Below are 286,854 nucleotides of genomic sequence, written 5' to 3'. Positions count from 1 at the left end.
TGTATACGAACACACACACTGGTGAGTGTGCTCCATACATATGCACACATAGGCACGTGTACCCCCATACAAGGGCATACACACATAGACAAGTATACCCCATACATGTGCACACACAGGTGAGTCTACCCCATACATGTCCACACACAGGTGAGTGTACTCCATACATGTACACACACAGGTGAGTGTACCCCATACGTGTGCACACAGGTGAGTGTACCCCCATATGTGTGCACACACAGGTGAGTGTACCCCCATATGTGTGCACACACAGGTGAGTGTACCCCCATATGTGTGCACACACAGGTGAGTGTACCCCATACGTGTCCACACACAGGTGAGTATACCCCATACGTGTCCACACACAGGTGAGTGTACCCCCATATTTGTGCACACACAGGTGAGTGTACCCCATACATGTCCACACACAGGTGGGTGTACTCCCATATGTGTGCACACACAGGTGAGTGTACCCCATGCATGTCCACACACAGGTGAGTGTACCCCATGCATGTCCACACACAGGTGAGTGTATCCCATACATGTCCACACACAGGTGAGTGTACCCCCATATGTGTGCACACACAGGTGAGTGTACCCCCATATGTGTACACACACAGGTGAGTGTACCCCCATACATGTCCACACACAGGTGAGTGTACCCCCATATGTGTCCACACACAGGTGAGTGTACCCCCATATGTGTGCACACACAGGTGAGTGTATACCCCATACATGTACACACACAGGTGAGTGTACCCCCATATGTGTGCACACACAGGTGAGTGTACCCCCATATGTGTGCGCACACACACATAGACAAGTGTACCCCATACATGTCCACACACGGGTGAGTGTACCCCATACATGTTCACACACAGGTGAGTGTACCCCATACATGTGCACACACAGGTGAGTGTACCCCCATACGTGTGCACACACAGGTGAGTATACCCCATACGTGTGCACACACAGGTGAGTGTACCCCATACGTGTCCACACACAGGTGAGTATACCCCATATGTGTGCACACACAGGTGAGTATACCCCATACATGTCCACACACAGGTGAGTGTATCGCATACATGTCCACACACGGGTGAGTGTACCGCATACATGTGTGCACACATACAGATGAGTATACCCCTGTACTTGTGCACACACACATACACGTGTACACGCACATACAGAGAGACAAGTGTACCTCCTGTACATGTGCACAGACACACAGTTGAGTATAACCCCGTATCTGTGCACACACACACCCATACACAATGGATTTAAGCTTGGTTGGAAGAAAACATAAGGTACTGATAGATACCATCCATTAAAAGTAGGAGAGAAAGCTGGATTACAACTCAGAACAGAAAGAAATTTAGAAAGGCTATTGTGAAAATATAATCCTGTTCTCAAGAGTTCTAAGGCTTTTGATACTCAGTGGCCAAGTGCCTTGGGCAAAATACTTAACTGCTGCCTCTCTAAGCCCAAGTATCCTCATGTGTGAAAGAATAGAGCATTGTTTTAATCAGCATCAAAGAAAATGTAATCTATATGTCCTTAGTCTTAATATAGATGAGTTTGGGATATAACAGAATTTTTTTTTTCTTTTTTGAGACAGGGTTTTGCTGTAGTTTTAGAGCCTGACCTGGAACTAGCTGGCCTCAAAATCACCGAGATCCACCCCCCTCTGCCTCCCGAGTACTGGGATTAAAGGCATGCACCACCACCGCCCAGTTTATAACAGAATTTTTTAATAATCAAAGCAAAAATTAAAGCCTTATCATCAGTTATAGAATGCACTGCTCCCAAAAACTATTCAGAAGAAGCATGCTTTCCTGGAGACTGAAATTAAACATAATTTTCTCCCTAAAGCTCACAGAACAAGGCCACCATCCAGTGTGAACAGTGCCATCGAGGAAGCTGGATGATGTTTAGCTACTTTCCCGTGCATCCCTCAGAATCTGGATCCTTTCAGTGAAACACTGTCCAGCGAAAGCAAGGCTTCAGAGGTCAGTGCCATGGGCTCTGTTTGCATGAGCTAGAGCGTGGGGTCTCTAAAGGGAGCTCATGTTCATATACACACTCCCGTCATAGATATTTCTCCAGTCATGGACTTGATGGTCATTCAGTGGCAATAAGCTCAAGACTGCATTCAGATACAAGAACTCCATTTCCACAGGTGTGCTCGTTCATCTCAATCTCATATAAGCAAATGCCAAGGGACGTCAGATGCTTTGGAAAAAATAATGGGAAGTACGTAATTTTATAACATTGTTTTCATTAATCTAACTTCCGGTTACTTGATAAAAGATTGTCCTTCTATTTTGTCAATGGAATAATCCTTCACACTCAATTCCCTTTCATCCTATCCACAACCTGTGGTAGGGACATCAACATCCAAGCATTGTGTGTATACATGCGTTCTGATGTTTCTCTCTCGGGCATACACTAACCATCTCTGAGAATCAGCCTTTCTGAAAATGAATGTAACATATTGTTATAGAGTCTTTCAGCCTGCTTAAAGAAATGTTTATTGTAAATCAAGAAAAGATACCACAAAGGGTAGTTGTGGCCGAACCTCAGCACTCGCAAACTGCTGGGCAGCTCCTCTGCACTGAGCTCTGCATTCAGCCACACACAGGTCCAGCTCTCGAGGCCTGGTATTCCTAATTACACATGCTTTTCTTTGCAATGCTTTGGAGTGTGTGGCCGCACACTTGAAACAGATTCTAGATAAACAGTGTCTCCCGTTTTGAAATCACTTGGACTATACCCCAGATGTTGAAATACAAATATCAGCTTACTCCCCAAACCCAGTGTTTGCTCTAAGAAGTTACCATTCAACAGGATTAATGCTTTGAAAACTAAGTTGGGTTTATAGTTAACCACCTCTCCCCAGCCACTTCCACAACACATCCAATGCCCTTACATACTATCTACCTACAGTTTTTCAGAACACACCAACTAACCTACTTTCAATTTAAGAAAGCCTCTTTCAAAATCATTGTTTTCACCAAGTCCTATTTCTAGTTAAGGATCTATTGGTAATTGAAAGCTGCATGGAAAGAAATTGGTTTCAAATTAGTTTTAAGCCTGTGGCCTCTGGTAGACTGAACACACTCCAGCAGACAGCCATACATGTAAGAATGTATGGCCAGCACTCGTAAGTTGTACTGGTGGGAGAAAAAAAATATCCAAGGACTCAAAGTTAGGTGGGTATGAGATGAGAAGTAGATCTGGATGAATTTAGGGGAGATGGAAAATATAATGAAAACAGAATGTCTAAAATTCTCAAAGAATTAATAACGAAACAAAAACAACAGAGAAACAGATTAAATACAGAATTGTGGTTAAGATGACAACATGCTACTACTAAACTCAACAATTTGGCTTCAACAAATTCATGTGACCCAGCAGATTAAATTAATGTCAATCATTTTTAAAGAAAAAAATGATTTTTTTGCGATGCAGTTATCAAAACACAATTTATCACTTGTGTTTAGTCCCCAAAGTGCCTACTTAAACCTTTCAGAACGCCTTTCTCAGTGAGAATCTGCAGGACTTGGCATCTAAATTCCTTTGAATGTGCTGAGCTGTTCAATTATCCCAGTGGCTTTTGCGGGGTCTGCTGGTTGTTAGAAGACAGCACTTTACCTCCCTTTTTACATCAGTGGTCAGTTCCCATGAGCAAGCCTCAACCTTGTGGCCTCAGCACAGGACCATGGAATGGTATATCCAACAGGCTAGAAACTCCTGGAGCAGCTCAGCTCTCAAACACTCTCGCCTCTTACTGTCAGTATCCAATACTTTCACACAACTCCAGCTTCGCGGTTTCACCTTCTCTATATCCAGAGTGCCCCCATGATCATTAGCACTGCTTGCCATCCTTCAGACAACTCCAGTTTGTTAGAGCTACTTTCATCTATCTTCCTTCCAGGGAGAGGAGGAAAGCTCCATTTTTCATCGTCAATACCGAACTTGGCATTTCAGTTCTAGTTCCCATCGCTGCTCACAACTCAGCAAACTATTTCCAAAATATTAGGGTCTACCAACTCATGGAAATTGAACAGTGAACTATTGAAATACCCCTAGGTCAAGGAAGAAATAAAGAAAGAAACTAAAGACTCCCTAGAATTCAGTGAAAATGAAGGCACAACATACCCAAACCTATGGGACATTAATAAAAGCAGTGCTAAGAGAAAAGTTCATAACACTAAGTGCTCACATAAAGAAAAGTTGAGAAATTTCACACTAATGACTTAACAGCACACCTGAAAGCTCTAGAACAAAAAGAAGCAGTTGTACCCAGGAAGAGTAGAAGACAGGAAATAATCAAATTGAGGTCTGAAATTAATGAAATAGAAACAAAGAAAACAACACAAAGAATCAGTGAGACAAAAAGCTGGTTTGCTGACAGAGGTTTCTGTCCTGCCCCATCCTGCAGCCATTCAGCCCCAAAGAAAGACCATACAGAGGTCTACATTAATTATAAACTAGTTGGCCTACTAGCTCAGGCTTATTAACTCTTTCTAACATCTTATATTAGCCCATTACTCTTGTCTGTGTTAGCCACATGCCTTGGTACCTTTTTCAGCGAGGCCAGCACATCTTATATCCTCTGCATCTGGGTGCAACAGCAGACCTCTAACAAACAGAGTACACCTGAGAAAATGATACCAAGAAGCCAAGCTTAACTTTGTTCTTTTGTGTCTAGAATTACTTCCCAAGCTCTTTCAGGCTTTATGTGGATGCAGCTGCCCCACATTGGATGCCATTTGTTGGCAGAGGTTTCTGTCCTGCCAGATCCTACAGCCTTTCAGCCCCAAAGAAACACACAGAGGTCTACATTAATAATAAACTGGTTGGCTTAGTAGCTCAGGCTTCTTATTAACTCTTTCTTATATTTTATATTAGCCCACTATTCTTGTCTGTGTTAGCTACGTGGCTTGGTACCTTTTTCAGCGAGGCAGTCACATCTTGCATCCTCTGCATCTGGGCGACAACAGCAGACTGAAACTTCCCTCTTCCCAGAATTCTCATTGCCCCACCTCTACTTCCTGCCTGGTTACCCCGCCTATACTTCCTGCCTGGTTACCCCGCCTATACTTCCTGCCTGGGTACTGGCCAATCAGCATTTATTTAAATACAAGTGGCAGGGTACAGACCATTGTCCCACAGCACTGGTTCTTTGAGAAAATCAACAAGATAGACAAACTTTTATCAAAACTAATCAAAAGGCAGAGAGAGAACATCCAAATTAACAAAATCAGAAATGAAAATGGGGACATAATAACAGACACTGAGGAAATCCAGAGAACCATTAGGTCATACTACAAAAACCTATACTCCACAAAATTGGAAAACATAAAAGAAATGGACAATTTTCTGGATAGATACCATATACCAAAATTAAATCAAGACCAGGTGAACAATTTAAATAGACCTATAAACTATAAGGAAATAGAAGCTGTCATCAAAAGCCTCCCAAACCAAAAAAGCCCAGGGCCAGATGGTTTTAGAGCAGAATTCTACTAGAACTTCCAAGAAGAGCTAATACCTATACTCATCAAAGTGTTCCACATAATAGAAACAGAAGGAACGTTACCAAACTCTTTTTATGAAGTTACATTTACCCTGATTCTGAAACCACACAAAGACTAAAGCAAGAAAGAGAATTACAGACCAATATTATTCATGAATATAGATGCAAAAATACTCAATAAAATACTGCAAACTGAATCTAAGAACACATCAAAAAAATCATCCACCATGATCAAGTCCACTTCATCCCAGAAATGCAGGGATGGTTCAACATATAAAAATCAATGTAATCCATCATATAAATAAACTGAAAGGAAAAAACCATATGATCATCTCCTTAGATGCTGAAAAAGCACTTGACAAATTCCAATACCCCTTCATGATAAAGGTCGTGGAGAGATCAGAGATACAAGGAGCATATCTAAACATAATAAAAGCAATATACAGCAAGCTGACCACCAACATCGAATTAAATTGAGAGATGCTCAAAGTGATTCTACTAAAATCAGGACCAAGACAAGGCTGCCCACTCTCTCCATATTTCTTCAACATAGTTCTTGAAGTTCTGGCTATAGCAATAAGACAACAAAAGGAGATCAAAGGGATTCAAATTGGAAAGAAAGAAGTCAAACTATCATTATTTGCAGATGATATGATAGTATATATAAGTGACCCCAAAAACTCTACCAGGGAACTCCTATAGCTGATACATATCTTCAGTAATGTGACAGGGTACAAGATTAACTCAAAAAAGATTGGTAGCCCTGCTATATACAAATGATAAAGGGGCTGAGAAAGCATTCAGAGAAACATCACCTTTCAAAGTAGACACAAAAAACATAAAATACTTGGGGTAACACTAACCAAAGAAGTGAAAGACCTATTCGACTAGAACTTTAAGTCTCTGAGGAAAGAAAGTGAAGCAGATACCAGAAAATGGAAAGATCTCCCATGTTCTTGAATAGGGAGGATCAACAAAATAAAAATGGCAATCCTACCAAAAGAAATCTGTAGATTAAGTGCAATCCCCATCAAAATTCCAACACAATTCTTCACAGACCTTGAAAGAACAATAATCAGCTTCATATGTAAAAAACCCAATCCTGTACAATAAAGGAACTTTCTGGAGGCATCATGATCCCTGACATCAAAAAAAAAAAAGCCATTACAGAGCTACAGAAATGAAAACAGCTTGGTATTGGCATAAAAACAGACAGGAGGACCAATGGAATCGAATTGAAGGCCCAGATGTTAATCCACACACCTATGAACACCTAATTTTTGACAAAGATGCTAAACTTACACAATGGAAAAGAGAAAGCAAATGGTGCTGGCATAACTGGATGTCAACATGTAGAAGAACGAAAATAGATGCATATCTATCGTCATGCACAAAACTCAAATCCAAATGGATTAAAGACCTCAACATAAATCCGACCACACTGAACTGATAGAAGAGAAAGTGGGAAGTATCTTTCAATGCATGGGCACAGGAGACCACTCCTAGTAGCGCAGACACTGAGAGTAACAATAAATAAATGGGACCTCCTGAAACTGAGAAGCTCTGTAAAGCGAAGGACAGAGTCAATAAGACAAAAAGGCAGCCTACTAAATGGGAAAAGATCTTTACCAACCCCACATAAGACAGAAAACTGATATCCAAAATATATAAAGAACTCAAGAAATTAGACATCGAAATTCCAAATAACTCAATTAAAAAATGGGTTACAGAACTAAACAGAAAATTCTCAACAGGAGAATCTAAAATGCCCAAAAAGCACTTAAGGAAATGTTCAACATCCTTCGCCCTCAGGGAAATGCAAATCAAAATAACTCTGAGATACCATCTTACACCTGTCATAATGGCTGAGATCAAAAACACCAGTGACTTATGCTGGAGAGGATGTTGAGTAAGGGGAACACTCATCCATTGCTGGTGGGAATACAAACTTATACAACCACTTTGGAAATCAATATGGCAGTTTCTCAGAAAAGTGGGAATCAACCTATCTCAGGATCCAGCAATACCACTCTTGGGTTTATATCCAAAATATGCTCAATCATACTACAAAGATATATGTTCAACTATGTTTATAGAAGCATTATTTGTAATAGACAGAAACTGGAAACAACCTAGATGCCCCTCAACCAAAGAATGGATAAAGAAAATGTGGCACATTTACACATTAGAGTACTACTCAGAGTTAAAAAAAACAACAACAACATCTTGAATTTTGCATGTAAATAGATGGAACTAGAAAATAACATCCTGAGTGAGGTAACCCAGACCCAAAAAGTTAAATATTATATGTACTCACTCAGAAGTGAATACTAGATATAAATAAGTAAACCACAACACTGCGGGGGGAAAAAGCGAGAAGAAGAGAGAAAGGGAAAGAAATGAAAAGAAAAATACTTCTTGACAGGATAAAGATTTGAAGTTCCAATGGTCCGAGAGAAGCACCAGTCACATCCTGGGCTTGTATATCCTTTCCCTCCACCCCCTAGAAGAGAGCGTGAACCTTACACCCTACACACACCAGTCAAGTAGACGACCACTAGCCACATTCCAGCCCCCATGTAGATCCTTCTTCATGTTTCCCAGCTTGAAGAGCTTCTGCCCTAGAATCCTGGAATATAGTGAGAGAAGACATGGTTAGAAATACAGAACAGCATGGGTTGTCAAAAAATGGACGAATGAAGGGATCTGTGTGTTCTGATACAAAGATGGGTCCTTCCACCCCGTGGATACATAGTAGACTCTATGGTTGGTTTCCTCTAAAGATTTTTACACTATAACAGAATAAGTAGCCTGACTATGGGCACGGAGTGCTTCACTTATGTATTAGTGTGGCATTGTAAACCGACAAATGATCTTCAAAAGGTATTAAGATTAAAGCCAACTGATGAGGAGTAAGAAGTGTGTCTACCAATATACTTATTAGATAATGCATATGAGCAAAATATCAGAGAAAACACAGGGAAAGCTAAAGATCACAGCTGGTTCTTAATCACAGAAAAACACAGTAGCTGAGCTTGGTAGTACACACCTGTACTCCTAACACTTTGGAAGTGGAGGCTGGAGGATAGCGATTTTTGAGGCCAGTTTGATCTACACAACAAGACCATCTCTCAATAAATTAATAATAATAATTAATAATACTATAACACCAACAGTGATAATCACAACTTATGAAACAGGAATTCATACAAAGAAGGACTAGAAATTATTTTCCTGACAGAATATGGCAAGGACATACATGTGGCCTGAATAATCACATCCCACAATACCTAAAAGTCTCCCTGACTCCCAATAGAAATCCTCTATTGAAACTCTAGCTAATAACCCTCATCCTCAGAATCAGGACCGAGAAAATACATAATGGGAATTTTTCAGTGCTGGGAATCAGTATTCAGAGTGCCGTTCAGGAAGAGTCTGCCCTTGCCAGTCTCTTTCTCTCTGGGAGGACTTTATATAAAACAGTCTATCCACAGAAGCCACACAAAGAACCTATAACTAGGAGGAGAAAATCAAAGAGTGTGCGGGTGTGTTCAGTGTGCTTATATACTGTTAGGACAGAAAGAGAAGAAAGACAGAAATATCTTGATAGATAGGGCCCATCTCTGTGGTGTTGGCAATGTCAGGGCACTTGGAAAATCTGTTCCTTTAGTAGGTTGGTTTGCCGTGCTGGCTATCTTATGGGAGAAATCAACACGCCCTTGTTTTGGCTGGCTTGTGACTCATTCTCCTGTGACCGTGAATGCTGAGTTTAGAGGTTATCGGGAGAGCTTGCTTACCTCGTCACAGAAAACAGGGCTTAACATGGTCCCTTACAAAGGCTTGGTGCGATCTTTTAAAAAAGACACAGAATATCAGAACATAAATTATTTCCATACCTGGCTTGGCTAGTAGTCCGGTCAGTTCTGATCCCATCTGGAACCTGTTCTTCATGGAAGTCTTTCTAATGTGAGGTCCTGAAGAGGCCGCCTCAGCTGAGTCAAAGCCGATGTGTCCAAGCCCGCCATGTTGCAAGTGATTGACTGTACCATCCCTGGGAACTTCCAAAGGACACATCCTGAATTCTGGGTCACATCAGTGCTAATTTTCAGAGAAAATCCAACAGCAGGGCTAAGATGGCCAGGAAGTGCTGGCAAGTTGGCCCTCTCCTGATTAAGCTCTTCTCATACCTTTCAAATCTGGCTGGCAGTGTGCCCCCATTCCTCCCCTCTTCTCAACCATCGTGAAGAGAGCTCAGGGACTTGATACATGTATGAGCAAGGCATTGGTGTTGGTAGGAATGAGAATACAAATGACATCCGAGGCTGACAAATGTGTCTGTCATCATACCATGCCATTGGTGTTGAGATGGTATATTCCTTTTCCAGGACTCACCGGGGTACAGTCTCCCAACTAATTCAATAACAGAGAACTTTATAGCTAGGAGGATGTGCAAAACTCATCTAGTGCAACTCTCATGTTAGAGGAATTGACGTTGTAAGATTCAGTCATTATCTAAAGGCATGTAGCCTACTTGACCTGCTGGGGCAGGAACTTGCAGTGAAGTATCTCTTCATTGGGTTGTCTTCTGCTAAAATACATCTCTACCTCAGATTAATTTGTAATCTTTATGGCTCGCACTATCCATCTGGGTGGCCCTTAAAAAACAGTGTTCCTAAAAACATAATTCCATTTTCTTATTGAATCACAGAGGTTAACAGTGTTTATGATAAAGCTGTTAGGTTGGAATTGCTACAGGTCAGCCTGTTTTTAAACTTCAAGTGAGATTGCAACCCACATGACTTTTTGGAGCTCCAGGAAAGCTGGGGATTTTTAGGAAAGGGAATTTGGAGACTAGTGGATGAGACAGAAAGAGGTTTTTCTGTGGTCTATTCTAGAAAAATGCCAAAATTCAGTGTGGAAATAGCTTCCCCAAAGCAGGATTAGTGAAAGCCTCATGTCCACGTATTCTAGAATGCCCACTGCGGCTGAGCCATTTTGTTTCTTTGCCGTTGGCCATCTACTCATTTACACCTGGCACGGATCACATGGCGCCCACTGCTGCTTGAGAAAGTTTCAACATTGCAGGCCACACTCCCCCAGCACCTCTCCACTTTTATTTTTAATGATTATCACTATTAACACCTTCTTGGAAATTTTGCACAGGCTTTGGTAAAGTGTTGGGACCAATTGGAGTCCTGGCCTTCAGCTGCTCTTCCCTGCTAGCGCCTTTAGATAGGAGTTACTAAAAGCTGTGCCTTGCCTAGAGGATCAGAGGATGGGGTTTTCACCTGTTGGCCCACTTGACTGCTGGGTATTTAAGCCTCCATGGTGCTATGAAATAAAGGGCTTTGTACCAGTGATTGGAGGTCTGTGTGTCTGTCTGTCTCTGTGTGTGTTTCCTCAACCTCCAGCCCCTTGCCCAAAGCTCGCAAACTGTATTGTAGCTCATAGAGCGCAGACAGGGGTGCAGTGCGCTGCAGTAAAGAATTAAAATGTATACAGTGGTAGCTTCTCTAAACAAAATAATTCATTAGGGAAAAAAAAGAATCCCCACCACCACAGAACCAGGAATTCCATTGTGCCCTCCTAATTACACCAAAAACCGGAGGTTAGAGATTCACTAGACACACCTGATTCCAAGGATGAACTGCCCGCAATTCAGACCCAGACCCTAAGGCCATCAAGGACAAGAGTTCAGTTAATAAATACAGAGAAATCAGAATGTTATGGTCTGATGGGAAAAGAGTAAGACAGCAGGACTTTCCCTTTTGGGAGCATTATGGAGGAACAGGTTGGTATAGTAAGACTAAGAAACTGCAGTATAGTGTCTGGTCCCCTGAAGTTCTTTTCCCAAGGTCAGGCATCTGGATAAGGATCCTGCTTGGTAAAGCAGTTATTTTTATCTCTAGCAAGGGGAACTTAGGACCCTGTTGAGGGTGCCTATTGCCAAGGTCATAGCTAGATTCCTCATCTCTTGGTCTCAAGCCACAACCCAGCTCCTGTGTCCTTTGTCTCCATTTTAATCTTATGTGCAACTACACAGTATAAAAGGTGTAATCTTTTATTGAGAAAAAGATCACATCCATCTCCTCCTCACCTCCCCCAATTCCCCCCCCCCCGCAACTTCATTTTCTCTTTGGGACCTGAACACTCCCCTCCCCTGCCCATCCCTGCTGAAGCAGGTCTCTCCAGCATTCACCAAATGTGTGCTGGGAGTCAGTGGACATGGAGGTGCGTAAGACACCTATTGCTGGGGATTTTATAGGTAGATGAGGGCTGAGATGCAAATGTTATAATAAAATGTGAGACATATAAATAGGTCCACAGTTCCAAAGTAAAGAACAGAACAAGCAGCCAAGGAGTCCGGGAGGAACGGATGTCACATCTGCGCATTTATTCACTAGATATAAATCGAATGCATGGGCATCTTGCTGAGCATCGTTCTAGAATAGCAAGCCAAAGCCGAGGTGCTGCTTCCATGCGGCTCTCATTTGAGGGTCCGCTGAAGGAATAGGAAAAGTAAACACGTATGCAATAAAGCACATGGAGATGATGGTGGTGGGGAGAGGACGAATAAAGTGGACACACCAAGTGCCTGGGACGGATTTGTGTGCTACTCTACATAGGATAAAGTAATAACTAGGCTTAGGGGCTGGAATGATGGCTCAGCAGTAAAAAGAGGATCTGGGCTCAGTTTCCAGCACCCACATGGTGGCAATAACCACCTGTAACTTCAGTTCCTGGGGATCTGATACCCTTTTCTGGTTTCTGAGGGCACTGTGTGCATATGGTGCACAGACATATAGGCTGGAAAAACACTAGTACACATAAAATTCTTTTGAAAGATAAAATAAAACAATTAGGCATAAACTGGAAAGCAGTCAGGGTAAGTGTTGTCATTTATAAAAAGGTGGGTCTCTGAGGCCTGTCCAACAAGGGGCAGCGATAGGCCACCCTAGGCCTCCTCAGGTCCCCTTGTGGGTGGAAGATCACAGCAGGTGTGAGTCAAATAGATATCCCATGCAGAGAGAGAGAGCTGGGATATGAGCTTATTTAGTGGGTTATGGAGGGAGAAGGGAAAGGGAGAAGGAGAGAAGGAGAGAGGGAGAAGAGAGAGAGAGAGAGAGAGAGAGAGAGCCTCCCAAGTGCTGGGATTAAAATAAAGGCGTGTGCCGCCACCACCCAGCTCTTAATTCTAAATTTTGTGGGACAGCATTGGAGATCTCTAAAAAGAAGAATGATATGGTTTATTTAGGCTTTAGGACAATCTCTCTGGATGATGTAGAACTTTCTGAGATTGGCAAATGGTGGTTGTGTTCTGATTTAGAAATGAAAAGATGGAAGAAGTTAGGCAGAGCCGGAGTGGAGTAGGGGATGCCACCACAAAGTGTACACTGGGCATGCTCCGGAGTACTTTCCAGAACTCCCTATAGGTGTGACAATGCCTCTCCTGCTTGGTAACACATTCCCAGCACAGGCTGAGGAGCAGATTAATCGGCAGCCCTTTAGTTAGGATGCAACGTGATACAGCTCGACAGGTAAGATGGTGCCTTGTTGACTCTGCACAAAATTCCGGGTCAAGTATTCAGCAAGGGGCGGAGACTCACGTAGGAGCTGAGTACGCATTTTCCTGCAATGCATAATCTAGTCAACAATTATTGCCAGGACAGAACTTGCTTCTGTTTGTGAAAGCCATCCCAAATTTAGGGACATTTCAGGGGCACAACCTATAGTGGGACTTGGGTGGCTGATTCATGACTGATTTCTCATGAGTCATCTGCCTGTGGGCTGTCTTATGAAACGAAGCACAAGGCCTTAAACAACGGGTTCTCAAAAAACATATTGAAGGAATAGATGGGTATGCAAGACTGATATTCTTTGTGTTCCCAGCTGCAAATCGGGGAGGGGCGGGGAATATATGTTTTTAGCTATCACACTTACAGAACTGTAGTAAGAATCTAACATCCAGTGAATGAATTTGAAGGCGTTTCAATGTGTTGTTTTCCAGAAATGCATTTACATATGGAACCATTTTCTCTCTGCACGCATGAGGAATCAGCCCCAAGATTCACAGATGCTAAACCCTCATGTGGAACGCTGTGATGCCTATAGATCGCCTAGGCACATCCTCTTCTATGCTTGAACTCACCTCTGGAATGTTTATAATATTCAGTACAAGGTAATGCTATGTCGATTGTTGTTACCCTATGTCGTATAGGGAAAAGAAAGAGAGTTTGTGTGTATTCAATACAAATGCAATTTTATGACTATTTCAAATCCGTGGCTAGATGAAACTGTGGGTGTAGAACCCGTGCAGAGGGGAAACAGACTACATATTGAAAGTGGAGAGATATAAAATAGGAGGGAGAACACAAGGGATTGTATGATGTGGAATAACATTAAAAGTACATGTGTGCACAACCATACACTAACTTTGTGTTTGTTTCTGTCTCTCTTGGTAAGCCTAGTAAGACGATTTACATTTTTAAACTCCAAGTTAAATAAGCTTTTCAAAATGGTCAGCCTATGGTTATACTATTTTACCTAATTCTTTTATACTGTAAAACACATTTTAAACTGGTCCCAAGACATTTTTCAAGTTTTATCATACCTAATTCCCTTCTCTGTTTCTTCTATCTTCTTCTGGAAGCAATACAATGAGCAAGCTGATTTTAATTCTTCATTTTGTTCTAAAGTTCCATGGCCTAGGGATGTAACTTAGTGGTAAAACATGTGTCTAGTATGTATAAGGCCGTGGCCTTCTTCCCCTGTCCTGTGTTCAATCATTCAATAAATACAAAATGTAAAATTATGTGTGACACAAAATATGCCTTTGTAGGCTGCAATAGACTAAGTGTTAAAAATGTTTGACTTAAACCAGGTGATGGTGATGCACACCTTTGATTCCAGCACTTGGGAGGAAGAACAGGTGGATCTCTGTGAGTTCAAAGTCAGCCTGGTGTACAGAGCCAGAACTGTTACACAGGGAAACCCTGTCTCGAAAAACAAAACAAAACAAAAAAAGTTTGACTTGTTCACACTTTTAGGTCGGTGCTTGTTCATTAAGCTGCCCTTAAGGCTTGCAGTGAGTCGTGTACAAAGCAAAGCGTGAGAATCCAGGTCAGCAGGGCACCATTCTTCCTTGAGTTCACTAGGCTTCAACTTGCTAGTTCCTGAGCTAGATAAACAGGAGACCAGCACAAGGTTCCCGTGTCAGTTCAGTCATTTATTCAGAAAACCAAGTTAGTAAATGTGTTCATTATTTCATTCTCATTTGCCATAGCTCCTTGTCATCTAAAGTACTCATATAATCTTCCAGATTTTGTATATTATGTACTTTTAAGTCATTTATATTTCTATCACTTGTTTTTTTTTTTTGTTTGTTTGTTTGGTTAGTTGGTTGGTTTGGTTTGGTTTGGTTTTTGACACAGGGTAACAGCCCTGGCTGTCCAGGAACTAGCTCTTGGAGGCCAAGCTGGCCTCAAACACACAGAGATCCGCCTGTCTCTGCCTCCCCACCAAGTGCTGGGATTAAAGGTGTGAGCCACCACCGCCCTGCCTATCATTTATTTTTATATGTCTTATAATATTGCTTCAAATTTGCTGAGGATGCATCTCAGTGGTGGGGTGTTTGTCTACCATACACAAGACTCTGGATTCAAGTTCCAAGAGTATAACAAAAAAAAAAAATTTCGTGAGCTGCATACTTTCTGGAACTTGGAGCCTATTTTAGGGCCTTGGCTTTTAGGGAGATTTCCTTTACATAAGATATACTGTAGTTAATTGTTCTTTGTATCCTGCGAACAAAAATCGTAACGAAATAGCAAAAACATTTTGCTGGCTAGCTCGCTCATTCTTGTTTTCTTTCGATCTGTAATTAAAAAAAAAAAAAAGTTCAGCTCTTCGGCTCGAGTCTTTTTCTATGGCAGATGAATACAATGGTTAGAAAGAAGGAAGGAAGGAAAGAAGAAGGCTTCTGGGGGCGAGCGACGGCGTTTTCCCGCCTCAAGGTTAAAGGTGTGCAGGCCTGTGTCACTACGTCCCCCAGGAGGAGGACCGACTAGACATCAGAAGGCAGGCGGATAAAACTAGGAAGGCTCACGGTGCGGAAGCGCACATCCGGGGATCCCGCTCCAGGAAGCGTTCCGGACGCGTGATCGGAAAACGCCAGGTGACCGAGCCGACTGGGGGGGGGGGGGGGGGGGGTAGAGGGCAGGCACGTGGGATCCCGCCACAGTGTCCAGACACGATCCCCACCGGTCGGGCGTCCGAGAGACCCTCACGTCAGTGGAACGGCGTACCGCCCCGGCAGACGCTGACCACTGGGAAGCAGGGACGTGGGCTCTGATTGGCTGTGATAAGGGGTGCGGTTCCAGGGGGCGTGGCCCGTGTGCGCCCTGCGGCGGACTAGGCGGCCGGTGGGGCTCCGAGCTCGGCAGACCCAGGGAAGGGAAGGCGGCCGGCGGGAGGCGGCTGGAGCTCGCAGCAGCCTGACCCTGGCGCGGGGCGGTGTCGCGTGCCGTGACAGGTCCCCGCGCGGGGCCGCGGCCGGAGCGAGCTCCTGTTGGCCGAGAGGGAGGAGGAGGGGGCCGGCTCGGCGTCCAGCTCCTAGAACCCAGGATGGATGTGCCGGCCCGGGTGTCCCGACGAGCGGCGGCCGCTGCGGCTACCATGCTTCTGCGGACGGCCCGCGTCCCTCGCGAGTGCTGGTTCCTGCCGACCGCGCTACTCTGCGCTTATGGCTTCTTTGCAAACCTCCGGCCATCCGAGCCCTTTCTCACGCCCTACCTGCTGGGGCCGGACAAGAACCTGACCCAGAGAGAGGTAGGCGCGGCGCAGCGGACTGGCGGGAGGGAGGCCAGGCGGGAAACGTGTTTGCGGAAGGCCTGCGCCGAGCCCGGTGCACGCCACGCAGATAAGCCGATCTGTCTTCTGCTCACTTGGAAAAGCAATTAGTACTCTGCCTCGCCTTACTCTTGAGTTTCTAGCACTGATGTTCAGTGCGGGACTAAGCAAGAGAGGCTGCAACCCGCGTGCACGTTTGTCTCAGGTCATCTGTGAATAGTGCTGTATGGTGGCTCTGTCTGGATACGTCCTTCAGGAGCTGCTGGGTACAGGGGGCAGTGAATGGATAAAAAAAAAAAGAAAAACAAGACAAAAAAACAGTAAGCTCTACTTTGGATAGAATATACATACATAACACGTGTATTTTAGCGTGTATGTATATGTGTGTGCATACACATGTATATTTACATATACACAAGTGTATATATAGTATACATACATACGAGTGTATATATTACATATACATATATGTGTAATACATGTATATATGTGTGTGTAGATGCACTCACATATATGTATGCATTGTAGCGCTGCTTTTGTAAAAAGGTTCCTGTTTTTCCTCCTCTCCTTGCCTTTGTTTACCTTTGACGAGATAGATATGTTTTATCCCGTGAGGACAGTCCAGGACAGTAGTACGCCATCTGAATTTATTTTGTTTTAATTAGGTGAGATTGTGTTCAAAGATATCCTGCCCCGGCATGAAAACAACTGGTATCACATAAATGACACTTAGTTTTTCTTGTATTGCGATTTGTTGCTTCCCTACATGTGGAGGTCCATGATCAAGAACTCCTGGGCATTCATTTCCTCAGGTTAAGGACTTGCGAGCATAGCGCGTCAGAAGTGCATAGAGGACTTTAGAAATGTGCCTAATGTTGACTGAGAAGGAAAGGAAACCAGTTCGACCCCAGTACCCTTTTCTCGATTGCCAAAAAGGGTGAAAGCTGAGGACTGATGTCTTTTCCCCAGTGTCTGCTGAGTGAACACTGGACAATTGTCGCCTTTTTCCTGCCCCTCTTTCCTTCCTTACCACACTGCTTCTCTACCCGAGTCGCTGTAAAATATTACTCCCATTTAAACTTGCCCTGGCATTTGAGGAGCAACTAACTCAATAACTCAGCGTGGCAGGTCAGAGCAAGTGGTGGCACTACCAGAGTCATTTGGGACTGGCAGGTTATAATTGCTCCAGTTTGTCGCTGCGGTGTGCCTTTATTCAAGGTCACCTGAGAAAGAATTGAGAGTCAGTGCTGAGTCCCTGATTCTCTGACAGTTAGCGACATACAGCAGACTTCTGCCCAAATGTTAAATCGCGATTCCTCGTCTTAGGGTCCCTTCAGAGTCACTCACTCTCAGGTTATAGTTGGCACCAGTTAAAGGCATCAGTAAAAGGGAAAGACAAAGACTTCCGGTCAGAATGATTTTCCAAGAAGAAAATTGCTACATAGTTATAAGAAAGTGGAGACCCAGAGCAACCATTGACCCGAGGCAGACAGGATTCTGCATGTGAGCAGATACCTACTGCCATGTGGTCTGCCCAGTGTGCACACTTGCCTGACACAAGCCCATGAGGAGAAACACACTCTTGATTTTGATATTGAAAGCTGATCTGTTTTTTTGTCACGGGCCCTGGACTGAGAGCTGCTATGTGCTGTCACGGTCACATGCTCTGTCTTAGCAGAGGCCTTATATGTGTGTAGGGGGGCACAGGAGCCTCTCACCGTGCTGCGCCCAGTAAATACTTGTCTAGTGTATACAACATCAGGATGCTGCTTCTCAGTGCACATCACTCGAGGCCAGGTGATTTGAAGAGAAATCTAGAGGGCTGGCGTGTGGGATCTCAGAATGATGGCTGATTCTGTTGGTTATGCCATTGTTCTTCTTCTTTCCCTATGGAAAATCCTACATTAAAAACAAAAAACTAGTAGCTAAAATAGAATCACCGTTGTCCTTGAATGAGCACTGCCGTCCAGCAATGTGTTTTATAATCAAAGTAAACCCCAGGTTATAGTGAGTAACATTTGTATTGAAGTGTGTTTCCCCTTGAAGACTTCAGAAGTGCCAACCTGGATCATCATAAATGGTGCTAAGATTACCTAAGACCCAAGGGCAGAATTTCCTCTCTTCATTTCCATGTTAAAAAAAAATTTTAATATAATATTAGGAAAAGTATTACTTTTTATAAAGTTACCACTTTAAAAGTTGAGACAGGTTGCAATTGTACTACATCCCAATCATTGAAAAATCAGACATTAATGAGAGCTATGTATTTACTTACGGTGCTAGGAACAGAATCCAGGGCTCCTTCTGCAGCAGGTTCTAACCACTAAGCCATCTCTCCAGTGCCATTGACCATTTTTTTGGAATGTTCTTAGTAGGTTGCCCAGAGTATCCTACACTTGTGATCCTCATGCCCCAGCCTATAGGTGGCCGGGATTACAAACATTTACCACCATACCCAAGAGAGCTCTTTGTCTCTAAAAGGTGACTTTACTTTTTCTCGGTAGTGCATGGTTTTGGTGTTTACTGCTTTTCTTGGACTTGTAAAACCGCTGCACACATTCTGCTTGATACTCTGAGCCTGGATGATTCCTTTGCCCCTTTAGTACAGCCAGGTTTCATTTATTTGCCAATCCTAAATGTGGCGTATTCACCAACTCGTGTAAGGTCCAATACTCAAATGTATGATCTCTGTTTGGAATAATCTCTCTCTCTCTCTCTCTCTGTCTCTCTCTCTGTCTCTCTCTCTCTCTCTCTCTCTCTCTCTCTCTCTCTCTCTCTCTCTGTGTGTGTGTGTGTGTGTGTGTGTGTGTGTGTGTTGTGTCTTCCTTATCTTTCTGGGCCTGCCATGTTTGTTTTCAGTTTCCATTTTTAAATATATGTGCTGCATGCTTTTTATTTGCCTCAGAGCTCCCGAAGCTAAAGGTTCATTTTTCTTTTTGTTGCTTCTATACATTTGAAGTAGTGTTATGTAAATCTGTGTTCATTAAGTAGGGCAGCAGGACTATTGGCGCTGTTTTCTTAAGCCTAAATGTGACTTGGTTTAAAACTGAGCAGTTGGCTTCCTGTGGCATGTATCTCAGAAGAACGTGAAGACAAACAAATCTGCCTAAAGTTATGAACGACACTTTGAATAGAGCAGATTAGTTCGCTTTGATCACATGGCAGATTTCACCTGAGATAGGAAATTAGTTATGGACAATTAATAAGGGTATGGAATTTGTTTTTGCTTATAAGAAGTTGCCCTTCAAGAGCCAAAATATCTATTAAAGGAATGTTTTCTGGTGTTAAGACTTCTCTACCAGAAATGTTTAAAAAGAATGTCCTTTGAGGCCCAGTGCTGGAGTATGTGGTCTTCATCTCCTGAGGAATCTCTGCCATGTACCTCCACAGAGACGGTAAGCTTCTGCAGGCATTACACGTAAACTTCGTGCAGTCTGAATCGATACCAGTTTTCTAATTGAAGAAAGGAGGTGTTTTGGTGTGGTGGATTGGGGATGTCTGGTTCCGATCTTCTCTTTGCCAGTCCTGGCTGTGGTAACTTCGTATAACTTAACATTCTCTACCACCGAGTTTCTTTCTTATAAAATAGCAATGATAAAGCATTTACTTCTTAGGATTCTTTGGATTAACTAGAAATAATTGAGGTAGGGGCTGGAGAGATGGCTCAGAGGTTAAGAGCACTGACTGCTTTTCCAGAGGTCCTGAGTTCAATTCCCAGTACCTATATGGTGGCTCACAACCATCTGTAGTGAGGTCTGGGGTTCTCTTCTGGCCTGCAGGCATCCATGGAGGCAGAACACTGTACATAATAAATAAATAAATAAACAAACAAACAAACCTTTAAAAGATTAAAAAAATAATTGAGGTAGCATTCACATCATTGTGTATTGTATGTGGGATTCTCTCAGAGATGCGCTGCTGTGGCGCCAAGCAGTGGTTGCCTATTCTTTGACGATCCTTGTAGGAGAAAAACAGGTCTCTAAATTAGAGGGAGTTAAGGAGAACCCATCTGCTCTCCGTGTTCCACCCACCCCGTGCCTTACCATATTTAGCTGATATCCCAAGGCTGGTAGTATTACTTTCCCTCATCTTCAATTATCTAAATTGTGGGTCTGTGTTATGTGGCGTTAACTTCATAAGTGTTAATTATTTATTTTGAAACAAAGTCTTAGGCTGTTGCGAAACTGGCCTTGAACTAGTTAATGGTCCACCCCCCTGCCTCAGTCTACAGGCGTGCACCACCACACCCTTTAAATTGATAAGGGACAGACTTACACAATGAAGCTTTGGCGATTAAGCGTTTAAGGACAGCTAGTACTGAAAGTTACACGCTAACCATAAACGGTAATACTAGCGTGAACGGTTGAGCAAAACTTGGGAACAAAAGAAGGTGGAGTGCTGAAGGAAACAATAGAGAACATGTTAAAACTTTGTATTAGCATAGTAATGGTATGTGTTCATGTATTAATTTCAACATATGCATATAGGTTACAGGGATCAGAACAGCTAGCATTCACCTCTCCACCATTTCCTTAAACTGTTCCCTTCGGCTTATTCATAAACTATATAATTGGTTGTTGTTGACTACAGTCATTCCAAAGCATAGTGGAATGACTGTTGTAGCTGTACCCTGGCACCTATTCCTCTGCATACCCCATCTGTGTTTATAGTGGCTTGTTTTGACTTCCATGTCTGAGAGTGAGCATACATTTGTCATTCTGTCTCTGGATGACTTAACCTACATTTTCTGGTTCCACCCATGTTGCTGCAAGAGACAGGGTTGCACTCTTCTGTATGCAGTAGTAGCTCCTTCTGTACCTAGAGCACAGTTTCAACGAAGAATCCTTTTGTTGTTGTTGTTGTTTGTTTGTTTGTTTCAAGACAGAGTTTCTTTGTGTAGTATTGGAGCCTGTTTTGAAACTCGCTCTGTAGACCAGGCTGACCTCGAACTCATAAATCTGCCTGCCTCTGCCTCCTGTGTGCTGGGATTAAAGGCGTGCGCCACCACCGCCTGGCTGCGAAAAATACTTTTTAAGGAGAGGATTGTAGGCCAATAGCTTTGCCGTAGGGACCTGTGAAGGCATAGAAACATGCTGAGACACACACAGGACAGTCAAACTTCAGATGTGAGGGAGAGTAGGATCTGGAAGACAGGGGTAAAGGGGAGCTGGGAATTGCAAGAACATGGCTTTCTCTCAAGGTTCCTTTGCTAAGGGACACGGAGACACTTTGTTTCTCATTCGTTAGAATTTGCGCACTTTGACAAAGAATCCCTTCTACAGTCCTTGATTAAGACTGTGCAGATTTCGAGGCCACTCTGGTCTGCATAGTAAGTTCCAGATCAATCATGACAACTGAATAGCCGGGACCCCCAGTCCAAAAACCTAGAGCAACAGCAGTAAAACAGAAACACCCAAAACTGACTGACATCTCCCTTTAGGACATTGCTAGGTGGTGAGCTCCTTGCGGAAGGACATTGTCAGCGATGATTGATACCTGGAGAATGAGGTTCACAGTGTGACTGGTTCTAGTTCATGCAGTCCAATGGCCTATTTTCAATTCAGTCTTCTAGTTTTCAGACCTGTGAAAAGGCAGAGTAAATAATTGATTATGCACAGAACCCTTCATTTAATCCTTGCAACAAAGAGTCCAGTAGTGCAGGTTTATCCTCTCGTGCTGCTGCTGAAGATGGGTTCTCAGGGGATCTGAGAAACTTACCTGTCCACAACCCCCTATTTTACAGTTATCAAGCTTACCTTTTTCAGCCTTATGATCCTATTCAAACAGTACTCGTTCAGTGTGTCATATTCTGGGGTTGATTTTGACCTTTTCCTGAGCTAGCAATGACATTTTGTTGTTATGCCAGGCAGTAGCAGTGAGTCACAGTTCCCTTTCAGCCTTCCCTTCTTGAAGGAGAAAAACAATAGGATGCACGGCGCTGTGCTGCCAAATAATGCGGTTCTGCAGGGTGCACATTAAATCCGTTTTTTAATTTGTATGCAGTGTGTGTTTATGTGTCAGGAAGGGGATGGCACATTTAGCCTGAGGTAAAATAGGTTGCCCTCCTCGGTCACTCTCATTTAGTTTTTTTGTTTTGTTTTGTTTTGTCCTTTTTTTTTTTTTTTGAGACAGAATCTCTCACTGAACCTGCAGCTCACCAATGTGGCTAGGTTAGCTAACTGGTCAGCAAGCCCAAGGGAAGCTCCTGTCTCTCTCTCTCACCAGAGCTAAGATTACAAGCTTGTGCCCCTGTACCAGCTTTTTTTGGAGGGGGATATTGGGGATCTTCATGCTTGCATGACAAGCACTTTACCAACTGAACCGTCTCCCCAACCCAAATACGTTTTTTGATTTATGTTCAGCTGATAGCAAGCTTATTGGCATTTACCCATTCTGAGTTGAACAGCTCTTAGTTACATGACAACTAAGGGAACTGAAATTCCAGACATAGTCTTTCTCATTTAAAACACACTCAAAAGATTATTTTTATAGAATACCAATTCAAAATTGTGCATAAAAAAGAAAATAGCAGTAAGTTCCAGTTAACCTTATGTCGTATAAATCAAAATAGCTAAAGGGAGGATTCTGTGTTCCTATTATAAAGAAATGATTAAATGTTTGAGATAATAAATCACCTAAATACCCTGAGTTGGGTCTTGCAGAGTGTATACATGCACCAAGATACACTGTGTCTCATAAATATGTACAACTATATAAATTATTTTTTTTCATTTAGGAAAAGAAAAATAAAACACCCCAAACTTGCATTTTATTTAAGGATGCGAGCGAGTAAGAAGGACACATGCTACCTGTACATCCACCACCAAGGGAGAGTTTCTCCATCAAGACGTAGGACAGATGTACAGTTTTCTTCTGTTCCCCAAAGAGCAAACTTAAAATCAGAGAAGCCTTACTACACACTGATACTAGAGAGGCGGCCCATAATATATGGCTCACGATTCAGTGGGTGGCCCCATGCACATCCCTGTGTCTATATGAGCAGTACTGGTGGATCTCTGGGTTATGGAAGAAGAGAACATAATAGTGAAGTTGGTGCGGGTAGTCTCAGAGGAGTTGGAGGGGAGGAGTAAGAGTAATATTACCTACATAGTTTGTAGCATGCTGGCCGTTAAGTTGTTTGGATGAATGCTGGCTCCACATCTCAGAATGCTTACAGGAGCTGGGCGTGAGTGAGATGGACGATGTCCGTCATCTCAGCACTTGGGAGGCAGAAACAGGAGGACCTAACGCGCCGGACTAGTTTGATCTACATAGTGCATTTGAGTCTAGCCTGGGCTACCTAGTAAGACTCTTGGTGGAAAGGATTTTATGATGCAAAAGAGTGGGATAGGAAAGGCGATTCCAGATAGTTACCTGGACCTTCTGCAGCTCGCCTTTCTTTGATTGCTAAGGGAAAGTCGGTAGGCTGATCCATAAGAGTGAACTTTGATGGCTTGCTGGCTCTTTTGATCACGGCTGAGCTTTAATTCTTTCCTCACCAGGTCTTTAATGAGATTTACCCGGTCTGGACGTACTCCTACCTGGTGCTGCTATTCCCGGTGTTCCTCGCCACCGACTACCTCCGTTACAAGCCTGTCATTCTGCTTCAGGGATTCAGCCTTATCGTTACCTGGTTCATGCTGCTCTATGCCCAAGGACTGCTGGCCATTCAGTTCTTGGAATTCTTCTATGGCATCGCCACAGCCGCTGAAATCGCCTATTACTCCTACATCTACAGTGTGGTCGACCTGGGCATGTACCAGAAGGTCACGAGTTACTGTCGCAGTGCCACCTTGGTGGGCTTCACGGTGGGCTCCGTCCTAGGGCAGATCCTTGTCTCCGTGGCAGGCTGGTTACTGTTCAGCTTGAACGTCATCTCCCTCACCTGCGTTTCGGTCGCTTTTGCCGTGGCCTGGTTTCTGCCCATGCCACAGAAGAGCCTCTTCTTCCACCACATTCCTGCCTCCTGTCACCGAGTGAATGGCATCAAGGTACAAAATGGTGGCATCGTTGCAGATGCCCCAGCATCTAACCACCTTCCTGGATGGGAGGACATTGAGTCAAAAATGCCTCTAAATGTAGATGAACCTCCTGTGGAGGAACGGGTGAGTTTAGCCTAAAGTTTGCAGTTGCTGTTCTGGGCATTGGCTAATGGCAGTGAAACAGACAAGCAAGCCCGTTTGATTGGTTTGTTCATTCAGTAAGATGCAACTGATTTGTGTAAGGGATAGCCAATTTATCCTCCCTAGAGTGCCTGATCCTCAAAGTCAGACTGACCTAGCATTATGTATCATGGCAGAGATGTCTTGGGGCAGTGTCTCCAATTTTGTATCCCTACTGCTTGGTGCATATAAAGAAAGCACACAGAAAATGTATGTTTAATGAATGAGTATGTGAAATGATTCAGTTGGTGATTTGTATCTACATGTAGCTTCTGAATTGAAGCTCAAAGTATTTAAAGATACAAAATTTGTTTTGTTTTCTAAGCTAGAAGGGATATATGTTGTTTATTGTTTTCAGATACTGCTTTGTTGTTTTGTCATTCAAAGGGCAGCAAATGAAATTATAGAAAGAAAATAACAAAAATTCCAGACATGATTATGAAGCTCTTTCTTAGAAAAGATGTCCAGGCCGGGCGGTGGTGGCGCACGCCTTTAATCCCAGCACTTGGGAGGCAGAGGCAGGCGGATCTCTGTGAGTTCGAGACCAGCCTGGTCTACAAGAGCTAGTTTCAGGACAGGCTCCAAAACCACAGAGAAACCCTGTCTCGAAAAACCAAAAAAAAAAAAAAAGAAAGAAAAGATGTCCAACACTTAATGCACCTCACCCATTCTTTGTAACCAAAAAGATGAATTAACTCCCGAGTTTATATTTTTAATATGAAAGGTGTGTGTGTGTGTGTGTGTGTGTGTGTGTGTTACAGTGGAAACTTTGCATAGTTAATAATTTGCCTAAGGTCATGTAATTGCAAACAGTGAAGTCAGGATTGAAACTTCTGGTAGCTTCAGAGCTCGAGTTCTTGATAGCACATTCTGTTGTTCTTTTCAAATACATACATTTTACTTGAGTGGAATAAGCAGTTGGCTTTTACAAAGGAAAAAAAATCTCGCGAGCTTGCATAGCTGTCCGCACAATTGCCACCATGGCGATTGAACTCTGCTTCCCTTTGCTGTGTAGGAGCCCAAGGCAGACCGGCTACGCGTGTTGAAGGTCCTGTGGAATGACTTCTTGATCTGTTACTCTTCCCGCCCCCTGCTCTGCTGGTCGGTGTGGTGGGCCCTCTCCACCTGCGGCTATTTTCAAGTGGTGAACTACGCCCAGGGACTGTGGGAGGAAGTGATGCCATCTCAGAGTGCGGTTATCTACAATGGCGGTGTGGAGGCTGTTTCAACCCTGCTGGGTAAGCCATGAGGGAGTGTGGGCAGGGTGGTTAATCCAGCCGTGATCAGGCCTACTCACTCCTCCCAAACTTGGATGTAACCATGCGGTAGAGGATGGTGGCTGACAGACACATTGGGGAAAATGGAATATACTAATTTTCAAGACAGTTTTCTTCGTTTAGCCATGTTCCACTTACCTGTGTTTACTGAGATTTTTGAGTAGCAGTGTACTGTAGTTGGACAGTAGCTAATACCTGCAGAGTTTTCGTGTGTACTGAACACTGTTCTGTAGATAGCATGTGTATTTGTGGTATTCCAAAACTCCTGAGATGGTTGCAGTTACTGTTGTCATTTTAATTAGAAATTTTGGTCATTTTAATAATTTGTCTAAGACCAAATAAATGACAGATAGTGAAGTAAAGATTGGAACTTGGGCATGTTTAGGGCCTGTATCCTTGGTAACACATTCTGTTGTCCCTTTCTCATTTGTTGCCCTAATTCATAAGGTTGTTGGGAGAGTCTGCATAACAGCCATAAGCACCTACTAATTATGGCTGGCCCCCAGAAGGCCCTTGTGTATTTTTTGTAGCTTTCATCATCATTATCATCATTCACTAAAGGGAGGGGAAGCAGTTTTGCATATCCTAGGTTGCCTCTCCGTCTAAAGGACCAAGACTCGCCCAGCAATGTTGCCAGACCAGATGCAGTGATTTTCTATGACTCTAAACTGTGTATCAAGCCAAGCAGTTATTTTCTTAGCAACATCCCTGGGTCTGTGTCCTTTTCCATCTAATTGCAACATACCCTAATTCAGTCTCATCTCAGGGGTACCAGGATAGTCCACCAAGTTCAAAATTCTCTGCTTGAGGTTCAAGGAAATCCATATTCTTGAGCTAACTAATTTATAACTTTAAAATTTTAATATAACTGAGTTTTAATGTGTTGAACTGGAGTTTCTTTAGTCATAACTAGATTGTTTTTTGCTTGTTTTGTAGGTGCTAGTGCTGTGTTTGCAGTGGGCTATATAAAAATATCTTGGTCAACTTGGGGAGAAATTATGTTATTCCTGTGTTCTCTTCTGATCGCTGCTGCAGTGTATACCATGGACACAGTGAGGAACATTTGGGTGTGCTATGCATCCTATGTTATCTTCAGAATCATCTACATGGTACTCATCACCATAGCAACGTATGTATTTTAACTCAGAGACGTATTAGGAAAAGTTATGGCAACATAAACTTGGATTTCTTTATAACCCCTCCAAATTAAAATTTCTGTTTAAAAGAGGCAAATGGGAGGAAGCACTGTATTGTAGTTACTGTACATTTTCTCCACAGGAAGTGTTTAGGCAAGATTTGTTTGTTCTCTTGTATTTTTATCTTACTGTTTTCATAAGATTTATATCATATAGTAACAGCAATTTCCCATTGAGGGAAAGGTAATTAGCAGCAGAAAGACTGGGCTGTGTTGACAGAGGTTTTGGTCCCTTCTGGTCCCGCAGCTGTTCAGTCCCCAAAAAACACACAAAGGCTTACATTAATTATAAACTGGTTGGCCTTAGTCCAGGCTTCTTATTAACTCTTATATCTTACATTAGCCCATAATTCTTGTCTATGTTAACCATGTGGCTTGGTACCTTTTATCAGCGAGGCATTCTCATCTTGCTTCCTCTGTATCTGGGTGATGACTGCAGACTGAGCCTTTCCTCTTCCCAGTATTCTCTTGTTCTGGTTGTCCCTGCCTGGCTACTGGCCAATCAGCATTTTATTAAACTAATACAAGTGCTAAATCTTTACAGGGTACAAAACCACTCTCCCACAGCAGGGCTGTGTTCGCATTTAAAGTAAAGATGTATAACAATTTAGGAAGAGGTAATTGTACTCTAGTCATTTTGATTTTCTCTTTAAAAAGTTTTCAGATTGCTGCAAACCTCAGCATGGAGCGTTATGCCCTTGTGTTTGGTGTAAACACCTTCATTGCCCTGGCATTGCAGACCCTGCTCACTCTAATCGTGGTAGACGCCAAGGGCCTTGGCTTGGGAATCACCACACAGGTAAGGGCTCTTCATTGACACTGAAAACAGTCTGAAATGAAAAGGGTGGGACACGTCTTATGAAAACAAATCCGGACACTCTGAGCAGATCCAAAGCAAGTGCTCCCTCCTCCCTTCAACTGCTGTTCTTCTTTTCTGTGGGGGATGTGGAGATCATTACTTTTTGATGAGGGCCTAGAGCAATGATTCTCAACATGTGGATTGTGACCCTTTTGAGGCAAATGGCCTTTTCACAGGGGTCAAATATCAGATATCATACATATCATATATTTACATTATGATTCATAACAGTAGCAAAATTACAGTTATGAAATAACAATGAAAATAGTTTTATGGTTGGAGGTCATCACAACATGGGGAACTGTATTAAAGGGTCACAGCATTAGGAAGGTTGAGAACCACTGACCTAGAGCAATTAACTAGCCGGAAGGGACTGTTTCGGCTGAGAAACAAAACTGATCCCTTCCAGGCCTAGCCTTTTAACCTCCTCATCCATTTTCCATTCTTTTCTGTATTTTCCTCTTCCTTTCCTGGTAGGGGAAGTCAGGGCCTCGAGCATGCTGGCAGATGCTCTTTTGCTGTGATAGAGCACCGACTTACTTCTTTGTTCTCGGTATGGGTGTTTTGCCTGCGTGTGTGTCTATACGCCACATGCATGCTTAGTGCCTTGAAGCCAGAAGAGGATGTTTTTTCCCTAGAGCTAGTTACAGATGTTTGTGATCTACCTTGTGGATGCTAGGGGTTGAATCCAGGTTCTCTCAAAGAGCAGCCAGTGTTCTTAACTGTTGAGCAATCTATATAACTGTATGAGATGTCCTGCTTCATGGTACCTCAGAGCCCTCTAAGACCCCGTCCTCCTTTGTATAAAGCACGCTTCACCCATATACCAAGTTACTGACTTGCTGTTTGTTGATAAGTATTACGATTCTCAGCATGTGACCTATTGAGAAAACCTTTATGCAAACACTCAAAAGAATGGCAGCTTTCATGCCTTCTGGGATCGTAAATGGCCTTATGTATTATAACTTTATAGTGTTTGTGGGTGTACTCTGTAAAGGAAGTGCCTGTCTCCACATACAGCCAAGTGATTCCTTTTTCCTGAATTTCCATTATTACTCAGTACTTCACACTTACACCTGAACTTTCTTAGATAGCAAGACTTAATGTGTTAGCGTTAATGAGTTTTGTTTTCATTAAGCAATCTACAAGAGAAATAAACCTAGCAAGTACTTGTACTGAGTGCTTCTCTCTCCGTTCTGTTATAGACTAGAGAGTCGTGTTCGGTGTCAAGTATGGGTCTGGGAGGTATTAGGGGGTTTATCTAAGATCACACAGTCAAGAACAGTGTGGTAGAGAGGATTCAAGTCAGCATTTTAGCCCAAAAGCTCTTCTTTGGTAGAGAACAGAGATTCATCCTGCCCATTTTGTGAGGAAGATTGCCAGACCATTCCAGTTGAAGAAATATGAGTGACACTTGGAGTGGAAATTTAAGAGCACATTTTCAGATAAATGGCTTACTTAAGTGTGGAAGAATAGCATTCTGTGGGCTGAGCTCAAACTGGCTGCCCTGGGTCATTAACACCTTTCCTATCAAAATATAGTCACGTTTTAAGGAGTCTAGCTCAGACTTAGGGCCACACTGTTGTACCTGAGCCTGTTTGTAGGTATTTAATAAGTTATTTTAAGAATAAAAAATAATGAAGTTGTTCACACACACACACACACACACACACACTGGTCAAGAAAGTCTTTTAAAAAGAATTCTATAGTGAAATACTCTTGGCCTTCTAGTGCCCTCTCCTGGTGGGGGATAAAGCTCTCGATCTCTTAGGCATACCCACCCATCACTTTGAGGATACAGCCCTTGATTCACTTAGAACAGTAACAGAACTAACACCAACAAAATCAGTGTCTGTGTCATTAGCACTGTGCTAGTAAACCTTTATGTACATGACCTTGTCTGCTTCTTCTAATAAGCCCTGTAAAATAGGAATTGTTTAAACCCCACTCTGTAAATTAGTCCAAGGCTCTGAGATTTTTTCTTGTTTTTAAACCGTGTATGTGTGTGTATATGTGTGTGTAAGCATGCACACCTATGTGCCTGTGTGAGTGTATATGCACACGTGTGAGTGTGCCCTCAGAGGCCAGAAGAGAGTGTTGGATCCTTTGGAGCTAGAGTTTCAGGCTTATGTGAGCCAACCGGCATGGGTGCTGAGATCCAAACTCTATTTCTCATGTTTGAGCAGCAAGAGCTATGAATTGCTGAAGCATCTCTCTAGCCCCAAGATTCAATTCCTTCATGTAGGTTACATCTAGGAAGAGACGCAAAGCCAGGATCCACACTCAGGCAGCTGATGGGCCTCAGTATCCCGCTGGCCTGCTTCTGTGTCTTCAGTATCTGGCACGTGTAAACAGGCACCATTTCTGCAGTCTGCCTGGGAAACTCCAGACACACCTCTGACTCTGTAGAGTATGTTTACATGTATGTTGTGAAGCACTCGTCTCTAACTGGTAATTTTATGAATGACTGCTTTCCTCTCTTGTAGTTCCTGATTTACGCCACGTACTTTGCGGCCATCTCTGTATTTTTCCTGGCTAGTGGTGCATTCAGTGTTATAAAGAAATGCAGGAAGCAGGAAGAGCCCAGCTCCAGCCCTCCTCAAGCAGCTACTCCCTAACCTGCTCTGAAGTCAGGCTGCTTCAAGCGAGGACTCTGCACAGCAACGGCCTGGATGGATTCAAATACTGTGTTCAGAAAAATATTTATTAGTGTGTATTTCATGGCTTCAAAGCAGCTACTCCATTAATACCGTGTCTTCCGGGAGTTAATATAATACTACTGAGAGAAGCCAGAACTGAAGCTTTCTTCGTGGATTATTTATGAGCGTTAATTTAAGAATGACTTTTTCTAATTAGACAAAAAAAAAAAAAAGAAGAAGAATGAGAATTTGATTTTGGAAATCAAGTAATCAAGAGTAATCAAGTGGCATATCTGTTGTTTCCTTGATCAGTGTGTGAGCGTGAGATTTAATAGTCACATGGCGGGATCAGGACTTCTGTGACCACAGGGTGTCCTACGTCATGATGGAAATGCGGCTGTGAGCACTTGCCTCTATCCACGTCAGTTTAACTTCAGTGTTACCCGTGGCCCGTGTGTCTGCACATGGGAACTGCTCCTCGCTGGCAATGTTTGCTCTGGTTTAATGTTCTGTCCTCGAAGGAGTGTCATTTCTAATTTTATTTTTTAAATTCATTGTATGAATGTTTTTGGTTCCCATTCTGACCATTGTATATTTTGGGAAACTTTCTTTAGAAGTACATTTTTTGCATTGTTCATATGCTTCCCAGAGAAGCTCATTTCATTAGAAAAGGCAAATTTTAAAGCCTGCTGCTAATCTTAATGGGGAGAGCTAATCACAAACTCATGGTAGGTGTACTTGTCTTTAATACTTTAGTATGAAGGACTCTTAATTCCAAGTAAAAAAAATCATTTTCAGGTTAGAGATAGAGGCAGCCTATTTTATATTTGCATACCCTTTTATTTCCAAAATAAAATTAACTCTTTTCCTTTGAAACAACTTCATTCCTATATGCCTTTTATGTTATCTTGGCGTTCTTATCCAAGATAAAGACATCAGTAGGAACTGATTGTTCTAAGGCCTTTTTCATAAACTGAGCCTCTTTTTAATTGTTTTACTGTAGCTGGAACTAAGATAGATTTGATGCTTGCATTCTGGACCTTAAGCCTGCCTTTATTCCTAAGGTTAGATCATCTTGAGAGATACTTCAATTAAAATTTGTTCCATTTCCTCATTACTTGAAAGTATACACTAAATATTTGTGAGAACTGAGAACTATTTCAAAGCCAACTTTGTTGCCTTATTGTACAAAGAGTCTATGTAGGTGCTTTTAACTAGAGTGTTGACTTTCTAAGAACAGAATAGCTAAACAGTGTTATTAATATTGAAACTGCTAAATTGGGCCTGGGATAATATCCAGTAGTAGAGAGCTTGACCGTGTGTGGAAGCATCAGCACTGAGAAGACAATACTGTAAAACTGACATAGAAGAAATGAGAGTAATGTCATTTCTGCGCACCTTCTCTTACAGCTAGGGAAGGAAAAAAACACTGAGAAGGAGAGGGAGAACCTCCGATTTTACATTTTGGTCACCCTCCTCACCCCCCCCCTCTTTTTTTAGGAAGTTGATTGCCCAGAAACAAGGTTTGCATTTAAGAAATTTTATTCTTTGCTTCTTAAATATCATTGGTACAATCAAATTGCTCACATTACCAAAGCATTATTTTCTTGGAATTTAATCCACAATTTGTGGCACCCAACGTGATCCTTCTTACCTGTCTAAATCAAGAATATGTTCGCATCCTGCTATGTGGCCGTATTTGCAGAATGCTGACCCGGATATGCTAGTTGTACTATATGCACTTTTACGAAGACGTGAAAATAATTTGTTGTACTTTTTATTCAATTATGTATAGACTACAAAACTATTTTTATTAAATAAATATTTTACAGTATATTTTCCCTTTTTACTCAATATTGTTTTGAGTTCATCTTCAAAAGGAGCTTTACGTCTATAAATCTCCTACAAGCTTTCCTAGGACAACATACTTTTAAAGCTGTACCATCTCACCTTCCCAGGTAACCCGCCATCATTGCCTTAACTCTGCCATGCTGTGTGGTCCTTCTCCCTCTGCCCCGTGCTTCTGCTGCAGCACTCGGCGCTGGCACTGACTGCAACCCTGGGTTCTCTGCATCCCTCATCTCCCCTTTAAGCATTCTTCTTTTTGGAAGCTGAAACAAACAGTCTCCAGTCCCTTTGCTACATTACATTAAGGAAATTACATTATGTTACATTAAGGAAATTAAAACCAGGGCTGGAAATCTCGTTTTGAAACTCCAAAGCCTCTTTGTTCCACCCCAGACTATTCTGATACCCAGAGAAGTACGTTCATGGCATCAACCGCAAATCATTTCTCATTGTATGCTAAACCAAATCAGTCTCATCAACACGCCAGTCTCATCACACAGCACCCACATGAATAGTTTCCTCCTGCAGCCTACTTAGTGAGGCCTTTCATTATCACTAAAGGACAGGGCATCTTTCATGCAAATATTTCAGATATGGTTTTCCGCCCCATAGTTTCTTCCCATGTATCTTAGCTGGCTTTTATGCTTATAAGTCTTTGTGTATTATTTTTGTCATTTATTGCAAAGCAAATATCCTGGTATTACATGAATGTTGAATTATAGGTATTTGATAGACTCAGCCATGTGATGATCTAATAATTAGCTAAATGCCCAACATTTTTTAAAGAAGGACACCTTCATAAAACGTTAAGATTAAAATGACAATGTTGGGCATACAGGACACTGCAAGTTAATGTGTCAGAATGGTAAAACAAGACAATATCTATTTCTTTTACTCGTGACATCCTTATAGATGATGCCTTCCATTTTGTTAGCGTGTTATATCCTCAGGAAGGTGAACAGTATTGATTCTCTAAAGCACTCGTCATACTGATTCTCCCGTTTTCTTCAGTAATGCTGTCAGGTGGGTTTTGAGTATTTGCTTTGCACTCTACTGAGCTGCTGCTCCCTCGTGTGCAAACAAGACCATGTCTCACGGGACTGTTGGGAAGGAATGGGAAACACTTTTAAAAACAGTGGTCGCAAGCACTCAGTATGGTTGAGAAGTGAGTTCCATGGCCCTGGTTTTCCAGTCACAATTAATTTGTAGCTATCAATTTCAAAACTACTCTAGAACCAAATGTTTCGCTCTAAAAGAAAATCAATAGAAGCGATCCATGCTTCACCTTCTCCTTATCATTAATTTGTGGTTTTCATTGCTTCCTGAAATATAAAAGAGCCATGGTTCCTACTGTTAGATCACAGCTGCTACAGATACCTCTCTTGCCAAAAATCAATCTCCCTTTGCAGCTTGATTGCTAGTCCTCCCAACCCCCATGCTCTGAAAGAATCATCAGGACAGCTTGCTGTGCTGTCTGTCATCTTGTAAGCCCCTCCCTCTTGAGGCTGCAAGAGAAGCTTATGGTCCTACCTAGCACCTGCCTCTGTCCCGCTGGCCTGTATGCTAAGCCAGGCTAGAGCATGTGATGTGAAGCTGGCTTACTCCCCTGGAACCTCTAAGAAACAGAAACCCCCATTTGTTCTCTGGAACTGAAGGATCTGCTACTCCCATCAGCAGAGTCCTTTTCTATGGTTGGCTAGGATGGTAAGGAACAAGGAAGTTCACTAGTAAGGCATGTAATCTGATGGCAGTGAACAGGGCTAATTTTTGAGTAGCTACTAAGAGTGCTAGTTGAATTATTATTGTAATGAGTCCCATGTAGGGGAGGAGGGCCCTTCTTGATTTCCAGCTGTAGAAATAGAAAAAGGGGAGTGGTTTTAGATTGGTGAGTTCCTCCAGCCAGACAGAGCAAACAGGGTAGCTGGGCTTTAGGGAGTCTGTTATAAAACTCCAGAAATAAATCAAATTGGGTTTTCTGAAACTCTTCCAAAATGCACATCGAATCTCTGAGTGAAGGAGATTGTTGGTGAATGTTGGGTATACACCCCTAGTATTTTAAACCTGCAGAGTATGAACCCATACATGGGACCCACCCTATAACATTATTTCTTACCAAACTGTCTTCCTTTAAAGTAAGCTGGTGGGGGATGTGGGGGATGACAACAGACATTTCCAAACCATGATCTGACCTACTAAAAATCACAAGAGTAATCATGACTAAAAAGTAAAATCATCTCTCTGTTCAAATATTTGAAGTTCCCAGGTTTGCTTACTTGTTTAATGGGCTTGCATCTTCTCCCTTCCTTCTTCTCTCACCCTCTTTTAAGTACCAAAGTTCACAACTTGACTGTCAATATCACCTCCAGAATCATACCCAATAATTCCTGATGTTCTCGGAGTGTTGCCAAGAATAGGCCATGAGATCTAGATCAGCACTCACAGATCCAGCCCCTGGACCAAGAAACCTGATAGTGACATCTTGGTTATGTCTTGTGCTTAGATAATCAAGAGGCTATGGCCAGAGGCTGTGTTCACAATGAGAACTTATTCAAGCAACCAGCAAAAGATCTCCAAGTTCTAAGTTAAGTCCTGATTAGGTTTTGTATCGTCAATACCCCCTGCAAATATTTTCTCTGCATTTCAGGCTCATTGCCTGAGGCATAAGCCATTTCATGCTTACCCAAAGACATGCCTTCAAAAAAACAGAAAGAGATATGACTATGTTGGTGAGCTTGGTGGTGCATACCTGTAATCCCATCATTTGGGAGGCAGAAGCAAAAAGGTGGCCACAAGTTCATTGCCAACTGGTCTATAAAGTGAGTTCTAGACCCTCCAGGGATACAGAGACCATGGAAGGTAGGCAGAAAAGTGGTAGGCAGGCTAATGGAAAAAAGTCAACCATTAAACCAGGAATAAATAGCTTTGTTTTGAAATGAGAATAGGCAAAGAGAGCCAGAGAATGAAAAACATCAACTGTGGGTTTGGTACTGTTTCAAGAACGTGTGATCTAGTTCCACAGGAAAGGGGGCCGGCAAACACAGCAGGTTGAATATGGTTAGTTAGAGGCAGCATGCATTCTACAGATAAGAGAATGGAAGAAGCCCATGTCTACAAGGTAATACACAACTCCTTTAACAGGATGCTTCAGGGTTGCAGACAGAGGTCCTTTTTTATATAAATTTTGTTTTTTGTTTTTGTTTCATTTTTATTTATTTGTTTTTATTGCACTATATATTGTTCTTTGATCCTCTCCCTCCCCTTTTACCCTCTCCTGTGACCCCCATGCTCCCAATTTACTCAGGAGATCTTGTCTTTTTCTCCTTTCTATATAGATCCATGTATGTCTCTCTAAGGGTCCAGAGGTCCTTTTCTTTTAGAGTTTGTGAGATTATGACCAGAACATGTCCTCAGGGAGGGATGACAACTTTACGATCTTTTAAATGCCTACTGCTAGTGCCCACAAGAGTTAGAGAAAGCGTCAGAGAGAAAATGAAAAATGAGAAATATAGAGGGCGGGTGGAAAGGAGGAGATGAAATCAAGAGAAGAGGTGAATTTGGGGGAAGTGTTTCCAAGGTTTCAAGCTGGGGGTGAGGGACTGTTCCTTGTTCTGAAGCTCCTTACTGTGTCAAAACACAGAAGAGAAAACAGAATTGGGAGTGGATCATTCTTTCACTCTGCCGGGGAGAGTGGGAGGCGGGGATCCTGTGTTTTCATTTTAGACCTAGGAAGGCTGCACAAAAGTCCAGCTGCTTATACAAACTCATTCAGTGCTATATTACGGAAATATTGGCTTCCCCCTGGGCGTTTCGGACTAGCCAGGTTGTGGATGTCTAACTATTTCAGAGACGTCTGGATAGTCGTAATGGAAACGAAGTCCCCTCACTAATTCAAACACCTTTAATAAACAAGTTTGGTCCTGGGATGGAGAGGTGTTTATTGCCAAAGAGCAGTGGCCTGCTGACTCTCCATCTCGTTGCTTTTCTTTCCAAAATGTCAATCCTTTTCATGTTTGTTTCACATTAACTACATCTTTAGTCCAAAAATAAAAATTAAAAACAGACCACATTCAAGAATAACTGCAGTTAGCCATCACTGAGTGCTCAGAAATTTATAACGCTTAGTATTTCTGTTTTCATAGTGCTCTACACTTAAATGACTTTATTTTTTCTTAAGTTCTTGAGGATTTAAATGTATGTCTCCATTCTCCCCATCACAGCGGCCTGGAGAGCTGTATACCCCTGACTCTCTCCATTTGCACACGCTCACTGTCCCACTAAGGCTGTACAGAACAGTGGTCTTGATTCTGGCTTAGTGACCGTCGGCATCATCTGACGCGCCTGAGTAGCTCTCCTTTCCATACAGCATCTCATCATGCACTTCCTCATGTTCCCCTTTCGTTATTTCTTACCTCCTCCTCCGCAACACACACACAATCACTGGTTCCCGTCCTCCTCCCAAATTTCCTCCCCTTCTACTTTCGTGTTTTTTCTTTTAATGAAGTCTAGATTCCACAAATGAGAGAAAATATGTGTCATATTTATCTTCCTGAGTCCATCTTATTCTAGCACTAGGATGACCTTCAATTCCTCCCATTTTCCTGCATATAATGTAATTTTGTTCCTCCTTCTGCCTGAATAAAGCTTCACTGTGAATATCTGCCACATTTTCTTTACCCACTCATCTATGCCTGGACATTAGGCTGATTCCAGATCAGAGCAGTCCATAAAGTACAATGGCAAAGATGGGTGTTCAGATATGTTTCTAGTGCACTGACGTAGATCTGTTTGGTACGTAGGCCTAGGAACAGCATTGCTGGACCATTTGTGGGGTTTTTAGAGACTACACCAGTTCCCACAGTGGTTGCACGCATTTGCCTTCTCACTAGCAGTGTGCCAGGATTTCTCCACTCCCCCCACATGGTACCATTTGTTGTGTTTTTCCTGAATGATAACCAAATCTTCCTGAGATAAGATGGAATTTCAGTTTACTTTTAATTTTCATTTTCTTGGTAATTAAGAGTGTTAAACCTGTTGGGGTATTTTGTTTGGTTGGGTTTTTTGTTTCTTTTCTGTCTTGTATGTTTATTCGTCATTTATACCTTTTCTTTTGAGAATTGTCAGATTGGAGACCAGATTTTTTTTTTTTTCTGGGAGAAGACGTTTACTTTTTTGAGTTCCTTGCACATTCTGGATCATTGGTACCCTTCCAGGAGAGGAGCTGGCAGAGCTGACCAGAAGGCTAGCTGTCAAGCCTGATGACCCAAGTTTGATGCCAGGGACCCAAGTGGTGGAAGGAGAGAACCAATACCCACAAGTTATCCTCTGAGCTACACACACCCCACATGAATAAGTGAATGAATGAATGAGTGAATGAATGAATGAATGAATACATAAATATAATTCTTAAAGGAAGCATGATTGACAAAACCTGTCTCCCTTCCCTAACTTGCCTCTTCACTTAGATTCAGAGCATCCCTTCCCACCATACATCCTGTCCTTAGTTTCTGCAGCAGGCTTCTGAGTCCTCCCTCTATGTTCTGCTGGCCTCCCGAAGCTCCTTAGTGATTCCTTTTTTCTTCCTCACACCTCAACGATAGAAAAGCCCAGGCTTCATTTGTCTCTTCTCTTCTCACCTACACTACCCACTCCCACCACACCTGCAAGTTTTATCCTCTCTAGTAACTTGACTACTCATACACTAATCTCTCCTAAAAGTTGACTTATGCTGAGATTAAAGGCATGTGCCACCACCGCTTGGCTGCAAACTTTGAGTTTCTTAAGAAAACATTTTAATGTGGATTTAACATTAGACATTGGAAAAACACAGTATGCAACAAAAGCCATGTGCTGTTTTCTTGAGAGTTGCCTCCATTTAATCCTCTAAACAATTTCTTTTTTAAAGTGCTTCACATGTACAGCCTAAAGGTCACTTATGTGACCTCCATAAAACATATTATTAGTAATGTTATTATAGCTCATTTATCGGTGCTTTGCAATTACTATGAAAGCAGAATCTGTACTAACTTCTACTTTTATATTTTGGAATTTGCCACATAAAGTTTTCCTCAACATCCTTGACTCTGATTATAGAGTAGATAGGGGAAAAACAGCTGTTTTTTATGTTCTAACGAAGAAGTGATGAAAGTTGGAAGATGGTTTAATCCAGTTGCCTTTCACTTCTTAAGGATGAATAATAGTTACACTGTTGAGGTGTGTTTGAATTTTAGCGTTTTGAGAGTATTAATTTACTGCCACATCAAATTTGAAGTATCTACCTTTACAACAAAATACACTAATGATAACTTTCACTAAACCAAAGCACATTTACAAAGTTAGCACTTTTAAAGACCTCTTTCCCTAAAAGAAGCAGAGATACAGCCACAGAACTTTCCAAATGGATCCCTCTGGAAGTATTCATGTGTATATACTTTGCTTATTGAACCTGGCGATTACTGATTGAGCTAGGCTGCATGGATTGGGAGGTCCAGGAATCCTCTTGTGTCCACCCACCCAATGCTGGGGTGACAGCATGTGCCACTACACTTGGAATTCATTGTGAGCACTGGGGATCCGAACACTGGTCCTCATGCTCCCACAGCAAGCCATTGACCAGATGTGCCAGCTCTTAGATGCATCACATCTGCATCCTAGAGGGGAACAATTATGACACCTACTTAGATGACAAAATCTTTATAACCAGGAGAGGAAAGCCTCTTTATTAACTCAGCAGGCCCAGGTCTAACGCCAAACACAGTGGTGGGAAACCAGGCCCTGTACCCTAAGAGCAGGAACAAGACACGGATGTCCACTCTCATCTGAATGACAGAAGGTTTTCCCGGACAAGATATCCCCAGAGAAACATCCCAGGCAGAGGAAAGAGCAAAGATGGGCAGAAAGTAGCTTGTTCTAATCAGGGAGCAGAGGGGCGGTTAGGATGCTTGGCATGCCAGGGGGAGATGAGAGTGTGGGGCGAGAAGGGTCCTGATTCCTCAGGAGCTTGGAGGTGAGGTGGGGGTTTGGCATCTTATGCTAGTGTTACCAGAAAGCTGGGAAGGGTGATGACCTCATTTGTGGTGGTGGTGGTGTTATTTTGAGATATATTCTTTCTGTGGAGCCCAGGCTAGCCTGAAAGTCCTGCTCTTCCTGCCTTAGCTTCCCGTATACAGGGATTACAGTCCTGAAGCACATTTTAAAACACATTCTCGTTGTTGGCAGGGCTCATTCAGTGTTGCCTCCCGTGATCTTGGAGCATTTACTCTTTACATTTGGATACAAAAGAAAAGATGTGCGCATTATCAGCTAAGATCAGCCAATGGCCTTATCATATCTAAGTTTTATAATGAGTCTAATAAATTTGACAACCCAGAGAAGATGTGTGTAGCCACTACTACTGAATTGCCAAAGAAGGTAGGTAAACATTGACTAGAAGAACTCAAAGCCAATTTATAGTACAGCATTTGAAACACAGTCAAATTAATATTCTCAGGAAAATATGACAATATCTTCACACTTTAAAAAATAATCAATCATTGTACGAAACCACCAGAAGGCATCTGTCTATGCCTTAGTTACAAAAAGAAAAAAAAAAGTTGCTGGGTGGCACATATCTTTCATCTCAGCACTCAGAAGGGAGAGGCAGGCATATCTCTATGAAATCAAGGCCAGTCTGTTCTACATAGGGAGTTCCAGGCCAACCAGGGGTGTAGAGAGAAAGATCTTGTCTCAAAATAAAAGTTATTAAAGGATTGGAGGGGGGTGTTAGTGGTAGAGCCCTTGCCTAGTGTGTGTGAAGCCATGAGTGTGATCCCCAGCAACACCACACACACACACACACACACACACACACACACACACACACACCATTGAAAGCCTTCCTGAAATTGTTTGTTGTTCTTAGTGAAAAAGAAAACTGAAAAAAAAATCACTTTAAAAGTGAATGCTAAGAAATGGGGTGTTTTTCTAACAAACCTGTATGTTTATCTTTCTGGTCACAAGACCATGTACACATCTTCCATACTTCCCCAGCTCCAAAGAATGTTGACTGTGAAACTCGGTCCCAGAAAACAGGCTCTTAGTGGCAGTGGCAGCATTCCAGAATTGCCTTATCTGCATCAGCAACTCGCTGGACCAAGTATGTTGCTCTGATTTCAGCCTCTGATTTCAGGGGCATGTTTTAGCCACATGAACGTTTTATAGTAGGTCATAACTGTCAATAAACCAAAGTGTCATCTTTGTTAGGTGATGTCAACACTAAAGAGCATAAGGGAATTAAGAATAGACAGATTATGAACCTACAAGGATTTTTTTTTGAAATCATAACTGAGCAAAATGAAGAACACTGGCTTGAAGGATGTGTTAGCCCCTACTCTCATGATGTCAATGAGCAGACAGTGTTCATTTGTCCTCAGTCAAGAGTGTTTATACACCTGGTAACCTCGCTTCTTCGTTTTCTAGTTTATTATTTTACTTGTCGTGTTAAATATTCTTGTCTGGCTGTAAAAGAAAAGGAACTTCTGGTATAGATCTGCACATGGAAAAAAGCTAAATGTATAGGCCAGTTTATTTAGTAAACGACACGTTCAACCATATGGACACTTACTTTCAAAGAGAAATTATTCATTAGGTGATAAAACTTGACTTATAAATAGAGGGCTTCCATGTCAATAATGAAGAGCATATGATGCCTGCTGCTTTCTTAGAAGGTAAACGGAAGTAGATAAATTTTGTTTCTTTGCCATGGTGATTTATTCCTATTAAACCTTCGTCCGCAGTCAAGGATTGATCACGGGGTTTCTAATCATATAAAAGTAAGCCAGAGCCTCCCAGCAAGAAATCCCTTTAATCTTCTGCCCTGTGGGGCCAGGGCCTGTTATCAAAGTGCTGAACAAATCTACGACCACGTGGAGGTAATTACACTGCAAACACCTCTTTCCTTAGAGCATTTGTTCCTAGGAATGTGCTGCTGGTATAAGAGCTAGAAACGAATTCGTCCTAAGCTGTGGGTCACAGTCAAACTTTAGTGTTCTGGCCTCCGGTGTGACTCAAGGGTAAATCTCAAAAGAATATTTGTTTGTTTGTTTGTTTAATTATTAGGTCTGTTATCATTATAGCTATAGTTAGATATGAAATATTTCTGATATACCGTTTCATATAACATAACTTATTCAGCATATGTGATGGTTAATATTGTCAACTTGTTTGGAATGAGACAGGCCTGGGAAATTAGGAGAGGCTGACTCTGGGTATGGCTGTGAGGGTGTTTTGTAGCAAGGAAAAGCCGTCCTCAATGTGGTAAGCTGGGTTTCCAGCTGGAAAAAAGGGAGTGAAAGGGAGAACAATCTAATACAGCCGCCCCCCACCCCAGCTTTCTGGCTACCACAGGTGAGGAGTTGTCTCTGACACACACTTCTGACATAACCCTCCACCTCGCTGCACCCCAGAAACACAGAGCATGCTAGCCTTGGCGTGCCACCCACCAAGGAAAGTCAAGCTTTCCTCCTGGGAAATTGCTTCTAGAAGGTATTTGTTAGCAATGAAAAATTTATTAACATAGTGTGTTTATTATTTTGTATTTTTGCTATTGCTTATTATTACATTCCTTGTTTTCTCTCCTTACTTCCACAAGAAATCCCTCAGTTGAAGGCAATGAATATTTAAGTTTAAAAAACACTGTCTGGAGACTGGAGAGATGGCCCAGTGGTTAGGAGAACTTGACTGCCCTTCCAGTGGTCCTGAGTTCAATTCCCAACAACCACATGATGGCTCACAACCATCTGTAATGGGGCAGATTCTGGTGTTCATGAAGACAGGACACTCATGTACATAAAAGACATGAATAACTAAATCTTTTTAAAAACAGCAAAAAACCCTAATTATATTATCAAATATTTAATATGCAAAATCTCAGTTTTAATAATTACTTTCAAACTACACAGGTTTTGTTTGTTTGTTTTGGCTTTTTGAGACGGGGTTTCTCTGTGTAGCTTTGGAGACTGTCCTGGAACTCAGTCTGTAGACCAGGCTGGCCTCAAACTCACAGAGATCTGCCCACTTCTGCCTCCCAAGTGGAAACTATACAGTCTTACAGTAATGAAGCCCTTACAGCCTCTAAATCAGCGGTTCTCAACCCGTGGGTCGCGACCCCTTCACAGAGATCTCCTAAGACCATTGGGAAACACAGATATTTATGTTAAAATTCCGAACAGTACCAAAGTTACATTTATGAGATAGCAATGAAAATAGTTTATGGTTGGGGGTCACCACATGAGAAACTGTGTCAAAGGGTCAAAGGGTTGAAGCATTAAGAAGGTTGAAAACCACTGCTTCAAATGAATGAGTAGCCAAGGTAGAACACATAGGAGAAAAACACAGAAAATTAAACCCACTTAAACATCCCATCTAATTTTTTTCACTAATTTAATTTTTTCACTAATCTCATCTAAATTTTTTCGCTAATCCCATCTATTATTTTTTTCACTTCTAGAACTGGCTAGAGAATTCAGAAATCGGAATTATGAAAAGAAAGCCAAAACCCAAAGGTCTGTGAGAGGTTTATGAACTTCATAATATCTTTCTATCTTGTAAGCCTTTTGCATTTGTTTTTTGCAGCTGGACTCTAGGTGGGGGTCAGGTTTCCAGTGGTTACAGTAGTTCACTCCAAACGCATGGAGCCGCATCTGACCCTTTAGTACTGAGTCACCCGCTACTTGTTGACGACAAAATCTTCTTACAATCTGCAAAAATCAGAATAGTTTCTATGAACTATACTCCTTTGAACATTCTATAGAATGTTTTGTCACATCTTTTCAATCTTTCACACTTTGACAGATCTGATTTTTCTTCTTCTTTAAGTAAAATAACGTCTTTGCCAAGTCAAAGCATTTACAGAAGGTACCTAAATTTACACTGTATTTCTATGTATTGTATAATGAATAAAGACATAAATTGGGGTGGTAGTATCGATTGCTTAGATATTATTTTAGGATACATACATTTAAATTTCATAATTATAACTAATATTAAACAGTAGATAAAAAATGTATTGCAATTTTACATACACCAAGTAAGTTCGTGCACAGTCAATTTAATTCACATATTTCTATACCCTACAGGCAAAATACAGTGACATATTGATAATTAACACTGACAAATCAAGTGAAAGATAACAGCAACCAAATTCCTCTTCTTCATGTACTTGGTTCTTCCTAAGTCCACCTTTTCTTCATTTTCTTCCCTTGGTGGGTCACTGGCAGCCTAAGTGGGCTAGTCTTGTAGGAGCCAGCCACGATAAGCTAAATAGAACCAGACCACCCAAAGGAAGTTCCTTACTTCCAACCACTATCACCTGCCAGTGTAGGACTCAGCCATCGATAAGTTTAACAGAGGCCTGAGTCTCAGTAGTTTACCCTGAAGCAATACCTGGTTGCCGAAGAACCACAAACTGAGATTACCCAAGCATCACCCAAGAACAGACCATCCAAAGGAAATGCCTAATGTTCCAAGATAGGATCACTGCCAGCACACTCACCAGGACACCCCTAAACAAATGTCAGCCACCAATCAGGAGTCCTGAACCTCAGAAACCCTTCACCCCCACCTTTACTACTATAAAAACCCAACTCTGAGCTCAGGGCTCTCCATTTATTCCAATACGTTAGCCATGTGGAGAGACCGCGTTTGCGAACTTGCATAAAATAAAGGCTCTTTACTTTAACATACAGAACTCTGTCTCCTTGCTGATTTTTGGGGGACTTCATGGATGAAGGCATAATAATCTCAGAGAAAAGAGGGCATTAAAAGGCATTTATGCATATGGTGGAGTGGGTACCTTGACCTGCTGGACTTGAAATTACAAAGTATGACATTAGTATCCCACCATCATTCCCCTACCTGTGTGTAAATCGTGTACACTGGTGGTACTTCTCATTATTCTATTTATCGGAGTGTTGATTTTTAAAATGTCCTATTTTCTAAATATGTTCCTCTCTCATCTCTAATCATCAGAGTCCTTCCTTCTGTAAACTTCATTCTTAGCAGACAGCATTAGAAGGAAATTATGAAATCAGTTACACTTATAACTAAGTTGACCACAATAAAATTAGCTTGTAAACCTTACAATTAGTTCATAGAATAAATATTCATCAGACATTTTAGAGACTATATGGGTAAGGGATTGTGCATGCTTAAAACCCTGTCTCGACTTGAGAGGGAGCACACAGTTCCGTAGGAACGGATGCGGTTATTAACTTTTCCAAGGAAATGAGCAGCGACAATTTTATCCCTAGGCCGCATTATTAATTTCCACATTATGTTTGCAATCGCCGAGGGCCGCGATGGGCCTCAGTGGCGGGTGATGAGCCAAAGGGTTTCGTTTTATGCAGCACGCCAGCTGTCTTCTCACCGGCAGCCATCTCTAGGGGCATGGCGGCCGTTCGTCTCCCAGACTCCGTTTTATTTGTCAAAAGTAAGCTCTGGAGTAAACACTTCTGTTTTAATCTCCTCTCAATCCACCCTTTTTAAGATGAATTCTCATCTGTGCCACATTGCTCGCCTTTCTGTTTGTATCCTATTTCGTGAGCTCCTTCCTGGCTGGATTGGTTATCTGCCCTGTTACCTGTCACCACAACCTGAATGTTACCTTATTTTCCTTTTATCCGTACAGATATTTAGGGAAGTTATGGGGAAACTGTAGCTGGTTGTCATGGTAAGCTTGAATGCTAAACTAAAAGTTCTATTTTCTTTCATAACTCCTTCCTGTAAGTAAAATTTTGATTGTTTTTTTTTTTTGAAAAAACTGAGGATCGAAACAGCAAGTAACAATTTTCTATTTTTTAAAATTACTAACTTGAGGAAATGAAAACCGAAATGCACTTTTATAAATCTTGGCAACAAATTCAAAATCTGTCGAGTTATACAAAATCCACGCCCGAGGCAGTAGTCCTTCGCCAGGCCCTCGTGCGGCGTGAAATCCGCAACGATGTGTGGATTCCTGGTCTGGGAAACCCTGGCGTGACGTGAGGTGCGGGTGTTCGCGGGGTGCGCTCTGCGGCTGCGCACGAGCCTACGGAGCCTCAGGAGTGGGGTGCCCGGATGAAGACCGAAGAGACGCGCCGTTGCCATGGCAGCCGGGTGCTGGTTGCATCAGGAGCCAGCCCGGGGGTGTCACCCTTGCCTCACCAGAGCTTAGAAAAGGAGAAGTAAGCTCCCGCGGCTATCTCTGTGCCCCCAGCCGCTGCATCTTCTACAGGCAGGAGGGCGCTTGGAGGGAGAGAAGGGAAGGAGGACGCAGATTCTGGTGGGAGGACTAGGAAGAGGATAAACGTCTGGGTTAGCGGGGAGGTGAGGTAGGTGAAGCTCTCGGGATGAGCTGTCTTTCCAGGATAAGCCCCAGGATCTCCCCAGCCTGGCACAGCATCGCTGCAGCCATGCGCAAGGGGAACCCCTCAGAGAGTGGCTTAGACGCCAGCTCTGCATTTTTGTCACATTATACCCCTTCTCAAAGTTCTTAAATGTGAAAGGTGGCTTGCATGGAAAAAAAAATATATCACTCCTGAATGTTAGCTTCTACACACGGAATGCTATCCATTTAGTTGGTGCCGATTTAGGATGTTCAATACGAATTCAAATCATTGCCTAATTTTATTAAATATTAGTGTCAGAACTTGTAACAGATTGCAATTTAAAAAAAATATTTCATACTACCGCAGTCTTAATCAGAATGCATCAGGTAGGATGGACCTGATGGTTTCATAATATTGTGAGGTTTTGCTTAACTGCTTTTAAAAATATTTTTGCTAAATGCTTATTTTATGTGAAAAAGCTTTCTCGTTACTGTTTTCTGGGTTCCTGGTGATTCAACAAGGATTGCTTAAAAGGTTATATAGGACAAGACTGAGCCTGAAGTATCAGATTAATGCCTTTTTCAATATTTTTAATCTGGGAATAAAGTTGTCAGCATAACGTGTATACACACACACACACACACACACACACACACACTAAGGTCTTTAGACACCTACCCACTCATGGATTTTCACAGACTTAAGAGCAAAGAATTCATTTCTACTGTAGTTCACTACTGAGGGTGGATCTGGCCTGAACTGCTTTTGTAGATTTTTATTGATGATAAGCTTTAAATGTGCGAAATTCACAGTAATAAAGTAGGAAATGCTAAGTCATACAATGCTACGGAAGGTATCATTGTATTCCAGTATGTACCGTGTGTGTCATATGGACCATGTCCTGGTGATGGTGATTAAAGAACCGGAGGTGGGAATATCCCGTGACTCATCTGAAAGGCATAAGGGACTTGGCAACAAGACCTCCTGCTTATGTTGTTTGTTGACACAAGAGCAGGTGGCGATGTTTCTTTTGGAGTTAGAGAAATTCATCTACATTTCAGATTTGATGCAACTTCATCTAATTCTCATTCACGTTCCCTATGCCTTTTTCTTTTAACTTACATTTGTATGACTTTAATAGCTCCTAATATGTCTGATATATTTTTATTTGTTATATTGATTCTGGTTTTGAATTTAGCATTTTAGATTTCATATAGGTAATATTTTTTCTAAGTCATGATGCATAAAAGTCTTTGTTTAATAGCTCAGAGGTAGATTGTTAAGTAATTTAACCTGTCTTGACGGTGGATGTCGGCTTATCCAAGTCACCTCAAAATATTATTGCCCTCAACTTCCCATTGAGAAGTTATTGAAGCCTTATCTTTGAGTTTGTCAAGAAAGCCTGTTTTATATTTTTAGCTTAAAGGAATGTGAAAATTAAATATATGGAAAGAGTACAATTAATATTTTAGAAATGATTATTATCCAGTTAGGTAACTCCTTTTTTTATCAAATAGCTAAGAACTAAACCTCAACACAAAGCCCAAACTGCATCATTCGCTGCTGCAGTTTTGCTGATTGGCAGGGGATGGGGAAAATCCCTTCCTAAGCCTCCATCTTCTTATCTACCGCAGAAATCTCATAGATTGGGGGTGGGAGAACTGGAGGAGGTAGGTGAAAGCATTGTTAGAAATGTCTGCCATGGAAATGCGTTGCCATTGAGGGGTGTGTACAAACACATTTACCCCGAACACTTCCTGTTACACGTTTCTATGTGGTAGTTAGCTTACCTGCGACACTGATCTCTGTCCCCATGCCACCTCTCAACTGGCTAAACACGCACCTTTATCTTTAAATCTTCCAGCATTGTTCATTGACAAGCGGAGAAATGGATGAAAGGAAAGCGATAGATTCAAAAGAAAGTGGGGAATATGAGGATGACTTTGAAAAGGACCTGGAGTGGTTGATCAATGATAAAGAAAAAAGTAATGGCGGCGTAATAGAGGTATGTGAAAACCGCCAATAGTGCTCGCAACAGTCACATTTGGCAAGTGCTTCGCCACCTGGAAGGTTTGCCCTTAATGGTATCACAGTTAAACTTCGCAATGTTTTCTTGATGTGTATTGACTAAATACCATTATCCCCGTCTTGGAGATAAGAAGTGGAGACATCAGAGGATTTAAATTCTGTGCCTTAAAGCTTGGGTGCATGAGAATTAAAATGCATTTAACAAAGCTCAAGTGATAATGAAATTTTAATCTAAATTGATAATTAACATGATTTTATACATCAAAGGTGAAAGCCTGAAAAAAATCATGTGTTTATACTTTTAATATAAATAAATCCTTTAAAAATATAATCTTCCAGCTAATAACTGAAACTTTAAGACAGAATTAGTGCTTGGGAGTAATGAAGATAGAGGAAAAAATAAAGGATTGATCTGAGACACACACACACACACACACACACACACACACTTGTAGAAGTATATTACCCAGGATGCTGTGCTATTGTTCCGATATATGGAAGGGAAAGTCAGGAAACGTGAACCTTCCCCAGCTGTTCATTTTGCTAGTGTGCTCTTGCATGAGCACGTGCACACACACTCAGCACATATATATTTATATATAATTAGTGTCAATAGATGATGATGTAACAAAGAATATGACTAGATATCAAATGAGGTGACTTTAGAAGGACAACAATAAGAATAGTTATTCAGATTTGAGGGAATTAACGGGGAGAGTCTGAGGAAATGAAGGCAGTGGGTTTTATAGATTTAAGGCCATCTTGATTTGTTACGTGGTAAAGTCGTAAATGAAGCAGAATATTTGGGGAAAAGGAAAAAGTGAGGCTTCTCTGAGGCCAGTTTCATGCATCATATTAGAAGTGTCCAGAAGGAGTGGAGGCAGAGCTCTCCTGAGAGGCGAGGTGGAAGCAATGTCTTGCAGCTGGAGCAGCTCCAGATGTGGCGCAGAGGGTTGAAGAGTTAGAGCATGATAATGAAGACTCATTGTTTTCCCGGTATTTCTCTGAGGTGCTCAAAAGTATGCCTTATAATATTATGAGTAAAGTGTAAGCCAGAAGCGCTTAAATTCCCCTGTGTATAAAGTAAACTGCATGAACAGAAAAAAAAATCCATTTCAATTGTCCCCCAAATAAATGACCAGAATCTCAATTGTACTGGTAAGTAGAGTCTCATGTCTCTTTTAAAGATGGCTTGCAAGAAGGAAGACGATCTTGACCAGGAATTAAAAGAGGATGAACCAGAAACAGAACACAGCCAACAGCTCTCTGATCCAGATAAACCCCTAAAGGACGAGGCCTCCCTCAGAAGAAATGACTTCATTTCCGTCCCAAGCATTCAGCCCTTGGATCCTATATCAGACTCAGACAGTGAGAACTCCTTCCAGGACTTCAAACAGGAAAATCAGAGAGAGCTGGAGGAAGACGAGGACGAGGAAGTAAGGAGATATATTATGGAGAAAATTATAGAGGCGAACAAGATCCTACAGAATCAAGAGCCTGTGAATGATAAAAGGCAGCGAAAACTGAAGTTCAAGGACAAGTTAGTTGATTTAGAAGTCCCACCGTTAGAAGACAGCGACACTTGTAAAACTTTCTCAGAAAACGAAAACAATATGTCTGGAAAACTGTCTCAGCTATGCATTTCTGGTGAACTTGAACAAGAGAAAGTGCTCCTGTCAGGAACTGACAGGAGCTGTGAAGACAACGATAGGAAGATACTGGTAGAGAGAGACGGGAAGTTTGAACTTATGAATTTACAAGACATCGAGAGTCAGGGCTTTCTGCCTCCCATTAATAGTGCTAACAGTACAGACAACGAAACCCCCCAATTGCCGCTCAGGTCTCCCACCCAGTCTGTTGGTGGTGTCAAGAAAGAAGAGCCTGCAGCAAAGGTTCACACTGTGGCTGTCTCCCCAACAGAGGAGCCACTGGCTCAAGTCCCTCAGCCACCACCCAGCCCCAAGATTCGTCCAAGCTCTGCTGTCAACCCAGATCTAAATAAAAGAAGCAGGAGATCTAATCACAGGATACAGTCTGCCAATGTCTCTCCAGTGACCTCAACGTATTGTCTGTCGCCACGGCAGAAAGAACTCCAAAAGCAGCTAGAAAGGAAGAGAGAAAAGCTAAAGAGGGAGGTAAGGAGGAAGGCCAGTAGGCATTTGTGTTGAAGGGGGAATGTATTTTTTATATTTTATCAGTAACACAGGCAGGGATTTACTTATTTACTTTACTGTTGTTAAATTGCTGGCGTAAGTGTTGAAAGTGTGTGTGTGTGTGTAACATTTTCACTACCTTGACCCTTTCTCGTAAACAACACAAAAGATGGGAGAACATCTACATTAGAGCCAGACAAGATTTCAGAAATGACACTGTCATTTTAAGGGTTATAGGAGATAGGTGAGAATCAAATCTTACATGGCCAAAGGAAGGCACCAAGTAGAGGCAACAGGCTAACTTGCATTATCGTTATTTTATCTGTGTGCACTTCATATAATTTTATCTGTGTGCACTTTATATAATTTTATCTGTGTGCACTTCCTGTATCTCCTGTATCTACAATTCCTTGATTTCAGGGATTTTAGTTTTAGATTGAGAGTGGAGCTTGGCTGAGGACGGAGCTCGGTGGTGGAGCACTGTCTAGCATGTCCACTCCTGGGGAAGGGAGAGTAGATCCCGATATCCCTAATGAAATGCTTCCCCATGCCACCTGAAATCTCACATGACGAGAACAGCAAGGAAGAAGTCCAATGCCACAGCCACACTGACACTGTACGATCACAGAGATTCCGGCTCATATCTAACTTGTAGCTTGGTGCTGTTCCTACTGTATACTCTGTTCTTATCCTCTCCGTGACTACCTTACAGATCTACAGAATGGATGTAAGTAGCTTCCTTCAGGTTTTGACAGCTTCTTTTTATGACAGTTAGATGAGTAATTCAGACACAATTTCATTTTTCCTTAATAGTTAACCAAGTCTCTAAGTGAGCTTCTGATAGCAGCAAAAGTACTAGTTTAGGAACATCAAACTAGTTCCTAAAACATTTTAATAAAATATTTTAATAAAAAATTTCAAACACCTATAAAACAATATAACTCTTGTATCCTTATCAGAAGACTCAAATTTTGGCGTATTTTCTCTGTTTCCTGTTTTTTTTTTAAGCTCAGTTAATGCTTTAATTTTAGTATTTTGCTGCTCTGAGGATAGAACCAAGGTTGCTAGGAGCATTCCATCAACTAGCTACATTCCCAACATTGGTTAAAGTGTTTTTAAGTCAAGGCATCGGCCACATTCTTTGTTGTCTGCGTGTATTTCCCACACATTACTGAGTGAGCAAAGTATTTGATTTCACAACTGCAGTACCTTCATCACAATTAACAATGAAAACGCTCAGGCAATTGACAGTGCTTCTAAAATGTGCTGTTGTTTGCATTGAAGTAATTTAGTTAATTGGTACCAAAAGTAACTTAAGAGTTGACAGACAATATATAGCATTCTCAATGGCCTGTAAGGAACACCGTGTAACTAACTGTACTCTTGCCTGGCTTAAGTGCCTTACAGAACTTCTTAAAGAAATTAGAGGCTACCCTATGTGTGAAAGAGAGAAATTTTCATTTGGAAAGTTTTGAGGTGGGGAATCCTAATTCCAGAACTCAAATGGCTCTATTCGACTCACATATGGCTTCATGAACTTTCCACTAACGCCTTTTCATGATCTCCCCTCCCAGGAAGAACAACGCAAAATAGAGGAAGAGAATGAGAAGAAGAAAGAGAACGAGATGGTGTTCAAAGCATGGCTCCAGAAGAAAAGAGAGCAGGTCATCGAGATGCGGAGAGTCCAGCGGGCCAAGCAGATCGAAGACATGAACAGCAGGGTGAGAGATGTCCCCTGTGAGACCCAGCGTCAGATACGGAAGGGAGTCAGGAGGAGGAACCAGAGCCCAAGCCTAGCCCTGCAGAAGGTGCCCTGGGCATGGACGGCTCTGTCGTTTCCTCAAAGCCTGGCAAAAGTCAGATGATTCTAACTGTATTCCAACTTGCCTAGCCCAGAAAATAGAAATTATTAATTCACATTTCAAGGCGTTTTAATTGTAACATTTAAAGTGGATGAATATACACACATCTCTGCTTACAAACCTACAGACTGGTGTCGCTTGAGAGTTGTCAGAAATCAAAGTTAAAAATGCCAATTTTTAAATTTGTTTTACTTATGTGTCTGAGTGTTTTGCCTACATGTATGTTTGTGCACCGTGTGTGTGCCCGGTACCTGAGGGCATCAGAAGAGGACATTGTATGCCCTGGAACTGGAGTTACAAACAGCTGTGCGCTGCCATGGGGGCTGAACCCAGGTCCTCTGGGAAAGCAGCCAAGTCTCTTAACCAGTCAGTCATCTCTCCAGCTCCACAAAATTAATTAAAAAAAAAACTGAAATACAGGGGCTGCAAGACTGGCTCAGCTTTTGAGAGCCCCGCCTACTCTTTCAGAGCACCCAAGTTCATTCCCGTCACCCATAGGGGGTGGTTCCCAGCCACCTGTAACTCCTGCTCCAGGGGATCAGATGCCAGGCCTTGGGCACCCACAGATACACATGCATACACATGAATGAATAAGAATGAAATCATACCATATATTATTTTAAATTTTTACCTATTTTGTTTTTAAAAGTTCATTATGTGGTTGCTGTCACTTCATCATGGACATCTTTCTAGGCCTTTATTTTAACTATCTAACTTCTATTCCATTCTTAACTAACTTGTTCCTTGTTCCTCATGAAGGATTAGATAGGTCTCAATATTTTCAATATTCGGTATTTCTGTGCTTCAGTAAAGCTGCACATTATATGAGGAACATTAAGAAGACTGCAAGGAAGTTCCTTCAGGGTAAAATTTAAAACTTTTGAATGTTCAGAGTATTAATTTTTGTGACATGTAATCAGCCACCCAAGTTTAAAACAATTTCTAGTTCCTACGCTAGTGAGTGATATATTTTCCACAGTTTATTTACCACAGTTTAGCTAACACCATGTGTGATTTATCTTCCTACTTTGTCTTGACGTTAACTTAGTTTGTCTTGACGTTAATACTATCAATTCTAGTGTGTGTGTGTGTACAGGTTTGTGTTTGTGATATAGTAAAAAGGACATGAATACTGGTTTCATCCTTAGTTCTTGCCCAGAGCTGCTAAAATCCTGTGTTGCTCCTGGAAGAGCAGGGATGCTAAGTGGGTCTTTTTTTTCTAGTATTTGGTTTTGTTGTAGTATTTGGTTTTTGATTATGGTTGCTGGCAGGGAGAACCTCATCCCTGAGGGGTTTCTGAGCCATGTGTGCCTGGTTCTAAAGGAACAGCTCTGGATGAGAGCTGATGTCTAGAAACACTAAGTCATGATCAGGGCTTGGAACTTCCTGTTCCTCCTCAAGGATAGGAAGTGGGGAGGGAGAGGCTAACCTGGGCTAATCCATAAACCTTCTATGAAGCCTTCAGTAGATTCCTGACCCCAGGGGTTTGAAGAACTCCCTGGTTTGTTAAACTGGATGCTGCTGTCCCCTGGAGCAGATCGAGGAACTTCAAGCCCCTTCCCATTTGCCTTTTTCAGGGAACTCCGTTCTTCTGCCTTCTTTATTCTTATGCGTGTGTAAGAGAGGGTATCTGCAGGAATATATGTGTACCACATGTGTGCCTAGTACCCAGGAAGGCCATGAGAGGTCATCAAATTCCCTGGAACTGGCATTATAGGTGGTTTTGAGTTACCACACTGGTCCAGTTAACTGAACCTGGGTCTTCTGTAAGGGCAGCACTATCTCTGACCTATTAGCCCCTCTTCTTACATTCTTTCTGTTGTTGTTTGGTTTTATTCTGTTTCTTTTTAAACAGCCTTGCCATATAGCCCAGGCTAGCTTCTGTGTAATAAGAGCGCCAAGTGTTTCTTTTAACTTGTGAAGAACTTGGTTTCTTTCTGCCTCATCTCGCCAGTGCTAGTGCTCCACCTAGCCACATTCCTTTTGAAAGGTTTGTGTGCACTGCAGGGGTGGGGTGGCTGTGCTTGTCACATTGCAGAAGTCAGAATACAGCTTTTGCGAGCCAGTTCTTTCTTTCCACCTTGTGGGTGCCTGGCATAGACCTCAGATAGTTAGATTTGGCAACAGACTCCATTACCCACTGAGACATCTGGCCGCTCTGATATCCTTTAGTAACACTGTGAACCCTGAAGGGTAAGTTCTTCCCTGAGTTCTGGGAATTTCTCTAGTAAATTCACTGAGCCGAAAGAAAAGGTCATGTACACTTATGCAGCTGGTCAGTCGGAATTATGGATCAAAATCAGTTTTATTTTTCTCATTGAGTTTTATAATAAGGGTTTTGATTCTTTACCCATTATATCTGCTATAAATATTTTTCTAGTCTAATAAAAGGCTAATTAGGAGTTTCAAAATTACTACAAATAGTGATACTTTCAGTCTTTATATTGTTAGAGCAAAACTTTCAGTGTCCCAGTTGAGAAAACAGTAAAGGAGTAGATAGGAAATTCCCCTACAGGTGACCATAGCAGATGAAAAATCAAAGAAATGCGAAGTAAAGTTGCCATGTATCCACTGTAGCATGGATGGCACATGCTGTCTCATGTACAGGAATAGAGTTCCAACCAAAGCAGGGATATTCTGCCTTCCAGAGCACATGGAGGACGGGGTTCTTAACATTTGAAAATCCCTAGAGGGTGGAGCGATGGCTCAGCACCTGATAGTGCCTGCTCCTGTTGTAGTGCCTCAGAGTGGGGCTCCTCACCCTCGGGTCAGGTGGCTCACAAGTGCCCAGAACTCCTGCTCTAGGGAATCCAATGCTGTCTGTGTTTCACAGGCACCTGCACACATATGCATATACACACAGACACATACACATAAGTAAAAAATAAATATTAAAAAATTTTGGAATATAAAATAAAATGTTAAGTGATAAATACTATGAAAAAGAGATATGCGAAATTGTGTGTGTGTGTGTGTGTGTGTGTGTGTACATTCAGCAATAATTAGTTTTTCAAGGATTTATTTTCACTTTATGGGTATGGGTATTTTGCCTGCATGTTTGTCTGTGTGCCACAAATGCTCAGTGCTGGTGAAAGCCAGAAGGGACCAGTGGATACCCTGCAATTGGAGAGAGAGATTGTTGTGAGTTATCATGTGGCTTCTGGGAGCTGAGCCTGGGTCCTCTGGAAGAGCTTGGCAGTGCTCATAACTGCTGAGCCATCTCTCCAGTTCCAATAATTAGTTTTAAAGATGTACCTAGCAGTTAAGTATCTTCTGACAGATGCTGTTAAAACTGAAGAATGTACAATTTAGAAAAAGGTTAACACAGTGTTGAATTACACATTAATAATCTGTGCTCCGTGGAATGTTCAGGAACTACTCCAAAGCCTACAACCCATTCCATTCTTAATTAGATGATTGTATCTTTGGGGAAAAGTATTTCATTAGGCAAAAAATTCACTCTGAAAACCAAGCCGTTACTTTTCTCCGTTAGTTGATTTCTCAGTAAGACTATTTGTGGCTGTGCTGAGGATGGATCTCAGGACACTAAGCATGCCACCCAAAGGCTCCTAAGCTCCACTCCCCATTTGCCTCAATAGGATGTGGGTAATTAGTCCCCCATAATCACATAGGGAGTGACACTATTAAGAGGTGTGGTTTTGTTCGAGTGGGTATGGTCTTCTTGGAGGAAATGTGTCACTGTGGGGGCAGACTTTGACGTTTCCTATGCTCAGGATACTTACTGCCCAGTGTGTCCGTCAACTTCCTGCTGCCTGTAAGATATAGGACTCTCAGCTACCCCAGGTGTGCATGCTGCCGTGTACCTGCCATGATGATACTGAACTGAACCTCAAAACTGTAAGCCACCCCAACTAACTGTTTTCTTCATAAGAGCTGCCATGGCCATGATGTCGCTTCCCACCTATGAAAACCTAACTAAGACAGGATGAAAGAAAAGAGATGGGCTAGGGCTGCTTCCTTTCAGAGCACGATCAGGGATGGTGGAGGAAAACAGTGCATTTGAATTGGGTGCTAGGAATGCACCTTAAAGTTGGTGTTCTGCAGACACTGAATTGAGAATCTGCCATCTTAAAGAACTTCATTAGGGCTTTAAGAGGTAGTGTTAGTTCATGTAAATTAAACAAATCTTGTGTTTTTTTCCTTCTCAGCAGGTGAACCGAGACCCACAAGCGGCCTTCCGATTATGGCTTAAGAAAAAGCACGAGGAGCAGATGAGAGAAAGGAAGACAGAGGAGCTCAGGAAGCAGGAGGAGTGTTTGTTCTTCCTGAGAGGAACGGAGGGCCGTGAGCGGGCCTTTAAACAGTAGGTCACCGCGCCTTCACAGTGTGGAAAAGCCAGCACGTCTCTCTTCTGTTATCTGTATCCTCTGTGGTCCTGAGCGTACAGACCCCACTTCAGAGCGTTAGCCTCTGGGAAGGTTGGAAAACACAGTGAAGGCTGACTCCACTTGTACCAAGTTCCTCCCTCTCTTCTTCCTCACCCTCTCTTCTCTCTCCATCCTTCCCCCTTCCTCCCTCCTTCATTTCTTCCTTCTCTTCCTGTCTATATCTTTCTAAACCTTTTATTAGAAAAGGAAAAGTACATGTGCATTGAGGACAAGGATGATCACTTCATCATCCGGAAATCTAACCATGATTAGTAGCACCAGAATACCTGTCTTCTAAATATTTCTTTGCAAATTTATTCACAAGAAAATAGACACTGTTGTTGGGTGGTGGCATTTGATCCCAAGTATAAACTTCCTTCTTGAATGAGCCTGGGAACTAAGCCTGAAATGTTTAGTTACTACTTTAGCAATTTTGTCTTTTGACCCCATTTCATTATTAAAAAATGTTAATTTTGTATGTTTATAGATGAGAAGCTTACAATATGATCGTCACCAAATCTGACCATGCCTCTTTCTCCAGGTGGCTCAGAAGAAAACAGATAGAAAAACTAGCCGAGCAACAGGCTGTCAAAGAGAGAGCCAGGCAGCTCCGGCTGGAAGCACGGCGCTCCAAGCAGCTACAGAGCAACCTGTACAACATGCCCGAAGCCAAGTCTTTCCGCTTTACTGACCACTACAACTGAAGCTGTCTGGGAAAGCCTTTATTGGAAACTGCTGTCACCAGAGTTTTGGATGTCATTTCCCATGGAGCCTGTGTCTTGACAATACTCGAAATTACAGAGTGGGATTTGTCTTTTGGTAATGCTGATGGTGAATTTTTATTGTCTTCACACTAGCACAAAATAAACGTCTCTCAAGTGTTGAATGTGTTGTACTGCCTTGTAGTCTGTTCAGCAAACTGAACAATGAAGGGACTCTGTGTTCTACCTCTAAACGTATTAACATTGCTACCCAGAAGGCCAGAAGAAAGGCATACATTTCATTCCTAGTTCCTGCGATCATTTAAAATATTGCAATAGAGGGACAGCAACATGGCTGTCGATAAAGTCACTTGTCACCAAGTCCGATGGCCTGAGTTCAATCCCTGGCCTCCACATGGTGGAAAGAGAACTAGCTCCTGCCAGCTGTCCTCTGACCTCCAAATACACTGTGGAGCACATGCCCTACATCCCCACCACAAACTAAGTAAATGTAATAAACATTTAAATCTTTCAGTAGAACATGTTGGAATGACAAGTTTCTATCCAGACTTTACACAAAGTTTTGTTTGTCAAAGTTGGATTTTAGTGCTAGTGACTTAGAGTGTAGAGCAAGTATCACCTGTCAGTACCACAGGAAGAAAGGCAACAACATAGTTTTTCTACACTTTTCCTACTTTGTGCATAAAACATGTCTAATAGTGTTTTCAAAGTCATTGTGGATGCTTTACATAATACAATCCGATGACCTCCATTTGTCTATCGTGTGTGTGCACACATGCATTTATTCACATAACCTTTTAGTGTGTATTTTACAAGAATTGGAAGATGCAGAGAGAATGGTTTATTCCTGTATCTACTTGATTGTTAGTTTGTTTTGGGAACATAGGGTTTTGTAACTTAGGTCGGCCTTGAACTTAGAGTCTTCCCGCCTGTGCCTCAAGTACTGGTGTTAGGTGTGGACCACTATGCCTTATGCCTATTTCAACTTTTGTAGCACATCAAGCAGTCTTACATTTCACTATAATTGGTTTTGAATTAATGTACAAACTTCACAATACTTAATATAGGCTTGAGATATGACTTCGGCGCGAAACTGAGTAGTGCTGATGACACATTTCTAAATGCTAAAGATACTACCATATATCTGATAGTACACAAGTATTGTCATGTATGATAGCTGGGAAAGACAAACAAAAATATTGGCGGCCCCCAACTTTTTTCCTTTAATTTTAATGAGGTGAGCTTCATATAAAACTAATTCTTTAAACCATAGTCAAGCAGCGCTTAGCATATTTATAAATTAGACAAACTCTCTTTGTAGTTCCAAGATGATTCTATCACTCCTAGTAGTCCATCCCTGTGACCAGCCACTTTCAAGGCCTCTTTCTCCACACTTCCTGAGCAGATACTATGTGTTCTCTGTCTATGGATTTGCCTATTCTAGAAATTTCACAGTTAAAAACATGATCTTGTATGTGTGGCTTCTTCCACTTGGCACAGTGCTTTGGAAGCTCTCCCACAACATAGTGTATATATCAGTATTTAATTCCTTTTTATGGAGGAAAACATTAGCATTCTGCTCATTCACTCATTGCTTGGGACACTCCTGGCTTTTGGTGTGGTGAGGAGTGCAGCTGTGAACACCACATGTGTACATAGTTAAGTATGGTTTTCTCCTGGATGCGTGCTATCACATGTATACACACTTAACTCTGTGTTTTCTCTTGGATGTGTGCTGCAGACAGGATGCAGTGTGTAGAACACTGTAGAGTTTGTCAGTGATCCCCACGGCAGACACACCATTTCACAATTTGACAGATACTGAACAGATTTGCATGGTCCTAATAACCAGCTATGTATGGTTGTTGGCCATTTGTGAACCATCTTTGGAGAAATAATTAAGTCATTCCACTATTTATATTTTATTGCACTTTTAACTTATTGAGAATCCCATACATATCATATATACAATGTGTTTTGATCATATCTGTCTCCCATCCAATCCCTCCAACTCATCCTAAAGCCCCCTCACCACATCCCCCTCCCAACTTTATGGACTCTTTGTTTTCACTTCTTCCCATCAGAAAGAGAAGTAGGAGTCCTATAGCTGTCACCTTGTAATTTTTCCCACTCATTATTGAAAAACTATGAATTTTGTTTTTTAAACACCCCTTCCTGCCCTTCTTCAGAGGCTGGTACCAGTATTTATTCTTTTGCATCTAACCTACTTCATGAAGCATTTATCTAAATTGTAGCAAGCATCAACTGTGCATTTATTTTAGAGGTTGAATGCATTCCTTATCATATAGATAATGCTTTTATTTATTAGCCATTCACTGACATTAAGATTATATCTACCTTTTGATAAACTATGAAAATGCTGCTACAAAAACTGGTACCAGAGTCTATGACAACCTCTAAGTTCTCTCGGCTATCCACCTCGGAGAATGATGGGCCGGGCCACACGGTAGGTTGGTTTGGTGTTTTGTTGAGGAACTTCCACGTTTTCAATGGCTGCTGCATTTTTCATTCCTCCTGGTACAGCGCAGCAGTTCCAGGTTTCTTCAGTTGCCCGCAGTTGCTGTCTTGTTCATGGTCATCTTTATGAAACAGGTAGTGACTACACGGGGCTCACCACTGATGATGGCAATCTTCTGAAGTGCTCATTCGCTATTTGTATGTATATAAAATATATATTTCATAAAATAATACGCTCTTTTTTTTGCAAGCATGTGTAGAACATATAAATGTGAGTGTGCACACATGCCTGAACAGGAGAGACTTATGCACTGGGTGTCTTCATGTCTGAGACAGGATTTCTCAGCCGGGTGCTCATCAGTCCAGCTGGAGTGACTGGCTGCTCGGTGAGCTCCACCCACCTGTTTCTACTCCATGTGTGCGGGGTTACAGATGTGCACTGCTGCATGCACATCTGTATTATATGAGTGCTGGAGATCTGGACGTGGGTTCTGGTTCTCAGCTTGTGTGGTAGTGCTCCACAGACTGAGGCATCGCCAGCCTCTGCCCACTCCTCACTGGAAGGGTTTTTGGTTGCTGAATTGGCACTCTTTGTATCTTCTGGTCATTTCTCAGATGTATAATTTGTTCTTTTTTCTCCTGTTCTTAGGGCTACCATGGACCTCAATGTATGAAGGTTTTAAGCTCTGGTGAAATTTATTTTTCACTTCTTGTGCTTTTGTGTTATTGAAATCACAGTCAAGTCCGATGTCATAAAAATTTCCATTTTCTTCTAAGAAGTTTATATTGTGCAAACAGAAAGAAAAAGGCAACAAACCAGATGTAAATAGTAAAAGCCACATGAAGATTGAAGACAAAGTACATTATTCTGAAAGGAAAAAGGACTAGCCACAAGAAGAAACTACAGAAGTTTATTGCCATTGAAACCTATAAATACGGCTCAGAAGAGTCAGACAGAAACAGTAGGTTTTGACACTAAAGTATATTTTGATTTGGCCAGATTTGCCTTTTGAAGATTTCTTTTTTTTTTATTTTTTGATGATAGATTTTTGTGAACATTTAAAGAACAATAAAAGGGCATCTTATGATACATTATATAATAATATATTACATAATATATGTAAATTAATGCATTACATTTCCCTAGAAACTCATCTTCCATCATTTTAACAAACTAGATACTCCTGTTGTACTGCACACGCCATTATGAGTCACTATTAGGAATCTGTTTCCTGTAGGTTGTCTATCTGCAACCATGCAGAAGACGGAGCACCTTGCAAAAAACAAACAGCATGGAACACTTTTGTTGTAGCTCAAAAAGACCTTTTTATTTTCCTAATATATTTGCTTGGTAAGATCCATCCCTTTACCCCAGTATTTGCGAAGGCGTCTTTTATACCCAAATATGCACAAAGAGAATGCTTCCTGTACCTCTAGCAAACATGCTCTCTGAAGGAATGGGTTTTTAGAGCCCCACACTGAACTGCGCTGCTGTATAGGAACACAGCTTTGCTGTGGGAATTCCCACCACCAGTGGCCTTTAAGTTACCCGCCCACTTGGGCATGGACTCTTATACTATATATGCTGATGTAAAGTGCGCAACCGGCCTCTTTTCGGCTGCGGGATTCGGTTGCTGTTCTTCACTCCAGCAGAGGATTGTGATCTCTGAGTCTACCCCTAAATAAATAACCCTCTATCATACTCAATTCTGAGCTAGTATGGGATTTCTTTTAAGCATCCTTCTTCACAGCACAGGCCACAGGAAAGGGATGGACGTGGCCATATCCAACGGACGGCTGTAATTTGCCTGATTTTGTTTTACGCACCAAAATGAAACCTGTTTATAGTTTATATAAAATATTTAACAAAAAGTAATAATTTAGGGCCTAAAAGAAAGTTACCAAATCCTTTTTAGCTTTTTAGCACAAACACTGTGAACTATCTGGGAAGTATTTTGTACTTTAAATATATCTACATAGCTTCACTTTTTTTTTTTTTTACCCTGAGACATTTCTTAAGAAAAATAATCTGGAATCCAGTCCATGAAATAGCTTTGTGGATATATATCATATAAAGATGAATTGTTTTTATTTCTAGCATAAGAACCCCAGTTCCCAAATAATGAATCTTGGGTATTAAGTACGCCTCCAATACATTACACACTAAAGAGCAATGAGTTCTCCCTTACAATGATTGCAACAATTGAAAGTTATATTTTCATATCTGGTATAGGGATGGAAACGCCCAATATTTTTCTTTGTAGTGAGTAATGTGGCTGGTGAGGATTCAGAAAACGGGTTGTCCGGCGAGCTTTCTGTACAGGTAACTGGATCCAAAATATGTAGAACCTAAGTCAAAAGAAGTCAGGTCAGACATATGTAGCATGTACTGTAAAGGCCTTGGGTTTCACTGGTAGGTAACTACTTATAAAGCTTCATTTTGTTTTATGGTGCTATAGCATCAAAAATAACATCTGAATGAATTTGAACTTATCCTTCTTCCAAAACACTGTAAATTCAGCAATGATGCCTACTTATGACATTAACCACCTTTATTTTAGTAACTACAAAACTAATACTCTTTCAAAGATCTCTATAGAAAGAATAAAAACAGAAAAATGAAGTTTTATGAGTTATACCTCACATGATATAAATTTTCAGTTTTAGCCAAAATGCACACACTGCCTCTCTTCCCCCTCATTCCATTGTTTAGAATGAGGATTGAACCTCCATTCATCTGTGGAAATGCTGCTTTTACTTACAGAAAAATAAATGACCCTTTCATTTCTCTTTTTAAAAATTATATAGACTATTTTATGCTAACAACTATGTTCACAATACTTTGTTCTCTCATTTCTTCCTTGGTCCTGACTTTTTCTGTTTCCTCTATTGAGACTCAAAACAGGTGGTCTTGGGTTAAAAAAAAAAAAAAGGTCCAATTACGCACAAGGATAACGTCCTTGGGTCACAGCTCTTAGTTCCCCAAATAATCATGATACAAGCAGAGCTGTTTCAAAGGACGCAGGCATGGCAATTGGCCCTCTCTCCCTCTGCTACAGCAGGGTGGGGCTTATAATGCTCATGGGCTTGCCTCCCTGCTCTCATGTGCCCGGACGTTCCCTCTTCTAAGTTAACAGCATCTCCCAGACACTGGAGCTCCTGACATCTGAAGCATCTTGACATCCTGGAAGAGCTTCCATGTAGCTTTAGGACTTCACTGTTAACTATACTCTACTTTTAAAATTCAGCTTTTAAACCTTTCATTTTTATGGAACTTAGTTAACTGTTAGATGGCAAGCAATGACAGAAGGAGTAATGTAGTTTATATTTGCAAGGAAAAGAATGGCTTCTAAGTATGGCATATGCCATGACATTGTGGGCTTTTAAAGCGAAAAAAAAATGCTAAGGGAATTCAATAGGAGACAGAGATATGGCGGAAAGTCTTCAAGATTTCGGCTTTAAGGTGACAGGGGTGAACTTTAAGCCTTGCAGAGATCCCGCGACACATCATGGAGGAAAGAAATGGGTGGGCATTAAAACAGGCGAAGGAAGAATGGAGACGAAGTTACTGCACTGATCTCTGCTCTAGAGGACAGCTCCTGAAGCAATGGGACCGGAAGGCATTCGAGGAGAAGGAATGCTGGTCTTGTTACAAGAGGGAATGCGGCAGCGTAAAGAAGCAGAACGAGCAGATCTCGACCCGGCCTGGAGCACACCCAACATTGCACAATGAAGCAGCGAGCAGAGAAGACAGGATGGCGGAGGTTAGTCACAGAAACCGGGGCAACAGGAGTGTTTCGTGAACGAGGGAAAAGCCAGCTACACTCAAAGATCTCGCCAGCAGCTGAGTAGACAGCGCCATAACCTCCCAGCAAAGAAACAGTAGGAAAGAACAAACAGGCTGTGAGTGGATTACTTGGTAGGCACTGGTTCTCTTAGTAAGTAGTTGAGCACCTACTATGTGTGACATCATACCAGCCCATGAGGAAACACAGTAAGACAGACTTTCCAGCTTTTAAGTAGTTTCAGAGAAAGAATCACACAGAACAACATGATACAAAAGCTATAGTTGATAAGAATATAAAATACACTGAAAGCTTGGACAATAAAGGTGACAGAAAATCGTTTAGGCAGGTGGAAGAGCATTGCATAGAAAGGGACATGAGAAAAACTGTCTATCTGTGAAATGAGAAGTGAATGGAACTTGGGAAGCGGCCCGAGAAGAAGGATGGAAAGATTATGCTACGTCTTCTAGGCTCCAGGAGACAATTCAGTCAGGGAGGCAGGAAGGGGAGCTGTCTGATGACTGTTGACATTTAGAAGACAACAGAGGATGGACGGCCTAGAGGCAGGGTAAATTACATGTGAGTACATATATGTATGCATTTTCTAAGACTCCTGGCTGCAATGGGAAGGTGATTTTCTCCCTAGAATAGAGTAGTGACATCATGAAATTGAAGGGTCAAGGAGGAATCTGCTCTAAGATCACACGCCTATTAACACGAGAAACACAGTGAGGCTCCACATTTCACAGCTCCCAAGGCCAAGCCAGCACAACAAGGAGCTTTCAGGAAGAGGTCAATAAAATCTCAGAGCTTAGAACACATTCCACAGCTCAAGGAAGAGAAAACATGTTACCTTTTCTGCCATTTTCTCAGCCGGGGTACTGACGAATTCTACTGCTGCTGGAATCTTCTTTTGATTGCTAGTGCCAACATTTCCCAGAAGATGAGCGTGCAGGGCTTCTGCCAACTTGTGGTTTGCAAGTGCCAGCCCTGCTGTGCTGTGGGGCTGTGTGTTAGGGGTGTGCGTCTGCTCTCTTCCCCACTGCAAGGAGACCAAGAGCTCCTCCAAAAACCTGCGCAGAACACACGTGAGCAATGACCACTAACGAAGACAAAATCTAAGAGCCAGAAAGAGGAAATAAGTGAACGACATATTTCAGAAGTCACTGAGTGCAAGCCTCATGCTGTCTGGTCACATAGGTCATAGGACAGAAGACACTTGCTAATCTATTACCACATTGCTGCCTGGAAATCATGACAACAAGTAGCATAGTTTAATGTAGTCATATGTGCTTGTTGTATATGGATGCTAATCAGTCTCCAAAATCTGGAGTTAACTATATTTGGTCACAATGTACTTTTTATATTGTTAGATTTGGTCCACTAACATTCAATAAGAAATTTTATCTATCTATCTATCTATCTATCTATCTATCTATCTATCTACCTATCTATCAGCTTTTCAAGACAGGGTTCCTCTGTGTAACAGTACCAGCTGTCCTGGAACTTGCTCTGTAGACCAGGCTGAACTCAAACTCACTGATATCTGCCTGCCTCTGCCTCCCAAGTGCTGGGATTAAAGATGTGTGCCATCACTGCATGGCACTATGAAGATTTTTACATCTATGTCCATTAAAGGTAGAAAGTCTACAGGCTTTTGCTTATGTCACTAGCTTGTTTTCATAAAGCTCACCCCCCAAAATGATTTGGAAATTGTTCTCTTTCCATCTATGCTCTAGAAGAACTTGTGTACAACTGTGCTGCTTTTTTCATTAGAAGTTTATTAGCATTCAGTGGATCCATCTAGGCTAGAATTTCCTTCCTTCAGTTTTTAACTACAAGCTCAACTGCTTTAATTGGCTAGAGCTGGTTAACTTATATGTCTGTTATTTTTATGATTTAATTTAAATTTTTTGTGTGTGTTGGGTGTGTGTACATAAGCGCAGGTTCCTAGAGAACCCAGAAGTTACCAGGAGTTATAAGCTGCCCACCATGGTGCTGAGAACTGAACTCAGGTCCTATGCAAGCGCAGCACACACTCTTAACTGCTGAACCATCCCAAGCCCTCACATACCTGTTTTTAAGTAAACTTTGGAAATATGTCTTAAGCTATCTAAACCATTGACTTAATTGGCTAGAGATATCAATAAGACTGCCTTATTATCTTTGCCATGTCTACTCAATCTATTGTGTGCAGTCTTTCATTCCCAATACTTAACGTGCCCTCTTTCCTCAGTGGATGGGATGAACTTTTTTGTCTTATTTATTTATTCTTCTCTTATACAATATGACCGCAGCCTCTCACTCCCCCAGCTCCTCCCAGTTCCACCACCATCACCTCCCAGATCTAGTGAGCCCCCATTTCCCTTCAGAAAAGAGCAGGCTTCTCAGAGATATCAACCAGATATGCATAACAAGATGAGGTAAGACTGGGCACAAACCTCCTATCAAAGATGGACAAGGCAGCCCAGTAGGAGGAAAAGGGTTCAAGAGCAGGCTAAAGAGTCAAAGACACACCCATTACCGCTAATGGTCCCACAAAGCCCAAGCTACACAGCCGCAGCACACATGCGGAGGACCTAGCACAGACCCAGGCAGGCTCCGGGACTGCCACTTCAGGCCTGGGCATTTCTTCTGGACATTTCTTAAGTTTATCTTTTTCAAAAAAGTTTCATCAAACTTTTGTTTTAGCTATCATTAGTACTCTCTCACTTCTGCTTAATTTGGGTTTAATTTGCTTTTTGTATTTCTTGGAGTAGTAAATTACTAAGGACACTTTTCTTATTTCCCCAAATAAACCTCCCTTTTTATCTTTAAAGACAGGATCTTACTCCATAGCCCAGACTGGCTTGGAATTCAGGAATTTCTGCCTCAGCCTCCTGAGTGAAGGGATTACAGGTACGCCCTATCACAGTCAGCCTGAAACAAGCACTTCCCTGGAAACACTGCCTTGATTGCCTCTCGCAAACTGCCACACTTTGATATGTTTTACTTTATTCTTTTCGTTTCCCATATAGCTGATAGAGAATTATTCAATTACATAAGAGCACAAAGACCTTTTAAAGAACACTGCCCAAATGTTTTATTATTATTTTAAATTTCAGCCTATTCTGGAACGTGAAGCTATGCAGACATGTTCCAATACTGCAAAAAGACTCAAAAGCTCTCCTGTGGGAGACACGGGTGTGTCACTTGGATTCTACCACACTACAGAAAGCCACCATGACCACACCAGGAACTGCTTTTGAAAGCAGAAACACTGTCACTCACAGATCTATTAATTCTTTTCCCTACTAGGAATGTAAGCTGCAGCCCCGGCTTTTCTGTTTCAGGGCTGTTTCCTTTTGAGGCATCTATTTTAGGGTGTGACTTACAGTACAGTCAATACGTTAAAGAATGGGGCCACACTGGAACAAACAATCCAATGGAACCTTTGAGGACAGTGAAACCTGCGGGGGACGACAGGAGAGTTCGGAACGCAAACAAGAGCCGTACTTGTGGGTAGAGACCATTTCCTGGCGAAACTGCTCCCGTTCACTCAGGAGATCCTGGATGGCGCTGTGGGCATCTCGGTTCTGACGCTGTAAAACTACTCTGAAGTTCGTTAATTCGTCCGCCATTACCCTGAAAAAGATGAAATCTCACACACAGTTCTCCCACAGCACACAGCGGTTAATCTACTACTACTCCGTGATGCCAGTTCCAACAGCCAGCACCAGGGTTAGCAGGTTCACACTGTCCGCAGCTCTAGCATTTTAACATGAGAGCATCTGCAGCGGGGTCAGCTGAAATATTCTAAAAATGATGGAAGAGTACCTAACTTTTTTTTTTTTTTTTTTTTTTGATTTTTCGAGACAGGGTTTCTCCGTAGCTTTTGGTTCCTGTCCTGGAACTAGCTCTTGTAGACCAGGCTGGCCTCGAACTCCCAGAGATCCGCCTGCCTCTGCCTCTTAAAGGCGTGCGCCACCACCGCCCGGCCTAACTTTTTTATATAGAGACTTGAACTTACACCAAGGCTACTCTAAATTGATCAGTTTAAGATGATTAGCTACACGCTTCTAACTATAAAGAACTGAAATGAAAAGAGAAAGTAAATGATTTCTCTCACTACTCAATTGTACTTTCAGAAAAATTCTGAAAACTTTTTATATAACAATGTAGTCTTCCCTCTGCCAAGCAGGCTCATTTTGTTTTTACAGTTAATAAAGTTTCTTATTTTTCCAACAAATAATTTAAATATATTTTCACATGAATGTGTTAAAAAATAAAAATATGAAATGTTTTCACTAGAAGGAAAACTTTATTACAAAGTTTTCTATACCTTGTTTTAAGAACTTAACAGGTTCTTAAAGAACAACTTGGAGGCCTTTGGCGCTTTGAGAGAAATCTCCAAATGATTTATTTTAATCGGCAGTTATTAAACACATGAAGTTCTGCTGCTGCGCACGGTATTCTGGGTAGTTTACTGTCAACCTGAGAGGAGGGAACCACAATTGAGAAGACTGTTCTGTAAGACTGTAAGCAAGCCTGTGGGAGCATTTCCTAGATTGATGCCCACTGTGGGCGGTGCCAGGTGGTCGGGGAGGTATAAGAAATCAGACTGAAAAAGCCATGAGGAGCAAGTCAATAGGCACCATACCTCCACGGCACTGACTTCCTGCCCCGACTTCCCTCAGTGATGGAGTGTGAACCCAAGATGCACAGCAGAGTTTCCCATGGGCCAGTGTGTTCAGAGGCCTGGACTATGTAGCTTTTTACATGTATCAGAGTTGCCTCACCAGATATGCCATGAAATGAAACAGTTTTCTCTCCCCTCCCCCTCTACCAGACAGGGGTTCACAAGTTTTTGGAGCCTGTCCCGGAACTAGCTCTTGTAGACCAGGCTGGCCTCAAACTCACAGAGATCCACCTGCCTCTGCCTCCCAAGTGCTGGGATTAAAGGCGTGCGCCACCACCGCCCAGCTCAGTTTTCTGTTTATATTTGGGGAGAAAGAAGTTGAGAAGCTCTTTATGTAGACAGAAGAGCTACGAGAAGAGAGCACACTGGGTGGAAGTGGGAACGAGGTTGCTTTCTCCGGGCAGGAGGGGAAGGGTCTACATCTGCCTTTTGTGACAGCGATATTTCCACATTGGATTTTACGGCTGTGTTCTGTTTACTGTAGTGAGTTTTTGAACGAAGGGGAACAAGAGACTGTGGCCTCCAGAAGGGAAGTGCCACATGTCAAATAATGTAGGAAATGCTCCGACAATCTTAAGTCAGAAATTTTCACTATTAGTTTGTTGTGAGTCAGAAGAGTGAGAGAACAAGCAATAGGAAAGGAAACAGCGTTTACGACGGGACAACACCTGCTTGCGAGGAACTTGCTTCTCCACACATCGCACTGTATTGACATCCGTTCCAACTGTTCGGAAAGCTGGGCTGTATTTCGACCTAGGGCTTCATTTTCTAAGATGAGCTGGTTCTTCTCCCGGGCTAGACGTTCAAAGTGATACTGCGGGTCATCTCCAACAGAAGCCACCAGCAACTTCTTTAACTCGCGGTTTATCTAGGACGAAAGAAGACAACCCAGATGATGGATAAGTTTAAGAAATGTCACTGACTTGATTGTAACAAAACTTATGACAGAGAATCTATGTCTGTGTCCTTTGGAGCCTATTCCAATGTGTTGGTTTTTGTCTTATATTTTATTCTATTATTCCTTAGAAGCCTGTTTCTTTTCTAATAAGACAGAAAAGGGTGAATACCAAAAGATGGGAGGGGAGAGGACCAGAAGAGGAACTTGGAGGAGTAGAGGGAGGGGAAACCATAATCAGGATATATTATGTGAAAAAAATCTATTTTCAATAAAAGGAGAAAATTAAGAGAAGAAAAATACCAGAAATAAGACAAAATAAAACTATATTGATAGTTATGCCGTTAAATCTGGAAAGTGTAATTATAGGTGTTACCATTTTTATTGTCTTTCTGAATTTTCTTTTTACTCTCTTAAAAATGGTGTGTGTGTGTGTGTGTGTGTGTGTGTGAATCCTGTTTCTTCCCCAGACCCCAAAACCCCAGCACTGATGTTCCAGTTGTGCATGGCTATGCCAGACTTTTCACATGGTGCTGAGGATTTGAACTCAGGTCCCCATGCTTGCATCGCACAATCATTCTTACCCACTAAGCCATCTCCCAGCCCCTTCTTTCTGAATCTTCTAAAATGTTTACAAATATATACCATTTTGTACTTAGAAATTAGCTAAATATATTAAAATATATTAAATATAAGTAAAAATTATTTAAATCTAAATTACATTTGGATAAGAACCACTAACACTGTGTGTTACACACTATCACCTTGCAAAAAGATGTAGTCTTGGGCTGGAGAGGGCTCGGGGGTAGAGCGGTCTCTATGAAGGCCTGGCAACCTGATCTGAGTTGAATCCTGCGAACCCAGGTGGGTTCCACAAAGTTCTTCTGACCTCCACACTTGTGAAGTGAAATGCATCCCTCCCTATACAGGGTGCGTGCACACACACACAAATATAAAAATGTAAAGTTTAACAGAGAAACAAGAGAAGGAAAAGGCAATTTTACTAAGCTTCAAAGGATAAAGTTACACAACTGAATGCTATACATTCTTATTAATTATTAATGAATACACAGTAACTTATTTCACACACCCCAAGTATCAGGCAAAAATACTTGGAATGAATTCTTCAAACAAGGGCTGCTACTTTGTCCGTGGCAATGACCGACTGGGTCAGTTTATGAACGTAACTTTTATAACTTAGAGGTGGTCTTAGGCAAAGAACGACTGGGTCCGTTTATGAACGTAACTTTTATAACTTAGAGGTGGTCTTAGGCAAAGACCGACTGGGTCCGTTTATGAACGTAACTTTTATAACTTAGAGGTGGTCTTAGGCAAAGACCGACTGGGTCCGTTTATGAACGTAACTTTTATAACTTAGAGGTGGTCTTGGCTAAGGCTCCTCGCACCTCCACTTGCACCACGCTTAGAGTCTGAGTTCCCACAGAAACTCTTTCTAGAGGCCCTATGGCAGAACGAGAAATTAAAGAGGAAGCATTTTAGAGGAATGACAACCCATGATCCATGGCATTTCTGAGAAAACACAGTTTTCTAGAAGGGGACTAAAAGGTCCGGAGGTAAAGATCAGAGCTCACCGCCGCTGCGGGCTGTGCTCACCTCCGTCTGCACTCGGAGCTGGTTGGAAAGGCCTTCTTTGTCCTGAAGCAGCCTCCTCTCAGAACTCTTGAGCTTTTCTATAATCTTCTTTGCCTCTGAGAGTTCCTTCCTGGGGTCTGGGGCTACCTCTGGCTGAGGGTGGAGTTCTTCTCGGTGAGAGCCTAGAGACTTAAGCTTTGCATTTTTGGTAGGGATATCGTGAGTGATGGCAGCTTTGGGAACAAATATCCTCACAGCTTCAACTTCCACTGCTTTTTCAGTGAGAATCTTTCCGAGCTGAAGGACTCCTGGGCTGTCTGAGGGAACTTTCTTACGAGGACTCTGAAGGACATGTTGATTTATGGGCTGGACTTCCGAGGTGACTTCAACAGACTTAGGGGGCTCCTCTGTTTCCATTCCATCTCCTGCTCCTCGGATTGGGGTCGAAGTAAGGATGCCTAAGGAAGAAGTCAAGCCAAGGACAATTTACCAAAAGAAATAAGAAAACGCCAAAACTACATGTTATGCAGTAGTTTCCTCCCCAACTGAAATACTCCCTTCTGCAGGAAAGCTCCATAAGCCAGAAGGCAAACAACTCAAAATAGCTCCAGGAAGTCCCTGAAAATGACCAGATCCACTAGGCCTCTCCACTCCTATAGTAAATGACAAAGGTTGACCACAGTCCCTAGTAGAAGAGCCAAGACCAGAGACGAGACAAGCGGCCTGGAAGAAGCAAAAGACCAGCCAGGCTGACTGGAGGAGGCTTACAACAACCAAGACACCTGGAGAGCACACTCCAACCTGCTGAGCAGCCGACAGGCTCTGCGTGTGCTCCAGTGATGTAGCTGTCTTCGAGGCATTTCCGCTCCTGGAAGTAAGCCTAATAAAACTCACTGGTTCCCTAGATGGACTATGGTGGTGTCTGCTCTTTGGTCTGTCATGGGCTCCCTATTGGAGGGAGTAGGTGGGTGGTGCATCTTCCCCATCAGAAGTCTTGCCAAACAACATTGCTTTGCCCTCTGTTCTAAACTATCAACACCAGAAGGAAGGGAAAAATTCAAGAGCAATTTCTAAAACATCGTGCGCCAACAAAGATGAATAACACTTACATGCTTCAAATTTCTAAGTAAATGGCTTTTTCCTTAGCAGAAAAATCCAAGAGAATTTGTTTCTGGCTACCAATATAATGCTAGAAAAATAACTTTCTTCTATTGATTTCTACATTGAAATATATGAAATGGAAATAGGAAGAGCCAGGCCATAGAGCAGGAATGTAATAAGGTCAAGCCCTATGTACTGTGTTAACTATAACCATAGCGATCAGCAATATGTACATGTGCTTGAAACTAACTCCCCTAAACCTCACTTTTATGACATTTACATTATCTTTCTGGCATCATATGTCCTGTGTGGTTTTCAATTGATTTTACAAGCATTATGACCCTAGTTAAATAAATGCCTTGTATGCTCTATTCAATAGACACATGAATAACGATGAATTCACAATGTACAGTAAGGACAAACAGACTAGTCAGTAGCAATGGTTATGATGATTAACTGTAAGAGGTTACACACAACAAACACAGTACCGGGCAAAAAATAAAGGCCAAATATTTTGTGAGACAGTGTGGACCACTGTCCTTAAGATGCTATCTAATATAGAAAATAGGGAACACACACACACAATAACATGGGTACGTGGGTGCTGGGACTTAGTGGTAGAGCACACACTTAATAAAAGTGATGTACTAATGAACAGATTTCTGACTGCACAACTTGTGAATTTTTTTTTAAATAAACTTCCAGTTGAATGTAATGGTGTATGCTTATAATTGGGCGTCTGAGGCAAGGACAGTAAGTTTGAAGGCAGCTAAGGTGGAGAGTAAGGGCCTGTCTCAAACAGAAAGAAAAAGACAATTAAAAAGCAGTGGTAGCACCGGTGAGAATTGGGCTAGAGCCCCAGCAGCACAAACTAAAGCCTTCCCGCCACCGAAAAAAATAGAAGAAACAAATATATAAGCACAGGACTTAGGGGTTTGAAGATCTGTATTGTTAAACAGCCTTTCAAACTCACTTCACTAATCAGCAGGTCTATTTTTTTGTGTCTTTAGATTTGCTTGGGTTTTGCATTTTCTTTTTTTTTTTTTATTTTATTTTTTTTTTTTTGGTTTTTCGAGACAGGGTTTCTCTGTGGTTTTGGAGCCTGTCCTGGAACTAGCTCTTGTAGACCAGGCTGGTCTCGAACTCACAGAGATCCGCCTGCCTCTGCCTCCCGAGTGCTGGGATTAAAGGCGTGCGCCACCACCGCCCGGCTGGGTTTTGCATTTTCAAAACCTAACATTTACAACAATACATTTTTTTAAATACAAGTAGAGTGTTGAGAACTGCAGTGGATAGAGCAAATATTCATTAAATGTCCTTTTATTTTGTTATTATCATTCTTTTATGAAATCTAATAAACTTTGGCTATTGATAATGGGGAGAAGGAATTATCATAAAACGTAATTCTGACTTTCATTCTCTTATGCTAGTGTTAAAATTACACCACTGGAATGTTATGTGATGTTTTAATCTTTTGGCTTTTTGAGGGGCCCACCACCCAGCTCCCACATAAATCACACACAGAAGCTTATTCTTAGTTATGAGTGCCCGGCCTTAGCTTAGCTTTTGTTTCTTGCCAGTTTTTCTTAAATTATCCCGATTACCTTTTGCCTCTGGACTTCTATCTTTCTCTATTTCTGTGTACCTTTCTTTACTTCTTTCTCCGTGGCTTGCTGTGCAGCTGGGTGGCTGGCCCCTGATGCCCTCTTCTCCTTATTCTTTTGCTCCTCCTCTTCCTCGTTTCTCCTTCTGTTAATACTCTCTGCCTCACAGCCCTGCCTTGTTCCTGCCTTAATATTGGCCACTCAGCACTTTATTGGATCATCAGATGGTTTAGACAGGCAAAGAAAGAATCACAGCTTCACAGAGTTAAACAAATGCAGCATAAACAAAAGCAACACACCTTAAAATAATATTCCCCAACAACACTGGACTATAAGACATTTCGTTTCACAGACTGGTTGTCGTTCTATTTGGTATGCATCAATATTCTGGACTTGAGTTATATCAAATAGAAGAACAGGAAGGCATTTGGGGGTGTAAACTGTATTCTATCTCACAAAATATTTTATATCAGGATAAAATCACGTTATTTCAATATGTGACACAAACTGAAACACCCTTGTGGCTTTGAGACTAATTTTTGACGTGATAAACAAAGGAAGACTTCCAAAAGAGAGACCAGGGTTTGGTGTTAAAGCCAGCTGGAAGAGAGTAGCACTTTACAAGGAGAATGCACACAAACCCTTTCAAAGTAAAGACCCAGTCCTGATGGAGGATGAGTGGAGACAGGGCCTTACTGTGCAGCGTAAGCTGGTCCTGAAGCTAATATGTAGCCCAGGCCAACCTTGACCTGGAGTTCTTCCTGCCTCCACCTCTTGGTACAGCACCATGGTTGACTTGTTTTCATATTCTTAAAATGTGGTTTGAGGTTTGTCTAATTTTATCGAATCTATTTCATTTTGTTAACTGTCTTGTTTCTGACGTTTAAGAACACAGAATCAGGTATTAACTATAAATTAGCAAGAACAATAACAAATTCGTCACTAAAGTCATACCATTCCAGCTCACTAAGATGTAGGTGTTATACTTTGGTTATGGTTCAAGTCAAAATGGATTCCTAGGCAAATCATAACATACATGATCTAAGGGATTAAACATCGTAATGTGAAGGAAAAATTAAAGTCCAGGAACTCCAAACAATAGAGATTCAAGGACAAACCACAAAAGCTGTTAAAAGGCAAAGAAACAATGTGTATTTGACAGATAATTCTTTTCAAACAAAACATGAAAAATTCTAGTGAAGAAGCTCAACCAACTTTCAATTCCAATTTCCTCTTCCCGCTGTTCTGCTTACCTAAGGACTCAAGGCTTGAGAAACCACTCATCAGATCTAGTCAGCGTGCATCTGGGAAGGCAGAGCCAGGGCCTGGCACTTCCTTACCATTCTGTCTTTCCCAGTGACACACATAGAAACCTTTATTACATATGCACTAGGCCCTGCAGAGTACAGCCATGAATAATTACATCCTTCAAGTTCCCAGACGAAGACCTATGGCAGCAGCTCTGTGACTGTGAATTACGATGACTACAGCAGAGTCTCAGTCCTTGCCCTGCATCCCCTGAAGGGAAGCAATCGGCATCCCTGTTACTCCTCCCTTACACCTGTGCTCGGGCACTGATCAGTTTAAACAGACCCAGGTTCATGGGCTTTTCATCCCGGCTTTCCCATGGGCTGATGAAATGCGAAGAAACAGCAAAATCACTAGTCCAACATTCTACATGGGCACTGGCAAACTTCTGCAGTGAAAGGCCAGAGAGAAACTACTTTAGGCTTTTGGGAGGTTGAGGTAAAACTGAAGACGGTCTCTAGGTACTTATCTGAGAAGGCAAGACAAATCGTTTTTAATGATGAAAGAAACTTTGGTTAAGTAGGTAATGAGAAATATAGAATTTGTTTTTACCCAGGATAATAACTGATTTACATGGGATTCCGTTACTGCTTATAATCATTAAACTAACTGCAAACTTTGTCAAGGGGTCTGAAGGCCACGGTTTATCAATTGTTGTTTCAGATTATGGAAGGAGAAGAGCATGGTTTAGAGGTCACCAGTGAACAAATACTTCCCTTATTAATGACAGTGTAACTCTATGAGGAGAGTACTTCAAGTCACATGACTGGGCACGAAAGAACCCTAAACTCCTGAGCCAAGACAATGGCCATCTGTGGTACCTACCACCTTAGTCCAGCCACAAACTTCCCCCTCTTTCTGTCTCTTGGAGCTTGAAGACTGCTGTAAGCACTATAGGATTCAGAAAAATCTGTTTCTTTTTCAAACTGGACTATTGGGAGCTATTTCAGTTACAGCTTCCTCCTACCAGCTCATTGCACCAGCCAACAAAATGTGCTTGCCATGAAAAAGAAAAATAAGCGCTTAATTAATGAAATTAATCCATCAACATATACCTAACTTCATTTAAACTGCTAGTAAAAAACTTTTAAGAACAACTAGTTTTTTTCCTCTACATTAAATCAATTCTTAGTGTACGGCAAGCAAGCAATCTACCACAGAGCTGTATCACAACCTTCATTTTACATTTTTTTTTTTTTTGAGACAGGATCTCACTAGCTTGCTCAGGAAAGCCTTGCACTGATGATGTAAGCTCAAAGAAGGTTGGACTTTGTGATCCTCCTGTCTCAGTCTCCCACGTAGATGGAATTACAAGCCTGGACTACCAGGCCAAGTTTTAATGTTTTTTTAAATGTCACCATTATTACCTAGTAAAGTTTACTTATTACGTTAGAGAAACATGCTATGGACAATCAGCTTAACGTGTATGAAGGTGATATCCAGACCTTACCTCTACTGGTTCTGGATAAAGAGTTGCCTGGTCAAATTTGTGTGTGCACTTACATATTATGTACGTCCTCTGGAGTTTCACAGTACACAATGGTGCTCTAACAGCACTGAGAAGTGCTAATATAACCAGTTCAACTGGGCATTTCCAAACTCAACTGCTCATAGATTCATTTTCACCCAATCTGTACGACACTATAGAGTTAAAATCAGATAACACTTTAGGACTTGAAACAATTTAAACATCTTACAATCTGGCTAAAAAAACTAAGTGTAATAGTTACAGTTTAAATGTAGAAAATCTATAATCTTACTGTTTAATTAAACTCTTTATTTTAGGTTTGCCTTTGAGATGAGCCCTAGCAGTGCTGACCCGCCCCTCCTACAATGGCAGTGCTGGTCCCGTTTGAGAGAAAGCTCTGCTGGTTCACTATGCAATCACATTTCTCTCCTGGGGCAGTTAAAGGAAATGTTGACGACTGGCAACATCAGATATGGGTATTCTTTTTCTCGGGCCATGTAGCACAAACATCTTTCTTCACTGACAGTAGTTAAATTATCGTAAGAACAGACCAAAGCGATGTTTACCTGCCTTACTATATAATCAAGATAAAATGAAATGATATAACAATGCTTTTAACTTTAATCCTCATTACAAACAACAAAAACAATTTCATTACCCAGGAGCCTTTCATGGCACGGTTTTAATAAGTAATCATAATACTGTCTTTAGTTTTGCTTTTGGCCAGGTGTCTTAGTTGCTTTCACAATGGCTGGCCATCATTGAATTGTTCCTATTGCCGTTCATTCCCAGGCTATAACTTTCACAGTCTTCCACCTGCTCATTCTAACGCTACACAACTCTTCCAGCAATGCAGTCTGTTGTGTCCCGACAAATTAGATGTAGTTATTTATTGGCATGATCTTTGCCTCCTGTCTCCTCTGAGAGAGAAGAGTACAGCTAGAAATTGTGTCCTACAAAGTTCCTTTCTGGAGACCTGTTGCTGGCAGAACTCGAGATACCCACGGAGTACACTTTGGGATATGCATTGACTCTGGCCTCTACATAAATGATAAAGGACTATAGAGTCTGAATTATAAGAAATGTGATCTAAGATAGTGACAGATTTGTAAACTGTTTCTATAACTAATCAGTCACTGAGGCTCTGAGAGTAGGAGGCAGAAGGTTTAAAAATATTGATATTGGGGGTTGGCGAGGTGGCTCAGTGGTTAAGGACACCTGTTGCTCTTTCTAAAGATTGGGGTTTGGTTTTCAGCATCCACAGATGGCTTACCATCATTTGTAACTCCAGTCCCAGTGGATCTGATGCCCTCTTTTGGGCTCTATATGTACCATGTATACTTGTGGTGCACATACGTACATATGACAAAACACTCATACATATAAATTTTAAAAAGAGATTTAAGAGCTCAAACAGAGCGGAGACTGAAAAGGAAACAAGACACAACCAGAGCAGCCCTGGAGAAGGATCTGCTTCACTGCTAGAGAAGTAACAATGAACGGGCACAGTTTGCTATGGAGCAGCTTGGTCTGTAGCTAGTTCGTAATTAAAACTGTTAATTTAACTCCAAACATCCAGAGATATGGTTACTACACTAGACAGTGAAGAGCTACAATGTATGCCAAAAATAAAAGTGACATCATGGAAGTCATGGAAGAATTTCAAAAGAGATAGAACGATCAGTGGCACATTACATGTTACAGAGACGCAAAGCGAAATGGGTCTGGAAAGTGACTACTGTATACACCGGGCACAATGGGGAGAACAGGACCCTGGATTTCCATCATGTTAAAGTCCTAGCCTCTGTGTAGCCAGTTTTGGAAACATTATCTTTGTAAATAACTAAGATAAACTAGTTAGGATCCACTATCTCTGCCATGAAGAGATCCGAAACACAATAATTCTCATGGACTCTATCCACTTAGTCACCTGTCTAAAGAATCCCCAAAAGGCTGACACGTCTTTAATCCAGCACTTGGGAGGGGCATGTGGATACCTGTATGTTGGAAGTCATCGAGTTCCAGGACGGCCAGGGCTACACAGAAAAACCCTGTTTTGAACACCCCTGCCCTCTCCCAAATAAAACCCCCCAAACCAAAACCCAAAACCAAACCAATTATTGTCAAAACCAGGAACACTTACCTTTGGTTTCCAAGCTTTTAAGGGCAGCCATTTTTCCTGTAACTAACGAAAATGCACTCCAAGACTGTCCTAGAAATGGATACATATTAAAGAATTAAAGCAATACCAATATATTCGATGGGTGCCTCTACTTTAACAGTTATATTTTAATTGTTTCTGCCTTCAGTGCCCATACATTTAGAAACGGAGCCATTCTTCATTATCTCCTTTTGACAGCAGTACTATCTATCTACGAAATACTGGGAAATTAGGTATATGTTTATATATTATTCTTTAGAGTCTAGACTGCAGAGTGGGTGACAAGTGACTTCAACACACGTCCGCAAAGCTGAGTACATACGACTCAGTACACTATCTAACTTCCTGAACATCACAAATCCTTGCTCTGAAAACTTATCCCAAGACTCTACCGCAGAGCAAACCGAGATCAAAATTGTCAGAAACTTCGAGTGTCGCTGTCTAAAAGTACCGGGTGAAGGTGTCGGAAAGCATGGGTGCTGAGTTTAAAAGGGGGACGGGGTGGAAGCATCAAGACTGTCAGCCTCATTCCCGAGGAGGAGGAGGATCCCAACTTTGTCCCTGTCAGAAGAAACCTTCCCAGGACGATCTTTAAATCCAAAACGAATGGCCGCCGAGCTCCAACCCAGACCTTCTCCCCACCGCGCCTGTCACAGAGGCCGGCTCCAGGATTCACCTCTGATGCTCTTATTTCAGTGTTCCCCGAACAGGCTCTCCTCCCTCAGCAGCCGGCTAACTTGTAAACTCTGGCATTCGGAAGCCAACCCGCCCAGGCCTTCCGGACATCTAACTACTGGCTCACTCTGATCACTTCCTATTACTCAGGGTTCCGCTTCCGGAATGCTCTCCTCAAGGAGAAGGACCAACAGTCCGTGCTGTGTTTTAAAAAAAAAAAAAAATGCAGAAATACAGAGTCTACTGTATATCGACTCAGTAAGTGAAAAGTGAAAAGCGAAAAGATGTTTACTTAAAAAAAGAAGGAAAAAAAATATATATATATAAAGCAAGCCGTATATAGGATTAAACTTCCAGGTCCCTAACAACCGAACGGAAGTGACTACATTGGAAGGGAGAAGGTGGCGTCGTGTTGCCACGGGAGATGAGGTGAAGGATGGATGTTTGCGAGAATGGGAGGGGCCTAGTTACTCCCAGCCAATGGAGACGAAGAGGATTCGAGGAGGCGTTGGATAAGGATCTGGAGGAAGGCGGGGCTTGTGTTGCCAGAGTAACTGGATCATTGGTGGTGTTGTCTTCCTGTTTAAAGATAACCATTTCCTGTGCTGAGACCCACAAACTATGGTGAGTGTTATAGGAGGCTCGAAAAAAGGCTCCTGGGCCCTGGTAGCTGAGCGTCCAAACCTTTGGGCTGTTGGGCATTCAGAGGCGACCCCATGCCTCCTTCTTCACCGCCTTATCTCGCTCCGCGCAGTTCCTTCTGTCCCTGCTCTCCCTTTTTTTCTTGCAGCCTCCTAACTTCCACTTTAGCCACCGAAACCTCAAGCTAGAATAATGTAACAGAGAGTAAAGGGGAGAGATTTGAGATCTGAGAACACCCGATGAGACATTATTTTGAATAAGCAGTCTATAAGTTTGCATTGTTCATCTTTTGCGTTTTCCAAGCGTGCAGCCGCTTACCGACCTGGTGGGGTCTCAACACTAACTGGATCTGAATCTCCCTAAGTACTGGAGTCTCTTCTCCCAAGTGGTGGAGTTCGGCCTTGCATCTCCTACCAGGACCGTTTAATAATAGATGTCTGCTGGCTCCGCTTCTAGGTTCTTGCATCCTTTTCAGGTCAGTGTGTTTTAGCAGACATGTCTTTCAAGATTACTGGGAGAGTTTCTAGAATTCACGAGCACCGCTGTAAATTGTGATTGAATAGGAAAGGGGCGTGATGATTTTTCTTTTTAAGTAAGCTTTTAGATGGTTTTAATTCACCCATTGCTCCACTAACGCGTTCTAGTCAACTCATCTCCAGTCTTCTCAGCACTTGAGCATGGCGGGCTGGACATGGTAGAATATGCCTTCAGATGGGTATAGGTGTGACTTTGCAAGAGTCTCCGCATCTCATTGCTGTCCAGCAGTCCCCCCCCCCCTTCCTTAACCTAATCTCTTCCTCTTTCCTGTGGAGACCTTTCCAAACCTTTACTTCACAAACCCCATTTCTCTTCCCCTTTTCTTCTTTATAGGTGCTTGACAGAATTTAATAGGCAATGTGTTCACTATCACATTGATCTCGGCTAATCAATGCTCTTATTTATTCTGTAGCCTTGTATTTCTGCTTTAGAGAAGGGAGTGTCAAGAGATCAGTCATCTTTTGCTCTTGACTTCCCTCGCTCCTGTCTATTATACAATACCCATCTTTGCCATTTGATCGTATGTGTGTGTGTGTATAGTGGTTTTTATGTAAATTCCATTTCTCACTGTGACTCAGGATCCATGAAAACTGAAACATGGTGTACTTTGAAGAGTATTATACCTTAGGGTCAAAGAGTGGAACTCTCCGGGCATGCAGATTCATCTTATTCCTCTTTAACCTAGAGATGGTGCTTTTTGTGACGAAAACTGATTTTTTAAAAAGCCTAAAAACAGTTAAGTAAAAATTTCATGTTTTTCTCGACATCTCGATCTTTCTCCTGCATCATATGCTGTCAGCCCTTTCTGAGAAGAGTGAGATGTATACACACACATTCAATATAAATAAGTATAAAAATGTTTTTTAATGAGCTCGACGCCAGCCTGATCTACAGAGTGAGTTCCAGGACAGGCTCCAACGCTGCAGAGAAACCCTGTCTCAAAAAAAAAAAAAAAAAAAAAAAAAACAAAAAACCCAACCAAACAAAAAAACTTTTAAAAAGTGGGTGGTACCTGAGGAATGGTACCCAAGGATATCTCCTATCTTCCATGTGCACATGCATATGTGTTCTTGCATACCTGTACACTCATACATAAACATACACATAGTGAGTCCTAGGCCAGCCAGAGTTAAATAGTGAGACCTGTCTATACATACACACGCATATGTACATGCGCATGCACGCGTGCAGAGAGAGAAGAAATGAAGTAGTGAGGGTATAACAGTGTGACATGCATCCACAGAAGGTCCTCACGAAGATGTTATTTTCAAACTAAGGTTTTAGTAGTAGAAAAGATTTCCTGGGGTGGGTCTGTAACATTGCATTCTGAGCAGAGGCACGGTTAGTGCAGAGAGACATTAGAGAACCTGGACAAAGTGGGGGCTGGAAAAGGGGGGCAGAAACCCAAGACACTGAAATATATGGAGCTTGGAAAGAAGTTTAGATTTTATTTTAGATATACTAACACAATGTGTCTCATATATCTTATCTATTCCATAATATAATTCTCTTTTACCTTGGCTCTACCTTTAAGCTTCAGCCACATTAGCTTGGTATAACGGTGCCATTTCCCCCTGTCTGTAACGCTCACTATAGAATTTTTTTGGGAAATATTTTTCTTCTCTTCCCTTTGGATACCAGAGATTCCTGATTTCTCTCCTTATATCGCTGCTTTATAACTTGGTTGTCCTTTTCTGGCTGTTTCTGGTTTCCATAACAACGTCCGTAAGGTGTGGTGAGTGTGAGCAAGTGGGTGTTGATAAGGTGTGGGGTGGTTTTCTCAGAGGCTTTTCTGCTGCCTTTCTTGATGATTCGGTGCAGCAGCCAACGATTTGAAGTTTTGTCTAGAAATAGCTTTTGCTTCTAATGATGTAAACCTCCATTGTCTTCTGCAAACGGTGTCTAAATGACGGCGTTTCTGAAAACTGGCTATTTTAAGATCTTCTGTTAGTCATGACAGCCACTAAAATGTGCCGTTCCCCTCACGTTCATTTTTGTTCTTTACTTCTGCCTATTAAGTGCTATTGTTATCTCTGCTGACTCATCTTGCCTTCTGTTTTAGGCACATTTCTTTATTCTTTAAATGTGCTTCTCTATGCCTATGTGACGGCTGTAAGCCTCTCCGATGTGTTTGAATTTAATTTAATCCTTGTGCATAGACTTAATATATTAAAATTAAACAAATTTATAAATATATAGATATTGATATAGGTAGATAAATATAGATATATACAGCTTATTCTGCTGTAGAAATATGGAAAACTATTGTACACAATCACTATTATTTTTTTTTAAGATTTATTTATTTATTATATATACAGTGTTCTGTCTGCATGTATGCTGCAGGCCTGAAGAGGGCACCAGAGCTCTCTGGTTGTGAGCCACTGTGTGGTTCCTGGGAATTGAACTCAGAACCTCTGGAAGAGCAGTCAGTGCTCTTAGCACTGAGCCCTCTCTCCAGCCCCACTATTACTATTTTATGAAACTCCCTAGGCACATATTTATGTATGTGTACATGTGTATATGTGATTCTACCATATACATTGTTTTTAAAATAGGTTTTCCTCACTTACTAGATCTTGTATGTTTTTTTCTGGATTAGTTTTAAGAATTACCTTTTATATTTTCATTTTCTCTGGTTGAATCAATCCACATATTAATTTGTTCTGTTATCACTCTATATAACACACTTTACACAGTCCATTATTTCTTTAGAATAAATTAAAAAGGTAATAACAAAGTGAGGGGTCATGAGCATTTTTAAGGTTTTGATATGCTGCCAGATTACCCCAGAAAAGTTTCACCAATATGTACTCTGCCAGCGGAATGCCAGGGTTCCTGTGTCTCTAACAATCAGAACTGCTGTTTCTATTCATTAAATACGTACATCTATCATTACATGCGTACACCTATCATTGCATACAGCTATCATTACATACATGCATCTAACATTACATACATACATCTGTCATTTCATATGTACAAATTAATATGTGGATTGATTCAACCAGAGAAAATGAAAATATAAAATGTAATTCTTAAAACTAACACACACACACATCCATCATTACATACATATATCTATCATTACATGCATACCTCTAACATGACATACATATATCTAACAGTAGATTTGCTGCTTTACTAAAAAAACCTATTGCTTTTCTTAGACAATTGAGAAAGATCACCTTGTGCTGCATGTTGTATAAATTAAAGTAACTGTTAATATTTACCTATAATATTTATTTGTAATTTTTTCATATCTCTCATAAAGTGTTAAAATTTGAAATGTATTGTCTATTTAAAATGAAGAAGCTGGAAGCTGGCTCAAAAACCCTTTGCTCGTACAAAGTCATCTAGTCCCCCCTTGGCCAGCTGTGTGGAGGCAGCAGCTTGTTGCAGGCCCTGATGCAGAACTAGAACTGGAGTTTCCCAATCTTTACTGCGGTCCTGGCTTCAGCACCTACCAACCAGGGATCTTCTGGGGCTACTTTTCTCATCCATAAAAGCAGAAAGCTACTTCTTATTCAGATGACCTTAAGGCACTTATATGAGGATCAAAGAGTGAGTCTTTTATAAAAGTAATTTATAAGCTGTAATGTACTATCCATATGAAATATATTGTTTCCATAATAACCAGGTTACTCCCTAATGAGAAGATAGTTTGGGGAAATGGAAAGAGATTAAAATCCAAAACAAGCTTCAGAAATAACCATTTGAAGTTAACAGTATTTTTGTCCACTTTTACTCTTGAGAAATTTATTTTTGTATATTAAATTCATTTTTCTTCAAGTTCTCTTATAGATTCATTTTCCCAAAGGAAGCATTTAGAGGCTAGAGAAAAGAGAGGAGAGGATGAGAAATAGGAAGACTTGGTCTCTAGTTCACTTTTAAGAACCCACATGGTGAGGAGGTGGGGAGTGGATCTGGGAGGAGTTAGAGGAAGACTGGAGAACAAATGTGATCAATATGCATTGTATGAAATTCTTATAGAATTAATAAAAATATATCTTAAAAGAACCTGTTTGGTTGTTGAGTGGTGGTGGTGGTGGTGCACACCTTTAATCCCAGCACTTGGGAGGCAGAGGCAGGCGGATCTCCAGGTTTGAGGCCTGTTAGATCTATGTAGTGACTTCTAGAACAGCCAGGACTACACAGAAAAATCCTGTCTTGGAAAACCAGACCTCTACCCCCAAAGTACCCATTTGGTTTTGCAGAATGGGCAGCAAAACATGTCCGATTATATTTAACCAGGCGTTGCATCTGATATCTGTGGATTTCTACTCAGTTTAAATGGATTAATTCAATATTTGCTTCTGTAGCTTGTATTTCTTTTTGATTTTCAGTGACATTTGATCATAAAATACAATTGGAGCATTTAGACCTCATCAATTTCTTGCTACGTGGGTTCAAAAATATGGCTCTGAAAAAATTAAAATCCCTCCATCTTGTGGCAAGTTCATTTCTATTGTTTGTGTCAATCATCTTTTTGTTAAATAACTTACTGCATTTTACCCCATGCATCTAAATTTTAAAAAGATAATTATATTCCTTTGATTATCTGAATACTTTTCACAATTGTTTTTATGCAAAGAGTGTGGCTTCTATAATAGAACTGGTTAGCTCCAGCTTTAGAGCTACTAAGAGCTTTATGGGCTTTCTGTTTGTTTTCAATACCTTTCACACACATGTCACTGAAATACAGATTGAACTTGGATCAGTTCATTAGAAATGAGCACATGGCATAGGCGCCCGAACTCTGCTTTTCTGTTGAATTCTTGCAGTGTAACACACATACGACATACAAAGGTAAGACTAACTTTTTTTTTTTTTCTTTCTTGAGACAGGGTTTCTTGGTGTAACAGTTCTGACTCTCCTGGAACTTCCAGGGTGGTCTTGAATTTACAGAGATCTGCCTGCTTCTGCCTCTTGAGTGCTGGGATTAAAGATGTACACCACCACTACCCAGCTAAGACTAACTTTTTAAAAGCAGAAATAATTCAGATCACTCTCTTTAAGGAGCTTAAGAGAGTAAGTTATTTTAACATAAGACTGAGAGAGACAGTTTTCTTGTTTGTAAAATGAGCTGGATAAAAACATTACTCTCATTATAGAGATAGTGTTATAATTAAGTGATATTGTACTTACCCTAATACTTTATACACTGTAAGTCTATTAATCTTAGCTGTTATCGCTGCTATTTATCTTTTATTAATATATATATATATATATATATATATATATGATCATCAAAAACAAATTTTAATAAAAGTTTTATATATATTTTAGTTTCTGGTTATTGTCACGCTCGCCCTCTCTTACCTCCTCCCACCACAGTCACTCACTGCCCTAGTCCCCTTTCTACAGTTTTATCTTTTTGTTTTGTAAACTGAGTTGAACTAGACCCATCTATGTGACTGGGGATTTGTGCTTGGTGGTCTCGTCGGTGGCTAAATGACTACAGACAACTCTGGCTCCCCCCAGGGTTTATCAGTAGACCATGGATCATCAGGGAGAAGTAGGGCCAGCTGGGCCTCGACAGGCCCAGTCTGCTCCAGCCCATTTTGATGTGAGATCGTGCTTGCCTTGATTAGATCATGCTTATGACAGTGTTTCATAGCGTTTCTCACCGTATGTGGGCCTTTACACTTTCTCTGCCCCTCTTGAGCAGTCTTAAAGCAGCTGGTGTGGCTGTCCCATGGAGGGTGGAGCACTTTCCCGTCACTTGTTTTCAGTGTCTTAACAGCCATACATCCCTGTATTCACCAGTGCTCACCACAAGAGATATTTCCCTGATTAAGAATGAGAGTCGCACCTGTCTGTGGGTATACCATAACTGTTTAAAAGACACCTTGGCACTCATTTTAGCTAACCAACAGTAATAAGTTCCCCTCCTCGGCCGTGGGCTTTAACTGGGTTTACAGTACCAGGCCTGGATTACCTCTTGGTGGGCAGGCCTGGAAACTACTCAGAGTGTGTGGTTGCCCTCTAACAGCTGTGCCGTTGTTGCCGTGATGAGCACATCTTGCCTAGCAGGTAGGTGTTGTAGCTCATAGGGTCATCATCTGGGATTTGATGGTTATTGATGCCTTTTCTTCCCCCAGCAGCCTGCATTGAGTCCTCTGGCACTATGAAAGCCGGTCAGCAGGGAAGAAGCTTACAGTCCAGTTCCAGCTTGGTTTCTCTGTATCTTGCACCAAAGGTGTGTATAGCATTTTCAGCAATACAGTCTTACCAGCTAATTCCGATGGACAATCAAGAGGAATGACAAGAGCCCATATTGTATAGGGAGCCTCTGGATCTCTCTGAGCAACAACATAGAAGGAAGTATCCCACATCTGGCCTGAGATTTTTGTTTAATGACCCATGGCTGTTAGACACATTTCCACTGTTTTGTTACTGATTAAGAGAGATTTCAGAAATGGAGAAACACAGACTAATCACTGTGACATGATGTTAATTATTTGTTTATTGTTTTTTCCAATGATGGAGACCAAACCCAGCACCTTGTACTTGCTAGGCAAGCTCTTTACTACTGAGCTAAATCCCCAACCCAAGAAATGTTAATTAAAGATAACAAAGTTAGCTAACTTTATAGCTTTTTCTGTGTTATTTTTATTCAGTGAGCTTTATGCTTTATTTAACGTATGAATATGTATAAATCCAAAATGGAACTTACACATTTTAATGCCAACAACAGTTCCCTAAATTTACCAGAAGGCATTTGGAGGCAGTAGGGAACCATGTCATTATGGTTCATTGCTAAGAGTTCAACTTTGTTACCTGTGCAATTAAGTGTGTAATAGACTTGCTCTCTCTCTTCTCTGTTAATGTTGTTTTTTTCATTCACTCCTTTTTATGACTCGTGAGTGTAAAGATACAGACTTTGTGTCTATTAGTACTTTTGTACATTATCTGTTTATATGTGTATAAATTATCTCTATGTAAACATACTCTTTTTTTTTTTTTTGAGGCACAGTCTGTGTTTTTTAGGTTTGCATACACTCCCGCCACCCTTGTTTTTCCCTTTCCCTGGAATGCTCCTTTTCCTTCATGTCTGTGCTCAACTGAGCCTCATGCGGAGGCGGGGCTTTGTCGTTCACCCTTCTGGAGCAGCAGCCCCAGCTGTTCTCCATCCTGCTTCTTCTTCATCTTCTTTCTCTCATTTTAGTGACTGGTAAAAACCTTACAAATCTTCAGGTTTTTCAAAATTAATGATAGTGTTTGAAATTTAAAAACTTTTCTCTTCTGTGACAACTAAGAGTTTCAAGTAGCCCCAGCATCTCTGGAGGTTGCTATTCAGTGCACAGAGAATATGATTCTGCACTGTCGGGGAATAGGAAGGATGAGCACCCTAAGATGAGTGCTGTGGAAAGGTGGTTGTGAAGAAAGGAGGAGTGGATGTTTATTCAGAGAGAAGCCTGACTTTATTCATGCCCAATCACTGTTAAATTTCTACTGTGTGACTCTCACTGTTCTAGACAACCTCAAAACCCCTAAGGAGCTAAAAAGGCTGAGTTTGGGGAGACATACCATTTTAGACAAGAAGTATATGATACAATATGGTATGATGAGATGTATCGCTTATTACAAGAAATGAAGCAATTTATAAGGCTGCAGAGTGAGGGGTTTAGAAAGGACTGGCGGTTGGATAATCAAGGAAGCCTCTCCTCATTGATCTGAGGGAAACTATGGTGCAGCATCCTCTAGGATCCCTAGAAGGAGAAAGGGCTTCTCAGAGAGAGTTGATTGTGCACAGATCCTGTCAGAGTTGGTTGTGCACAGATCCTGTCGGAGAGAGTTGGCTGTGCACAGATCCTGTCGGAGAGAGTTGGCTGTGCACAGATCCTGTCGGAGAGAGTTGGCTGTGCACAGATCCTCTCAGAGAGAGTTGGCTGTAAAGATCCTGGGGCAGTAACTTTATACGGACTGAGTAGGTTGTATGTATATGTTCAAGAACACACATATGTAACACTAATTAAAGAAAAAGAGGCCATGAACTTGAAAGAGAACAAGGGGTGGTACTCAGGAGGGTTCACAGAGAGGAAAGGGAAGGGAGAAATGATGTGGTTATAATGTCAAAAATAAAAACATTAAAAGTAAAAAGATTACAGGGTGGGTGAGAGGGTTTGTCTACGATCCAGTCAGGCCACTCAGACCGAATCAGCAGTGAAGAGCAGGATGGCAACAGACGTCAAGAGGGCTGGGACTGTTGTAGACCCCGTGTGGCGTGGCGTAGTAGTGCTTCAGAGTTGGGAGAGACTGCGTTTTTCTAATTCCAACTCTGAGACTGAAATTGTCACTAATGTTTAGCAGACCGTGAGCTCTAAATTGTGAATAGCAACAGGCCCATAAAAAAAAGATGAAGGGAAGTGGGAGAGTTGGCTCACTGGTTAGATGACATGGGTTTTCTTCCCAGCACCCATGTGGCAGCTGACAACTGTCCTTAATTCCAGTTCCAGGAGAGCTGATGCCCTCTTCTGGTCTCCACAGGTACTGCATGCATGTGTTGCAGAGACAGCCATTATATAGGGAAAACATTCGTACATATAAAAGAGAAATAAATCAAATACCCAAAATATATGTGTGCACACTGAAGAAATTGGCTGGTAATTTTTTAAATCCTCAGTTTTAAAGATAAAGAAGTGAATCTGAGGCACACTTAGAGGCAGTGCCTTCCACCTCACTGTCGCATCCCCACCTGCCTGAGGGGTGCACATCTGTGCGGATACTCAGTGGACCCCATACTGAATTAGTTCTGGTTTCTCAACAAAGGGAAGGAATTGAAATCTTTAGTCAGCTGTAAATAAATGAATAAATCGTTCAAGCGACCCTAAATGGACTCAGCTTGTTGATCTATATTTGATATATATATATTTCTGTAAATATATATAAAAGAAAAATAAACCATGAATTTGAAGGGTGAAATATGAGAGAGATTAGAGAGACGGGGGCATATGAAGTTATGTGATTATATTTTAATTTTTAAAAAAGTAGCTTTAGTCGGTGCCATACCAGCAAGTGCCCACTTCTGTTGTTTTACCGTCCTCTCCTCCTGTTCTGTTTCCCTTTTTAATGCCTCTTTTATTTTTAATATCCTGTTTCTAGAGTAAGGAAGATATCCAGAGTGGAAAGACGAGAGAGGGAGAGGAATGGACTGAGTAGCTTCTGAGTCTGAGAAAGAAAGCGGTGTCTGCCTCTGCCAGTCACCCCTGCCCTCTCTGAGGTTCCTCTGCCCTTTCTAGCACACTTGAGGGTTCTGGGAGGGCCGCGCTGGTGGAGGTCCTCCCATTTCCAACCACGTGCTGGGGACTTGCCTGTGCATTCCGTCTCCTGGCTCTGGTCACTCCAGTGTCTGCATGCATGGGTTGATTTATGGATCTCCTCTTAAAAGACTGTCCAAATCACTGTCTCTGTGTATTAAAGCTAGATTCTTAAGACTACAAATTTTAAAAAGCCACATCTTAAAAAGATGGTTAATTAAAAGTTATATCACATTAGAGACCTTTCAAAAAGCTTGGTGAGATTAATACAAGAGCTGAAAAAATTATTTTACACACACAAATGCACACTTTAGAATAAATCTTTTTATCTCATGAGGAAGTTATTCTTGAAACAGCGAATAGAATTTTCTGAATTGTTTTCTTACCATGTATTTGACTTAGGTATTAGGAGGCAGGTGAAGAGCGCTGACTGTCTTTCCCCTTCCACGACAGTGAATGTTTGGCCCTGATCATTTATCAGTGGCTAAAAAGCAAGGCTTCAAATTTGCTTGAGGATAACCTGGGGAATTGACGAAAAGATTCAGATTAGGTCCTTTTTAAAATGTAAGGGGTTAGAAAGGGTTGACCTGCCCCGGCACGAAGAGGATTTGTTAAAACCGAAAGCCAGCGCTTTAACTTAGGGATTGGGGTGGGAGGGAAGCCTGTTGCTCTCTTAGTTACTGCCTGTCGGCTGTTGAGGCTGAACTGTGTTTATAGCTTTTCTTGTATTACTGTCCTGGGGCTGGGTGTGGTGGCACACGGCTTTAATACAAGCAACAAGGAGGCAGAGGCAGGCAGATCTCTGAGTTCCAAGCCAGCCTGGTTTACAGAGCTAGTTCCAGGACAGCCAAGGCTGTTACACAGAGAAATCCTACCTCGGAAAACAAACAAACACAAGAATTTCTTGGGATTTGTGAACATTCATGGTGACACAGCTCCACAGTAACAAGGTTTTGTTTTTTTTTTTTAATTTTGTTTTGTTTTTATCTTAGAGCTCTGTATTCTTTCTAATGTGTTATAGTCAGGTCCAAGATGTTTAACCTTTTTTTTCTTTCATATAGCTGTACAAAGACTCTTGAACTTTGTTTTTGAAAATCTTCTATTTCTAGAATTGATAACCACAGGACTAAATGGACTCATGTACCAGCTATGGCGACATGTAACTGTAGTGAACACTAGGTGGCGCTCCTCCACCATTGGATGACATCCTTTCTGGCTCAGTCAATGTTATTCACTTGAGTCATATTGATACCCTTCAGATGCCATCCTTGTAGAAATCAGGAGTGCTCGCCACCACAGATGGTCTCATAAAGGGAAAGATAAACTTTTTCTTCTTAAATTTAAAAAACAATGTAAATAATGAATTCTTCTGTTAGATTAAATTTGAAAATGGCATTTTTGAAATCTGCTATGCTACCAAAATATTGTTTGACTTAATAAAAAGCTAAGTAAGGCTTCAGTATAAAATAATATCTGAGTTATGCGAGACAATGTAAGCAAAATGTGGAAGAAAATGCTATCCTAATACGAACCTCTTCAGGCCGACTCAGCCAATGAGGGCTATTAACACTGGCCGGTCGGCGTTCACAAGGCCTTGATGGCTGTACAGAAGGATGGTTGTGCTCACAGCCACTAGGCCCATCGGCTTCCCAGCAACACGCCATTTGCACCGATCCTGAGTATTCAACGGTCCTTTGCTTCTGACAAAAATGCAAATAGAGTTAGTAGTGACTGAGGCTGTGGGGCAGTGCATGCAACCCCGTATGTGCATGCGGTTTCTGCAGCAGTTGGCACACAGAATAGAGGGAAGGGCCCAAGCCCGATACCTGTCTGCTTGGTCAGCTCTGTCCTTCTCTATCACTGCACCTCAGGCTGTTGGGTGCTGTGCACATGCTTACAGCGGGGACTGCAGGTCTGGGAGTGTAAGAAGGCCAGCTTAGCCAAGACAGTGTGCACATGTGTGTGTGTGTGAGAGAGAGAGAAGGCCAGCTTAGCCAAGACAGTGTGCACATGTGTGTGTGTGTGTGTGTGAAAGAGAGAAGGCCAGCTTAGCCAAGACAGTGTGTGCGTGTGTGCGTGAGTGTGCGTGAGAAGGCCAGAGAATAGCACTGATGTCTTCCTCATGTGCTCTCCACCTTATGTTTTGAGCTAGTTTCTCCCACTGAGACTAGAACTCACTAAGAAGGCTAAGTTGGTTGGTTGGCATGCCCAGAGATCTACCCCCCACCTCCGCAGTGCTAGAATCCAGGATGCGCTGCTGTACTTGGCTACTGTGCGCGTGCGCTAGGATCCAAACGTAGGTTTTCATGCTTGCGTGCTACGCATTTTGCCAACTGAGCCATATTCCCAGCCCCAGCCAAGGCAATGTTTTAAAAATATGAAATCTGAAGACTTGCTTTTCCTGACTTGAGAGATCTAAAGTTTGGTACTCTAGGTATGGTGATGCAGCATAGGGATGGGCTTCATGGTGAGAGGAACAGAGTTTGGAACCCAGGAGCAGACTCTTGGTGATACATTGATCTTTGCCAAAAATGCCAGCACCATTCAATGGGGTAAAAGTAGTATCTAAGCAGTTATTGCTTGGACAATTAAATATTTTTTGTACAAGGATCCATTTAGACTTTTAGTTAATATCACACATGAAAAGTAGCTAAAACAAACAAAAACCTCAATCTATATATAAGACCCCAAATAAGAAATCTCTTAGAACGAAGTATAGGCCTACATCCTGTGTATTGTGTCAAGCAAAGCTTTCTTAGATGTGACATTGAAATCACAAGTCACCAAAAATCTTATCCTCTTCTGAATGTTCTGGAACTGTAAATGTGAAGCGGAGGAGGAGGGGACTTCTGAAGTATTGTCTCTAGATCCTAGCTGGACACAGTAATGGGCACGTGAGTGGAAGAAACGACTAAGGGATGCATTCCAAAGGTGCGGGCAGAGCCAGAGACCCTGACAAAGCAGTACAGGCAGCAGGAGCGGAGCCTGGCCACACCAGAGAGCTGCTAGGGGCTTGCCGGGGTGCAGGATGAGAACTATCAGGGATAGCGGCGGTGGAGGGGCTGACAGGAGCTGTGGGCTTGAGTGGAGCCCGGCAACTAAACGTGATCTGACTGGGAGCTGGCAACATAAGCGTCTTACCCCCAGTGCTCGTTCCAAACCTTCAGTCACGGTCGCCTAGCAAATCCATGCGTCAGCTACAAGGTAAAGAAGTCCTTTGCTGAAGTCCATGTAGCTCGCCTGCCCGGTGTCAACTACAGAAAATCTGATTGAAGACCCGGAGGGCCAAATGGAAAATGTCCAACACATACATTTCCAGGCCTAGTGGTGTGGTGGTTAGGGGAGAGAGGCGTAAACAACTCCCACCTCCCCCAACCCACTTCCCAACCCCTCTATGACCTTGACAAAGCTTAGAGATAGCATGTATATTGGTATTTTCTTTGCTATCACATGGTTTATGGCCCAATGGAGTCAATTCTGTAATTGAATATTAAGTATAAATAGTATATAACTACTTTACGGTTATTGTGCTAATATATTTAGACCCAGCATTTCTGTTTTGTCTCAGATCCAATTCTCCTTTCAGTGCTGCGGTCAAGCGGTCCCTCAGGGTAGGCCTGGCCCTGGCATTACGTAACACCACATCAACTGTGTTCTCTAAGGTGTCAGCCAGGGGAGCCCCAGTAAGGGGCAAAGGGGGACCTTTAGATTCTTTCTGGAAATACATAGCAAAAAAGTTAAAATATTAGTTCTGAGTCTTTTAAGGTACTGAATATTTGATTTTTGCCATTTTATCAAGATCTATCACGCGTCTTTATTTCTTTGGACCTTGATTTCAGCGTTGATGTTTTCATGTCACTAAGGACTTTCAAAAGAAGTAAATGATAGTCACTGTCCCCTAGAAGCCTGTAATCTGGTTATAGGGAGAATTTTAATTGCGCAAGCAGACCAGATGGCAAGCCAGGGTTTTACTGTGGGAAATTCGTCAGTCTCACGGGGAAACAAGGGTCCCTGTAAGGCTGGGCTGTGTAAAAAGTCACAAAGCCTCTGCCAGGTCACGTGTCTGCACTTGGGTCTCCTCGTTGTTAACGTCTCTTTGATCTCTGGGCCTCTGCAAATCGAATCACAGGTTCAGAGATGCTGTGGAAAGACTCCACAGCCATTGCGTTTGCTTGAAGGTGGCTGAAGCCGAGGTTGCCTTTGATTTCCAGAGAGGTTTCCCTTAATACGAGCGTGTGACTTTGATTTCTCACATGGCAGTGAACTCAGAAGTCAAGAGATTTTTTTTTTTTTTTTTTTTTTTTTTTTTAAGGATAGGGTTCAAAAAGAAAAAGTTTAGAAAACAAAAGCCCTTTCTGGATGAAGCTGACTATGGCCGTGGTTTTTTTTCGGCTTTTCTTCATCCTGCCCTTTAAAAGTATAGGCAAGAGGGGGCGGTTGTGCATTTGGGGGAGCACATGAGTTCGTTTATTGATTTTTGTTGTTGTTTTGGTTTGGTTTTCTGTCCTTTTGAGACAGTGGTCTTAGTAGACAGCCCAGGCTAGCCTGGCGCTCCCTGTGAAGCGCAGGCTGGCTTTGAACTTGCTGTCCTCCCGCCTGTGCCTTCAGTGCACTGGTGTAAGCCACGCCTTTTGTTGCTGCTGCTCTTGTGCTCTGTCGGAAACCATCAGGTGAAAGTTGGTTGTGAACTGGAGCTCTTTCTCCTCGGCTTCCCAAGTGTGTGGATTTGGGAAGTGCATCTCAAGGACAAGTATAAAACGTGTTATTGCTCAAAGCCTAGCGTGGTTGCCGTATTTCCGTTTCCCGTGCTTATCATGCTGTAGCGAAGGGAGGTAGGAACTGCTGGCTTATTTGCCTCCTGTGTCTGGTCATAAATTTTTAATGATTCACTATATTCTCGGAATGTTCAAAGCAAAGTGAAGTTTGTTCTTCAGCAGCCGCTTTTTGCTCTGCCTTCCTGGAAGCAGCTGGCTTGAGGCGGCAGGTCCTCAGGTGCCGCTGACTTCTGACGCAGCTGGCTAAAGTCATTCGGGCAGCTGTAGGCACAGAAGCCCATACTAGTAATCTGTTGAATGTTACCTTTATTGCCTCCGAGGTTAATGAAGTCACATAGGTGCTGATAATTGTTAAGACAGATTACGAGCAGGTGCTGCTTCTCACTGCTTTATGACTAATTGCTAATCTAACGTGTAGGTTTTTCCCATCATTCTCGCCGTCATCCCTCTTAGACCTGAATTAAAGTAGCTGGTCTCAGTTGATTGTTCTCCTTGCGACACTCTTTCCCTCCATCTCTCTGTCTATTCATCTGTCCGTCTCTTCATGCCACTGGAAAATTTCCTGAGCATCTAGCTTGCCAGGTACTTTTCTACGCCCCAGAGAAACACATTTTGTTGCTGTTCTCAAGAGTATGTATTCCTATTAAGATAAGTATTAATTATGCCCTACTTGATCCCGTTTTTCTATTTATAATGTTCACTGACCAGTGGTTCACTATTTCATTTTGTCTTTCAAATCTAAGCACATCGCTGGTCAGTATTTTTCTGTTTTGTGTGATCTTAGATTTACAGTTAGACCTGTGCTGGCCCCCAGCCTGGCACTCTGTGGCTTTTGACATGGTAGTTGTATTAGTTATACACTTTGTTGCTATGGGAAAATACCCGAGGAAAGTAACTGAGGGAAGGGGAGGTTTCTCTTGGCTTGTAGTTCAGAATACTGCTGATCATGGTGAGGAAGTCCTGGCAGCCAGAGCCTGAGGCAGCTGAATCACATTGTGTCTGCGGTTGGGAAGCAGCGGGAGACGAATTCTAGCTCAGCTTCTTTTTCTCCTGTTCATTCAATTCAAGACCCCAGCCTAATAGAATCGCCCTGCCTACACTTAGGGTGGGTCTTCCTACCTTAACTAACTAACCTCCCAGACACCTTGGGAAGGTGTGTCTGGGGTGATTTAGCCCCTGTGGAGCTGACAGTCCTAACCTAGCGGCCATCTAGATGGCTCTTCAAGCACCTGTGGCTGTCAATCACGGAGCTTACCTCTGCATGGCGTTTGTGCTTTTTGTTCTGCTTTTGTTTCATTTGTATTTATCTTGATTTCCCCATTTTGAATGTGGATAAAGCCGACTTGGGTGTTTTACCTCGGCACACACCCCTTCTCTCACACGGGGCCCAGGACAAAGTCAAGAAGGCTGTTATTCTTCCATTATCAGTCTTTTTAAAGCGAGTCTGCTAAAGGTCATCGCCAGTGATGAGCTCCACGCATCCCCATGCCTTATGGGGACCAGATCAAGAGTTTTCATTACATCATTAAAAGCAGAAAGCTGGTGCTGAATTTTGGTAATAAGATGAACACGGAGTACCGTGCTACACTCCAGCATGTTTCTTCCTCTCTTGCCTTTCTGTGATGTCGAAGGAAGCTGAGGGAAGGTAATCCAGGGGTTGCTCACAGCTGTCCAGTCATGGAGGATACGAATATTTTAGGCTGACTTTAATAGGGCTGGGGCCTGACACAGCATTTGAGGGCTTGCTGGTATGTGCAAGGCCCCAGTTCAATTCCCAGCACTGTAAAATAAATAGATACATAATAAATAAACGTTTGGCCAGGATATCCTAGCTCCTTAAAGTCAGCTAAATTATTCTGTTTATTTATTATGAGTGATGAAAACAGCTTGTCCCAGAAGGCAGCGACACTCACCACTGTAACCCTAGCGCTGCGCCAAATGCTAACTGGCAGAAAACGGGTGCATTGTAATGCTTGGAGGAAAGGGGAACTATGGAGTTCCTCCGCAGCGCTGCAGAAAGCGGGGACTCACAGGGCATTTGACTTTTTGAAGAAAGCAACCATCGTGGAGATGAAGATTTCTAAGTGACAGGAGTTATGACTCACAGATTCAAGTAAAATAAACATGGGAGTAATACCCATCTGAGACGCGGCGTTAGGCTGCTGAGTTCAAGTCCTGCAGAAGTGATGTTCCTGGTGGTCCGACCTCACTGCTGTCACGGCTGCTTCACCGGACAGGGTCTTTGATAAGTGTTCTCAGGTAGAGTGCTTCCTTCCAAATGGGAATTTTAGTTGGAGCTCTGTTCTGTGGAGTTCCCATTAACAGTACCATCAACCTCAGCGACTTTCTCGTGCCTTTAAATGAGACACTTCTGTGGCCACGTGCTCATTGAACTTGGGAGTCCCAGTCACTTCTTCATTCTCAGGCAGTATCTTAGTCTGTTTGGGATGCTGTAAAAAGTAGCTCATAACAGCAGGAATTCATTTCTCACATTTCCGGAGGATTCAGTGTTTGAGAAGGGCTGTTTCTTTCTTCACAGATAGTGCTTTCTGGCTGCCTTCCAGTATGGGGACCAGAGTGAGGGGGCTTTCAGAGGCCCATTGTGTAAGTGTAATAAGCCTTCAAAGGCTGCACTTACTAATAACACCTCACACTGATGATGGGGTTTGTAACATATGAATCTCACAGAGATACAAACAGCTATATCATAGCAAGCACCTAGCTATTGCATATGCATGGATGGGTCAGCAGCCAAGATGATTTAAATATCTCTCAGAAATTAATTCTGCAGTTCTTCGTGTATGCAGTTATTTCCCATTATAGTTTGTTTTGAATTTGGTACATTTATTTTAGTAGCTGATATGTTACCTGGTTCCTATCAGGAATTACACATGTACGTGTGTGCGCGCACGCGCACACACACGCACACACGCACGCACGCACGCGCGGTCATTGGGGAGAATGGTAAGGAGAAGATGTACCTTATGGGCGAAGACTATGTAGAAATCAGAGACAGCAATGCAGTAGTATTGAAGAGCTCTTGGCTTTATTTTATAGGTTATACAGTAGTCTTGTAGATTCATGATAATGAATAGAAGGCCAAGGGGCTGGAGAGGTGGCTCGGTGGTTAAGAGCACTGGTAGCTTTTCCAGAGGACCCGGGTTCAGTTCCCGGCACCTACATGACAGCTCACAACTGTCTTTAAGTCCAGTTCCAGGGGATCCAGCACCCTCACAAGGACATACCTGAAGGCAAATCATCAGTGAATATAAATAAATAAATAAAATTTAAAAAAAGATCAGTACAACAGAAAATATGTTGCAAGAAAATTTTCAGTACTTATACTAAATGTGCATTGGATCATAAAATGAAGTTATTGGTATACTAGATAAAAGTTTATAGGTAGCTGGTAAGGTGGCTGAGTCTTTAATGTACATCTGTAAGTTTGCATCCTCAGTACCCGTGTACCGTGTAACCCATGGTGAGGTGAGAAGCCAGGTGAGGTGGCATTCAGTTGTAGCCCTAAGGATGGAGAGAGAGACAAGAAGATTCCCAGAGCTCACTGGCCAGTCAGTCTAGCCAAATTGGTGAGCTCTGGCATCAGTGATTTGTATGCACACACACATACACAGTACAAAGCCATCGTTATAATAGATGCCAATATATAGGAAATGATATAAGATTATGTATCCACTCCTAGATTCTGCATACATTTCATTTTATTTCTTGGTATGTTGTTGTGATCCAGCTGCCCTCACTCCCCCTGACTGACAGCAGAACTTCCTTGTGGTCTGTAATTGACAAGGATGTTTGTGTTCTTTCTGGCTAGTGGGTCTCCAAAGATGGAGTAGAGATATAAAAGGTTGCTGGGCAAAATAAAGGTTGCTGTTCTTCCACCTGAAAAGAAGCCTCCGTGTGTCTCAATCCCAGCACCCCCAGCCAGCCTCGCTGGCTGCAGCAGTATGTGTATATGTTATGGGTATGTGTTCATAGGCACGTGGACATGAAGGTGCAAAAGCGTTAAGAAAGTGTCCAGAGCTAGTGTCTTCGTTCATTTTACCTTAGCTTTTGAAACACGTACACTGCCAGAGAGCTCATTGGTTCAGCTAGAGTGCCGGACCAATGAGCTCCAGCGATCTGCCTGTCTTCACCCCCTCTTCCCAGTATTGGATTTACAGAAGCATGCTGCCACACATGGTTCTTATGTCGGTGCTGGAGATCCAAACACAGGTCCCCGTTCTGTGCAGCAAACACCTAATCTCCGCTTTGATTGTTAGCAATGCATCTTTTCTCAGTTAGGTCTAAACTCCTTCAGCTTTAGAAGTATCTTCAGTGCAGTCATATTTGCATGATAAATGGCTTTCAGTTGTTCTCTGTTAACAGTGATCCTTTGCACTTGTATTCAATGTGCAGGTGACAGCATTAACATTTGTAGCCCTCCCCGTTTCAGGAGATACAAGGGTAGCATTGTGTCAGGCACGTATTTGATGACTGGCATATAACTTCATTGAGTTTTAACAAAAGAATTTCTTTGAAAAGCAGGTTATTAAGGATAATGTTCTCTGTTACTGTTTTGAGGCCCAAAATTCCAAAGTATTGTTCCCCTGGATGCATTCCTTAGTACCTATTAGAACTATGTGGTAGGATTCTGTGCCAGCAAATCCTTCTAAATCATGGAGCTGAAATAAAGGTGTTTCCAAACCTTGCTGTGGTTTTGCACTTCCGTCACCACACCACACTGCTGCTTGTACTAAAGTCTGCTTTCTTGTAACCCTTTCTATCCCATGAACCAATTTTCAGTTCCTAGATTTATCTAATTTTGTATCAAATTTAGGCAACGACGGGCTTAATAATGACATTGTTATCCAAGCACATCATGCTCTCAAACTGTTCACTCCCTTTGGTCTTTTCTTGTCTCACTTTGCCCTCCTATCCTTTTCTACTTTTATGGAGAGAGAGAGAGAGAGAGAGAGAGAGAGAGAGAGAGAGATCCATCTGCAGAAGAAATATGCAGTATTTGTCTTTATGTGTCTGTCTTATTTCCCTTTATGTGATGGTCTCCAGTCTTGCCCACCAAACAACATAGTTTTATTCTTCTCTATGGTTGAATAAAACTCCATTGTGTGCGCATACTTCATTTTGTTGATTTACTTGTTGAGGGACACTAGACTGATTCTCATCACTTTGCTGTTGTAAATAGTGCTACAATAAACATGGATTGTCAGGGTGTTTGTTTACTTGTTTCCTGGTTTTTGTTTTTGTCTTTGTTTTGAGACTGGGTGTGGCCTTGGCCGACCTGGAACTTGCTGTGTAGACAACAAGGCTAGCCTCTAACTCACAGAGATCTTCCCGTGTCTGCCTCCTGATTGCTAGATATTAAAGGCTTACATCACCACTCCCGGCAGATCCGGTATTTCTGTAGTGTGCTGACCTAGATTCCTTCGTGAATATTATCAGGAATGACATCTTAAATGACATGCCAGAAACTCTGAAAGTAACCTGGTTGGAGCTGTTCTTCCTAGGATGAAGGCCAATCTGATTGTCCATAGTGATGACTGATTTCTTCTTACGGCCGTAGTCTGTTTTCTTCAGAGTGCCTTGTAGGCAGCCTGCCTTTCTGTCTTCCTTGCCCTTGTTCTCTTGACTCATTCAGAACTCGTCAACCTATTTGTCTTCTTTTTGATTCATTGCTTTTGGTGTCTGGACAAAGTATTCATTTTTGGCATCAGACCTGTCTTTGTTTGAAAGTCCAGATCTGGCTTTGACCATCTGTTTGACCTAGTAAGCACCTGAACCTCTGTTTTCACGTGGGTGAAATGTACCTCCATTTGTACATATGTTTTGAAGATTCGTAACTCTATCTGTACAAACCTGGATTATGGGATGTTAGCTTATTTCACTCCACCCCCACACTTAATGTAGTATTTGATCCCAATCACTTGGAGAAATAAATTTTAAAAGATGTGCTAAAATGGTAGTAGTTTAGAAAACACTAAGTACCCTAAAAGCAGCACCCGAATATGAGCAATGGAGTGTGCTGACTTATGAAAGCTGGTGGTCATTGGTACCCTCACCCCAACACAACGATAGCCTCCTTCCCTCTCCCTCGATTGCATTTATAAGTTTGATCCTTAGGGGTGATGCTGTCAGTATGTTGCCAAACTTACTCCTTGTTTTAATTCTGCTCTGCCCTCCTGAGGCTTTACCAGAGTATCAGGCCCTGAAAAAGCATAGGGGATATCAATAGGGATTCTCGCACATCAGCAAAGTATGTTGACACAACTTCTCTTGAGAAATCCTATATTATAATGATTGACTGGAGAGAGGAAGATTTAGTTTTCCTCAGGGATGAGCCCCCTAATTGGTTATCCGATACCAAGTGGTCCACCCTGAATTCATGTGTGTGTGTGTGTGTGTGTGTATACAATCAACACTGAATTAACTCAGCAGTTTATATTTATGCATATATGCAGCAATAATAACTATATAAAAAGAGGCTAAAATTTGAGAGCAATTGGGGCGAGGTTAGAGGGAGGAGGAATAATGTAATATTTTAATTAAAAATTAAATAAGAAATAACTTGGAATGCAATTATTCCTTAAGATTTTACTTCACTTGTGAGCTGTTAAATGGAAAATCCAGTAATTTATTTGAAAATAATTTTGCATGCTTTATTTTTAATACCAGAAATTTTTGAACTGAAATGCTTCTTACCTGTCCATATTTATTCCTTTTAAATAAAATATAAGCTATTTTGTCATAAGCGCTGATAGAGTCCTTAGATTCCTGTTTGGCTCTACAAACCTAGCCATAATTATTTTTTTAGTTTTAGAGTAGCTATGTGGCATTAGACTGTCTATTTTAGACAAATACACTACTAATAAGTACAGTATATAATACAACTTTAAAATTTATGCTGGGCATGGTGACACCCTTTCGTAAGCCTAGCACTTAGAAGGTTAATGGCAGGAAGGATCAGCAACCCCAGTCTTGGCTATATGAGGCCCCATCTAAGTAAAATAAAATGTAAAACCCATAAAACAAAATTACATTAACTTTATGAATGCTAAGGCTTTTCTATTTTCAAAATACCTTTGATTTCTGTGCAAAACCAAAACACAGCAGTTAATTTTTTACAGCTATAATTTGTTAATAAGTAGTTTCATGTTGATTAGTATTATTTATTGTTGACTGCCTTGGTGGGTTACTTAGTCTAGGGTTTGTAACCCACCTGGCAGTTCAGTTATTCCAGGGTCCCGGAAAGGTACTATCTGGAAGATAATGGGCTAAGAGAGAAGAAGGAGGCTAAGCGGGGTTCTTGTCTAAGCCTCCGTTTATTAGAGACAGGTTACAGCTTATATAGGATAAGGAGTTGGGGGGTGGGCACAGGGGCCTGGACTCTTGCCGCGTGGTTCACGTTGGTCACGTGGTTCATGTTGGTCACATAGGCCAGGAGGTTACCTTCGGTCAGGTCACGTAGGCCAGGAAGTTACGAGTTGACACACCTAGTTCTCTAGATAGTTTGGAATGTGGAGTGGGTTCCGCTAACAGATAGCTCTCCATTAACCGCCAATTTGGGTGTGGGGTAGGCTCTGTCAATAGAACAATTCCTAACACAATTATGGGTGTGGGGTTCTCTGCAGACTCCCCAGGGCGATGGTTCCTGCAATAACCCTAGGAGGAAACGGCTCCTGACAATTTATGATTTTTCAGCAGTGCCTCGTAATGATATTTTGTTTTTGTTTTAACAAAAGAAGTTTGTCTGAAAATCAGAGCGCAGAGCTAAGCCACTAGAAGCCAGGGAATGGCGGCGCACACCTTTAATCCCAGGACTCGAGAGACAGAGACAGAGGGACCTCTATTAGTTCAAGGCCACTCTGGGCTACGTGAGATTGACTCTGTGTATAAGAGAAACAGAGCTCACACAAAGGTGATCCCAGCACTTGGGATCCCAGGCCTTTAATCCCAGCACTGGGGAGGTGGAGACAGGAGTGATAATGGCTGGGTGGAGAGAGGAATATAAGGTGGAAGGAGACAAGAGCCCAGTGCAGTCTGAGGTTTGGTGGAGACAGATGCAGTCTGGGGATGCAGTCTGAGGTGCAGTCTGAGGTGCAGTCTGAAGCAGTCTGAGGACATGATCACCCCTTGGGTCTGAGCATTGGTAGAGGTAAAAGGTCTCTCTAGTGGCTGACTGCTCTGCTCTGATCTCAGCTTTCACCCCCTAATATCTGACCCTGGTTTTTTATTATTAAGAACAATTAGAATTTGTGCTGCAATGCCTTGCCTATTTTGTAGGCTCAGATGATAAAACAAATCATTATATAGCCAATTAAATTATAAAATTTAGAAAGAAAATTGCTACCCATTTTGTTGGATAAATTATCTGTGATATGATTTATCTCCCAGATACATAGACAGAGCCTCTTTTAGCTTACCTGCTACTGTGTGTGTGCACTAACCCACATTTCCCAGGATCATATGTAGATGGACCTAATAATTATATACAGCTGGGAGGGGATGCGCGGGAAGTATGTCGTGGCTGGAATCTCAAATGAGACTCTGACAACCCTCCTCACATGCTCCTTCCGTAAGGAAACACCAGCAGGGCGCCTCGTGATGCTTGAGACACCCCAGCTGCTCTGGCTAACGTAGAAATGGCTGCTATGTGGGGGCACAGTGTTCTGTAAGCACCCTCCTCCTGATTTAGTCCCTCCAAGGAACAGTCTTGGGCTTGCTTGGCTAGGGAGTGAGCCTGAATTCAGTCCTACCACAGCCCGAAATAAAACAATTATAAAACAGAATGTTTTTGATACAATGTCATGTTTCAATATTTTCTGTAAAGTGTGTCTGAGAGAAACTGAAATATTCAATGAAGAGGGAGTGACAGATTGTTCCTGTACCATCAGGCACATTATGGAACAGGCTATTATGTGGATTATGTGTATCAAGGTATCTCTGTGTCCTACAAAACCAGTTTCTCCTTGAGTTCACCTGCAAGGCCAGAACTGTGGGAGGATCTGGGGAGCGCAGGGTGCAGTTTTTGGTTTTGGCTCAGTCACTTGGTAAGCTCTGTAATGTTATGCTAGTCATGTATATCCTCTGGAACTCAATTTCTTTAGCCATAAAATGAAGGAGTTTAATAAAATGATTCCAAGTATTGATATCACTTAGAAAATGATAGAGTTGGCTCAGTGAAGTTGAAAATTAAAATTTAAAAGTTTTAAAATGAGTATGGTCTCTGACTCTGTGTGTATGTGTGTGTGTGTGTGTGTGTGTGCGCGTGTGAGAGAGAGAGAGAGAGAGAGAGAGAGAGAGAGAGAGAGAGAATCAGGTTCTCACTTAGTTTCTGTTTTTTTAACATAAAGGAAATATATTTGGCTTACTGTTCTCAGGGTTGAGAACTCAAAGAACGTGTCATGAGCATTTTTGTTCCATAGTGGATGATCAAAGAGGATGAGGGGGAGGTTCCCTTACTAACAGCTCACTCCCAAAGCAGCACTGATTCCTAATGTACAACCTGTGAACATCTCTTAATGTTCTAAGGCTCGCTGCTTTAGCAGTGGAAATTAACCAAGTGTAGATGTACTGTCCTCATATCCCTAAATACATGTGAGATGCAAAAAGGGACAATGTGTGTGCTTCAAAAGGAAATCAGGAGATGGAATTTAAGCCAAGTTTAAATACAGTTTATACTCAGAGTACTTCCTTACCTTAAAAGGAAACAGTACTAGTTTGGGGATTATGTTTCTGCATCTGTGAATAATAGTTTCATGATTGTTTTTAAAGATCTATTTATTTTATGTGTACGAGTGCTCTATCATGTGCACGTATACCTGCATTCCAAAAGAAGGCGTCAGATCCCTTTATAGTCATTTATAGATGACTATGAGCTACCATGTGGTTGCTGGGAATTGAACTTGGAACCTCTGGAAGAGCAGCCAGAGGCATCTATCCAGCCCTCCATGGTAGTTCTTATGAATTTTTTAATATTTCATTTAGGTGAATCATGGTTTTAGAAGAAACTGGCTCCCTTTCAAGATGACAGGCTGGATACTTCTTCTTTGTCTGTGGTTCCTATTGTGAAACTAGGTCAGAACTCCAAAAGGTCCTACCTAAGAGCTTAGGAGAGTTTGAAACTTTTGGAAGTAGTAGAAATCATTCTTGTCAGTTTGTCTGCTTGGGGCTTATTTGTCAGAGAGTATCCACAGAAAACCTGTCTTGTCAGTGTGTCTGCTTGGGGCTTACTTGTCAGAGAGTATCCACAGAAGACCTGTCTTGCTTCTGTTTCTCAGAGGCGCATGCTTTTGGAGAAACAGGTTTCTACAAAATGTTGCTGTTGTAAAATTACTAAGGGGAGAAAAGATGTTTACTGCATTAGTGAAAATAGTATAAACTTGTTAAATTCCCAAGTCTGGATATTAAAGCTTGTAGCAGTGGAGTCTCCCAATTGCTTATTGATAGTTTTTAAGTAAACTTCAGAACAACTCTGAATTGTTAAAGTAGTCAGAATAGGAGCTCATGTTCCAAAATTTGCTGATTGATTTAGGACAATTGAATAGCCATGATGCCAAGATGAAACTCACCTTTGAAAGTCCTAAGGGTATTTAATCAGAAACTAGGAGGACAAATTTCTGAGAAGAACAATTTATTATAATAGTGAGTATTTGTTTGTGTCAATATTTGGGAATTCTCCTTTTCTTTTTGTATGACTTACATGAGTGCTTGTCTGCTCTGTGATAGTGATAAAATTCTCTTCCTCACAGAACCAGAGTGAGAGGTTTGCGTTCCTTGCGGAGTGGTATGACCCCAATGCCTCGCTGCTGCGCCCCTATGAGCTTCTGTTCTACCCTGCAGATGGATCTGTTGAAATGGTAAATGAGGGCTAGAAGATGGCTGGGTTGGTAAAGTGCTTGCTGAGTCTGACGCTTAACAGCCAGGTAAAATGTCAGGCATAGTGTGACCTGCCGGGAATCCCAGCACTCTGCAAGCAGAGATATGGGGCTTGCTGCCTGGATGGTCTGGCTGATGGGCAAGCCCCAGGTGCAGAAAGAGGTCCTGTCTCAAAAGGTAAAGTGAGCCAGGGGTGCACTCAGGATGCAGAAACCGGGCCAAGTTTTGGTTGAGGCCAGCTTGGTTTGTATAGCAAGTTGCAGGCCAGCCAGGACTACATAGTGAGACCCTGTCTTGAAACTTGAAATAAAAACAAAAACAAAAATCTCCCCCAAACAAAAAGCAAAAATAAATAAACAAATAAATAAAAGTAAGGTGTACAGCTCCTGAGAACAAGACATGAAGTTCACCTTTGTCTTTCATGCCTGTTTATGGACGTCTGCTCATAATGGGAGCTCACACACTGATAAGTAGCCTTTGTTTGCTTAAAAATTAGCAAAGTTGTTTCATATGGGGCGAGGAGAAGAATAAGACTGCCTTTGGTGTGGTTGGTTTTGAAATTGCATTTGAAGATAAAGTTTTTTTTTCTTTTTTTAATTGAAAATATATTTTTTTCATACAGTATATTCTGATTACAGTTTTCCCTCTTCCAACTCCTTCCACATTTTCCCCACTTCCCCACCAACCCCTTTCTTTCTCTCTTTCATTAGAATACAAATAGGCATCTAAAAGTAAAATAAAAGCAAATCAGAATATGACAAAACAAACAAACAAACAGGAAAAAAAGCCAAAGGAAAAAAGCACAAGGAACACAAACACTGAGAAACACACATTTGTTATACACAGGTGACCAGCTTGCTAGATGCACTGGTGTAATAGTGGCACAAAGGTGTGGGAGTAACCAACCACTGTCTGAAGAAACATTTTTATTGGAATTCTTTTTTCTTGGTGTTCATTAATACATCAATACATGAAGATAACTTTGTGCTGGTATTTTTTTTTTCTGAGTTATGTGGTAGATAGAATTTTACCACATAATCCAGACTAGCTTCTTACTTGTAATCCTGTCTCATCTCAAATGGGCTTATAAATGTGCACCTTCACACCCAACTTTGTTGCAGACTTCTAACCAAAGTATTTCACAAGTTTTAACATTAAAAATCTAGGAACAGCTTAAACTTGGTGACATTTGACTATAATTTCAATACTTAGGAGGCTGAGGCAGGATAATCACAAATTCAAGGTTGCCTGAGCTGTATAGCAAGACTTTGTCTCAAAACAAACTGACCTAGAGAAATCTTAGTGGGTAATAACACTGGTTGTGAAAGCATAAAGTTCTGAACTTGAACATTAAACACCTATATAATAGCTGGGCATTGTTCCATGTGATACGCCAACGCTGAGTGGCAGAGACAGGCAGCTCCCCAGGGTTCTCTGGCCAGCTAGCCTGGCTTAAACAACAAACTTCAGGTTCAGTGAGAGACCCTGTGTCAATAGAGGAAGGTGAAAATGACAGGGGAAACACCAGATCAGGCCTTCTCATGTATGCATGTGGTCATGCACACCTTCCTACACGCATATGGATGAACATGCATATAACACACACACACACACACACACACACACACACACAATATTCACATACACACACAGAGAGAGATAAATACAGGGAGACCCCAAGTTGAAGTGGGATAACTGGTGTTTTGGATTAATCAATATTTGGTAAGTGGTTCTGGGCAAATGAATATTATAGCCATAGATATTATTGAAAGTTGGTATCTGTGTAAAAAGTCCAACTAAAGAGGATCTAAGAGGGTCCCTTTCTTTGTGTTCCTTCGTTGGTATTCTCTTTAAAAAGTCAGTGTATTTGGGAGTGGAGGTCCTAGAAGATGGCTCAGTTAAAAGTGCTTGCAGCTCTTGTAGGTCCCGAGTGTGGTTCCCAGAACTACACTAGGCAGCTCACGGCAACTGTAACTCCACCTCCGACAGGCCAACACCTCTTCTGACGTCTGCATCTGCACTCACATTACATACCCACACAGAGACATAAATACACATAATTTAAATAAAATACAATTTTTAATGAGCTTACTTAGTATTGGAATGTGTATGTGAAAATAAGGAATGTGAGAATCTGACTGTCTCTGGTTCATAGATGCTGAAACAGCTTGGCTAAAATAAGTCTACTTAGGGTATTTTAAAATATATATTTTTATTATTACTAGATTGGATTTGGAAATAGAGATTTTGAGTATAAAATATTATTTGTGTGTGTAGTTAAGAAGTAAAAGGGTCAGATAAACTGAAAACTGTTTCTACCTCCCAGTAAGATTAACATTCTTTGTATGTATTTTTCATTGCGTTTGGTTCTAGCATGATGTAAAGAATCGTCGCACCTTCTTAAAGCGGACCAAGTATGAGGCCCTGCGCTTGGAAGATTTATTCATAGGCAACAAAGTGAATGTCTTTTCTCGACAACTGGTGCTGGTTGACTATGGAGACCAGTACACAGCTCGCCAGCTGGGCAGCAGGAAAGAGAAGTAAGAAAACAGTTCTGCCGTCTTTTCCATGGAAACATCACACATGGCTTTGGCTACTAGCTTCTGATTTCCTACTTCTCGGATGGGGTTGTCTCAGCACACTTCTTTCCAGTGGGCCCAATATAATGTATTAACACGTTTTAAATAGTTTGGAACTGATCTGGGACTTGTTCCTGATTAGAATAAGAGTGATAGCCGTAGTCTTGGGAGGTGATTATTTTGAGGGGAGGAGGGTGAGAAGCTTTTACACTCTCCTTTTTTATATTTCTCACTAAAATCAAAGACTGTTTGAGCATGAACTCTTCTTCCTAAGGATAGGCATGGCTTTGGGAGAGAGGAAGTAATGATGCCCGAATCACCATAAACTTAGAAGACAAGTGATTTCTTGCAAAACTGAAGGCTTTGTGGAGCTGTTTGGTGTTGATGATAAGAGATGGGTTAAATAACCACCCAGTTAGATGAGCCGGGATAAAATGCTAGTCAAAAGAATGAGTATAAAGAAAGATAGAAAGGCAGGAATTCCTGTCCAAAGTTGAGAAGGACTGTTATTCTGGTTGAATAAGGTGGTAGCTAAAACTTACAAAAGTTTAATTACTAAAATAATGGTCTGAATAATTACGGAAGTAATAAATATGAATAGGAAATAAGAAGTGTGTGTGATTAAGGAGGAATGCAGGCTGGGGCAGCTAAGTTGGTAGAGTGTTCGCCTAGAATGGACGAAGCCCTGAAGGCCCAGGTTTGAGCGCCAGCACTGTGTAAAACTTGGGGAGGGGCACATATATGTTATTCCAGTACGTGGGAAGTGGAGGTAGGAGGATAGGAGTTCAAGGTCTTATTGGGTTACATGGGGAGTCTAAGGTCAGCTTGGACTTCATGGGACCCTGCCTTAAAAAATAAGACAGGCAATGGTAGTGCACACCTTTAATCCTAGCACTCACGAGGTGGAGGCAGGCGGATCTCTGTGAGTTCAAGGATGGTCAGGGCTGTTACACAGAGAAATTCTGTCTCGATAGATAGATAGATAGATAGATAGATAGATAGATAGATAGATAGACATATAAAGTAAATAAATGAATGAATGAAATTAAACAATAAATAATAAAGCTCATAGACAGTCCAAGTCAAGAATGGAAGATTTAGGAGCTAGAGAGATGGCTCAGTGGTTAAAAGCACTGACTGCTCTTCCAGAGGTCCTGAGTTTAATTCTCAGCAACCACATGGTGGCTCACAATCTTCTGTAATGGGATCTGGTGTCCTTTTCTGGCCTTCAGGCATACATGTAGACAGAACCCTGTATACATAATAAAAAAACGTCCTTTTAAAAAAGGAATGGAAGATTTAGAAACACCTGGACTGAGATGGTGGATGAGAAGCTGCCTCAAAGTGATGTACTAAATGAAACAAGCCAAGATATCAAAGAATAGGCTCAGTTCCAAAAGAGAAAGATCAGGAGAACATCAGAAATCACAAAGAAAGAGCTTGCTTTTGGGACTTTTATTCAGCTACAGATAGTGAAATTCTGATATCTGCAAGAAAGTGGATAGAACTGGAGGTCATTACATCAAGTGAAATAAGCCAGAGTGATGAGAGATATCATATGCTTCTTTAATATGTGGGATGTAGGTAGATGGATGGATGGGTGGGAGGTGGGAGATAGATAGATAGATAGATAGATAGATAGATAGATAGATAGATGAGTGTAGAAAAGGAACTAGGGAGGAAAGAGGGCAGGAGGGAGTGGGGAACAAGAGAGCGTTCATGTATGTCATGAAAGCAGACAGACTTTTGGGGGATGGGATTGGGACTAACAAGAAACGAGTCATCATTGGGGAGGGCCGGGGTTGTAAAAAAGAACAGAGTATAATGATACGAAAATATCACTATGAATCACATTTTATATACTAGCTAAAAAAATTTTTTTAAAAGAAAATGGTGTCAACTGTAAAGTGTGGGGAAGCAAAAAGGGTCACCCAGTGGGAAGGTGTTGACAGAGGTATCTGTCCTGCCAGGTCCCATAGCCTTTCAGTCCCAAATAAACACACAGAGGTCTACATCAATTATAAACTGGTTGGCGTATTAGCTCAGATTTCTTATTAACTCTTGTAATTTACATTAATCCATATTTCTTGTCTGTGTTAGCCACATGGCTTGGTACCTTTATCAGTGAGGCGTTTTCATCTTGCTTCCTCTGCATCTGGGTGATGACTGCAGACTCAGCCTTTCCTCTTCCCAGAATTCTCCTGTTCTGGTTGCCCCACCTATACTTCCTGCCTGGCTACTGGCCAATCAGCGTTTTTTTTTAAAGCAATACAAGCAACAAATCTCTTTTACAGGGTAGAAGACCATTGTCCCACAGCAGGAAGGAGTGGGCAGTGCACTGCTCCACTGTGGCTCCCTGGCAGAGTTGGCAGGAAGGGATGGGAGCAGGGAGGGACAGAAGCCTCGTCCAAGTTTTATGCCAGGTGGCGCTGGTGAGAAGACATTGGTGTTGTCAAGTGGAATATATGTTTATGAAAGGGTCCAGCCCGAGGAGGGAGAGATGGCAGGGGTGGGTAAGGGTGAGAGACAAGCAAAATTCAATGCCGTATGTTATGAGAATGTAATTGTGAAACCTAGTGCTCTGTGCAATAAGTAAGATAAAGTTTAATACCTGAAAACCGAAGAGTCATGAGAATTCAAACATAGGAGGCTGGGTAGGACCTGGATATGATCTTCTAATTCTATTTTACTTTATCTCTATGTGTTTTATGACACTGAGAAAGTATCAGTAAACATTGTAAGGGCCTAGTCTGTGTCAGTTGAATGAATTAATAAATTACAAACTCAAGTGTATCTGCTTTTTTCTGTATTTCCTTTTTATCCCCAAGTTATGACTTTTGATCTAATTGATAAGGAAGTTAGAATTGTTTGTCACTAATGTTGTCTATTATTGATCTTAGTTCATAGAACTGGCATGTCCAGTAAGTGTTGAAGACACGACTGATTGATAAAAGACAATGAATGAAAAAATGAAAAAAGAGAAGAAACGAAACTTTAAGAAAAATCTGTCTCTCTTGTTCACAAAAAATGTCCTACGAACATTTATTGAATGAATGAGTGGGATTATGACATTGCAAATGCCTAGTATATAAAGGAGTGAAAATTCCTTACCCTTTCTTTACAGTTCCTTTCTAATTCTTGACATGGTTTGTGCTTAGGTGGTGATGGGTCAGATCTAGAGGGATTGTCTTGTGAGAGACCACCACAGGGGCAGCTGTAAAACTGGGAAAGTCCGACAGTCCAGACCAAGAGCATCATTTATTCTTATGAGATCTTACGAGATTCTTATGATGTTAAAAGTCAGCGAGAGTAAGAAAATAGCGTCTGTAGCTCTGTGCGTGCCTGTGTTCGTGCATGCGTTGAAGTGCTTGTGTGTGCATGTGCGTGTGTGGGCGCCAGAGGTTGACACTGGGACCTTCCTCTGTCACTCTGTCCTCCCCCTTGTGCTAGGATTACAGGCACACAACCACCATGCTCAGTTTGTAACTCAAGCCCTCATGCTCGCGTGGAAAGCGCTTTACCAACTGAGACGTATCTCCAGCCTCTATAATCTTTTTTATGAGTAATAAATAATCTATAGCTTCCATTCATCGTGGATAATGATATATTCTAGTGTTCTAGCTAGTTCTGTGAAAACTTGACATATGCTAAAGTCTCCAGAGAGGATGGAGCCTCAATTGAGAAAATGTCTCCATAAGATTGAGTTGTAGGCAAGCCTGTAAGGTATTTCTTAATTAGTGATAGGCACTGTGGGTGGTGCCATTCCTAGGCTGGTGGTCCTGGTTCTACAAGAAAGCAGACTGAGCAAGCCATGGGAGCTAGTCAGTAAGCTTGACTCCTCTGTGGCCCCTGCATCAGCTCTTGCCTCCAGTTTCCACCCTTATTTGAGTTCCTGTTCTGATTTCCTTCATTGATGAACAGCGATATGGAAGTATAAACAAAATAAACCCTTTCTCCCCATGGTGTTTCTGCTCATGGTGTTTCATCACCATAGAAACCCTAACTGAGACAGCTAGTCCCTGTCTTAGAAGGGCACTTTGCATAATCATCTCAACACACAGCAACGTTAGGTTTTTATTTCAACTCGGAAAGGTAATCTGAGAAGCTGGGATTAATAGTCTGCCTGGAGCCAAGTGAAAATAAAAATGGTCCTAACAATTGCTTTTTCTGTCTTTTAACTCTGATTTGTGAGGAATGAATGTTCTTAAACTGATCCTATAGGATGGTAAAGTACCTTGGTCAGTCACACTTCTAGACAGTAAAAGGAAACAAACTCTGTTAGACTTTAGTAGTCTAAAATGTGTCTGGTTTTTTTTTTTTTTTTTTTTGCTACACTTCTAATCCATATGCTGACTAATACAGTTGAATGGGATGAATTTTTAAACTGGATATATTTTCATGTGAATGAATATTGAAGTATTTGGCCTTTGTAAATATAGTTAATGAAAATGCTTGCAGTAATATATATTCCATTGAGTTGAATTATTTTATCATTTTCTTTTCTGATTCTTTTCTAACTGCAAATGAGTAAATAATAGCAGTCATTTGGATGACTTAAAGAAACTTCTGAATCCAGGAATCTCAGCTTACTTTATGTGTCCATTGCCCTAAAAGGGAGTGCGAGTATTCCGAGCTGCATTGAAGGTGGTATATGTGCTTAGGAGGGTGTATTTGTGTTATAAGGGTGTATCTGTGTTAGAAGGATGGATCTGTGTTAGAAGGTGTATCTGTGTTAGAAGGATGGATCTGTGTTAGAAGGGTGTATCTGTTAGAAGAAAATGTATCTGTTAGAAGGTGTATCTGTGTTAGAAGGGTGTATCTGTGTTAGAAGGTGTATCTGTGTTAGAAGGGTGTATCTGTGTTAAAAACATGTATCTGTGTTAGAAGGATGTATCTATGTTAGAAGGATGTATCTGTGTTAAAAGGGTGTATCTGTGTTAGAAGGGTGTGTCTCTGTTAGAAGGATGTATCTGTGTTAGAAGGGTGTATCTGTGTTAAAAACATGTATCTGTGTTAGAAGGGTGTATCTATGTTAGAAGGATGTATCTGTGTTAGGATGTGTCTGTGTTAGAAGGGTGTATTTGTATTAGAAGGTATTATCTGTGCTTAGAAGGTGTTTAAGGATGGCCTAGGAGAAAGACCTAAATCTCTTTTGAATGTTTAAGTACATCCAAATAATTACAAACATTTGTTTAACTCAGATAGTCATCATTAATGCATTCTGTCTATGGGCTCTCTTTTCTCCTGTTAATACTGCGGAATTCTGTTCACTCCTATGAGGCAACTGTGCATTTCTGTCTCAGCACTCGGAAGACAGAGGCAGGCAGATTTCTGTGAGTTCAAGGCCAGCCTGCAGAGCTTCTTTCTTTCTTTCTTTCTTTCTTCCTTCCTTCCTTCCTTCCTTCCTTTCTTCTTTCTTTTTTTCTTCCTTCCTTCTTTCTTTTTAATTAGATTTTTTTAAACAAAAATACCAATCCAAATTCCCACTCCCTCTCCTCCTCCCTTTCCCTCCGCACATCCTCCCACCCCACCTCCCTCTAATCCTAAGAGAGGGTAAGGCACATTGCTTTGTGGAAAGTCCAAGGCCCTCCCTACTACATTTAGGCTGAACAAGGTATACATCCAAAGAGGATAGGTCAAGAAGCCAGTGCATGCAGTAGAGATAAATCCCAGTGCCACTGCTAGTGGCCCCTTAGTCTGCCCCAGCCATACAACTGTCAGCCACATTCAGAGGGACTAGTTTGGTCCTATGCTTGTTCCTTCCCAGTCCAGCTGGAGTTGGTGAGCTCCCATTAGCTAAGGTAGGCTGTTTCAGTGGATGAACCTTTCATGGTCTTGACCTTTTTGCTTATGTTCTCATTCCTTCTTCTCTTCAACTGGACCTTGGGAGCTCAGTCCAATGTTCCGATGTGAGTCTGCTTCTGTTTCCATCTGTTGTGGGACGAAGGTTCTATAGTGATATTTAAGATAATCATCAGTCTGACTACAGGGTAAGGCAAGATTGGGGCCCCCTCTCCTCTATTGCTTAGGGTCTTAGCTGGGGACATCCTTGTGGATTCCTGGGAATTTTTCTAGAGCCGGGTTTCTTGCTAACCCCATAATGGCTCCCTCAATCAAGGTATCTCTTTCCTTAATCTCACTGTGGCACAATGGATAGTGGATTGGACTTCTAGTGCAGAGCCAGTTTCTGGGCAGCCAGGAATACACAGAGAAACCCTGTCTTGAAAAAAAAAAAGTTTCAGTAGAAGGATTTCTCTGTCACCTACTCTAGCCAGACAGGGAAGGAACCAGCATGGGTCCAAACTAGTCCCTGTGAATGTGGGTGACAGTTGTCTGGCAGGGGCAGACTGTGGGGCCACTGGCGGTGGCACTAAGATTTGTCCCTACTGCTTGTACTGGCATTTAGGGAACCTGTTCTCTTTGGATGGATGCGTTGCTCAGCCTGGATATAGTGGGGAGGACCTTAGACCTTCCCCAGGGCAGTGTACCTTACCCTCTCTGAGGAATAGATGGGGTGTGTGGGAGGGTGGAGGGAACTGGGATTGGTTTGTTTTCTTTTTAAAAAAAAAATTAATAAAAAAGAAGGATTTCTCTGAACAACTTGGCTGCTCTTACCAGTTAAAATCTTCACAGAGTGTTTTGTCCAAACCACAAGTTGCCTGGGAGACTGTTGTCCTTTATCCGTGAAGTGAGCACATACTTTATGCTTACAAAGATAACGTAAGAGAATTCACAAATTGGCCATTGTTTAAAATGTATTGTTGTGTGCTTAGGACAAGCATGAATGCATTTTGAGCCGTTTTCGTAGAGGAGCATGTTTATTCCTGTCAGTCTGCTGCTTTCAGAGAGGCCTGGCACGGAACTGACACGCCCCTTGCACAGTGCCCACACTGCGTTGTCTAGGATGTTGTGCTCCAGCAGGCTGCTGGTCGTCTACTCACAGACAGGTTTGCTGCTGTTTTGCTTAGAGTGCGAAGCCTCTGATAGACGTTCTGTATGGCTCAGGGAGAATCGTGGGTTTTCAGATATCCGCATCCGGCCTGCCTTAGTGAAACCTGGCCAGTCTGCTTTCTCGCTGTCCACTGAGAAGGCGAATTTATCATAATGGTTTTCATACTGTTTCCTCTTGAGACTGCCACCTACTGCATATAATAAGTGCTTGTTTCTGTGCTGGCAGGGAGATGGCTGTGGGAGCTTCTGGACTGAGTGCAGGGCTCTGGTGGACCCTTTTGGAAGAAGAAAAGGCATGATTCATATTTAAGGGCTAGCATGGCACTTGATATTCACATGTATTGTTGGGTCAGAGGGCATTGGGGTGTTTGTGTTTTAACCTTGCCATGAATAGAGACCCAATAGAAGAATTTATAGTTACTTTTGTGTCAGTGCTGAACTGGTAGCATGGCATCCATAAGTTTAAGTGGTTTGAGAACACTAAATTTCTAGTATATTTAATGTAATTTCTTGGGGGATTAGTTTTCTATATAAAACTATCTTATAGTACATAGACATTTTTAATACCTACATTTTCTAATTTGAGTATTTTTTTAAAAAACCATACACATGTTAGGGCTGATGAGATAATTCACGGTTAAAGGCATTTGCCATCAAGCCCTAGGACTGAATTGCATCCCTGACACCCACTTGGCAGAAGAGAGCTGACTCGCACAAGTAGCCCTCTGGCCTCCATGTCCAGGCTACGGAACGCTCATGCTCACGCACATGAAAATAAGTAAATGTAATAAAAATTTTAAAATAAAAATAGCAAGTTTAGTGTCCCTTCCTGCCCATTTTCTTCTCTTCTTCTACCACTTCCTCTTATTTTTAATAGGTAGAGTCTCACTATGTATTGTTGCCTGGCCTAGCACTCTCTGTAGACCAGGCTACCTTCAAAGTCAGATGGAGATGTACCTCCTTTGTCTTCTGGGTGCTGGAATTAAAGGGGTGTGCCACTACATCCTGCCTCTTGCTTTTTAAAAATAAGATTTAGCTTATTTTCATTTCTTTGGGAAAATAGTGATCTTACTTTATATAATTTTTAAGTGATGTCTTTAATACACTTCCCTATATTTTTAATTGGTAATGGTCTGATGTGGTTGTTAAGAAAATGACTGCTTGGAATCATAAATTAAAAACTGTAGGACTGTTTTTATTTTCAGATTTATCCTTTTGTTTCTTACAGAACATTAGCCCTGATCAAACCAGATGCAGTATCAAAAGCCGGAGAAATAATTGATATGATAAACAAAAGTGGATTTACTATAACCAAACTCCGAATGATGACGCTTTCGAGGTAACCAAGGCGATGCACATTTTCAGTTATGTAATGTCCTTTTTCTTGCCCTTCATTCTGTATGTAAACAAAAGCACAAAACAAAGAGTCTACAGGATGAAACAAAAGCCTTTCCCTGGATGGCAAATATAGACTATCACGACGAAGGAAGCAAGATAATAGATAGATAATCAGCTAATTACAAAACGACCTAACTCTAAGCCACTAGAGGTTGTCAGATCTACACAGCCCTCATTTAACCATGTTGACTTCCGTTGCTCTGTTTGCTTTCATAATATCAGTTCTTCACATAATCTCTTCTATGTAAGAATAATGTACTTTATGAAAATAATAGAGGATGCGGTCATCTAACGATTTCTAGAAGTGTTTATTTACATTTAATTCATCTTAGTGTGTATGCCAATATGGCTGTTTACCTCTCTAAAAACAATATTACTTAACCTAATGTAGATATTTTTTGAAATATTTGATGAAAATAAGACTTATCCTAATAAGCTTTTTCCTATTACAAAATAATTGTGATTCCAGGATAAAGTTGTGTTTATCTTGGGAATGGTGACAAAGTATTCACAGTGCTGGCAAAGAACAGAAAAATGCGACCCCTTCTCTTCAGCACCAGTGTTTCTCCCCCCCCCCCCCCCCCCCAGTTCAAGGAAGGACAGAAATAAATGATGTGATGTAGTGTATAGCAACGTTTTGGTCAGTGATGGACTGTGTGTGACAGTGGTCTCATAAGATTCCGATGGAGGTGAGAATGTTTGGTCACCTAGTGATGTTACAGCCCTTATTCTGTGGTACAGCTTTATCACTTGAGGGGATGCTGGTGTAAACAGTAGCTGGAGCTTCCATCGTGTAAAAGTAGAGCAGAGTAGGCAATATTTAGTAACAAACGACTCATGCTAATATTGACAGGTCCAGTGTAGGCAACGACAGCAGCTCTGAGTACATGTTTGCAGTGACTGGGTCATGCCCAATAGATAACGTTTTGCAGCCCATCTTCCTATCTTCCATTTCTTACATTCTTTCCACTCTTCCTTCTGTGATTTTCCCTGAGCCTTGGAGTGGATGGTATAAATATCTTACCTAGGGCTGAGCAGTTAGCTGTCTCGTCTCTTGGTACCCAAGCATCGTGAGATCTTCGCATTCATCACTGTTCACTGGAAATAGGCTTGTCTGAGCAAGGCTTGTGAGAGCAGCATTTGTCCGTGGGTGTAAACATAATTGCACAGAAGACACTTTGACACCATGTCAATTTAGTTAAACAATAGCAGTGGATTTCCCACAGTGCTCTATAACCTCCCTAGCTGTGGATGATAAAAGATCTTAAAAGCATTGAATACAAAATTAATTCTCAAGTCTAAAGATTGTGGGTTTTTTTTTTTTTTTGCTACCAAATACTTGTAATTTATTTGCAATTTTAAAAAATAGCTGAGGGGCTGTAGAGATGGCTCGTTAGTGAAGAGCACTGGCTACTCTTCCAGAGGACCCAGGTTCAATTCCCAGTACCCATGTAGTGGCTCACAACCATCTGTAACTCCAGTCCCAGGGGCTCTGACACCCTCTTCTGGAGCTCTAAGGATACTGTATTCCTATGGTAAACAGATATACAGCTAAATCCTGTACATTTAAAATAAACACAGATTGCCAAAAAATTGGTTGATGTTTATATATATTTGTTACATAGTATAAATTCTTTTTAAATCCAGCAAGAAAGCTGCACAATTGTAAGAAAGACACCTGATTTTGGTAGGGGAAAGAAAGCTTTTTACACCTTTAAGCTTACTGGATCAGATTATAATAAATTTTAATGGAAATGCAGATTTTAATATATATAATTTGTCAAGCGGTTTTAAAAAATACAAACATAAAAGAGCTTTTCCTTGAAGAGTTCTTACTAATGACTAAGCAAAAACTAGTAAATTAGAACCTGAAGGGGCTTGAGATGGTGCTCAGCCGTAGAGCACTCTGCACATGAGTGAGGTTCTAGGTTTATCCCCAGTTCATTCGTTCCTTTTCATTTTATTTATGCCCCGGCAATGCTTACCCGTTTATGGCGGTTCTCCAGTTGTTCCTACCTGAGCAGTCCTAGACGCTTGTCTAGGACGCAGTCTTCCTTTGTGCTGTCTATTAAGCATTTCTTAGATCTTCCTCTTCATCTTATCCCGTGCACCCCTCCAAGCAGTGCTATCTTCGGGTGTCTGCCACCATCCATTCTCGTAACATTGCCGAAGTATCTCAAGCGCCATTGCTGTATCCTGTAGTTTACTTCGTTGTTGTGCAGCCTATCTCTTTGTGTGACGCCTAGAATCCTCCAGAGACGCGCCATCTCAGACACACTCAGCGTTGTTGTTTATCCCCAATAGATGACAAAAAATAGAATAAGCTGTAGCCAAAATTCTAAAACTTGAAATTAATTCTAAATTTTGAATTAGAAGATTTCTCTTCATTTTTTTAATGTAATTTGTTTGGACTTTAAATAGCAAACGTTCTTATTGCTCGGATATTTAGCACTGTATTGAGAATGCAGTGAGATGCTGATGAAGTGGAAGATGGATAAAGTGTAACATCAATAAAAAAGTAAACATATCATCTTATCTAATTTTATATCTCAGCATAGGAAGGACTCATACTTGGAATATGCAATTTGGCGAAATAAAAATTTGGTGAAAAAACAGTTAATTTGTTTGCAGATCAAATGCGTGTGTGTTTTAATCTATATTTTATTAACATGAGCTAAAATAACTATTTCCAGTAACCTTAACTATTGTTATTTTGCTTATTTTATAGGAAAGAAGCCACAGACTTTCATGTAGACCACCACTCAAGGCCTTTTTATAAGTAAGTGCTTAGCTTCAGAACTAAAATTGTTTTCCCATTAACTTCTATTAGAAAGACTTCTTATATCCACCACTAAATACTTGACCCTTAATCAGAAACAAATGGATCACTTGTTTAAGTTTTAAGAAACATCCTTTTATATTTCATTGAATTGAAAATGTGTTTGTAATCATATTTTATGCTGGGAATTTTATTGTACTTTTAAGGTCTTTATTTGGTATATTTTGGTATCATTTTATAATTTTTTCTTTTATTTATTTGTTTGTTTATTATGTATACAGTATTCTCAGTATTCTGTCTGCATGTGTATGCCTGCAGGCCAGAAGAGGGCACCAGATCTCATTACAGATGGTTCTGAGCCATCATGCGGTTGCTGGGAATTGAACTCAGGACCTTTGGAAAAGCAATCAGTACTCTTGACCACTGAGCCATCTCTCCAGCCCCTTTATTTTTTTTTATAAAGAAAGCAAACTTTCTTTTTTCATTTTACATACCAATCCCAGTTCCCACTCCCTTCTCTCCTCCCATTCTCTCCACCTACCCCCTACCCCCCAATTTTGGTATCTTTTACGTACAATGCAGTATCACAATATTATCATAGTGGGTGTAGATCCTTCTCCTTCTACATGCTATCTCCTGGAAATGCTCTTCTAAGTGGAAAGGAGAGAGAAGGTAGTGTAAAACAGTCATAAGGTAACGGGCCTGGCACCCTGTCCTCCTCCTCTCTTTTGCCTCTGCTTAAGAAAGTGAGGAACTGGGATGTCACTCTTTTCAAGTTAACTTTACCATTGCTGCTGTGTGCACATGAAGAGATGGAAAAATGAAGTATCAGCTTTCCTTCCCAGGGAACTGGGACTAAGGCATAAACTTTCAACAAAGCCCCGTGTGTGTGGTCGATCATTTAGTATATCATAACCCAGAGTAGTTTTCTGCTGATACAGGGCTAGTGGTTGAAGGCCTGCTGACAGTCTTTTTCTTTCTCACACTGATTTAGAGTTGTCACTCTCTGCGTTGAAAAATGTTACAAAATGTAATGCTCATTACTTTGTTATTGTACAGTTCTACCCGACTGCCAGGATAAACCATATGAAAATAAAAAGGGAATCACCTTTGTCCTGCTTAGAGTACTGGGAACGCTTAGGTCAACACTGTGCAGTTTAAGTTGATGGAATCATCAGAATTCAGCAGGCCTCTCTTTTCCCCTGCTAACAGTAGTGCACTCCATTCTTGAGGGTTTGGCACTGCCCACGTACGCTTCACCGTGCCCAGAAACTCTGGTCCCTGAAATTACTGATGTCATTGTTACGGCTGATGTCTAGATTGACAAAGCAGAGAAGTAATTCAGGTTTCCCCTGTTTCCTAGCGAACTGATCCAGTTTATTACAAGTGGTCCGGTTATTGCCATGGAGATTTTAAGAGATGATGCGATATGTGAGTGGAAAAGATTGCTTGGACCGGCAAACTCTGGGCTAGCTCGCACAGATGCCCCTGGAAGCATCAGAGCCCTCTTTGGGACAGATGGCATCAGAAACGCGGCTCATGGCCCCGATTCTTTTGCATCTGCTGCCAGAGTAAGTCGTTTTGAGAGATATTTTTCTTCTGTTTTGTTTCGGAAATTGTTTTATGTCCGAATAAAATATTTCTCCTGCTGAGGACTTTGGGAGGATTGGAACAGCTGGTGTAGTAGTGGTGAACAGCTACAGGATCGAGTGGTTCACGTGGTTCAGAAGATCACGTGACTCAGAGGCTCACGTGGCTCAGAGACACGCCTTCTTTTAAATCAGTTGTGTTGGTCACAGTTGAGCGCAGTTTTCTCCAGATCTGACCCTTGTTCCCACACTTCTTTCTGTAAAGGCTTAAGTTGCTGACCCTCATGTTTGTGACTGAATTCAAGTAAGAATACTAGTGTACAGATCTGTGGTAGGTATTCCAAAAGAAGGCTTCCTTTGAGTAGTCTGTTTGTAGTTCAAACAAGCACTGTTAGCTAAGTAGGGGTCTAGGAGAAATACTAGAAACACGTGGAAATGCAGCTTGTGTAAAGATGCAAGAACTCTGGGCCTTGGGCCGACAAGACGGCTTACTGGGTAAAGGCATTTGAATCAACACCCGATGTCCCAAGTTTGTTAACTAGACCTCTATGGTAGAAGGAGTGAATTTATTTTCTGTGTTCTCTGGCCTCTGGCCATGCACATACACACTGCATGTACACATAGGTAGGTAGGTAGGTAGGTAGGTAGGTAGGTAGGAAGACAGACAGACGTAATAAAAATTTCAAAGCAAAAATTTTTGTTAACAACAACAAAATAAAAATTATCCTGTGAGCATCTTCTTAGAAGATTGGGTTTGAGTGTTTCTAACAGCTTATTTGTAATAGCACAGACTAGAGATGGCACAAATGTCCATCAGATGAACAATGAACAAGCCATGCTGCAGCCATCAATGGCATATTATTGTCGAAGAAAAAGAGAGAGAGAGATGAGAGATGAATGAAGGAACAGGGAGTGAATCTCAATATTTTGAATAAAAAAAGCTAGAAAAAATAGCATTATACGACTATATAAAATTATAAAAATTCATTTTTAGTGACAAAAGCAGGTCAACAACAACAATAATAATAATTATTCTTTTTAAATAGTCTGCCAACAGGATCACTGAGATATACGGTGTTTGGGTAGATTCTCCTCCTCCCTTTTGCTTATGTTTTAAAAAAGTATTTACACATCAAAATAGAAGGGAGACCATGAGAGAAGATGATGGGAGGACAGAGGAATGAGTAAGGGGGAGGGGGTCAAGTGGGGCTGGCTAGGATCACAGCATGTTTGACTTCTATGAAAATATCCCATGAAGCCTATGGTTCTATATAATTAGTGTATGCCAATAACCTATGAAAGTTCGCTAGTGTAGTTCTGATTTATCTTATTGTAATTTTGAGTCATGGTCTCACTCTGTAGCCGCAGTTGACCTGGAACTTACTCCATAGGTGAGGTGGCTTGTACTGGCAGTGGACCCCCTGCCTCTGCCTCCTGAATGGTAGGCTTCAGTGAGAAGAAAATACTAACTCTGTGGCAAGTTTTGGTTTTGGTGTTTGGGGAGCTACAGAGCTCTGCAAGTTGGTTCTTTTTTTCAAATTTATAATCTGATTGATGACAAGGGTCGGCTGTGACAGATGCGTGGTGTTGATTGGGAGCATCAGGAAAAGCTCGCTAGAGGTGATAGCATTTCGCCATTTCTTTGTTCACTGGCAGATGTTTTAGAGTGTGAACAGAGGTTTTTATGGAGAATATCATGGAAAGAAAAGTGCTAAAAGCTTAGGGACACCATTTAAATAATTAAAGACTTGACAAATGTGAACATCTTTGTGGTTCAGATTCCTGATTTCTAGTTTAATGAGCCGTGATTAAAGCAAATAGCCACTGTGTGAATCAGGTCATATTATAGTGCTCACTTTGATTTGTAATAGAACTGTTGTGAATTATTGTTATTAACTGTAATTCTCAGACCCCCTAAACAATTTTTCTGTTTCTGTGAAGATGTGCTTGTTTTAACTTTATTTTATATATTTTATTTTTATTTTTTTTAAAGATTTATTTATTTATTATGTATATAACATTCTGCCTCCATGTATGCCTGAAGGCCAGAAGAGGGCATCAGATCTCATTAGAGGTGTTTGTGAGCCACCATGTGGTTGCTGGGAATTGAACTCAGGACCTCTGGAAGAGCAGTCAGTGCTCTTAACCACTGAGCTATCTCTCCAGCCCCTATATATTTTATTTTTAAACTTAATATTAATCTGTATTTATGAACTATACTTTGGGGAAAGTAAGAACTTCATACTGTTTTTTTCCAACTCTCAGAATTTATTGAAACCTTGTCACTTATGATAAAGGCCACACAGTGACATCTTCGCATTGCTTTTTTACTATTTGCATGTTGCTCTGTCTGTTAAGTGCTGAAATGGAGCTAAGTTACTCAGTTTTTCAAATTCACATTTAGAAAATTTAAAAAATAAAATTTATATCATGAAACTTTAAAAGAAACCTCCAGAAATATTCTGTAAGTTTCAGATAAGAGATCATCCATGTCAAAATCCCTTTTCTCATCTTTCTGTACTGTAGGAAATGGAATTATTTTTTCCTTCAAGTGGAGGCTGTGGACCAGCAAACACTGCTAAATTTACCAACTGTACCTGCTGCATTGTTAAGCCCCATGCCATCAGTGAAGGTACGTGCCCTGTTGTAAATATTTCATTAATAAAATATTTTGTTAATGTTTGTTTTCTTGCTGTGTTTTACATGATGAAATTCAAGTATACTTTAATATTTCAGTCTTTTTTTTTGAAGGCACATTAGTCAAGGCAACAGTTAAGGAGAAATCTGTCTAAATTCCTGTCTTTATTTTGGTATCTGTGCATTCTTAGTAGTTGTTCCTTTAGCTGTTGGTCATGGCCATGCTCATTCATGCTATGCTCAGATTTTGCTTCCCTGCCTTCTAACTTTCCCTTCTGTCTTTCCAACCACAGAACTGAGTTTCATTCAGTTCTCTCTCTCTCTCTCTCTCTCTCTCTCTCTCTCTTTCTCTCCAAGGCAGGGATTCTCTGTAGCTTTGGAGCCTGTCCTGGAAACTAGCTCTTGTACACCAGGCTGGCCTCGAACTCCCAGAGATCCGCCTGCCTCTGCCTCCCGAGTGGGATTAAAGGTGTGCGCCACCACCTGGCCACTCAGTTCTCTTAATTAGCACTCCAGAGCAGATCTGAAGCATTGTGTATGGGGCTGGAGAGATGGCTGAGCAGTTACGTGCGGTCGTTGTTCTTGCAGAGGACCTGGGTTTAGTTCCCAGCACCCGCGTGGTGGCTCATAGTCATCCACAGCTCCTGTCCCAGGAGATCTGATGCCCTCTTCTGACCTTGAGGGCACCAGGCATGCATGTGTTGCACATACCTACATGCAGACAAAGCACTCAAACACATAAAATAAAAAATTAAACAGTGACTATTACCCCAGAGCACATCTTTCCTGAGAAGGTTGAAGATATTCCCTCCAGTTCTCTATATCTGAAACAGTTCTTTGGCAGACATTACTACCCATGTTTGTATGTCTCTGTGTATGTATATAGACATACACACACATAAGTGTATGTGCCTGTATACACTGAGAGCGCAAGCTTACTTCTTGCTTCTGTTTCCTCATGTGTTTGAGTCTATTGTGTCCATCTATCTCTGTCAGTTACTACATGTTGTTTTGGGAATGAAATTTAATTTAAAAGCTATTCCTTGGCCGGGCGGTGGTGGCGCATGCCTTTAATCCTACCACTCGGGAGGCAGAGACAGGCAGATCTCTGGGAGTTCGAGGCCAGCCTGGTGTACAAGAGCTAGTTTCCAGGACAGGAACCAAAACTACAGAGAAACCCTGTCTAAAAAAAAAAAAAAAAAAAAAAAAAAACCCAAAAAAAGGCTATTCCTTGGAGACTAGAATATACTGAGTCATATGCAGAATTGAATATAGTTTTTATGTATTCTAAGCATACGTCCAGTAGAGAAATTTGAAAATATACCTATTACCTGAACAGACATGGTGGTCCACACTTGTAATCCTAGCACTCCGAAGTCTAAGACAGGCCAATCATGTTTGTAAGTCATACTGAGTTACATGGTGAGTTTGAGACCAGCCTGGACTATATATAGCAAGATCTTCTTGCAAAACACAATAACTGCTTCCTAATACCCAAATTTTCTTTGTTAATATTTTGATGTGGTTTTTCTGCATTTGTGTGTGCATACATACATATGAGCATAATTGGCTGAGATGTGTCTATATTCTGTTGCTCTAATTTATCTTTTGTAAGCATTTTAGATCTTTCTTTGAGGAATCATGAATATTTTAATTACTGATTGAATATTTCATAGTAATCCTATGTATGATGTTTGTATACTTGGATTGTTTCTAGTTTTTTTTATTAAGAATAACTTGCATCTTCTCTTGTGTTCTTTTCCTTGTTTTAGTTTGCCTTGTCCATCTTTGATGTGATGGTTTTTGTTTTATCTTATTATTTTTGGGGGGTTTTATTGTTGTTGTTGTTGTTTTTATCTCTTAGAAGCCTGTTCTTTTCTAATAAGAGACAGAAAGGGAGTGGATCCTGATAGGAGGAATGGTGGGGAGGAACTGGAAGGAGCCAAGGGAGGTGAAACTGTAATCAGGATATTCTGTATGAGAACAAAAATCCATTTTCAATAAAAAATATAAAGATTTTGTAGAATATCTCTCTACATAAATATTTGATGGTTTTTCTAATCATTTCCTCTGGCTTCATTTTTAGAAGTCCTATTATTGGTTGAAAGGATATGAACCTTAAACATCTTATACATAATTAATGCATCTTTAATTATTTAGAAAGTGCTGTTATTAGGAACATAATTGTGGGGCATTCCCACTCAGGATGGATAGTAAACACGTGTGTTAGTTCCCACTGTGCCATAGTTAATGGTGCATTTCCACACATGATGGGTAATGAAGACATATGTTAGTTAGCGCTCTGCTGGATAGCAGACTGGCCAAGACCTTAGAATCATCTCTTTGCATGAGCAGAGCAAGGACGCCTTGTAGGTAGAGTCGTCATTCTTTTCCAAGTAAGCTTGCTGGAGTCCCGAGAGATTGACATTGTTTTCTTTAATGCAGAGTAGAAATCCCAGGATCCAAACTATTCTGTTCTGGTTGTGTTTGTTTGTTTGTTTGAGACAGTCCATTTCAGCCAGACTGGTGTGAAGCTTGCTGTGTAGCTGAGAATGACCTTGAATTTCTGATCCTCCTGTCTACTGAGAGTGCTGGCCTAACAGGCACCTGCTGCCATGAATACCTTGTGTTTTCTAATTTTCATGTTCTCAACATCAGCAAAAACAAACGTCACATGGTTGGTAGATTTTTACAGGAAATGATGGCAATTAGATGTCCTCTGTGGTACTAATGAAGTATAGTCTAAAGTCGCATATCAAATTTATTACTATATTCATGTGCTCCCTAGAAATTGCTGGTTAATGCTGCACTTTACGTTTCCTGCCTAGAATATATATGCAAATGTGCATGTACATACACACATATAGCTGATATAACACATATACATCCCCAAGGCTGTTTGTATGTATGTGTATGATGTACATACATGGTTTTTCTGCCTTGGAGTGGCAGGCATGAATTTATAAATGCTATGTAAAATTTTTCTTCGATTTTTACATTTGTATATATATGTACAAACGTAACACCTAATTCTTACTTAAATTGCTCAACTTCAGAATCTATCTAAATATGCTTTACTCAGTTAGGTATCTATCTGATTTATTCTGAGGACCAAACCTTGTTCTTGCTAGGCAAGCACTCTCTTGAGCTAAATCCTCATGTCCTGTTTAAATTTTTTATAAAGAAAAAAAAATGTGATGATAAAGTACCATAAAGCAAGAATTAGAATAAATACTAGCTTCTGGACAAATATTAGCTGTATAACATAAATCACATAGGTAAATATATGTGAGATCTAATAAAAATACGTAAGTTGATGTCAAAATGCTCAATTTTATTATACACCGATATAATTTTTTACTTATATAATTTTGGTAGAGCTGTTTTATTGTCTGTTTTATTATCTGTCTTTTTTTTTTTTTCGGTGCTAGCAGTGAAACCCAGGGCTTTGCATGAACCAGACATGGGCCTTACTACTGTGCCACATCCCCATCTTCTTGTCAAGATTGAAACCGTTAGATATAAAATTAGTTAAGCAAAGGAAGTTTTTACAAAATCTTCTCAGATGCCAGCATGAACTTTGACATTTTAAGGTTTTTATCAACTTTTCCCCTTGTTTCTAAATATGGATTATAGTGATATTTTGTGATTGTTTTGAAATTTGGGATTGACCCAAATCACTGATGATAATGAAATTTGAAATTTGAAGTCTTATATCGGATTTTTGTAGCCCTGTGACTTTTTCATATTTATCTCTTTCTGTAACAATTCCTAATGCTAGCATGTTTGATTTTTGCCCATGGGCTACGCGAGGCAGAGAAAAGAGATTTAAAGGGGAGCTTCTGGTTAGAGGGACTGAAGTGGAATGTGTTGAATCCCGGCTTTCTTCTGACTCCCCTGGGTACCTGATACAAGAAACCTGCATTAGGTTTCCTGTCCACTAACCTATGGGAAGAGCACAGCCTTGATGCCCTCTTAACGGCCCAGGCCTGTGGAGAGGCCATTGGACACTGCCTACCGTGGGTTCTCCTGCCTCTGCAGGGAGCTCAGGCCACACTTGAGGGTTGGAATAGCGCACTGAAGTTGGAATCATAGCTGAGTCCTTCAAGTTTACAGTTGCTGATCAGTAAGTTGTTTGCCCAGTTGGAAGGAAACTGTGGAACAGTGACCATCTGCGTCATTTTTTGTTGGGGTAAATGAGCTGGGGGAGTTCCTGGTGTGCACAATGAGGTCCTTTAACTGACTTCCGTCCTTATCTTTCAGGGTAGGAATTTCTGGGCATAAATGGTAGTCATGTGTTTGTAGGCAGTCTTATTCCTCGTCCCACACTTAATCGACAAGGTTGCAGTAATTTCTCTTCTCACTTCTAAGAGAGCTAGGAAAAAAGAGAAACTTCAGTTTTGTTTTGTTTTTGTTTTTTTAAATACATGGTAGGGAAAAAGTGTGTTTGAGATTTTACTGTCTTTTTTTATATATAGATTGAAATACGTTTTCAGTTTGGAACTCAGAATTTAGAAGAAAGTAAATGAGTGTTTCATTTCATTTTTTAATTTTTAATTTCAAAATTATGCAACATGTTTGTTTATATAGTCTCAATATTATTTATATATAGTTAATTTAGTTCTGCCCATAAAATGAAGTCATAAGCCAGGCGGTGGTGGTGCACGCTTTTAATTCCACTGCTCAGGAAGCAGAGACAGGCAGATCTCTGTGAGTTCAAAGCCAGCCTGGTCTATAGAGCAAGATCCAGAATAGGCTCCAAAGTTACAGAGAAATCCTGTCTTGAAAAACAAAATAAAACAACAACAACAAAAAAATGAAGTATAAATAAAATACAAGGAAAGTACAATAAATACTAGCTATTACTTAGTAATAGATATATTTAACTGAAATATAAAATAATATGATTGAAAGGTAGTATCAAAATGAAATTTTTTATTACATATCTAATTTTTGTATTCATACAGGCTTAAATCATTTCAGTCAGTTCTCTAAAAGTTAGGTAGAGATATAGGCAGACAATTTTATTCTGAAATCTGATTATGTCCCTTAATATGTTATATTGATTATTACCCATTGATACTAGATCAATTATTTTGCCTTTTTTTTATCCTGTTTGCCTATTTATAAAATGATAACAATGCTATCCCTTCTTCATGACTAAGAACAGTATGGAAGGTGCTGAGGACAGTACCCAACGCTTGTTAAATGCTGTACGTTTCAAACGCCGTTGCTATTGTCATTGCTCTTCTTTTCCTACCAGTACTGCTGCTAATATCCTTAGCTTAACTACTGAGTACAGTTGCATGGCTCCCGAGGGGCAGAGCCGTTTAAAACACCACCAAAACCCAGCATCTGCAGGAAAAGGAAGACTCTTGTCATTGTTTAAGGCAAAAGGACTTCAATTATTTTCCTCAGTTAAAGCCTGTGTCTAAATTAAGTTCCTAAAGTGAGATTGTTGCTTAAAATAAACAAATTCAGCAGCTACTTTCTTTTATTTCTTCCTTAACAATTTGTATCATTTATACCATGTATCTTGAGTATATCCACCCCCAACCCCTGGCTTCCATTTCCCCTAGACATCTCCCAACCCATCCCTTTCCCACTTGCATGTTTTCTCCCTCCTTCCTCCCTCCCTCCCTCCATCCATCCCTTCTTCATCAATTCCTTTCTCTATCCTTCACTCCATCCCTGTAATCCATTGAACCCACTTAGTGATGCCTACTGGATATTGATCTTATTGGCCTGATCTTATGTGAGTAACCATAACTACAGTGAGGTCCATGGCGTGCCCAGAAGACAGCATTGCACAGCGCTCCTCCCCGTCCTCCAGCTCTTAGTTCTCTCTGCACCCTCTCTCTGCCGTGATGCCCCGCTAGCCTCGACTGCGAATGTGGATGGACAGACTGCTATATATAAATATTCAGTAGGCAGGTTGACAACATGTCCATTTGGAAAACAAGAGTAGTAGATTTTGCTTTAGGGCCTATGACCTATTAACCATGGACTTTTGATCATTTGTACAGCATAAGCCCTGCTTTCTGGTTGACTCTTATGGTTGGTGCTAGGCGGGAGGTAGGAACTAAACGGGGAATTCCTCTTTTGCACATGGAAAGGCCAAACAGTTTAATTTGTTAGAAATTTTCCCTCCTTATAACAGACTCGTTCATTATACAGTTTTGTTACATTGATCATAACACAGTTGGTTCTGAAGTTTTGCTTCTTTAGTAATATAAATCAAAATGTTTGAAACTTTGTCTTCAATGTGAAGTCTATATATTCCATGAGTCTGTGGAACTGTGTCAAAATTCGTAATAAAGAACCTGTGGTCTGTGTTTTCATTTTGTTTGGGTTGTAAAATTAATTCAGTTTTAACGAGACTATTTCAAAGCAGTTTTGGTATTTTTAAAATAAAGGTAGGAAAACGCTGTTGAGTTTTCCTTGTTTAATCAGCTGCAGAGCATTTATTAGAACACTGACAACTTTTAACTTTGGTGCTAGAATTGACTCTGGTAATGCCTGGCTGAAACAGGACTGGTAGCAATAAGTTCATAAAACAATATGTTTTCCTATGATATTTTATTTTTTAAATTTAATTTTATTATTTCTTAAGGTTTTTTTAAAGATTTATTTATTTATTATGTATTCAGTGTTCATGTATCCATGCAGGCCAGAAGAGGGCACCAAATCTCATTACAGATGGTTGTGAACACGTGGTTGCTGGGAATTGAACTCAGAACCTTTAGAAGAGTAGGCAAAGCTCTTAACCACTGAGCCATCTCTCCAGCCCCTCCCAATGATATTTTCAAACATCCTTTGTAACAGGGTCCCCGTGGGTGTCCTTTGGGGGAAAGTGGGAAAAGTGACGTGAAACCAATGATGCAGGCACCAGGAACAGGTTGAAATAAGTTTAGTATATTTTAGGAAGGGGTAAGCCTTATATATTCCCCCCAGGGGGGAAGGGGGGGGCAAGGCCCTCTGGCAGACCCAGGCTGACTCTACTGCGCATGCTCTGTAATATTGGTCTAGGTTGGCTGACTCTCGGACCCATTAAGGCTTATTGATCCCACAATCCTTAGTATTATTTATTTTTCCTCCCTCCCTCCCTCCCAACCTCCCTTCCCCGTCCACAGCTGCAGCTCCTCCCTTTCCAATTTCTCCCTTCATAGCGCCTGCCCATCTGTTCCCTCTCTAGAACTCCTTCTCCCTTTCTACCCCAGTGGTCACTTTTCACTTTCCTGGTTTCTGCCGTTACTCCAGGTTGTATAATCACATCTAAAGATTCAGCGCTAGGATTCACAGATAAGAGAACATAACAGCATTTGTCTTTCTGGGTCTGGGTTACCCCACTCAGTATTTTCTGGTTCCATTTTTTTTTTCAGTTCCATATTTTTACCTGCAAATCTCATGATTTCATTTTTCATTATAGCTTAATAGTATTCCATAGTATATATGCAGCACATTTTCATTAATCGTTCATCAGCTGAAGGACATTTATGTTGTTCCCATTTCCTAGCTACTGTGGCTATAATGATGATGAGCATGGCTGAACCGACATCTGTGGTGCAAGGTATCAAGTGCTAGGCTTATGCCAAGGAGTGAGAGTTGGGACATATGGGACATAGATCTACATTTGGCTTTTTGAGAATTCTCCACACTGGTTTCCACAGTGGCTACACTGGTTTGCAACCCCTGACATCCTTGCCAACATTTGTTGTAGGTTGTTCTCTTAACCTTAGCTCTTCTATCTAGGAAAAGATAAAATAATTTTCATTTGCATTTCCCCAGTTGATAAGGGTGTTGAATATTTTAAAAGCTATTTCTTAGCTCTTCTTATTTCCTCTTTTGGGAGCTCTCTGTTCAGCTCTGTAGACTGTTTTCTAATCGTCGTTTGTTTCCTTGATCCTTTGTTTTGGGGCTCCTGTGTATTCTGGATCTTAGTCTATCCGATGTATAGCTGGCAAAGGTTCTCGCCCGTTCTGTGGGCTCTCTTCTCGCCTCACTTAGGTGATCGTTCTCTTAGCTACACAGAAGTTTTGTTTTCGTTTCACCAGGTTCCATTTGTCAGTGGTTGCCCTTACTGTTCAGAAAGTACTTTCCTGTACCCATATTGTTTTTTTCTTTTCAACTGTTTTTTGGGTGCTTGAATCATCAGCATGTGGACTGTTTGCTAATTATATAGGATGTCACTTTATTTCCATGGTCTTTGTTTTTTAACTTACAGGGTGTCATGTCTTATTTCCTATATATTCAATATAACTGATTTTTCTTTCTGAAAGTTAGTTTTCAATCCAATCCAGTAGTCTTGTAGGGTTTAAATTTAGTCTATTAATATTTATTGCAATTAATAATCAATTTGAATTCATTTGCTTAAAGTTTATTTTACACTTTGGCTTTTCTGACTTCTTTCTGCCAGATAGACAGTCTTTTTATTGGCCTCTTTCCCTTTGTTCACTTGTTTTAAAGCCATAGATCAGGAATTAGAAAACAATAAATAGGGCCTGAAGAAATGGTTCAGCATTAGGAAACTGTACTGCTCCTGCAGAATTCAGCATCTGTACCAGGCGTTTTCTTTTAGGCCACAAACCAGCTCCCAAATCACAACAGAGACTTATTATTAGTTTTAAATGCTCGGCCAACATTAGATGTGTTTCTAGCTGGCTCTTTTAACTGAAATGAGCCTGTTTCTCTTTATCTACCTTTTGCCTTGGGGCTTATCACCGTCCTTACTTCTGTGTATCTTTCCTTCACTGCTTCTCTACGTCTGGCTGGGGTCTGACTGGCTTCTTGCCCAGGGCATGTCCTTCGTTCTCTCTTCCTTCTCTTGTTCTTTTTTTTTTCCTTTTTTCTCCCCAGCCCAGATTTCTCTTCTAATTTATTGTCTCTACATGCCAGCTCCGCCTGTCTTTTCTGTTTAGCTATTGACCATTCAGCTCTTTATTAGACCAATCAGGTGCCTTAGGCAGGCAGGGTGACGCAAATGCCACACATCTTTCCGTAATTAAACACACATCCTTATGTTGTTAGACAAAGGCAGCCCCTAGACAAAAGTAACACAAAAAACTGTTACACAGTTAAAGTAATATTCTGCAGCATTAGCAAAGGTCACACATTTTTGCCTCGTTAAAATAATATCCCACAACAAGCATCCATGTTGGGTAGCTCCAGCCAGGGGGATCTGATACCTCCAGGCTCTGCAGGTTCCTGCACTCATGCACATCCCCCACACAGATACACACATGGACACATAATGTTTTAGGGAAAGCAGTAAATAGCACCTTAATCGTACTGGGCTGACTGCCTGGTTTTGTGGATACAGTTTTGTTTGCGACCAGTCATAGCTATCCATTTCTGCAGTCTATGGCTGCTGTTAGGTTGCATAGTAGAATGAAGAAGCTGTAACATATACCCTGTGATGGAAAGAGCTGAAATATTAACTCCTGTCTTCCATGGAGCTTTCCCCTTTGTTTATATACTTTCATTTGTTTTGCCAAATTTTAGCATGTATATTTAACTCTAAATTTTATTAATGAAACTTAAACTTATTCACTCCAGATTTGTTCTGAAATATAAAGGAACTAGAATGCTTTAAACAGCTGCTGAAATCTCCCATCGTTGTAAGTTAAATTTTATGTTTCTAATTTTTATTTTTAAATCAACTTTATTGATTTAACTTAGATAACATAAAATACATATATTCTAAGTGTAAAGTTCTGGTAATATACTTTGTTGCCTTGAACTCCCGAAATCAAGAAGTTCTTAGTTTATGATCTTGTTTTTGCCTGCTGTCTCCCTTTTGAGACTTTTAGAGGGGGTGTAGGTAGTTTTAGCTGATTGGTTGGTTGTTTGATTGGTACTGCATCCCAGCAGAAGAATGGAGTAGATTCGTTCCATACTTAATTATGTGTCTTCATGGTTGTCCTTTCTCTATGAAAGACAAAGCAATGAACAGTCACTGTGTCTGTTACCGTTTGAAGTCAGAAGGTACTCTGACAACTGACTAGAATAAAGTGGAATCTGTTGCTAGGCAGCAGTCAGAGCGCCTAGCAACTGTGATGTCTCAAACACCAGGAATCTTAGAAGAGTCTCTTCAGAGCCTGGTGGTGCATCGCACACATAGAAGGTCTGTGCTTGTCTGAACTAGAAGAAACTTAAGAATCTAGAAAGCCATGAGAAGGACCTTTGTGGACATCCTGCCTTGGCAAAGGTGACTGTAGTGTCTAATGTCTGAAGTGACCGTTACCTTCTGTGGCTTTGCCACTTACTGTGTGATCTTAGGATTGTTCCCTGATTTTCTTTAAGCCCGCCTTCCCATCTGCTTAGTAGGTGATAGAATCTACTTCCTACATAATTTAAAATTAAGGACGTCCTTAGCCCAGCCTGTACTGTGGTAAAATGTTAGCTATTGATGGAAGTTTTAGGTTGTTTATCTATTTACAAATATGTATCAGTAATGTTTTAACTATGTATTTCTTTACAACAAACCACCCTCAAACTCAGTTTTTAGAAAAATGATTAGTTGTTGCTCATAATTTTGTGTGCCATCAACTGATAATTCCTCTGCCTTGTGCCCACAGTCATTTAAACAGCTGGCTCCAGCCAGCCAGCTGGGAACTGGGCTGCATTGTGTGTGGGGGGGGGGGGTTGTGTCTCACCCCCCAGGCTCTCGCATGGCCTTTCCCTGGACTGAACCTGGGCTGAGGCGTCTGCCTCCCTTCCCACACAGGAAGGTGGTGTCGCCTTACTCATTTCGTCCCTCACCGCTCTGCTTTTCTGTACCTTTCAGGGGTCCTGTCACCCTTTTGTGGCTTTCTGAGTCTCTCTCCCTTTCTTTGGAATAGTCCTTTTTTATTTCTGTGACTTTTCTTCACATGGTCAGTATTTAGTCCACCATCTTACTCAATAGTTTTATTTGATCTAAAATGTAAATCTGATTGAGTCTGATGCTTAACTAAGATTCTGCTTAAAATTCATCTCACTTGAGTTCGGAATACTCTAAAGAATGATTAAGTAATGAAAGGCTATGTGGCATAAATCTGTACCAGAACTGATTTCAAGTATACTGAAGTCATATGACCGAGTTAGGTCCAATTCACTCAAGTTAAAGTCCTTGAGACCATTTCTAAGGGGGACGTGCCAGCCTTGCTTGCAATGAACAGGCCGTTCTGCCTCAAGGACCATGAAGAAGGCTCTGAAGTAACAGGAGTGCCTCACCCCTGCTCACACACAGAGACCACCTGTATGTGCTCCGTCAGAATGGAAATGTGAACGTGGTGGTGGTGTTTGTGTGCACTGGTGTCTTGTCTGCGTGTGTGTCTATGTGAGGGTGTCAGAAGCCCTGGAACTGGAGTTACAGATGGGTGTGAGCACCCAGGTCCTCTGGAAGAGCAGCCAGTGCTCTTTACTGCTCAGCCATCTCTCCAGCCCCCAAGTAAGGGCTTTGAACCATAGGTTTTCTAGAGGAAGAAAGATATGTGAATGTGTGGGATAGCAAAGAACCATTTCCAGCATACTCCGAATCACTCCCAGTGACCGTGTTCCCTTAGGTGAGACATTAGCTCCTCCCAGTGACCGTGTTCCCTTAGGAGTGCTCCTAGACATCAGCTCCTCCCAGTGACCGTGTTCCCTTAGGTGTGCTCCTAGACATCAGTTCCTCCCAGTGACCGTGTTCCCTTAGGAGTGCTCCTAGACATCAGCTCCTTCCAGTGACCGTGTTCCCTTAGGTGTGCTCCTAGACATCAGCTCCTCCCAGTGACCGTGTTCCCTTAGGAGTGCTCCTAGACATCATCTCCTCCCAGTGACCGTGTTCCCTTAGGAGTGCTCCTAGACATCAGCTCCTTCCAGTGACCGTGTTCCCTTAGGTGTGCTCCTAGACATCAGTTCCTCCCAGTGACCGTGTTCCCTTAGGAGTGCTCCTAGAAATCAGCTCCTTCCAGTGACCGTGTTCCCTTAGGTGTTCTCCTAGACATCAGCTCCTCCCAGTGACCGTGTTCCCTTAGGAGTGCTCCTAGACATCATCTCCTCCCAGTGACCGTGTTCCCTTAGGAGTGCTCCTAGACATCAGCTCCTTCCAGTGACCGTGTTCCCTTAGGTGTGCTCCTAGACATCAGCTCCTCCCAGTGACCGTGTTCCCTTAGGTGTGCTCCTAGACATCAGCTCCTCCCAGTGACCGTGTTCCCTTAGGTGTGCTCCTAGACATCAGCTCCTCCCAGTGACCGTGTTCCCTTAGGAGTGCTCCTAGACATCAGCTCCTCCCAGTGACCGTGTTCCCTTAGGTGTGTTCCTAGACATCAGCTCCTCCCAGTGACCGTGTTCCCTTAGGTGTGCTCCTAGACATCAGCTCCTCCCAGCATTTCACACGTCATTTGGAGGCCTGGGCTTTCAGAGATTTATCAGTAAGGTACCATCAGTTCTTTACATGTTTCTATGTCTTCCTCATGACAACCAGTTATAACTATATTGCCAGATATGGGTATTTTTAGTCTTCCATGGAACATGCATCATCTCTTAAAGTCTTCTAATACCAGATCATGCTTTCTTATCTTTTTTTCAACATTTCTTTTTTTTTTTTTTGCTTCTGTCTTTCTTTTATTTACTGAAAGGAGACCACTAAATCCAGCTTGTTTCCAGAAAGATTGTCAAAGAATTCATACACTACTTTAAGCAATATTGGATAAGTGAAAAAAAAAGTGAGGAAATTATCCATTTTTTATCCCAAAGCCAAACTTATTACCACACTGTTAATAACATCCCCATAACAATATTTTGTTATATAATTTGAAATAGACAGCAAAGATGAAAGAACTTTTAACTAAACATCTGCAATCTTTAATTTTATTATTTTCATATTTTGTTGCCTATCTCTCCATCCTGTACCCACCAATCCATCTTTTAAAATATTTATTTCCAAATAAGTTGCAAGCCCTCTTTTTTTCTAAACACTTCAGCATGTCTAGCATAACTTACTTTTGTTCTTATTTGCAGTTTAATTCTTTTTTTTATTGAGAAAAAATTTCCCCCTCCCCCTCCCCCCACTCCTCTCCCCGTACCCCCACTCCTCTCCCCCTCCCCCCATTCCTCTCCCCCTCCCTCTCAAGTCTGAAGAGCAGTCAGGGTTCCCTGCCCTGTGGAAAGTTCAAAGTCCTCCCCCCTCCGTCCTGGTCTAGGAAGGTGAACATCCAAACGGACTAGGCTCCCACAAAGCCAGAACATGTAGTAAGATCAAAACCCAGTGCCATTGTCCTTGGCTTCTCAGCAGCCCTCATTGTCCGTCATATTCAGAGAGTCCGGTTTTATCCCCTGCTTTTTCAGTCACAGTCCAGCTGGCCTTGGTGAGCTCCCAATAGATCAGCCCCACTGTCTCCGTCGGTGAGTGCACCCCTCTTGGTCCTGACTTCCTTGCTCATCTTCTCCCTCCTTCTGTTCCTCATTGGGACTTTGGGAGCTCAGTCCAGTGCTCCAGTGTGGGTCTCTGTCTCTATCTCCATCCATCGCCAGATGAAGGTTCTTTATTTATGGCTAGAAACCAATTACGAGTGAGTATATCCCATGTTCATCTTTTTGGGTCTGGGTTACCTCACTCAAGATAGTATTTTCTATTTCCATCCATTTGCATGCAAAATTTGAGAAGTCATTGTTTTCTACCGCTGAGTAGTACTCTAATGTGTATATATTCCACACTTTCTTCATCCATTCTTCCATTGAAGGACATCTAGGTTGTTTCCAGGTTCTGGCTATTACAAATAATGCTGCTATGAACATAGTTGAACAAATGCCCTTGTCATATGATCGGGCATTACTTGGGTATATTCCCAAGAGTGGTATTGCTGGGTCCAGGGGTAGGTTGATCCCGAATTTCCTGAGAAACCGAAACACTGCTTTCCAAAGTGGTTGCACAACTTTGCATTCCCACCAGCAATGGATGAGTGTACCCCTTCCTCCACAACCTCTCCAGCAGAGGCTATCATTGGTGTTTTTGATTTTAGCCAATCTGACAGGTGTAAGATGATATCTCAAAGTTGTTTTGATTTGCATTTCCCTGATCGCTAAGGAGGTTGAGCATGACCTTAAGTGTCTTTTGGCCATTTGAACTTCTTCTGTTGAGAATTCTCTATTCAGATCAGTGCCCCATTTTTTAATTGGGTTAATTAGCATTTTAAAGTCTAGTTTCTTGAGTTCTTTATATATTTTGGAGATCAGACCTTTGTCTCTTGCGGGGTTGGTGAAGATCTTCTCCCAGTCAGTGGGTTGTCTTTTTGTCTTAGTGACAGTGTCCTTTGCTTTACAGAAGCTTCTCAGTTTTAGTAGGTCCCATTTATTCAATGTTACCCTTAATGTCTGTGCTGCTGGGGTTATACATAGGAAGCGATCTCCTGTGCCCATCTGTTGTAGGGTACCTCCCAATTTCTCTTCTATCAGGTTCAGTGTGCTCGGACTGATATTGAGGTCTTTGATCCATTTCGACTTGAGTTTTGTGCATGGTGATAGATATGGGTCAATTTTCATTCTTCTACAGGTTGACATCCAGCTGTGCCAGCACCATTTGTTGAAGATGCTTTCTTTCTTCCATTGTATACTTTTAGCTCCTTTATCGAAAATCAGGTGTTCATAGGTTTGTGGGTTAAAATCTGGGTCTTCTATACGATTCCATTGGTTGACTTCTCTGTTTTTATACCAATACCAACCTGTTTTCAATACTGTAGCTCTGTAGTAGAGTTTGAAGTCAGGGATGGTAATGCCTCCAGAAGTTCCTTTATTATATAAGACTGTTTTGGCTATCCTGGGTTTTTTGTTTTTCCATATAAAGTTGATTATTGTCCTCTCAAGATCTGTGAAGAATTTTGATGGGACCTTGATGGGGATTGCATTGAATCTATAAATTGCCTTTGGTAGAATTGCCATTTTTACTAAGTTGATCCTTCCAATCCAAGAGCAAGGGAGATCTTTCCACTTTCTGGTATCCTCTTCAATTTCTTTCTTCAATTCCTTAAAGTTCTTGTCAAATAGATCTTTCACTTCCTTGATTAGAGTTACCCCAAGATATTTTATGCTATTTGTGGCTATCGTGAAAGGTGATGCTTCTCTGATTTCCCTCTCTGCTTCCATATCCTTTGTGTATAGGAGGGCGACTGATTTTTTTGGAGTTGATCTTGTATCCTGCCACATTACTAAACGTGTTTATCAGCTTTAGGAGTTCTTTGGTGGAGTTTTTGGGGTCGCATATGTACACTATCATATCATCTGCAAATAATGAAAGTTTAACCTCTTTCTTCCCAATTCGAATCCCCTTGATCCCCTTATGTTGTCTTATTGCTATTGCTAAAACTTCAAGCACTATATTGAAGAGGTATGGAGAGAGTGGATAGCCTTGCCGTGTTCCTGATTTTAGTGGGATGGCTTTGAGTTTCTCTCCATTTAGTATGATGTTAGCTGTCGGTTTGCTGTATATAGCTTTTATTATATTTAGGTATGACCCTTGTATCCCTACTCTCTCCAAGATTTTTATCATAAAGGGATGTTGAATTTTGTCAAAAGGTTTTTCAGCATCTAATGAAATGATCATATGATTTTTTTCTTTCAGTTTATTTATTTGATGGATGACATTGATAGATTTTCGTATGTTGAACCAGCCCTGCATCTCTGGGATGAAGCCTACTTGATCATAATGGATAATTTTTCTAATGTGTTCTTGGATACGGTTTGCCAGTATTTTGTTGAGTATTTTTGCGTTGATGTTCATGAGTGAGATTGGCCTCTAATTCTCTTTCTTGGTTGGGTCTTTGTGTGGTTTTGGTATCAGGGTAACTGTAGCTTCATAAAAGGAATTTGGCAATGACTCTTCTGTTTCTATATTGTGAAATACATTAAGGAGTATAGGTATAAGCTCTTCTTGGAAGTTCTGGTAGAATTCCGCATTGAAACCATCTGGTCCTGGGCTTTTTTTGGTAGGGAGGTTTTTGATGACAGCTTCTAATTCTTCGCTACTAACAGGTCTATTTAGATTGTTCACCTGGTCCTGGTTTAACTTTGGTATATGGTATTTATCTAAAAATGTGTCCATTTCTTTTACATTTTCCAATTTTGTGGCCTACAGGCTTTTGTAGTAAGATCTAATGATTCTTTGAATTTCCTCTGTGTCTGTGGTTATGTCCTCCTTTTCATTTCTGATCTTATTAATTTGCATATTCTCTCTGCCGTTTGATTAGTTTGGATAGAGGTTTATCAATTTTGTTGATTTTCTCTAGGAACCAGCTTTTTGTTTCATTGATTCTTTGGATTGTTTTCTGTGTTTCTATTTTGTTGATTTCCGCCCTCAGTTTGATTATTTCCAGTCTTCTACTCCTCCTAGGTGAGTCTGTTTCTTTTTTTTCTAGAGCTTTCAGTTGGGCTGTTAAGTCTCCAATGTGTGCTTTCTCTGTTTTCTTTAAGTGGGCACTTAGTGCTATGAACTTTCCTCTCAGGACTGCTTTCATAGTGTCCCATAAGTTTGAATAAGTTGTTTCTTTATTTTCATTGAATTCAAGGAAGACTTTGATTTCTTTCTTTATTTCTTCCTTGATCCAGGTGTGGTTCAGAAGTTGACTGTTCAGTTTCCATGAGTTTGTAGGCTTTCTGGGGGTAGCATTGTTGTTGAATTCTAACTTTAATCCATGGTGGTCTGATAAGATGCAGGAGGTTACGAATATTTTTTTATTTAACTGTGGAAGTTTGCTTTGTTACCGAGTATGTGGTCAATTTTCGAGAATTTTCCATGAGCTGCAGAGAAGAAGGTATATTCTTTCCTATTTGTGTGGAATGTTCTATAGATGTCTGTTAAGTCCATTTGATTCATTACCTCCATTAATTCTCTTATTTCTCTGTTGGGTTTCTGTCTGATTGACCTGTCCATTGGTGAGAGAGGAGTGTTGAAGTCTCCTACTATTAGTGTGTGCCGTTTGATGGCAGCCTTGAGTTTTAGTAATGATTCTTTTATGTACGTGGGTGCTTTTATATTAGGGGCATAGATATTCAGGATTGAGACTTCATCCTGATGAATTGTTCCTGTTATGAGTATAAAATGTCCCTCTCTATCTTTTCTGATTGATTTAAGTTTGAAGTCAACTTTGTTAGAAATTAGTATGGCCACACCTGCTTGTTTCTTGGGTCCATTTGCTTGATAAGCCTTTTCCCAGCCCTTTACTCTGAGTATGTGCCTGTCTTTGTGGTTGAGGTGTGTTTCTTGTAAACAGCAGAATGTTGGATCCTGTTTTCGTATCCAATCTTTTAGCCTGTGCCTTTTTATAGGTGAGTTGAGTCCATTGACATTAAGTGATATTAATGACCAGTGATTGTTAACTCCGGTCACTTTTTTAGTAGTAGAGTTTGTGTGTTTCCCTTCTTTGAGTTGTGCTGGTGAAGGGTCTCTAGATGTTTGAGTTATTGTGGTCATTGTTGGACTCCTTGGTGTGTGATTTTCCTTCTGTTACTTTCTGTAAGGCTGGATTTGTGGCTACGTATTGTTTAAATTTGTTTTTATCCTGGAAGATTTTGTTTTCTCCATTTATAGTGAACGAAAGCTTGGCTGGGTATAGTAGTCTGGGCTTGCATCCATGGTCTCTTAGTTTCTGAAGTACATCTATCCAGGACCTTCTGGCTTTCATGGTTTCCATAGAGAAGTCAGGTGTAAGTCTGATAAGTCTGATAGGTTTACCCTTATAAGTAACTTGACCCTTTTCCTTTGCAGCTCTTAATATTCTTTCTTTATTCTGTATGTTTTGTGTTTTGATTATTATATGGCGAGGAGATGTTTTTTGTTTTTTGTTTTTTTTTTTTTTTCCAGTCTATTCGGTGTTCTGTATGCTTCTTGAACCTTCAAAGGAATATCTTTCTTTAGGCTGGGAAAGTTTTCTTCTATAATTTTATTAAATATATTTTCTGGACCATTGAGCTGTACTTCTTCTCCTTCTTCTATCCCAATTATTCTTAGGTTTGGTCTTTTTATTGTGTCCCAGATTTCCTGAATGTTTTGTGATGAGAATTTGTTGGTTTTGCTGTTTTCTTTGATCAGTGTGTTTATTTTCTCTATGGTATCTTCAGTGTCTGACATTCTTTCTTCTATCTCTTGTAATCTGTTGTTAGTACTTGTCTCTGTAGTTCCTGTTCATTTACCCAGATTTTCCATCTCTGTCCTTCCCTCGGTTTGTGTTTTCTTCATTGCTTCCATTCCATTCTTTAAGTCTTGAACCACTTCCCTAACCTGTTTGATTGCTTTTTCTTGTTTCTCTTGGTTTTCTTGCGTGTCTTTGAGCGATTTATTCATTTCCTCTACCTTTTTGTTTGTAATCTCTAATTGTTTATGGCAGTTTTTCACCTCCTGTTTAAGGTCCTCTATTATTTTCATATAGTTCACTTTTGAGTCGATTTCTTCTAATTCTTCTGGAGTACAGTGTACAATTCTTCTTATTTCGGGATCCCTGGATTCTGGTGGTGTCATGTTGCCTTTCAGGTTGTTGGAGGAATTCTTGCATTGGCGCCTTCCCATCTCTTCCTTCAAGTGGAGCCAGGAGAGGCCTGGTGTCTTGGTCCAGTCTTTGCTGTGATTGACTCTCTGGGTGTATCTCTTCAGTGTAGAAGCAGGAACTGTTCCCCTCCAGATGAACTCCTCAGCACCAAAACATGGACGCCTGGTAGTCCAATGACTCGAGAACAAAAGGGGGAGCTTGGGGGGCAGGGTGGGGACGAGTAGAACACAGGACACCCTGCCGCACAGGCTGAAGGTGCATGTGCTCCCTTACCGGGGGTCCTTGAGGCCTGCCCCTTAGATAGGCTCTCACCTCTCTGGGTGGGTAGCCTTAGTGTAGGAGCAGAAAACTGTTCCTGAGCAAAGGACCTTGCAGAAAACGAAGACTTGGGGGGGGGGTCGTGTGTAAGAAAGACAATCCTGCAGAAGGAGCTGGGGGAGGGGGGTTTGTGCTCTCTTCCGGGACAATCCGCCCCTGGATAGCACACACTCACCTGTCCAGATGGGATTCCTCATCATTTTCAACATTTCTTAATAAATTAATGTCCTCAGCCCCAAATTCCTGGATCCTACCTCCATAGGGGCTGGCTCAGCTGGCTCAGAAGAAAGAAGGAAGCAGACAGCAGAACAGAACGGGGTGTGGGAGGAAGAAATGGCTGTGTCCCTCAATCACTGTGCTGCTACGCAGGCACTTGTGCAGAGAGGCTGGAGAAGAGGCGGGGAAGCAGTGCCAGGCAGTCCTCAGATGAACATGGAACAGGAGCCCCTGCTGTCTGCTACAGAGTCTTTGAGATACAGTTTCCCGCAGTCCGTGTCATGTGCACCTCAGTCCTCATCAGCTCTACAGTGGCTGGTGATGTTATCCCCTAATATATGATTAACACTCAAATAGACTGGCGTGTGAAGCAGACACAAGGGAAACAGTACTCTGTCCTTGGAGATCTGTCTGACAGTTGGCATCAGTCCTCTTCTGGAAGTTTCTGTTAGCTGAGAACCTAACAGTTGAACAGCTAATGGTCAAGCACACATGCCAGGTTGCTTCATGTCATTGTCTTCACGATGACTCTTGAATCTTAAAATACAATAAAAAGTGAAAAAGGGAATTTAAATTTCCTTTACAAATATTTACTAAAAAAGGAAAGTGAGTGGCCTGGGCATATGGCTCAGTAGTTAGAGTGCTTATGTGTGTTCTAGTGAGGACCTGAGCTGGCATCCCAGCACCAACGTTAGAAAAAAGTCAGTATGGCAGAGAGTGCCCTAGTGTTGGGGTCAGGGACAGACAGAGACAGGTGAATTTCCCAAGTTTGTGGGCTAGCTTTGGCCAGTTGGTAAGCTCCAGATTCAGTGAGAGACCCTGTCTCAAAAAGTAAGGCTGAGGGGCTACAGAGGTGGTTAGGAGCACTTGTTCTTACAGAGGACCCGGGTTCAATTCCCAGCATCTACATTGCTCACAGCTGTCTGTAGCTTCAGTTCCAAGGGATCCAGTGACCTCTTCTGCCCTCCACAAACACAAGGCATGCACATGATACACAGATGTAAATGCAGTCAAAATACTCATACAGAAAAGAAAATAATTTAAAAATACAATAAAAATAGAAGGTGGAGAGTAAAGAGGAATACACCAACACTAACCACTGGCCTCCGGGCTTCCACACACACGTGCACCAAACACATACACAAGCACATCACACACTAATGTTAAAAATGTGCAAAATTAAATATAAAATATGATGGAGGAAGGTCATTGGCTAATAAAGGAACTGCCTTGGCCCATTTTATTGGTTAGAAGATAGGTGGGAGGAGTAAACAGAACAGAACGCTGGGAGGAACAGGAAGTGAGGTCAGACTCCACAGCTCTCCTCTCGGGAGCAGACGCCTGAGAGAGACACCATGCCCCGCTCCTGGGCAGACACACGCCATGAAGCTCCGACCCAGGATGGACTAGGCTAGAATCTTCCCGGTAAGACCGGTTCTCACAGATTATTAGAGATGGGTTGATCGGGATATCAGAATTAGCCAGTAAGGGCTAGAGCTAAAGGGCCAAGCAGTGTTTAAATGAATACAGTTTGTGTGTTGTTATTTCGGGCATAAGCCGAGCAGGCAGCCGGGGTGCTGGGAACGCAGCCCCACCGCCCCTATTTACAACAAAAATATTTCATAAAAATTTTTAATGTAATTGCAGTCACATCAAAGAGTTCCACAATAGCCCACGTATAAGCACAATATGTATAAGGGAAATTTGAACAAAAGTTTAAAATAACATTGGGTCTAGCATTTATACATATGAAGTTATTAAGCTTAAAATTAGTGTGACTTAGAACTTGCCTTATCAATTCCCAGTGTTGTTACATCTCAGTCTCTTTCTTTCTGTAAAGCTGGATTTCCTTGCAGCCTCACTAAGACACGTGTGTAGTCACAAAACATGCTTTGCTGTCAGTTCCATTAAATGCTGTTGTACAAAGCAGGGGATTAGAGAGAGTTCTTTGGCAGAACAGAATCTTTTGGATAGCCATCTTTTTTATTTTTTATTGAATTTATTAAGCTATATATTTTTCTCTGTTCCACTCTCTTCCTCTCCATTCCCCTCTACCCTCTCCCATGGTCCCCATGTTCCAAATTTTCTCAGGAAATCTTGTCTTTTTCTACTTCCCATGTAGATTAGGTCTTTGCATGTCTCTCTTAGGGTCCTCTTTGTTGTCTAGGTTCTCTGGGATTATGGTTTGTAGGCTGGTTTTTCTTTGCTTCATATCTAAAAGCCACTTATGAGTGAGTATATAAGACATTTTTCTTTCTTGGTCTGGGTTACCTCATTCAATATGATGTTTTCTAGCTCCATCCATTTGCCCGCAAATATCAAAATGTCATTATTTTTTCTGCTGTGTAGTACTCCATTGTGTAAAAGTACCACATTTTCTTTAGCCATTCTTCAGTCAAGGGGCTTTTAGGTTGTTTTCAGTTCTGGCTATAACAAACAGTGCTGTTTGAGCACGTGTCCTTGTACAATTGAGCATCCTTTGGGTATATACCCCAAAATGGTATTACTGGGTCTTTTTTGTTTGTTTTTTTGTTTTTTTTGTTTTGTTTTTTTCGAGACAGGGTTTCTCTGTGGTTTTGGAGCCTGTCCTGGAACTAGCTCTTGTAGACCAGGCTGGTCTCGAGGAAGGTTGTTTCCTAATTTTCTGAGAAATCACTGTACTCCAAAGGGGCTGTACCACCTTGCACTCCCACCAGCAATGCAAGAGTGTTCCCTTTACCCCACAACCTCTCCAGCATAAGTTGTCATCAGCGTTTTTTATCTTGGCCATTCTTACAGGTTAAGATGGAATTTCAGAGATTTGCATTTCTCTGATGACTAAGGATGCTGAGCATTTCCTTAAGTGTCTTCCAGCCATTTTAGATTCCTCTGTTGAGAGTTCTATGTTTAGGTCTCTACCCCATTTTTTATTGAATTATTTGTTCTTTTGATGATCAACTTCTTGAATTCTTTGTATATTTTGGAGATCAGATCTCTGTCTGATGTGGGGTTGGTGAAGATCTTTTCCTATTCTGTAGGCTGCTGTTTTGCCTTGTTTACCATGTCCTTTGCTTTACAAAAGCTTTTCAGTTTTAGAAGGTCCCATTTATTAATCGTTTCTCTCTGTGTCTGCTACTGGGATCATATTTAGGAAGTGGTCTCCTGTGCTAATGCATTCAGGTATACTTCCCACTTTCTCTTCTATTAGGTTCAGAGGATAGCCATCCTTACTGTGATGGGTCCATCGCACTAAATTATCCTATCACAAAGAAGCTTCTAAGACATAGAAACATCTGAAAACCAAAAGGAGCCCTTCACTGACCATCCTGCGGTTGTTACTGACCTACCTCATACAATAAACTAACTTCTTCCTTTATGTCTCAATTTTATAAGGCCTGCCTCTGATTAAGGCAAATTACTGGGGAAAATGAGGGTGTTGCCTGCCCTCAGATTTTCAGTTATTCTCAAACTGTGTTCTTCAAGACAATTCAGATGTCTTCAGTACATATCAATACCTATCACTGATCCCTACTCCAGAGCTGCTGAAACCAAAGTTCAAAAGTTACTGAATCCACTGAAGCAGAAGTCAGAGGTTACACCCTGTGGATAGACTCCCCAAGTAATTGTAGTGCACCTCGGAAGAGCACTGGCATGGTGGTCCTACCCCCAACTCCAGCATGCTTCTTAACACTCAGGAGAGGGTGATATACTTGTGACTCTTAGTGAATTATGATGCTTGATATTCAGATGTTTGTGCAGTTCCGAGATTTGCTGACACCATGACTTTTATGGCAGAATGAGTTAGTTAGAAATGCAGAGTGCGCTGGCTCAGAGCCCTGTGGCTAGGCGTCGTCTTGCAGGATCCTATTGTTAATGCGGAACTACGCCGGGGGATTGGGAACAGTCACAAGTCTGGGTGCCTGAATGTAACCTGCTTCAGTCTCAGGAAAGGACAGTTCCAAAGGCAGTTGTGGAGAGTAGGAGGACCAGGTGCTTGCCAAGCCCCCAAAATGCAGACCCCAAACTGCTCATCCCAGAAGCGACATGTATGAAGTCTCACCTCCGGTGCCTCCAGTGTCTCCGGTGCCTGAGAGCTGACTTCATTCATGACTCTGAGTTTAAGCTCCATGGTTGGTTAGACCAGTCTCTGGAGCCAGGTGTCTATTGTAGGCTTCACTGATGGGGATGCTGAGAACGGGGATGGTCCACGGGAATACGTGACATCTGCAGCCACAGCCCTCCGCCGTGATTAACGTTCTGGAGTTTGTGCAGACCTCCGGGCTGTGTTGTGTCCCTCTCTTTAGTGTACTTGAGAGCACCCCTCTGCCCCTGTAGTCACCTCGGGGGTACAGATTGGGTGCCTCAGAAGGGCAGGGCAATCTGTCCAGAACATAGAATAAAATACTGTCCGTGACCAGCAGAGGCCGCTGGTCCACAGCTAGGAAAGTGAAGGGGCTAGCAGACAGGCCCACACTGTTCGTAGACAGACTCAGGTTCAGCTCTTAGCCCCGCCTTCTACAGTACCTGCTAGCACCAACCTTTAAGGGCCCAGAAAGAAACTCAGCCAACACTTAAATTTTTCTTCCCCATTTTTTTTTCTTTTTCCACCTTACAGTTCCTTTTCGTTGTACTTTTTGGGACATTTTACTTGATCATATTTTACACAAACTTTATGCTTTGATTTTTAGTCATCTTCATAATCTCCATGTACTTACCTCATTTTATTTGTTTTTTTCTCTATTGAGAAATCTTTTTTTTTTTTTTTTTTTTTTTTTTTTTTTTTTTGGTTTTTTCGAGACAGGGTTTCTCTGTGGTTTTGGAGCCTGTCCTGGAACTAGCTCTTGTAGACCAGGCTGGTCTCGAACTCACCGAGATCCGCCTGCCTCTGCCTCCCAAGTGCTGGGATTAAAGGCGTGCGCCACCACCGCCCGGCTTCTATTGAGAAATCTTATATCTACCCTTTTTCTTTTGGTTTTCCCTACATATTCTTTCTTCCTTTTTACCTTTAGTGATGTTTTGGCTTTATCTTTCCAATTTTTAAAAAGCCTTGTATATTTTTATTGTTTATTCTTTTTATATTTATCTATTTAGTTATAAACTTTCTCATGAAATCTTTTCAATTTTTTCTTCTCTACTCCTTTTCCTTCAGTCTGTCTTCTTGTTCTCTCCTTTTCCTTAAGTATAAATATAAAAATAATATATAGGTGGTGAAGCAGGAAGAAAAGATCATTCCAAAGTCAAGCAGTCACCTCTGAAGGAGAAAAGACTATTAAGAAAAAAACCTATTAAGTTTAGGAGCTCCTGGAAGGACTTCTGACAGAGCTGGGGGTTCCCTCCAAGCTTATTTATTAAACTTCACGTGTACGTTATATGCTGTATCATAAGGTATGTTTTTATTTGCAACTAATATATGGAAATTAGGTAGACTATAAAACATGGCATATATATATATATATATATATATATATATATAGACACACACACACACCTGTGCCTGTGTATAGGTTGAGTTTTTTAGAAGAGCATGGGAAAATGAACACAATAATGACTACCTTCATTAAGATCTGAAATTCTGAAGTAGGGGAAAATTTACTCTCATGTACCCCATTTTATTTTTATTTTATGTATTTTATGATTTCCAAATTAAATAATAAAGAATAGGAGAAATTAGGACAAAAACTAAAAATTGAACTATTATATATTTATGGTTTCCTTTGGTTGTGTAGGTTGAGTTATGGGCAGAGAAACACGGTGACTTTCTTGTGACCCTCCTTGAGGCAGGACTCTCAAATTGCTGAGATTACAGGCCTGCACCATCATGCTCAATAAGAACTTGGTTTTCTTAAGTCTCCAGGTCCTGTTCAGACTACTTAATGCTGGCACCATACTTTAAGGACCTCAGCAGCAAAGCCGCCCCATTATCAGCATGCTAGAACTAGCAGAAAAGTTGTTTGTACCAGTGAATATAGTGCACACTCCACAGACACGGGCAAAAATTTGGATATAGTGCACAATCCGCAGACAAGGGCAAGAATTTGGATATAGTGCACACTCCACAAATAGGGGCAAGAATTTGGATGTGGAATACATTGTACAGACAAGGGTAATAATTAATTTGATTTGTAGCCAAGGATGTGTCTATTTTGAGGCCTGCATATGAATAGCAATATAGTCTTCCCAAGTCTGAGGATGCCAGAGCCATTGGAAACCAACAGAAGAAGCAATGTTATTGAAATAGTGTTGTCTAACTTTGCAGATCTCGTTAGCTATGACTTTGGGTAGCTAGAATAAACAAAACAGTGTACCATTTAAAAATATGTCCAAACCCAGCTAGCTTTGAGAAGCTTTTAAAATGTTTCTTGAAAAGGTAACAAGCAACAGAATTAATTTTAGGCAAGGAAAAATATTTACTTTGTCCATATTGGGACAAATGTTTACATGCCTTGAAGTTAGCTTTTCAGTCTTTTGTGGTACTTGCCTCTGCCAGTGTATCTCTGTGTGTACAGCATCTGTATAACTGTACTCATGAAAATCTAGAAGCTCAGAGGCATCTCCAAGTGGGAATTGTTCTTATTCTAGCCCCAAAGGAATTCACCCCTCAGGAAGACCCTTACCCTGTGGGAAGCTAGAAGTCTCTGTGGCACAAAGCCTAGCTTTGCTTGTGATCCTGTGACTAACTTGTCTCAATCTCACTTGACTTGGGCCTCTTATGATCAGTTTGTCCAGTCTTACATATTGTTAGTTTCTGGCTTTCCCTACTTTGTTTTTTATTTTTCTTGATCTTTTCAGTCTTAAACCTGATATCTTATTGTTTCTCACCTTTTTGCTGTTCCTAACCTATTTTGTCTTCACAGTAAAGAGTAGTGTTTGATTGTCCTTCCCTAGGTGGTTGGGGCGAGGGCACAGCCCCATAAAGGGAGCAGTCCTAACAGTTGACAGGTCCCAAGAGGAGGTAAGAAGTGAGTCAGGCATGGTGTTTGACAGAACCTTGCAACTCTGACCGACTAGCAGTCAGCCTGCTTCTTTATTTATACAGATTCATAAGACAAATACAGACTCATGATTTTTTCAGAAGATACAGATTATATCATTTTGTCTCCAGACATGTCTTTGATTTTTTTATAACATGTCCAGGGTTGTAGGTTTATCTACATTCAGTAAGTACACATAGAAGAGTTTTCTTTTATCATTAGTTCCTTAGGCCCATTTCAAAGCATCCGTGGACTCCATATGTTAGGGCAAGCATACATAATGTGTAACCGTCTGTTTCCAGGCTGACAGCACTTGTGGTTTCGAAGAGCAAGGTAACCAGAAAATATCTGAGCCAGTTCAGGTGAATCCATGCCTTGAAAAGTGTGCTCTCAGTCTTTAAAGCACAAAGTGCTATTCGTAAATCAGATTATCACTGATCCCCCCCACCCTTGGGACATACCCTGCATAACCCCCTACTTGGTATGTTACTTACTAAGCAAACTCTGAGCACAATGTAAGAGGAGGCCTCTGCTGACCTATTGCCAAATTTCCTAGTCAGGTGGGGCTCGTCAGTCCCTTTTAAGTTTGCGTTGCTCTAAGTATTCTGTTTGAGTTGGCTTAGGGAGGTGGGTATACCAAGAAGATCCTGGAGTCATGGGCTCAAAAAAAGGTTCTAGCATCTTTGTGTTTATCACAATCTCCAGGTGTAAGGAAGATTTTGGAATAAGACTGGCTAAAATTATCTCCCTGAAAGCAGGAGGCGTAATAAGTTTTAGGACTTTCCCAAAGAGACTCAGATTGAATTTTCTCAGGGAAAGACATTAAGTGAATTATAATGTCCAAAGCCTCCCAAGCATGCAACACAGAGACCAAATCCTAAGGCGAGAGACGGCTTGACAGCAGTTGTAGCATTCGGCTCAGCTCTGCTGGACCTGGTCAAACAGCTGTACTGGCTTCGTGACTTGCGCTGTTTCCAGTGGATATGGCCGTGCCACCTAGGAGTCGTTTCCGTAGGTCCCTTCTGTCCACACTCTGTATGGAGCTTGCCTTCACTGCTTTCTATACCGTCAGTTACATCTTGATTAATTTCAACATGCACTCACTGCATTGTGGAGAGATCTAGAAAGCTCTTGTTCTGGTTACCCCTCCCATCACCTTGCACTGAGTTTATGAGTAATTCTTATTAGAAAATTGGTAAAGAAAATGTTCATTTTAGATCTGGATTGTGGTATAAGGGGAGTGTTAGTAATGATATTGTTAAATTACATCTGATTTGTACACCTACTTGCTACTAAGTTGGATTTTATGGTCAGATAATAGATAAGTATGAGATCTTAAGCGCCTTTCTTTATTCTTAATTTAATAGTTAAACTGAATCAAAACTCTTTTATACTACTAAATTAATGCAATTATACTAAATATCTGTTTATTTCAGGAATAGTACGTAAACCATAACAAGTCTACTGTATTAGTGTCCTCTCGGTCCTCATGTTAATGACAGTTCATAGTGGTGATATTGGAAGGTGGTAGGAACTTTCAAGTGAGGCCTGGTGAGGGGTCTTAGATCACCGGGGCTGTGCCCTTGAGGTGGATGATGGGATCCCGGTCACCACTCCTCCCTTGCTCCCTGGTCCTCAGGTGGATGATTTGCTCCGCCAGGCATTCTGCAAGCTAGGTGGCCTAATCACAGGCGTAAGAGCAAGGTATCATAGAATGAAACCTTCCAAGCTGTGAACCAAAGTGAGCTTTTGGTGTGCTGATTGTTCAGGCATCTGTTGAGCGGTGGAGAGGTGACTGGTGGGCAGACAAGCCAGTCTTGCAGGCTTCCAAACATACTGAAAATTCCCCATGATGTGCTGTGACTTAGTAACTTTGCCGTGGAGAAAACAAACGTTCTGCTACTTTTATACCCAGGGTTATTTTCTATTGCATGTTTGCTCAGATTAGTATTAAATTCTTTCTGCTGAATGGAGTAATCCTTGGGATTTCTTTTGTACTTTGGCACTGCAAATTATTCTGAATGCTCATAATCTCCAGCTTTGGTTTGGCTTTATCATAATCATGTTTTTAAAACACACTAGTATTCTTTGTTATAATGTTTTTTATTTTATTTTACTAGAGATAAACTTTAAAGGCAATAAAAATTTTTCCAATATGGTTTAAATTAATGTTAGTATTTAATATATTATCTGTATACCTATTTTGTTAGTTTATATATTCTTGGATGTATCAGGATTAAACCTTCCTTTAAAAAATCTTACCTGAGTAAAATATAAAATTTCTTTATGGGCATTTCCCATTATTTTTCCATCTCTTAAAATTTCCTTTATAAAGATCTTATTCATGTGCCCGTGGGCTTATCCTGATGACCTAATCATTCTCAAAGGGTCTGCCTTCTAATTTTATACTTGATTATAGTCAAAGGCCAAGGATGCATGCTCCCCAATCTCCTAAAATAATCCCATCAGACTAGATGTCAACATAAAACATTCAGTATATAGGACTACTATGAGGATTATATGCAGTGGTACGTGGTCAGTACATACATGTGTGAGAGGAATTCCGTCAAAATTCTTATAGATGCCCAGTGTACACATACTCTGAGAAGTAACTGCAGAGACCATTTTTTTCTGACTTCCCTGAATGCATGCTGCTGAGAAGGTAAACTTAACTTCATTGAATTGCTTTTGAGTTTTTTAGGGGAAAAAATCAGTTGGGCATCTTGGTGTGGAGCCGTGTCTGCAGTGTTTTTATTACCCCATTGCTGTGCGTCTGTGCGGCTGCTCTGCTAGTACTCTCTGTCAGATGACAGCTGTGGGTAGAATGCATCCTCCCACTTGTTCTTTTATTGATTTACTGATACAGTCTTACTCTGTATCCCAGACTGGCCTTAATCACCTCCTGAAGCCCTGGCCAGCCTTGACTTTGCACTACTGCTTCCCCTACTGCAGACCCCCAGATGCTGGGATTTAGGTATGCATGACTGTGCCTGACTCCACTTCATTCTTTCCTGAACTTGCTATTTTGATTTTTTTTGTATTTCCATGTAGTTTTGTAATAATCTTATTTGTATAAATGTTTACTAGGATTTCAGTTGGAATCATGCTAAACTTAAAAGAGAATTATAACTTGTTAGTGCTCATCCTGAATCCTGTCACCTTGTTGAAACCAGTTATTACTTCTGAGATTAGTTGTAGATCTTTTTTTTTTTTTTTACTGGGGAATCCTCTTATGTGCAAACATGTGGCTGTATTTTCTCCTTTCTGATCTAAATGCCTTTCATTTCCTTCTTGCTTCAGTGCATTGCTCCGGTGACCTCTGACAATACATCAAGATAAAGACTTTTCTACCCTTTTTATCTGAGTTTATATTCTGCAGAGTGTTTTTTTTTTCCGCCAAAATCTTTTCTACGTTAATTGATATGACCATGTGATCGTTTTCATAGTTTATCGCCATAGTTACTACATTCTTTGACTTTTCAAATAATGAATATAAGGCTTGTGTACCTGAAATGAGTTCTACTTGGTGTGTATTTTCATATGTTGATAAATGTGTTGGCTTATCTTACGTTAAGAGTTTATGTATCTCTGTTGATGAGTGATATTAATGGATAATTTTATTTTTTAGATTATCTCTTTTTAGTTTGGGCATTACAATACTAAAACCAGATTCATGAATGAAGTGATAATTAACCTCTTTATTCCAGTTTTTGAGTTTTTATTTAAATACATTTATATGACCTTTAAAAATATGATTTTAGCTGGGTGGTGGTGCACAATTTGATCCCAGCACTTTGGGAGCCAGAGGCAGGTAGATCCCTATGAGTTAGAGGCCAGCCTAACTTACAAAGCAAATTCTAGTTTAATTGGACTTTCTTTGGACTGCCAGTTCCCAAATAATGAACGAAGGTTGGCCTTAGTTTAGACTTGTACCCAACTAGCTCCTAAAAGTTAAATTAACCCATTTATATCAATCTACTTTTTGCCACATGACTTGTCACCTCTCCTCAATACCACATGTTCCACTTCCTCTCTGTTTGACTTGCAAATTCCACCTCTCTGATTCCTTCTCAGAGTTCCTATCTCTGTCTGAAGTCCTGCCTATCATCTCCTGCCTACCTATTGGTCACTCAGTTCTTTATTAAACCAATCAGAAAGTGCCTTGGGCAGGTGAGATGAAACAAAGACATATCTTCACACAATATTCCAGGGTATTTCAGAGCTGTTACACAGAAAATAAAAAAACAAAACAAAACAAAAAAAAATTTTAAATCTGAATAACCGTTGTAAAATTATGCTTCTCTTTACCTTTTCTTTGTTTCATCATGTAATTTTTCTTGTTTTATTTTTAATAATTGCCTAGTTACCCTTTTCCTATACAAATCCTTTAGCCCCTATTATAATAATTTCTAGGGATGGAATTATTTTATGTTTTTTTATTTTAAGTGAACATACATAATAATAGGTTTCATTATAGCATTTTCATACATTTATTTTATTTCATTCTTATTCAAATTTCATCAGGGCAAAATAGGATCCTATGAGCTACTCTCCCATCTATAACTAGTTATTGACAGGTAGTCTTTTTCTTGCCCAGAACAGGCAGCCACAGAAGCTGTGATAGTTGCCTCATTTTGGGACAGTGTTTATAAGCCCTTTTCTCTCATTTTCTGGTTCTCACATTCTTTCTGTCCCCTCTTCCATTACATTCTCTCAACCTAAAGCAGGTTGTAGAAATATCTCATTTAAGTTTTAACCCATCAACTGCTCCTATTCTCAGCACCTTGAGCATCCAAATCTCTCCATCCACCACCATTCACTGTAAAGAGAAGCTTCTGTGATTAATGCTGAAAGTAGTGTTTCCCTCTGCATAAGAAGATGGAAAGATTCCCCCATGCTCATAGTAAGATTATCATAGTAAAAATGGCCATCCTACCAAAAGCAAACTACAGATTCAGCAATCCCCATCAAATTTCCAACACAATTCTTCACAGAACTTGAAGGGACAGTTCTCAACTTCATATTGAAAAAAAAAAAAGCCCAGAATAGCTAAAATAATCCAGAACATTAAAAGGACTAGTTAGCTCTTATATCTTAAATTAACCCATTTCTATTAACCTGTGTATCGCCACGTGGTCGGAGTCCAGCTTCCGGCATCTCTTGCGGCAGCTGTATGGCTTCTCTTTTACTCTGCCTACTCTTTCTCTACATCTGTCTGTTTGGAATTGCTGCCTTGCCCTATTCTGCACTGCATTAGGCCTAAAGCAGCCTCTTTATTAACCAATGGTATTCACAGCATAGAGAGAAGAATCCCACACCAATATGTGGATATTAACCATTAAATAAACGAAAGCCAACCTATAATCCATAGACCTAGAGAGGTTAGGTGTAGAGGAAAGGACGTGAGTGCACATGGATCTCCCCATGAGGGAGAAATAGAATAGATTTTATGGGGGCAGATTGGGATGCAAATGGGAGGATCAAGTGGGGATGGAGGGTGAGATAGGGCTAAGCAAGGGAATGCAGGAAGAGAACTGAGGAAAATTTGAGGGTGGGTATGGAAACCTAGTGCAGTGGAAATGCCTTAAAGTACACGAAGGTGACCCTAATGAGGTCTCCTAATAATGGGGGTCCCCAGCTAGCAATCTCTTGACACCAAAGTAGTACTGGGACTGGGTTTATTCATTTTAGTTGTTGGTGAAGACAACCCCATGGAAATCCTTAAACAACTCAGGGTGTTCCCAGGACAATGGAATGTTCTCTCCAAACTCACTACAGGGCCCAACCCCCAAAGACAACACCCACGAGACTCACTGAACGTGGAGAAGTCGTGTTGGAGTCTAGATGGAGCCTTCACCCCTACATTCTCTCTAGTATAGTTGGTGTGGGAAGGAAGGTACTCTGCAAACTACCAAAAGAGAAATGGAAACACTAACCCAGCCACAAAACCTTTGACCTAAAATCTGTCCTGCCTGCAATATACTCTAGGACTTGTTGGCACAGAACTTGTGGGAACAACCAGCCAATGTCTTGCTTGGCTCTGCATGAGTTTTCGGGGTGGGGGGAATTTCCTCTTCTGTCTATACTCAACATACATCAGAATGTCACTTTTTGTTCTTGGTTCTGGCTTTCCACCTTTAGCATTTTCTTCTCAGGATGCAGTATTTTACTTCCTACATAAACAGGTGGCATAAGGACGTCGCTGTTGGTGCAAGAGTCCCACAGCTGTTCAGTCCCAAATAAACACAGAGACTTATATTAATTATAAACTGTTTGGACTATTGCTCAAGCTTATTACTAGCTAGCTCTTACAACTTAAATTAGCTCATAATTCTTGTCCATGTTTAGCCATGTTGCTTGGTACCTTTACTCAGTAAGGCATGGCTAGTGACTGACTCTGCCTTTCCTCTTCCCAGAATTCTTGTAGTCTGGTCACCCCGCCTATACTTCCTGTCTGGCTTCTAGCCAATCAACATTTTATTAAACCAGTAGGAGTAAAAATCTTCACAGTGCACAAAGGCATCATCCCACAGCAGGTTCCCTGTCTCAATTGTACAAGACTATAAGAAAAAAAAAATAGATTGTATTGGGTCTAAGGAAGACTAAACAGTGACTTAGTCTCTGTGTTACTCTGCTTCATCTTTGCTTCTTTTGATCTTAGCTTTCCTCTTCTATAAATTTCCCAGGATTTTAGAAGAAAGGAGAGCTGCCAACTGTAAAGGGGTCCCCCTTGTGAACACAGTGTAAAGTGTGTTTTCCCCAGTTCCAGCTTTAAAAAAAAAATCTCAGGGTAGTACTCTATGACTTAAGGTAATTATGGTTCCAATCCTAACTAAACTAGTGTGGGCTGGGAATCAAAGTGCTAAGATTGGCTTTGGCTTAGATCTGCAGTCACCTCTTGACATTTTGATGGAGGTTGTAGTTATTGGGTCATATAGAAAGTTGACAGTTCCCTTGACAATCAAACGATTAGAGAAATCACTTACCTTAAAGGGAAACTGGGTATAGTCACAGGAATATCAAGCGTTTTAAATAATAAATATCTAATATTGTATAAACTGATATGAGAAAGACATCTGAAAAGAAGCTTTTGAGCAATTCAGTTGAAAACATGAGTAGAGATGGAGAAATGATTTGACATTTGAACATTTAAGAGGTGATATTCATGGAGTTATAAGCAAGCCATTATAAAATACAGTAGCTATGCAAACACCAGCCAAGTACCCTTTTGTCCTTTGCTTCCTGGGATACCATTTTGTTTTATTTTATTGCTCCGTGCATGTGCTTCATTTACATAGTTATTGCCATTTGGTCACTCATCTGAACATTTTCTATCTGGAACCGAGTATAGGACATACAGTTCTTGACTTTTTGTGTTCTAAGTCATTAAACACAAAACTGCTTTTTAAAATGCATCTGTGACCTATCACCATGCGTAACCAAGAGGACATAAAAATGCAGTATCCATGGATACTAAGCAGGCTTGGTAACAGACCTGGGAGCACTAGTATCATCTGACCTAAACTAGGGGGAATCTTCAGGTAGGAACTGGGCCTGTGTCTGACTCTGGTGCTAATGGCCCTGCTCTAGCCTCACGCCTGCTTGTCTGTAAGTAGAATTGTTGTGTTCAAATGATGCATCCCACAAAAGGACATAGCTTAATAGAATTATCGATCTGAAATACAGGTTTATAATAGTTACAGACAATAGATTTGTATATTGGCTAATGCGATACTGACCCACACTTTCATCAAAATTCATATGTCAGTGTGTAATATTTCTTTGTCCAAGAGACAGAAATAGGGAGGTGGAGTTGTAGTTTACTTGAAAACTCCAAGTTATCTTCTGGGCAACATTCAGTGATTGCTGTCACAGCTCACAGCAACTAAGGAGGCCTATGCTGGGTCTGCATAAGAATGGGTCCCTCCACAGGCAGGAATGGGTGGAGGAGGGGCTCCAGAGACCCGCCCCCTCGCTGCTGACCTGCCTGTTCCTGTTAGTCAGAGTGCAGGGTAGAGGTGTCATCTTTGCCTTCAGTTGTATATCTACCCACCTGACTCCAGGAGCTCATTCCAGTCTAGTGGTCACACGGATGGCCCTAGTTAAATGGGTCACAACTCAAAGCCAAAGTTGGGATTGTAGGGAAAGGACCGCTGTGGGTGGTGGTGTTGACAGGAATGAAAGGGAGAGAAGAGAGAGTAAGCAGTATGTGTATATGTAATAAGATTTTTTTTTATTGTTTTTACTGAGCTATATATTTTTCTCTGCTCCCCTTCCTTCCTCTCCCCTCCCCTTCTGCCCTCTCCCATGGTCCCTATCCTCCATATTTACTCAGGAGATCTTGTCTTTTTCTACTTTCCATGTAGATTAGATCCATGCATGTCTCTCTTAAGGTCCTCTTTGTTGTCTAGGTTCTCTGGGATTGTAGTTTGTAGGCTGGGTTTTCTTTGCTTCATATCTAAAAGCCACTTATGAATGAGTACATATGATATTTTTCTTTCTAGGTCTGTATTACCTCACTTAATAAGATGTTTTCTAGTTCCATCAATTTCCCCACAAATTTCAAAATGTCATTTTTTTCTGCTGTGTAGTACTCCATTGTGTAAATGTACTGCATTTTCCTTATCCATTCTTCAGTCAAGGGGCATTTAGACTGTTTTCAGGTTCTGGCTATGACAAACAATGCTACTGTGAACATAGTTGAGCACGTTGTACTTGTGGCATGGTTGAGCATCCTTTGGGAATATACCCAAAAGTGTTATTGCTGGATTTTGAGGTAGGATGTTTCCTAATTTTCTGAGAAATCACCATACTGATATCCAAAGGGGCTGTACAAGTTTGCACTCCGACCAGCAATGGAGGAGTGTTCCCTTTACCCCACATACTCTCCAGCATAAGTTGTCATCAGTGTTTTTAGTCTTGGCCATTCTTACAGGTGTAAGATGGAATCTCAGAGTTGTTTTGATTTGTATTTCTCTGATGGCTAAGGATGTTGAGCATTTCCTTAAGTGTCTTTCAGCCATTTTAGATTCCTCTTTTGAGAGTTCTCTTTTAGGTCTGTACCCTATTTTTTAAAATTGGATTACTTGATCTTTTGATAACCAATTTCTTGAATTCTTTGTATATTTTGGAGATCAACCCTCTGTATGATGTGGGGTTGATGAGGATCTTTTCCCATTCTGTAAGCTGCCATTTTGTTTTATTGACTGTGTCCTTTGTTTTACAGAAGCTTTTCAGTTTCAGGAAGTCCCATTTATTAATTGTTCCTATCAGTGTCTGTGCTACTGGGGTTATATTTAGGAAGTAATCTCCTGTGCCAATGCGTTCAAGTGTACTTTCCCACTTTCTCTTCTATGAGGTTCAGTGTGGTTTGTTTTATTTTGAGGTCTTTGATCCATTTGAACTTGAGTTTTATGCATGGCAAGAGATAGGGATCTATTTTCATTCTTCTACATGTTGATATCCAGTTATGCCAGCATGATTTGTTGAATATACTTTCCATTTTTCATATTATATTTTTTATTTCTTTGTCGAATTTCAGGTGTTCTTAGGTATGTGGATTGATATCCATGTCTTTGATTAGGTTCCATTGGTCATCCTGTTTTTATGCCAATACCAGGCTATTTTCAGTACTGTAGCTCTGTAGTAGAGTTTGAAGTCAGGGGTTGTGATGCCTCCAGAAGTTCTTTTATGGTACAGGATTGTTTTGGCTCTCCTGGGTTTGTTTTGTTTTGTTTTTGTTTTTGTTTTTTTTTTGTTTGTTTTTTGTTTTTTGTTGTTGTTTTTTTTTTTTTTTTTTGCTTTTTCAAATGAAGTTGAGTACCATTCTTTCGAGGTCTGTGAAGAATTTTGCTGGGATTTTGATGGGCATTGCATTGAATCTGTAGACTGCTTTTGGTAAGATTGCCATTTTTCCTATGCTACTTCTACTACCCAAGAGAATGGGAGATCTTTCCACTTTTCTGGTGTCTTCTTCCATTTCTTTCTTCAAGGTTTAAAATCTTGTCATCCAGGTCTTCCACTTGTTTGGTTAAAGTTACTCTGAGATATTTTATGCTATTTGTGGCTATTGTGAAGGGTGATGTTTCTCTGATTTCTTTCTCAGCCTGTTTATTATCTGTATAAAGGAGGGCTACTGATTTTTTTGAGTTAATCTTGTATTCTGCTACATACTGAAGGTGTTTATGAGTACAAGCAATTCCTTGGTAGAATTTTTGGGGTTGATTATGTAAACTATCATATCATCAGCAAACAGAGAGAGTTTGACTTCTTCTTTTCCAATTTGTATCCCCTTGATCTCCTTTTGTTGTCTTATTGCTCTAGCTAGAACCTCAAGAACTATATTGAATAGATGTGGAGAGAGTGGACAGCCTTGTCTTGTTCCTGATTTCAGTGGGATTGTTTGAGTTTCTCTCCATTTAGTTTGATGTTGGCTGTTGGCTTGCTGTGTATTGCCTTTATTATGTTTAGGCATGTTCCTTGTATCCCTGCTCTCTCCAAGACCTTTATCATGAAGGGATGTTGTACTTTGTCAAAGGCTTTTTCAGCATCTAGTGAGATGATCATGTGTTTTGTTTTATTTTTTCAGTTTGTTTTTATGGCAGATTACGTTGACAGTTTTTTATATGTTGAACTATCGATGCATCTGTTGGATGAAGCTGACTTGATCACGGTGGATGATGGTTCTGATGTGTTCTTAGAGTCGGTTTGCCAGTATTATACTGAGTATTTTTGCGTCGATATTCATTGTGGTCTCTAATTCTCTTTCTTAGTGATGTCTTTGTGTGGTATCAGGGTAACTGTAGCCTCATAAAAAATGTTTGGCAATGCTCCATCTGTTTCTCTTGTATGGAACAATTTGAGGAGTATTGGTATTAACTTCTCTTTGAAAATCTTGTGGAATTCTGCACTAAAACCATCTGGTCCTAGGCTTTTTGGGGGGGGGGGGGCTATTTCTATTTTTTTTTTAGCAGTTATAGGTCTATTTAATTTGCTTATCTGGTCTTGATTTATCTTTTGTAAATGTTATTTATCCAGAAAACTGTCCATTTCCTTCAAGTTTTTCAGTTTTGTGGAGTATAGGTTTTCGAAGTATGACCTAATGATTCTCTGGATTTCCTCCATGTCTGTTATGTCTTCCTTTTCATTTCTGATTTTAGTCATTTGAATATTCTCTCTCTGCCTTTTGGCTAGTTTGGTTAAAGATTTGTCTATTTTGTTGATTTTTATCAAAGAACCAACTCTTTGTCTCATTGATTCTTTGTATTGTTTTCTTTGTTTCTATTTTGTTGATTTCAGCTCTCAATTTGATTGTTTCCTGCCATCTAGTCCTCCTGGGTGAGTTTGTTTCTTTTTGTTATAGAGTTTTCAAATGTTCTGCTAATTCACTAGTGTGGGATTTTTCCAACTTCTTTGTGTAGGTATTTAGTGCTATGAGCTTTCCTCTTAACACTGCTTTCATTGTGTCCCATAAATTGGGTATGTTGTGTGGTCATTTTCATTGAATTTTAGGAAGTCTTTAATTTCTTCCTTTCTTTTTTCCTTGACCCATTGATGATTCAATTGAGCATTGTTTAATTTCCATGTGTTTGTGGACTTTCTGAAATTAGTGTTGCTGTTGAATTCTAATTTTAAGCCATGGTGATCTGATAAGATACATGGGGCTATTCCAATGTTTTTAGATCTGTTGAGGTTTGTGGTTCCATAAGGTGCTGAGAAGAAGTTATATTCTTTTATGTTTGGATGGAATGTTCTATGTCTGAAATCCATTTAAGTCATAACACCTGTTAGTTCCCTTATTTTTCTGTTAATTTTCTGTCTAACAGACCTGTTCAATGGTGAGAGTAGGGTGTTGAAGTCTCCCACTATTAGTGTGTGGGGTTACTGTGTGATTTAAGCTTTAGAAGTGTTTCTTTTACATATGAGGGTGCCCTTCTATTTCAGTATTGAGATTTCCTCTTGATGGATTTTTCCTGTGACTAATATGAAATGTCCTTATTTATCTCCTTGGCTTGATTTTAGTTTGAAGTCTATTTTGTTAGATATTAGGATAGCTACACCAGCTTGTTTCTTAGGTCCATTTGATTGGATAATTTTTCCCCAACCCTTTACTCTGAGATGTCTGTCTTTGAGGTTCAGGTGTGTTTCTTGTATGCAGCTGAAGGATGGATTCTGTTTTCATATCCAGTCTGTTAGCCTGTGTCTTTTTATAGGTGAGTTGAGTCCATTTATATTAAAGGATATTAATGACCAGTGATTTCTAGCTCCTGTTATTTTAGTTTTTATTTTTGGTGATGTTATTGTGTGTGTGTTTCCCTTCTTTGGGATTTGCTGCTGTGAGATCATCTATTGTTTGTGTTTTTGTAGATGTAGCAAACTTCTTTGGGTTGGAATTTTCCTTCTAGTACTTTATGTGGGCTGGGTTTGTGACTAGGTATTGGTTAAATCTGGTTCTGTCCATCTTGTTTTCTCCATCTATGGTGATTGAAAGTTTTGCTGTGTATACTAGTCTGGACTGGCATCCATGGTCTCTTAGTGTCTGCATAACGCTTGACCAGAACCTTCTGGCTTTCATTGTTTCATTGAGAAGTCGGGTGTAATTCTGATAGGTCTGCCTTTATATGTTACTTGGCCTTTTTCTTTTGTAGCTCTTAGTATTCTTTCTTCATTCTGTATGTTTAGTGTTTTGATTATCATGTGGCGAGAGGACTTTTTTTTTTATCCAATCTGTTTGGTGTTCTGTAAACTCTTGTATCTTCATAGACATATCTTTCTTTAGGTTGAGAAAGTTTTCTTCTATGATTTTGTCAAATATATTTTCTGTGTTTTTGAGTTGGACTTCTTCTATCCTCAATATTCTTAGGTTTTGTCTTTTAATGGTGTCCCATATTTCCTGAATATTTTGGATTATGCTTTTGTTAGATTTAATGTTTTCTTTGACTGATGAGTCTATTTCTTCTATTACATCTTTAGTGCTTAAGATTCTTTCTTCCATCTCTTGTATTCTGCTGTTTATGCTTGCATTTGTGGTTCCTGATCATTTTCTAATGATTTCTGTTTCTATAATACCCTCCATTCATGTTTTCTTTATGGTCTCTATTTTGGTTTTCAAGTCTTGAATAGTTTCATCTGTTTGATTGCTTTTTCTTGGTTTTCTTTAAGGGAGTTGTTGATTTTCTTCCAATTTTTTTGTTTGTCTTTTCTTCCATTTCTTTGAACGAATTTTTCATTTCCTCTTTAAGGGCCTCAAACATTCTCCTAAAGTTATATTTTTAGATCAGTTTCTTCTGTTTCATCTATAATAGTATGTTCAAGTCTTGCTGTTGGAGGGCCACTAGTTTTTGTTGGTGTCGTGTTGCTCTTTGTGGTGTTGAGTGTGTTCTTACCTTGTCTACCCATCTCTTCCTCTGATGGGTGTAATTGGGGCTGTGTCTCTGGTGATCAGTCTTCCAGGTACCAGTGGATCCAAGGCTCAGATGGTTTCTCCTTATAGTTCCTTCATGAAGAGTATAAGTTATAAACTGAAATAAATCCTCTTTACCCCAAGTTTCTTTTGATCATGGTATGTCTTAGTGATTGATAAATCGCTTTGAAGAGACACCATGACCAAAGCAACTTATAAAAGAAAGCATTTAACTAGGGGGTTTATAGTTTCAGAGGGTCAGTCCATCTCCATTATGGAGATAAGCATGGCACTGGAGTGGGGCAGTAGCTGAGAACTTACAGCTATCTGATACAAAAGCCAGGGGTAGAGAAAGGGAGACTGAACTGGGTGTGGGCTTCTGAAACATCAAACTCACCCTAAGTGACATATCTCCTCTTCCAAGACCACATACCTCTTAATCTTTCCTAAACAGTCCATCAGCTAGGAACCAAACATTCTAATAGAGGAGCCTCTAGGGCCGTTTTTCTTCAGACCACCATAGTGTATATCACGGGGGACTATACAAACTAGAACACAGACCTTCAGTCAGAGGTGATCTCTCTTCCTTCTTGTTCCTTGTCTCTTCTGAGTCACTCACACTTTTCTGTCTTTATGTATCGTCCATCATCCTCCTCCTTCAGGACTTAAGAACAATACACACTCTCATTCCCCCTTGAAATCCCTGCCCACCTTTTCAACTATTTGACTTTTTCCTCTTAAATCCTGTATCCTGTCATTTTACTTTTCGGTAATGTTCTTTTAAAGTCATTTGATTTTTATGCTATCTACATCACTAGATTTATGGGACCTTAAGGGAAAATAGTAGCTTAGAAGCCTTTCACATTGTTCTCAGACCATCATTGATATTCTTGAAGCATTTACCGAGAGAATCAGATGATTAAGTGTGGAGCTCTTCAGGAATTTTCTTCATGTCTCTTGCAGAGATGCTGCGTTTTCCTTATGTGGAGTAGAAACAAAGAACACTGATTTGAAAATTTGTGTCTCTTAGGAACCTGAAATAATTAAAAATGTTTATATTTTGAACCAATTTGTTCTTCATTTTCAGGACTGTTGGGAAAGATCTTAATAGCTATTCGAGATGCATGTTTTGAAATCTCAGCGATGCAGATGGTGAGTAAGGTTTGCAATGAGCCATAATGTATGGAAGAATTGTTTTTTAATAAGCCTTAAACTGTGTTTAACTGTTCAGCATGCACTTGAGATTTGAATTTATTAAAATCAAAGACATACAAATTCAATAACCGGCTGGATTTGTGGAGTAGTCCTTGAACCACAGCGCTCTGGAAGGAGAGGTGGGTGTGCATTTGAGGCCAGCCCGATGTATGTGGGCCGGTTCCAGGCTAGACAAACGCAACAACAAAACAAAACAACAGCAACAAAAACCCAAACTCAAAACTTGATAATAAAAACACATTTTAGTTATTTAATCTATATAACCATTCACTGAGATACTAACGTTCAGTATATTGATAAACCTGATTCAAGCTTCGGAGTTTCTTCGTTTTTTAGAACTTCAGCTGAGAAGTAGGGAGCAAGACTGCTTTCGTCTTACAAATGGCAAACAGAATCAAGGTGAGGTGTGTCAGTGAGCATCCTGTGTTCTGGGTTTCTTAGCAAACAGTGAAGGAATAATGGGATGTGAGCTCAGATTCTTTGGCACTCTCAACGTGGGGCTGATTTTTACACTGTCCCCCAAGTGTTAATGTATTTACTCTCCCCTGTGGCTCTTAAGCCTCAAGCCCACACTCACTTAGAATTGCCTCCTGAGACAATCTCAGAAAGTCTGTGACTGGAGCCATAACACATATTTTGGTAGCAGTGGATACCTTTGTGCTCTAATCTCTGGTAAGAAATCATTATAAATATGATAAATATGAACTTATGATGGGGGCCTTATAGTGTCATGGTAAATGCAATCAATTGTTGATGTCTAGAGTCAAAGATAGCATTTTCAGAATCTAGAGTAAACAGTTTTCTAGGCATTGACCCTGGTCAGGCATCCTTAACCTCAGTTTCTCTTATAGGCCATGGAAATGTTAGTATTTGCCACTGTGGGTTGTGTTGTAGATTAAATAGACCTTTATTAAAGTTATATTGAATGTCACATTTTGATGTACTTGTGGTAAAAGTTGAATGAATATAGCAGAAAACACTTAAGTCAAACCGACCCCCTCCCTATAATAATCACACTGTCCATTGTGGTCACTCCTTCCCACCTGAGCTGCTGACTGTGTAGATTGGCAGTTCTCAGTGAGCTGCAGCCTTGGCAATAGGAGAGACCAGCAAAGGAGGTAAAATTGGGGCTTTATTACAAACCAGTTTTAACGATTTTTCCAAATGCTTGGGAGGGCAATAGTATAGCTTTCCATTCTCTCAATATGCTTTGAAGGACCTGTGCTTAGCAACATTCTTTTCTTTTATGTCTAATCTACCAGTGAACAGCATTATACTGTCAATGCCTGTTTTGAAACCCTATCAAGAATAGGGTGCCATTTAAACCTTGTAGAGTAGTGAATGAGAGCGTGGTCACTGGGATCAGATTCCTGGACTGACAGACGGCAATTTGGAGAGGTCTCCTGGTGCCGCTAAGTCCTAGCAGTAACATGCTAAGTACTTATGCCATAGGATTGTGAGAACTATGAGATGGTACATGCATAAAACCTTTAATAATACTTTCTCCTTCTAAGAATAAATTATTCAAGATTTACATTTTGAAGTTAAAAGAGGAAGACAGGTATGGTGGCAAGTAGCTGGAATTCCAGCTCTTGGAATGCTGAGCCAGAGCAGTCACAAGTTCAAGGCTAGCCTGGGCTTCATAGTGTCTCCAAGACTAGTGTGGGGGAAAGATGCCTCACAGCAAAAAGTTAAAGTATGTGTACAAGGAATGATAAATACTGAGTGCGAAGTCCGACTCCCTTGTTTGACTTGCTTTTTTCTTTTTTTAATGTAGTTCAATATGGATCGGGTTAATGTTGAAGAATTCTATGAAGTTTATAAAGGCGTAGTGCCTGAGTATAATGTAAGTATCAAAATAAATGTAAACTAATGCAACTGAAAGTAATGTGTGTGCTTCAAATCTTGGAAATCTTATAATTACTGAACGTATTTTAACGATGATTTATAAACTATATATCTGATAAAGGATTAATATCCATATCTACTAATAACTCAAACAGCTCAATAGCAAGATGACAGTTAACTTAATTTTTAAAGTGGACAAAGAACCAGGTAATGGTGTATGACTGTACTTAATACTTGAGAGGCAGAAGTAGGAGGATCAGGAGTTCAAGGCCAACTTGAGCAGCTTAGTGAATCCTATCTCAGAAAAAAAAAAGATTAAAAAGAAATGAGGGAGAGAATAAAATACAAAGAATCTGAAGTGGTTATTTCTTAAAAGAGCAAATGTGATTGACAGATGAATGAAAGACACTCAGCATGGGGCTGAAGAGAGGGCTCAGTGGTTTGGAGGGCTTGCTGCTATTTAGTGGGCCGAGTTCAGTTCCTAGGACCTCCAGCTATTTCATCTTTTAAAGCTTTTATTAGCCTATGTATAGAATGAAAATGATGCAATATTATAATATGGCTGTAAGAATTAATCCAACAAGGTCGGGCGGTGGTGGCACATGCCTTTAATCCCAGCACTCGGGAGGCAGAGGCAGGTGGATCTCTGTGAGTTCGAGGCCAGCCTGGTCTACAAGAGCTAGTGCCAGGACAGGCTCCAAAGCTACAGAGAAACCCTGTCTCGAAAAAACTAAAAAAAAAAAAAAAAAAAAAAAAAAAAGAATTAATCCAACAAATCATGTAACGTGATCTCTTCATTGAGAGTACTTGGTGAATATTAGCTGCTGTGGCTGTTGTTTCCATTACTGTTTAGTTTAGTAGTAGTCTTTGTAGTAGATTTTTGTTGATTTTTTATACTTACATTCAAACTTACTTCAAAATTGTCTTTAAAAGGATAATTTTAACCTTATTCTGTTATCATGAGACCAGCATATACTGATTGAGCATCCACTATAGACTACAGTTTTGTAATGAAGGCACATGATGTCAGTTCATTGAAGTTGAAGTCTAGTAAGAACAGACATTAAAGAACCATTCCATGTGCAACTGACTATCTTAGGTCAACCAAAGACTCTTTTAAAAAGGTAAACAACCAAGTTTTTAGAAAATTTCTTCTTAGCTAAAAATTGGGAGACCAAAACATTTTGAGTTAAGTTTTAAAGGAACACGTGTGTTTGGTTGCAGTCTTTGTCTGCTTGTCTGTTCGTCCTTCTGTTTTGCTCATTTGGAATAGTCTATATACCTGCTGTTCTAAATACTGGCTGCTGCCAACAATAGCATAAACTGAGAGACACAAAGAAGGAAGAATGAAGAAAGGTAGATTTTTTTCTCCTTTTCAGAAAATGTGTTTGATATCTCTTCAGACTTAGAACTTGGCATTTTATGTGTAGGCAGGACTTTAATAGCGTGAAAAAGAAAATCAAATCCAACATAATTATGTATAAAAAATAGCAAAGCAGCTTTGGGGTGCACTTAGGATTCTACTGGGTAGGGTTATATGTATCACATGACTTAATGAAGCCCTTTCTTCTAACTCTGTCATTTCCATTGGGTACGATGACAGCATCTGGGGTAATATTTAAATATGTCCTATGATTAGTCATTTTAGTTTGTCTCTGTGCATTATAAATGCACCAACGTCATTAAAAGGGCCAGTGTGGCCTGGCATAAGCCAGCCTCATGTCTCACCACCGTCCAGTGTAGCATGGCTCTGCTGCTGGCCTTCACTCATCTCAGAAACCCCACCTGTTGATCTTCCTCAAAGTCTGCATTCATTTTCAGTTTTATCTAAAGTGCTTCTCTGTGTTGAGTGTTCCAACGTGCTTCTCTCTGATCCTGTTCTTCCTCATACCATTTCACATCAATGTTGAGCATTTCCTTAAGTATCTTTCAGCCATTTTAGGTTCCTCTGTTGAGAGTTCTCTGTTTAGGTCTGTACTCCATTTTTTTATTGGATTATATGTTCTTTTGGTGTTCAATTTCTTGAGTTCTTTGTATATTGGAGATCAGACCTCTGTCTGATGTGGGGTTAGTGATCTTTTCCCATTCTGTAGGCTGACGTTTTGTCTTGTTGACCGTGCCCTTTGCTTTACAGAAGCTTTTCAGTTTCAGGAGGTCCCATTTATTAACAGTTTCTCTCTGTCTGTGCTGCTGGGGTTACATTTAGGAAGTGGTCTCCTGTGCCAATGCGTTCAAATGTACTTCAGTAGGGTATAGAGTTCTCTTGTATTATACCCTGAAAATACTGTCTGCTGGGCTCCCTAACTAAAGCCTTTGTTTGTCTCTATAGCATTGTGGGAATGCTGGGTACTGCTGTACTTTGCTGTCTGCTGATGTTTTCATGCAGCAAGGTGGAAGAATCATCTGGCTTACTACACTTCCCCCTCCCCTTTCCCAAGGGTCACGGTCCCTTGGCCCCTACTATTTGATACACAGAAACGAGTTTTTTCTATTTTTCTATTTTTTTTCAAGCTTCTAGATGTTATTCCTTATTGCTAACCACATTATAGACCTTTAAAGGTCCTCCAGGAGAAACAGCACTATTTCTATTTTAGGAATATTAGTTTGATGAAGATGTGCTGAGAGAAAGAGGGGATCTGAGGAAGACATGCTAGAAATGATGTTAGGTGATGAGAGGAGGCAAAGCATGGCCTTAAAGTGCTAGTGATGCTAGGAGACGCAGGGATGCCTGGAGACCCAGGGATGCCGGGAGACGCAGGGATGCCGGGAGACGCAGGGATGCCGGGAGACGCAGGGATGCCGGGAGACGCAGGGTTGCTGGTAGACGCAGGGGTGCTGGGAGATGCAGGGGTGCTGAGAGATGCTGGGATGAGACAAACACTTGAAGCAAAGGTGGCCGTCATTCAAGAAGTGCAAACGCCCAGGACACAGATGGGAACAACCTCACAGGTGGCCATTTTCAGATTGGAAATAGTGGGGAAGTCGTGCAACTAAGAATCAGGGTAAAATATTCAGTTCTGTTAATTCTTCTGTTTTCTCTTGCATTGTCTATCAAAGGACATGGTGACAGAAATGTGCTCTGGCTCTTGTGTGGCAATGGAGATCCAACAGAACAATCCTACAAAGACATTTCGAGAATTCTGCGGGCCTTCTGATCCGGTAAGTCTTTAAACTATTGCCCTATTTTGTGTCACGAATTAACTAAATATTTTAACAAGTTCAGTTTTTAGTTTTCTTATCTTATAAATTATGTAAAAGTGAAAGTACAAAAATTGTTCACAATAGTGTTTTATAAAAGAATAGTTATTTGCCTAGTGACAATAGAGAACAAAGTATTACTTATTATGACACTGTTTTGTTTCCATTTGTTAAATAAGAGTCAAGGTAAGTAATTTTCTTAAATTTTAAAATAAAATTTTCTGAGGTATTATCCTTTCAAATAGAAAGGGTATAAAACTAAATATAAAAAATATCAAAACGAGGGCCTTATTCTAGAAGCATAAGAAAATATGAGCAGTTGAACCTGTCTAAGTGGGCTACAGCAGTGATGTACAAGTACATTTATGCAGAGCTTCTAGAACAATTAGACCTACAGAGGAAACCACAAATAAAGAAAGACCAAGCAATTGGTAGTTGAGGCAAACTCACGTGCTGAAGAATTGTGTGGTAAGAGAGCAACTAAGGTAAGGGCAGCCATGACAGAGGAAGAAAGACCGTGAGGTGCGGGGAACATGGAAGGGTCTGAAAAGGTTGCGTCATAGGCGAGAAGGCAACAGTGAAGGGCCGAGAACTTCCTGTGGTCCACAGTGAGATTGTTTCCTTGGCTTGGGTGTGGCCCACAGCGAGACTGTTTCCTTGGCTACGGTGTGGTCCACAGTGAGACTGTTTCCTTGGCTTCGGTGAAGTGCATCTTTGGAAGCCTGGGGAAATAAGTCTTTTCCTAAGTAGAGGAAATAAGGTAGAAAATATAATTCTTATATATAAGGAGAGAGGAAAATTCTTTATATGTAACTCAATTTTAAGAATTATTACAGAATTGTTTCTTTGGTATAACTGGAGTAAATTAAATTGAAAGAGATTAAAGAAAGGGATTCTAGAAGTAAAAAAGGAACAGACCTGACAAAAATCAAGAAATCCAGCGAGGCCTCCTTTGTATCTTTTGGAGAGAATGGCTGGAAATGATACATGGGTTGTGAAAGGCGATGCTTAGTGCCGAGAAATCTGGGAGAGCATGGTGCTGATGCTGTGTTTCTACTCAGTGTCAAGCCTGAGAAGTCAAGAAAGGATACCATTGACCGGAGGAGAAAGCCATTTTGTTGATTTTAATTTCTGCTGATAGCCAAATGGGGCTTTTGTTCATTTTTGAGAAAATTAGAATCTGAATGATCAACTGACAAATAAGAAAAATTAGAGAAATAGAAATAACAAAAAAGAAATGAATTAAGTGTTGTCATTGTTTCATTCTCTCATAAACACAGTAAATATGAACCAATACTGGCACTTGTGGATGTAAAGATAGAAGCTTCAACTAGGCAAAGGGGTGCCCATGGTAGCCGGAACACGTGGAAGGCTAGGGAAGGAGGATCATTTGAGCTTGCAAGTTTGAGGTCAACCTTCGGGGGTGGGGGGAGAACAGAAATTTCAAAGAGCTTTCAGCGAAGTGAAATGGGAACCTAGAATTTTAGCATAGGTAGCCCAGCCTAAGGATGGGTAGCAAGGGAGTTTACTGTAGAGCATGGCATCTGAATGGAAGCGGTGGGAGAGGATGTGATTCGAGTTGTACGAAAGCATCCCTTTTTTTTTTTTTTGGTTTTTCGAGACAGGGTTTCTCTGTGGTTTTGGAGCCTGTCCTGGAACTAGCTCTTGTAGACCAGGCTGGTCTCGAACTCACAGAGATCCACCTGCCTCTGCCTTCTGAGTGCTGGGATTAAAGGCTTGCGCCACCACCGCCCGGCCAAAACTTTACAGCAAGCTCCTCCCTTCTCAGGGTGCTCAAGTGCAGGTAGGCACAGCAGAGGAAGTGCTCACTGAGGAAGCCCTGGGGAGTGAGCACGTGGGTACCCATAGACAAGACAGTACTAGAAGGAAAACCATGCTGCTTCTCTTACAGATATTTATTCAGTGAACATTTCTCGTTGGAGTAGTATGTGCAGGCTGCTAGGTTCTGGAACTGGGGCCAATGAAAATGGCTCAGCTAAGTTCCTGTTCTTTCAGAAGCTCAGTCTCATGGTTTAGTTTGGAGACTTTCAAGTTCTTGGATCTTGCCTCCAGAAGGTGTACTGTGGGTACTGCACTGTGGGTTTTCATTTTGGGGTTTTCATTTTTGTTGTTTATGAACTAATACTAGATCTTAATAATTACATGTATTATACGGTATCACAAAATGTGATTAAAGTATTTGAATATCAATTCTACATATTTGTGCATTGGCCTTGGGAAAACTTCACAGACTTCAAAATGAGGTTGTTAGGACAAGGCGAGATTTAGAATCCTTGCCCTAGAAAACAGGAGATCTGCAGAATTCCAGTAAGCATTTCTGGAATTAGAAAAAGTTATCTTAGCCCACGGAAACTTTATACCTTGTTCCTTTGCTAGCCGTGTCTTCCCTTCCCTCTGGGCCAGTCCTCTAAGATATCTCTTCCAATATATCAACAAATCCTTCTCGTTCATCCTCTTAACCTTTGCTCCAGCTCTCATACTCATATTACATTATTTGTGGTAATTAATTGGTTGTTTGGGTGGGGTCATTCCTTCTTCATTTGCCAAGTATTTTGCAAGGCCCTCTCATACATTCAGTACTTTCCTAGACTGCAGATATGGCAGTTAACAGACCAGGCAATAGCCCTTGAGCCATTATAAAAGTTACAGTTTACTGGAAGGAACAGACCTTGAACAGACCCTAAAAAGTATAATACACGGTGTGTCCCAAGTGCTGTGGGGGAAGCAATGCAGAGATGAGATAGAGTGTTGCCAGGAAAGGAAGAATGAGAAAGGTGGCAAGGTTACAGAGTTGACAGAGGTAAGGAAAAGTCTCTTAGCATCCAGATAGAGGGAGCAGCAAACCCCAAAGCTGGAGTACCCCTGGTGTGTTAGAAGGCTCCAGGAGGCCTCTGTGGTGAGAGCGGAAGTGGGGGGAAGACACGGGAAGGATATTAAGCAACTGAAGGGCTTCAGCTTTTACTCTGTGTAAGAGGGGAGCCAATGGAGAGGCTGTTAGAGCAACAGCAGGGTCTCACACATTTCAGTGGCCCGTGTCTGGCTTCTGTGGGGTCAAGAGCAGGAGAAAGGGCATAATGCCTAGTTGCTTCGTAGTCGGGCTGGGAAGCAGAGGCACCTGCTAGTGCTCCTTGTTTCTTCACCAATTAAACGCTTCCATCAGCTAATGTGGTCATGCTCTTAGAACAGTGCCTAGCGTGCTGTAAGCATTACCAGCCAATTTTCCTCACTTTTTTTGAGTTCTTCGGGAATGTGCCATGAGGCACCGCATGGCAGGTGGTGGGCAGGCTGGGAAGACTTGAATGAGCTTGGGGGTGACTTTGCTTTTAGATCTTGATTTCACAAGTGTGGTTGAGTAAGGTAGGGCATGCTAACCGCTGCCTTTGGAGTGAGAACCTTCTTCATTCAGAAGAGCATGGGGTAGTTCTAGTGAAGCTAAAATTATGTGAGATTAGGAGATTAGGACAACTCACATTGCCCAGATTAGAATGTGGAGAATTAAGAAATGAGTTGAAAGAAAAATGTTGGAATAAATAATTATTGTTCTTTAAGTAAACTGCATTGTTTTATTTTGTTAAGGAACAATAAAAAGCAGACATTATGCTGAAATAATTTTTCTGACACTAGTAACACATGTGTCTTAGTTCCTATGCTATTGTTGTAAAAATACACTGTGACCAAGGCAATTCTTATGAAGAAAAGTGTTTAATTGAGGATTTGCTTTATAGTTTCAGAGGCTTAGTCCATTATCGTCATGGTGGAGAGCGTGGCAGGGGGGCATGGTGCTAGAGAAGAAGCCAACAGCTACATCCTGATCCAGAAGTCCACCCCAGTGACACACTTCCTCCAGCATAGCCACACCTCCTAATCCTTTTCAAATAGTGCCACTCCCTGATAACTAAGCATTCAAATATATGAGCCTATATGGGGCATTCTTATTCAGACCACCACAATGTGTTTACAGGGCTCCTGTTTTGATCATATAATAGAATCCCATGGTGGATCAGAAAATTCATGGGAAACTGTTTTTGTTTATAATATTTACCCCTGTTATTTTGTGTCTTTTAAGAAGGAAAAGAGACTTCCATTGGAAGTACATCATCTATAAAGAGAACAGACTGGCTCAAGGGACTCCTCATATTTAAGAGCTTCAACAGGCATAAGTTCAAAATTGAATAAAACCAACTCAGTTATTTATTAAAATCGAGTAGTAGTCAAGACAATGCTAGATATTTCTTGTAATCTTTTATAAGAAGGAAAACAGAAGCTCACAGCCAATGGAAAATAAATGGAGAGTTGGATAAGTACTTTCGGGAAGTAGAATAAGACTGCTTTTTAAAAAATGAATGATTCTGGTGCTTTGGAGTCAGTACCAAGGTTTCACGGGGGTTTTGATCTAAGTGGGCAAATCTTAAAGAATGGAGTTTCCCCGAGGGGAAATGAGGATCTACCCTTTCAGGTCAAGGATAGTGAGGTAGTTTGAATGTAATTGGCCCCATAATCTCACAGGGAGTGGCACTATAGAAAGTGTGGCCTTGTCAGAGTGGGTATGGCCCTGCTGAAGGAATTGTGCCACTGTGGGGCAGGCTTTGTACTGCCCAGTGTCTCAGTCGACTTACTGTTGCCTGTAAGATGTAGGACTCTCAGTTACTTCTCCAGCACCATATCTGCCTGCATGCTGCCATGCTCCCTGCCATGATAATGGATGAGCCTCTGAACTGTAAGCTGCCACCCCAATTAAATGTTTTCATTTAGAAGAGTAGCCATTGTCTTGGTGTCTCTTCACAGCAATAAAAACCCTAACTAAAACAGACAGCACATAGGTAGTAAAATTAGAAAATTTAGTTTGAAATATTAAATGGATCACTGTAATAGATAATAAGATTACTGAGCTCATAACAAATAATATATTTAAATTCTTTTTAATTTGTCAATCAGAGTATAAAGTACCTCATTTAGTCCTAACAGTGATTCAGTGAGATACAGACGTCATTATTTCCTGATGTTATTGTTGCTCCATTTTATCTACACGGAGACAGCGCATAAATAAATCTGCACAGATCTCTGGATCATTCTCTACAGTCAGGCATCTCCATCAGACTGTTCTGTTAGGTTAGGAATGAGCATGGCATTATAGCAAAGGCTCTTAATACTGGAGGGGCTCCATCCTGAGCCCTTCAATCTCTAGACACGAGAGTCTGGCATATAGCTGGAATACAGACGTGTGTGACGCAGAGCAGCAGAGTCCTCGTGACATCAGAATCTTGGAGGTGCTGTCACTTACTCATTGGCTGCCACTCACTGGCCTCTGCCATAGCACAGACTGGTGCAGAGCACATGTCTTTTTCCCTGAGCCTCCAGTAGTTGCCACTGCAAATATTAATGTCAGCAGGCATGGTGGCACACACGCCTGTAGTCTCCACTGTTGGGAGGCAGAGGAAGAAGGATCATGAGCTCAGGGCCAGCCTCCACTACACATTGAATTCAAGCTAGCCTATGCTACATGAGACCTTGTTTCAAAAAAAAAAAAAGCCTGTAAAGACAAGGCTTGGTTAATAACTGAAATATCCTAGTGATTCTCTAACTTGTTCCTTTCTAGAACTTATTCTTAATTATTGCTTTTATTGATTCGGCACTATACCTAGTGCTGTTTCTATGTCAAACACTCCTAGTCCGTAGGATGCGGTGGTGCTGAGGAGAGTGACACAATCCGCTGTCTGGCAGGATAGCTACCTAACAGGTAAAGTAAGTACAGTGGAAGGGGACATGGTATGGGGGGTGAGGAAAAGATGGCTGTCTAAAATGGACCATGAACACCGTCATTCAGAGTCCTTTTCCCACCAGTTCAAAAGCAACAACTGTCTTCTGAGTCACAATGGTTTCCCTTAGGAGAAGTCAAGGGTAGCATGAAGAATGGAATGCAGTTAGGAGGGCGTTCTCAGGGCACTTTTAGCTCTTAGCAGCAGCGATGCACCAACCACACATCATCTGCAATGCGTTGGCAGGAATTCCAGCTGGTGCATTATTTGCACATAGTAATATTTATGTTTCAATATGCCGTTCTCTAAGAGACCTAGTTCACCACCTACCTCCATGACAGTCACGACATTCTCAGACTCTTCATCACTTGCGGTTTGTGTTTCACTGTGAAAAGGGTCAGCACCTGCACATTGTCCACTGGCTGCCTACTGGACACTCACTCTCATTTCCTGCTAACTCTCTATAAACACGGGGAAGGAAAGGAGTTTTGTCTTTTCTTACTGATATTTTAAAGATACCTGGTATCTAACACATAAATATATATATTGGAAAGAATGAGTGTTTGTCCAGGTAATTCTTTGTATTTTTTCTTTATTAATATTTTTAACTAATCTTAAATAATGCATGTTAAACAGCTGAGGACCTTTGAGGCTGAGAATGTAACTCAGTGACAGAGCAGTCGCCTACTGTGAGTGAGGCCCCAAGTTCAATTCGGCACCACAAAAAGGTACCTATTTTTCTTTCCATTGTTAAAAAATTATAGCAGCCTTTGCCCTAAAAGACTTTGGAGTTACCATATTCCAGTCAGATGTGTGGCCCTCTGACATTCAGAAGGCAGGACTTACAGTTTCCCTGGAGCAGTGCACCCTGGGAAGGGCCACAGCACCAGCAGGGGCTGCTAGCGTTTTGGAATCCCAGGAGGCTGGCGCACATGTGACGACTTTATCTCCCTAACAGTCACGTGCTGTTTGTCAGCTTCAAGTGTCATCTCCCAGGGGTACTGCTTAGGACAGTAGACTGGGCATTGAGATGAATGGAAATATGCTTAAACCTTTTTGAGACTCTGGGAAATGACCAATTGGAGATACAAAAGAGCCCATCACTTTACAAGTCTATTTGTGGGTAAAACGCCAACCACACCAGTGCCAGGTTTGAGTCCAGGTTCAGTTACTATTAGCATGAATAATTCTGAACCATGATGTTCTCAGGATGTGGTCAGTAAGGCACTTTATTTATATCTTGATGAGACAGTCCAGACATTTGCAAGGCCAAAGAGAAGGCCTTTAAGAGCCCTCAAATGTGACCCTGTAGGCATATGTGATCCTTTCTAATATTGAATGTGGATTTTTGTTTGTTAATACCAGATAATAAGCCAAAATCATTGTTTCTATGTAGTTAATTAAAATCATGATATTTTAATCTTAATTCAACTTAATTCAAATATAATTAAAATATTCACTCATGTTATCTATGAACTGGTTATTCATATTATGAAAGAAGTCTGTACTTTTCATAAAAGTACTTTAAGAAGATATCTTACATTTTAAATAAAACCCAGGCTCAACACACTTCACATAAAAAGTGACAATAAATATGAATGAGTGACTTAGGTGTCGTGTGTCTTTTCTCCCCATTTTATCCTATTAATTAGTGGAAATGGACTTTACCTTATTTTTTAGATAAATACCAGATTAGAGGAGATATGTTTAAATATTGTCTACTTCTGTTTTTTCTAGACTCAGACTTAAAAGCAAAAACCTTATTACCCAAATTGTCTAGTATTTTTCTAACTCTTTCCTTTGTTCAGGGCAGTCTAACTCCAAGGACAAATAGTTTTCCCAATAAATTCTAAAGCTAGCCATGGTAAAGTCATTTCAAAGTCAAGCGTTATGCATAAGCTGTCTCTCTTAACTGCAGTTTTGTTTGCAACAGTTTCAGTTATTCATTGCCAGCCATGGTCCAAAAACAATACATGGAAACTTACAGAAGTATGACTTTTGTTATAGTAGGCTACTATAATTTTATGTAGTATTCTTGTTATTAATATCTTACTGTACTTACTTGATAAAGTCCCTTATTAAAAGATTTTATGTACGAAAAAAGCAATGCCAGGGTTCATGCATCTGCTGGGGTTTTGCACATATCCCTTGAAGATGGAGGATCAATAGATGCTTCCATAAATCCTACCAAATCTTTTCTTCTCCCTTTGGTTGAACTTGAAGGTGGGCAGGAAGAGTTCAGCAAGCAATGAGCATGCGTCCATGGGCTTTAACAGTAGCCAGGAAACCGATGCTCCTTGTTCAGAAGAAAGTGCATGGTTGTGTCCGTTTCTGCCCCAGAACAGTATACATTATAGATGCTCCTGGGGACTATGCTGACTGCGGACCTTGACTGCCAGTCCTATAGTGTCTACATAGTACTGCACTCATCTTCTGCTTGCTTTAAGAGGAGTAGCGGCCTCGCTTTCCCGGAAGTATAAGTACCACGTGCTATATTTTGGAGTGAGTCATCTTGACCTATGTGGTTTTTGTATTGCTCTCTCCCCAGGCTTCCAAATCTCTCCTTGAACCTAATTCCTCATAAGTGAATTCAAACAACAGAAACCGAAGGGGTCTTCTCTGTTCTGTGAGAAGTGGAAAGAAGCGCATTGCCTGTGTTGTTTCCTTCCCCGTTTCTGTTGTAGTTGGCCAGCCACGTAGTTCATGTCAGCTAGTTCAGGTCACTCCCCAGATGAGCAAAATTATGGAAAAGAACTAAGACTCAAGAAAACAAAACTTGATTCTCATTCTTGTTTTTCTTCTTTTCAAAAATAAACACTCTAATTTTGGTTTTGGACTATTATGTTTATGTATTTTTAAAAATAAGATTAAAGTATCATCCAATAACTAATGTTTTATAATACCCACTTAAGTTTTGCACTAATTTTATTAAACATACTTATGTGGGGCTGTCTTGGTAAAGTGTTTTTGGCCTGAGCTCAGTCCTTAGAACTCATGTAAGAAAAGCCAGGTGTGATAGTGTGGTCTTGTAATTCCAGGAGTAGGGAGGTGGAGACAGGTAGATCTTTAATGAGGCAGCCTAGCCTTCTTCATTAACTCTCGGCTAGTGAGAGACCCTTCTCAAAGAGAAGTAGTCTGGATGGATTGAAGAATATCCCCCAAGCTTGTTCCCTGGCCTCCATGAGCACTGAGCACACACACATATAGACCCACACATACACAAGCATGCATGTGCACACACGTACATGTTTGCAAGTCGCCCCCCCCCCCCAAGGAGTTGTAAACGTGGATATTAAAAGCCAAAAAACTAGGTTGTGGTAGCGCACACCTTTAATCCCAGCCCTTGGTATGCAGAGGCAGGCAGATCTGAGTTCAAGGCCAGCCTGGTCTACAGAGTGAGTTCCAGGATAGCCAGGGCCGTGACACAGAAAAACCCTGTCTCAGAAAACAGAAAGCTATGTAAGCGTAGGTGTTCAGCACGGAGCTTAGCTCATCTTCGCGCTGTAGCTGATTTTTCATCTTTATTCATCTATGGAGACATCTGAATGTTTGCACAAGTTTGTATTATTACCTTCAACTCTGTTTCTGAAGGTGACGTCATGGAATCGAGATAAAACATGTCCATTTAAAATGTATTTTGTTTTATTATTTCTAAAACCTTAGTAGCATAAGGGAAAGTGGTTTGAATTATTTCATGGTTTCCTTCGATTTTTCTCTGAGTAGCATGATGGATGCTGGTTCCTATTGCACATTAATATACAAAAGAATGAGTTGCTATTCAGAATGCTAACTAGCCTGGGCTGGTCGGAAGCAGGAGGCGCAGTCGTGAACAGCATCTGTCCATATCCATTGCACCGCTCCATCCTCGTCTTGTCACAGTTGACACATTGGGCTGTGCAGAGACTGCATTAAGCAGCTCACACATGAATTTTTATTAAGAATGAATGGCTGTTCACCAAACAAAATGTATCTTCTGAGTTTTTGCCCCTACGTAGAGGATTTTATTTGCCAACCATACTGTATTCTGTACTTTGCACTCTGAGTCAAACCAACAAAAAAAATGACAAGAAAAGGAAAGTTGGTTAACCAGTAATCTATTAACATAATTAATGGGTATAATAGATTTTGAGAATTTATTGAATTGTTACATTTCAAGCCTCTCCTTTAATTATATTTGAAAGCAGAATCCAATATAAAAACAATTCTATTTTTAAATGGTTGAATTGCATAAGTCCATGTATCATCTCACTGATTTAAAAATAGAATTTTCTATAGCGTAGCTTATCAATCATCAGGACACAAATGAGGACAAATTCTGGAGAGGTTGCGGGGGCAGGGGAGGCTTCATTCGCTGTTGGTGGGAGCGTAAACTGAGACAGCCCCTATGGACAGCAGTGTGGTGGCCTCTCAGAACACTGACCTGACTCACCTTATGACCCACCCACATCACTTCTGGACAGACATGAGCCTTGCAGCCTACAGAAAGACTTGCACACATGTTTACTGCGCCTCTTTTCACAATAGCAAGGAAGCAGAGTCAGCCTAGATGCCCATCAGTGGACGGATAGATAATGAAAGCATGCGTACACATGATGGGATGTCATGCACTTGTAGATAGAAATGAGTTTATGGAGCTTTCTATAAATGGAAAATGGATAGAGCTGGAAAATATTATGTAAGCAAGACTACCTAGGCTCAGAAATATGAATACTGTGTATCCTTCCGTATACAGATGCAGCTTCTAAACATCAATATATGTATTTAGCTGGGAGTGAGTATGGAAGAAGCCAGGAAACTAGAAAGGGACCCATGAGATATGGGATAAAGAGGCTTGGAGGGAGAGTTGTGGGCTTGCAGTGAATACAAGCCATGGGTGGGCGGGAGATAATGGGGAAGAAGCATGCAGTGGGGACGGACGTGGAGGAAAGCAGAAGGAGCAGGGAAGGGACACATCTGAACTGAGCATGCACGTTTTTCTGGGCACTGCTTCCTCAGTACTGCATTTATGTCGCATTTTATTGTATTACATACTATAAATAAAAATAATGGAAGATACTATAAAACAAAGATCGATTAAAGGGTAAAGAATCAAAATAACTACACAAAATATTTCCATACTAATAAATGTGTATTGCATATTATAAATAAAAATAATGGAAGATACTATAAAAGCAAAGATCAATTGATTAAAGGGTAAAGAATCAAAATAACTACACAAAACATTTCCATACTAATAAATGTTTGGATCATTTATGACTTGTAATTTCTAAAGGCTTTTTTTTCTTCATGTTTATGGGGAAATGAGCCAAAAGTAAGCCCCTTTTTTCCCTAATGAATCATTTATCAACAAAATATCATACTGTAAAAAATAACAATAATGGTGAATAAGTAATGCAAATAGTTTAAACAGGTATTTTACTATTTTAAATGGATTAATAATATAAGGTAAATCTTTCAAAACTTGAAATAATAAGTGAATAAAGCATTTTATGTTTTTTGAACATACATAGTGAGAGAACTGCACCAGAGTTCTTATAGGGACACAGCTCCATTGTAGCCAAAATACCTGCTTTAACCAGGCCTAACCACTTAAGAGCTGGACCGTGCTATCTAGAGCTGGAGGCCTGTGGGGGCTATTTTGTTACTTGTGTAAGTCTCAGGTTTCGGTCAAGACTGTACCTGGCAGAGCTTCATCCAAGAGCCGCGGGTGGAGAATGGCTGCAGTTCTGTATGCAGCAAAGATACTGGAATGTTCTTAAGATTCCTTGGTGTAAGCTCTGGTCGCTATGCTGTGTTTCTCAGAGTTCCCAAGTAACCCTTTTGCAATTCAATCTGTGTGGAGGTTTTACTGCTTAAGTGATTTTAGAAATGTGCATGGTTTTTGAATATTTAAAATATAGGGATCAGTGCAATGCGGACATCGTATGTGAAGTACATCCTTGTGTGAGATGTAGTGAATGCATCAATTCAAAGTTGGCATTTGTTTTTAAAATGGCTACTTTGTTCCAATTCTATAAGAGGAAAAAAAATGGATTTTTGTAATAGACCCCCAGCAGTGCTTTGATGGAGAAAAATCAGAGACCAAATGATCTAGAAGAGAATGAGAAGATGGAATGAGTTGTTTTTTTAACCATGAATTTTATGTTAACGAGATTATAGTCAGTATTTACAATTCTACCTGGAAGAGGATAAAGTGGCCCCTAGAATCTAACCCCTGAGGAAAGGTTTTTCTTTGTGGTTGGTAATTTTAAAAAGCCCTCAAAGAAGACAAGAAGATACTGAGAAAATCTGTTTCCTGGTTACAGCAACCCTAAGCAAAGTTATCCAAGTAATATGCTGTAGTTTATTAAATGGTCTCATTAATGGAATAATTCAACACATTCTGAACATATAATTGTGTACTTTCTCTCTCCCTATGTGTGTGTGTGTGTGTGTGTGTGTGTGTAAGTGGCACTGAGTGCTAATTCCAGGGGATTGCACAAGATAGGTATGTGTTCTACCACTGGGCTTTTCTTGCCGCTTCTTTTGCTTTCTTAATTTGGGGCTGGGTTTCACCAAGTAGCCTAGACTGGCCTTGAACTCACCCTGTAGCCTCAGGGAGGCTTCAAGATTATGATCTTTGGGACTGGAAAGGTAGCTCAGAAGTAAAGAGCACACAGATTGCTCTCTGTTGGACCTGGGCACAATTCCTAACAACCACCAGGTGGTTGACAGTCATCTGTAACTCCAGGCCTACATTTTCTGGCCTCCACAGCACCAGGCATACACATGGTACATAGACATACATGCAGGCAAATGTCTTACCACACGTTTAGTGACATCTGTCAGCGTCCAGCCTTGAAGGGTTCGCACATTCTAGAGTAGGGGCGTGTGGATTAGAAATGTCAGGCAGAGGAACAGAGATATGAAAGAAATACAGAGACACAGGATAGAACCAGGAGGGCAGCTCAGTGAATACTGAATACACCCGCATTTATTCTCCATATGCTTATGTACCCCAATACAAAAGGGGGGAGGCAAAGACTACTTTAGCATGACAGAAAGGACAAACAGAACAATTACCTACCTCAGTACCTGAGACATCAAGCCACTATTTCCCAAGTTAAGCATTCTGATGTTTTAGGCAGGACATGCAGCAACAACACCTTAGACCAAGAATCCTGTAGGCAGCCACTCCCTGGGTCAAACCTCCTGTCTGAAACATGAAAGAGCAGGAATAGGCTTGAATTCTCTGACTTTTGGTCAAGATGGAGCAGATTCACCTCTGTGGGCCATCTTAATATCCAAAATACCAATTAATGCCCTAGGTCAGAATATCTTGCTTGTAACCACGCCTTAAGTCAGACTTCTTACCTATAGCTTTGAAAAAGCAAGAGCAGACGTAACCTCTGACCTTCAGTCCAGGTGGAGTGGACCCACTTCTGTGGGCCCCCACAGGCAAAACACCCATACATAGAGTAAAATAATAATATGTTTTTTAAGATTAAGATTATCCTGCCTTAGCCACTCAAGTAGGTAGGTAGAATTAAAAGCTATATCACCAGTCCCAGCAAAATGTTTCCTTTTTAGAAAATAAATAACCAAGGAAATATGCACAATATTAACTGCAAGGAACAGAGTTTATTCTCCCTACATGAGACTCTTGCCTCAAGGTCTAATGCTTTGGGGTCGTACATAAGAACTGTGAATTCGCTGGAAGTGGTGACGCAGGTTTGTGATTCCAGCTGCTCAGGAAACTGAGGTAAGAGGATTGCAAGTTTGAGAGCAGGGTAATTTGGTGAGATAGTGTCCCAATATGAATAAAATAAAGTCTGTAGGGGCCCGGGGCCCGGGGCCCGAGGCCCGCGGCGCTGGGGCTGCTGCTGCTCTACGCGCCGGCATGGCAGAGGAGCTGCATTACCCGCAGGGCGAGCACCGGGCCAACTACGACCGCGAGGCGCTGCTGGGCGTCCAGTATGTTAAACTTGGCCACGAAAAGCAGCAGAGACGACTGCAGTCGATCATAAAGAAAATTGACTTGGACTCAGATGGTTTTCTCACTGAAAGTGAGCTCAGTCAGTGGATTCAGATGTCTTTCAAGCATTACGCTATGCAAGAAGCCAAACAGCAGTTTGTCGAGTATGATAAGAACAGTGACGGCACTGTGACATGGGATGAATACAACATCCAAATGTACGACCGCGTGATTGACTTTGACGAGAACACTGCTCTGGATGACACGGAAGAGGAGGCCTTTAGGCAGCTTCATTTAAAGGACAAGAAGCGATTTGAAAAAGCTAACCAGGATGCTGGTCCTGATCTGAATCTGGAAGAATTTATTGCATTTGAGCACCCTGAAGAAGTTGATTATATGATGGAGTTCGTCATTCAAGAGGCTTTAGAAGAACATGACAAAAATGGTGATGGCTTTGTTAGTTTGGAAGAATTTCTTGGCGATTACAGGCGTGATCCAACTGCAAATGAAGATCCAGAATGGATACTTGTTGAGAAGGACAGATTTATGAATGATTACGACAAGGATAATGATGGCCGGCTCGATCCCCAAGAGCTTTTGTCATGGGTAGTGCCCAATAATCAGGGCATTGCACAAGAGGAAGCTCTTCATCTAATTGATGAGATGGATTTGAATGGTGACAGAAAGCTGTCTGAAGAAGAGATTCTGGAAAACCAAGACTTGTTTCTTACCAGTGAAGCCACGGATTATGGCAGACAGCTCCATGACGACTATTTCTACCATGATGAGCTTTAACTCCTAAGTGTGCCCAAGTGCAGGATGGGTCCTTTTGTAGTTTGCTACCAGCTTTACTTTTATGATAAAATATCGATGTTGTATTTTACACTCCTAAGTCTTACCATATCAAATCTTAATGTAGATTATCATTTTGGGCCTTCTAGAAGAAAAACAAAACAAAAGTTGATATTTATTTCAAGATTTATTGAAGGAGTAAAACATTAATATCGTGCCATATGACCACACAGTCTTTCCTAAGTACTCCGTCTGTTGTAGTACTGTGCTGTGGAATGATTGAGTTCTGTTTTCATACTTGAAAAGATGGAGGACTGTAGACATGTCTAAACAATAGTGTTTAAGTAGCATGTGATGAAGCGATCAGTTTTTGTTCTGTACTAAGTAGATTTACTTTTGAAACTGACAAAAGACAGTGTTTTTAGGTTTAGTGTTATATTTTAAAACCTTTTAAGGAACCTTCAGAAGGACTTAAACCTCACGTAGATGTTGAGAAGTTCTACTTAATTTTAAAATGGTTTCTATAAAGGGTTTTGTCATATGAAATAGAACTTTATATTTTTGCATATGTATAGATAGTAATTATATTTAATTTATAACTATAGCATTATGGTGAGTGGAAATTGACATTGTACAGACTCTTCATTTTTGACTGATTAAAAATAAACTGTCCTATCTTTTTATATGTTTGTTTTTTAATTTTTCCAGATGAACTTTAAATTTAGCACAGGGTTCATTTTATTTTACATTATTCATTCCTTTATTCAGGTAGTGGATGGTCTCAAAACTGTTAATTGTTCTTGGTGTATATTCTTATTTTGCCTTTTTTTTAAATAAAAAAAATATGTTATAATTGAAAAAAAATAAATAAAGTCTGTAGCTAGAGGTCGGTGATGAAGTGGTTTCTTAGCATATGTGAATCCTTGCGTTTGATACCCAGTGAGAAATAGAAAATTGAAAGGAAGGGTAGGAGTGGTGGAGAGGAGGGGAGGGCATGAAAAGAAAGAATGTGAGCTAATGCATTTTAGCAAAATGTATTTTTAAAATATAGTAATGTATAAGCCTAACAAATGAGCCGAAAGATCACTTACTGTAACACTATGTTAATAGTGGCCATTCATAAGTGTATGTATACCAGAAGACCTTATTTCTCCAGGGAATTCAAATTTGTCTTAATATTGTAATACACTTAAAAACCTAATGCTATTCTTATTAATTGTCCCCATCTCATGTGGCATTTTGTCAGTGACATTATCCTAAGTTCCAAAGCAGGTCGTTTTCAAAGACACAGAATTAGTGTTCAGGGTTCTCAATTTCATTCTCAGCCATATGTGCCAAGTTTGCAAAATTCTGATAAACAAAATCATCAGTCATGATAGATAAATTGATTAGGAAAGATCTCTCACACAAGTGTGAGGACCTGAGTTCAGATCCTCAGAACCCATGCAAAAGTGTTAGAGTGTGCATCTGTAATCTCCATGTTCTGTGGTAAGATGGGAAGAGATACAGGCAAATCACCAGAAACTTTTGCGCCATATAGGCTACTGTACATTGTGGCAGACAATGTGACTCCATTTCAAACAAGATAGAAGGAAATGATGGACATCTAAGGTCATCCTTTGACCTCTACATATAAGTTCGCCCCAACACACATACACACACATCGTACACATACATGAAGATAAAAAAAAAGTCAGTCAATTGGTGATTACATATATGTCAAAGGAGTTTTCGTGAAAATTCCTTGAGATAAACACTTCTGGAAAACATAGCAAAAGGACCTTTGAGCACTTAGCTAAGTGGCTGAGTTTTCCTACTCTGTCTCCCATGAAGAGTGTAAGTTTGGGCATTGCCAGTCCTTTGATTTGTCTGTCCACTCATCTGCTAAATCGCTGATACTCTAGGCACCGTTCACGAGCTTTCAGTGTGTCGGCTCTGCAAAGATCATATAGTCCTAGTCATTAAGTTTGTGTGGATTACGAGAGTGAGCATTGTGTAAACAAAGGGGATAAAGCCTGTTAGGAGACCACTAAAGTCTAAACATAATAGGAGAATAAACTGTAGCAATATGTTTAGGAAGGGGACATGGGACGGCATGCTGTGCCAAAGGGAAAATCCATATGATGTGATAGACTGCCATTGGGGCTCAAGGAGGAAACGGACAGTTGGGGGTGACTCCTTTTTGTCTAGATTATGTGATTGAACTGTGGTTCTGTTCATGAAGAGAGGGAAATTAGAAAGAGGAAGTGCTTGGAGAGAAGATAATGAGATTAGGTTTGGCCAGATAGAGCATAAAATTCTGGTGGAATAAGCAGGTGATGTTGTTGAGAAAAGGGCTGGGCAGAAGTTAGGGACTAGAGTGTCATCTGAAGGGACATGACCAGCACTAACTGTGATGAAACAGGGAGACCCAGAAGATAAGGGGAGAAAAGACTGATTTGCGGGTGGTAAGAGGATGGAAATCCAGGAGCCTGAGAAGGAGTTTGGGTCATGGCACCATGAGGGGTGAGTAAAGGGGAACTGGAGGAGCATGGTGATGACAGAGAGTGCTCAATCTCAAGGAGGCTCACAAATGAAGAGAATCTGACAGTGTGATGGTCACGGTGCCCCTTGTCACAGCGGCATAGGTGGCATTGCGGGTAAACAGGTTGCCGAGTAAATGAAGGTGAATCTTACTTCTGCGGACGCCGAGCGATGACACAGCTTTTTCATCCTCGCATCTCTTCTGCAGCATGAAGACGGAAAGAGCAGCTTACCAGGGGAGCGATTTGATCTTTATCCAGACATATTTTACCCTCTGGACATACCCGTTCTACTCAGTGGTGTTCATTTACATGCACCCAGCCCTAGAATAATGAAATAAATGTTCTCTTTGTTTTCAGTTTTGTGCTGTTCGGTAACTTGTTTTCACTGCCATAGACTTAGAGGGCATTCATGAAGATGGAATTTCCCTCCCACTGCAGGATTACCTGAGCAGAATTTTTAGTGCCTGTGATGAGATGTGAAATAACCAAGCACTTGGGAGCTGGGCACCAGGTTGTCAAGAGGCATGAATATGTCAGGAATTTGAAAGGCTCTTAACTTTAAGTACAAATAAATACTAATCTTTAAGGAGTCCAGTTTTCTCAGCATATCCTATCATTTATGAACTCAAGTTCCTTCTAAAGGATTATTATTTATGATACTAAATGAAATTGTTGGTCCATAGTGTGGGGTTGTTATATCTGGAAGTTATTTCTGCTCATTAAGGACAGATTATGTATGCATGATGGTTTTCACCATCGAGTATAAATAGAAGAAAGAACAAGAATCTCCTGGGATAATTAGGGGAATCTGTTGAAGCACGAACGGAGCTTGTGATGAGGAACGATCGCTCTTGGCATTTCACTTTCACGGCATCTGGTTGTGCGGATGTGTCCTGTGCATACATGACATTTCAGTTAACCAAGACCTCTTGTGCTGGTCCAAATGAAAACCTAAGCAGTCAGAGTGGAGGCTGATTCCCATGTAGCATGGCGTGCTGCTTCTTGTAATAAGTAGGAGTACTCCAGGGATACAAAGACCAGCATGAGACGTACCTAAACTGGTCACATAGTCCTCTGTTACTATCTGATGTTACCATGCCTGCATAACTGTATGGGCAATGACTGGCAGAGTATGTTTACTTATAATGGTATCACCACAGTCAGGTGGGTAGTACATTGTGCCACATTGTGGCTGTCATGATGCCATGAGATGATAGGGAATTACAGCTCCTATAACCTAGGGGACCACATTCAGTACGTAGGCTCAATGTATGTTGGTTCAGCATGTCCTATGGTGACATGTGGCTATAATTAAGTAAATGAAAACTTTCAGAGCACCCTTAATTTGCTGTGAAGGTTACTCAGCATCCATGCACTGTAGGTGTGCCTGGTGCCGTTTTGATTTCTGTATCCACAGAAGTGGTCGTTCAGTAACTTGGCCACACAACTTGTTCTCCTTCTTCCACCATTCCAGCCCCCACCCTGACTTCAGCCATGGTTGTACCTTAAGACTGGTGATTAGCAATCCTTTCCTCACACCTGGGCACTTCTACTTGATCTAAGAGATGATGTGCTGGTAATCATTTTCCCAGTACACTTCTGTCTCAGTACTTGTCTACCAAATTAGCTGAGCTCAGACCCAGTAATCTACTCTCCGTCATCTCTCCCTTTCTTACCAGTTTAAGACTTTTGCCCAAATGTTACTACCTCCCCTCATAGTGTGCTTGTATCTACTTCTGTATCTGTCTCAGCCTCATTAAATCCGGGGCTGTTTGTGAGCATTTTTCTCCCTGAAGATGTTCTAATGTTAAGTAGATTTAAAGTTTTTGAAACTATAAAATCAGTACAATGAAACCGGTTCATTTTAAATAAAGTTATTTATTAACCTTATAAAATTTGCACAGTAATCTTATTCTATGTGGCTGTAATAATCCGTTGGTAAAAAGAAATGTAATTATGTGTGTCTCCTAACATAATACATAGGAAGGCCACAGACAAGGCCTTGTTCTGCATCTTAGTTACTGTTCTACGGCTGTGAAGAGACACTACACCTAAGGCAGCTCTCAGAGAGAAAGCATCTAACTGGGGCTGGCTTACAGTTTCAGAGGGGTGGTCCATGATCATCATGGCAGACAGCATGGTGGCAGGGAGCACAGCAACAGGCAGGTGTGGTGTGGGAGAAGTAGCTAAGAAGTACATCCTGGTCCATAAGTAGAGAGGGCACAGAGTCTGGGTCTGGCATGTGCTTTTGAAACCTCAAAGCCCACCCACAGAGACACACTTCCTCCAACAAGGCCACACCTCCTCCTACTTCTAATTCTTTCAAATAGTTCTGCTCCCTGGTGACTAAGCATTCAGATATATGAGCCCATGGGAGCCATTCTTAATTCAGACCATCACACTAGGGCAGAAAAAATGACTCGGCAGGTAAAGGAACCTGCTGCCAAGACTAACAACTTGAGTTCAATCCCTGAGACCCACATGGTAGGAAAAAACTGACATACAGGTTGCCTTCTCTGTTTCTCTCTCTCTCTCTCTCTCTCTCTCTCTCTCTCTCTCTCTCACACACACACACACACACACACACACACACACACACCATAAATAAATATAGTAATTTAGTACTAATTTTTTTATATTTATATTATTTATATTTATATTAAAAAAATTTATACTGGCAAATATAAAATTTTCAGTGGTCTGAAGTTTCATATATTCATGTTGTTTCCAAGAAAAATTAGCACCCTCAATGTATAACTTGGATTTTATAAAATAAAATAATTAAAATTCCATGTAGCTAATTCTTTTTCTTATTAATACCTTATTACTAACTTTAGCCTATATGTGCATGTGTATTTCATAGGAAATCGCCCGCCATTTACGTCCCGAGACCCTCAGAGCAATCTTTGGTAAAACTAAGATGCAGAATGCTGTTCACTGCACAGATCTACCAGAGGATGGCCTCCTGGAGGTAAGACCAAGCAGGGCGGGACTCCCGCTTACACTTTAGACTCACTAGTAATCTCTGCCATTCTTGAACAACTCACACCATTTAATAGTGTGGGATTACACTGGGTTTTGGCCGTCCAGTAACTTTATACTATAAATATCAAATATACCCAAGCATGTGCTCATGATCCTAGGTAATCCAGAGGGCAACATAAAAGAATTTCTTTCTTAAAATCATTAAATTTTGTTAGCTCTTTGAGTTTTATATAATGTATTTTGATCACATTGAACCCCATCCCAACTCTTTCCAGACCCGTCCTCACCTCTCTGCTCACCCAACTGTATACCCTCTTTTTAAAGACATCACAGCAAAATTAAAAAAAAAAAAAAAGACAGGGAGTTCAATTTGTGCTGCCTAAAAGCTCCTGAATGTGAGGCCATCTGTTGGAACATGATTGAAGTCACACTGTAAAGAAAATCAGCTCTTCTTTTCCCAAAAGCTATGAGTTGTCAATGTCTTTAGCTAGGAGTAGGATGTGTGACCACTTCCTTCAAGTACAGATTTTGTGACCTGAGCTTGCACCAGTCTTATGCACGCTATCACAACTGCTGATATGTGCAACTGCCGTGTTCTGTGTAGAAAACAGCGTTCGATGATAGTCACCGTTGCCTCTGACTCTTACGCTCTCTCTTCCCCCTCTGCTGCCGTGATCCCTTAGCCTTGGAGGAAGAGGGACAATATGAACACCCATTTAGAGCTGAGCACGATGTTGTCTGTCATTCTCTACTAGTCATGACAAAGCCAGCTCTGTGGTCATAGAAGCAATGGCCATGGATCTATAACATGAGAAGTCCTAGATGACGTCACTGGCAATGCTCTCTGATGCTCTGCTAGCTGCAACGCTAATGCTCTGAAATTTCTGTACTGAAGAAAGCGTTAGTGAGAACGGTCAGCTCAGCGAGGCACCAGAGAGTGCCTGGATTTCTTCCATGGGCAGGTTAAGGAGCTGATGTCCAGCGCAGATGAGCTGAAGTAAGTGGGCTCTCAGCAGCTATGCGGCAACCGTCATTGAAAACCTGAGGGCTTTTCCATACAATTTGTCCCCACATTCTTCTTCTTAGTATACAACTGAATTGAATGCCAGCAAGGCTCCAGAATTAGAGGCTGGCATGATGGGTGTTTGTGGAAGGGGTGTTTGTGGTCATTAAATTGGAAACAGGGTGTGTAACTAAGAGAGTGCCCTTGTTGTTGCTGACACTGTTCGTGTGTGTGTGTGTGTGTGTGTGTGTGTCCAGAGTGCTGTGATGTTTCCCTGTGCTGTAAAAGGACCACTAGGAGTCAGTAACTTCCAGGCACACTACTTGTCTCCCCGAACCCAAGTTTCCTCATTCTATGAACTGAAGACAAATGGCGGTACCTGCCCTGTCAAATGGCACAGTGTCTGAAGGGGACCGTTGTTCCTGGTATTGCAGCCCAGGGTCTGTAGGCGCCTGCACACTTCTGCATGACACACCCCTCTGATGGCTTTTTTGTTTGTTTGTTTGTTTGTTTGATTTAGACAAGATCATACAGTGCAGCTCTGGTGGCCTCAGATTCACAGATAATTGCCTGCCTCTTTCTTCCAAGTTTTGGGATTAAAGGTGTGCACCACCACACTGAGACAGACGGTCCTACTTGTAAAAGTTCTTCAGTATATTAGTTTTGAAAGGAAACAGGGCAATAATTTGCCTAATGCTTCATCCACTGAATGAAAAGCTGGTAGTATTTCTTTTTTATTCTTAATGAGAACTCTGTAACAATGAGCTCTGACCCTGATTGTGTGAGACTCACCACGACAGTTTTTAAGATGCTAATACCAAGACTCAACTTCTTGAGAGCCTGCTTCAAACTTTCTGGAAAGATGGCTTAGCTTGCCACCAAGCTTGGTGACCTGACTTTGGCAGGATGTCCTCTGACCTCCACACACAAACTGTGTTATACACAAATAATATAGTTTTTAAAATGAAGAAAATTCAGTTTTTGAGAAAAGTCAAGTACAATCACCACAGAAAGTTTCTATGAAAGTGTGAAAGGGAGCTGCCACCGTGTCCTATATTCCTGAGTACTTTAATGTCAGTTTTTAACATAAAAGACCCTTCCCTACATAGCCACATAGTGAGCATCCAGATTAAGAACCTGGCAATTATATATTGTTACTGTCTCAGACTCTGAGATCCATCGCTTGTCTCAAAATTTTTTAACAGAAAGCACTTGGGTCAGACTTGTTTGTTTCATTTTTTTCCCCCGAGTTTCTCTCAGTCTGGCACAGCCGCTCAGGTTTTCCAATTAACTTTCATGACTTTGAAATCTTTGAAAATAACAACAACAAAAAAAAATCTAATCAAATTAATTCATTTATTTCTTTTGCTGTCAGAATTTTTTCCCAGGTAGCTTTCCCATGATCTTCTAGCATGACACTGACTTGTTCATTTTGCTGATGGTATGTTACTTGTGTAAGGAGTCATTAATTCCTCATTGTGACATAGCCTGTATATACTGTCCCCTGGCCCACCCTAAGGCCAGTCCTAGTCTTTCCCTGGTATTGGTGATCATCAGGATCATCTAGCATTTCCCAGCCTTCATTGAAGAAAACACCGAGTTCTCTGTCTTACATTTTGCTTCCATAGTCTGTTCTAGGATCCTCTTGTCTTATTATCTCCATCAAGAAGAAAACACTTGAAATCCCCAAGCTGCTGAATGGACTATCGGAATTCTGTGCACCAGACCATAGGTCAATCACCTTCCACTCAGATACTTATCATTTAAAACTTAGACACTTGCTGTGTGGACTGCGGAGCTGTCTTAGTGGTAAAGGCACCCATACAAGCATCAGGACCTGAGTCTGCGTCCTTAGTATCCACATGAAAACCGTGTGCGGCCACATGTGCCTGTGATGCCTGTCGCCCCAGTGCTGGACAGAAGGGAGGCTGGGTTGTGTCCAGCCTACGTAAAAAGCAGCAAGCTCCATGGTCTGTGAGAAAGCCTGTCTTAAAGGGTCAGGGAAGAGAGCCATAGGGGAGGATACCCCACATTCTCCTGGGGCTTCCACATGTGCACAGGCACACACAACTGCACACACATGTGTATATGCATTTATACCTCTCCCCCCCACACACACCACATTGAGAACATCGGTAAACAGGTTGCAAGTCTTGCTCCCTCTGATAGTAATGTGTTAATTGTCCGATATTATAGTGAAATATGTGCCTTCCCTCTGTTCTTCGTTTCCAAACACCCTGTAATGTGGTTATATCACACTTTGATTGCCAACTGGAATTTAAGAGGCTTTAAATATTGTATCATAAACAGTTGGTGAAAGCAATTCTGAATTTAGTCGAGTCATTGTGAACACATTCTTGTTCCAGTGACTCAAGAACCAGCCAGAAATAAACGTAAGTGGAGGTGGCTGTTGTGATTGGCCTGGGTTTACTGGCTGTGGCTAGCACAGGCCTCTCCATAGCCTGACACCGTGATTTATCCTTAGCTTTAGTTTCTGTCCTGAAGGAAGCAGAGTTGTGATTCTTACATGTATACTGTCAAAGAGGGAACACGATGTACAAGGCAAGAGCAAACAGCTTTCTCTTAGGATCTAAAAATAGTCTAACCAGGCTGGTGCTTTGGCCCGGAAGTGGGACGTGACAAGCCAAAAGTCAGAAAAGTCACTGGGGGCATTGTAAAGTCAAGTGAAGACCTCCAGACTTCATCCCAAGCCATTCGTGGTCCAGGTGATAGTTCTGTGAAGGCTAACACAGTCGTGTTGGGGCTGGATAGTAAGAAGAGCTGGTCGTGGGATTGCTAGAAAAAGAGCAGGGGTGTGTGTGTGTGTGTCTGTGTGTGTGCGTCTGTGTGTGTGTGTGTCTGTGTGTGTGTCTGTGTGTGTCTGTGTGTGTGTGTCTGTGTGTGTGTCTGTGTCTGTGTGTCTGTGTCTGTGTCTGTGTGTCTGTGTGTGTCTGTGTGTGTGTCTGTGTGTGTCTGTGTGTGTGTCTGTGTGTCTGTGTGTGTGTCTGTGTGTGTCTGTGTGTGTGTCTGTGTGTGTGTCTGTGTGTGTGTCTGTGTGTGTCTGTGTGTGTGTCTGTATATGTGTATGTGTCTGTATATGTGTGTGTGTCTGTGTGTGTGTCTGTGTGTGTGTGTGTGTGTCTGTGTGTGTCTGTGTCTGTGTGTGTGTCTGTGTGTGTCTGTGTGTGTGTGTCTGTATGTGTGTGTGTGTCTGTGTGTCTGTGTCTGTGTCTGTGTGTGTCTGTGTGTGTGTCTGTGTGTGTGTGTCTTTGTGTGTGTGTGTGTCTGTGTGTGTCTGTGTGTGTGTCTGTGTGTGTCTGTGTGTGTGTGTCTGTGTGTGTCTGTGTGTGTGTGTGTCTTTGTGTGTGTGTGTGTCTTTGTGTGTGTGTGTGTGTGTGTGTGTGTGTAGGGGATGATTTTTCCTAACAATGACTATGAAGGTAAGTCAGGAAAAATTTTGGTAGCCAGAATGAAAGTGGCCATTAGTGTGTCCAGGAGCAGCGATTTTCCAAAGACATTTAAGAAGCTGAAATGACAGCCCAAGGAACAGACTGAGGTAACCCCTTTCCCTGAGAGCAGAGAGTGGCACCGGGCACTGTCTTTATCTGTGATGTTGAAATCACTAGTGCTTCTCTCAGTAGCATAGGTTAAAGTTTGAATTTTAGTAATAAAATTCTAGTAATAAAGTGCCGGGATAACCTATTCTGAATAATCATAATGCCTTCTTTTCCCATGAACTTTCTATAAACATAGATTGTGTAATATTGAAGCATCTGTTGCAGTGCCTAATCCCATAAAGAGAACTGTAGGTCCTTAAGTCTTTTAGATTCTCAGTACATTCGTGGTGCTAACTTATTTTAAATTAGTTCTCCCATTGTGAGTGGGAACAAGATGGATGGCTTAAAGATGATAGTTAATGTGACTGGCTGCTCTGTATATAGATATACAGACACTTACAGAATCAGTGGAGACGGTAGAAAATATTGCTGAAAACAGATTTCATTAGCAACTATGGAAAACCCATAGAAAGTAGATAGCAAACCATAAGACTAAAAAAAGACCTTCTAGGGTCATTAGGACTCTCCACACATTGTCTCAGCTCCTGTGCCTGTTGTGAGGCGGAGCTTCCTAAAGTGCACAGCAGTGTGGAGTCTCTTGGCAGGCTTTTTGAAACCATTAACCATGTTCCTCTTCCATCTCTGATTGGCTACATCTGGCCAAGCCTGAGAGATTGCACATCTAACAGGTTCTCCTCTGGCTTTGTTGCTGATGCGTCAGGATGCACACTTGGGATAGCCACTGCCCAAAGACAGAGAAACCACACATTCCCACTGTTACATTCTCTTGGTTAAAGTCCTTAAGTTGGGATTAATCAGACATGGACATTAAAAAAAAAAAAAAAAACACAGGCCGGTGAAGACACTGGGAAAAATCACTTCCTGTCAGCATCAGCCTCATTTTGTTTTAAATGATGTTTTGTATCCAACAGCATGAATTATCCTTTGAGCTGTCTGAATTCAGCCCTACCCAAAGCTCACTGGCTGGCAGTGGTGTCCAGACGGCACAGGGTGGCACTCGTCTGCTGCAGGGGCATCAGGAAAAGCAGCCCTATCTTGTGTTGATAGTTGAAAAGCAGCCATGAAAATCACTAGATGTTTTCTACTTTTGATGGCCACTTGGCTCCGGAGCAGCAAGCTCCACGTCTGTGAGGAAATCCTCCCTTCTTCACCGGTGGCAATGCCACCAACCCTGGCACAACACACCTTTAAATGCCCTGGTTTTCCCGTTTTGCTGGGAGGTGCTGAAAAGCTGTTCCAGATGACAGCCATTTGTGGAGTGGCAGTCCAGATGACAGCCATTTGTGGAGTGGCAGTCCAGATGACAGCCATTTGTGGAGTGGCACTCAGCAGTCATGGGTGTTCCACATAATTGTGGACTCTTTGCACTCTGGGCTTTCTTCAGAGCTGACGCAGAAGATATATATCATGTTTCATAGCTCAAAAGGGAATGTAAACTGTTTAAGATTCCTCAAGCCACAAGAATATTGGATTTTACGCATGCTAAAGAAAACTGTACAAATTAAAATACAGTACACAACTAAAATCCTTTCTAATTGTGTGGAGAGGTCACAGCGTTTTTTTTTTTCATGTCTAAAATCAGTGAGCTCAAATATATCACAAGTGTGAACCCTAAAAACTATAGTCAGCTATGACCAATTGACAAGTAAAGGTTGACTCTCATAATTTTCTATTCTAATGGCCAAACTTTTACAATATAACAGTGAGTCCTTCAGTTTAATATATAGAATTTAGAAATAACTTTTCTTAATTTTTAAGTTAATGAATTTCATTCCCTTGCTGGTAAGAATGTATGGCCATGTCACTGGATGCTGTTTTATTCCAGCCTTTATAGAAGCGAGAGTGGGATCAGTATAGCAGGGTGAGCGTGCTAGCAGAGTTAAGTTGTGGTGTGAGTATTATCAGTGTGGAGAGACTGCTGGAAAGAGTAAACAGAGAGCTTAGTGGGCAGCATTGCGGCTGTGGCTGGAGGAACCAGGGAATTCACTATGGGGCCAGCACTGCGGACGGCCTTGAAGAATAAAGCTGGTTTTATAATGTTCCAGAAGAAGAATGTGGCAAGCTGATGTCAGGAGACGCTGGGCCTGTTAAATCTGGTTGAAATAGAGGGTTGTTGTGACAAAAAAAGCTAAGCTGTGGATAACAAAAGTAATAAATGCTGTTTGCCAAGCAGTATATCCTGCCTTTGTTAAATGGTTTGCTTGGATCTCCTGAAAGTCCCATTATCTCCAGTCTGTACAAAAGAGTGCCGCTCTCGTGGGTCAGACAACGCCACTGGACTCACACTGTAAATGAATGGCAGAGACTGAATTTAAACCCAAGTCTGCCTCAAGTTCCCAACCTAATGCCCTTTTCACCAGAAAACTAGGACTGAGATGGCTAAAATGTTTGAACTGAGCCAGTTCTTGATTCCAAGACCACTACTAGACAGATGGACACTTCCTTGGTGGTTTGCTGGAGCCCACTATGGGTGAGCATGAGATTTTTCCATGTGTATCAAACAGTAGCTTCTTTGGCTATGGCAAACAGGATCCATCGAAGGTTTCTGCACTGAGTCCCCTTAACCAAGGATGGACGTTTAAGGTGATTAGTAATGGAAAGATGAGCTCTGCTCATCCAGTAAGAAGTCTAAAGGACATAGTAGCCCAGATATTTTGGACTATCCTACTGTGAGCAGCAATCCATATCTACACGAACACAGTTCCTGAATACAGTGCCTGTCTCCCACAGCCTCTGCTCTGTGAGAACATTGGCTTGTATTTTATGTTAATTTTTCAGTCCCCAGTGGCTAGGCATGCAATATTCTGTTCTCAAAAATTCATTAATATTAAAAAAATGACAATACATTAAGGACTAACTCTGTGGCTAAATATTTTAAGTACAGTGAGGGCATATTGATCAAATTCCAGATCTGCCACTTACTTGATAGTTAAGAAAGTTGTGTAAATTGGGCGGCAATGGCGCACACCTTTAATCCCTGCAGTCAGGAGGCAGAGGCAGGTGGATCTCTGTGAGTTCGAGGCTAGCCTGGTCTACAAGAGCTAATTCTAAGACAGGCCCCAAAGCTACAGAGAAAGTCTGTCTCAAAACAAAACAAAAGGTTGTGTAAACTGTTGTGCCTCAAGCCCTCATTTTAAGACTAAGATAATAATAATAATAATACTTACCTCAGAGGATAGAGGCAAGGCACAAATTAGTTTGTGTTAAACAAATAATAGGTTAAATTGGGGTCTGGAAAGATGATTGTGCAGCCAAGAGCCCAGCTGCTCCTGCAGAGGACCCAGTTTGAGTCCCATATCACAGCTGTCTAACTCCAGCTCCAGGGACACCTCTGCCTTCACTGTCACATATCCAGCACACACACACATTCTTAAAGTAAAAACAACAGCTTTTAAAAATGTATTTTAAAAGAATAGTTTCAACTTATTGTGGATTATCTTATATTGTCAAAGGTTTTTCTACTCTTAACTTTGACCATTGAAAAATAAATGTGTTAGGATCAAAAGAAAGGGCTATATTTTTAAGAAAAGCTCCATTCTTTAAATTTAAAAACCCTAAACATATCACAAAGGAACATACATTACACTTCACAAGTAAAAAATTAAAATATGCCAGTTTATAAAGCCTCATAAAAAGTGCTATTTAAAATTGATCTTGTTTGATAGTCCCCTTCCTCATTGCAAAATACATGAAAAATTAAAAGTAGAGATGAGTAAGAGGGAGATCTAATATAAAAGACCTAGGCTACAGAAGAGGCGGTGTGTGAGTTCATTCTGTTGCTGAACTCCATACATCTGATGCTTCCGTGTCAAGCCATGGGGTGCAGTCGGCAGCTGAGTCATGACAAGGAATTTCTGAAAGTGGATGGAGAAGAAGATGCTTGAAAGGGCAGGGCTGATGGTGGCCACCCTTGAACACTTCCCCAATCCTCCAAGTTTATGGCCTCATCTTGGAGAACCTGCCTTATTTCTGTTTCCCTTCTCTCCAAATATACCCACGGTGTCTTTCCAGTGCTAAGGTTTACCCCAACATAGAGGGATGGGCATTGGGACCAAGAACCTTTGCGGAATCCTAGTCTATGACTTCCCTGGGGTAGATGTGTGGCTCCTGTGTCCTTGGGGTGCTCAATTGTTCTTCACCCCTTTATTCCTCTCTTGCCACATCTGTCTCCTGGAGCATCAACACATGAACAGCTGGTTCATCAACCTGCTTCTGAGTCCTCTACCAAAGCTTGAGTAGGGTGGTTCTGATATAGCCATCTGCACATGCTCAGATGTTTCCTCCTTCTCAGCCTCTTCCCAGGAAGAAAGAGCAAAGGTTGTAACTTTCATGGCATGCCTGATAGGTGTCAGGCTTCTTAGCATCTTTCTATAAATTACACCCTAGCTGAGGTAAGACTCCAAGTGTAATTTCACTGTAAGAAACAACTCACTCTGCTTTCACCAGATAGAAAACACACAAAAGTCTGGTTTGAAACACTCCTTTTAAAAAGAATGAGAAAGAGGACTTCAGTGTGTGTGTATGTGTGTGTGCACTTGTGCGTTCATTTGTGTGTGTGTGTGTGTGTGTGTGTATGTGTTGCATTTGGTGATTGAAACACAAGCTCTGATTGCTCCTTTGGTTTTCCTTCCTTCCTTTCTTTCTTTCTTCCTTCCTTCCTCCTTTAAATTTTATTTTATGTGTATGAGTGTTTTGTCTGTGAACCACTTTCATGCCTAATCCCTACAGATGCCAGAAGAGGGCACTGGATCCCTGGAACTGGGATTAATAGGTGGTTGAGAGCTGCCATGTGGGTGCTGGGAATTGATCCCAGGTCCTCTGTAAAAGTAGCCAGTGCTCCTAGTCACTGAACAATCTCTCCAGCTCCTCTCTTCTCACCAAATAAACTCTGTTGCCTGTCACTTGGCAGCAAGTGAAACTCATGGATCATTCAGTTTTGCAGCTGAGGTTGAGAAGTGCAAGCTAGCTGAGCTGCTAGGAAGGGCTTGAGAATGCGTGTTCCTTCTGTCTAGACAAGCAAACATCCTTTACCTGCTGTGCCCCATAGCTATTCCGTTCCTACCAAGTAGTGCCTGTCTGTATTTTTGTAGTTCTATTTATTTAAGATTGTGGGTGGGCGTATGCGGGAGTACATGCAAGCCGTGTGTGTAGTTACCCACAGAGGTCAGAGGTGTTGGGTCTCCTGGAGCTGGAGTGAGAGGCAGTTGTAAGCCACCTGACATTGGTGTGGGGAATCAAAGTTAAGTCCTGGAAGAGCAGTATGCACTCATGACTGCTGAGCCATCTCTCTAGCACAACTTGTTTTTATTTTTACCTTGATGCTTTCAGTAATGCTGATATTTCAACTTAAATGAGTATGAAATCTTTTTGAGATTTTATGATGATAGAGTAGAAGGTGAACAAAGGTCCTTGAAATCCAGGGTAATGCCAACAGCCATTTCTCCATCAGCTGTGACTGTTGTCAAGATGTAGCTCTTCCTTCTGGTAACAGGGGTCCAGAGAGGCTAGTTTGCCTTCTGACTCTTAAATTTGCCCTTCTTATAGAACATAAAAGTATTTGTCACAGGCTTGAAACAAGTAATCTGTACCAAATCATAAACTGGAAAGAAATTAGAAGACTGATTCATCTTAGATCTATATAAGTGAGGAACATTATGCCATGTAAATAGGTCCTCTGAGGAAGTGTATAACTAAACATTAACCTCTCAGAGTTAAATATTATTTAAAATCAGCAAATAGATATGCTCTCTCTGATTAAATTTCCGAAAAGCCTGAAGACGAAGAACCATAGCGTTGTCAGGGTCTATTGTGGTCGAGAGAACGACCGGCAAGGGGTATCAGAAGTGGCACAGGTGCAGGTCTGTGGGTGCCTTTGACCGGGTCTCAAGGATGGCAGAGAAAGTGTTCTTTCTGACTCGCCATGTCTGTGCCTCTTAGCCCAACACATCTGATGCCTCGTCCACGCCGCTCAGCAGCACAGCTGTCAATCTCCTCATCTAGCTAGGTCTGAAACCCGAGGAGGAAGGCAACACTATCTACTCACCGGCCTTTGCTCTCTGCTCTTTGACCCCCAACTCCTTGTCTTTGATCTGCACACTGTTCATTTCTTAGCCAGTGGCTAAGTAAGCATTTCTGGGGTAATAAGTAACTCTCCATCACTGATTAAAGGTCTTCAGCAAGAACTCAGAAAGGAGCCTAAAACACTGATGGCCTCATCAAGTCCATTCTCGTTGCCATTCATAAGCATTAACGCTACTCCTCCTTCTGTCCGTTAGGCCATTGGGTTTCTATTCTGGTTACAAAAAGTCAGGAATAGGATAACAGAGGGAAAATATTAGACCCAGGATTTTCAAGGACAAGTAGACTCAGCAGGTTTTCCAGAACTTGAAAAGATTTTACTTCAAATGCCAGATGCCTGCCCCATAATGGTGATATTAGTACCATGTGAGCAACTTTCTGTGAAAATCGGGAAGGAAATTTCCTGCTCTTGATTGAGCTGAGCCTGCATTCGGCTACCCAGGGGCCCACCAGACAAAATCTTGATATCAGCTTTTCAGTAGCAAAGTCACCTTCTGTCTTTGATTTAAGAGTAATTTAATTAGTCAGGCAGAGGTAGGCAGACCTCTGAGTTCGAGGTCTGCCTGGTCTACAGAGCAAGCTCCAGGACAGCCAGGACTACAAAGAGACAACCTGTCTCAAAAAGCAAAAAATAATAAACAAACAAAAAGAATAATTTAATTTAAGAAAATATTATCTGTTTCAAAATCAACTGAGATGGAGTAACTATTTGATATAGTGGATAACTACTTGATAGAGTTAGTAACTTACTAAGGTCTTGGGGCTACTTTTATTTTTGGTTATTTTAGGGGAATGGATATTTTGCTTGCATGTACATAAGTGCATGGTGTGTGTGCATGGAACCCATGGAGGCCAGCGAGAGCACCAGATCCTTGGAACTGGAGCTGTAAACTGCCAGGTGGATGCTAGGAACTGAACCAGGGTCCTCTGAAAGAGCAGCGAGTGCTCTTAGCCGCAGAGGTATCTCTCCTCCCTTTGTGACTAAGCTCACCCTGCTATAGAATTTATTTGTATTCTGCCATGCCTTCTGATTACTGATTTTGTAACTTTTTTTTTTGCTTTTACTTTTTTTAAAAAAACAGTTTTATCATTTTTTAATCTTGTATAGGTATGTGTGTTTGTGGGTGGGTGGGTGTGACTAGAGGTGCCCATAGAAGCCAGAGGTGTGGGATCCACTGGGGCTATAGTTACAGGTGGTGTGAGCTGCCTGAGTGGATGCTGGGAACTGAACTTGGGTCTTCTGCAGAAGCAGCAAGTGTCCTAACCAAGGAGCTATCTCTTCAGATCTAATTTTGTGTTTTTATCTGTATGGCGTCGATGTAAAATAGCTCACAAGGAATCCTTGCCTTGTGCCCAGGATTGTTCTAAGTACTTTATCCACAATAACTAACCCAGTGCAAGGCGCAGTGAAGTACACGTGATAACCCCATTTACAGCTGAGTTACTGAAACACAGATTGAAACCACCTTCCCATGTCACACCTGGCACATGTCGTAATGCAGACTTGACCCCAGGCAGTGTGGTCCAGAGTCTACGCTCTCGAACCTCACTACCTTCCTATGCAGGGTAGAAAAGCTAACGTGAGTGAAGATGTTGCGGAGTATCTATATTCATATTCCAGATCCGTCTCCATCTCAGCTAGTTGCTAGATACCATTATTCCTCTTGAAGTTTTAAAAAGTTCAGTTTTCTTATGTAATTCTATATTTTTGTTTTCAAATTCATGTTAACACGGCATAGAGACCATGATTTTCTTTAGTCTTCTTTTGGCCTGTTATTTTGTATATTGGATACAGTGTTCTCTGTCCATGGAACTTCCCATCACTATAGTGATCTGGGTGGAAGCTGTATATGGAGTCTCAGTGGGTACTTAAAAAGACTGGGCTGAGGGGCTGGAGAGATGGCTCAGAGGTTAAGAGCATTGCCTGCTCTTCCAAAGGTCCTGAGTTCAATTCCCAGCAACCACATGGTGGCTCACAACCATCTGTAATGGGGTCTGGTGGCCTCTTCTGGCCTGCAGGCATATACACAGACAGAATATTGTATACATAATAAATAAATAAATATTAAAAAAAAAAAAAAGACTGGGCTGAAGAGATGGCTCAGCAGTTAAGAGCACTGGCTACTCTTCCAGAGGACCCGGGTTCAATTCACATGGCAGCTCACTACTGTAACGCCAGTTCCAGGGGCTCCGACACCCTCACAGGAACATACAAGAAAACAAAACAGCAATACCCATAAAGTAAAAAATAAACTGTAAAAAAAAACCAAAGCTCCCAACGTTTCTTTCTCTGCCTCTACTCCACTATTTCCTGTGCTGCCTGTGCTGTGGTCACTGCCTCAGGACGACAGTAAATGAATCAGCACAGGAATGGAGAGTGGTGAAGCAGATGTGTGGACTGTCCCTCTATGGGACTCCATCGCCACCCCATCAATACCCAGTACGCATTATGTAAAAAGTGGTGTGCCGTGATAAACACAGGCCCCATTAGCATCGTCCCTAAAACTGCAAATGGCTTAATCTGCTGAGTAAATGAATCACTACTACAGGTTTAAAGCCACCAAGTAATTTCTTTGCTCAGAATGTCAGAGTGCAAAACTCTGTGTGCAAAGTCCTCCCCTTGGCTTGTTGTCCATTAACTCTGTGGTTACTGTACAATCACTGTCTGCGAGCTACGATCTGCCACTGACTGGTCACATGGCAAGGGTTATGAAACAGCATACACGGTGCACATGGCCGAGCTTTCCTCAGTGTCCCGCGATGGACGATTCCTGAGGCTTGCCTTCAGATTGTTTCAGTAAAGAATCCGTTCTGTTACAGAAGCAACACCCACATTGGTTGCTCAGCATACAGTACTTTGTACCTAAATGAAATGACGCAGTGGTGTGTGCTGCCAGTGGGCACTTGCATTTCTTCTCCTAGCTGGTATTGAGCGTATTTTCCTAGGTGAAGGGTGTTATCTGTGTGTTCTCTTTGGTCTTCTACATTGTCTGTCACTTCGGCCCTTCTCGGGCTTGCGTGTGTTTATTACATTCCCTCTGTCTGGGGCTGGATAGTTTCCATGCTCGGTGAATTTAATGGGCTGTTGGAAAGACTGTCATTGAAATAGGTCATTTTCACCTCACACACAAGTGCTAGGAGACCGATCCTCAGCCGGTGTCGTGGCCTCCGGAAACATTTAACCGTTTTCTAGCGTGAGCGTCATGTGAGGTTCTTGGAGGATAAAGATCTGCTCTAAGTATTAGTGGCTGGGTTTTTTTTTTTTTTTAAGGATCCTATTATTCTAGCAGAGAGAATGATTTGTGTGCTAGAGAAGCCCATAGACTTCGTGACTTAGACTCTAAAATAACACTAGGGAAGGGCGGGCCACAGGGGAAGGTAGCTAAGACTCAAGCTGTGTGGTTGTTTTATGTATTGCTTGGGAATTTTAGATTTATCCATACATTTAGACTCAGCTAGTTCCCGGACACTATTTTCCAAGTGAATACAGTCTTAGGAAAAGGACTCATAGCTTTTATTAGATCCCAGGCTGACCTACAATCCAAAACCCATTAAGACTATCGGCAGTGAGAAGTCCTAAGGGGATGATAGCGCTGCTCATAGTTCAAATGAAGCAAACCATTACCGTGGCCTATTTCATATGTCGGGAGGTTTGGTGCGGAACTGTGCTAGTTCAAGGTAAAATCATCTGGAAGACTTCCTCAGCTCCCCCGAAAATCACAGAGCCATTCACTGAGTGTTTTATCGAGCGCCCCCCACTAAACCCTGAACACCGGCAGGGGAGTGCTCAGAGGAGACAACAGTGGACAAGAGCTGTGTCCCAGCCCAGAGCTCGTACTAACAAAGAAACATTCATTCGTCAGTTATCTGAAGAAACAGAGAACTCTGGCCCTAATTGGGAAGCTGGTGCAGGAAAGGGTTAAGGAGGGTTTTCCTGAGCAAAAGGTCTTTGAAATGAGACCTGAAGAAATGAGTGGGGAAGGGGGAAGAGGGACGTCTCCAGCAGAGAATAGCTGTGCTAGGCCCTTGTTGGGAGGGAAGCAAGGACCATAAAGAACACTGGCCGGCTAGCTTCAAATGACCAGAAAGGTGGCTGCTAGCCCGGTGGATTTTAAGAGCAGGCACCTTTATGCTAAAGGCAGCAAGGAATCAGTCGCGGGGAGCAGGTACTGGCATAATCAGCTGGTTTTGTTTTATTTTGTTTGTTGGTATTTATTAATTAGTGTAATAACTGGAAACTGTCCACACTGTAATTTTAAGCTCACAAATGTACATTTCTCATGTGTGTGTGATTTAGTTTCTCCATGTGAACAACAGTGAGGCTGGCCCTGCAAATGAGCCAAGACCTGGGCAGTCAATACTCCTGCTCCCTGTACGAGGGTTAGCGTACTCTGGGTATACCATGAGGTGACAGAATTTGAGAGTCGCTCCCTAAACCCCAAACCTTTCTGGATTTTAGTTTCAAGCAAATCAAATCTGAATCTGTCCTTTTTGTTGGTCCTCCTCCCCCCAACCCCTGCTGAGGAGCATGTGGCCCAGTGAAGGAGGTTCCATGCCTAAGGTCTTGGGCTGAAAGAACAGAAATGAGTCCCTAGTTAGTAATCCTGGATGTCTCCATGACTCCAGACTTGAGAGGATTTTTTTTTCCTTTCCTTTAGTTATAAGCACAAGTATGCCTTATTCTCTTCTCATAACTGCTAAGAGTGTAGTGTGTTCCGTGTAATCAGGCATCTTTTAGCTAAAGCTTGAAGCTTGACCACTCAGCTCCTAGGAGAATGAAACTTGTTATCCTGCAATGCTAGGTGAGCATTTCTAAGAAAGTCCGAAGTCTGTGCATGCGTGGGTGTGGTCAGAGAAGTTAGCTGAGCTTTTAATAGCCGTGAGGTCTGAACTTGAGTTCAAAGGCAGAAGTTTAAAGTCTTAGATTGGTAAAATAAAAGTTAGAACTTGGATCTTTTTATGTCAAGTGGACATCCCGAGGCTTTTATTAAAATCCAGAGTATAAGGGAGGCACAAGAGCGGAAGGATTTGAAGAACGGGATCTGGAAGGGGTGGTCTGAATTTAAAATCCCTATGTTCTCCCCCTACCAACTTCATGACAAATTATCTTACTCAGACTAATTTTCCCCACCATGGAGAATCGGAATACTGGCATTTCATAGTAAGAATTACGGGAGGCTATGTGATAAAGGGTGGTATCAGCAGAGGTCAGAACCACTCCAGGTATTCCAAGGCCATGACTCCACTGAGGCACGGCAGGGCAAGGATGAGGGTGTTAACTGCACTCGGATTCCTCCCGTTGCTTCCCCTTGTTCCAGAGGTGGGCAGCTGTTTGTGCTAACACCTCAGCCACAACTGCCAGCCTAACTGCCTCTCTCAGCCACAGCCCAGGAACAAAATACTGCTTCTCACTGCAAATATTCAGTCTCTTAGGCCTTCAGAGGAAATGAATTAGTTAATGGAGTCTAACTGTAGCAAGAACTGCAGGGCATCCTGGGAATGTAGTTTGTAGCTTCCGGGTCACCAACTAAAAGTAGACTGTCAAGTCAGTAGTCCAACTTTGGAATCTGCCACAAGGATGCAGCCTGGGGTCTGGCACATAGCAAGTGTTCAATAAATGAAAGTTATTATGTGAGGAGGTTCTGCTGATGACTTGCTAGTACCAAAAGTACAGACAGCACTTAATGTCTTTGCATAATTTACTTTTATGAACCTAAAGAAGTTGACTTGATTCTATTCTTAGAGATTCCTATCAAATGCAATTAAATATAAATTATTATCCTAGTTGGGAACCTCTTATTTTTAACCCCCCCCATCAAGATGGTAACATAGAATGAAGCAAGCGTCTATGCATTTTAAAGTGTGTGTGTGTGTTTGTGTGTGTGTGTGTGTGTGTGTGTGTTTGTGTACCCAGAATGTATGTGGAGATCAGAGGACATTTTGAAGGAGCTGGTCCTGTCCTTCTACATGTTGGCCCAGAGATCAAACTCAGGTTGTCAGGCCTCATGGCAAGTACCTCTGACCTCAGTGGCCCCTCACGTTGTTTGATTTAGTTAATGCAAGCACTGACTTAAAATGATAAAACCGGATTGAGCATCATTTTGTGATAGAACATAGCCTACAACATTAAGTATGTAGGACAGGAGAAATATTTCCTATAAGTGTCACAGTGATGTTGAAATTGTTTTCTACCTGCTGAAGAGGCAGTAGCAATGTCTTGTTTTCACCACTGTTGTCTTTTTTTCTTTCTTTTATTCATTTCCTTTTCTTGGCTCATCTCCTCTCAGTCTGACATACCTCTGGCTCCCAGAAGCCTTCCTGTGCTTCTCTGTCCATACCCATTTTCAGATCAATAATAAAAGTAGCAGCGAGTAGGTCAGCTGCAGGGCTCCCTGCTTCCTCCTGCCTTCTTCACGTCTCCTGACCCTAGACAGCTTTAGATGGAAGCTGTTTTTGCTTAAGGAGAGAGAGATTCAATTGACGGTGGCTTACAAGAGCTTACTCAGCATTTTCAGCTAGTCAGATGTATTTAGAAAAGCAGTGGGCATTCCAGTTGTCTTGGGAAGTCAAGGGGTGGTGTAATGTGACTTCTCCTACTTTGGCTTGGTAGCATAATTTTTTTTTCTCAAACTGTGTTTTATTCTGTATTTTATGTATGCTAATCAGTCAGATAAAAGTATCTTTGTATTTAAAGTCAATATGAGAAACAAACATTTCAATATTTGGAGTTGAAAATTTTTATTCGCTTATTTATCCAATAAAATGTTCTTAGATACTTACTATCTACACTTAAAATCCAGAAAACTATATTAATACTTTTTCCCTTTGCACATTTGAGCACGCTGGGCTCAAACTCTTAGACTCCACCTGCCTCTGCCTCTGAGTGCTGGGATTAAAGGTATTTGTCACCACACCCAGCTTGTACAGCATTTTAGTTCAAATTCTGTAGGGCAAATTGCTAAACTAATGAAATGTGATTACTGATTAGTAATTAAAACGTATTTTCTTTACTAATCAGATTTCCACATGGTATCTGAGTAATAAACTCCTGGAAGGCTTGTGACTCTAACACTGAGTGTTTAATCCATGGCAGTGGAACCAAGAAGCAGCTCAGAGAATCCCCTGCAGTGGTGGTGAGTGGACCACAAGATCACAGTGGACATTGACTCCAGTCTTAGGAGTTCAGTTCCAGGCTGCTTTTAATTGAACCCAGTATTTTAAAATTTTGTTTTAAACCTCTGACATTCGTCGTCCAAACAAGGATACAAAATTTTAAGGAAAACATATAGATTTATAACCTAAAAGAAATGAAGAAAAGAATTTTTTTCTATCCATGGCACAGTGTGTGGATTTTCACTAGTCCTTTGGGAATGATAGTAACTCGCACGATAAACATTTCACTGGTACGAATTTTATGACTAATTACATTCCAAGGAGATGAATAAATGTTCTTCCTTGTTCAAGCACTGGGTATTTTAGCATTGCAAAACCTGTCATGCTGTCTTCGCGAGCATTTTCCCCTTCTATACTCAGAGACTATGTTCAAATGACCCAATTAAAACTGCCTTTGCACACTTTAACCAGAAAGTCTAGACAAAAGCCGTAGAGAATGTTATATGCTAATAGATGACTATTTCATCTCATTATTTTTGAATATTGATTCCCAAAATAGAAGCATAGTAGAATTCTACAGTATCACTAAGGAACTCAAAAATTCCTCTTCACTAATGAAACCTCATAGAAAGGGAGCAGTCAGTTTCGTTAAATTGCAAAAGGACACGGATGAGTGGCAGTGCTGGGGGAGTCAGCAGCCTTCTGACTTGAGACAGTAGATGTTTAACACCAGCTCCTTAGCCTTTAAACTTTAAACGAGTGTAAGGGGTTTTTTGCATCATTAAAAAATGGTTTTTTATTTTTTTATTGATATTTATTCCCTTCCCTGTCTCTCCCCTCCTCCCTTGAATCCTCCCCCAAGTCCCCATGCTCCCAATTTACTCAGGAGATCTTATCTTTTTATACTTTCTACCTCCCATGTAGATTAGATCTATGGAAGTCTCTGTTAGTGTCTGCATTGTTGTCTAAGTTCTCTGGGATTGTGGTTTGTAGGCTGGCTTTCTTTGCTTTATGTTTAAAAACCACCTATGAGTGAGTACGTGTGATAATTGTCTTTCTGTATCTGGGTTACCTCACTCAAAATGATGTTTTCTAGTTCCATCCATTTTCCTGCAAAATTCAAGCTGTCATTTTTTTTTCTGCTGTGTAGTACTCCATTGTGTAAATGTACCACATTTTTCTTATCCATTCTTTGATCGAGGAGCATTTAGGTTGTTTCCAGGTTCTGGCTATGACAAACAAAGCTGCTATGAACATAGTTGAGCACATGTCCTTGTGGCAAGATTTGAGTATCCTTTGGATATATACTCAAAAGTGGTATTACTGAGTCTTAACGAAGGTTGTTTCCTAATTTTCTGAGAAATTGCCACACTGACATCCAAAGGGGTTGTACCAGCTTGCACTCCCACCAGCAATGCAGGAGTGTTCCCTTTTCTCCACAACTTCTCCAGCATAAGTTGTCATCAGTGTTTTTAATCTTGGCCATTCTTACAGGTGTAAGATGGAATCTCGGAGTTTTTTGATCTGCATTTCTCTGATGACTAAGGATGTTGAACATTTCCTTAAGTGTCTTTCAGCCATTTTAGATTTCTCTGTTGAGAGTTCTCTGTTTAGGTCTGTACTCCATTTTTTATTGGATTATGTGATCTTTTGGTGTCCAATTTCTTGAGTTCTTTGTATATTTTGGAGATCAGACCTCTGTCTGATGTGGGGTTAGTGAAGATCTTTTCCCATTCTGTAGGCTGTCATTTTGTCTTGTTGACTATGTCCTTTGCTTTAAAGAAGCTTTTCAGTTTCAGGAGGTCCCATTTATTAATTGTTTCTCTCAGTGTCTGTGCTGCTGGGGTTCTATTTAGGAAGTCATTCCCTGTGCCAATGCGTTCAAGTATACTTTCCACTTTCTCTTCTATGAGGTTCAATGTTGAGGTCTTTCATCCATTTGGACTTGAGTTTTGTGCATGGTGAGATATGGGTCATTTTCATTTTTCTACATGTTGATATCCAGTAGCGCCAGCACCACTTGTTAAATATGCTTTCTTTTTTCCATTTGATATTTTTGCTTCTTTATTAAAGATCAGGTGTTTGAAGATGTGTGGATTGATAACCGGGTTTTCTATTTGGTTCCATTGGTCTTCCTGTCTGTTCTTATGCCAGTACCAGGCTGTTTTCAGTACTGTAGCTCTGTAGTAGAGTTTGAAGTCAGGGATTGTGATGCCTAAAAAATTGTTTTAAGAGGTTACCTTATAATGCTCAGACTTTTGTGACTTGATTTTGTTCATTAACAAACTCGTTTCTCTGGTGTGGTCCAGTGGGAAGCACTAGCACCGCTTGTGGTGCCCTGGGTTCAACCTCCAGCCTCACAGAAAGAAAGCAAAAACTGAACAAACTGTGTTCTTCCTTCATATTTAAAATTTAAGGTATAGTTCCCCCACTGTGTGTGTGTGATATGTGCACAGGTGTGCCAGTGTGCATGCACAAAAGCCAGAGGACACAGTCTAGTATCCTTCTCCATCCTCTTTGCCTTATTCTTTTGAGGCAAGATCTCTCCCTGAACCTGGCCCTCGCAGTTTCATCTGCTAAACTGGAAGCCAGCAGTCCTTAGCACTGGGGTTACAACCATTCTTGAGATGCATCTAGCTTGTTCCTAGTTGCTGTTGGGGTCTTAACTCAGTTTTTCATGTTGTGATCACTCTTTACCACTGAGCCATCTCTTCAGCCCCCTAAACTGCACTTTCCTTTCAATATAATGTTCCTTGTTCACTGAAAGGTTAGTTTAGAACTCTGTGTGGATCAAAGATTCAGGAAGGTTTTAATTTACCACCCAGATGATTTGGTCATGAGAGAATAAGGTTCACTTTTTTTTTTTTTTTTTAAAGATAGGGTTTCTCTGTAGCTTTGGAGTCTGTCATGGAACTAGCTCTTGTAGACCAGGCTGGCCTCGAACCTGCCTCCCGAGTGCTGGGATTAAAGGCATGCACCACCACCGCCAGACAAGGTTCACTTTTGATAAAATTCATGGGCTGCATTTAAATTCCTTTTGGCTGACCCTAAGACTTGGAATACCCAGGAGTAAGCTGGCCTCCTGCTCAGCTTCTGTGTGTGTCACAAACATAGGAGGCTTCTTAAGAAGGTGCAGAGAGGGAACTGTAACTCTTTTAAAAAATGTTACCATGTAAATAATGCTTTTGACCAAAACCAGTTCATTTCTCCAGAGTATTTTTGTCATTTTGACTCATTGTACAAACAGGCCATTCATCAAGACAGACACTCCTTTAGGAGGCTGGAACGTTTTCAGTCATGCCAAGGAGAGTGAACCAAGAAGGTGGTAATTCTACATGCATCAGGTGCTGTGATTCCAGGCTTACTTCCGCACAGTAACAGAACTTTGTGTTAACTACAACTGTGTCTTACATGGATTAAAAGGACCAAATTTTGAGTGCTTGTCATCTCAGGCGTCATTTGAAAGAATAAAGGGCTAGGCCCGAAAGAATGAGGTATTTTACTTCAATTTTTATTGTGAAGATTGTTTAAAACTTTTCAAAAGATTAAGGGTCTGATGTTAGAGTCTGCTGTCTTTCTGCATTGGTTTAGAAGTGTTAACTCTATTTTTTATTTATTTATTTATTTTTATTTGAGGCTAGAGTCTCATTATGTAGACCACTCTGGCCTAGAACTTAAAAATCTTCCTGCCTAGCTGGACGGTGGTGGTGCACGCTTTTAATCCCAGCACTCGGGAGGCAGAGGCAGGCAGATCTCTGTGAGTTCAAGGCCAGCCTGGTCTACAGAGCTGGTTCCAGGACAGACTCCAAAGCTACAGAGAAGCCCTGTCTTGAAAAAAAAAAAAATCCTCCTGTCTCAGCATCTCAAGGTCTTAGATTACCAATATAGGCCATTCACCTGATTAGAAGTGTTACATTTTTCTGATTTTACATGTCCACAGGTGAACATCTTACCTATTTCTCTCTTACCATCATTAGCCTGGCTCCCTACGTGCTGAGTCCTGTCTCCTTCCTGGGGTTTTCTTCTTTGGCGCCTCTTAAATTATCAGTGCAGCTTCCTTTTCATTTTCTTTGCCAGCCACATTTCAGCAGCGTCTCTTGTTTCCTTTCATTGTTCCCATGACAGTTGGGCTCCTTTACTATGGCTAGCATGTCTACATGGCTGGTAGCAGTCAGAAGAAAGTTATTTTCTTGCCAAGCTGGAAGCTAGGAATCCAAGACCAAGCTGTTGATTTACTTATTTTTCATTTTAAAAGTTTTATTATACAAAGTTACATAAAGCTATTCTCATGGAAATATACGTTGTGCTTTGAGAATGTTCTCTACATACCCTGCTGCACCCCCTTTCTCTCTTCTCCTGGCTCCTATCAGTCCCCTTTGTACCCCAGGTGATTTGGCTTCTACTCTCATGCCATCTGTACTTATGTGATTTTATGTACCTGTAAGTCTGGGCCACACAAACGAGAGAAAATATGCAATATTTGTCTCTCTCAGACTGACTTGATTCACTTAACATGATTTTCTACAGTTGCATCCAATTTTCCGCAAACAACCTAATTTTATTCTTACCTCTGGAAAAAAAAAATTCCATTGCATATATAAAACCATTCCCCTGTTGAGGACACCTAGGTTAGTTCTGTAATTTAGCTATTGTATATGGTAAACATTGATGTGCAAGGATCTCTGTGATATGTTTTCGTAAGAATCCTTTCAGTAAATCCCCAACGAGGTGTGTAGCTGGATCATTTGAGAGGTCTGCTTTCTGGTTGGGAGGAGCCGCTTTACTGACCACCTGATTGGCTGGGGTAGCTCACATTCCTATGAGCCAGTGTATACAAGTTTGATGTGGGCTTCCCCTCTGTATGCTGGAACACCATTGGTTAATAAAGGACTGTCTTAGGCCTGTGCAGGGCAGAATAGAGGTAGTCAGAGAAAACTAAACTGAATGCTGGGAGAAAGAAGGCAGAGTCAGTGAGAAGCCATATAGCTGCTGCTGCTCGAGACAGATGCTGGACAGAACCCTGCCGGTAATCCATAGTCACGTGGCGATACACAGATTAATAGAAATGGGTTAAATTAAGATGCAAGAGTTAGCCAGTAAGAAGCTAGAGCTAATGGGCCAAGCAGTGATTTAATTAATACAGGTTTTATGGGGACTGAGCAGTCGGGAACAAACAAGCAGCCTCCTACAAAACGAGTTGTCTGCATCTGGATCAGCATTTTGTTATTTGTTTTCTCCATAAATGTTGTGCTTACTATGATGAGATGGAATCTCAGTGTAGATTTTCATTTCATGTCTCTGGTAGTTAATGATGTTGAATGTTTATTGACTGAGTTGTTCATAGTTTTAGTGTTTAGTGCTTTTTAGTTCTTTATATATTTTAGGTATAAATCCTCTGTCAGATGTATATCTGGCAAAGATTTTCTCTCGTTCTATAGCCTTTCTTCCCTTGGTTGCCTCCTATGCTATACAGAAGCTTTTTTTATTCCATCTGTCAGTGTTGGTGCTATTTCCTGAACAACGAGAGCTTATTCAGAAATTATTTGCCTGTGTCGATATCGTGACAATATCAGTGTCCCTACTTTCCTTCATCACTTTTAAAGCTTCAACTTCTTGACCCATTTGGAGGAGATTATAATATGGAGTGAGAAATAGAACTTGGTGTCCTCTTACCTGTGTGAACATCCAGTTTTACCAGCACCATTTGTTAGAAGCTGTCTTTTTAAGGTGCCAGCAGATGGCCATGGTCACACAGTCTTCCTCTGGACCAGGCTATGTCTCAGCCTCTCTATAGCATCACACGCCCCATCCCATTAGACTAAGGCCCAGTTTACCAGAGGAGACATCTTAGTCACCTCTATAATGACCTCATCTCCAAAAGCCATCACACTGCCAAGTGCTAGGGGTCAGCACTTCAAGAAATGAACTTTGAGAGGGGGTGAGAAGCCCATAATCCAGCCCATTACAGGATCCCACAGGAGACATCACGATGATTATTGGTCAGAGACAGGGCCAACTGAGAATCCAGGTTGCTGCAGGACTAAGAAGACTAAGAATGAGGCGTACCTGAGCACATGGCTTCCGGTCATCCCAGTTTTTCGGCTGAAGGAGAATGAAATAAAATTCCCTGTGAATATGCGCCACGTTTTCCCTATCTGTTTTTCATGATGGACAGGTAAATTGTGACTAGCGCTGTCGTGAACATGACAGCGTAGACGTCTCTTTAGCATGTGGTTTCATTTCTTCTGGTTGTATATTCACTAGTGAGGTCGCTGTATCATATGGAATTTGTTTTTGTTAAGGGACCTCGACACTGTTTCCCAACACGGCTGTACTAATTTGCACCCTCCCAACAGAATGCAAGGACCCTCCTTTCTCCAGAACTTTGCCAACATTTGTTATCCGACTGGACCATGTGGTACCTCATTGTGGGCTCTTTGGTCTTTAAAACGAATGAGCTCCTGTCATTGGAACTGTAGATCATTTTGTGACCTAGAATAAGTTAGACATGAAAAGATAAGTGCTGAATGATTACCTCTATATGAAGTCTGACAGAGCTGATCTCGCAGGACTGAGAATATTCAACATGGTGTCACAGAGGCTGAGGAGAGGGGGAAGAAGGGGGAGATGGGACGAATTTGATCATTGGTACTAAGTTGTGGTTAGGTAGAAGTAAGAGGTTCTGCTGTGCTCTCGTAGTCAGTGGCCATAGGTAACACTACTGTATTGTACATTTTAAACCACCAGGAGAATGACGAGGCGTGCTGTCACTAGCTTTTAGTCCCAGCTTTTGGGAGGCAGGCAGAGGCAGGCAGGTCTCTGAGTCACAGGCCAACCTGGTCTACATAATGAGTTCTAGGCCAGCCAAAGCAACATAGTGAACCTTTCCCTCACAGAATACAATAACAATTGCAAGGAAGAAGTATTTTGAAACTTTATTATAAAGAAATACATGTTTTTGAGAAGATAAATATGTTAAACTTGATTTAAACATTATATAATGTATACATTTGTCGAAATAGTACATAACACCCCACTAACATATTTTATGCTTAATGTATCATTTAAGGATAAATTTTAACTTAAGTAAAAAGTAAAATGAAATATTTTTCAGCACTTTTCATGTGCCAGTTACTATGTGAGGCACCTTATATTGCATGTATCTAATTCAGTCCTCAAAATGGTTTTATAAAATATGAACGACCAGTGTTCCAGTCTGGGCCTGTTTGCTTGTGTACTGCTGGCTGGGGCTGCAGTCACCTACATGCTCAGCTGGGATGGAATGTTCCAGATGGCTCCTTCACATGGGTTTGGGGAGAGGAGGAGGACACAAGGAGCTTAGTAGAGGCAGCCAAGATTCTGTTCTCTCCATGTAAGCTCGGAGCTTCTCCACACTGTTGACTCTTCAGCAAGGAAGCCACATTCCTTCCCCGGAAGTCTCTGGGACTGCCAAGGGCGGAAGCTGCTCGGCCTCTTAGGGCTTAGACCGAGAATGGGAGCTGTTGCTCTTCCACTGTTCTGCTCAAGCCAAGTGCAGAGGTAGCCCAGATGAAGAGGAAAGGACCATCCAGGCCACCGATAAGAAGTTGTAAGCCACAGGGGTCATCCTTAGACAGTAGCTGTCAGGCACAGTGTGCCAAAAAAAGAAGAGAAAAATGCAGAGGTAGAAGGAAGTTGCCATTGGCTACATTGTAAACACTGAGTGGTTTTTCAATACAAATCCAAATGAGCAAATGAGCTGGAATCACTTCATAAAGAGCAAGAGATTTTTTAGAATACTAATAGTTCAGTTACATCAGTGAAAAGAACCTGTACTACTGCAATAGATGAACTCTGTGAGGTAGACCAAGTCTGTTCCCTCACGTCAGTGTTTAAAGACGAAGAGCAGAGCAGAGAATTAGTTCCGCTAGTGCTGTGGTCTCTGTCCTGTTCTCGCTAAGCTGTAGTTGATGTGACTGTGTAATAAATGGGGCTTCTTTTCTAGTCACACAATTATCTTGTAAGGACACATGAACCTAAATGATCAAGCTAGATGGTGGGGACAGAAAGATGGCTCAGAGGGTAAAGTCACTTTTTATCAAGCCCCATGACCTGAGTTCAATCCCTCGGACTCCTATGGTGAAAGGGAAGGACAGACTCTCCCAAATGGTCCTCTGACCTCCACAGGATGCCGTGACACATGCATACCCACAATAAATAAATAAATAAAATTCTTAAAAAGAATGAGGCAACTTTTTTAAAGTAAAAAATTATACACCATGCTAATATTGCTAGGTAAATTGTTATCCCTTTCCGTTCAGCTAGCATTAGCCTCAGTATTTGTTAAGTATCGGATACACATTTGAGAAAAATATACATTTGAGTTCATTAGCTAAGAACCGTCAATAATTTTTTACACTAAAATTGGCTTCTGAGAGTTATTTCTTAGCAATAACTTTTAAAGTTTTGTTAATAAATATGAAGGCAAGTGAGCCTTGTGACAAAATATCTCCTCCTGTGTACTCTCTTTGATTTCCCTGTTCAGTGAATGGGAAATTTCGTACGTCGCCAACAGCTAGGGAATCTGTGCTAATTCAACATAACCTGATTTAGATAAGGGGCTGGCAAGCTCCAGCCCATTGGCCGATTGTGGCCGACTGCCTGGTTTTGCAAGGGAAAATGTTAGAGCACACCAGCTCATGTGGGTAGGTCGGCAGCTGTTTCTTCCCTACCTTGGCAGACCTGAGAGAGCTGCAGAGATTGTGTGAACCTCTGGAGGAGAAGTCTGGTAGTCCTTCGTTTTCCATTGGCTAGTTGCTGGCTTAAGGTGGAGCTGGTGAGAGCAGGAAGGTGAGGATGGGCGCAGTGTTCAAGAAGAGCTATAATATGGACGGAGGCTGTGATACTGCCTGAGACCTAGGAAGGTGGCAGGAGATAATCAGAAGCTTAGAGCTCCCTTGAATTTATTCGTCTGCTGGCATTTTGTTGGTAATGTGATAAACACTGGTCTAGGAAGCAGGGACTCAGGGTGCCAGCCCACCCCTCATGGCCAGCTTGGTCGGTTTCTGCCATCCTGCCGCTCAGACCACATTGTGTGTCAGTCTCCTCAAACCTTTGTGTTTCATTCATGCTCTAGTCCAGACCCCTTGGCTGTGCTGATGGAAGAAGGTCATTGGCTAATAAAGGAACTGCCTTGGCCCATTTTATTGGTTAGAACATAGGTAGGTGGAGTAAACAGAACAGAATGCTGGGAGGAAGAGGAAGTGAGCTCAGACTCGACAGCTCTCCTCTCGGGAGCAGACGCCTCAGAGAGACGCCATGCTCCCAGCTCCTGGGCAGACACACGCGATGAAGCTCTGACCCAGGATGGACATAGGCTAGAATCTTCCCGGTAAGCGCACCTAGCTGTGCTACATAGAATATTAGAAATGGGCTAGTCCAGGTGCGAGAGTTAGCCTAGAAGAGGCTAGATAGAAATGGGCCAAGCAGTGATTAAAAGAATACAGTGTCCGTGTAATTATTTCGGGGCATAAGCTAGCAGGCGGCCGGGGTGCTGGGAACGCAGCCCTACCGCTCTTATTTCAACACTGTGCAGTTGGGTTCTTACCCCACTGACTCCGGTCTCGCTCCAGTCCGTCTGGGTTTTCTCTATTACAGTCCTGATGCCGTTTTATCCATTGTTGCTCCACCACACTCTCTTGATCACACAGTTCATGCACATTCCGGGGTGCTCATCGCCAGTCTCCCTGACTTTAGTGCATGTGCTCCGGTGCCGGTTTGCTTTGGTCCCGCTCCTAGCTTTTCAAAGGTCTGTAAATTTCTAGTTTCTTCAGTTTTCCTTAGCTACTCGTCTCAGTATATTTCCTAGTAGACAGAGGCTGCAGCCAAGTTTTCAATGTATTTGTGAAAACATTAATAGCATGTATTTGATATTTCAAAAAAAAAATACTGTTGCTGTTTAGTTTTTGGTTTCTTACTAGACTGTAAATACCATGAAAGCCAGATCCTTGCCTATTGTATGATTAGTTGTAGTCTTAGTGTGTAACATAGAACCAAGCACAGTAGCATGTAAGGAAAATGCCATGAAAGAAGAAATTGTGGCATAAACCTTCTCTAAGTTGATGCAAGTTTTTATAATTATCATAAAGTATTTTTCCTTTTCCTCTAATTTTCCTTAATTCTAGTATTGATCTCAGTGGAGTGAAAATGTTAAACTCAAGTGCCTTCTTCCATTTATCAACTTTGGGGGATGGGAAGAGCATAAAAAGGAGAAACTGATCAAATGGTAGGGCTGCACAACGTTCAGGTTTCCTTCATTTCTTAATTTCTGTGTTTCTGGATTTTGTCCAATTCACATTATTCAACCGTTTTTTTGCCTCGCCAGAGTAGCCGTATCTCAAACTTTTCTTTAAACTGTTACTTTATGATTGAATCGAAGCACAGTTGTGTGAGATCCATCAATGTGTGCATGCCATTGCGTTAACAGCAATGATGGAGGGGATGGGGAAGGGCATTCATGGTCAGAATCCATCTCTGAACCATTCCTGAGGAGACAGAGCACCTTTGGGGGGTCACCTTGGTGTCCCGCTTCAGTCAGGCTACCCTCGCTGGAGAAGACCAGTGAAATGGGCAGGGATGGACTCTCTTCATCATGGCTGGGTGAGCTGCTGTTCTCACGCTGTGACATAATCTTGGCAAAAGCAACCCCAAGAAAAAAGGGTGCAGTCCCTCAAGGTAGGGCGGTCGTGGCGGCAGGAGCGAGAAGCCCGATTGTGCACATCCATGGTCAGGCAGCAGTGAGTGACAATCTCCTCTTTATTCCATCAGAACCGAGCCATGGAATAATGCCACTCAGATTTAGGGCGGGTGTTTTCTCCACCTCCCTCACAGACATGCCCGAGGAGCTTGTCCCTTTAGTGATGCTAGATCCAGGTGAGTTGAAGATCAGTATTAATTATCCTGGGACTGTGAGGGTTAAAGAACTTGTTGAAGCAAGAACTCACCTTGGACTTTATGGAGAATAAGGCCAGGCAGAGATTCTTGAGCTGATGAAGTACAAGGACGGTCAAGGCGTTCTGACCCCCACACAGGACAGCCTTCGGTCTGCAACTGTCTGATGGGTTTCTTGTTTTCACATGATTCTGGCATGGTGTCGGTGTCTGTGGTAGAGATGTCGGAAGTGGTGGCGTATGCTTAGTGTAAGTGGAAAGTCGGCCCAGGCCCTGGAGCCTGCAGCTGGTGCCAGCAAATGGATTACAATCAGAATGAGGTCCCCGGCCTTGAAGCCCAGCTCACTTCTTACTTGATATTGAGACCTGACCTCAGCTTCCTGAACGGTGTACAGAGGTGGCAGCTGTGGCCACTAAGTACGCTGAGGTGATCTTCACAAAGACTTCAGACTCAGTCCTTAGCGCTGTCGCTCTGCTTGTTACTTGTGTCCTCTTGGATTCGCCGAGAGTCAGATGCCAGAAGCAGAACAAACTGCAGATTTTCTTGACATGAAAGAGAAGTCAGGAAGCAGGCAGAGCTGGCACTGGTTCAGTAGCTCAGGGATTGATCCTTCATGGATCTTAGCTTTCCCCTGTGACTGCCTCTACATTCCCTAGTGGCTGCTGTGGCTCCAGCACCAGGTGTTCATTCCCGGCAGAAAGACTTGAGGACAAAAGATACAAGAATACAACTCATTGGCTGTACTTCCATTTAAGGAGCCTTCTGGAAAGCTCTGCCTAAGAATATTTGCTTATGTGACGTTAGTCACAAATGAGTCTGCTCACTTATAGTAGAGGCCGTGTGCTTCTCTACCCCCCACAGCTAGCCACAGTTATTTTTACAGAAGTGAAGACCACCAGTCTTGCTGCCATCACTTCTGTGACCTAGAAACACAATCGTCTTTTCTGTGGTGTAAAGTCCCAGAAGGGTAACCATGGAGTCGCTCCCCATTCTAAACATTCCTTAACTCCATCACATAACCTAGAACAGTCGGCTCTACTTTAATCCACTTGTTTCTGTTTTGGCCTGCAGTATTATTTTTCTGTAATAAATAATTTAAAAGAAAAATGTTAAACTTTGGTTGAAGTAAATTATCCAGATTTATGGGGAATCTGCAGGAGTTCAAGCTTTCAGAATAAAGCTGACTGAAACCTCAAACTGACAGACATGAACAAGTCATGTTTTATGCCATTCCAGGAAATCAGAGCACTGTGGAGTGATCTGTGACTCACAAATATTCTTCTTGTTTGATAAGAAATCAAGATTAATTTACAATAGACATTTTATGGAGGCGTGGTGACAGGGGCCTATTGTAATTGCAGCCACTCCTGTCAAGGCCAAGTTCAGAGCCAGCTTGAGCAACTTCAAAAGACTCTTTCTCAAAATAAAACATGTTAATGGTCTGCATGTAGCTCATTGGTGGAGCCCTTGCCTCATATATATGAGGAGGACCCAGGTTCAAACCCTGTATTCCAGAAGAGAGCAGGAGTGGGGCCGGTCAAGTCTTCCTCCCCTGGAGGACTCCCTGGTTCTTTACTGCCTGTACTGTTCATCACCACCCAGCTGTGGCCGGAGAGGCCAAGTCCGTTCCCTCTGCCTTCCTTTCCTATGAGTCTGTTATTGTTCTAGTCATGTAGCTGGTAGAAGGCAGGAAGGGAGATTATGTGTTAAGCTTCCATTTAATGTGTAGCCAACTCGGAGAAAGAGCAGGTGATAAAAGTGTGAAAAGATTAGCAAATGTGTACTGTGAGTGCTTACCCATCCGATATTTATGGTCTACCCTAGGCAACGTGCTCAGAATGGATGACGTGTGTTTACCCTGAAGGAGTTGTGTGTCTCTTTGAAAGGACATTCCGGGTGCAGAGACCCTAGTCTGCTTTTGGGCCTCATGAAAGGAAGCTTGACCAGAAACAAGCACGTTCTGGTTCTAGTAGGCTGCAGTGAGCAAGGAGTGAGGTGGTGTGCTGTCCAGTTCCACCATGGTGAATGGATGTTTGCTGTGCTGGCTAGTCCCATGTCAGCTTCACAGACTAGAGCCATTTGGGAAGAGGGAACCACAGTTGAGAAAATGCCCCCATCAGAGTGGCCTCCGGGCAAGCCTGTGCTTCATTTTCTTAGTTAGTGATGGATGGAGGTTAAGAGGATCATCCCTGTCTGTCATCCCTGGGCTGGTGGTGCTGTAAGAAACCAGGCTGAGTGAGCCACGAGGAGCAAGCACGCCTCCGCGGCCTCTGAACCAGCTCCTGCTTCAGGTTCCTGCCCTGACTTCCCTTCGTGAAGGACTGTGAACGGGACATATAAGCTGCAATGAACCCTTCCCATCTGAAGTGACTTTGGGTCTTGGCATTCTGTCCCAACAGTGGAAATCCTAAGGCAGACTATGACCGGCTTGTTAAAGGTGAAATAACCTGGTAACATACTTTGGTGTGAAGCCAGAATCGTTTTAAGAGTAAATTTTAAAATTAGTACATTTTAAAATAAGTGTCGAAAAGTGATCAGTGGCTTATGCTGAACTGTGATTAGATCTTGGAGAATACTTTTTAACACTGCTGGGGTTGGGAGAAGCGAACAGAAGTGACATTATCATACTTTTAGGTTTTAATTTTTGAAGAACTGGAGAGAGAGAGAAAACTACCTTTCTTTTAAGAGAAGAGGCCACATAAGGAGGCCTGTACATGACTTTAGAATACTTTGAAAAGGACACCTGTGTCTCAGATATTTAAGGAGAGAGTGTCTGTGCTTCCCATGAAGAGGAAAGTCGGCCCATGTCTGTGAGGAGTGGGTCTCACTGATGAGCAGCTGGGGAGGATTCGGAAGAGTTCTGAGGACACAGGGTTTGTGGAATTAGGGGAATGGGTCATTACGTTCACCTTGTCCTCAGATGTGCCCACTACAGCCTCTGGACCTACAGGAAGCAGGTACTTGTTTGTTTCTCTTAGACTCTGTTAGAGCACTTGGCAGCCGCAGGTGGAGCAGAGTTTTGTCTCCTTGATCAGGTTTGAATGTTTCCTCTGAGCCTCTTCATCAGGAAGCTCCAGGCTTCCTACAACTATCTCCCTTTCCTCACAACTGTCCATTGTGGCTGAGGAAAGAAAGAGAAGGGCGGAGTCCACACAGGAAGTGTCCAAGGCTCCCACACGTCTGCCTCCGAGTCATCCTCCTCATCCCTGCTCAGGGCTATGTGCAAGGTACCAGCTAAGGTCCAGGAATCCACCCCAAAGAGCCTGGCTGCCCCACTGGCTTACTCCACCCCCCCTCAGCTCCACAGACCTGCTTGACTCCATTGCTTACCTCAAACTCAGAGATCCACCTGCCTCTGCTTCCTGAGTGCTGGGAATAAAGGCCTGTGCCACAATGCTAGCCTGCTTATTTTGTTTTCTATTTTTATTTATTTGTTTTGTTTTGAAACAGGGTCTCACTGTGTACCCGGGCTGCTTTAAAACTCTGTGTAGACCGGACTAACTTGAAACTCACAGAGCTGCGCCTGCCTCGGTCCCCAATGTGCTGGGATTAGAGGAGCGTACCATGACGCCCCGCACATTGCTTATTTTAAAAGCAGCTCCTTCAGTCACACTGTCCTCTCAGCATAGGTAATTAATACACCCACCCCTTGGTGTGATACAAAACTAGTGCAAAATAAAAATGTGGGCCTGTGGTCACAATCCATTAAAAAATTCTAGTCAGTGACACAGTGTTGAACCATGGACCCTCTGTGATAGCCCATGAAGCCAGAGCCGACTTTGGGAGCCCACAAGATGTCAAAGTTGGTTCTCTATCAAAAGTATGAGTGTATTTAAAACCCAGTGTCGTTGGACAGTGGCAGCACACACCTTTATCCTAGCACTTGGGAGGCAGAGGCAGGCTGATCTTTGGGTTGGAGGCTAGCCTGGTCTACAAAGTGAGTTCCAGGACAGCCAGGGCTACACAGAGAAACTTTGTCTTTAAAAAAAACAAATAAACAAAAACAAATAAATAGAAATAAACCTCACCATCAAATTACTGGAAACATATCAAAACTGTACCTTTGTCAAATTCAGGCTGACTGGATTTCATCTGAAAATCTGCCTATTCGCAAGCACATACTTTATTCTGGTATGGGAAATCGCAACAGTGGGATACATAATCCCCAAACATTTGAGAAAAATTCCTAAACATTGAATATCCTGTTTTAAAAATCAAGAGACTTAAAATGACTCCGAATCTTCCTGCTGCTCAACCTAAAATTAAGAAGTATTTGAAAATAGACTCCTGCATTCATTTTTATTGAAAAGGCCCAAGAAGATTCTTGGGCAAAGGGAGGCCATATTGTGAGGGAGGCAGGGTTGGGGAGCCGTGGCTTAAGGCCAGATCCCTGTGCTGAGTTCCATCCAGGTGCGGGGAGCAGTAGAGGAGGTAGCAGTTTCTCAGCCTCTTCACTGGTCACCACACTTGGGCAGGCTCCACAGACCCACTGGAGCTTTCGTTGAAGCTTGTGCTTGAACCTCTTACAGAACAGTTACATGTATTTAAACTCCACTGTTAACAAATACAGCATTGTTTATGCTTCCGGTACGGTCACCAACTGTATGAATGCAGAGACTGGTGCCTAGAAGCTGTACTTAAGGGAAAAGACTGGGCTCAAGGCCCATTGCTGACAACTCAGCCAGTTCCCCATCCTCTTGTAGGGAAAGGTCACCCGACCTGAGAGCCAGTTTGTCCTGAGGAGATAGAACTAGTTGATGGGATGAGACCCAACAGGACAGAGCGCTGAGGGTAGCGTAGCCGTAGGCTGTTGCCTGTTTAAGTCTAAGATTGAGACAAGTCAGCCTTCAAATGACTGTGCTCAGTGGGGTGTCACCGTCCAGCGGCTGTGCTCAGCGGGGTGTCACTGTCCTTTGGCATAGCAGTTGTTTGTCAAGCTGAATTTTGGTGTCAGGTGGAATTTGTCCTTAAACCTGAAGTTAAATGTTAACCCTTCTCATAAGGTGTTTTGTTCCCACGGATGGCCACTCCCCTTTCTGTCCCTGCACCGTTGCGGTTTTACGCTATCCCATGGGTTTTCCTCTTCCCAGACCATGAGCTCTCTGAAGATCAAGTCTTCCCCATCTTGAAATTATTGTGGAGGTCGTGTGCACAGTATCTTAGTCAACTGAGTGACTGGCAAGAGGAAAGGAGGCATGTGTAAATGGAAACAAGCCATTTCCGACTCAGAGTCTAAAAGGAAAACGGGGACCTCATGCATCTGGAGGCGCCCCTTTCCAAGTATTCAGTGCTCAGTACAGTACAAGACACCAAAGAAACCTGCAGAGGAAAGAAAGGCAAGGCCAGCTCTAGGCAATGGTCGTGGGAGTCATGAACTTTATGTTTTTCATTTTTTTTAGTCCAACCACCAAATGTCTCTTCCCCCAGCCGGAGGCTCCCTTGGATGAACTCCCCAGGCCTAAGCCAATGCTGATCAGCCAATGCTGATCCCCACTTTTTTTTTTATCAAAACTAGTCTGTGTGTCCCCTTCCTTCAGAGCTGGTCTGAGCCCCACAATACTTACTAATGTAATGACTATTAATTCCTCTAACAGTTACAGACAACAAAGGGCATTGGCAGGTAATATGTTCCAGTCATGGGAATGAAATCAAATGTAAAACGCATAACCCAAAAGACAGACCCAGTAAAACTGTATCAGGCACCGTGCCTGGGTATCAGATTATCCATGCTACCTCCTCCATGGCCCATGTGGAGCAAACACTTGGAAATAACAGGCTGCCTGTAGGACTCCTGACCCTACACATCCACATTGATGCAGAGCTGTGATGGAGCAAGCTGTGGATGTTATAGTTGCATTACAATGTGATGCTGAGAACACAGAATTCACTGGTGATGAAATGAAATGTCTCTGGAGTCAGCCCCGCAGAATGGACTCAAGTCTCAGAGGAAAATGAACCAAGATACTGTCCCTGTGCTGCACCTGTAGGTGTCACTGGGTAGGACATGGTGATAATGGGTGCCACCAGTGGGTTATTTCTCCCTTCTGTCCCACAATGTGGAGCCCAGGATTTAAAGTACTATGTGTGGTTAATGCTAGCCCCTCTTACAGAAGAGAGCAAGCCAGGTTTCTCTGCTGAATTTGAAGGCCAGGTCTCTTTCCTTATCTGGAAGTGTTCTTGAACAGTCTTTGGGTAGTCCTTTTCTGTATGCAGCGAGTCTTCAGTCCTGGACTTGGAAGTACCTCATTTGACCCTACTGTAGGCATATATTTATAGAATGGAGGTGTGGCCCCTTTAAGAGCCAGTTTGAGCTGTTGCTGGGTTTTGAAAGGTTCTGATAACTGGACTTTTGGATCACTGATAACATTTTTAATTTAATTTAATTTAGAGCTCCATCTGGTAAGAAGTACGGCTGGAGCAGACAGGGCACACTATTGTTCTAGAAGCAGTGGGGTTCAAATTCAGTTCTGCCTGAACAGGTACACAGCCGAAACACTGGCTTCTGTTACACTGTTCTTTGACACAACCATTTTCACTTTTGCAATTACTGCCACAGTTAACTTCTACTTGAGATTTTTGTACCACTCTTGGAAATATATTTATTACTTTATACAAATGTTTAAGGACATAGATGGAAAACTGCTCTTCCTTGTTCTTAACTGAAGCTAATCAATACAATGAAAATAAAGGTCATTAAATTCTAGCTAGATAATACTTACTAAGACTGAGCCCATGGATTACTGTTATGGAGTAATAATCTCCAATGATTACTAACCTGGGATTAGGGTATGCCAAGACAGGGCCATGCCAGCCTTAGGTTAGCTCTGCCCTTGAAAACCTTGTTCCCTTAGTAGTCTGTGTGTTTCACAGGCTGTGTTTATATGAACAGGATAAAAATCATCCTAGAGGTAAGTGACTCTCTCTGCATACACCCAAGAAGTGACTGGAATACACAAATGCATACACAAAAAAATCCACAATGAATGTACAGAGCAAAAATGCCATGAGTGTACAGGCACTTCATGCTAGTGTGTCAGTGCAGAGAGATGGCCTGTGTTTTGTATGCTTGGCCCAGTTCTAGCCCAAGGAAGCTTGACAAAGCAGGTGCATAGTCAGCGGTCAGGTGTGTGTTAAGTCAAATGCAGAATGCATTCCCCGCTGGTACTGTCCTGAGGATCCGGGAGGGGATGCGCTGGCACGGCCTGGAGAGCTTAGGAGAAACGAGATTTGGAGAAAACCTTGAAGGAAGTACTAGGTAGAGAATGATCGGTGTGTGCGTGTGCAGTAGTTCAAGAGCATTGGGGCAACAGGATCTGTGAAACCAGCAGGTTTAGTCCCAGGTTTGGGACCTTTCAATGGCTTCAAAACTTTTTGCTCTCCGATTTAAATAAGTCTTTCCTCTCCGGAGATCTGAAGAGCCCACTCCACTCTCCTTATTCACAAACATTCACTCACAGCCTAAGCAAGAGCTCTATCGAGGCAAGATGCACACACCTCTAATCCTAGCAGAGGCAGACAGATCAGATCTGTGAGCTCAATTCCGCTCGGTCTACACACTGAGCTCTAGGCCAACTGTGGTGCTTTCAAAGAAAATGGACCCCAAAGGAAGTGGTACTATTAGGTATGGCTTTGTTGGAGTGGGTGTGGCCTTGTTGGAGGAAGTGTTACTGTTGTCACTGTGGAGGCAGGCTCTGAGGTCTCATATTTGCTCAAGCCACACCCAGTGTTTCAGTTCACTTCCTGTTGCCTGCCAATCAGCTCCAGCACCATGTCTGCCCTCATGCTGCCTTGTCACGCCATGATGATAAAGGACTAAAGCTCTGAAACTGTAAGCACGCCATCCCAATTAAATGTTTTTTCTTTATATGAGTTGCTATGGTCATGGTGTCTCTCTTCACAGCAATAGAAACCCTAAGACACCAACCAAGGCTACATGGTGAGACCCTGTCTGTGTCAATAAATCATCTTTAGGAGTGACACCTTCTGTTCCCATAAACGTGTGGCTTTTTGAGAAACCAACTTTCATATTGAGGATACCATCTATGAATTACGCCAGTTCCCAATAATTTAAGAGAATTCCTATATGAATGACAGGAAAGTCTGGCTCTGCCTCCTGAGTCTGGGGATCACAGGTGTGCACAGCCACACCTAGAGAAAAGCAGGATTTTTGGTATGGAGCAGTGGGTGGGAACTAACCTGGGATTTGTGAATTAGCTCTACAGCTGGCACGGACCTGAGTTCTTAGGACTAGCCTGACAGTAGGAAGGAATGATTGTTGAGCTGTGGCTACCAGACCTTCTGAAAGGTTTCCAGTTTCACTTGACACCGTCGTTCTAATTTGCATGTCTCCATGTTGGCAATACAAAAATCTTAAAACTCCATCATACCAGAAAAAAATGCTCAGAAAGTTAACTTTTTTCTTTTCTCACACTAAGAATAACTTTTCAACAAGGTTAAATAATACTTTGGCTAAAACCTGGATCAAAGCAGGATGCAAGCTTTTTCATTGCCTGAGTCTCAAACCTAACATCATCTTTGTTTTGTTTTTTAACTTTGTGGAGCTGTGGTTATTGTTGCAGGAGGCAAGATTCCCTGTGTTCCATATGGAGCGGAACAGCACTGCAAACCCTTCTAATACAAGCTTTAGGCTTACTGGCCTTCTGCCTCTTGTTAACCCAGTCATCCCGTTGGAAGAGGGGTGCATCCTCATGGCCTGGTCCCCTGGGCATCCTATCAGACTCAGCATGTGGAAGAGCCCAGACCTGCACGGCAGCTAACGGCAGCCTGTGCTTGCCTTTCAGGTCCAGTATTTCTTCAAGATCTTGGATAATTAACAATACAGAGAGTAAAGACGGCACAGACGGAAACACTCAAGACAAGCGAGTCACACACGTGAGGAATGTGTTCATTCTTTTATTGTCCGTTGTTTTAACCTGACTGACACAAGATCAACAAGAGCACTGTACTCCTGGCAATTATTACATATGTTAGAACATGGGTTTGCACTGTAGACAACATTTAACACCAGTCTATGGGGTACTGCATTGCTTTTTATAAAGTTCAAAATAAAGATTTTATTTTCAAACAAGTGACTTTGGTTTATTTCATACATTACACTTTTTCTTGCAGAAAAAAATAAAATTGTACAACTGCATAAATATAAAATTCTTCCACCATGAAAATGGTTAAAACATTCATAAAGACACAGCACCAGCACATGATGCCTCCAGAGAAAGGAAAGAAGGAAAAGAAAACGTACAAAGCAAATGAATGAGCCCCATCACTAGCCAAAGTGATGGGCAGATCCAGATCTCAGACACAGCTTCAGAACACACTGGAGGACAAGGGAAAGATGGCGGACAGCATTCAGCACGGAGCACAACACAACCCATCACCTTTGTTTTTCTGTAGTGTTACTTAAAATTTAAAGGGCAGTTCCCCCATGACAGCCCACCCCCGCCCCCCAGCCCCAGGAAATAAAGATAAAAATAAAGACCTGATACCACAGGGAAAAAGACTATGGAGTGTGTTAAAAACGCTCATTGATGGGCCATTATCTTTTGAAATTTCAGAGCCAAAAAAATAAGAAAGAAAAGGAAAAAGTACCATGCCAGTTTTATTCCCGTTGAATATTTACACCTCGGACAGCAAATCTTGCTCACGTAAAGTAGAAAACATATGATAAAACATGGCTTGAAAAATGACCAGAGTGCGCACCTATAGTACTGTACACTAAATAAAACAGACAAGGCGGCGATACTTAGGGGCCAGAGCACTGCTCACTACAAGTCAGTTATGGAATCTAATTTACAGTAAAAATGGGCACGTCCCAAGGCTCAATTTTTATTTTTCTTTTGTCATTTACAGTAGAATAAATATTTTGTTGCTATTGCTACACTTTAAATTTACATTCTAACCTATTAAATGCGGAAGCTAGTGTAAAGCATAGAGATTAAGTGTAGGTCCCATACGTATGACAGTTTGTTCAAGACTAGTAGGTTTGTGTATCTCTTTTAACTTATTAAATGGCTAGTGGGAAAGATTTGTGCTCGTGATCAGCTCTTAATTAAAATTTTTACCTCAAAGCGTCCCTGAAAACGGTCTTTCTCACTGTACCCAATGTTCTCACCATATGCCTTACACTCAATGCGAATCTCAGTGTCCAAGGTGAGGTTGGTGAACTGTACAGCCAGCAGGGGCTGCAGGTACTTGGGCTGCAGGAGTTTGCCATAGTAGGGATAATACTGCAGAGGGAAGCCATAAAATCCGCCCATTCCGAAGTAATCTATGTTTCCGACTTTGTCCTTGTCTTCATCTCTCTGGAAATCGAAAGGGAATGTAATTGAATTTAAATGGCACCCATCACAGGTCTCGTCTTATTCTTGAGTGCAAGACTCTCAACCCCTACAGTCTGCAAAATGATTAGCAGAGGAAAAGAAAACAAGCCACCCCGTGGCATCACGCCTCCCAGAAGTGGGGGCCACCAAGCACTGGGTGGCCCCACAGGAAGGAAGTAATTTCGCTGCCTAGAGCAGCCAGGAAACACTCACTAGAGGGGCTGCTTTCACTGCGTAAATGGAGACACTGAGACCAAGGCCAAGCAAGTATTTCCCAACGCTGACACGGCCTCCTAATAAGAAGGCCAATAGTGAGAGGAACTCCCTGGACTGTCTGGTGGATATGGCTTCATTACGGACACTGTCTCCAGCAGTACTGGTTTGCATGTTTGCCCCGTATCCTACATCTGACTTCTGGCTTGGTACCACAATAAAAGAAAGTTGGCCTGAATCTTTAGCACATGCTGTGGGCTAGGTCACCTCTCAGGTCCATAAACCCACATTCCATTAGATTAAATTCAGATATTTGAATTTCTCGTGCCCAGTAAACAAACTTAAACTTGTGCCTAGTTCCAATTCATCTTTTCAGAGTAACACCCGGAAGCAATTTCTTGTATTCAGACTGTCCCTTTAGCTGTATGGAGTCTCATCCATTCCTCTCATCCTGCCCCTCTTCCCCTCCCACCCCCAGGAGCCCTGAACGCATTCTTACCTTGCCAGTACACTGAACAGGTAGGACATTTGGATTATACTTCGCCGCTGGGTAAGTCTCCAAGGACTCATTCTTGGGAGGCTAAAAGTGAAAGAAACCTGCACTGGTCAACAAAATACCTTTTTTTTTTCTTTCTGGAAAATAAAACTAATATGTAGGCCAAACCAACAGACACTGTGGACAAAAGCTGCTGAACTAATAAAACACATCAGGAAGGTGAGGAAGTGACTCCCCTCATCAATTAGAAGATTCTGTTTAATTTGAAGAAGGTAGGTGTCCAAGTGTGGTGACGGCCACAGCACTGAGGGATGTGTGATGCTAGCCTACGTAAGCCTGCCTCAGAGGACAATGAGCAGTCAGAACTCAGTGACTGCTGAGGAGATGGCACCACACTGACACCCAAGGACTCTTCCTTCCCAGTTCTGTGAGGTAAAGTGGTACCTAACGCAGGTGAAGGTGGCATCGCCTTCCACGACAGAGTGCTGGGACTGGGTGGGTACGGCCTGAAAACAACTGCTCCAGCAAATGCAGGGCAGGGCCCTCCACCTACGTCCCTGGTTCTCATCTCCCTCCAAAGAAGGGCGATGACCATGTGTTTCTGGAAAGCAGTCATTTGCTCGCTCACGTTAGCATTGCCTCTGAGCCTGGACATGAGACGTAGCACACACAGTCTAAAGCACAGCTACACCAACAGATCTATACATCAGTAAGGGATTCATATTGACACTACTTATAGACTATGAGAGAATGGGCATCTAGACTTGACTCTTTGGGGGCTTTCTGCTACCAATATTCCTGCCTTGAAAACTTAGAAAACACTGATTGGCCTAAGATGTTGCCACGATGTACCCTCAGAAGATAAGGAACCAGGCACACTGACTGAAATGAGCTACTGCACTCTCTAACAAAATACACTGATAAACTGGCTGGCGATTTGGGTGGGAGAGACAAATAAGAAGAAGCAATGGATTAACTGGAGCCCAAATATAAAAGGAGAAGTCAGCATCTATCACAAAACAGGCCTTCCTGATGTGGGAAGAGAAATCACACAGGCCAGCCTTTGGCTCTGTGCAACAGGAACCACTAAGAGTGTGTGCTGAGTGACATTAAAAGCCAATGACCGGGAGAGCAGGAAGGCTTCCTTCAGATACACCACACCCATTCCTAGACTACCCTGGCCACATGGTAAATGTCAAATACAAACATGGAGTAGTAGTACTACCTATGGTACTATGGTTAAAGGCTTGTTGAAAGGTTCACTAACATTCACAAGAGACCCATCAAGACAACCAGCCAGCCACCCACTACTGGTTCTTGCCTCTAGTAGGGTAAAGGAACTTTGATGCGTTCTTTAGAGTAAACTTTCCTGCTGGTCCTAGTAGCACACGCATTTAATCCCAGCATTCAGGCACGTGGATGGATCTCCGTGAGTCCACAGAATTCCAGGACAGCCAGGGCTACATAGAGATATCATATCTCAAAACAAGAAAACTCTTTCTCTCTACACTGACTTTCTTTTGGGCAACAAGTATTATAGAAATCAATTAACATGCAGTAGAAACTGAGAGAGGTTTCAGAAAGGAAGTGAGTTTGTCCAGGTAACTCAATGTCTTGCAGTCAATTCCCCTCGGAATTAAAATGTATACACTAACGTTGGGCGGTTTTCATATCACCTTTAGAGGAACATTCAGGCAGAAACCATGCCTACGGAAGGACAGCAGTGTTTAATTCATGAGCTGAGAAGAGAATGAAATAACCATGTAGAAGAGCCGAGACAACACCAGTAATGCTTTTCCTTCTTCTAAAGACTTTCTCGCAAAAACAGTGGCAACTGGCTATTTTTAGTGATCAAGTAATGTTCGCTCGTTAGAAACTGCATGGTTAACCAAGTTCAGAGATGGTGTCATTTTCTGGGTTTTGTAATGAAATCATCATTCAGAAAAAAAAATTTTTTTCAGATTAACAGACAGCAAGAGTATTTCTGAAATATTCTTGTTGCTCCTTCAAGTCCAAACCAAAAGCAGCTTGTCTGTCTGTATTCACACCTCCTAGCCAGGAAACGCTCATGTGTGAAAATGACTTCTTTATCAACACTGAGCCGGGTATTAAGAACAGGAACAGAGCTGTGGGTGAGACACCCCCAGTCCCATCAGTGGAGAGATGGCACTAGGAGGGTAGCAACCAGAAGGGCAGCCTTGGCTACAGAGTGACTGGATAAGCTTGGGCTACATTGAGATTGTCTCAAAACAGGGCAAAACTCCAAAATTTGGCTCTGACACTCGGTCTGCAACTTTAGGGATGGAGATTGGTGACCTCGATGCAGGAGAAAGGTGTTGGTCTTATACTCCTGCACTTCAAAAGTAGCAGTGAGTGTGTCTTAAAACGTCCTGTCTCTCCAGTTAAGCCACAAAGTGCGGCTGTACGCTAAAACCCCACTTGCCTTAGGTTTGAAGCCCACGACGCGGTTGAGCTTGATGATGACGCAGGGTTTCCCCTCTTTGTAGCCGAAAGTGTCATCATCGATTCCAGAGCAGTTCCCCAGCCAGTCGAGCTTGAACCTGCACACCTTTCGTTCTCCCCGCTCGTGATTCAGTTCTCCCCGTTCCTTGGGTTCGCTGGGCATACCTAGAAGTACAAACACATTGACAGAGTGCGCCAGCCGTCCGCTCTGCACTGGTAAGAAGGTAAAGAACTTCTCGTTCCTGATAATTTCCCATTGAGGACAGAGCTAGCTACACATGGGATGTATTAGACAGGGACTTTCAATGCTAGCAAAGGCAACCTCTGGCGCGTGACCCCAAACCTGAACTGCTCACCACCTGTGCTCTATGATTGGCATGCACTTAGGGCTGTTAGTCACACACTCTCTCTCTCAAAATAATTATTTATTTATTATTATGCAGACAATGTTCTGCTGGCATGTACAGGCCAGAAGAGGGCACCAGATCTCATTACAAATGGTTGTGAGCCACCATGTGGTTGCTGGGAATTGAATTCAGGACCTCTGCAAGAGCAGCCAGAGCAGCCAGTGTTCTTAACCCCTGAGCCATCTCTCCAGCCCCTGATAATCTCTTCTAATGCAGTGGTTCTCAACCTTCCTAATGCTGTGATCCTTTCATACTGTCCTCATATGGTGCCCCACAACCATAAAACTATTTTCACTGCTACTTTGTAATTTCGCTACTGTTATGAAGTGTAATGTAAATATCTGTATTTTTCTGATGGTCCTAGGACCCCTGTGAAGGGGTCACAACCCACAAGTTGAGAACCACTGCTCTAACGCTTGCTTAGTTACTTAGGGCTAAAAGGACGCTAGACCATGCCTAAGCAGCGGCGGCGGCATTGACAGGTTCACATTACAGTACGAGCATGATGAATTAAAGGGACTGTCAATCATTGTTTGAGCTCAAAGGGTTTGGGTGAGAATTTTCTGGAGCTGCAGGAAAACAATGTATTTTATTGTGACTTTGATGTATATCATTTATCGCCATCCTCATCATAACGTATATTTTACTAAACTATTCCCCTTCAAACACCATTTCACCTCACTTATCACTTGTGTCTTTTGAATTATTGTAAAGTAAGGAGAAAACTTCATGGAAATTCTAACAAAAATTCAGTAATATTACTTTTAAATTACTGAATTAAGCCAAGGATGACAACTCGGTCAACACTATGACCACATCAATCTACGGTGAGCCACTTACTGCCACAGTCCTCGAAAATCATGTCATCCTTCTGGGCCGAATCTTTGTACTTTTCCAGGAACCTGATCATGTTTAGCACATAGGCCTCGTAGCTCTTGGGGTCATTAGGACGGAAGGAAATTTCAGTCTTTTGGATCTGAGGGATCTGTGTCAGTCCTACAGCAATGAAAGCCAGAAAGACAACGTCAGTGGGAAAGGCAATCAAGGGACTTCAAAAGCAGGAACAAATAGGCTTCCCTCACCCCCACTCCCACCCCGCCCTGGCTCACGGGGTGCAAGCGTTAAATCCCCACTTCCCTTTCAAATTCAATCTGATGGCATTTAGATTAGATTGCTAAATGTAATGACGATGAAATAATATCAGATACCATCCAGGTTCCTTGTCAACACTTCAGAGTAGGCATTAACTTGTTTTGCGAATGAGAATACCACTTGCAATGAAAAGTTAAGAATTCTGGGCAAGGTTGCAGAGAAAGCAGGACCAGAATTCCAACCCAGGTGTGCGGTCTGTGGTTTTTCTAGTGCCTTCATGTGCACACATTCTTAAAACTGCACTGCTAGCAGCCGGGGTAGTGTCGCTCCCTTAATACTCCACATCAACGAATTATAAAAATTCAGTCTCTCTAACCTCCAAGACTGCTCCCCAGAGATGACAGTCCTTTGGCTCTTAAAATCTAGGATAGATTTTTTTTTTCAGCTTCAAATGGGAAATTTAAGATATATATGCAGTTGTCAATTCAAAGATCTAGGCATGTCAGTACCTATCAAAGTGAAAGTCGATATACATGAGACATGGGTTTGCATTCTCTGTTGTAACTCTCTCATGTCCGGAAGCCTGTGCCCTCACAGGGTTTCCTAAATGGGCACTTAGATAATACTACACAATAGCACTACATCCAGATCAGGGAGTCGGAGAAGCAACCACAATGACATTTCACCCCAGGACAGCCAGATAAAAGATACCCAATTACATTCCACTCCCAAATATAAACATGGGATGATTCTTTAGTAGAAATACACCACGCACACATACAAACACACACACACACACGTGTAATGAATTTCAATGTAACCGGGTATCTTGTGTTTCCTGTTGTTACATCTGACAGCCTCCCTGCTCAGTCTCCATCTCCGGATTGGCCCTGTGGCAGGGGGCCTGCTAATCAGGAGCTACACCTGACCTCCGTCCCTCACCTGTGGCAGGTGCGGGCACCCATCCCACCCTCCTCAAGCAGGCAGTCCCATAGGATCCATCCCACACCTACCTCGGCATAACCTCTAAGCCCAAAGCACCCTTGGTTTAGAATAACTGCTCTGGAGAACTAGAATTTAATAGTGGCGACATCGAGGCAGACAATAGCATAATTAAAGTGGAAACATAACTAGCGCAATTAATTATTTAGCAGCCCCATTTGTGGTGCTTGAGAACAGAGCTTCAACAGAAGCTGGAGTAGACAGCTGTTAGCTTTTCCAGTGAGAGAGGGCTGCTTTGAGCCTCTACAGCGCTAAGTGGGACTGGCCCGACTGCAGGAACTCCAAAGGGGTGGATGGAGTGAGAGTGAGATGTGGATACAGTGCTCGAGGGAAAACATCAAACCTCCTGTGCAGCACGGTGGCTCGGGTCTTTAATCCCAGCACTCTGGAGGCCGAGGCAGGTGGATCTCTGTAAATTCTAGGCAAGCCTGGAATAGGCTCTAGGCCAGGCAGAGCGGCGCACTGAGACTTTGTCTCCAACCAACAATGAAGAACATGCTGGAGGGGCCAATGAGATTCTTAGTAGGGAAAGTGCTTGCTGAACAAGCCTACTGAGCTGAGTTGAAGCCTTGGGATCCACATAAAGGCGGAAGGATAAAACCGACTCCCTGAAGTTGTCCTCTGCCCTCCACATGTGAACCACAGCACATGCACCCTGCGCCTTACATAATTGTAATAAATTCTTTTAAAAATGAAAAGAATTTTTGATAAGACTAATGTAAAACCTAAAGAACACAGGTAAAAAGGAATACTGTTTCAGAATTAGCAAAGAGTCTTCAGCTTGAAATAAGCAAAGGTTACGATGGGTTAAACAGTCTTTAAAAGTTCATAAGCCAGGAAATATTGTTTTTGCGTCTAAAATCATCTAAATATATTCTAGACGATCTTTTTACATTAGGCGGGAAGCTGGCATTGTGGTCTACCCATGGGCTTGGAAGCAGTGAGCAAAAGCCACTGGCTGCTACAAAGGGAAAGCAAGTACAAAAGCTAGCACAGGATAGCAAAGGGAGAATGGTACTGAGATAGACCAGGCAGCTGGAGACTGTTCCTAGTCTGATTGTAACCAGCGATCTAAGTCAAGGTGATTTGCCTGGCCGTGGGGAAGTGAAGGACATACACCCAAATGCTGGAGAAGAAAAAGACAGGCGAATAGGGCATTTCCCTAGCACGGCTCTGGGATCCAGAGAAAATGGAGTCTTGAGGGGCAGTCATGCCTAAGAGACGAGAACGAATGCCTGTGAAGCTGGCTGGCAGAATGGACTGTGTGCTCAGGGTTAGTCAGCTTCCCAAGGCCAGGAGAGGCAGCCTCAAGGGTGAAGAAAGCAAAGGTATCAAGTGTCAGGAGGCTAGGAGCAGCCCGACACATCTTTCAGAAAGGAGGGAAGCTGGAAGGAACAGGACTTCAGGCGGATGATGAAGGGCCACAGTGTGGTGACGGCAGTGCACTGTGGTCCCCAGCAAAGCAGGTGATTCAGCAGAAACCAACCTGCTAACAAAGCTCCGGAGTCCAATACGAGAATTTGTCTCACCCCACGAGCTGTAATAACTAAAGTAACCCCAGGTCACACTGAAAATAAACAAGGCAGGACCCAGATTGCAAGGCAAGTTCACCCGTGGCACTGCCCGTTCTGTCCTGGCCTCAGCTGGCAATCCCCGCTGCCTCTCATTTGCCAGCTGTCTGTATTCTCTGGTAGGGGCCACGCGAGGGGCCAGTCCTTTGATGTCTGTATGATGCGCAGTGACGCCACTTCTCCAAAGAGAAAGGGAGCATGAGGAGGTGGGACTACGGTGAGGGCTTTTCATTCTCTCATCACTTCAACCCCAGGTCCCCATTAAGAGACAGGGTGACATGTGCCAGAGCCCCAAATATGAGTTCCTATAACTCAGCTGTAAGCGTGTTTTTCAGGACCTCATGTTCACCTGCATGCGTATGCCAGCCTTATCAGTAGCGAGTCCAGCTAGCCACTGCTTACCAACAGACCTGTGAAACAGTGCCACCACTGTGCCACCACTGACCCAACAGTGTGACACGCGGTCAGTACCATTCCTCTCTAGTCAAGGCAAACAATGAAATCAAACACTGGAATCACACCAATATCTACCTCAGAGCACAACCCCACACCCCCATCCTGCTAACTGGTGCTAGGCAGGATCTTCTGGCTTCCCCTTGCCCATTCCTAAAGCTGTTAGTAATAACTGATCAAGGGGAAGCTCTGTCTGCAATGCTAACCCCCAGAGGCCAAAGAGCAGACCGTCAGAGCGCTGGCCGCGGTTTCAAGCCTTAGGCCCTGAAGCAGACCTAGCCTTCTGCCTCTTGGCTGTCAGAGCTTAAATGCATATCAAGGAGGTGAAGCTCAGGACAGCTTTGCGCCGAAGCCACCAGTGAATGGAGTCATGAACTAGTCAAGCCCTTACCCAAGGAAGTCACCTACGGAAGGACTGGGACGATCTGAGTCATGTTCATATCTGGGTTCTTACAAGTACTTCAATTTTACGTTAAGATCTGGAGTAAGAAAAGAAAACCTCTGACTTCACATTCGCCCCTTCCAGATGCACCTGCCTCTTGGAACTCTGTCTCCAGAGAAACAAAGGAGGCACACATCCCCACTGCTGACTTTGGTGGGTGTGAACAGGGGGGGGGGGAGCTTTTCACTAGCAAGCATTGTTTCCAATTAGGTTACAGTGTAGCAAGTTTGTGACTTCTCCATCTGCTTGCAGAGCTGAAGTATTTAAAGGAGAATGGAGCCATTTTAACCTTGCAGCAGTTTCTCCAGTCAATCCCAAAGCACAGCTGCTTGGTCCGGTCATTTGATACAGCTGATGACTCACAGCCAAATACTCTCCAACAGGTATCATCTTCCACAGAATCCTCCAAGGGCACAGGAAGCTAAGAGAAGCTTTTACATGAAGCCATTCACATCTCCTACACACTGCAGGCTGAAAGTATTCTCCAATTAAAAAGAAAATGGAGGAGCGAGAATGGCTTACACATATACAAGTGCACCTCTACAGTTATGCACTTGGATTACCCCCCTTGAAGTCTCAATCTGAACAACCTATTATTTATTATTTTGTCTGTGGGGTTATTATCAACTTACCTAACAGAATTCTGGGAACCAGTTCCCTCCCACTTACCTTTTGCGTCAGGGTTAGCATGTGACTGGAGACTGGATTAGCCAAGAGTAAATGGCCTGCCTCGAGGCAGCGGTCACACACAGTCTGTCTACACCTGTGCCTCAAACCTGCTCCCTCTGAAAAGTCTGAGGAGCCTCTCGCCTGTTTCTACAGACTGCTTGGCAGTTTAACCACTGGTGGGGTACAGAAATCTGTGCCCCAGTTTAAACTAAATGCCACAAAGTCTGGTTGCAGGTCCTTCATCATTAAAGAATTACTCATCAGGGCACTTTTCTCAGAAGTTGCATATTCAACTTCAGATGCTGCGAAGGAATCACTTGGTGCGGATGCTTTAGCTTTCAAAGTGGTTTCATAGGACATTGTGCTTGACATTTTGGAAAGTTTGTAATTGTGTTCATTCCCCAAACAAGGAGGATAACACTTCTTTCTAAAGGGGAACACAGTAGACAGGCATTAGACGTTTTACACTTTTTTTTTTTCAGTCCAAGGTCAAACAAAGAACAAGTGTATACTTGACTTGTCTAACTCTAAAACATGACATTTGCTAATAGCCTGAAATGTGATACCTTAGTATCATACTATAGGGGCCTGAAATGTGATACTTTAGTATCATACTATAGGGGCCTATCTATCCTTGCATGATGTGGGAAGAGGTATTTTCCTGGTCAAAAGTTATGGGTAACACACCATGGGATCTCCTTCATCGTCCTAGCCTCTGGAATCTGGTCAGCATCAGATAGTGAGTTTCAGCGTGAGAGCACTAACTGGTCACTGATCAGTCCCACCCTGTCTGATTCTCCATCAGCAGAAATGAAGGTGTCTTTCCACTGCCATCTCCCAGGGTGGAGCTCTCTTCTAATGAATGCCACACGCCCGAGATGACACTGACTTATCTGCCTTTCTTCCCCCAGGATCATTTCCATTACTTTGTTAGTTCATCTTACTTAACAGAGGTCCTGGTGCGCTCACTCATCTTCAGATGAGTAAGATCCACTTTTCTGGAGTTCTAGGCCGACCTGAAACTTGCAGCCTCACGAATACTGGGATTAAAGGCACAAGGCATTACACCTCTCCAAAAATACTGTGTGTCAATCACTGGGCTTTCTGCATGCCTAGGAAACTCAGAAATAAGCTACGTGGGCAAGAAAATTCTGGAAGCTTGAGATCTTCCTCTTTAAGCCCTTTTTTGAACCACAGGTGAGGAAAGCTTGTACTACCAATGGCATCTCCTCTGGGAAGAGGTTGGCAGGGTCGGTCAGAGGGTGGAAAAAGAGGGCGGGAAGAGACCCAAATGTGTCAGCTAGGCAGTCACAAATTAACTGACTGACTAGAGATGGCATCAAAATCCCCTAACCCTCTGAAGTTACAGCTCCTCCAAGCTCACGGAGAAAGTGTTTCTATCCCTACAACTCTGAAGTTGGAGAGGACCGATCATCTCGTGACTTGCAGTTTTTCTGAGCCTGCCATGAAGACTTCTCAGGAGCCTGAAGCATGTGGAGGGGTGGGCTACAATGGCTATACTCTCGTGAACTAGATTAGCTTCGTGCCATTCACAAGATGAAAAGCAATCGGCTAATGGTACCAGTCCATGATCTGCTAATGTTCATCCACCCCACCTTCCTGCCCTAACTCTGGTTACCCACATGCCAAGAATCTGACCCTCTTAAAATGAGTCCTGTCCTCACTGAGACATCTTTAAGAGCAAAACAAAGAACCTCCCACAACTTTACAACCAGGAAGCATGCCATGTGGGAACTCTGTGGACTCAGGGAATGACACATAGTGACCTTCAGTTCACTGCACAGTTGCTAGGATAACCTGGGGGTGGGGGAATGGGTGACAGCCTGTGGAAGGCACTTTTCCATTACACCACAGGGAGGCAACAAGGTGAGCAACTACCACCTTGTTCAGTGTGCACACGGGAGCATGTGGGTGTGTGTACACGAGCACTGTGCTTGGCACTTTGCAGCACATGGGGGCACATGATGCGTGTACGCGTGCACTGTGCTTGGCACTCCGTGGTGCACAGGAGCATGTGGTGCGTGTACGCGTGCACTGTGCTTGGCACTCCGCGGTGCACAGGAGCATGTGGTGCGTGTATGCGTGTACTGTGCTTGGCTCGGCCAGATCCAACTGGAAGGACAAGCTGCTCTACACACTCAAGAGATTCTCCTCTGGACAAAAGCCTGGATACAGCAGGGCAGGGATGGGTATGCTAAGAGGAGCGCTGGTTACCATGTCATTTAGGTTCACAGAAACTCTGAGTATGTTTTCTAATTCACTACTGTTTAAATACTTCTCAGGGAAAGCTGCAGTTAGACTGACTCTAGGAAACTTAAGTATGCAGCCTCCCCCTGTGCTCTCACCCAGCAGGAAATTCAGAGCCTCCTGCTGCTAGTGGAAGGTGGGACATAAAACATGCTCTCAGTATGTTTTCCATTTATTTCCTGTCTAATCATCACAGGATATTCCTCCTATTGGATAGGTAAGAAACTGTGGCTTGGTGTGTTCAATGGTACTGGCGTGATGGGGGCTGGCTTCAACTCCAAGTCCCAGCTCTTCCTTCTTAGGCTGATAAAATCTCAAGAACCTATGTGTAATGTCTTTGGGCTTTAGAGACTGCTTTAACAGGAAGTTGGAAACTGATTTTTGAGCTATGAAAATAGTTATCTAATACTATGTGCCAACATCTCATCCAAGACACTGCTGTCTCACTGGGGTAAGCAGGTTAGTTCCAACTGAGGAGTAAGATCTGGCAAGAAATAGCATCCACTGCTCAGAGTCCAGAAACCATGTGACCCATTTGTCCTTAAATTTCCCTTCCATTTTGTGCTTTTCTCCTGTTTGAGACGATCCCATTTGGCCTATCAGTTTCTCCATTATACAACCTACATGATTATAGCAAAGCATGAGTGCCACTGCTGGATCTGGCCAGGCTCACACATGCCACTTGGAAGAGCTCTAGTTACAAGGCATTTATTTCCAAGTGTAAAGGACACTACAAACCCAATTGGCCACGTTTGTATTCATGCCCCAAGGTCAGATGACAACATGCCCTAAGTAAGTCCTTGTATCTTTAAATATTAAATCTTGCACACTTACCACGTACTTCTGACTCAGAACTTTCCCTCTTTGACCAAGACAAAGGAGGCTTGGAGACATTAAGTTGAAGCCAAAAGTTGATCAGGATATATACTTCCACACATTTATTACGTCTGCAGAGTTAGTGAAGCATTAATACCTCTCCAAATATGAATTCTCAACATCTGTTCTGAATGATGCCAAGGAGGGTCTAGTCAGGGTCCCTCGGGGATGCAGAGTACTCACGACTGTCCGGGAGCACGGTATGTCTCGCCAGCCAGTGCTCTACTGACCTGGCTAAAACTGACTATGATTTTCTAAAGTGTTAGGAAAAAAAAAAAACCCATAGGACAGGGAAGCCTATAGACTAAAACAGCAGCTAAGGCACAGAGACAGAAATGACCAAGATAAGATGAGGGAAAGAGGAGACAACTGGGAAGGTTAAGGACTGAACCTTCGCCCGTGACTCAGACCAAAGGACAGGAATGCATATTTCCGAGATGAGCCACCCACATTCCTTCGGAGAAGTGAAGGTTTGTCAGGTCAGTCCAACTGCTGAGCACACTAAATATAGGTGCTAACAGAAAGTGCTGGGGAAAGAGGGAAGATGGGGCGGGGGCAGGGATGGGGCACCTTGGTCAGAGCAAGTTCCATGGCAAACCCTGACTTAAAGCATCAGACACTTTGGCTATTGTTTTGGAAGGTGAGATTTCTTTCCAGAAAAGGACTAGAATTTTTTTTTTAATTTTTTTTTTTTTTTTTTTTGAGACAGGGTTTCTCTGTGGCTTTGGAGCCTGTCCTGGAACTCGCTCTGTAGACCAGGCTGGTCTCGAACTCACAGAGATCCGCTGAATTATTTATTTCTGCCAGGCACGGTAGCACACACCTTTAATCCCAGCACAAGAGAGGCTGAGGCAGGCAGATCTAAGTTCAAGGCTAATCTGGTCTACAGAGCTAGTTCAAAGAAGGCGAGAGCTACACAGAGAATCCCTGTCTCTAAAAGCAAAAACCTAAATAAATAAGTTACTTATTTCTCCAAGGTTTATATAGTCTTCTTTTTTTTTAAGTAAAGGATGACTGTGTGGTCATCTTTGCCTCAAGTTGAAGTTATTATAAAACAGCACCATGACCAAAGGATAACTTTTAGTGGCATAAGGACTGTGTGCTAATAATTACGATTACTCATGTCGCCGTAAGGACTCTAGCAGAAGACGTGGAAGACATGCCTTATGACCACAGCAGCCCAGGAAAATATGGAATATCCTAATTTCCCAGTACATTAGATCTTTCCAAAGACCCACTTTTTGGTACAGAGCCTACGCATGATGAAATAGGTTTAAGCTGTTCTATATACTTACACATTATATATATATATGAGAAAATATTCTGGGATTTCTTTTTTTCCTTACACTGGAAGATTTTTTGACTTAGCATAAGACAATGCTTACCACCTTCACCTTTTCACCTTCTGCAGCTTCTTCCTCCTCACAGCCAAGGAGAGCAAGATATGTCGGCCATAGGCAATGCTCAGTGACCCACTGTCACCAACAGAAGGCTACTTCTGAGCCAACAAACCCTTGCCCACACAGTACAGTCTTTGTCACCTCCCCACCCCACCCCACCCCACCGCTCAAGGTCACTTATTCAGGGAGTCTGGTTCCCAGCTCTGTCCTCCAGAGGAGAACCGCTGTGCAGGTGTTTACTGCTGCCATTTAGCCCCAGGCTTGTGGGCAGTGACCTTCCATAGGGTGTGACAGACTGGTGTGTCCTCAACACCAACAGCAGCCAAGTCACAGCAGGGGACACTAGTGGAGGGTAGCCTCTTCTGTGATAATCTTTTTGCTCACTTTAGTTTTTAGAGAGAACAGAGACAGTAACTGGAAAGGGGCTCACCAAACTGCAAACAGGTTTGAGAGGTTGAGATAGCCAAGAGGGTGTCTGTGTTCAAGGTCAAACTGCAAATCAGTAACAGGTGAGTGGCGGCTCCTCTCTGAGGGAATGATTTTTTTTTTAAGGATTTATCTGAGTTATGGTCACCTCACTAGTGAAAAAAAAAAAACGCATTAGAGCTGAAAAGGCCCTAGAATGACCCCACTGACCAAGCCCTTGAGTGTTAAGGCCAAGCAGAATGAAGCCTCAACAGGACCTGATGTTCTCAGTCCCACAGTGAGGCTGCGTGCTCCACCGTCACCCCGAGCTGTGCAGACAGACATCTGCAGCCATCTGGAGCTGAGCCGCAATGCGGCCAGGAGTCGCAGCTGCAACTCCTCCGGCTTCCTCCCCATGCTTAGCTCTACTACGGAACAATTTCCTGAAGGTGTCTTCTCGGTTGGAAGTGGAACCCCTTCGACTGCTGGAGAAGCCAGTCCCTGGGTTTTACCTGGCGGGGCCACACGGTCCTGGTATGTGGGCTTCAGTTCATTGATGGTGAGCAGCATCACTTGGATGGTTCCGATGAAGATGCCAGCCAGGCAGCCATAAAATATCACGTAGAACAGAAGGATCTTAACTGTGGGGAGAACAGACAGACATGGGGGTGATGTCGTCACACACAGGAGAATCAAAGACTGCCCTTCCCAAAGATGACCAGAACTCTTTCCCAGTTCTTCCACCTGTTTCTCTAGGGCTTCCTTTGCCAGCACAAATCTAAACAGGGAACCGCGCTCTTTCTTGGAAGGTACAGGTAGAGGAATGCTCAAAGGTAGCTAAAACTGTAACAGGGAGTCACTCCTCCTCTGAAAAGAGACCCAATCACCAGTGCAAACCTGCAGCCGCATTCACACACTTATGCAATGCATCCAACCCACGACAGCATGTTCCCTAATGGGGGTGCATTGCTCTGCTGCTCCCACAAACACTGAGAAGCCTAAGAACAATCAACTCAGAAATACACGCTGAGGCTCTCCTTGGCAAGTCTATCTACAGAGCGCTGTCGTTTTCTTCAGGGTCATGGGGCAATTGGGAACCAATCAAACATACCAAGGAAATCCTATGTTACAAATAGCCACCATTTTTACCTTCTCCCCGGCCCAGCAGAGTAAGAACTGGCTATGTAAACTCGATTTTCTTTTTCTCACAGTTAACAGAATGCAGGCTGAGTAAGAGCAAATTTTAAAAACAAAAAGCACGCAAGCAAACAAACAAAAAACCGCCTTAAACCAACACAAAGTCGGTGGAGTGGAATAAGGCTATCAGTTACCGGTTTACAAGGATTATCTGCCCGATTAGCAGCATAGTAACAGGCTGTACTAGGCATCGCCTGGCTGTCTAGTGCCAGCCAAACAACCCGAAGGGAAGTGGGGCCGAGAGAACTGTGAGGTTATCAAACCATGACAATGCAAAGGAGGCGTGGGTTACTTCTAAAGGGTCCTAGGTAAATGCCCTGGAATACAAGGATTATTGAGGAGTGTGTGTGATGATGGGAGGGGGCCAGGAATAAAGTGGGCACACAGATGTGGAAATGAGCCATGTAGTCCTCTCGAAACGTCGAAAAGCACCCAAGGTTCCCATCAAGATACAAGCAAGAAATAGAAGACAACTGCATCATTTAGAACCACGGCCCTCAAGCTCTGTCCCTTCCTCCCAGCAGGACAAGGGTTAAGTGCTGCATTTGGTATCTAGGCAGCAGTAGGCAAATGGCAAGGTTGTGACGTCAAGGGATCTGGAAAATTTTTCCAGCGAATGTTCTGCAGAGGTACAGAGTTGGTATAACCCAGTCAGCAACAGCTCCTGAGAGCCTGGCTTCTCAGCTGCTTTCTGGAGCTGTGGCCCTCCCGATGTCATCCTTGGTGCTCTTAGCTTAACCACATTTGCCTCTTCTAACAGCCACAATCTTTGTACTCTTTCCCCCTGGACTCCAGGTAGCTAATCCTAAACTAAGGTGCAGAACTAACGCTATTTCAAAGACGAATAGATGGAGAAATTAAGTCATTTTAGAACTGACGCTATTTAAAAGACAAATAGATGGGGAAATTAAGTCATTTTAAGCACAATGATTAAGCTAAAGAACATATGCACCCTTTCCACTCTACCTACAGGACAGCAAAGACAAGTGAGGAATTCTGCTGTTCCTGGAGATTTACTTAGTAAATTTGTCACTGCAGTGAAGTCATTTGGTTAGAGTATACCTGCAGGTCTGGAGAGCTTAGGCAATGAAAACTCCAAGACCAAGGCTACCAGTGGCACAGAGAAACAGAAACAAAGGCTAGATTATTTAGTTCCACCAACCAGCCGGGAAGCATGATGTGAGGGGTTGGGCTGTAAGCTTTAGAAACATTTTTTTCCCTTTAAAGCAAATTTTCTTTTCTTTCTGTATTTAAAGAACAAGGAATGCTGGAAGTTTTGCTATATATAGATATATAATATATATCCACATCTATATATATATATCCTTTAAAATGTCAAAAGGTTTTAAAAGTTGCATGTGGGACTGATACCAATATAAATATAATATATAAATATAACATAAAAACCTGCCAACACCTGTATTAATATAATTAAAAGGTAGAAGGCACAAAGTGATTTGTAAGTTGTGACTTCTCCAGCAGGTGACAGACTCGAGCCTCCTGCCGTCCATCTTGGTAAAAAAATCTACCTATAAGCAAAACGGAGCCAAGGGCATCCTGCCCTGGTCCCAAGGGCATCCATGTTGGGCCCAGAGCTGGAAAGAGGGTCTCTCTCTCTCTCTCTCTCTCTCTCTCTCTCTCTCAGACAGCTATTGCTGCCACATCATCTGCGATTTCTTACATGTCAGAAGGGAACAGACATATTAGCACAAAACAAACTGGGTTTCGAGCTCAGCACCCACAAAATGGAAGGTGAGTTCAGATGGCTGCTTCACAGAAGCCAGTGTGTATCACGACCTTACTGGATAAAACTATCAAGACCACACATTCTCATTCTGTCATGGAAGGGCTGCCCCATTAAATGTCAGCCTACAGAACAAATTGTTCCATACTGCCTTCCTAACCCTCTAAAGCAAATATTATTCAAAGAAGGAGTGTGAGATTGGAATGAGGAAAGAAATAAATTTAAGAAGTGGAAAAACACTAGAGGGCAAATTTCACAAGGTACCTGGAGTCAGTGAGATGCTGCAGGGGCCAGACCACCAGGAAAAGGAGTCCCAGCTAGCCTGGGAGGAGGGGCCAGTTCTGCAGTGCGCCTCCTAGGCCTAGCTGAGTTACAAGGGGTTGCTAGGAAATGACCCTGGCTGTTCATCCTATACATACCTCACATTTCTCTTCAGGCTTCCCCTTCCACATGACAGAAACACAGGAAGACTATGGCCATACCCCCACTGAAGAACCATCTCCCCAAACAAAATGAAATATAAAGTAAAATAGGAAGCCATTAATTTAAGAACAACCTCTCCCCATGGCTCGGGGATACCTAGGCTTTGCGGTAAGGCCGTGCAATGAGACTTCACCTTGACTAACCTTGAAGTATGATGCATTATTAACCCTTCATTTCTTTCAGTTGAAAGGTTCCCTGACTTCATTATTTACTTGGAGGGGGAGGTTAGAATCATATATCCCAGCTTCTTCCTTTTCAAAATGTCAGCCAAGCGCCGTTTCCCTGACTCATTCTCCAGTCTATCTCCATAGACCCTCCCCAACAGGAACACTGCATCCCTCTCTAGTTTTCAGGGTTCCCTTGGTGACTGCAATGCTGGCGCTATAGGGGAGGGAGAGGGAGGGGGAAGAGGGGGGAGAAGTGGTGGTGGTTGTGGTGGTGGTAATACTGGAGAAGGAGGGGGCAGTGATGCTGCATAGGGGAGTTCCCTCCCTCCCTTCCGCAGTCACGATTCACGGATTTGTCTACAACTATGCCCTTCAAAATGACCTTTTTAAAAAAAAACCTACCACCTTAACGTAAAGAGGTTAAAATATATATATATGGTATCCAATTTTCAATGGGCTATAAGGGGATTCCAGCGAAGGAAGCAACAGGCTGCAGGAAATCTTCTAAGATGACCTGTTTCTTCATGTGTAGCATGCATATCTTAAAAACATCAGACGGCCATGTGTCTCGCCAAGGCTTAAAAACGGCCCCGACATGGAGTTCACTGGGCCATTTCTGGGCTGTGATGACTCCGTGGACCGTCCCTAGGGTAAACCCTGGACGTGGCCATGAAATACTGCAGTGTGGACTCACTTCTCCTCCCCATTCCTCTCCATTCTAGGTACATTTTTAGGCTGGAAGAATGATGCTATCACAGCATCGCCTGCATTAGAACAGGTTAGCTCAAGAGTTTCTCTCACAGCCCCCAAATCTCTTTTATCTAAGGTGTTGGGAGATGGGGAGGGAAAGCACATACATAGTTCTCCTGGAACCTGACGGAGCTTCCCAGGAGGGAAGGCTCAGGAGATGAAGATCCCTACCGTGCCCAGAACCCTCAGTCTAACCAGCTCCAGCCCCCACCAGCGCCTCATCCTGGGGTCCCCTCATTTGTCACTGGATGCCAAGTCCAGGCCCGGGCACTCCTAGCATCGCCTACCACCCAATCCCCGATACTCGGGACAGCCCCTTGGGCGCCGAACAGTCCGCAATGCCCGCGCACAGGGATGCGCCTCCTAAGAAAAAAGCAAGGCGCGGGCGATGAGCGCCGCGGAGCCCCGTACTTACACCAACTGCCACCGGTCCTGCCCAAAAACTCCTTCTTCTCCGAGTTCCATATGAATTTCTTCCAGCTGCCTTCCTCCTTGGCTTTTCCGCGGGCCATGGTGGCGGCTCAGCAGTGGTGGCCGAGGCCAAGGGAAGGCGAGTGCGGCGCGCGCCCTGGCGTCCTCGCGGCGGCTGCTCGGTGTCCCCCGCGGCCCGGCTCTGTCTCCAAAGGCGAGACGCGCCGCTGCCGCTGCGGCTCTGCGAGTGCGAGGCGTGCGGCGGAGCAGCCGAGGCAGAGCGGGAGGAGGGGGAGGTGCGGCGGGGGCGGAGGGAGGAGGGACGAAGGAGGAGGGCGCGCGCGGGCTGGGCGGCTCCGAGCCCCGCACCTAGCGGTGGGCGCGCGACCGCGCTCCGAACGCTTTTCGGGGGGTCTCGGCGAACCCCGCAGCGCCAAGCTGTAGCTGCACCACTCTGCCTGCTGTGACCTCTGCCAAGACCGGTCAGGGACAAGGAGGGAAAGTCACCGGGAAGGACGAGAGGAGCGGAGCGCGGGCTCGACACACGCGCGCGCAGGCCACGAGCCGAGAAATTGGCTGAGGGCGCACGCCCTACCTTTACTATATACCGCGCCTCCGCCACCCGTAGCCACGCCCACCGGCGACACGGCGGACCAATCGCCACCTCCGAGAAGGCGGAGCCTGAGACCCGAAGGGGCGGGCGCGGGGCTGCCACAAAGGAGCCGGCTGGGCTTGAGGGGCTGGCGCGGCGGCAGGGGCGCGGAGAGGGACTGGGGGTTGGTGAGTTGTACCCCGGGTGCTCTGCGCGTCCTCTCTTTGCCCCGAGCTGTTCCCGGACACTCCCTACGCTGGTGCGGTGACTTGCACCTGCATCGATCTCTGGGAGCCCCGGAGACCTCGGTCTTTTGGTATCATCCTCGTGTCTGGTACCCCCACACACACCTCCTGGCCTGGCTTTGCTGCAGGTCCACTTCTCCTAGGCCCTAGCTGGGTGGGGTAAGGTCACTCCGGGACGCTAGTGACTCTGCCCAGCTCTGCTCCGCCTCTCCGCTCCTGCACCTGCCGCCCCCTCGCGATCTCGGCCGCTGCGGTTGCAGTTCCGGCCCGTCCCTCACCCAGCAGGCCAGCCCAGCGGGCAGCCTGGGTTCCTGACTTCTGGGCTGTGCTCCTTGTGGGCGGCCTGAACCACCTCAAGCCGGACAATTGCCAAACCCACCCTGGTCTATAGCTGGGAACTGGTTGTGGCTCCTGCAAGTCTAGACCCCGGGGAACAATCACTGCACATGACCCAGCCACCTAAGACTCTCCTGGCCCAGGTCCGTGGCTGGTATTCTCCTTGGCTTACTGTTGTATCTCACTGGGGGCACCCCTACCCTCTACTGTAGAATTCTTGGAATGACAGAACACTGGAAGGCCCAGCTCATGTGTCAGGGCGTCGCCAAGCTCAAGGTTGGACAGGACCTGCGTCCCACCCTTTCCAAACTTGGTGGCTGAAAAACCACTCTTATTTTCATCCACTGAGCCCCTGAGCAGCTTCCCACACAGCTCTTGGGGTGATGACACAGCAGAAAACGTGGCGATGCTTCTGCAGTGGCTGCAGAAAAGCCTATCCCCAGAGCGGCCTGGCTGGTTGTGGAAAGAGCTAGCTGCTTAACAAGGACCTTCCCAAAACAGAGGTGATTTCCCAAGGCACCCTGCCATTTTCAAGGTCAACCTTGGAGGCCCAAGGACAAGATCGAAGGGCTGCGAAATGAGCTTGTTCTCACTAATCTCACTTGCAAGACTGAAGAAAACCTGGAATTTCCCAAAATTTAGGGACAGAGCAGCAACCTAGTCGCACCCAGCCGGTGGGGCTACAGCCAGGGGCCAGGCTACATCAGTGAGAGAGGCTTGTTGAGAAAGGAAGTCACCCCTGCTTTGCCCCTGCAGTGTTTATTTTTGGAAAAGCCCCAAGTTGGTGGTTGATGAGCTATTGGAAGAGGCTGCACCTGTAGATTCGATGCCCCTGATCAGTCTCTAGGAAGAATTTACATTGTGGAGGGGGTTCCAGCAGACCAGACCACTGGGAAGGCTCTATATATTTTAAGTGCTCACTACTGTGAGATGGAGGAAACCCTGTGGGCAAAATCACCAAAAGAACCATCAGGGATGAGGATGAGGATAGAGGTAGCTTCAAGAAGGATAAGGCTTGGCAGGAATTCAATGGTTTAAACCTATAATCCCACAATCTGGAAGCAGATGCAGGAGGATTGTAAGTATGGGGTTAGCATAAACTGTGTACTGAGTGCTGGACCAGCCTGAGCTACAAAGAGTGGGGAGGAGGGTGGAAGAAAGAAAAGGAAAAAAAAGTAATGGCTGTTGTGGTACCCATCCCTCACCACCCTTGTGCCTCAACATTCCCACAAGCATGCATTAACACAAGCACGTGTTAACACAAGCACATACAGGTTCACAGAGACAGGTCTTACTCTTTTTTTTTTTAATCAAAACTTCCTTTATTCTTTTAAAGAAAAAAGTGCTGGCCCTCACTTAGCTGCCAATTTGTGTGACAAATGTCAGTCAGTTATACTGATGTCGTGTGAGACAAACCAGCTTTCTTTCTCACCCGTCCTGTCTCCCTCTAGTAGATGTCTCCCCTTCTCAAGTGAGTTCGCCTGCTCCGCACGAGTCAGGCCTGCTGACCCACAGTGGCATCTCGCCTAGGCTGGGCAGAAGCACTCCTGTTCCCACCCAGAGCTGCAGTACACGGATCTCGCCCACTTATGTGGGAACTGTTTCTTTCAATGGCTCACCTCAAGCCCCACCTGCCCAGCCAGTCTCCACCATCTGGAGCTGCCTCATGCACTTCACCTTCTTTCCACAGAGAGCAGCCCTAGGAAGGCTAAGATAGAGATGTAGCCGCAGACCTCACTCCCAGGCCAGGCAGGCAGCTTTCCATCTTTGGTTGACCAAGGCGCTTGTTCTCTCCAGGGCTGTTCCCTCCGCTGTAAAATTAGAGCGTTACATTGTAGCCAGGATTAAAGGAAGGATGTGGGAAAGTGTTAAGCACACTGCCTAGCGCATAGCAAGGGCTATTAAGTAGCTAGCTTAACAATAATTCCTTCCATGTGACCTTGGGTAACCTTGAAGCTATTGGTATGACATTATGACTGACCATCTTACTCTGATACTTAACCAGGAGCAGGACTCTGAGTTCCCTTTGAGCCCTGGAAGGTCACCCTGACAAAGTCCCCACCCTCAATGCCACCTTTCCCCTTGCTTCCCAGGGTGCTTCCTGCTCTGTGACCTCAGCTAACTCAAGTAATGAATAACTCAAGCACATAATGTCCCTTTGGATTGTACTGGGCTGGGCTTTTGTTCCAAGGCCCCTTAGGTGCAGGGTGCTTTAGCAGCAGGTGGAGATCAAAATGTGTGTGGTTCTCAGAGGGTGGGGTGCCTCCAGCAGGTGCAGTGTGCAGCTGGGTGTGGACCATCGGGACCTAAGAACCCTGTTCCCTGGTTACCTGTAGACGGTCATTGGAGGAAGAGTACTCGGTTTGGTGGTATGGCTCAGTCCCCTTTCTGTGCTGAGTAGGAAAGAGATATGGTTCTGGCATCCTAGGATTGGCTCTGCCCAAGGTTAACAGTCTGTGTGGGTGGACAGAGGAGGAGCACTAAACAGAACTGACAGCAGAGGACTGAGGGAGGGCTATCCGAGTGGGGATGACAGATTCCAACTCAGAAAACAGCCAGATGCGGTTGTAATTGATGCAGAATGTACCCGGAGGCAGACACGGGGTCCAGCAGGTAGAAGCAGACAAGCTATCCCTGCCTGTAGCAAGATGGCCATCCAGAGACTGGCCTGAGAGGAGAGACAGTGTCTGTCAAGGCTAAGATTCTTCTGCTCCAAACCGGGGAGGCTAAAATGGATGCGCCTGCAAAGGAAAGAGGGTGACTTTGGCAGGCTGCTGGGGAGAACCAGAGCTGAAAAGAGAACTCCCTGAAGTGATCCACTCTCTTAACCCCTCTGCCGAACAGAATGCAGCCGGGCTCTGCAGAGGCTGTGGAAGACTGAGCTGCCAAGCCCACGTTCACACACACACACACACACACACACACACACACGTGCTCATGCACAGCAGGGCTCTTTTCGGCCAGCACCAGGGTATTTTTAAGTCCCGAGTGAAGGGGCAGAAGGGAGGAGTTAGAAGGTGACTCATTCTGGCAGCAGGAGCTGTGTGCAGTGCAGAGAAAATGGCTCCGTGGCAGGGTGTGTGAAAGCAGCCCAGATGTACCACTCTGTAGCTGGGGGGCTTGGGAAAGGCTGCGGACTGATCAGAATGGCTAGATAACACCAGGCAAGAGGCAGGGTTGAATGCCCTCACCATCCATCCCAGAAGGACACCTGGTTAGTCCACGGGGTGTCATTCTGCTTTTTAATGGACCCCTTCATGTTTAACAGAAAAACAAACTGTCCTCTGTAACAGCTAGCTCTTGGAAGGTCAAGAGGTGACGAATAGGCACTTTCCTTTACTGCTTTCGTCTGTGCTCTTTCTGGCACTCTCTATATCCCTAGGTCTGAAATTGAATCTATGACCTATATGAGAAAATGGTATGAAGATAACCAATAAGAACCCTTTAGCTGAGAGACCAAGGCCCTGGTAATCCCAGTGGTCCAGAAGTACTGACAAAGAGAATCAGAAGTTCAAAGTCATCTTCTGCTGAATAGTGAGTCTGAGGTCAGCCTGAACTACATGAGACCTTGCTTCAAAAACTCAAATGGACTTTTTAACCTTGGCGCTATGGTAAGTTGGACTTTTACGTTGGAAGAACAGGATGCTGCTTGTCTTGGATACTGGGTCCTGATGAATAGACTTCCTAGCTGATGAAGCCACACAACATCAGTATAGTGAGACACGCTAGGATTCTCTGCCTCCTTCCATATTAATGTGTTTATGGTGGAGGTGGCCGTAGCAGAGAGAAGAGGACACATAGAGAATGACGTTTGCTTTGTTCTGGCAGAACAACAGAGATGCTTGGTGTCCCCAAAGAGTGACTCACTGGCGTGTTTGGGAGGTGGTAGGACAGAAGACCCGTGAGTTAGTGGTGCCAAACTATTGCTAGAGCTTCCAGGCCATCCGAGCTGCTTTTTTGTGCGACTCCAGTGAAGGATGAGTTGGTTGGATTTAATTTCCCTTAGAAAATTTGCACCAAAGGAGGCATCTTTTTTTCAGCTTTAAAAATAAAGTCGCTGTGCCGAGCATGTAGTTCAGTGGTAGAGCACTTTTCTAGATGCATAAAGCCCTATCACCGCCACCAGATATGAGGAGGAGCATCAGTCGGGAGTAGTGACAAGGTAGTCCCAATTACTGAGGTGGTTAAGAGTTGGGAAGGTTGCTTTAGTCCAAGAGTGACACCTTTCTTAAAATAAATATAAATTAATTCATTTCAACAATCTTCGATCTGTTTACAAGGCAATAGCAGTGGAGGGGCTGGAGAGATGGTTCAGCAGTTTGGAATAGCATGCTGTTCTTCCAAGGTACCTGAGTTGGGTACCCATCCCCCACAACAGGCAGTTCACATTCTCCAGCTTCTGGAGGATCCAGTGCCTTTGGCCTCTGCAAGCACCTGCACTCACATGCATGAACCTACAAACAGGCTCACATGTATGATGTGTTTATCTAATTATCAATAGAAACTTTATCAATAGAAACTCAGGGGTCAGATATCAGGGTAAGAAACCGATTGATCAGAGAAGAGGCGGAGAAGTGACCAGTGACTCTCTCTCTCTTCTTCCCCTCTCTCTCTTTCCTCCATACAAAAAAAAAAAAAGGCTGAGCCTTTCTTTCAGCCCCTCCCTACTACTTCCTGTGTCTCTCTATCCATCCCCACTCCTCCAAAACCTCTGTGGCTAATTTTGGTCAGCTAGTAGCTGGCTCCACCTTCTGATTCAAGGTAAACTTTTCTGACAGTCTCAGGAGTCTCAGGTACGATCAAATATCAACACACAATTTTTCTGAGGCAATAATAGTGGGCATCTTTCTGAAAGGCTAATCTGAGGAAGGAGGGTCCTGCTAGAACATTCTCCCACTAGAAAGGTTCCAGGGACAAAGGTAGATGAGTTGAAAAGATGGAGTATTTTATGACCCTCTTTGTATTTTTTTTTTTTTGACCCTCAAAGAAGACTTTTGTGGTCTTCTAGAGATCAAAAAAGATGTTTCTTTATGGTAGACCTAAGCTTCAATTTCTAACTGCAGATTCAGTCAAAGGACAGACGGTAATGGTAGTGACAATGGGTAGACTCTCTGTGTTTAGCTAATGTCAGAGGTCCTCTGGTTCAAACTCTCATTGCAGAGTAAGTAAGGTCAACCATTCTCCAATTAAATGCCTCCAGGGACTGTCAACTCCCTATCTGCACGCTCCCCACAGCCAAACATCCGATGTTTGGGAAATTCTGAACTAAACCCTAGCTCCTCGTGACTTCTACTCAATCTTAGTTCCTCGCTTGCAGGATCAAAAAGCAAGCCTTGTACATCTCTGTATATATTGAAAACAACCTTCCAATCCCTAATTTTACACAGTTTTGTTTGGCTTATTATATACATACATACATACACACATATACATATATTCATAAATGTTTATGTGTACTTGCATATGTCTTCACCCTGGTGCCCAGGGTGGCCCAAAGTGGGCATTGCATCCTCTGAAATTGGAGTTCCAGATGGTTGTGAACCTGCATATGGGTACTGAGAACGAAATTTGGGTCCTTTGCAAAAGCAGCAGTGCTCTCTTAACATTTGAGTCATCTCTCCAACCCCTTGGTTTATTTTTTTAAGACAGGCTCATACTATATAGCTCTGACCAGCAGCTCATTATATCAACCAGTCTGGCCTTGAATTCACGCCTGCCTCTGTCACCCCAGAGCACAGAAATGTAAGTGGGGCTCCACCATGCCCAGCTCATTTGCATTTTTAAAGAAAGAAAGCCCCCATTTCTTCAGTCTTTTTGTGAGATGTAGTCTAACCTCTGGCATTCTTCTGAACAAGTCTGATCTATTTGTGCCTTTCTTAAGAAGTCATTCTGGTTCCAGGGAATGTGTGTCCATGAAAGCGAATGCCCATTATGAATCCCAGAATTCACCCAGGTTAAGACTGACTATGTCCCAACCAAATGCTGCTGTTTCACCCCTGACTTCCTTGGTCCTCATCCTCTGCCTACAGTTTGTATGGCCCTGCCATTCTCCTGATCCTGCAGGTGTAGTTCCCACTTCTAGCTAACAAGGCTTCACTTTCAGTCTGGACTCCAGGCAGGAGTCAGGTTGGCACAGTGCACATTTTTCCTAGCAGGTCATAGGTTGTTGGGAAGCTTAAGCCTTGACCGGTATGGCCTAGGTTCCTCCCTCCTTTGTGGCCAAGACATGTGTCACCTCTAGTGTGGCCCCTTTTCTTTCTACAGAACTGTACCTTTGTAGGTCACTCTAGAAATGTGTTTGGGAAATGTAAGTGTGACACTACCCACCAGTCCCTGCTACCCATCCCTATCAATCAATCAGACACACACACACACACACACACACACACACACACACACACTCATACAACAGACAGATAATCTACCAGGTTTGTAAGAAGAAGGCTAATGTTCAAATGCGGGGTGGAGAAAGCCTACGTAGGGAAGGTGACTACAGAGTTGTAGTGGGGCTATTCTCAGGGGCCTCAGGCCCAATCCTGGCTCATTTTCTATCTTAGGATCCAGCTTGGGTTGACTTAGAGAAACAACCATGTATGATGACAGAAATACCTTTGGGAGAGGAAAGAAGGGAAGGAGGAAGGGAAAAAGAAAAGGAGGACTCTTGCAATCTTATCGGTTGGGGTATGTTTAACTGTGAATAACAATTTCAAGACAACGTTGCCTTCGGTGACATGAGATTTTATTTTGCTTTCACACATTCAGAGGTTGATGACCCAGGCCAGGCCAGTGGCTTTATCCACTAAGCGCTCAGGGATCCCTGCCCTTTCCAGCCTCCCTACCATCCCTCCTGTTGCTTTTGTAGCCCAGGATGGTGTCTAGGTCATCAGTCATCATATTCTTGATGGAAGAAAGGACAAAGAAAGACGAAAACGGACACCAACCGCCCTTTATAGAAACATCCATCCTAGAAACTATCTTAGGGCACTTGTGTTTCCATCTCTTTGGTCAGAACTTGGCCACAGGACAACACCTAGGAAATGAGACGCTAAGAAATGTGATCCTTATTCTGGGCACTATGTCCAGCTAAGAACGAGGGGTCCCATCACTGCCTGGCCAGGGGACAGAGCCATTTGATACATACTGATCAGCTCCTTAGTTCTTTAGGACTGCCTAGGCTTTTTAAAAATACAAATCCCAGGAGGGCAAACATTGTCTAACACTTTATTCTCCCCCCCCAAAAAGGATCAAATCCCTTTCTTTGGCTATGAGCAGTCCATTACAAGACTACTCTGTAATCAGACTCTCCTTTGGGCCACCAGCTCACAAATAATGACATGGAGGCTTATTACTATTTATAAAAATTTGGTCTTAACTTAGGCAAGACCCATTAGCTCTTATAACTTAACCCATATTTCTACTCATCTATGTTCTCTCATGGGGCTTTTACCTCTTTCCTATTTTGCGTGTCCAACTTGTTCCTTGTCTACATGGCATCTCCCATGCGCCTAGATTCCTCTGCCTCTTCCCTTCTTTCCTCGGAAACCCCGCCTCTACCTCCTACCTAGCTCTTGACAGTTCAGCTTTTTATTGCAGCAATTAGAGCAATGCATCTTCACAAGGTGTACAAATATCCCACAATAGTGCACCATTAGAGAAGCCCGGGCTGCTGGGGTGAACAGACGTGGCCCTTGAGCAGCCAGGCAGGAAAGCTGGAAGGGATCGTGAAGAGAGATCAGACAGCAGATGGAGGTGCCACCGTCTCTTTGTCAGCTGGCATGGACATTTCTGGATGTCTTACCCTCCCTTTCCTTCTCAGCAGAACGCCCAGCCTCTGCCAGCCTCTTCGGGGGGCTTCTGGGATTTAGACAGCTGTCTCCCATTCTTAGCACAGGCTGCGGTGACACAGGATGTGTGATCTACTCAGACCAGGAATGCCAGCGGAAGTGTCAGGTTCTACACGACTGACAAGGGTCTTAGCACAGCTCACATTTAGCTGTGACTTAATAGCTACGTTTAGCAAATCAATATTTCTTCAGTTTCTCTAGCCTTCTAAAGGATGGGCCGTCAGAGAGAGGAGAGAGGATGGGCCATCGGAGAGAGCTCTGGAAGCCTACACGAGGGTTAACCAACCCTGGGCATGGATGACTGAGGACACCCAGTCACTTCTGTCGGCTTCTCAGCTGTCCTAAACTCCCGTGGCCCTCCGCATTAGGGATGTTCACCTTTGTCTCTAGGCTGGATAACACTGAGCCTCAGGGTACAGAATCCTTGACTCCTGGGGATGGGGATGGGGAGAAAGTCTGAGTCAGGGGTTTTACTGACACTATGCCGTTCTCCATGAACTTGTCCCAGTTGTCTTTCTCCGATCACCTGCACGATTATTTGCTTAAACTTCAGATTCTTAAGAACAGGTTTCCCCTCGCCAGTGTACCCTGACCCCAGCGCTGTGACTGACACATAGCGTGTCCTCGGTTACCTGAGCTGAGTGAGTGACCCTGCTGCTCCTGAATGTCCCCAACCCTGATGCAGCTGCAAGAGTTACCAATGAAAGTCATGAGCTGGCTGCCTTCGATTTGCCTGGCTGACTTCTTTATCCTGCAGCTCCCTGACCTTTATCCCACTTTAAGTGAAGTAAATGGACTGCAGTTTAGAAACCCACACACGAGCAAGCTTTTTAGGTAATTGGGTTTGTTTATTTATGTAAAATAATCTTTTGGGTAGTGCTAGGGACTTAACAGACAGGACCTCACACAGGTTAGGCCAGCACTGTACTCCTGAGCCACAAGTCCAGCACAGGGCACTGTTAACGGCTAAGTTGGAGAAGCCCCACTGGGCTCAGAGAGAAAGTGGGGAGACAGTACAGCTAGGCGACTACTCAAAACAGTAGGATTGAGCTTCCAGGACTTAAGGCTATTGTAGTCAAGAGCCCTGTCTGAATTGAGAGAAAGGAAATTTAGGATGCTACTTGGCACTGGAGGGTTGAAAAGAGCAGGGAGAGCTGGAAGATGGCTGGTTAACGAGGCTAGGGAGTCAGGCTGTGTGAGGAGGAAGTGTGTTCCCTGTGTGCTTATTCACTTAGCGGCCTCACAGAGGGCTTTTAAAAAGTGGCCTTGGTCTCTATCAGCAGGCTGTTATCGCTCCTCTGGCTCTCGGCCCTTATTCCCATAGGCTGATGACTCAGTGTTCTTACCTGTGGCCCTCTGACCCAGGAACAGAGACCTCCCTGGAGCCAAAGAGTCTGATTTCAAGCCTCCTAACTTCCTAAGATATGTGGCTACCTGTGAAAGATGTTTAAACCAGGCCACTAGGAAACTTTAGTACTAGTTTTCTTTGGGGAAAAACAAAAAACGAGAAGTTGGCTGTATAGATGATCTAATATGCTACTTAACAAGAAAGGGCACAAAAGGTCACACAGCAGGTTATGCTAAGTATTTGTGAAGCTTTTGCTGCTAACCATGCTCCCCTTTCTCCCTTCAATTCCAAAGCTCTCTTCCTCTCCCTAGATACCTTGTCTCTCTCTGCTTCCTTGGGAGCTGGTGATTATTTTTTAGAGATCCAAGATTCTTTACTTTCCAGGAGATTCTCCCCCAACTCCTCACCCCTCTTCTCTCGGTGCCATGGGACCCCCGTACTTCAAAGAACAATGACGCACATGGCCCAGGGAGAGAACTAACACCCATAAGCTGTTCTGACTTCCACATGCTCATCCATACCTGTATACACACTACATAAAGGTAAAAAGCAAACCAAAAACCAAAGCCAAGATCTCAGATAATCATTGTCATTTCTCTTTATATTTTAATTTTTATATCGTGTGTAGGGAGTGTTTTATGCACACATGTGTGCAGTGAGGACAAAGGCAAGTGTGCCTGTGTAACTATGAGGTGAGCATCTTATTCTCTAGAGCAACAATCTTCCTAATCTCTGGTTCAGTTTTTGCCTCCCAGTCCCTGACTTAGCTTTCCCCGGATGATGACCTATAACCTGTAAATTTTTTTTAATTTACTACTCCAACTCCACCCCCAATTGCTTTTGGTCAGGTGTCTCATCCCAGCAGCAGAGAAACTAGAACCAACCCCAAAGAGGCTCGCAGGCAGCACCTGGAGGACAACAAGGAAGAGGCAGCTAAGCCTCAATCCTGAGATCACTGAGAGCGAGCCGGGACAGTCCCATTCACCTGGGAATGTCCTAGTGTAGAGCACAGCCTGGAACCCAGGAACTCTAGACAACATTTATCAAAAGCATGCCAGCAGGAAGAAAGGGGTCGTCACACTCAACCAGGGACCTGCTGAGTAAAGGCCAGGTTGTCGCTCAAAGTAACCCTCTTAATACAAAAGCTCTGACTAAGGAATCATCTGGCCAGGCCTTCGGTAAACTACCCTCTGTCTCCTTGCAGGTCAGGATCCTACCAGTTCAGTCCTTGGGATCATAAAATGAAAGGTCCGTTAGGGAGCTCTCCCGGTTATGGCTACGGAAAAGAAATCCTTAGCGGACAGAATGCAGGGTATTTCAGGGAAAAGTCCTCTTTCTAGATTTAGCCATAGGTGTTCTCTGTGGTGCTGCGGGAAGCACATGGGCATTAGGGACGCAGGCATTGAGTGCTACGAAAGCCCCTGGACCACACGAGGCTCCACATTTTCATCTCAGAAATGCACGGGACAGTCATGTTGTTTTGTTCTTGTGCAAGCCTGAGCTCTTCGATGTAAAAGGGCTTAGCGGAAATTTGGCAAACTATGTTCCCACTCACGCTTAAAGTCCTTGAAGTCCAGCATTTCTGTGTGCTCTGTGACTACTGCTTCTCAGTGCCTGACTCCAACCAAGCACCGACAAGATTTGTTAAACAAATGATGTGTCTGTTTGCTTACCATGCTACAGAGTGAAGATGCATCCCAGTATTTTGAATGTACTAAAATACTCTACCATCAAGTAGCCATTAGCATCTGGCATTCAGACTTTGTGTCATGTTCTGCAGACAGAAGATGCATACTGTGTGCCAGAGACTCTCAAACTGCAGCACCAACACTACCACCACCAGCAGCAGTGACAGAAGCTCCTAGGTGTTTATTAGAAGTGTGCTCTCCTGTCTCGGAGGTAAAGGGTACCAATCCATTTTAACAAGTCCTGAGGTTAAAGGTGCATGGAAAACTCCCCTGTGCTGTCATTGGAATGTAACATGTGCGACCAAATGGCTTGCACTATAGCGTGGAGCATGTTGGAAATTTTAGGATATGGCAGAGGCCATGCTCTCTAGGGAGAGGAGTTTTTGGTTTTTGGGATCCGTAGCAGCAGATTCTTGGGTTAAATGATTCTTCAGCTACCCCCTTCACCGCATGATCTCTAGATATTTCTAGAAGTCTGTCTGAACCGCTGTTGTGATCAGAGTGCCTCAGATGGCAGAGTGGACTGGCTGGACATCGGCTCACAGGCGGTGTCATTTGTGAACTGGCCCGTAGTTCTTGTGTTGGTTAAACTAAGCTGAGGTCACAGAGATTCAAACATACTGTGCCTCCAAGAGAAAGAGTATTTCCTTTGCATAACAGCCTAGAAGTGAGGGTCCTTGTCCTCTCAGGGGTCACTCTCCCACGCTCCTCTGGTGGTGGCCTCCTTTGCACAGCAAACTGTGCCATTAGCACACCTGCGTTCCACCTTGCTAAGCCCTCCAAACACAGGCAGCAATCTCTTTGTTTCTTTTTATCTAGTATTAAAACAAAGCTGGGGGAAGACAACGAATTCTCCTGATGTCAACCAAAGTCTTCTCTTGATAAATGATTAAATTTGTTCGTGGTGGTCCCCCTGCCTCCTCCACTCTCCGTCTACAAAGAAAGAATATAATCGAAACAGACTATGTTGTAACTTTTCTTTTTTGCTGAGGTCTAACAATGAATGGTGCTAACTTAAGGTTCTTTACCTATAAATATACTGAAATTAACCTTTGAGCCCAAACTTTAAAAAAAAAAAAAAACCCAGATAAACAGATTCTGACTCCTACCTCTTAGTTATTAGTGGCCTGGGCAGTTACTTAATCTTTGTTTTTCTCTGTTAATTGCTTTTTGGTTAATTTGAGGATGGAAAGCACCAGGGCTTTTCCCCCTATCATAGTCTATAATAGCCATTCAGTGGGTGATTGGCCCCTTCCCTCTCACCCTTCCTTCTTCAGGACCTTCTGAGTACAGAATGTCATGAGATTGAAATGGCCCCATTATTTCATTGAAACTCATAGAATTGTATGGCTTTTCTTGGAGAGATGTCAGAAAAACACCTATTCATCCCAGCAAGGAAGCCAGCAGTACAGGGGAAAAAAAAAAAAAAAGATTCCACCCAAGTCTAGCTTGGTGGACCAGTAATGTTCTTGGCATCACTTACAAGAGCATGGATGACTCAAAGGCAATGGCATCACCAAAAAAAAAAAAGCCTTACACCAGCATGACAGTGGTTCACTAATGCTCATCACCATGGCAACAACCCCACGAACGAATCTACCTTCTACTTCTTAGAAGACCTTCTAGAGCAACTCCCTCAGCTTCCCAAGACCACACACAGCTGAGGGCCAAGGGAAAGTAGCGAGTGGGATCTCTGTAGTGACTGAGGGGGTTGCCTCCTGCTTCTCTGAGGAAATACTAACAGCTGCGGTTCCGTTGCCTCAAACTTAGCCTGCACTATTGTTCTGCTTATCTTGCCAACAGGGTTGTGGGTGACACGCCACAGGTCGCTCAACAACTCTTCCTCATGAAGGCCCACAGTCACGCTGTGTCTGAAGGACATAGCTTTAGTACAGCAAGTAGACAAAGAACAGCTCCTGGAAGGGTGAACGCACATGCATTCGGTTGTATTGGCTCGCCGCTACGTGTGAAGAAAGTTATCTATGTTGAATATTGCACTGACTTGGGCCTGCAGGCCACCAGAATAAGACAGTGTGATTCTGTCCCTTCATGGAGCAGGATTACAGGATGTGAAGGAAGAAAAACGGCTCAAGCCCTGCTACATGGTGCAGAATGAAAATGTGAGGTTTTTGCGACATTATTTTAAAGCCCAGGAGGATGATAACTGAGCGCTAAACAAGGCCTGGGGGTGCCTGTGCTGGAACTGTTCAATACACAGTTATCACTTGAGAAGCCAGCTCCCTGAAAAGTTTTTTTTTTTTTTTTTTTTTGGATTTTTTCGAGACAGGGTTTCTCCGTGGCTTTTGGTTCCTGTCCTGGAACTAGCTCTTCTGGACCAGGCTGGCCTCGAACTCACAGAGATCCGCCTGCCTCTGCCTCCCGAGTGCTGGGATTAAAGGCGTGCACCACCACCGCCCGGCTCCTAAGTGATCCTGTATAAGGCCTTTGGCTCTCCCAGCGCTGCTCCTGAGACCACAAGGGGGGCACTGTTCCTGACGTCGACAGCAGGCTGGGGGTCAGCTAAGCCTCCAGGAGAGATGACGCACTCCAGCTCCTTCAGTCTGGATTGGCAGTGGATGCATCTGTCGTACTCAGCTCCATTTTCAGCTACAGAGGAGGAAAGGGTGGGCTCTAAGTCATTCAGATATGTACCTTGTTGGCAAACCTCTACAGAGCGTCTGCTACATGCCAGGCCCTGTGCTAGGCCCCATGGGACAGTGGCATAGCTCTGCCGTCCAGAGGGCCAGACCTTGGCAGCAAGGTGCAGACTTGTAATCGTTGTCATCACCAGGGTTTCCTAACCTTAGTCTGGAAGTCAAAGACTCAGGATTGGGTACAAATTTTTAAAATGTGTGGGGTATTATAGCTGAAGCTCATTGGAATTGCTCCCTGAGTGAGCCTGGTTTCCCACTCAGGTCCTAGGGTTAGTTTTCTGCCAACTATGGCAGTCACAGTTATACCCTTCTGCCGGCCTTAGACCGCTATCTTAGGAAACAGAGACAGCGTCATGGAGAAGGACTGAGCAGTAAACGAGGTTAATCCTGGGTCCCGACCTCTGCCTGGCCACACAGCTTTGGAGAACCACGGATGTTCAACAGCCGGCAAGCAAGAAGGTCAGAGTTATGCCAAACACATGCAGGAATGGAGCACAGTTCTCTCTGGGTGTTTCCATGGTGACAGTGATAACAGCTTATATTTATAGAGCTTCTATCTCCAAGGAGCTCAAAGCACTTTACAGACACACTATTTCTCTCAGGAGAGAGAGAGAGAGAGAGAGAGAGAGAGAGAGAGAGAGAGAGGTGGACAAAGGAGGGACAACGGATGTGGTGTGTTGTTATGCACATTTCACAGATGGCACAGCGTTGGGAAGTCATTAACCCAAGGTGTCATGGTAAACCAGTAACAGATGGCAGGCTGGATGGACATGATAGTTCGTGGAACTCCTAAAACTCTCGCTGCTGGCCTTGGGCAGATGTCAGGGCTGAGCTACTATGTCCCAATCCTCTAGCGTTGTTCAGTGTCACGTGGGTGATCAGCTAACCCTGGGAACATCACAGACATTTTCACTTAGCTATTGACGGGCCATACATGGACAACTGTTTTATGGAGATTTGGTGATAAGGTTCAAAGTCCTTACAGCAAGACAGCGAGCAGGCAAACCCAGGGATGCGAGGCCTAGGTTTCCTCATAACTTTGGATGGAAATTACTTCACACACACATGTGTATTGTCATAGATGGTTTTGTTTCAGAGTGCCCCTAAATCTTTTGAAGGGAATGCTTCTTGGGTCTCCCTTCCTCTGGCTTATGCCTGATCTAAGAGACAGGTGGAATAGCTCAGAGCTATTTGAAGGCTGTAGCTTATGGAATCAAAAGTGAGTTTTACAAATCTCAGATCTATTTTTTTATGTATAAAAGATGGTATCTGAGAAAAGCTCACATCCTCTGGTGTAGATTGCGCCCTTGGGGGTAGGTTGGACTGACCGATAGTCCCCTCATCGGGCTGCCCCTGCTGTAGGGCTCAGACTACTAATGGCTCCCCACTTCTTGTCCTCCTCAGATTTCTATTTACCTGCTCCACTATTTAGTCTTTGGAATATAGAAGTTATTTTCTCTTTAAGAGTCATTATCCACAGAACAGTTAGCCCAACCAGCAGTCCCCATAGCAACACCGAAAGACACGATCTCCCGTAGATCCGCAGTGTTACTTGCCGTAAACAAATCATACTGTTCCTGAGGTCCATGACCTTAGTTAGGGTTTTGCTGCCCAGTGGCTTCCTGTCCATTTAGGCTTCAGGTACACTGGACTAAAGCCCTGGTTATTTGAGTAGCTAATTTTTGTTTTCTGAAAAGGTATCTGATTCCTCCCCCGCCCCAAGACAACTGAGCCAAGGGAGGTGTTGTAAAAGGGGGCTTTGCCAAGGGTCTTCTGGTCCTCTGCCACAAGATACTGGATCCACTTTTCCAGGTCCCCGAAACAGCCACCCAGACAGCACATCTCCCCTTCGCTTTGTACATGGACTGCAGTCACACTAAAGAGCATTCTGTTCCTCTGAGAGGCCAAGTTCTCCTATAGCTTCTGGCCTTGGACTCTGAGGAGGAAGGACAGAGTCCTGCTTCCTCTTCCACTGAATTCATCCGTGTTGAGTGGCCGAACTCTGTGGCTCAGTCACCACAGCCTGCTCTTGGTTTACCTGTTCCTAGCCCTTAATGACTCTCTTGACCATCCCCACATCCTACCCTTCCTGCCTGTTCCATACAGGGTTTCATCTTTCCCCTTCACAACATTTGGGACCCACAGTGGCAATTCCGTATGTTAACAGACGCTTCTAAATATAATTCAAGATGCTTCTTGAATGTAGAAAAAAACTATTCAGAGGTTTACTTTTAGATTAAAAATGAATAGGCTGGGCCTGGAAAGATGGCTCGTTGGATAGTGCTTGTCAGGCAAGTGTGAGGACCAGACTTCGGATCCCTATCATAAACACTGGGTGGATGCAGCAGCTGCTTGTAATTCCAGGTGGATACAGGGGATGCCCACAACAAGCTGGCTAGCTGGACTAGCCATATCAGCAACTCTCGGTTCAACTGAGAGACCCTGCCTCATTGAATAAGGTGGGGAATGATGGAGGAAGACTACTGATGCCGGCCTCAGTTCCCCACATGTGTGTACTCAGACATGTGAGCTTGCACACACACACACACACACACACACACACACACACACACACACACGAAGAGTCTGGCCTGGCATGTTGACACATGCCTATAATCCCAGCACCCAGACTTCCAAGTCTGAGACTAGTCTATGTTACATAGCAAGAACTTGTCCCCAAAACTGAAACCAAACCAAAACCCTCCCCAAATTAATAGGCAACATTAAAGTAAAAATCACTGAAGTGTTATTTTCATTTTGCTTTTATGTGTAATTGCATTTTTAGTCGATCAGAGCTTAATGGTTCCTTGTAAAAGGCCGATGAATAAAGTGCAATGCTTTAAAGCAGCTAAAGCTGTTATCCATCTTCATATTATATATCCGTATCTGTGAACTAAAGAATACATCCATGTTTTTACTAGCAAACAAAACTTTCCAATGTACTTCAATAGTTATATACATTAGATCCTTAAATATGTAAGTATTGCTTCCTGAAATTATCTGATGCTTTCTGGTAAACTTAATAAGAACTCAAAATATTTTAAACTATAATTATATAACTATTACTCCAATAGGGCTCAGTTTGTTCATTTATTTATTTATTTATTAAGATTTCTGCCTCCTCCCTGCCACCGCCTCCCATTTCCCTCCCCCTCCCCCAATCAAGTCCCCCTCCCTTGTCAGCCCAAAGAGCAATCAGGGTTCCCTGCCCTGTGGGAAGTCCAAGGACCACCCACCTCCATCCAGGTCTAGTAAGGTGAGCATCCAAACTGCCTAGGCTCCCACAAAGCCAGTATGTGCAGTAGGATCAAAAACCCATTGCCATTGTTCTTGAGTTCTCAGTAGTCCTCATTATCCACTATGTTCAGCGAGTCCGGTTTTATCCCTTGCTTTTTCAGACCCAGGCCAGCTGGCCTTGGTGAGTTCCCAACAGAACATCCCCATTGTCTCAGTGTGTGGGTGCACCCCTTGCGGTCCTGAGTTCCTTGCTCGTGCTCTCTCTCCTGCTCCTGATTTGGACCTTGAGATTTCAGTCCGGTGCTCCAATGTGGGTCTCTGTCTCTGTCTCCTTTCATCGCCTGATGAAGGTTAATATTCAGGAGGATGCCTATATGTTTTTCTTTGGGTTCACCTTCTTATTTAGCTTCTCTAGGATCACGAATTATAGGCTCAATGCCCTTTATTTATGGCTAAAAACCAAATATGAGTGAGTACACCCCATGTTCCTCTTTTTGGGTCTGGCTTACCTCACTCAGGATAGTGTTTTCTATTTCTGTCCATTTGCATGCAAAATTCAAGAAGTCCTTGTTTTTTACTGCTGAGTAGTACTCTAATATGTATATATTCCATACTTTCTTCATCCAATCTTCCATTGAAGGGCATCTAGGTTGTTTCCAGGTTCTGGCTATTACAAACAATGCTGCTATGAACATAGTAGAGCATATACTTTTGTTGTATGATAAGGCCTCTCTTGGGTATATTCCCAAGTGTGGTATTGGTGGGTCCAGGGGTAGGTTGATCCCGAATTTCCTAAGAAACCGCCACACTGCTTTCCAAAGTGGTTGCACAAGTTTGCATTCCCACCAGCAATGGATGAGTGTACCCCTTTCTCCACAACCTCTCCAGCAAAGGCTATCATTGGTGTTTTTGATTTTAGCCATTCTGACAGGTGTAAGATGGTATCTTAAAGTTGTCTTGATTTGCATTTCCCTGATCGATAAGGAAGTTGAGCATGACCTTAAGTGTCTTTTGTAGGCCTCAGTTTTTAAAAATGACAAATACACAAAACAGCAAATATGTGTTTCTGTTTCAGTTTTGAAACAGTTTCAGAAATGAAATTTCTGTTTCAGTTTTCCTTTCTCCTTCCTTTCCTTCTTCCCTTCCTCCCTCTTTCCGTCCCTCCCTCCAGAGTCCCTTCCTTCCTTCCTCTCCCTCTCTTCTTCTCTTCATCCCTCTCTCTCCTCTCTCTCTGAGACAGGGCCTCACTATGTAGCTGTGGCTGTGCTGGAACTTACTCTGTAGACCAGGCGGCCTTCGAGCTCACAGAGATCCTCCTGCCTCTGACTTTCCAGTGCTGTGGTTAAAGGCGTGTGCGAATGCCCAGCATCAGTACATCTTCTTGCTAATAATAAGCAGAGTTGACCTTGACAGTGGTTTGCCTTCTTTTGTGTTTGTCCCTCTGAGGAACTGAACGTGATATTCTGTTGGGTCTCGCTTGACTTAGCTTGAAAGGGTAAGTGAAGAGAACATGGTGGAGGTGTGTGTTGGTGGGCACCTGGGAACTTGACCCTGCAAATAATGTCACAGAAGCCACCTTGATTGGCTTGATAGTTGGAAGCTGCCTGGCAGAACAAACAGACAGCAACAAAAACCCAGACCATGCCCAGGCATGATAGATTTCCCAGAATATAAAAGCCCCACCTACCGCAATGCCACAATAGACTCAGTAAGAGAATTGAATGCGTGGAGTGACAGGACTCTGTGATGCTCCTTAGAGTAGAAAGGATGTTCCTGACTCTTTTGAGCAGAATTCACAAAAGTCTCAATTAGCGCTTGTAATCATGTATCTGTAAGGGGCCTGTGCTCTCAAAAGGAACTGTACTTGGCAGGAGAGGTATTTGACTCAGATTTCTGCAATGATGCATTCAAGGCCCTTCAATCTCACCACACATAGTAATCAATGTCCTCATTAGGCAGATGTAAATGTGAATTATAAATGCTTGACTAATAGCTCAGGCTTATTACTAACTGACTCTTACATTTTCAGTTAACTCTTACTTTTATCTATGCGTTGTGCTTGGTACGTTTTCTCAGAACAGCATGCACATCTTGCTTCTCTCTGTGTCTGCTCCATACTCCTCTGACTCTGCCCTTCTTCCTAGCCTTCTCTTTTTGGCTCTCCCCTAACCTTATTCTGTCCAACTATTGGCCAGTCAGCTTCTTTATTAAACCAATCACAGTGACATATATTCACATAGTGTAAAGGAATATTCTACATTGTGGTTCACACAATATAAAGTTGTGGCTCAGAAGGTGCTATATCTGAAACCTGGCTGGACATCCCAAATCATCTGGGTAAAAGTTAAAGATTGTGATGGTGCCCAGGTTTCACCCTGAACCTCTAGAATCATAATTACTGGAGACCAAATGTGCATTCTAACCTCTTTTTTGTGGATAAATACACTTACAAGACATCTCTCATATCTGAACTATATAATTTGATAAGATTTTTTATGTAAACACCCATGATCCCTCACTACGATCAACAGGGTGAACATATCTGTCACCCCACAGTTTCTAAGTTACTTCAGGCCATTTTGTAACTTTTTTCCTCTATCTCACTCATACAAACAGGCATCTGCTTTCTGTCAGTATAGATTAGCTTGCCCTTGCTTGAGTTTGATATAAATGTAACCATCGAGTATAAACTCATTTTAAAAGCACCTGGTTTTCCCTTGGCACTGTTATTTTGAGATCCAGATCTATATGAATATTTTCCTGTAGCTCCTCCTGTCCCCCTGCCGGACTTAAGGCCATCAGCAAGCCCTATGCACCAGACACTCCTGCCATCTCATTCACAGAGGTTCCGAAGCATTCCATTTGGACCTTAGGATACTGTAATTCAGACAGGTGCATATGTTATTCAGATTTACTAGGTGTAGGCATGCTAATCTTGAGCCTCAGTATCCCTTCTTGCCTAAGTGCCCCACCTTCCTTGTGTCCCATTCAACGTCACAACATTGCATACCCTGGATGACGAGGAGCTAACTCTAGTGACTAAAGTGCTGCTGCCTAGCACACACGTGCCATTTCTTACAGGGGATGAGCCCTGTGCGTTTCAGTATATCATTCTCTAGGTCAGATCTTCCAGCCCTGGTCACTGGAGTTAGCAAAACTGGTACAGACTGGGTTCTCAGCCCCCTGCTGCTTAGTTGCCAAAAATATTTCTGCACTGGACTTCACTTTGGAAAATGTTTTACAAATAGACTTTCTTGGAAAATATTTTAATTTTCCTGATCAAAGTAGTATGTGCTGTTCTTCTGGTTGACAGGTTCCAACTGACTCGTCTTAGGCCCTGATTGCCTAAAACTAGTAAAACCAAATGTCCAAAATTAAGAACATTCATGTGTACAAAAGATCTTGGGGGCTGGGAGGTATCTCAGTCGGTAGAGCACTTACCTGTGCCATGTACAAAGCCCTAGATCCCATCCCTAGCATCTTAACAAAAAGATGAAATCCCCTGTAATACTTGTCCGTAGCACTCAGGAGGTAGAGACAGGTAATCAAACGTCCATGCTGGGATCATAGGTGTGTCCTAATACATTGCTTTAAGAAATGTAACTTTTAGTTGTGTGGTGGTGGTGCATTCCTTTAATCCCAGCACTCGGGAGGTAGAGGCAGGGGGATCTCTGTGAGTTTGAGGTCAGCCTGGTCTACAGAGTGAGATCCAGGACAGGCTCCAAAACTATACAGAGAAACCCTGACTCAAAAAAACAAAAGAAAGAAAGAAAAAGAAGGAAGGAAGGAAGGAAAAAAGGAAGGGAGAGAGAGAGAGAGAAAGGAAGAAAAGAAAGAAGTAAAGAAAGAAATGTAACTTTTGATGAAAAAGTAAGATATTTAAAAGGCATAAAGCAAGATACCTATATCTATACATGAAAGCAAATGTTTTGATGACAGAATTTTTGGTGGGTTTGTCAGTAATATTTTCCTTTTTAAAAGCTGCCTAGGAAAGAAGCCACTTTTAAAATGCTGATGTGGTTAGTATAGGTAGACAAATGTCTCTTAGTTTACAGAATTCATCCTGTGTATCTTACTTACAATGACTCCCCTCTGGGAAGATTAGCAAACCCATATTATAAAGAAAACTTAAGTTTATCAAATCAGTTACAGGATAGCTTCAGTAAAAATTGAAATCTTAAATAGCCTTTCTTTAGAAAGAGGACTGAAATGAATAAGCACATTGTGAAAGGGAAATTGAAAAATAGGTGAGATTTATTGTTGGTGAACATTGGCCTTTTTATAGATTTAAAGTTTAACTTTTATATGAATATGTTGAAGGCAAAGTACAGAATCCAAGTGTACACCAGGCTCTCAGCACAAAGGGACATGATCAGTTCTGAGCTCAGAGACTGGCTTCTAGTGTCCCCTGAGTTATTAAAAGCTGCCCTTCAGCCAACATGGGGAGATAAATCTGTCTGGACCTCAGTGTTTGCAAAACCAGAGGAATTATGCCAGTTAACCTAGTAGGTTTCCTATAGCTAAACTATACCAGATGGACAGATAGGCATTTATTAAGTCAGTCATTCAAGGCAGGAAGGCCAAAGAAAAATAATAACTATGTATGTAATTATTATATACCACTCCCAAATGAGGTCGATTGCCGAGGTCACGTGCCCCAGATGGTCAACTATGCCGTGCCTTGATGAAGCCGAAACTTACTCTACTCCCGCTTTTCATCCTTTTTTAAAACAGACAAACAAGCCGGGCGGTGGTGGCGCACGCCTTTAATCCCAGCACTTGGGAGGCAGAGGCAGGCGGATCTCTGTGAGTTCGAGACCAGCCTGGTCTACAAGAGCTAGTTCCAGGACAGGCTCCAAAACCACAGAGTAAACCCTGTCTCGAAAAACCAAAAAAAAAAAAAAAAAAAGGAAAAAAAAATAAAACAGACAAACAAACAAACAAACATTGCTTTAACTATTAAGCCTGGCCATCAATACATACTCAGTGACCAGAATCATGGTCTTCTCCAAGTGTCAAGACGCCCGAGACCAGAATTTGAAGTCTATGGCTTCCTGGCCCAGGGATTTAGCTCGTGGTGAAATTGTAGAGTGTGCCTCTGTTTACACTGAGACCGTGAAATGAAACCTTGTTCAGCCATAAAAGTATTTCCCTTCCTCTCCTCGAGAAGGAGGCAGTCTGATCGCAGGTCTTCGCAGCTTAGATAGATACTCACTGGAAACATAAACACTAGAGTAAGATATTTTGATAAGGGCTGGAGAGCCGGCTCGGTGGTGAGGAGCCTGTTCTGGTCTTCCAGAAGCACGAGCGTTCAGTTCTCGGCATCACAGTTGTGAGCACTGGCTCCCAACCGCTTGGAACTCCCACTCCAGAGGACCCAGTGCCTCTGGCCTCCAGAGGCACTGCCACGCGTGTGACACACACACATATGGGCACAAGAGTAAACATAAAATAAATCTTTTTAAAAAGGTATTTTGATAAGAAATGGTAGGGAATTTTCTTAGTGATTAAAAACAGTTTAATCTGTCTAGGAAGTGAATGATTTTAATAGCATCCTGTCTGGAAATGCTTGCTAATTCTTTTAAAAAATCATGGTGTATTACAATATTTAAAAACTCATAAAAGTTTACATGCAGCTTTGTAAACAGTGTGAAGGACTCTAGGAGAGAAGACCCTTCCTAAAAGTTTGGCTTCAACACTCAGAATTCAATGTGTGAACTTCAATATGAAATTCATAACTACATGTAGAAACTAGGGACTAAAAGGGACATTAGCTAACGTTCAAGGACAGACTGTCTGGGATAAAAGCCTCCATTAGCACCAAAGCTTGCCTGAGGCACACAGATAGGCTGTATTGACTTTGGCAATGCCTCGGCCTTGTCAGGCCAATCAAGCTAACTGGCATTGAAAATTGAATTAGTAACACAATCCAGATCCCTCTGCCTATCTTTGGCTTGGGTCATATTTTGATCTGGATGAATGTGGCAAGCCCCTCTGTTTAGGGCATTCATTCCTGCTTGTGTCTAGGTCAGAACCTGAACAGCCCTACCCTGCGGAGAGGCTAGTACCCTGACAACACCATTCTTCTTGGCTGTATACATTCACAGGCACTTAGTGTCCATATAAGGAAGAGAAACCTTCTATTTACTCTGCAGAGCATGTTCAATAAATAGTATTTGTCTACAGACATATGCATGTCCAGATAATCCAGTTTGTAGGAAAACAACAAAACACAGCTCTAACTAAAAAGATTTGTCAGTGGGAGAAAAAGTTTCAACACTCCCTTAAGCAGTTCATAAGAAATTCCTTTGACCTTGCAGAGCCTGAAGGAGACACAGGTGTGCCCAAGAGAACCAGGTATGGGGAAGGGTACAGAGGGCACCGATGCCTGCTGGAACTAGATCTGAGGGGGTCAGAGAAAGGCATGGTTTTCTGAAAGCCATAGAGTGTCTGACCTGAAGGGGCCTTAAAAATGTTCTGATTTGGACCTTGAGATTTCAGTCCGGTGCTCCAATGTGGGTTTCTGTCTCTGTCTCCTTTCATTGCCTGATGAAGGTTAATATTCAGGAGGATGCCTATATGTTTTTCTTTGGGTTCACCTTCTTATTTAGCTTCTCTAGGATCACGAATTATAGGCTTAATGCCCTTTATTTATGGCTAAAAACCAAACATGAGTGAGTACACCCCATGTTCCTCTTTTTGGGTCTGGCTTACCTCACTCAGGATAGTGTTTTCTATTTCCGTCCATTTGCATGCAAAATTCAAGAAGTCCTTGTTTTTTACTTCTGAGTAGTACTCTAATATGTATATATTCCATACTTTCTTCATCCAATCTTCCATTGAAGGGCATCTAGGTTGTTTCCAGGTTCTGGCTATTACAAACAATGCTGCTATGAACATAGTTGAGCATATACTTTTGTTGTATGATAGGGTATCTCTTGAGGAGAGAGAGCACGAGCAAGGAACTCAGTACCGCAAGGGGTGCACCCACACATTAAGACAATGGGGATGTTCTGTTGGGAACTCACCAAGGCCAGCTGGCCTGGGTCTGAAAAAGCATGGGATAAAACCGGACTCGCTGAACATAGCGAACAATGAGGACTACTGGGAACTCAAGAACAATGGCAATGGGTTTTTGATCCTACTGCACGTACTGGCTTTGTGGGAGCCTAGGCAGTTTGGATGCTCACCTTACTAGACCTGGATGGAGGTGGGTGGTCCTTGGACTTCCCACAGGGCAGGGAACCCTGATTGCTCTTTGGGCTGATGAGGGAGGGGGACTTGATTGGGGGAGGGGGAGGGAAATGGGAGGCGGTGGTGGGGAAGAGACAGAAATCTTTAATAAATAAATAAATAAAAATGTTCTGGGTAAGGAGGCATAGCCAATAACAGGAGGAAGGCTGCACCAGAAAATGTGGCCAGCTAGAGACAAAACCAACGCCAACCTGCAGGGTTCCTGACTTCCCATCCTTAAGTTTTGCACCAAACCACGCTGTCCTCTGACTAGAGCTTTAGACCGCGTAGAAGACAAAGGACCCGAATCACAGCTGTACTCCTGACCTTGGGCTGACTTTGGGCTCCGGTTTGACTCTGCAGAGGGCGTAGCGCCCGGCCAAGGTGACCTTGGTCAAAGCCCGTAAGTTTCCCAGAGAAAGGCGGGCCCCAGGTGCGTTCCCGTCTGGAAGGGATGCTGTAGGAGTCTGTTGCCACCAATCGTGTGTGTTTCCTTGGTTCTTGGACCTGTAAGCAGTTTTGCTGTTTGTTCATAGTCTGACAGGGTAGCCACATGCACGTTTTAGTTCCCCCAGAAAGCAGGCAGATTGCTTTTTCTTTCTCTTTATTTGAAGCAGGGTCTCCTGCAGCCAAAGCCTCAAACTCACAACTTAGTCAAAGACTACCCTGAATTCCTCCTGATTCTCCTGACTCTACCTGCAGAGTGCCAGGATGCTAGGCATGCACCAGTGCATCTAGTCTGTGCACTCCTGGGGGCCGAACCCAGGACCTTGTCCATACGAAGCAAGCTCTCTACCAACTGAGCTATATTCCCAGCCAGCCAAATTCTTGAAGCATTTGAACTGATGTCTTTCAAGTGGTTCTTAGAGCAGTTTCCCCATGAAACTGGAAAGGGAAAAACCATTTCATAGAGCCAAGCTTTCTTAACGTGATTGAGGATAAGAATTTAATCCATATTATACAGACGCACAACAGTTAAGCGTGACTTCTGGGGCTGGGATGGCTTAGCCAGTGCTTGCCACACAAGCGTAAAAACCTGTGTTTGGATCCCTAAGTGCTTGACTTGACCTTTGACCTCCACATATACAAGCACTTAGGTGTGTATTCACCCATATGTGTGCTTTCTGACATCATCTGAATGTGGATGCGTGGTGAACAGTAAAGACAGACACACAGGTCATAGGAACACTGAAAGGACTCCTTTCCTGGTAGAACCATATTGGCGGCAGTGACAGGGACGCCGTGACTCAGTTGACACGCGCCTGACCAGATTGTCAGAACCCATTAAAGTCATGTAGTATGTGAGTCTCTTCACCCCATGGTGTCATATTTGCCACATGTGAACAACAGTTCTAATGACTGTTGATGGGATTTCATTTTTTTTTTATGAGTATGGGCTATTTTACCTGCATGTATGTCTGCGCACCGCCTGCATTCCTGGTGCTGGAAGACAGAAGATGGCATTAGATCCCCTGAAATGCACGGTCTTAACCCTACCCTGGCCCCCACTTCATCACTCTGCTGTGTATCTCTACAGTATATTCTGGTTAGGTGTGCTATTAGTATATATGCAATAATAACACAGCAGAATACTAAAGGCCCTGTGCAATATGGAATAAGACTACTCATACTGTTTTCTATATATTTTACAAACATGCAGTTTTTCAAAGTCTTGTGCATAATTTTTAATATTGATTGTTATTAGTTGACAGTATTCTTTTATATCTGTATGTGCACATACATTCATACATATTTCACTGGCGTGCTCCTGGCAGATGTTAAATTGCTTTCAAGTTTCATCTATTAACAAATGGCACTTGCACATACACCTGTCAGAAGAACTCTCTGTGCATGTCCTCAGATGCTTTCCTGTCAACAAGTTTCTGAAGTGGAATCGCTTGGCCAGAAGGCACACTTCCTTTAAGAGTCTTGACACACGTCCCCGAATTTCCCTGAAGAAGTGATGTACCCCAAATCCGAGAGTGGTTATCTCTCTTTGCAATCTCATGTGTGCTATCTTTTCACTCCAGTTTATAGTTGAGATATAACTGACAAGTCGTGAAATCCACTCACGGTTAGGGAACAGCTCGGTGAGTTTCCTGCAGTCAGACACTGTACAGATAACAACACAATCTAGGTTCAAAATATTCTCCAGGCAGAAGCTTTTGTAGTTTATCTGTTTGGGAATATACGACTGAAAGCGGTGTAGGGACTAGGCTTTAGGAAAGTTTTTCTGGGTATTTTCAAAAAGTGGGACATTTAGTCATTCCAGAATGTTTCCCTGTGACTATTCCCCATCAATTCTCCCCTCAGCGGAGCAAGCAGAGACCTGATGCCCATTACTATAATTCCTTCAAATAAATGAAATGCGCTACATTTATAATCTTTCGAAACTTAGCCATGTTAAGAGTTCGTTACATTGTATTGCTGAATGCTTTTATACAACATAAGCATACCATAGCAAGTTTAGCACTTTCCTGTTTCTAGATTTGAATCTCTAATTTTTAAACATATTTATTAATTCTTTAAAAATTTCATACATACATACATACATATATACATACATACAATAAATTTTAATCCTGCCCCTGGCTTTGTGTCATCTTTTCTTTTCTATTTATAACACACCGAGTCCAGTTGGTGCCGTTTATATACTCAAGGGTGTGGAGTCATCCCCGGAGCATGGTCACTCTACCAGGGACAACACCCTTAAAAACTGACTTTCCTTCCCTAAGAAGCCATGAAAGGGCAATGGTTCTTCGGTTATGGTTGGGACTCCTGAACCCTTCTGCCCTCTATGCTAGAATGTTGGTTTGACCACAGAAACCACAGGGACTCATGAGTGCAGTGGCCCTATCGTGTGTAGAAGACATGCTGTGCACTGGTCCTGCCCAACCTCTGGCTCTTACGTTTTCCCCATACCTTCTCTGTGAAGGCCCTTGGGGGGAAGGAATATGATGTAGTTGTCCCATGTTTGGGTGAATAGTCCACAGACACTTGGTACTCTATACTTTGATCAGTTGTGAGTTTCTGCTTTAACCGCCATCCATTGTACAAAGAAACTTCTCTGATGAGGTCTGAGGAATATATGGATATAAAGACAGGAGCTTAGAGAGTATTTTGATACAATCTCAATTTAGTAAAATAATAGTAGTATAGTAGGTTTACCACCAGGGCCTATATGCTACTCAACCATGGATTCTTGGTCAGATTTTCTATACCAGTCGTGTATTTCCTCCTGTGGATCTTGCCTCAAATCTGATCAGAAAGTAGTTGGTTGCTTCTATAAATATATTGCACCTATAGGTATATCTTGTCAGGCCAATCGTTCCCAAGGCTCACAGAGCAACAGCTGGGTAAGAGGGCAGTCTGGGTTGTTGCTATTGTGGCCATTTGTTTGTTTTAAACTAAGGAGCGATAGTTCAGCTGTTAAGAGCGTTTGCTGCTGTTGCAGAAGGCAGGAGTTCAGTTCTTTGTAGTCACATGGCAGTTCACAACCATATCTGACTACAGTTCCAGGGCATCTGATGCCCTCTTCTGGCATCTATAAGCATTGTGCGCGCACACACACACACACACACACACACACACACACACACACCAATGTACACCTGCACCTGTGGTACACTTACACATGGTACATTCACATACTAGACAGACAAAAAATAAAACTAAAAAAATGTAAAGACTTAAAAATTATTATTATATTTATTTATTGTACGTGTGTGTGTATTTGTGAGCGTACATGTGGAAGTCAGATGACAGCCTCTGGGAATCTATTTTCTCCTTTCATCATGTGATCCTGGAGAATGAACTCAAGTCCTGAGGCTTGGCAGCAAGTCCCTTTATCCTCTGAGCCGTCTTGCTGCCCTGTTTCTGGATTTGGATATAAATTGGGCCACAATGAACCCTTATATGCATGGGCTTCCATAGACAAATTATTCATTTTTTTCTTGGATAAATAGATAGGCATAGAATTACTAGATTATGAAGTAGATCTATGTTTTAGCTTTTTAAGAAACTGCTAAGATGTTTACCAAAGTAGTTGCTCTAGGAATTGAAGAATGACTCAGCAAATAAAAACACTTGTGTAAGCATGAGGGCCTGAGTTCAAATCCCTAGAATCCGCATTAAAAAGCCTGTGGGGGTCCTATTGTCCTTGGTGTACTACTGTCCCTTCCTTCTTCCTTGGCCTTTGAGGTGGCTGCCATTTTTTCGAGGCATCAAGGTTGCCCTCCTGCCTCTGGTGAAGAGATTATCAAAAAGAGAACCAAGAAGTTCGTATGGAACCAGTGAAACTGGCATGTCAAAACTAAGAAAAACTGACTGAAACCCAGAGGTATAGACAATGGGCTGAGAAGATTCAAGGGTCAGATCCTCATGGCCAACATTGGTTGTGTAGGAGCCAGCCATGAAAAGCGAAATATAAACAAATCACCCAAAGGAAGTTCCTTATTTCCAACCATTATCACCTGCCAGTGTAGGACTCAGCCATTGATAAGTTTAATGGAGGCCTGGGTTTCAGTAGTTTACCCTGAAGCAATACCTGGTTGCAGGAAGGACCATAAACTAAAATTACCTGAGCACCACCCAAGAACAGGCCATCCAAAGGAAATGCCTAAAGTTCCAACCACTGTAGATAGGATCACCTGCCAGCACACACTCACCAGGACACCCCTAGACAAATGTCAGCCAATCAGGGGTCCTGAACCTCTAAGACCCCTCACCCTCACCTTTACTACTATAAAAACCCAACTCTAAATGAGCTCAGGGCTCTTTGTTTATTCCAATACGTTGGACATGCAAAGAAACCGAGTTTGCAAACTTGCATAAAATAAAGGCTCTTTGCTTTTACATACGGGACTCGGTCTCCTTGTTGGCTTTTGGGGGACTTTGTGGATTTGGGCAAAGCAGTTGCTGGAGCAGCAAGAAAACCTGGTGGCTTCTGGAAGTTTCTGGTCCTCAGTGTCAAGGAGCTAGAAATGCCATTTACTGTGCGCTGTGATCGCTCACAACGGTTCATCCAAGAGCCACAAAGCCATTACAGAAAGAGCAGCGCAGCCGGTCCTGTGTCACTAATCCCAGTACCAGGCTGCACAGTGAAGAAAATGAGGAGGTGACTCGTGTGTGTGTTTTATTTCTGTTGAAATAAAACCACAAAAACTGGGGGTGGGGAGGGTGGGGAAGCTGGGTGTGCTCTTGCTTGCCTATAACCCCAATGCCACAGGGTAAGGAGAGGTGACAACAGGAGGGTAACCGAGGATTGCTGGTTGTCAGCCTAGCTGCAGGGTCAGTGAGAGAGTGAGAGACCCTGCCTTAAGAGAATAAGCTGGAGAGCACTAAAGCAGGGTACCCAGCATCTTCTTCTGCCTTCCACAAATACACAGACGTGTGTATGCTTGCACACACGTGTGCACACACACCATACATACAAAATCAGTCTTGGCATTTGTTGGCATTTGTAGTGATTTACATACTGGGCAGGCCCCTGTTTATTCTCCCTCCTCTCCTGTATTCAATGCTGTAAACATTTTTCACTTTTGACACTTTGTGGACATATGGTAACATGCCATTTTAATGCTACATTGTCCTCAAAATGGTGTCACATTTTAATCACAAGATCACCAATGAAGATGAATAATTTTTACATTTCCTGATTATTAATCTATTAACTCGCTGCAAAATGAAAATTTCCGTATAACTTTTTTTAAGTTAAAAAAAAGCCAACTCTTGTGTTGGTGAGGGTTCTCTAAAGGAACAGAACCAGCTATCCATGGGACTTATTAGATAATGTATATGTATACAGGATTTATTAGATGGATTTACAGGCTGCGGTCCAGGTAGTCCAACAAGGGGTGTTTCGCAAATAAAGCTTGGTAGTTGTTCAGTGTCCAAGGCCGGATGTCTCAGCAGGCCACCCCCCCCCCCCCCAGGGTGCTGGAGTCTCAGAAGGTCCCTAGAGAGCCGCTAGTCTTCAGTCTATGCTGAATCCCAAAGAAGTGAGTTCTAATACAGGCAAAGGGAGGTAGTTCCAATATAAGCAACAGGATAGATAGACTTGCCAATGGCAGAAAGGGCGAGCAGGCAGAAAGCAAATGATTCCTTCTCCAATGTTGTCGTGTCTGTGGGCATGTATGTGGACTGCCATCAGAAGGTATAGCCCAGGTTTAGGGTGGGTCTCACCATCTCAGATAATCTGAGTAGGTAATACCTTCCCAGGCATGCCGAGCACTTTAGATTGTAGTTGATTCTAGATGTCATTAAGATGACAGCTAAGTCATTGCAACAACTCCCTAAGCATCTTCTAAGATTGCTTGAACTGTCAACTGGTTTTAGATTCTATCAGTCCCATGTGACTTACATAAATCCTCCTTTTTTTTTTCTTCAAATTACCAATATGTTGGTAGGGAAGGAATATGATTTGAATTCTCCCCTTCAATTTTAATTTTATTATTTAACAAATAAGGTCAGATTGGTGACGGAAACTTCGGTTATGGGAGTAGTGTGCTATGCAAATAGTGTGAGGCACGTGATTGTAAAAGAATATGGCTAGAGCTACATTAGTGCCAAGGTCTTAGCTCACTTTGTTTTCAACTTCAGAAGAGAGCAAATCTCCATTCGTCTTTAATCCCAGCACTCGGGAGGCATGCAGATCTCTGTGAGTGCTAGGCCAGCCTGGTCTATAAGAGCTAGTTCCAGGACAGGCTCCAAAGCTACAGAAACCCTGTCTCAAAAAGCAAAAAAACCAAACCAAACCAAAACAAAACTGTTCTAATGGACTGAGCAAAAGGAGAAGTTGTTTTATAATCAAAGAAAGATTGAAAAATAAAGCAACGACGAACAAGTGGCTTGGTCATTTCAGAGTGCCTTTCTCGTGAGGCAGAGTGATAGACAATCCAGAAATACTGGGTGAGGTCAGTGTGGGGCTACTGCAGGTCGCCTTTTCTAAATGTTAAAACAAAGAATGGTTTGAGGAATTTGCTCCCTACCTCTTCTGATTTCTCAGACCGTTGATAACATTAACTTAGTCAATGTGGTTTGGTGATATGGGACTTTGCTGTGAATAAGAACTTTTTTATTTTTGGCCTGATCTCTTGCTGAGTGCAGGAGGTCGGACCAAAACAATGCCTTTATGTAACTTACATTTAACAAACATAGTATATGTTTAACTTTTTTTATTTTTTAATGGAGGGTCTATGCTACAACCTGTCACTGCTCTGTCCCTGTTAACTCAGGCTCCAATGTGAATATTGGGTCTCTGAATCTTCATAGTCTGTGAATCTTTAGAAACTGTGATTGAGAGAAACTGGAGGAAAACAGAATGCACATACTTATTAAATGTTTCTTTCCTTTGTCTTTTTCAATTACACAGATTTCCGTGTGTGTGTGTGTGTGTGTGTGTGTGTGTGTGTGTGTGATATCCTTATTGCAAACTGCCTTCAAATATTTCTGCAGAGTCACAGAACAAACAAAACACAATACACAAGAAAGGAAGGCAGAATAATTCTGGTTCTCCAGCAAGAACAGCCCAGCAGGGGACAGATACTCAGGTACAGGGAACTTAAGAGCTCCTTTTGGTGCAGAAGTAATCTGAGCTGAAGAGCCAAAGCTACTTGAGGGTGTGTGTGTGTGTGTGTGTGTGTGTGTGTGTGTGTGTGTGTCCTGGGAGCCTGAGACTCCTGACAATGAAGATTTAAATAACAAATGCAGACACTGAGACGACAAACAGGTACAGGAGCAGGGAGAGGCAGGACTAAACTAGAGGAGAGCATACAGGAAATACTGACAGGAGAAGCAATGGTGCAAGTGATGCTGGGAGTGGGCCAGATCCTCACGTGACCTGGAGACATCACTGGGAGAGGCGGAGACCAGCTAGAGAAGGGTCATGGGAACCTTGTCATTTACTGATAAAGAAGAACTGGAAGGTGGGACCAGACTTTGTCCACAGATACTTAGGGAATTTTGGAGCAGGAAGGTGGGAAGGGGGCGGCAGTCAGATAAAACCAGTGTGTTTTCACTGTTGACTCAGTGATAGTTCACTGTCTAGGATCTAAGAGACCCAAGGTCTGTGAGATGGAGTCTGGGGTAGCCATGTGCAGAAGGAGAAATTCGGTTGTTACTCCTTTCAGATTGGGAGTATTCTTTTTCTTATGACTCTCCTAAGCAGATAACATAGATATGACCTATACTGGAGCCACTAAAATTTAGTGTTTTGAGGGTGGTTTCCTGTTTATTAAAGTATCATTGTGTGTGTTATTATGGGTGACCAAGAGCCTAATTTAACAGCTAAGGAAACAGACTGTATTTTAAAAGGTAATTAATGTTATAATGTTGGTCAAATTGCAAAGCTAGAAAAGTGAAGAAATACTTTTTGTTTAAAAAACAAACAAGCAACCCCCCCCCCCAACCCAAAACAGGAACAGAATAGTTAAGAAGCTGAGGTATAGTTTAGCAGTAGACTACTTAGCTAGCCGGGTTTAATTTCAAGAGCTGCAAAAATAAAACAAAAGATTTAAAACCATCAAATTGAGAAGAAAGCATTTCTACAGTTATATACTAACTTAATTGGAAAATACTGATGGAGGAAGGTCATTGGTTAAATAAAAAGAAACTGCTTGGCTCTCATTGGTTAGAGATAGGTGGGAGGAGTAAACAGAACAGAACGCTGGGAGGAAGAGGAAGTGAGCTCAGACTCCACAGTTCTCCTCTCAGGAGCAGACACCTCAGAGAGACACCATGCTCCTGCTCTCCCGGGCAGATGCACGCGATGAAGCAAGCCGCCAGGTTAGACATGCTGAATCTTTCCTGGTAAGACTGGTGCTCACAGATTATTAGAGATGGGTTGATCGGGATGTGAGAATTAGCCTATAAGGGCTACAGATAAAGGGCCAAGCAGTGTTTAAATGAATACAGTTTGTGTGTTGTTATTTCGGGGCATAAGCTAGCCATGTGGGCAGCCGGGGTGCTGGGGACGCAGCCCCACCGCCCATATTACTACAAAATACAGTTCATTTTTTCCTTTTTTCTTCCTTCCTTTTTTTTTTTTTCTTTTTTGGGATAGGATCTCACTAGCCTTGGTTAGCCTGCAACTTACTATGTAGATCAGGGTGGCCTCTCAAACTCATATAGATCCACCTGTTTCTGCCTCAGAAGAACAGAGATTAATGGCATGTGCCACCATGCCTGGCTGGTTTAATTTTCAACTGTTCAAAGCCAGAAAATCTGAAGCATATAATTTTTTATTGGAGACAAAATTCCTTTGAAGTTTCCTCTGATGATTCTGAAGATAATTAAAAAAACCACCATCATCACTCCATGCTCCCCCTGGCCTATTAGAAACCCAAAGGACTATAAGGGCAATGTTGTCAAGTGCTCCTTGCATGTGAGGTACTGTGGCAGGCACCTGGCCTGTCTTATCTCATCTGCTTCCTTCAAAGACCCTGGAAGGAAGTATGATTGCCAATTACATGTTACAAAACGAGCAAAGCAGACCTAGGAAAAGTTTATGACCTTATTCAAATATGTATGGTTGAGATGTAAGAACTGGGCTTCATGAGACACCAGGCCTGAAACCTTTCTCTTTTCTCGTTTCCAGGGAAGGTCCTGGATGCTCTTCAAGTGGCACACTGTTCTTGAGTGTCTTTATGTCCTGGTAAATGACAACCCCAAACAGCTGGCCAGCAACCAGTCCTCAGGGAGAGATGATGTTACATTCAACCTGTTGGTTGTTTTTTCTTTCTTTCTCTTTGCCAACATAAGGTAGTGCCAAAGAAAGAACCTCGCTCATGGAAGAGATGCCAACAAAGCTACCATAGGAAGATAACCCCAATAAAGATGATATTCTCTGTATGGGACTCAGTTTGAACAATCTGTCCTGTCCCTTTAAGAGACAAGCCACGCCCACTCCCTCCTCTGTCTGCTGAGGCAAGCTGATCTTCAGCTTCCAGCATGAGTCTTTTCCTTTTCTGTTTCTTTCTTGAAGAGGTAGCTTTTGTCTCTCCTTTCTCCCCACTTCTCCTCTCCCCACCTCTCTCTCTCTCTCTCTCTCTCTCTCTCTCCTTCTTTCTCTGCTCTGCTCTTCCCCCTTCTCTCCTTCCCTTCTATAACCCACTAAATAAATATCCAACTTCACTCTGCATGGCTACCTATCTGTCTCGGTCTCTTACCCACCACACAGCTTCCCACCTGGGACCCTGCTGCCTACCTGGCCTGCCATGGTCTCTGGACCTCTGCCCGCTGCAGCCACTAGGGGACCTGCAACGTTTCTGCCACTGTGCCCCTCAGGGAACTGCAGCATTTTACTTAAGCCATTACAATAGCATCTGAAATATTTCAAACAAGGAGCTGTGTGGAGGATCCTGAGTCACAGGATCACCCCCAAAGAGATTTCGCATTCCCAGGAGAGAGGTGAATCAGTGGAGGGAAGGCTGTGAAGCAAGGCTGGCCGGAAGTTACCCCTCCCAACTTAATCCCAGCCTAGAGAGAGAAGCCAGCTGGTCCTCGGACAGAGTCCGGGAAGGAAAATTCTACGAAGCTGTGTGGAAGCCCAAACCTGCAAGAGGCTGTAGAAAAACAATCGTGCAGAATCAAGAGCCTGAACCTATTGGAGGATGCCTTATGTTGTCCTTTTTTTAAAAATGCTGCAAGATACCCGGTGGCAGTAGGCAGCAGAAATGCTGTAGGTCCCAAAATGGTGGTAGCGGACCATGTGGCGGCAGACAGCGGGCTCTGGGAGCAGCCAGTCCCAGGCAGAAATGGCTGCCGGTCCCAGAGCGGTGGCCTGAACGGTGGGCCATGTGGAGGCAGATAGTAGGCCCTGGGAGCAGCCAATCCCAGGCAGAGACAGCTTCTCAGAGCAGTGGTGGTGGGCCATGTGGCAGCAGGCAGTGGGCCCTAGGCAGAGACGGCTGCACCAAAATGTTGTTCTTTTTTTTAAAAAAAAATGCTGCAAGATACCCGGTGGCAGAAGGCAGCAGAAATGCTGTAGGTCCCAAATGGTGGCGGCGGGCCATGTGGTGGCAGGCAGCAGGCTCTGGGAGCAGCCAGTCCCAGGCAGAGACAGCTGCTGGTCTCAGAGCAGTGGTGGCGGGCCATGTGGCAGCAGGCAGTGGGCCCTAGGCAGAGACAGCTGCTGGTCTCAGAGCAGTGACTGGTCCCAGGCAGGGAGACACATGGCGGGTGGGCAGAAGACAGAAACATGGATAGACACGACATGCAGGGTGAGGTTGAATGTTTATTCAGGGGGTTATGGAGGAGGAAGGGTGAAGGGGGGGACAGAGAGAGAGGGAGAGAGAGAGAGAGAGAGAGAGAGAGAGAGAGGGAGGGAGAGGGAGAGGGGGAGAGAGGGAGAGAGAGAGAGAGAGAGAGGGAGGGAGAGGGAGAGGGGGAGAGAGGGAGAGAGAGAGAGAGAGAGAGAGACAGGAGGAGGGAGAGGGAGAGGGAGAGAGGGAGAGAGGGAGAGAGGGAGAGAGGGAGAGGGAGAGAGAGAGAGAGAGAGAGAGAGAGAGAGAAAGAAAGAAAGAAGAGGAGAAAGAGACAGAGAAGGGGGAAGCAGAGAAGTGGGGAGAGAGGCAGAAACGAAGCTGCCTCTCTGAGAGGAAGATGGAAAAGAGAGTGAGCTCAGGCCGGAAGCTGAAGATCAGCCTGCCTCAGCGGATGGGGAGGGGAATGGGTGTGGCTTGTCTCTTAAAGGGACCAAAACCATAACACCATAAGTAACCCAGTTGCTCTGGCCTCAAACTCCTCCTTTGAAAGAAGAGCAGGGTACAAGTAGGAGCCTGCTTTGGGAGATTATTTGAGAAGATTGCAAGATTGTTCTGTAAGGTGTTTAGCAAAGTGAAAGCCACGCTCCCGTAATGATAAACGTGTGTAATACTCGAGTGGGAGACAATTCGTGTAGTACAAGCTGTTGACTGTGGGGGTGGGGGAGGGCATCTCTCCGTTACAGGAGAGGTATTAGTGAGCACGTCTTCAAGAAGGTGAGCACACAGTCGACTGAGTTATGTATTATTGTGGCTGTTTGTTTTTTTTTAAGATTTATTTATTTATTATGTATACAACATTCTGCCTCTGCCCAAATGCCAGAGGAGGGCACCAGATGTCAGTACAGATGGTTGTGAGCCACCATGTGGTTGCTGGGAATTGAACTCAGGACCTCTGGAAGAGCAGCCAGTGCTCTTAACCTCTGAGCCATCTCTCCAGCCCTTGTGGCTGTTTTTTAAGCACACCCGAGGACTAAGAGTTAATCTGTCCAAGGACAGGTGGGGACATCTTAACTCAGGCCTTTCTGGGTTGCAAGAGATTTCACCACTTGCTGTGGTTGTTTGCAGTTTCTGATCCCAAACTGGGTCCGTTTTCTTTTAAAGTTGTAGGCTGGATAACAAGACTCATGAGCAGCACGGAAAACTTTTGTTCTTGGCCCAAAATAGGAGCCAAGGGAGATAAGCTTGCCTAGCAACTTCCCCAATCTGTTTGGGGCTGGGCAGTTTCAGATTTCAGATAACAGGGCTGAGGCAAGGACCGGGCTAATGAGGGCAGAAGAATACTGTGTCCCTCCAGTGAAAAGACAAAGAATTCCAGGTATTCTGACTGTGGCCTGTGTTTGTTTTGCTGTTTGCTCACTTCATAGCTCTTCCCAGCTATCTTCCTGGCCCTGGGACCAGAAGGATATTTAGCCTGTAAATGACGTTGTAGTGTTGTCTGTTGTTATGCTGGCAGCCGTCTTAGGTCTAACTGGCTTTGGTAAGTGGTCAGGCATCTTGTGATGAGGAGTAGGCCTAGGCAGACCTTCAACTAGGATGTTGGGCAGTCAGAAACTGGGGCAGGGTAGCATAGAGTTCTAGGTCCTTGTTTTCCAGACTAACAGACTTAAGGTGATATATAGATATATGTATGTACACACACACACACACACATACATATTGTTTTTTCGAGACAGGATTTCTCTGTAGCTTTGGAACCTGTCCTGGAACTAGCTCTTGTAGACCAGGTTGGCCTCGAACTCACAGAAATCTGCCTGCCTCTGCCTCCCAAGTACTGGGATTAAAGGCGTGTGCCACCACCATCCGGCTGGTGGTATATATTTTCATGACAGATCACAGCATGGCGTCACTCTGTTAATGCAGCTTCCCTGGTATAAGACAAAAGGAAGCTACTTCGTATGAGAGCAGAAACTTCAAATGCTTTATAGATGCTAGGCAGAAATATAGATGGTTGGATGGATGGAAGGATGGATGGATGGATGGAAGGATGGATGGATGGAAGGATGGATGGACAGATAGATGGATGGACAGAGAGATGGATGGACAGATAGATGGATGGACAGATAGATGGATGGACAGATGGAGGATGGATGGATAAGACTGATGATAGGTAGTTAGGTAGGTAGGTAGATGCAGGGAGAGCTGGGTGATAACTAGGAGAGAAACCCTAGTGAAAGTGATGGACAATAGGGGTGGCAGGTGTGTGAATAAGCACACCTGCCCATTCAGCCCAGCCCACTAAGCCATATTTGGAAGTGGGCCAAACCTTGTGATGTACCTAGAGAAGATAAGTGTGACAAAAAAGTTGCATTTTGAGTTTTACTAACTATGCTTAAGAGATCCATGAAACAAAAATGTCTTTGATCTGTAAGCCCCTGGCCCAATGACAGATAGTTCCTGAAATGCCAGAGAGTATCATTTATGGGAGATAACAAGTCATACATTTTCATTCCCTAAGCAAGTTTGTTTGACCCATATGAGCTGGATGTACTTGATCACATGTGGGCGGGAGGTTCACAGGCTGGAGGTCCGTCAGGATGTATGCTTGGCCCTGATTGGACCTGATGGGAAATGCAATGAATTATGGGTTTTCCTTCTAAGCCCTAAGAGAAAGAAGAACATATTTTTTCCTTGGGCCCTTTATTCGCATATCATTGTTAAAACTGTGGTGTATTTTTATTTAATTTATTTATTTTTATGTGGCTGAGTGTTTTGCCTGCATGTATGTATGTGTGCTGTGTATACAGAGCCCCGTCATGTCAGAAGAGGACATCATATCCTCTGGAACAGGATTTGCACAAGGTTGCCAGCCATGTGGGTGCTGGGAGCTTAACTCAGGTACTCTGGAAGAGTCGCAAGTGCTTTTAACCACAGAGCCATCTCTCTGTCTCCTCCACTTATTTTTAAAAAGTCTCTGTCCACTGTTTATTTTTAAAAACTATTTGTCCATCTATGGGTACTATGTATTTATTTGTTTATTTATTTTTAGGTAGGATTTCTCTGGGTAGCTCTGGCTCTCTTGGAACTCTCTTTATAGAAAAGGCTAGCCTTGAACTCAGAGATCTGCCTGCCTCTGCCTCCTGAGTGCTGAGATGAAGGCGTGGCACTATGACCAACTTTAAAAAAATCTATATTGATTTGTGTGTGCATCTCTATGTCTTTCTGTATATGCCCACATGTCACGTGTGTGGGTGCCCAAGGGGGACAGAAAATGGCATCTGATCTCTTGGAACTGAAGCCACAGCCAGTTGTGAGCCACCTCATGTAGATACTGGGAATGAACTGGTCTCCTGGAAGACCAGCAAGTACTCCTAAGTACAGAGCCGTTTTTCTAGGCCCCATGACAAAGTTTTATGTGCTTTCTTTCCATTTCATTTTTTTTCTCTCTCTCTGTCTCTGTCTCTCTGTCTCTGTCTCTCTCTCCCTCCCTCCAGACACAGGGTTACTGTGTAGGTTATAAGACTTTAAGACAATCCTGAAGCCATTTTTGACAATTCTGAATCCTCTCAGCCCCTGTGCCATAGTGCTTCCCCTCCTCCCCTGGGAACCAAGGACCTAACAGCTACACTCGCATGTACTCAGTTCCTGAACAATTACCCATATACGTATGATTTGGTTCGGTCCCTTGGGAAACGGGGTCAAAATGACCTCTTACCTCATCTGATCTGGCAACAGCTCTCCAGTCAATTATTGGTAATAGCCCTTTCGAATAAGCCAATCAGAATAGTCAAAGAACAACCCCCCTTGCTTCCGTGGCCCCTTTAAAAGTAGACTGTACCAGCTATTCGAGGTCTCTCGGCTTCCCAAATGCTGAGGGACCCTGTCATGACAGAATTAATAAAATCCTCATGCTTTTGCATCGGCTGTGGTGTATGAGATGGTCTCTGGGGGTGACTCCTCCTCAGTGTTTGGACGCTAGAGTCCAACAAGGTCAACTTGCTGATCTTGAACTCATTCTGAAGTTCAGACTGGTCTGGAACTCTCTCCATCCTCCTGCCTCTTTTCCTGTGAACTTTTTAACTACCTTTAAAACTACTTTTCTCCCACTTCTGTTCCAGCACTGCCATTCAGTTCCACCAGAAATGTATCTTCCTGGCTTTGAGTATTTTGGAAAACATGCTATAGTCAGTTTCTTGCACTGCATGATGCAAAATTCAGCAACAATTCCACTGTCGAGTCTGGTTACCATTTTTCATTAACTATAAATAATTGTGTGAATAGAACAGAAGCCATATTTGACTGGGTTTCCTTCGTTTCTAGAATGATGATCACTTGAACAAGGGGTATTTAATTTACATCATCAAACCAAACTCCTCAAAGGTTGCTCCAGTTCCTCACACGCAGTGAAAAAAGCTCCCGGCCTCCACTGTCGGCTTGGAGGTACGATTGTGACCATTTTTAGACTCCGTGCAAATTCTGCAGCAAAAAAAAAACATCTCATTACCTAATTTGCATCCATTATGTTGCTAATAGCGCAAGATCTCTACCCTCTTTTCTACCTTTTCAAGTTTATTCTGAGAACTGAGTTTTGTTCTCAGAATGT

At 42.4% G+C, this 286,854-nt stretch overlaps 5 protein-coding genes, 1 long non-coding RNA gene and 1 pseudogene across 12 annotated transcripts; 5 read left to right on the top strand and 2 right to left on the bottom strand.

Annotated features, from left to right (window-relative positions):
- Window positions 1–15,786: 15,786 nt before the first annotated feature.
- Window positions 15,787–32,355, top strand: Slc19a2 (solute carrier family 19 member 2). 2 transcript variants are annotated; one of them, XM_041663091.1, is made up of 6 exons: window positions 15,787–16,366; window positions 23,890–24,378; window positions 25,565–25,787; window positions 26,763–26,955; window positions 27,679–27,820; window positions 30,367–32,355. In XM_041663091.1, the coding sequence occupies exons 1-6, from the start codon at window positions 16,163–16,165 to the stop codon at window positions 30,496–30,498; spliced, it is 1,383 nt and encodes a 460-aa protein (XP_041519025.1). In that variant the 5' UTR covers window positions 15,787–16,162; the 3' UTR covers window positions 30,499–32,355. The 2 variants fall into 2 exon arrangements, with proteins under 2 accessions (XP_041519025.1, XP_041519024.1); XM_041663090.1 differs by having other exon boundaries at window positions 23,890–24,492.
- Window positions 32,356–45,451: 13,096 nt separating this feature from the next.
- Window positions 45,452–57,018, top strand: Ccdc181 (coiled-coil domain containing 181). Of its 2 annotated transcripts, none has more exons than XM_041662846.1 (6): window positions 45,452–45,563; window positions 47,572–47,712; window positions 48,923–49,870; window positions 51,463–51,609; window positions 55,920–56,074; window positions 56,680–57,018. In XM_041662846.1, exons 2-6 carry the CDS (start codon window positions 47,596–47,598, stop codon window positions 56,840–56,842), a joined length of 1,530 nt encoding a protein of 509 aa, XP_041518780.1. In that variant the 5' UTR covers window positions 45,452–45,563; window positions 47,572–47,595; the 3' UTR covers window positions 56,843–57,018. The 2 variants fall into 2 exon arrangements, with proteins under 2 accessions (XP_041518780.1, XP_041518779.1); XM_041662845.1 differs by lacking the exon at window positions 45,452–45,563 and adding an exon at window positions 45,570–45,710.
- Window positions 57,019–60,231: 3,213 nt separating this feature from the next.
- Window positions 60,232–78,735, bottom strand: Blzf1 (basic leucine zipper nuclear factor 1). The gene is made up of 7 exons (XM_041663085.1): window positions 78,608–78,735; window positions 77,914–77,982; window positions 70,311–70,747; window positions 68,470–68,669; window positions 66,619–66,747; window positions 63,977–64,196; window positions 60,232–61,687 (listed from the first exon to the last, which is right to left on the bottom strand). The coding sequence occupies exons 2-7, from the start codon at window positions 77,942–77,944 to the stop codon at window positions 61,502–61,504; spliced, it is 1,203 nt and encodes a 400-aa protein (XP_041519019.1). The 5' UTR covers window positions 77,945–77,982; window positions 78,608–78,735; the 3' UTR covers window positions 60,232–61,501.
- A 365-nt stretch (window positions 78,736–79,100) lies between these two features.
- On the top strand, window positions 79,101–226,498 carry Nme7 (NME/NM23 family member 7). Of its 5 annotated transcripts, none has more exons than XM_041662558.1 (14): window positions 79,143–79,230; window positions 79,552–79,723; window positions 85,893–85,987; window positions 104,587–104,694; window positions 107,087–107,253; window positions 115,472–115,582; window positions 118,370–118,420; window positions 119,784–119,991; window positions 122,536–122,641; window positions 163,120–163,184; window positions 165,025–165,093; window positions 168,153–168,254; window positions 188,205–188,312; window positions 225,829–226,498. In XM_041662558.1, the coding sequence occupies exons 3-14, from the start codon at window positions 85,916–85,918 to the stop codon at window positions 225,859–225,861; spliced, it is 1,200 nt and encodes a 399-aa protein (XP_041518492.1). In that variant the 5' UTR covers window positions 79,143–79,230; window positions 79,552–79,723; window positions 85,893–85,915; the 3' UTR covers window positions 225,862–226,498. The 5 variants fall into 5 exon arrangements, with proteins under 5 accessions (XP_041518494.1, XP_041518491.1, XP_041518492.1 ...); XM_041662559.1 differs by having other exon boundaries at window positions 85,890–85,987; XM_041662557.1 differs by lacking the exon at window positions 79,552–79,723 and having other exon boundaries at window positions 79,132–79,230.
- LOC121455335 lies at window positions 174,366–183,219 on the top strand (annotated as a pseudogene).
- Window positions 225,925–246,115, bottom strand: Atp1b1 (ATPase Na+/K+ transporting subunit beta 1). Its single transcript, XM_041662561.1, has 6 exons — window positions 245,878–246,115; window positions 241,634–241,762; window positions 231,784–231,939; window positions 230,517–230,701; window positions 228,077–228,157; window positions 225,925–227,346 (listed from the first exon to the last, which is right to left on the bottom strand). Exons 1-6 carry the CDS (start codon window positions 245,972–245,974, stop codon window positions 227,083–227,085), a joined length of 912 nt encoding a protein of 303 aa, XP_041518495.1. The 5' UTR covers window positions 245,975–246,115; the 3' UTR covers window positions 225,925–227,082.
- A 4,426-nt stretch (window positions 246,116–250,541) lies between these two features.
- On the top strand, window positions 250,542–280,998 carry LOC121454937. The gene is made up of 3 exons (XR_005975386.1): window positions 250,542–250,657; window positions 258,019–258,137; window positions 280,646–280,998. It is a non-coding gene; the product is annotated as an uncharacterized LOC121454937 (long non-coding RNA).
- Window positions 280,999–286,854: the final 5,856 nt, after the last annotated feature.

Source organism: Microtus oregoni, unplaced genomic scaffold (genome assembly GCF_018167655.1).
Source record: "Microtus oregoni isolate MIOR12 unplaced genomic scaffold, Mior012 000013F_ref0000133, whole genome shotgun sequence".
Taxonomy (NCBI): Eukaryota; Metazoa; Chordata; class Mammalia; order Rodentia; family Cricetidae; genus Microtus; species Microtus oregoni.
Note: the sequence above shows the minus strand (reverse complement) of the source record. Positions and strands in the feature narration are given on the sequence as shown.

Excerpts from the sequence above, each read along its gene's own strand:
- Slc19a2 (XM_041663090.1), top strand. The coding sequence starts at position 16,163 with ATGGATGTGCCGGCCCGGGTGTCCCGACGAGCGGCGGCCGCTGCGGCT. Across the intron at positions 24,493-25,564 it reads AACCTCCTGTGGAGGAACGG|GAGCCCAAGGCAGACCGGCT; the intron begins GTGAGTTTAGCC and ends TTTGCTGTGTAG. Across the intron at positions 27,821-30,366 it reads GCTTGGGAATCACCACACAG|TTCCTGATTTACGCCACGTA; the intron begins GTAAGGGCTCTT and ends CCTCTCTTGTAG.
- Ccdc181 (XM_041662846.1), top strand. The coding sequence starts at position 47,596 with ATGGATGAAAGGAAAGCGATAGATTCAAAAGAAAGTGGGGAATATGAG. Across the intron at positions 47,713-48,922 it reads GTAATGGCGGCGTAATAGAG|ATGGCTTGCAAGAAGGAAGA; the intron begins GTATGTGAAAAC and ends TCTCTTTTAAAG. Across the intron at positions 56,075-56,679 it reads CGTGAGCGGGCCTTTAAACA|GTGGCTCAGAAGAAAACAGA; the intron begins GTAGGTCACCGC and ends CTCTTTCTCCAG.
- Blzf1 (XM_041663085.1), bottom strand. The coding sequence starts at position 77,944 with ATGGCTGCCCTTAAAAGCTTGGAAACCAAAG. Across the intron at positions 70,748-77,913 it reads TAAAAGCTTGGAAACCAAAG|GCATCCTTACTTCGACCCCA; the intron begins GTAAGTGTTCCT and ends CTTCTTCCTTAG. Across the intron at positions 64,197-66,618 it reads GAAATGGTCTCTACCCACAA|GTTTTTGGAGGAGCTCTTGG; the intron begins GTACGGCTCTTG and ends TGTTCTGCGCAG.
- Nme7 (XM_041662557.1), top strand. The coding sequence starts at position 85,916 with ATGAAAGCCGGTCAGCAGGGAAGAAGCTTACAGTCCAGTTCCAGCTTG. Across the intron at positions 85,988-104,586 it reads CTCTGTATCTTGCACCAAAG|AACCAGAGTGAGAGGTTTGC; the intron begins GTGTGTATAGCA and ends TCTTCCTCACAG. Across the intron at positions 188,313-225,828 it reads CAGAGGATGGCCTCCTGGAG|GTCCAGTATTTCTTCAAGAT; the intron begins GTAAGACCAAGC and ends CTTGCCTTTCAG.
- Atp1b1 (XM_041662561.1), bottom strand. The coding sequence starts at position 245,974 with ATGGCCCGCGGAAAAGCCAAGGAGGAAGGCAGCTGGAAGAAATTCATA. Across the intron at positions 241,763-245,877 it reads CAGGACCGGTGGCAGTTGGT|TTAAGATCCTTCTGTTCTAC; the intron begins GTAAGTACGGGG and ends TTCTCCCCACAG. Across the intron at positions 228,158-230,516 it reads TCGTGGGCTTCAAACCTAAG|CCTCCCAAGAATGAGTCCTT; the intron begins GCAAGTGGGGTT and ends TTTCACTTTTAG.